This window comes from Astatotilapia calliptera, chromosome 7 (assembly GCF_900246225.1).
Source record: "Astatotilapia calliptera chromosome 7, fAstCal1.2, whole genome shotgun sequence".
NCBI classification, from domain to species: Eukaryota; Metazoa; Chordata; class Actinopteri; order Cichliformes; family Cichlidae; genus Astatotilapia; species Astatotilapia calliptera.
The window spans coordinates 12,725,518-13,013,875 of NC_039308.1; the positions used below are offsets into that span (position 1 = coordinate 12,725,518).

The 288,358-nt window shown below is 41.2% G+C and overlaps 8 protein-coding genes, 1 long non-coding RNA gene and 1 pseudogene across 13 annotated transcripts in view; 4 read left to right on the forward strand and 6 right to left on the reverse strand.

Annotated features, from left to right (window-relative positions):
* Window positions 1–1,552: 1,552 nt before the first annotated feature.
* tbca (tubulin cofactor a) lies at window positions 1,553–19,267 on the reverse strand. Its single transcript, XM_026173154.1, has 4 exons — window positions 19,132–19,267; window positions 7,881–7,986; window positions 4,301–4,387; window positions 1,553–1,844 (listed from the first exon to the last, which is right to left on the reverse strand). Exons 1-4 carry the CDS (start codon window positions 19,182–19,184, stop codon window positions 1,764–1,766), a joined length of 327 nt encoding a protein of 108 aa, XP_026028939.1. The 5' UTR covers window positions 19,185–19,267; the 3' UTR covers window positions 1,553–1,763.
* A 21-nt stretch (window positions 19,268–19,288) lies between these two features.
* LOC113025434 (uncharacterized) lies at window positions 19,289–40,258 on the forward strand. Its single transcript, XR_003272793.1, has 5 exons — window positions 19,289–19,347; window positions 19,941–20,012; window positions 35,555–35,712; window positions 39,084–39,145; window positions 39,346–40,258. It is a non-coding gene; the product is annotated as an uncharacterized LOC113025434 (long non-coding RNA).
* A 25,499-nt stretch (window positions 40,259–65,757) lies between these two features.
* ap3b1a (adaptor related protein complex 3 subunit beta 1a) lies at window positions 65,758–124,034 on the reverse strand. Of its 2 annotated transcripts, none has more exons than XM_026173156.1 (27): window positions 123,704–124,034; window positions 113,947–114,022; window positions 113,759–113,833; window positions 111,557–111,652; window positions 111,244–111,404; window positions 109,810–109,876; window positions 104,379–104,561; window positions 103,357–103,506; window positions 101,759–101,856; window positions 101,559–101,613; window positions 101,405–101,476; window positions 101,150–101,212; window positions 100,913–101,045; window positions 100,694–100,803; window positions 100,406–100,582; window positions 99,439–99,625; window positions 98,624–98,754; window positions 97,324–97,465; window positions 96,127–96,301; window positions 93,907–94,045; window positions 92,389–92,437; window positions 90,618–90,721; window positions 81,018–81,246; window positions 77,366–77,450; window positions 76,604–76,701; window positions 74,996–75,134; window positions 65,758–66,648 (listed from the first exon to the last, which is right to left on the reverse strand). In XM_026173156.1, the coding sequence occupies exons 1-27, from the start codon at window positions 123,829–123,831 to the stop codon at window positions 66,495–66,497; spliced, it is 3,276 nt and encodes a 1,091-aa protein (XP_026028941.1). In that variant the 5' UTR covers window positions 123,832–124,034; the 3' UTR covers window positions 65,758–66,494. The 2 variants fall into 2 exon arrangements, with proteins under 2 accessions (XP_026028941.1, XP_026028940.1); XM_026173155.1 differs by lacking the exon at window positions 123,704–124,034 and adding an exon at window positions 116,428–117,063.
* A 513-nt stretch (window positions 124,035–124,547) lies between these two features.
* LOC113025436 (secretory carrier-associated membrane protein 1) lies at window positions 124,548–135,970 on the forward strand. Of its 2 annotated transcripts, none has more exons than XM_026173157.1 (9): window positions 124,548–124,799; window positions 129,715–129,792; window positions 131,479–131,586; window positions 132,202–132,313; window positions 132,614–132,742; window positions 134,031–134,190; window positions 134,293–134,394; window positions 135,061–135,178; window positions 135,279–135,970. In XM_026173157.1, the coding sequence occupies exons 1-9, from the start codon at window positions 124,743–124,745 to the stop codon at window positions 135,426–135,428; spliced, it is 1,014 nt and encodes a 337-aa protein (XP_026028942.1). In that variant the 5' UTR covers window positions 124,548–124,742; the 3' UTR covers window positions 135,429–135,970. The 2 variants fall into 2 exon arrangements, with proteins under 2 accessions (XP_026028942.1, XP_026028943.1); XM_026173158.1 differs by lacking the exon at window positions 124,548–124,799 and adding an exon at window positions 129,050–129,165.
* A 6,744-nt stretch (window positions 135,971–142,714) lies between these two features.
* lhfpl2a (LHFPL tetraspan subfamily member 2a) lies at window positions 142,715–179,554 on the reverse strand. 3 transcript variants are annotated; one of them, XM_026173160.1, is made up of 5 exons: window positions 179,280–179,554; window positions 168,365–168,428; window positions 166,306–166,393; window positions 149,615–150,448; window positions 142,715–143,903 (listed from the first exon to the last, which is right to left on the reverse strand). In XM_026173160.1, the coding sequence occupies exons 4-5, from the start codon at window positions 150,030–150,032 to the stop codon at window positions 143,647–143,649; spliced, it is 675 nt and encodes a 224-aa protein (XP_026028945.1). In that variant the 5' UTR covers window positions 150,033–150,448; window positions 166,306–166,393; window positions 168,365–168,428; window positions 179,280–179,554; the 3' UTR covers window positions 142,715–143,646. The 3 variants fall into 3 exon arrangements, with proteins under 3 accessions (XP_026028945.1, XP_026028944.1, XP_026028946.1); XM_026173159.1 differs by lacking the exon at window positions 168,365–168,428 and having other exon boundaries at window positions 179,280–179,552; XM_026173161.1 differs by lacking the exons at window positions 166,306–166,393; window positions 168,365–168,428; window positions 179,280–179,554 and adding an exon at window positions 156,773–157,978.
* An 11,247-nt stretch (window positions 179,555–190,801) lies between these two features.
* Window positions 190,802–213,396, reverse strand: arsb (arylsulfatase B). The gene is given in 10 exon segments (XM_026173163.1): window positions 190,802–191,408; window positions 191,410–191,481; window positions 192,334–192,476; window positions 193,419–193,532; window positions 201,188–201,258; window positions 202,384–202,627; window positions 204,934–205,141; window positions 205,341–205,531; window positions 206,835–207,021; window positions 212,916–213,396. Coding segments are annotated over 10 exon segments (1,524 nt in total). The 5' UTR covers window positions 213,183–213,396; the 3' UTR covers window positions 190,802–191,381.
* A 35,605-nt stretch (window positions 213,397–249,001) lies between these two features.
* On the reverse strand, window positions 249,002–252,770 carry LOC113027295 (PR domain zinc finger protein 15-like; annotated as a pseudogene).
* A 1,182-nt stretch (window positions 252,771–253,952) lies between these two features.
* Window positions 253,953–274,208, reverse strand: dmgdh (dimethylglycine dehydrogenase). The gene is made up of 16 exons (XM_026173165.1): window positions 273,953–274,208; window positions 273,479–273,647; window positions 271,581–271,679; window positions 271,337–271,501; window positions 268,834–269,038; window positions 262,278–262,526; window positions 261,992–262,190; window positions 261,526–261,695; window positions 261,267–261,420; window positions 258,956–259,121; window positions 258,703–258,833; window positions 257,585–257,802; window positions 256,317–256,474; window positions 254,933–254,992; window positions 254,715–254,849; window positions 253,953–254,617 (listed from the first exon to the last, which is right to left on the reverse strand). Exons 1-16 carry the CDS (start codon window positions 274,069–274,071, stop codon window positions 254,405–254,407), a joined length of 2,610 nt encoding a protein of 869 aa, XP_026028950.1. The 5' UTR covers window positions 274,072–274,208; the 3' UTR covers window positions 253,953–254,404.
* A 5,614-nt stretch (window positions 274,209–279,822) lies between these two features.
* Window positions 279,823–284,372, forward strand: bhmt (betaine-homocysteine methyltransferase). Its single transcript, XM_026173177.1, has 8 exons — window positions 279,823–279,928; window positions 280,134–280,266; window positions 280,353–280,465; window positions 280,595–280,786; window positions 281,496–281,643; window positions 283,249–283,431; window positions 283,544–283,772; window positions 283,859–284,372. Exons 1-8 carry the CDS (start codon window positions 279,905–279,907, stop codon window positions 284,037–284,039), a joined length of 1,203 nt encoding a protein of 400 aa, XP_026028962.1. The 5' UTR covers window positions 279,823–279,904; the 3' UTR covers window positions 284,040–284,372.
* A 2,658-nt stretch (window positions 284,373–287,030) lies between these two features.
* The window catches only part of jmy (junction mediating and regulatory protein, p53 cofactor), a 29,159-nt gene continuing 27,831 nt past the window's right edge, over window positions 287,031–288,358 (forward strand). The window contains exon 1 of the mRNA XM_026173164.1: window positions 287,031–288,358. This exon is cut by the window's right edge and continues 80 nt beyond it. Within this exon, the coding sequence (XP_026028949.1) occupies window positions 287,569–288,358 (790 nt within the window). The 5' untranslated portion in view covers window positions 287,031–287,568.

The following is a 288,358-nucleotide window of genomic DNA, read 5'->3' on the forward strand; positions in this document are numbered from 1 at the left end:
TACAGCTCTCCGCTCTGCGTCAGGCAAAAAAAAGAGAGAAAAGAAATGAAAAAAAAGGAAAAAAAGAAGAAGTTTGACACAGACAAAGTTTCAGGAGCAGAATATGACGAAAACAACGTGTCGACCGAAATGACTGATGGGGGCTGTGCGTAAAACCATGTAGCCTGTTACATAATATCCTACTTTAAAACATTTCCTTAAATGTAAAATCACTGTATGCATAGAAATTTGAATATGTATGGCTCTACCCACTTTATTAACAGTAATCCACAGTTTGCAAATAAAGGCTACTGTCTACAGTATAGGGGAAAATAAAAAATATGCCACAATTAAGTGTAGATACTTCAAATAAAGAACAGGTGAATAAAAAGGAACCTTTTTCAGGTTGGAAATGGCTATCGAGCATGCTCCGAAGTTATAACAATTAGCTCATTATGGAGTCATTTCTGAAGACTTAATTGGATTTCCTGATAAGTCACGTGACTCTGGAAGGCGCGAAATGAAACTTCTAGGTGACAGCTGTAAAAAGCAGCGACGCAGGGTTCCCGTGCATCTCAGAAGCAAATGTGTAGTCCACTTTGTACTCAGTCTGAGAAATGTATTACTACAGAGCAACATGTTTACAAAGCACGCAAATTAAAATGCATTTCAACGGATTAACCAGGAAAAAGCTACATCTGCCATGCCACTATCAGCTTTATTACGTCTGATTAGTGCTTTTATTTTTATAAGCAGTCTACGCGAGTATTTCCGTCCACTTGAACACAGGATTTCGGGTCAGTGTTTTCTCCACGTTACTTTCTCATCCGGCCACGACACGTTCCGAGCTGTCAGCAGCAGCCTGCGTGGGTCCTCCGGTCACACAAACCCGCAGGTGCAGCGCCCCGCCGCCGCATCTCATGCCTCAATTAGCGCCGCTGCCCTCTGCACGGACTCGATTAGGCCCGTGATTTATCCGAAAGAAATATAATTATACCTCCAAATAAAATAATCAGCATTGAAGAGCGATTTCCTTAACGAGATGAAGCGGGGTAGATGTCACGGAGTAGCAGCGCCTCATTAGGGCGGTAATGAGACTTTGGGGTGATCCCGATAATTATCGAAATCTGTAAAATAAGGATCAAGTCAAATGTAACCTTAATTTGTCTGGCAATTGAGTTCATTTATTAGTATGACTATTTAGGAAGGACTCCCTCAGCCTTAATGTAAGGTGTCATTATTTTAGGCCATCTGGGTAATAGATGTAACTGCAGAGGCGACATTACAGGCCTGTTTTGTCATTCATGGCTCACACTAACATTTGTCATATGACTGACAGGGTTACCAAAAGAGCTCTTGCCTTTATTGTAGATATCAAGACACAGTCCATTTCACTGCTGCTAACAGGAATAACAGCACTGTTAATGCCATTAATCTCATTAATCTATGAGATCAACATTAAACTTTCATGTGTTTCTCCCAGTTTCAATGTGTAAACAGTGCATAAAAGGGTCAAACAACACTTAAAGAAAACACTACACTAATCTACTATAATAAACTGAAGGTTTTATAATATTATTGTGGAATTATTTTATTTTTTTCACACAGGAGAAGCGTGATCAAAATGTGGTGGCACGTTAGCAGTAAAGAAAAGAAATAATTACATCAAGAAAAGAGACTTTGAATGGATTCAGTTGGCCTCCACGGTTCCAAACAAGGCCTGACGAAAGGAATGGACATTTAAGCAAGTGAATCTCACAGTGAGAACAGAAATGCATCAGAAATCATCCTTCAAGCTTCACTGAGTCCAATATGCTTCTAGCCTCTTTGTACTCCTCTGATTCAGCCAATTCCTCTTCTGTTTCCTGAAAACACACAAACACACATATAGGTTTTGTTTTAGTGCCATCTACTATACTTCCAAAGAAGGAGTTACAACTGTCTTCACTAGACAAACAGGTTTGTTGTCTTCATATAAAAGCATTCTTGAGGAAATATTTCAAACTGTATCATAATGGTAGGAACCAAATTCATCCAGGAAGGGTTGATATGAGGTAACACCTGACACTGAAGTGTGTTTGCATTCCTCTGGTAGTCACCACAGTGACAGCACTTCCTAATGACCTGTGATGAGCATGTGCATATGCGTATGCCTGTCTGAAGGGAAGAAAGAAGGGAGGATGAGTAACAGGGAAGGGGACAGGTTGCTAATTTCAGGTTAGCTCCCCCTGCCCAGCATTCAGCTCCCATGTGAGTGACTCACACCTCCAGCTGTCTGACTGTTGCTCTGCATTAATTTCAATGACCCTGAGACATCCATGCTGATGTTTGCCTCTCACCATATCAGCTTAAGTCCTGGAGGGTTTGGCATGCTGTGTGGCTGTATATATACTGTATATATATCTGTATATAAGTGCAAAGTGTGGTGCTTGAGCTTATTCTAATGATCAGTTCATTAAGTCTACACACATTTAAAAGAAAAAACATCTGACTCAACACTGGAATATCCAGGATACCACAATATACTTTAAATTATGTGGCCACAAGTGTCCTGGCATGAAACTGTAGCCAATTGTAGACCTTTCCCACTAGTATGTACTTGAGTCAGCTTGGCATGGCTCGACTTGGATTTTAAGGTCTACCATTAGGTGGGAGTACCTGACACCAGTTACTTTTTTTTGTACCCACTTAGCCAGGGCTCCAAGTGATCTGAGACGATCCGAAAACGTGACATCAACAGACAGCATTCCCCCAATTGGCTAGTCAGTGGCGTCACTTATTGAGTCATGAGAGTCTTCATGAAAATCAAAACCACCATTTTTGAAACCCAGCAACAAGGGAAAAGGCTGCACAAAAAACAACATCCTGGTCCCCAAGTGTGACAAAAAGCCATACACTGAGCAGCAGGTGTACAATCGCCTCGATGTCCACTTTTGTTATGGTGTTTGTGTCGCATACAAATGACATCACAGGACTTTTGGCAGCATTGCTATAAGGACCCTACACACATTAGGTGGTAATGATTGTAATGGAAAACGACCGAAACAGCGTAAAGTCAAGGCAAGCTGAGTAGGTACTAGTGGAAAAGGGCTTTTAGTGTCTGCTAGGCCTCACCCACACAGTGCTAGAGACCAATTGGCAACCCCTGGTCACAAGTGTGCATTCAAATTTGCATTCTCCAATTCACTGGTTGCTGGATGCCGGTAGGTGAAATCAGTTGCCACAAGGTACTGCACTAAAAAACTCCTTATGATTGCTTCTGTCACTAGCAGTCTGTTGCTGTCCTGCGTAATTTGAATGGAATATGCATATGTGTCTGCAAATACTTGCTAACTAACTACTAAACTGTAGTAAAAACTTGAAAAAAGAATAATGCATACTAAAAAAATGACCATTCACCTTCAAAATAAAGTCTCTGGCCCTGTGTGACTGGGGCTTAGCAACCAATTTCAGAGCGACTGCGAGCAACCTTCAGTAAACACTCACAACCAGTAAAGGAAACCTTTTTTTTCCCTAGCAAACTGTGGGTAACTGGTCTCTAGGCATTCCTGCCTGTTGTGACATGGCAGTAAATTTAACAGGAACATTATTACTACTACTACTACTACATCCTTGCTTATTTATGGTACAGCATTAAGGGAACTATGTAGCTTGTTATCACACCAGTAACCATAACCTGATGTTGTCTTTTCCATTATCGTTTTTTTTTCTGTTACATGCTGGTCTCATTGGGAAAGACAACTTTTTAAAGATCTGGCATTAAACTGAAATCCAAACACATTAAAATGGGGATCTTAGGCCTTTTCATTCTTTATTATTAATTATTTTGATTATTAATATTTTAATTATTAACTATTTTAGTGAAATGAAGCCTGACAGGAAGGATGAAGCATGATCCAGGTGTTGATCATGTCTACCAGATGTGAAAAAGGATAGGTATTCGCTAGTACTAATACCATACTATGTTTAGAAAGCAAGAGTATGAGAGTTGTGTGTCTTTCATACAATTATAATTACAAATCTGCATTTTTAATGAAGCTTTACTAAGAAACACATAATTAGTTATTAAATATTGTGATACCTACAAAAGAGAAAAAAAGATTAAAAATAAAACTTGAATGCTGGGGTTAACCATTTTTCTTGATGCTGGAATTTTAAAGTATAATAAGCTGAACATTTTTTCTTCTACCCACAAACGCATGGCATGAAATTCTTTTTCAGGGAGGCCATGAGATATTAGAAGTCCAACTGAATTAATTATCACAATAGCTTGTGTCCTGTTGTTTTATGAAAATTTAGTTCACCTCATGGTGGTACTTACTAGCAGCTGTAGCAGATCTGCGTGTGCTATGGCCAGCCGGCGGTGACAATCTGGGATCATCATTCTGGACTCCTGCAACACCTCCATCTGAAAGCACACAGAGACCGCATCAGTGCCATCACCACCTTTATTAATCCGAAAACCCCTGCCACTGCTCCTATTACCAGCTTTCATTACAGGTCTTCACAAAAGTCAACACATTACTGAACATGTATTTTCCAAGCTTTGACCATTAATTTGAACAGCTAGACAAAGTGTATTCACTGGCTGGATTGTGCTGTAGCTTTACTCCTGGCAGTGACATGCAGGGTGTCCCTCATGCACTCTGCTGTGGTTAACATCTCTCAACAAGCCGGCAGTATGAAAAATGTTATTGAGTTATTGATCGGGCCGGGAGTTGGGCAGCAGGGGACCACCTCGATCTGGCTCCACACCTGGATGAATGAGCCGAGAGCATTGTGATCAGGCGTAAAGAGGTATTACTACGCCTGCAGTGTAACTGTGTTGCAGCCTGGGGTACTTTCACAGCCGCGGCTAATGTGGAATTCCCCCAGCTGGCACCCTAAAGAGCGGAGAAGAGCTGGCTAACACTGTCAGACACAGTCACTCATGACAGATGCTTCCTCAGCTAGGCCTGTGTCGAGCTGGAAAAAGTCAAAACATGGACTCAGTTGCACATGTGTACATTACACGGCTATGCACACTAACAGTCTGCCTGCCTGATGGCGTACAAGTTCATCCAAGTGCCTAAACTGACATACCGAAAAATAGTGGACAAATTGTCAAGTTGGCTGCCATCTAGATGTGACAAGGTAAGCTAGAGTAGGCAAAAGAGTACTGAAACAGAGAAAAGTCACGGTGCCCTCCCGGTTCGGTGGAATGATCCCATCAGCACAGGATAAAGATGACACTTACAGCGTATTGATTCCATTAAAATAAAAACCTGTAATCCATCCTGCCTCAGACCTCTCATCTCCAACCATAATCCATCTGGCCTCCCAATCTCCCCATTTAACACCAACCAAGCCTGCTGCTCAGCCTGAGCTGCCACTCTATGAATGAACAAACAAAACAACACACACACTGAATTTTAATGGAAGCTGTAAACATAATCAGATGTGATATCTGTGGTTCAGTTCCTCCCCGTTTGAATCAAGTTTGGATCCGCATCAGCGAACACTGGCCCAAATAAAGGGCAGTTATATGAAAAACCACGTCCTTCCAACAATCTTGTGTAAGCTGACCATAAAATACTGTAATAGGCAAAACTCATATTTGTCTATATATGAGTAGCAGGCTCTCTTGACAAGATCTTGAAATATTTGTATTATTTACCTTTTTTTCACACTATTTCTTTATCGTTGTGATACTGGAATGAAGCAAAGACATCAAGAGAAGCTGTGAATTTAGTTTCCCCCAGGTATTAAACACACATTAAAGGCAAATTCAGAAATTCATTTAACATTTAAAGCTGATAAACCCCCTCGCTAGCCTACAAAATAAGGGCTATAAAGATCCCATAACGCAACGCTCTGATTTTAAATTATTTTGCCATTTCCTTTTATTTTCTGTACACGGCGGGTAATGATTTGGTTATATATTTTGAGGCATAATTGAAATGTCTCTGTGCTTGCAACACCACATGGAATCATAAAGTTCCATTTGCTTATTTATTTAAAAAAAACAGCAAACCTGATCACCCTGATCACTTCCACATCCGCAACACACACCAGATTTCCTCGACTAGATCAAAACAGTGATGTAGTGTCATTAACTTTAACTTCAATATTATTTTGTGAAGAAACAAATGGTAAAAAGCCAAATTTGGCAAGTAGCGCTGGTGGTGGACAACAACTGGGTTCACAGCACAGTGCTATGTGACAAAGTTGAGCTTATGTGCCAAATTTAAAAGAAAATTCTTCTTCTGGCTTTGACATTATAAGCTCTGGACACCATATCTAGAGACTGTTTTCATCAGCAGAGGATTGGTCCAGTCTAACAAAGAAGCAGACCATGGACCTTGCTGTGGTGAAAGGGTAAATGTGCACATGGAAGAGAACCAGACTTCCAGCTTCCATATCAAAAATGCTAAAAGTGATGCAGTGCTTCACAAGGACAAAACCTTTAAAACTAAACTGGTTTCTATGTTCCTTGACTATGTAGCTTGCAAAGATGACACATTAATATATTTATGTATATATCATTCTGATGTTTGGTGTTTATAAACCATCAAGTGTTTGCCATCTGATTATATACAGTGGTATAATGAAAATGTTTAGAATTATAAGATACAATATCCATTAGGGCTGTGCGATATGACCAAAATCTCATATCCCGATATAAGAATTCTATCGTCCGATAACGATATAAATCACAAAAGTGTAACATTTTCTGTAAATTCTGTGAATCTCGGGCAGCTCGACTTGCGGGAAGTGTTTCCAGCTACGTGTCATGTACCTGGAGTCGAGTGTTTTAACAGATGCATGAAGGTATACATTTTTAGACATGAGTTGTAAGGGCCGCCGTTTTCTTTGTGAGTATTTATTACACGGCGCGCTGCGGGGAAAAGCCTGTTCCAACGTTTGAGTCTAAGGTTTATTTTTTAGCACCTGGCGGCTCTTTTTTAATTCTCATCCGTAAACACTCTGCATCTTTCACGTGATTCAGTTTATTTTTGAAAATTCTCAACAGGATCTTGAGCTTTATTGTGAAAGGTTTATGTGGAACATAAACAAGCGGACACACCATGGTGTTACCGTTGTTGTTGCTAACGACAACGCATAAAAACAGGCGCTTGTCCGTCCGTAGTGTGGTTATATTAAATATAAGAGAAAGAGAGAACTTTAACAAATTAATATAGCCACTACAGTGACCATCAAAACGATGAAAAAATATTGCCATGAACAGTTTATTTTGCGACACCACGAAACAAACGATAGCGTAAAATGAAACGATAGACGTTTTTATATTGTCATTCGATATATATCGTTATATCGAACAGCCCTAATATCCATACATGTCTGTGTCATACATAAGTAAAGCAAAAAAAGCTCAAAAACTGCCCACACGACTGTCCATTTTGCTAGCTAACGTTAATATTATTATATTATTTGAATTGAATATTTTAAAAGACATAAGAAACATGTTGGAGTGAGAAAATTCCACAACCTGTGTACAGACAAATGATGGAGGGATGAAGGCGCAGTGAGAATGGAGAGCAGGATATGGGCCAGTGATCTGTTAGGGACACTAAATTACCAGCATGTGTCAGTAATTATCAAACTCTTTTAAAGTAACATGATATAATTACATCTGAATCAAGCAAATTACAAAATCACTAATGATTCTCCTCTCAAAACCTAATTCTTCATTATCACTGTGGACTGACCTCATTATATGAACGAAGGGCTACTCGAATTATCAAGACACAATTCACTCCCTAACTATGCGAGAGCAACAACCCTCCCTCACTTTACTGGCTGAGATCAACAGAAGGAACAGGTGGTGATAAATGGATAATTCAAAGGCTTTCAAATTAAGACACATAATTGCTGTACAGCATCAAAGAAGCAAAATGTACCTGTTTCTTGATGACATAATCATCTGCCGCCTCTGTTTTCAGGCGCTCGATCTTCTCTTCCTGCTGCTTCGCTTCAGTTATGTACGCAATCTCCTCCTTGGCCAGCCTGCACAGAAACAAGAAGACGGAAAAGACACGGTTAAAGGCAGCCATACAGTGTTGTTCCATCAAACATAAAACGTAAACGCACAGCCTCTCAGACGGATAATATAGGCTGAACCAAGAAAAGGAGACTGTGATGGTCACTTTTTACAGACAGGGCCATCTATCCTCATTCTCCCCAGCACTCTTGTGACTGAGGAGGACACAGTGAGATCATCTCCCACAGGATGGCAAGAAACACACCTCAATAACACGCAGCAAACACATCACTTCTCCTCACTGCTCTGAAGTGGAGATCAGCCTTAAATAATGCTTTGAAATTCAACTTATCATTTACACAGCGCTCTAACAGTGGCTAAAATAGGATGCATTTACATGAAAGACATTTTATTTCTGGAAAGGAGCAACACTTCACACTAAATTTAAACCGGATAACAGTTTTTTTCTTTAATAACTGGCAGTAGCAGATCTAAGCCTGAAAATAATGTGGATGAGAACTATGGTGTTTATATGAGTATATGAGGTTTTATTATTTTTATTCACTTGTTAAAACGGAGTTTATTAAACTCTTTAAAATTGAGATTAAACAGCACAACACTGTCATTCATCTGCAGTCAGATTTGTTTTGTTTTTGGTTTCTTTACAACCATCGGAGAAACATCGGGCTTTTTAGCCTGTACACCAGTGTTAGTGAGCTGCCAGCAATATATTTTAATGTAATATATTTGATTGTTTTTTGTTAACTTTTATAGAAAAAAAACTTTAGGGGGCAGTGATGTCCACGGTCTGGCCTGCTCTAAAACGGAAGAATATATCAATTGTATAACATGCATTTCATTTTGTATCCTCTTATTGTTTTTGCAGCACTTAAACCTTGAACTTATGCATCTTGCAGTCAACAGTATTCACTAATTATATTATTTAACTTCATATATTACAATATATGAATGCGTCACTAGTGAGTGAGATCTGATTCTTATTTAACGATAGTACACAGAATGCAACATCATAAACTTACATACAGGATAACACTGATACAAATGTTAAACTAAACTGAATTTAGATTTAAAATAATAATAATAATAATAATAATACTAAATGATTCAATTAAATTTTCTGCCATAATGGCCAAAGAAGGGATTCAAAAGCCCAAGTTCACATTTGTCTTGTGCACTGAAAATAAAGAAATTAATATATATACACACTTCTCAGTCACAGAGCAAAAATCGCAAATCATCATTTTTGAGAAGGCTGACCAACAAACACAGAATTTTCTTTGTAATCATCAAATATTTTGTTCATCTCTAATCTATATACGCACATAAATGTAGCTCTGTCTGGAAACTTCCAGCATTCTGCATGGAATAAATGGAAAAGCTGTGGGGGTTCAATGCCGGGAGGGTTTATTTTCAATGTGAAGAAAAAGCAATACAGCTTACATGAGAGCAACAAGTCAGTCAACTTCCTTTGCATATCTAATAGCAATAAATGATTTCGCCTAATCTACCTAGTGATGATATATGAACGCATGAAACTGCATTACTTCATTACATTTGGCTGGTTCTTTTTAAAATGATTTAACTCTCTCCTTTACATACATAGGGAAAATGGGTAATAGAAACGGAAAGCTAACTGAAGAATTTTAAAAATTCTAAAATTGAGTAATCCCAGTGGATTTCCAATCTTCTAACAAAGGCTTTGGAAAATCGAGCCTGTGGCAGACGAATTTGGACAATTACAGATCTTTTTGTGTTTTGATTTTTACTGCAGAGAGGAAAGCCTCTGAAAACACATTTAGATTTCATTCTTTATTTAAAAATATTAATAGTAGGTCTCTGCCCTGAATTCATCTAAAGATCATATTACATCATACATATTACTTTTATCAATACACTTTTGAAATGTGCAAAGTAGGACATTATATCATGTCACTCATGTCTTTTGTGTTAGCATGTCACAGAAAAACACACAGAAATCAGCGTAACCTGCATACTGCCATCCAGCTCACATCCTATCAACATGATTATCTGGCTCCTTTATCCACCTTTATTGTCTTCGACACACACACACACACACACACACACACACTCCCAGAAGCTACTAGTTCTTTTTTAGACATTAATTGATCATCAATTCAATCCCTAATTTAGACCAAGTCAGGTGGTAAATGGGCCTCTTTTTCTTGATTATTAGTGAAAATAGGCTTGAGTACATTGATAAATTCTGATTATTTATCAATTACGGCCCAAATGGAACTAAATCTCTTAAATAGATTCCGACCCTGATTGGCATAATGGAGTTTGAAAATATAGCTATTGATAATGATTTCCAACTAACAGTCTTTTTCCGGCTGCGCCTGCTGGAGGGACTGACAACACAAATTTCATTTTTCATAAAATCAGCTGTGTGTGTGTAAGTGAGTAATCCTTCATTAGTCAGTCACATTACTGGAGACCCTTCCCTACGCGTTGCACTGCTCTTTGCCTAGCCAAGGAAGCCAATAGCACTCTGTCATATTTTACATCAATTACCACTCATTCTAATACGGTTCCATCAGGAAGCTTTTAAACAGGCACCGTATGCAATAGCAGATCCTGTCTTTCACTCTCATGCTTAATGTAGAATGAGTTATGTCACCTGTTAAGAGTCAAAGAAGGTGGCAAAGAGAGGAGAAACGATGGAGGTAGGAAGGCTGAAATAATTTGAATAAAACTGAAGGACAGTCTAATAACAAAATGTCCATTCCTCCCCTTTCCAGTCCTGATGTTAATTTCTTATTTCTCCCAGACTTGGAGCGCTGTGCGAATAAGGGGTGGGGTCGTGGCTGGTTTTAAATAGACCTGCCACCTCAGGCTTAATGGAAAAGGCAGCTCTCTGGAAAATAGAAAAAAAAAAAGGAATTAGAAGCCAGCCGACACACACATTCGGTCGCCTGCTCTAGCACTGTATTTTTGAGCTGCGATGTAGTCTGCGCTGGGACCGGAATGACAAAGGCAAATTACTGTTGTCATTTTATTAAGGGCATCCGCCTCGCTAGGGCAGAAAGGCACTGACTGGAATGTGCAGAAGCCACTGGAAATAGGCCTGGCTAAAAGAGCAGGCAGGTTTCCTCTAAAGTCGTACATATAAATGTATGTGTGTGTGTGTGTGTGTGTGTGTGTGTGTGTGTGTGTGTGTGTGTGTGTATACTTGAGAGTGTGAGTGAGAGAGAGAGAGAGAGAGAGAGAGAGAGAGAGAGAGAGAGAGAGAGAGAGAGAGAGAGAGAGAGAGAGAGAGAGAGAGAGAGAGGGTAGAGGAAGTGAAAAAGCTGGGAACAGAGGCAAAAAGGAGACTATAAGAGAAGGACACAACACAGAGCAATGACACTCTACACTTAAACAGTTTGATAAAAGGTTCATGTCAACGTACAGCTGTTGGCCTTGAGGGAGTAAGATTTTAAATCTTATCTTTTGTTCAAATAATATACTCAACTTAAAAACCTCAGAAGAGAAAGCAGGGATGATACTGGCTAATAAAATACTGCACCCTTGCATTGTTGTTTTTCCTATACTGACCACTCCTGGACACTCTGTGACATTATCCTCTCTGGGATGTCCAGCCTCCATCATTACCACCGGGGAGCCTGTTGGTAATCTGACCCTCATCAAAGTGCAATCGATAGCGTATTACACAAACAGCACTGACAGGAGGGAATTAGAGGTCTGCCTGATTGACGATAGGTACACTCAAACCATCCCACAGACAACTGAGCCCATTATCTCAAGAATCCTCATAATGTCTACAACATTTTCTATTCCAGCATGGTAAATTTGGCCGTTGTACAAATGTGGAGCCAAGCTCGAAGTAGATGCCAACTCTTTTAGTAGGACAGCTTAGACTAGTTAATGAGTTTGCAGGTCCTACATCAAAAGGCCCATATCAATCTATCTAGAAGTGAAGCGAACACTAAACCATTATAGATGAGCAGTGTTTGCCTACAGACAGGATTTACAGTTTGGAAAAGAGAAAGAATAAAGATGGAATATGTTCATTAGAAAATTTGGAAAACTAGGCAAACAATGAAGAAACAAATGGGACGAAACAGCTACTGTACACCCAGTTGTACCGTTAAAGTTAAAAAGCAATACAAGATGTCTGAACTTGCCAGGAGTTTGTGCAACTAGCCAACTTGATGTTAAACATTGATGCCGTTGTTAACTGCCGCCAGAAATACAAGTCGGTTAAACCTATTATAGTTATTTTAATAATGTAAAACTGCAATTACTGGTTCATGAAGCTCCTAAAATACACAAAATGTTTGTTTTGCCATTATTTAACTTTGTCCATTTAAGATATTCTGTGCTTTTAAATTATTTTTTTCAGTTTTTATACTACCGTAATTGTCGGGCTATAAGCTGCTACTTTTTGCACAAGCTTTGAACCCTGCGGCTTTTAGTCAGGTGCAGCTTTTCCATGGATTGTCCATGATTTTTGTGATATCGTAAGACGATTTGTTTTGTTTGTTCCGCTGTTGTACGGCACTACATTGCCTGGCGGAAGGGCATGTGATCAGACACACAGTATCGGGGTTCAAGAGTGGTATGTTGGTCACATGTCCATCTGCCAGGCAACATAGTGCCGTACAAGTAGCGCAAAAAACAAACTTCAAAGTAGCGCTACGCGTACAGCGGGAGGTGTGGATGACTAGCGGCGATAAACTTGCGAAAAGCAAGTTATGCTCAACTCCACCAGTGGAATCTGACAGCGTGGAAAAGTGTGAAAACATCCATGATCACCAACGGATTTCGAAGGGCTGGACTGCTGCATGATGGAGAGGAGGACACCACCACGGCCCTTCTGAGGGTGTTCGACTCTGACACTGACAACGAGGATTTCTTTGGTTTTGAAAGTGACAACGAAGGAAAGGAGCTGAGAGTAGATGACGAAGCCATCCTGAGCCTGTTCGTATCCGACACTGGAGAAGAGGACTTTGGTGGTTTTAGTGCGCAGGAAGATGGTGGTGAATGACTGACTTTTCTTCTTGTTAAAGCCGTGTCACTGCACCTGAGCCTAAAAGGTAGTCCGAATCTATTTTTCTGGTGTGCTGTAGGTTATTGTTATGTAGGGCTGCTCGATTATGGCAAAAATGATAATCACGATTATTTTCACTGAAATTGAGATCACGATTATTTGACGATATTTATTTAACCCTTTAAGACCTACCATAGAACCAAGTCCACCAGAGCTTATATTATTTTTTTACATGTTGTAGTGCCATTTGTGGGAGCATTTCAAGTTGCTATACATCAATACAACTGTTATAGCCCATATTTTAATAATATGTATGCATTAAGTCCATAGTAATTACATAAATTGCAAAAAAGTGCAATGAACTACAAAAAAAATTGAAAATTGCTTTTGTTTTGTTTACATATATTTCTACTTGGAGAAATTTAAGAGGTTTATCCCTCAAAACTTTAAATACAATAAAGTTGCAAAAAATAGTTTCCCACCACAGGAAATTTATTTTGAGTGTCTTCATAGTTTTATTTTGGAGATACAGCAATTTTTATATACTGCAGGAAAAACAAAAAACAATCCTATGATGCAAATTTGCAAAGAAAACAGCATGTGCATCATTTCACTGTGGGAAGTGTTACGAACAGCTGATAGGAACGGCAAAGCGTGTTTCTGGAATATTATGCTTTTGTTCCTGCAAGCGCTTTTTATGCAATTTTTGCAAAGCTATATGTGGAACGAAACCGTGACCGAGGACAAGCTGATGGCATAAGATGTAAGTACAACTCCTCCGGTTTCATATGCAAAACAAATTATTGCGCTACGGTTCAGGTTCTACAGGGATTTAAAAATAGTTACGCAAAACGGAGCGTGCTGCTCTGACCGGCTTTAAAGGGTTAACAATGACTTTAAAAAAATAATATAAAATAGTGTGCAACACCACTGAAGTTTTTTTTTTTTTAAACTCTCTTTTCAACCAACGGCAGTCACTCTCCAAATAACTTCTGCTTAGCTTTCCGAGCTTCCCTCGGGTCCTCTTAATCAGCGGTCTCCAACTTTTTTTGCGCCACGGACTGGTTTATGCCCGACAATATTTTCACGGACCGGCCTTTAAGGTGTCGCGGATAAATGAGGGAGGGGCTAATAATCGGCTCAGTCATTTTTAATGATCGTTGAAAGCCCAGATCGTAATCGTGATTAAAATTCGATTAATTGAGCAGCCCTATTGTTATGTACTACATTTGTTACTCATTTATGAAGCACAGTACATGTTTCGTACTTGTAATTACCGCTACTTGTACATATACTTAAAAAGTTATGCAAATATGTACCCATAACTTGTTTTTCAAAATATTAATAAAAGGGGTGTGTCTCCAAACAGCCATCTCTTTCCTGACAATTCGCTTTGTGCATATTCTCGTACATATGGTAAGTCAACATTGAAACACCTGCGGCTTTTAGTCAGGTGCGGCTAATGTATGTACAAAACAGGATTTTCCCCTGATTTTAGCTTGTGCGGCTAATATTCAGGTGCACTTTGTAGTCCGGGAAATACGGTAGTTAACTAGCCTAATTTTTTTCTGTCATTTAAACAACTCAAATCACAAACCAGAAACATCCCTAAGTTCTTTTTTTATGAATACCATTTCAAATTTTCCTGAAAATGCTTGATCTCCAATTTAATTGCATTTGAAAGGTGAGTCTATTATCTAGCCTGTCCTCACTGATTGTCATACATTAGAAGACATTAGATATTCATCAGCCGTTTGCAACATAATTTAACAGCATAACAAACATCTCTCTACACCAAGCCCAAACAGAAACTCTACATTAAAGCCACAAGGGCTAAGTTTATTGCAGGGCGTGTAATACAGGATATCTGTTTAAGGAAGGTGTAACTGTGAACTGGAATATGTCCTGGTTGCACTGCACACAGAACAGTTTAGTGGTGCTCACATCTATTTTAAAGAAAAACGTTTAATCTAATTGTAAAGAACTTTTCTCTTGTAAGGTTTCTTTTCTTTAGGAGTGAAAGAAGCCTTCTATGTCAACTGCGAACGACCATCTTTGAACAGAGGTGGTGGCTTATGACACCAACTGTCTGCCATCTATAATCCAGTTCTGAGATCCCTTCCCAGATGCCTTAACGCCCACTCACATCCTGGGCCATCTGACCTCAGTAAATTACATGATAGGGTGATTGCGACCTAGGGCTGTGCGATATGACCAAAATCTCATATCCCGATATAAGACATCTATCATCCCGATAACGATATAAATCACAAAAAATTAAAGTTTTCTGTAAATTCTGTGAATCTCGGGCAGCTCGACTTGCATGAAGTGTTTTCAGCTGGGCGTCGTGTACCTGGAGTTATGACTTTTAGCCGATCCATGAAGCGATACATTTTTAGACATAAGTTGTAAAGGCCGCCGTTTTCTTTGTGAATATTTATTACACGGCGTGCTGCGGGGAAAAGCCTGTTCTAACGTTTGAGTCTAAGGTTTATTTTTTAGCACCTAACGCCTCTTTTTTGCTTCTCATCCGTAAACACTGCATACTCTCTCACAGGATTTAGTTTATTTTGAAAAGTCTCAACAGGATCTTGAGCTTTATTGTGAAAGGTTAATATGCAAAACAAACAAGCGGACGGCGGAACCACGCCATTGTTCTACTGTCGTGGTTGCTAATGGAAATGCGTAAAAACAGTCGCTTGTCCATCCGTAGTGTGGTCATATTAAATATAAGAGAAAAAGAGAACTTTAACAAATTAATATAACCACTACAGTGACCATCAAAACGATGAAAAAATATTGCCGTAAACATTATATTTTGCCACACTACGAAACAAACGATAGTGTAAAATGAAACAATAGACGTTTTTATATCGTCACCCGATATTAGAGCTGGGCGATATATCGAGTTTTTTAAAAATATCGATATATTTTCATACGAGATATAAGATGTGACAATATCGTTTATATCGATATAGTCTATGTTACGTTATAATTATACTTGTGGAGCCGCAGGTTTGCCTCTCTTTCGTCCACTTTTGTCTCTACGCAACGTTACTCGGCCTCGCCTCTCCTTCACTGAACACAACTCCGCCTCCCCCATAGCTTCACCTGCAGGCAATGACAAGATGAAAGCGGAAAATCTCCGTTAGCGAGTTACCGTGCGTGGGGCTGGACGGCGTCAACGTGTTAGCGAGCTAACCGCGCTAACGAGCTAACCGCGCTAACGACATGCAGCCCGGAGGAGCTGCACGGCCTAAAAGCCTTTCATTTTCTCAAAACTCGACAGTGCGCCTTATGTATGAATTCTGGTTGTGCTTACTGACCGCAAACCGATTTTATGTGGTACACAGCGCTCGGCAATCTGTCAAAAAATGTTTTAATATGACTTTGCTAAGCTACGGAGCTGCACCGCTTGATGGATTGTCGGAGGATTACGGCTACCGAGGAGGAGCCTCGCGGAGTGATACGTACTGTGTGTGTATAAGGACCACAAATGGCACCTGTTCAGAGACGTGGTGCAGCTGTGAAATCTGTCTCTTTGTTATTATGCTCAGCGTCTATTAGTTTACATTTTGACTGCACAATTGTGAGCTTTTTGTTATGCACAAAAACAACATTGTTTTCTTTTATTTATGGACCATGATTATTTAATAAATGCTGATAATTTATTTTTGAGTAATTTCTTCATGTACATCTACGCTGTATGTAAAGAAAATGCCCGTGTGACATCTGGGACACAGTGTGACTAAGAACTCTCTTTTTGTTCTTAACTTATGGCTTTAAAAAAAAAACAAATCGAGATATATATCTTATATCGCCATCCAGCTAAAAAATATCGAGATATGAATTTTGGGTCATATCGCCCAGCCCTACCCGATATATATCGTTATATCGAACAGCCCTATTGTGACCTACACCCGTCTTCACACCTTCGCTCGTGTGATTAGGCAGAGGATCATTAGGGGATCCATTGTCCCTCTTGGGGGGGGAGAGACACTCTCACAGGGCTTAAACCTGGGACTCTCCACAATTTGACCCTAGAACTGAAGAAGCTTCTCGGATAAGAGGTGAAACGTCTTCAAGCAACTTAAAGAAGTCCAGACGCCTTTCTTTCCAAGCTCCTTAGACTACGATGACCTGGATGACTGAGAACATCCACAGACAAACACAGTGCACAAATCACATGACTTCACTGTCAGTACCACTGCCCTCCAGTGTACTGTGTGATCGTGAAGAACTAAGCAAACAACTTACTTACATGTTTTATGAATTTAAAAAAAATAATCATTTAAATGATGCTTGATGCGGATTAGGGGTCAGGGTTAGGTAGGTACAAACTTTATTTACAACATCAAACCAGGTTTTAACTTCTTAAACTCCATCAGGCAACCAGCTACAGTTAGGTTTAGAGTTACATTTAAGGCCTAGTCACACATGGCCTTGGGTCAGTTGGCAACTGCTTGAGAATCACCAGTCGCTAGGGAAAAATGTGTACTCTCCTGGCAGGTTGTGGTTACTGGCAGTCACTGTGAAAAAGACTGCCAAAGCCTCAGTCACACTGGGCTGGAGACCGGTCAGTTATGCCCTGTTAGCCACCACCTGCTGGGAAAAATGTGTATTCCCCGGCAGGCTGGTGAGTGGTTGCATGAGGCTGCCTGCGATCACTGAAACTGGTCGCAAGAAAAGCTACAAGGTCCTGTGGCAACTGCTAAAAGATGACTCTGGTTACTCATAGATTGAATGGAAGATCCTAACTTGCCAACGTCTTCCATGCAAAGTATAGTGCAAACTATGGGCAACCACAGCAAGATGCTTGCAACCAAAGCAATCACAACAAGGTTTTCAATGTAGCACCCTCTTAGCGACCAATTTCACCCACCAACAGCCAGTAATCACCAGGAACACTCACTGAAAGGTTTGCAAATACATATTTTTCCAGAGTGATCAAAGGTTGCCAGCTGGCTACCAACTAGTCCCTATGCCAGTAGGATTTAACTCCTTCCAGTTGTTCTCCATTTGTGTAGCTTATAACTTTCACATAGCAACTTACAGTAGGAATTGTACCGACTCAACCTAAATTACCCAACACTCTGGGTACAAACTGCGTATGAATAAAAATCCACAACCTGAAAAAACGGTTTCTTGAACCAGCCCCCCCACCAAAAAAAATGTTTAACAACAGTTTTTATTAAACCAGTTATGATCATCTACCAATTTAAGGAAGCCTGGAGTCCAAAGTACATATGCAGCAGTACTTTAGTGCAGTGAAGGTGCACTGGCCTGTATTATTCATTAACTAGTTGTCATTTTTTTTACTCCTCATTATAATATGTACGTGTCAAGACTGTGTTGTCATCCCTGCCTGCCTGTAACAATTCTGACCCCAAAATGGGATGCAAGTATTTGCAAAATCTCACCCCAAGTCCATCTCACCTTAACATGGTACCAATGCGGAGCTACGTAGCTTACTCAGCAGGTGCTTCCCACACCCGCAGAGTTTAATGATAATAATAATATAACGGTGCTTCTACGTTGGGCTGTTTCATGCAGCAGCTCCAATTAGCAAAGATGAGGGAGTTTCCACTGAAAATTTTTTTTATAATGACAATTAAAATTAATGTTATGTTGCGATAACTTAAGTTTACGAACTTGAGTTCGAGTGACCCAGTTGATATCAGCACGTGGAAGTTTTAAAATGCAGCCAGAAAATGGACACTTTATTTGATCAGCAGTGTGTTAGCTACCTAGCTAACATTAGGGATCAGTCGACCACCACTTTGAATTGAGCTGAATTACACACACTACAATTATGATACAGCGCTATGGTTGAACAAACAGTGAACTCTAACCCCCACATTATAACTATTAGCTACTTAGGGTTAAGCGACGGTAAGAAATAGCCGCTTTGAACAGAATACACTTTCTTATCATTCAAGCCGCTAGCTATAGGCCGCGCCCCAACACCGCACTAAAGTTAAAATGTGGTTGGTAACACATTTCGACCTGCGGCGTAGGTTTTCGCCTGGCCGCCCGGCTAACTTAGTTAGCTCAAAAACGCCGACCTCACGTTAGCATCTATAAGTAGCTTGCATAACATACGAAATACTAGTTAAGTTAAACGAAGAGCCAGCCTTACCGTTTAACAATACCAGTTTTAATCTTAATCTGCCGTGTTCTTGGATCTGCCATGGCTGTAGATGCAATGTATTACTGGGAAGTAACGTGTTGTCGCTAGCTTACTGTGTTAACGGTGTGCAGGTGGAAGTGGAAGGAAGGATGATGAGCTGCTGGCAGATAAATCGATCGTTAGAGAAGCTCATTGTCGAGTTTTCTGGTCTGAATGACAGATCTGGTAGGTAATACAGTTTCGTGAGTGTGTTTCTCTGGTTCTTGTGCATGCTTTTGCTATTTTTCTTCAAATTACACCTCGATAAACCGAAATCATAAAATGACGAAAATAAATAAATACTGTGGTGGTTAAGTTAATTAAATCAGGAGCAATTACGGAGACTGGGAGCTCTATGTTATATGTAGTTGGTTTTCCACAAAGTCTGATAATTGTTGTAAAAGACAGCTAGCCCATTTCAGCTACCTGCTCATCAGTGATCCCAAATTTGGGGTAAAGTAAGGTTACCTCATGAAGCTGTAACAAAGGAATTAATGGCCAACTACTGCCCCTCTAGATAAGAGAAATCAGCTGAGATACTCTGGGTAAGGAAATGAAGATATCTGTCAGCATCACTTTGTGGGCATCAATACTATGTAAGCACCAAAATATGAGTATCTAAGCCAGTCAGAGCTACATCTGTAGTTATATGATTGGTAGGGATTGCGAAGAAAAGGATCATTTGAAATGTTGACCTGATGCCTTTTTTTTTTCAGGAAAGAAAAACTAAACATATTCAACTGTCTAAAGTAAAGTAGCTTTGTTGTGTGTCTGCATAGGTAGTGCTGCGGCATTGAAGAAAACTGAAGACATTTCCAGGAAACATTTATACATAACAGGAACAGTACAGGGTAACTAATATGAAAGATCCCTCTCTTCCATTAAGCTTGGCCTTGTACTCCAAGTTTGCAAGCCTAACCTAAGCCTTCGATACTAAAAGGGACCAAAGCATTTGGTTACACTAATACCAATTAACAATGTTAGTTACAATTACACATGAGCCTCTCAATATACAACAAATAAATATTTTGGGTAACTTTAAAAACCTAATCTAAAAGAAAAACAAAACAAAAAAACACCCAAACTAATCAACCATCACTGTTTGATTGGTGTGAGTTTAATATTATGAAAATTTAAATATTTCATTATATATGTAATATTTCATTATAATTTAATAATATGGAGACTTTTGGAAATATCTCACATGTACAATTTATTGGTACTTGAATACTTGCATTTGATGTTTTATATTGTGCCAAATCACAGTAAGCTAAAGACCCCACAATAAATCGCTCTTATATAGCACATTTCTACTCTACGTGAGCACTCAAAACTTTATACAACGTATCTCATTCACCCTGTCATACAAGCACTTTTTTCCATGCTTGAGTACTTTTTATCTGACATACACACACATTCAGACCCAGATGTATCGGAGAGCAACTTGGGGTTAGTATCTTGCCCAAGGATATTTGACATGCATGCTGGAGCAGCCACCAATTGAACAATATTGGTAGATGGCCTGCTCTGCATCCTGAGCTACAGCCAGAAGGTAAAGAAAACCCCAACAATCAAATGACCCCCTTTGTGTAAGCACTAGGCAATAGTTGGAAGAAAAAACTCCCGTTTAACAGGAAGAAACCTCCAGCATAACCAGGCTCACCTGCCATGACCTGTTGTGGTTGATGGGGGAAGACAGGACAAAAGACACTGTCTAAAAGAGCCAAATGTTAATAATAACTAATGATGCAATTCAGAGTTGTGTATAAACACAGTGAATGAAAAAGGCGAGTGAAGAAGAAACAATTGAATAGAACTCAACTGAATTTAATTGAACTGAATGGAATTGAATAGAGAATAAGACTCTAATAATCTAATGATGTCAGATTATAGATTTGCATGGATTAATGCATCTTCTTTTTCTAAAGCAAAAGAAAGAAATGTCCATAATATTATTCCTTGCTATTTTTCACAAGATTTGTATATTTAGTTTCTTTAAGAATTAAACTGTGTATACACAAATATTGTGTGTGTAAGTTAAGGTTTATAAGCCTCAAAATCAGCCTTTTTTTATTTACCCAATAGATCACTTAAATGATACGATTGACATGCCTTATAAAGCTGTGTTACAAAGACACAAAATTCAATATCATTTGAATCTTTGTGTATTTAATATTGATTTGTGTGATCTATAACAAAATGAATCAATTTCACAGTACTTTACATGGCTGCCTGTATCAAAATATATATATTTATATACTAGAGACCTCAGCTTTCCCAATAACATTAAGGGTTTACAATATTCTTGCACATTAAAAGCTTTGGAACAGCAGCACACTTGTGAAGTTAGTGCTGGGAAAGGAGTACAACTTCTTTTATTTGAGCAAGAGAAAAAGTTTCCACCTGTGAGACCCACTCTCACAAAATGCAAAAAGACACCTAATGTCCCGCATTATCCATAAAAGAGAAACTGTGCTAAATACAGCTTCAGTAGTCTTGTTTTTCATGCACTAGGGTGAATTTAATTGAATCTTGTCACTGATAGAATTATGCACACAAGCATAATTTAAGTAAGAAACATTCAGAATAAAGTGAAATAAAAGGAAACAGGGCCACACAACAGATTGTTGTATGTATCAGGTCAAATTGGATTAGAGGCAGTAATCAGGTTTGCAGTGATGGTGTTGTGTCTCATAATGCAATTCCACTTCATCTAATAAATCCCAGTTTTGGGTCATATAGATCTTTTAATGTGCACATACTCAAATTATGTAGAAATTCAAACATACAGTACTGTGAAAAACTCTTGAGCCACCCTTGATTTCATTATATTTTGCTTGGAAAGTAGTAAAGTAAAGGTGGTAATCTAGGTACAGACTTAAATGGAAATACGAGGCGAAAAAAAAAAACCCCAGAGTTATTACAATTCAGTCTGAAATATCTTAGGTAAGCTTTCTTGTAATTTCTTGAAGTAATCTTCAGGAATAATTCTCCAGGCTTATTGAAGCTCTTCTTTGGATGTTGGCTAGAAGACAGAAGGCCTTAGATGCTCACTAAAGATGTTTTTACCACTGATAATAATTTTGCTTTGTTTACATTTGAATTCAAGACTTTTACTTGTTACAATGGAATATTTTTTACCTTAGCATAAAGTAAATGTGATACCATTTACCATTTAATTGTTGTAGGCAGTAGGTCGAAAGACTTACAGGCTAGGGGTGGTGTTGTTTCTTGTAAAGCAATTTGCCTTTATTCAATATACAATATCTATTTTTTAATTTGGTTGTTAGTTTGTTTTTTATATATCCTGCCTCAAAATATGTACAAGTGGATAAAATCTACATGCTGTGTTGACTTACGGCACTAATATTTGTGCTGCCAAAAATCTGTAGACTTAGTTTATATGTGATTACATTTGATACTCTACCACCTGAACTTAAGATTTTCATTTAGATGTGGCACTTTTAAACCCTGGCACATGGTGACTCATTAATCACTGCACATGCTCAGTCCCCAAAATATGATAAAATAAACATATTGCTATACAACCAAATGTGAAACCAAACATAGTTTAACCACAGCTAAACTAACATGGTAAAGGTAAGTTATTTGATACTTTTACATAGCAGTGTTTAATATATGATTACAAATATGATAATTATGTTAAAACACGCTAATTAAGTGGAATTTGCTTGTACTTGAATACTTGCATATGACACTTCCTACTGCATTTATAGTACAAAAAACCCAGCATCATATGAAAAATAATTCATTACTATGGTATTATTATTATTATCATCATTGGATTATTAATGATTAATCAATATAGAATTTATTTTAATTGAAGACTTGTGCTAGTAATGTAGTGATTTACCTCCATGTTTCCCTACTATATAAAAAGTAGTGTGAATACTATTTCCACTGCTTGTGTAGATGTTTTCAAAGCTCTCTTGTTGAGCAGCACTAATGGGGCAAGACAGGGATTCTCTTCCAATACAAAATCATTATAATTAGTTATTCTTAAATTGTACTATACCAAGGCTAAATCGGTTAGCATAAGAGGGTAGAGAGTGTTTCATTTTCTCTGCAACCAGATCGATCTAATGATGCTAAATTGGAGATCTGCCATGGATGTCTTTTTTTTTTTCTTCTAAGCTAAAGATATAAGCTCCTGTAGTATATATTATTCCCTCGTCTTCCCGAGTAAACATGAATAAAAGATGATGGGTGTTCCTTCAGCAGCGGAGGAGAAATCCTTTACTGGGCAAAGCTGCTGTGATTGCATTTGAGTGGTGGGAAAACCCCGGGCTCCTTCCCTACAGCTTCATGGCCGTTGATTATTGGTATTTTCCGAGTTTTCCAAACTAATAAGTGGCACTATCAAGCATTTGGAGGCGCCGTGAGACTACAGACGGGCTGCTAGACTTAATTGATATTGAGCGAGGCACTGGTAGGCGCGGACGGGGCCGCTGCTGGGTAATTTGCAGTTTAATCAGCGTTTGTAATGAGAGCCGCTGATTAGCGCGGGGTGGAAATAAAAGAGAGTTACAAGGAACGTCTGTCAGAGTCCGGTGATAATTCACGACTAATTGTAATGATTAGAGCAAACTGGATGACTTTGGAGTTTTCTAAATGTGTTGCCTTGCCTGTGCGCATGTCTCTCTGCGCCCTTGTACTCTTTATATTTTAAATCAGAGTATGCGCGCACATTTTCTCCAACTGGCTTTAAAAAATCGAAAAATCCCAAATTTAATGCTGGCGGTTTTTTTCTATAAGAAACAGTTTGTGAAAGCGTGTGTGTGTGTGTGTGTGTGTGTGTGTGTGTGTGTGTGTGTGTGTGTGTGTGTGTGTGTGTGTGTGTCTAAATCGCAGAGATTTGATTATCAAACAAAACATCACATTTGTAAGAGGGGAGGGGACGTCGATGACGGACTCCGCTGCCGTGAGGGTGGAATGTATTCCTCGAGACGCGCTTCGGCCACTGCTGGAATAGCAAATGCGAAATTAGTGAGAAATGTGCGCATGAACGCTGTCAGTCAATTAGCGACAAGCGAGAGGAAGAGCTGGTATTCTCATAGTGAACATTTGTCCGGAGAGTACACACACACACCCTCCATCTCAGAAGCTTTATGTGATTTTCTCTGTATTTTAATAAAGTTGGAGAAATAACCTCTGTGGCCGTGATGACAAAAGACAATTGTTTTGTATTGGCTGTTTGCATCTCCTAGACCTACATTAGTGAAATGTGATTTTTTTTTCTTTTCCCACAGACCTTAAAGTGCTATTTCACTCAAATTAAGCAAACCCTGCCACTAGTGACATCTAGGCATGCAAGATTCATTTGTCAGATATCCATTACCCAAATTTGTATCTCTGCCCTTTGTATAATGTGTCATTATACAAAAAGCACAGATTTTTTGTTATATATATATTTTTTGTTTATTTAAAATCTATAATGTAACTAACCACGATGTAGTGCAGTCAAAGTTACTTCAGAATTTGTTTAATTCTCAAACACAGTGCAAGCACATGAAAAGTATTCTCACTCGAGTGACCTTATTACTCAAAACTACACATATAGCAATGGCAGTTTTATTGATATAGCACATTTAATGATACTTAAATTCAATGCATTTAGCACAGAAAATAAAAACATAAAAACCTATGTAGGTTTATAATAGGTTTACAAATAAACTAATTAAAATATTTTAAAAATGATTGTTCAACAATAGCTATGGGGAAATAAAGCCTTTCTGTGATGGTAAAACCCAAAAAAGGTTGTTTGTTTGTTTGTTTAAAAAAACACACTCAAAGAAAAATGTGTAGAACAGCTGTATCTCAAGCTACAATTTTTCCATATGTATATATATGAATGTGTGTGTATGATGGGCTTAATTTTTTTATGCATGAGTTTGTGTTGAGTTTGTGCCAAAAATAAGGACAATATGTGTCGCAAAATATCAATAAGGCTGGACGTCATACTTCCTCCTGCATTATGTTATTGATGCACTAGTGCCAGATATCAATATTTGTATCCAATCATACCATTGCTGTAAACAGATTTTCTTTCTGACTGACCAGAGTCACTACATCTTGACTCTTCAAATAATTGAGGGTAAAGTATCAGTCCAGCTTCTCACCTGTAATTTCACAGTGTCGATACGGCTGACAGTGACGGGATGCAAATCAAACAGCAAATTAGTTGAACTGGACTAATATTTAAATATAATAATAAAGAAAACAGCCACACATCAACAAAAAAATGACATGAATGTATTATTTTAGAAAAGCACGTTAGAAAACTTCTATAAAGTCATGAATAATTATTATGGTTTTCCTCGTCCTGTTAAACTGATATTGTAATATCTGTCAGTTTATTGCAGAGTCGTATTTTGATGTATCTAAGCAATATATGAAACAGTGTTGAGGTAAGTGTTACTCTGTAAATCCCACCTTTAATAAGGAGGCTCTGAATTGTTTAAATGCATAGACCGTGGCTTTTAAACTCCATTGTGATGAGTTCCTCAGTTTTCTTGCCATCTAGCCCTTGGTGTTCCCCTCTCCTTAGGAACTCAATTGGCACCTGAATCTCTTTTTGGGACTCACTGCTGTATAATAAAACCCCTATTAAAATGCATAGGGCCTCCGTGGGCACAGCAGCAGCATCAGTAGCATGGATGACCTGTTTGGTATCAGGTGTGATGTGCCACTACTGACCTTCGCCACCTGATCCTTTGCTGTACAGGGAGATAGGGCTGGAAGAGCCAGCAGGAGTCCACAATCGATTCTCCAGCAAGAGGTTATCTATACGTGGTATTTTAATGTCATGGAGTCACGCCAAATTGATAGTGATAAATATTTGCCGGAAGATTAGGTGAAGAGAGTGTGTCTAGGGCGCTCTATCTCAGACCTGTAACCCTGGCAGAGCTGTTCCTCTCTGTGTCGGATTAGCCCCATCCATCCAGTGTCAATGGCTGTCTTGTTGAGAAAATCAGTGAGTAAACACGGCTGACAGAGAGAGAGGGTGAGAGAGCTGTGAGTGTGTATGTGGGTGTGTTGGATGGTAGATGGTCGTCTGATTACTCATACAAATAGACTCCAAAGTCTGCCTGGTCCCTCCCGAAATGTGTTTTCTCTCTATTCACTCTCTTCTTTCTCTCTTCTCCTCTCCTTCCTTTTCCATATATACTGTTCCTGTCTGCTGAGGACCCCCCCACCCCCCCTGTGTCCTGCTGTTCCCACTTTGTCCCCATCAATCACTGCAGCATTGTGTCCTGGACTGGATGTTATATAGAGTGACTTAATATCCCTTCCTTCATCTATATTCACTCCCAAAATCATTCTCTGTGAGGATCCTGTGTGTGTGTGTGTGTGTGTGTGTGTGTGTGTGTGTGTGTGTGTGTGTGTGTGTGTGTGTGTGTGTGTGTGTGTGTGTGTGTGTGTGTGTGTGTGTGTGTGTGTATAAGAGGGTGACTGAGGGGTTATGAAGCAGGATCAGATGTGGTATTCATCTGCTTGCTTGTACCTTTATGATCCTCACATGTAAATTGGATCCAAACATGTAAAATGAAACTGAATGCAAGACTACTAATATCATGTATTGTTTAGGTGATAAATGAGTGTCCTTGCCTGATCAAAGACAGTATAAAACCTGGTCTTAGCTAACACGATGACTTTGTATTTTAAAAGTCAGGTGTGACGAGTGATCTAACTGATCTGATTGTGAAATTGCTTGAGCATGCTTTGAATAATAGTCCTTTTTGGAACTCAGGAAGATCATAATTTGTAAAATAGACTTAAAGGTACATCAAGTAATTTTTTCAGGTTATTTAATAGGAAACAAGAACATTGTATTCACAAATATACATTAATTGGTCTGGTCTTATGACGTTATAATTAATCCACGAAAAAATAAATACGAGCAGGAGCCGGTTTCTGGGAGCCACCACGTTGCCCTGCCATCTTAAACACAGTGGCAGAGATGGAAATTTTATGTACTTAGCTAGTTAAAGCTAGTTAAAGAACACAAACAGTATTTTATATATGATCATTTAACATTTGTACATGTATATTTTCATCAACTTTTTTGTCATCATGTGTTTTTCCTCTATCCTCCCTCATTTTAACCTCATCCTCTTCCTCCTTCACAACAGCTGTTATAAGCTCATATATAAGCTAATATGCTAGCTAATGTTAGGCTCGAATGCCCTACAAATCACACTTTCCTTCTGTTAAACATTTTGATTAGATTCACACATTGTATGAGAGTTTAATGACTGAGTCTAACAATGTTCCATACATTTTTTTTTAAAGTTGATATGAACGCTAGCTAACAGCAGCTAACACGGACAAAAACAGCAGCGCTTACTGACAGAAAAGTGTAGGCTATCCTCAACATCTCATCTCAGTATTACCGTCATTACCGTCACAGCCTTCATCAGTGTGAATAGATATGCAAACCAGCTAAAGTGAATAGGCACTGACAGATACAATTACAGATTAAATACATCAGTTTTGATGGTTTCTGCTGAGACTGCCTGTTTTTCTCTGCTAGCAACCTTTATGCTAGCCACCTGGCAACTTACTGGTTGTTGTATTTTCAGCAAGAAAGACAGATACTAAAATCCTGAAATATATCTTTAAATAACAGTACTGGCATAAGAAAACCTATAAAACTACAAGAAATAAAAAAAAAAATAAAAAATAAAAAAAAAAAAAGGTCAGTGAGATAAATGAAGTAATTTTGATCAAGGTTAGAAAACACACAAAAAAATAATTCGACTTTGCAAATGTTAACTAATTAACTTCAGTCTAATCTAAAAATATATTCTAACCAGATAATTAACTCTAAAATACTTTCATTCCACTCAGTGGCTAAGAACAGAACAGAACCTATTAAATTCACTGAAATAGCCTTTGAGTCTTTTTTGCCCTCTGTATAAAATGAAGACATCACATCTCCAGCACCATCCCCATATTTTTGAAGGGTTCCTGACAAATAGGGCCTCCCTGCTACGCTTGGGTGGCCACCTTCATTCCGCACTTGGCTTGTTTACATAGCACCAGGACCATTTCCACGGATTAAACAAATCACTGCCCGAGGGGGACATCCATAATCCACTAACGGGTCACCAGCAAGACAGTTATAAATGCCTGTGTCTACTACTGGGGGTAGGATAAATGTCCACGTCCAAAGATGACCTTCCCTGAATGCAGAGCTCAGTGCTCCCTGCAGTTTATTATAGAAAAGGGAGAAAAAAGAAAGAAGAAAAAAGAAAGAAAGACAGACTTTGTCACAAAAGGCTTTATTATATTGTTATTAACAGGCTTGTTTCATCAAAAAAATATAGAGAGCAGCAGTTCTGAAAGGAGGGGTGAGGCTTAGCGACGAGAGACTATCCCACTTACTAGCTTCTATCACAGACTGAAGGATTTTGTGACACCTACAGTAATCATGGGAGACATTCTTCCCATAAATGAAAAGGCCAGTGAAGAAGATCAGTAAAATACTGCGCCGATCTCTAACCAATTTACTTCATCATTCCGCATTACAGCCTTATGAATTGTTCAGATACGATAACAAGCACTCAATCTGCTTTATTATGTACGTTAAATTAGACTTTACACAAAAAAAGAAAGAAATTGCAGTGGCATTCAGTGGCTTCTTGAATAAAATGTAATTTGTGTGAGAATTTGTTGTATCTGTCACAAATATTCACAATTAGCGGCGGTAATTATTTGATAGTTTCTGCAATTACGGCTTAAACGGTTAAATTTGGAACTGTGTGGAGCCTTAATTGGCCTAAATGTGATATTTTGCATATTTGCATAATGAGGAAATTGGTAGAAAATTGTGTTCATTCATTTGTGAAAAATCCTATGAATTTTATGAATTTGAAAGGTCTGTTCCTGCAGTCTGTGACTTTGCTAGCTGCTCCCCGAGGAGCCGGGGGAAAGTAGGGCACAGGGAGCAGGCCAAATGGAGGTGATTTAAAAGAGAAAGAGGGAGCAGAAAGGTTTTTACAGAACTTTATGTCTGCAGTCTAAGATAACTGAGAGTTTAAAATAGCCAGAGTTAGTCATAGGAACAAAAAGAGCTGTTTGATCATACTGGAAGATGCTTAGATGCCATTAAAGCAAGAAAGCATCTGAGAAAGTTAGGGTTAGTTTGTTTTTTTAGCTATGTGTAATATGCAATAATGATAATGTTCACAGCTGGAATAATGGCAGACACAAACACAAATTTAGATTTTCCATTAAACATAAAATCATTTAATTTTACACCTTTAAATATCACGTTTTTGTTTTTGTTTTTAAATTTTATATATTGAGCACATTTATTTGTTACATTCACTGAAGTTAAATATACTTTTGGAGCAGCACAGTTCTACTGTTAGAAATGCAAGTAGTTATCATGTCATGTCAATGATAAATCCATCTTTCTGTAAACCCTATTATCATTATTATTATTATTATTACTTAAAGTCTATGCTAAGACACAAAAGGTGTTTTTGCATATTGTACAAATAAAAACTGTCCCTAAAGAATTTGACAAAATTCAACTATGTATATGCGGGTAGACCACTAGACTCCAGGTCATTGGCAGAAAAGGTCAGAAAGTTTGATCACACTGTTGAGCACTAAAAACACTTTTATTAATATTGTTTAAGACATGCCTATAGCTCCATTTGCACCCTTTTGGCACAACGATAATTGCTATCTTTAAACATAACCTACCATTCAGCAGGCTATTATCTGTAATCAGTTTCAGTAGAAAGACCACAATAACATTTACCTGCAGTAACGTCATTTACATTACCATTTAAAACGTATGTATTCCCATAATGTTGTAATTTAACAGCATCATATTTCAGTAATTGGATTTCTAAGTCAGTAACATTAGGTTGCTGAGTTATGCACAGTGGCATAGCATAGAACTCTAGCCCCTAAAAACATAGGCGGTCTCTGTCTCTGTCTATAACCTTCACACTGAGAAAATACTATACAGCATGAAAAATGCAATTAAGCAAGACTAGAAACATGTTTTATTTTGAGAAACAGACAAAAAGAATCATCTTCAAATAACAGTTCAAAAGGTGTATAGATAGATAGATAGATAGATAGATAGATAGATAGATAGATAGAAATAATTTAAAAATGCACTTTCATCATCCTCTATCACATTTTCTTGTTCACTGTGCTACACAGAAGGAAAAATACAGGAGTTTTTTTTATGCCCATCAGAGGTCAGAGGTCAAGGTACACCATAACAATTAGAAACAAAGCAATTATCTTAAAGTTTAAATAAATGTCCAATCATAGTTGTGTTTATGAAAGTGTAACACTAAAACTCTTGTTTAAATAGACCCAATAGCAGTACTTTAAAATGCATTAGATTAAATTGTTGAGTAGTGATTTGAAACATAAATTGTATTTTCTGTCAGTGGTTACATTTGCTATATATTGCACTAAATTAGACTTGTGGATATTCTGGGTGATTTAGTAATACATCAAAATGTTCACGAGCGTGTACTCGGGTACGTTTGTGCACTAAACAAATCAAATCAGCATTCAAGTAACTAACTGCAAACGTATTTATTTTTTTAATTAAGAAGCCGCGTCATTGTGGTATTTTAAAATGCCTCTGCAGAATGCTTTGCTTACCTTATAACACACCAGCTGAGAACTGCTGGTCCAGCACACAATAAAGCTTAATGCTGCTCAATGTTGGTGTTGCACAACTTTCAGTTAAAACGGTACAAATCTTTCAATAATTTTTAGTTGCCACTATATGAGTTCAGACCCATGTGTGCAAGAACCATGTGTTTCAGTTGTGCTGCATCATTTAACAGTTATAGTGTTATAGCTGACTTCTCTCAGTTTGCTTTCTCTGCCTCCCATTTCTTTTTATGTGTGCTTTTTTCTTTTTTTGTGATATTCCAGCTTTGTCCAATTTATTCATGCAACTTTGCAACTTATGATGCTCACAGTTTTTTTTTTGCAAACAAAAACAAATTTTCATTCCATGCTTGTAGGGGCCCCTCCACTGGAGGCCCCGGGCAGTCAGTCACCATTCCCTCAACTACAATGTCCCTGATTGAGGTGGGCAGTGGCGATTTTGTTAAAGCAAACATTGCAAACATCATATTTTCCTCTGATAACTTGTTACAACTTCAACATTGTCCACCAGAGCAGATGTAGCTGCATTATTTACACTAATCTGTTTTTAAAAAGTAAGTATATATTTTTTAATTTACATCTTCTTTGTTTAGATTTCCCCTTGACTTTCCACGATGTCACTGGGACATCTAGCTGCACAGCAGCAAAATGAGTCTGGGTGAGAACTGTGATAAGGTCAGCTCTTAACACTAATCAGAAACTTCTGTGTGCGTTAGTGCTCTGCAAATGTTTAGCAACACTTACAGTATGTCAAAGGCTGGGCGTGTTCGCAGTCAAGATAAGATAAGATAAGATAAGATAAGATAAGATAAGATAAGATAAGATAAGATAAGATAGAACTTTATTAATCCCTCGGGTGGGTAGGAATAAAAAATAAAAAATAAAAATACAAGTGAATTGCACATTTCACTGTTGCAGCCTTAATATCTTGCTGCTTTAATTGGAACACTTACTCAAGAACACAACATACTTGGTTTAAAGATTTATGTCAGAGCTGACTAACAGTTAAAATTTTCTTTCAAATCATTACTCAGTGTAAAAACTGCTGTCTGTATGTTTTAAATGGCCCACGATTGATCTCAAAAGCATGTTCAGGTTATGTTCTATATATGATTGAACATCAGTGTCTCTCTGAGTCCTGCAGTCACCCTCTAAGAACCAAATCAAGGATGCAGTTTATTTAAGAAGTGAAGAGCTACTTTACCACCGGCCTCACCTCATCTGAACTTGGTTTCATTCTGCTCTAAGTATGAAGGCAAGTAAAAATATAAAAAGAAAAAGATCAGGATCAAAATCATTTAAAAAAAAAAACATGATTACAAAAAACTTTTTTACTAACTTCTTGGGGGGCTTTGTTGTTGTTGTTTTAGCTATTATTTGTAGCTTTAACTTTAATCAGTTATTCCTCCTTTTAAATTCATAGTATTTTTAATTATACGGTATCATAAAAAATAAACAACAAGTTAACTTCTTTAAGTCTAGAATTACATAAAAAAGCATAATGTAATTGTAAACAGATATGCTGTCTTTCAGTATTTGTCAGCACTATAATCTCTAATCAAGGCATATTTTACACTGCTCTATATCTCCAGAACAGTTAAAGGACTTTTGCTGTATATGACTTAAAGATTTAGAGGATATTTATTAAAACTTTATTTAGAAATGCTAAAATGTTACCTACAGGCCTTGTGAAATACAGATAGTATATATGCTCAGCTGATCAGTTGTTCACTGCCTACCTACTGTTTGGCCACTCTATTAATATTAAATTAAAAAAAGAGTCCCTCAAAGCTCATATTGCATTATTTTGATCTTAATGAGAATCTGGTTGTTTATGTTGTGTGTTTTGAGGATCATCCACATTAATTAGAATTTGACAGATCCAATTAAAATTGTGGGCCCATAATGATGTGATGGGGTTGCCACCAGGGGAGCAGCCTCAAAACAAACAGCACTGGTTTAATGTAAAGGTTGAGGGGCTAGATCACAAAAGCTCGAACAGGAGGCACAAGTTTATGCGAGCGTACGTGCACACGAGCCTGTTTTCATCGTATCGTGCTTCTCTGCCACCCCCACCTCCAGAACCTCATAAAGCTCATAGACGATAATGATCCTGCCATAGACTGTAATGATCCCACCATTTCATGGGGTATTACACTATAATGATGATAGTCCTCGACATTTGCATCCCATCCAGCCTTTAGCTGCTGAGCTGCACCACCATCTTACCTGGCACGGGTAATTTATAGAGCGAAGGCGTGAATAAGCCGCTCTGGAATAATACAACCAGCACTTAGAGTCAGCCGCAGAGATTTATTATGGGAGTGTAAACCCAAAAGGCAAATAGGATCGACATGCTGGGGTGTGTGTGTGTGTGTGTGTGTGTGTGTGTGTGTGTGTGTGTGTGTGTGTGTGTGTGTGTGTGTGTGTGTGTGTGTGTTTCCTCTATTTCCCGTTCAAGAATAAAGACATCCACAAGAATCCACCAGTGACAGCTCATAAAGGATGATGGGGAGGCGGATGTGAGACCTGGGAGGGGTTGAGGTGGGTGGGGATGTGGGTGTGGTGAAATCATAAAAAGTCCCCCCTCAAAAAAAAAGACAGAGAAGAAATGAGACAAAAAAGGGACGGAAGCTAACGCCACCACAAATATGTTCTTTTCCCGAGAAATTTTTCACGACCGTTCTTTACAAACAGAGAGACACATGCAACACAGAGACGGCACGCACTCAAACACACACAGGGAGGGGGGGAAAAACAACAACCCTGTGCGTATTTTACTCTGAGAGTTAATGGGAATAAAATACCTTGGTGGATGAGTGCAGATGTGTTTGATACAAATAGTCATTTTCCTATTTGCTGCCTCATTGAGCATGATGAATGATGGGAGTCAGGGAGGCGGCGTGATGAATGGCAGCACCTTGGCTCCATTGCATGCCCTATTGATTCTCCTTCTTTATTACTCCTACAACCCAGCTGGCTGCTCCTGCCCTCCCTACACTCTCTCCTCTCCACTGAGGGTGAGAGGAGGAGGAATTGAAGTGGGGTCTTCTTCCTACTGTAAGGCCACACCTCTAACAGGAACAACACCGTGTGTGTGTGTGTGTGTGTGTGTGTGTGTGTGTGTGTGTGTGTGTGTGTGTGTGTGTGTGTGTGTGTGTGTGTGTGTGTGTGTGTGTAAACATCCAAGTGAAGAAGCATAATGTGTGTGCGCTTGTGGCCTGCTGGGACTTCATGGATAAGGGAAAAATGAGTTTTCTGATTAGCAGATTAGAGGCCAACGGTCTCTAATAGGGACTTGTCTGGGAGTTGCTTAGTTAGAGGGAGGGTGTGTGTGATTGTGTGTGTGTGATTGTGTGTGTGTGTGGCGGGGGGGGGGGGGGCATTTCGAGGTGGCCACCTCCTTGCTTTCTTGTCTATTTTACTTTAAATGGGCATAGATATACACAATGAACACTGTGTTTCATTAAAGAAGACTTGAAACTGCTAGAGGCTATAAACTCATTAGTAAAGTTTTAAAGGTTAGAGATGGAGTAAAAATATGACATTCTTCAAGACTTCTACAGAATTAGGGTTCTCTTTGCCGACCATAGGGGTCACGCCTTACTGGAAATTAGAAAAAATGCAGGTATAAGGTACTTCTGCACTGGTTTTATGTTTCAGATCCAAAGATTATGATTATTTTATATACAGTATAAAGTTAAATAAATCAATAAATGTGCATTATACTGCTGATGAAAACAGTTTCCAACAAATTTAAGTTAGTTAAAGTAAGTCAAATTAATTAAAAATGGCAGGTACAAGACTTGTATCTTCCACTGTCTCTACAGACAGCCTCAGAAGCTGGGGCTCGGACTGCCGGGCCTCCTGCAGAAAGGCAGGCCCATGTTACCTCTTTGGGCTGCGCCTGGCTGGGCCCCAAGAACGAAGACCTGACAACCAGCCAATCACCCTCAATCTCCCACCCCAGGCCAGGCTCCAGGGCAGGTTCCTGGGAACCTTGGTCCCAAGCAGGATCATTTGGATTTTGTTTTTCTTTGAGGTCATGTGAATCGCTGTTTGTCTGTAATGACTGAAAGAATAAGATTGCGGTTACAAACAATGAAAATGAGTTTTTTCCCAAGGGAGAATGCCTTCTAGGGAGAGGTTTTCCCATGTCGTACTGGCAGAAGCCCCCAGAGCAGACCAAGGCTACTGATGGATGGATGGATGGATGGATGGATGGATGGATGGATGGCATCTATCAGGGAGTTAGGGCAATATCATACAAATTGTGAAGGGAAATCATGAAGTACCGAGTGGCTAATGTGTTTTCATTACTGTCATTTAAAATTATAGATCAACATACATACATCAACATTCTTATTAAAACACATTAGTTTATTGAGTTAAGTGCTATCTGAAATACTCACAATTTGTGAGTATTCCACCAAAGTGGACCCCAGAGTTCTGGACACTTTTTTTAATTCTTTGAGCAGTAGTACATTGCTTTAGTTGCTGACAAATTCAAAGTAATGATGCACAAAGAACATGATAAAATAATGAAATTATCTACGTATTTCTAAGTACTGAGTGCTCAGTGAGCTTTAAGAGTCTTATTCTTAAGCATATTTCCCTTGCACCTGGTACACAAGGTTTGAGCAGTCTTTGAGATAAGTAAGAGGTAAAACACGTATCATATACATTTGAGTGACAGCGCTGTGTTTTCTCTCAGAGAGAAGATACGAAAAAAACAACTTGTGCCAGGGACTGTAACCTCAGTCCCGTCGGTTCTGTCAAAACAAAGGCCTGTTCATCCATCAGTCCTCTCATCTGAGTCCACATCTGAGACGCCGGGCCTCAGCATGGACGACAGCTCTGTGGGGGCTGGAGGTATGTTATGACTGGTCTGTGTGTATGGTAGGGGTTCATTCCTGGTTTAGAGGTCATGACAGGTAAGATGTGGAACTTGGAGACATAGCTGTTGTAGTCCAGCTTGATTTCCAGAGTCTCTCCTGAAGTCAAGCATGAAGAATGGTTGTTTTGGTCAATTACCTCAAGTACTAGTTGCAGAGCGTGTCAAAATAATACAATATTAAGATGAAGTTGTTCTTCCATAAGCATCATGTATACGGCACTCTAGCAGGATTGGTGGATGCAAATTCAATCGCAGATTTGAAAAACAATACTCATCGAAAATAATGGGCAATCTTTGCCGCTGATGAATTAAATTTCAAATCATTTCCTAAATGGGCTAGCTAGAGATAGAAGTGATCCCAACCAATAATATGCATGCACATATTACCCTCAGAGGCACACAGACACCATACACGGCTGCTCTCGCACACACACACACACACACACACACATTTGCAGGCATCTACACACAACCATCTTGCTCTCAGCATGGCCTGCGCGAAGCTTCCCAGACTAAATTACAAATGTTTCAGTGGATTGGAGTTGCAGGACATAATGAAGCAGTGCGGCACGCTGAGAGGTAATTACCCAGCAGCACTCCTGCCGTTCTGCAGCCCTGCGAGGTGAGAGAGAAGATGAATAGCCAAAGTACAAAACCACTGACCCCTCAAAAGTTTCATTTACCATCTCCCCCCTTCTATCTCCCTCCCCCTGGTTTTGGGGAGCTTGGAAGAGGTAATCATCTAGGGACAGTTTTGGTAGGTTGATGAATGGTGTGTGTGGCTTTGGTGCTCGTACGCACATGCACACCTATTTATCTGCTCCGGCCCAAACCCAGCCGAGCAGGGCTAGAGATGTGGAGCATGCTGAGCCTTATTGAGTCACCAGGGCTAGCTGAGTGAGGAGACAGGCCAAGGGAGGAGAAGGAGGATGGGAGGGGGTGGAGGGATGGAGCGATGGAAAGAGGACAGACCGCCTGGCTCGGAGACGTGGAGCCGATCAATTTTCTCCTCCAGCCTATCAGTCATGTCCTCTCACTCTGTCCGTTTCTGCTGATGACACACTTTCTCTGCCCATCGGCCCATTTCCAGGCCAAGAGCGAGAAAAGAAAGTCTAGCTGTGTGTGTTTGTCTTGAATGTGCATGTTTGTGTGTGTGTCAGTCTGAAACAGAGTGAGAGAGTGAGAGAGAGCACACACCTGGGGGTTGTCCAAGGGGAGAAGTGCTGAAGACGGCGGGGGCTGGCTTCTGTCAAAGTTTCCTCTCCCACGAGTACAAGTGAGGACTGAGAAGAAGGGAGGAGGAGAGCATATAGCAGCAGCAGCCCCTTAAGTGAGCCAGACTCAGCCTCCTCTCCCAGGCGTGCCAGCGAAGGTGGCAGGATCCAAAGCCTTGTCAATGCATAATGCATTAGAGGCCTCCTTCTCCTGACAGCCCCCTCTGCCGCCTTCCACTCCAGAAGCCTGCCCGCTAATCAAAAACGACACATCCGAATGTCCGGACATACACACATGCGCATGCTTGCACGCCCAAACAGACACACACACACACTCGGGCAGAAATTTACTAATCAAAAAGTGTATTTCCTAGAGGCTGACTCCCAAGAGAAATCCAGCTGGAAGAAATTGGAATAATTTATTAGCTTACAAGTTTTCGTTGACAGTTAGCCCGAGGCTATTTATCTCAGTAATAGAGAACGTCTCCAATGTGGCAAAATTGACCAAATCAAACAGCTTTGATCAGAAAATGAATCTGGCAAGGCTGTCTGTCTCTGGGTGTCCCGTGAGGCGAGCGTGAAACAAACAAAACTGAGATACAGAAACTGAGAGAGAGAGAAAGAGAGAGATTATTTAACAAGTGACCACTGGGGGGAAAAGAGTGAAGGATAGGCTCACACTGCAAGTGAAATCTCTCACTATGAATTATTATTAACGCAACAAAAGGCGGCCGTCGATATTTAAAATGGAGGATATTGCTGGATAAATAATGTGACAACAGCAGAACATCAAAGCAATTTGTAGAGTTTACGGTCTCTCTTCATCGAGTTTGGGATGCCATAAATTGTCCTGCTTTTTCATATTACAGCAGCAGAATAGCTAATTCACTTTGTCAGCTACAAAAACAGGGAAACAGACAAAAACAAAGGTGACTGTCTGACAGAAAAAGTCCCATCAACACTGTACTCAAGATGCCTGCTTTTGTGTGTACTTGGATTATTTTCTCTTCAGTTAGGCCGATGGTCCCCATTGTTTTTATCTACTCACTCAGCCCTGTGAGATGGACTCAGGAATGTCTGCTCCCTCAACATCTTTCATGTTCAAATGAGTTCAGCTGGAGTCATTTTAAACTGGGTCTGGATAACCTTTAGTCAACCCTTTTTCAGTAATTGCTAGATTTATTAGTATTAACAGTCCATACATACTTTACGGTGTTGGTTTTAGCTACTATTTTATTCATATCTTTACTTGTAGTTTTTAGCGACCAATTTCACCTGTTTCCTATGTTCAACTAATATTTCATTAGCACTTTTAGATAACTGAGTCAGTATTTTTATCCTGCAATTTGAACTATTAATCCATGATATTCTTTCTAAATAACTGACATGCTAGCCGTGAATTTAGCTAGGTAATTTATATTTTGTTCACAATTTTAGTCAGCTGGCTACTATATTTAATTTATTCATAGGCCTAATGATATTGCTAAAGAACTGAACAGCTACTATATAAGCTACATGTTATTCATAATTTTAGCTAGCTACTATTTTTCTCTTTGCTTATCTATAATGATATTGCTAAAGAATTCAACTTCTAGCTATAACTTTAGTTAGCTAATTGATAACATTTTATTTAAGTTTTAGGTAACTACTGTATTTAAACATTAATTCCTAATTTTGCCGTAGGAGATAGCGGTCTACTAACTAGAAGTTTAATGGTTCAATTCCTGGCTCCTCTATTCTTTATTTTTGAAGTATCCCTGTGCAAGCTAGCTGCAAGTAGCATCATCATCATAGCATCATCTATTTAAATGTGTTTGTGAATGTTGAATTTGTTTAAAAAACAAAAATAAAATGACTGTGTTAAGGAGGAAGTAGGAAAGTGTTTTGAGTGCTCAGAGTAGAAAAGCATATGTGTGTAGTCTATTTATTTATCTGTACCCCTAGCTAATAATTTCAGCTATTAGACTTTTACAAAACTCTTTCTAACATTTTACTCACTTTTTAAAGATTATCTCCTTTAATATTTTATGCATTTCTTTGAGCTACTCTTCTCTACTTATTATTTTGATCTAGTTAACTGTTCTGCTCAGACTTGTTCAGGTCTGCTTACAGTTGCTCATCTTTCCATGTAGGCCCTGTCTACTGCAGAAGTTCCCTCTGGAGTAGGCCATTTATACCGCTGATTTGGATTCAAGTGAGTTATAGTACAACAATCCATGCACTCTTGTCCACTATAATACAATTCCCATTTGCAATCTCTGAGTCCTAAAGGGATGTGGAGATGCTTCTAAGCCAAATCTATTTCCACTCCTGCACAGTATATCTCTGTCACTCTGTCTCAGTGACAAAGACACTGAGCCGAGCTGTAAAACATGCTTTTGACATGATCCCCAGACATGCCTCTCACGGTGAGGGACACATTCATTTGTCGAGGAGACTGACAGACAGTTCAAAGGGTCATCGGGCTGACACCAAGAGGGGACAGTAAACACACCACAACCGTCTCAATTAGCAGCTGATTCACAGCTGTCACGCATGGATCCCAAAGATAGGTCTCATTATGTTAAATGGATGTCAATCACACAAGCCTCAGGGCAACAAAGCGAAGGAGGCGGTGCTGGAGAGAAGCGAGTTAGAGAACCGCGGCCCTAAATGTGAGTTCCAAAGAATGACATATTTTGCAGTGTTTGAAACGATCAAACAAGTTTCACTTACGCAGAATAGAAAAGTCAGTTCAGCGTTTCTTTCTTGACCTCCCAGCTGAATGGAGAAGTTTATAGAACAACAACAAATTCTTTCCATAAGTGTTGAACCGCGCAGCAAAGAAACAATGATTGGATCACGGCGGGAAATTTCTCCATAGACTGGCATTAGCATTGACCCCCATCCTCCTCCCTCCCCCACCTCCACCTGTTCTGCTCCACGCCTCCTCCCACTCCTCGTCCTCTCCAATCTATCCGCCTAATGAATTTTTACCTGGCACAGGCTGTTTTAAACTCCATTTGGACTCGTGCCTACAATTACCTCCTCAGAGTCTCCAAAGTAACTGCGCACAGCCTAATTAGTATGCATTATCAATTAACAAACTTAATAGCTGGCAGATTGATTGGATCCTCTGTAGAAGGGGGCAGAGCTGAAGCGAAACACCAAATGAAAAATCATCTCCCCACGCACTTCTCATTTCTCTTGCACACAGATTCATGGATGCCTGTGTTTGAATGTTTTAGCAGTTACTTGACATTGTACATGTGTTGTTACTATATGTGGCTTTTTGGAAAATATATACAAACACATTAATTTACATAATGCCGTGTATTTTTAAAAATGCAGCTGTGCAAGAAGTATTTCATTACTTTATCCGTGTGACTGCACTGATGCCACTGATGATACATAAACATCTTATATTTTAAATTTATTGTTTTTATTATTATTATTGTGGCATCACTGTGTAGCCAGTAGTTTATCATTTTATCATCTCAAGTTAGAACAAATGGTGACTACTATATGAGTAGTATTTGATACTTTGTTTCATTGTTTTTGATTTAGTATAATGAGCAAAATATTGTATAAAATGTTACTTTATTAAATCACACGTGATGACCTGATTATAGTTCATGTGTGCAGTATGGTTCAGCTTTCTCACATTCAGTCAGTCACTGTCAAAAAAATAATACTGCCACTATTCAAAGAAGCACATTAGTTTAAGCTCAATCATCTCAGTCCATAATCATAAAGCTGATTTCATCCCTATCCTTAATTTTTGCACAGCGATTCCTGGTGCAAAATATACCTGTGTGTGTATTTATAGCACTTCTAATAACCTATTTTCCACCAATGGTGAATGCATGCAAAAAAATTCACTATTATGTCATATAAAAGAAATAAAATGTAAAAGTACATGTATTCAGTGGTGACTGAGATGTTTGGATAATCTAAGAGTTCTATTATAACGTTATATTTCACTCTATAAAAGTATTATTTAGAGTCATGTACATATAATTATATTCATGGTTGTAACCACCTACGATGTCATCAAGGTCTGAACTTCAGTATGCTTTTTTAAACAAAGACAGTAAAAAATGCCATGAATCAATGTCTGATTTTCAACGTGACTTTTAATGTGAAAGACTCTTTAGGAATTCTACAAATTATACAAACCCCACAGGGAAGTAAGGAACTTTTTTCATCGTGCCATTTTCATTTCAAGCAATGAAATAACTTTTATTACTTTTTTTCATTGTTTTATAAACACAACAGTCATCTTCTATATTTCTTTGTCTCTGGTTTTGATTTTGAGTTTAAGTTTTGGTTGTATTGCAACTCCAGGACCCAGCCTCTTCTAAAGTGTAGCTTTTTCTACTGTTCATTGGAGCATTTTTATTATGGTGCATAAAGAGTAAAAAAAATCTGGACCTCAATAATTTATAAAAGCTACTTATGCCTCTGATTATATTATTATTCATCTATAATTATCTTAAGTTCCAGTCACTGATTGCTGGTTTTTAGTGATTTACAAGTTATGCTAACATATAACTATGTGATGAGTTCATCGTAGGTTTAGGAAAACCTTGAATATTCACCAACCACTCATTCGCAAATTATGTGCAGTAGAATTAATTTTTTTCAAAGAATGAAAAGAAGTACAAGTAAACTATAACCTTGTAAATTGTATATGTAAAATGTCTTTGGTTGGCACACATATGTGAATACACTGATCTTCAATTGAAAGCACCAATACTGCACTATATAAAGTAATGAGCTATAATTAATGCCAATTCCTGCTTAAAAAGGGTAAATTTAGCTAATTATTAATGTAAGAGTTTTTTAAGTAACTAGATAGATAGCTGTGAAATAAGTGAAGTTGGTATTAATGTAACGTGAAAGTATATTAATTGATTAACTGCAATACTAAATCAAACGCACTGCTTTTTAACATTGCATATTTGTGATAAAGCCTTGAGATGAGATGAGACAGAAAAGGACACTTGCAGTAATTCAGTACTAGGAGTTTTAGGAAGGAGAAAGGTGGATGATGGGAGCCGCAAGGGTGAAAAATGAAAAACAGCTTCACTGGGACACATGTTAGGCAAAAGAAACCCAATTTGTCAGGGAGATGAAAATCATAGTTAAAGGATTCATTTTGTGTACATCGACATCACCATTAAATTGTGCTGTCTGACATAAAAGTCGCTGAATGGATGGGAACGTCAACATTTTTCACTCTTCTCTTAATTAATGCCACCTGTTTCCCCAAAACCTTTTAGAATCATTTCTGAAGGAGAGAAACGGATCACCTGCTGTGTTACTGGCTTCCCTACAAAAAAGCCCAAAAGCCCAGAAGAGATCCAACGGGACTATTATGTTCCAAAGTCTTCATCTGACTTTGTTATTTGTGTGCCAAGTAGGGATATTATCCAGTTTGTCAGCACTAAAGTCTGTAACTTCAGCCCACTTTAAAGGACTTAACATTCTCCCAGTCCAGACTATTTAACTGAAGCGTGTGTTTATGAGGGAAAATAACCCACCTTAATATCACTCTTTATCCACAACACTAATGCTTGAATAACATTCATAAACGCATTACCAAAACATGTTTGACAGAGTCGTTTTAGATGCAAATTGGCCAATACGTCCTCAGCTTAAAGTGCGCTGTCTGTGGTGCTAAAATTTAATGCTGCATTGATTCACCGTGTGTGCATTGTAATGAACATTTTCACTAGATTCAAATTGTTGGATTAAAGAAACTCGCTTATTTACATAAATATCAATAAGAAGACATTATGACAATTATCCGCCCTATTGGCCACAAACTTTATATGCTTGAAAATATACTTTATTTTCATTAGGAGGCATGAAATGCAGTCATTAGTGCATTAATTAAGGCCACTATAAACAATTATCTGGGTTAGTTTCTCAGTATTCCTTGAATGGGTCATTGTTGTGATGGAATCAGCACCACGGTGAGACTAATTTCTACACAGAGCTACTTAGGACAGCACAAAGGGCATGAATTCCAGCAGCAAGTAAAAGAACAAATGGAATAATGTTTGTGCTTTATGGGTGTTTTTTTTCTTCTTCTTCTTTTTGTGGCAGAAATGGCTTCTCAGCACAATAGCAGTGGGGTCCAGAGGATAAGGAAAAAAACAATCCATTACCTGGTGCAAACAGCGGTTGTCGAGATAGTTCATAGTGCGGTAATACAGCAGCAGAAATGTGCTGTAAATGCAGGGAAGCAGCGAAATTGAAGAGTCACATACAATAAGCGTCACCTTAGCGGTGGGGTGGGGGACAGTGACCGCGGGTGGGAGGGTGGGGGAGCCCGGGGGGCAAATTCAGCATTACCTTTGGAAACACTGCTGCAACTTTGCAGCAATGACAGAAAAATTGGTTTTTCTTAAATTAAAGAAGTAAAGCTGATATTTATTGAAACAATGTAAAAGGCCGACTTGGGGTTGAAACCAATGCAGTACAAGAAATGACAGGATTGTTGATGAGTGTCATCTTACTACAACTGTCAACCAAATGTCAACCACTAACAAACACACCTTAATTTTTTGCTCCATGTTTCTGAAATCTGACTATGATCAGTGTCTTGCTAACATTTACAATAGAAAAATGCAACATTTGTGGTGCCTAGGTTACTAAGATGGGCTTATCTTCAAAATATCTTGACATTTCCAATAGAAAATTGTCAGGAAATAGAAATAAAGTATTTATTTAATGTCACGGCCATCGTGTTGGCATCGTTTTATGTTCCATTTAGGTTTTGCATGTATTGATGCATTGATCCCCTTAGGTGGATTACAAGTACTTCACAACCATGTAAAAGTACTCAGCTACTTGATAAAAAGTGCAACACAATACCAAATGTGCCTCTGAAACCATCGATGAAAGCTCCCCATGGTGCATGGTGTGTATAGGCAACAGAGAGGGATGTAAATCGCAGACTAATTAAGGAAGAGCCCACAGGTCCCTGTCCAGTTTAGCTTTTAAATTGTGTCTAATCGACTGAGAGCACGTTTAAAAGGCGCGAATGAGTGACTTATCACTAGTCCTGATTCGATTTGTGGAGCTAAATGAACATTTGAAGGGTTTCAAATGGCTGAATGGGCTCTTAGCACAAAGCAGGTTGTGTGCTGCCATTAGGTTCTGACCAAATAAATATATATGTTACACATCATCATCACAAAAAACTGGATCAGTATTTCACTACGAACAATGTGACACATCAAGGAATCTATCAAGAGGCGCCACAGTGTGTTTGTGAGATAGAGAGAGCATACAAGGGCATTCAGTGTTGTGTGTGCGATAGCTGTGAAAGCCTCCTTCATCGTCAGTTTTTTTTCCAGTCTTTTTTTTTTTTTGCACTGATGTATATTTCGCTGTGCGCCGGCCTTAATTTTGATTTATAGTCCGTCCATAAATTAGAAAAATATGTTTTAGAATTCCATCCCCTGGAAAAAGCCCAGCCCGTGATGTCAGGGGATTGGGTGATATTTAAGATGTCAGAAATACATATTGGATTAGTGCGCTTTGTTCCCCCGCAAAAGCAGGTGTTTAATCATAGCTGATGGCTGGAGCGAAATGCGTTAGGACAGGCCGGGCACCAAAAAACGGGAGCCGCGTTCCCATTGCGATAAATCATACGGCCCAATGTTGTTCCACTCACACTCACATCATGCCCTCCCTCTTTTTACCCCTCCCTCCCAACATCAGTCTCGCTTTGGCACGCGCACGCTCACTAGTAGTAGAGTATCACGTGCTGCCTGGCCACGCGCTTCTCTCTCACCTTTGCACTCGCAGGGTTAAATCAACCGATCAGCAGTGTAATTGAAGCACTAGTCCATCATCTGATATGGTGACAGCAAAACAGTTATTCCCTTTTATTAATTTACATCTGATTCTTTGGGCTAATCGACACACACACACACACACATTTGTATATATATATATATATATATAGATAGATAGATAGATAGATAGATAGATAGCATGAGCACAGGTGAAGTCTCCTGTCGTCGTCCTTTCCTCAAATTCTCATGAATAATCCGGGCCCTTTTGAAACTCGTATAAATCTAAATGACATAAATGAATGCGATCAATCATTTTGGGGGGGGGGGGGGGGGGGGCTTTAACTCGCGCCTTTCTGGAACTATAATATATTTTTTGTTGATATTAGTATCTTGATAATCCCACGAGGTCATTTGCTCACCTAATCATGGCTCCACCTCAAAGCCCCACACCATCGTCGGCACCGTCATCATCTTAAACTTGATTACCGCGCCCGGGCTGTCCAGCCATGAATCCGCGAATATATATATATATATATATAATTTATTTTTTTTCCCGAGATTGATGAGAGGTTCGGAGCCCAGAGGGGATGCAGGGGATGGCGAAGGGAGACGTTTAGAAGAGCAAACATTTTCAAGGTCACCAAGTGAACTGGAACCGGGGGGATGCATGGAGAAAATAGTGCTTTTTGACACCAGCGCGCCGTTTGATTAAAAGGCAAAGTAATGGGTTTAAACACACGCAGCGAAAATGCCGCCAGGCTGTGTTGGCTTTTTTTCCCCGCAAATTACTTAACGGTGCAGTGATGGAAATAAGGTTGTAATGTTTGGTAATGAAAAAGAAAGCCTATATATTCTTTTTTTTTCTGCTCTTCTTGTTTTCTGACACACAAATAGATTGCCTGAGCTAATAACCGGGGCGCATTAGATTTTTTTTCTTTTTATTTCTCCAGTGTGGGAATTGGAACACATTTCTTTTTTGCACTGGTCAAAACGATGAAACATAAGACGCTTTTGTGACGGGTGAGACTAAAAGCCTGCTCAGGATTTGAGAGAGGAATTCGAAGAGAGAGGAAAAAAACTATTTAGTTGGGGGGAAATGTCAAGCTTGCATTTGTGGGTTAAATAGGGGCCTTGAATGCCTCCTGGTGACACCGGGGATACCTGCGGAATAAAGGAATCTGCAGAGCAGAACAAAGAGGATTGCAAAACACACTGGAAGATGATTTAATGCAAGGTGCGTGGAGGAAAACAACCTCGAGCATATTAGCTTCTAGAGAGAAGTGCTAATCATGCATGGTCGCCAGTGGGAATAAGCGCCTGCAAATCAAAGCTGTATGCTTGGCTAAATATAGGCTTTATTGGACATGGAAATTCAATAATCAAACTACCTTGGAAAAGAGAGCAGAAATCCACTGAGGGGCTCAGAGGCCGCTGGATTTTTTTTCCCTGAGTCTGTCTGTCTGTCTGTCTGTCTGATGGCTGTGCTGTTTATCCTGGAAGCAGCTCTTCAATGAGTCTCTTAATTCCTCTCTAATTCCGTGTGTCAGGGCTTTGCATCCCCGCTGTCCCGCCCAATGGCCCTTTGTCGCCCCCGTTTTCAGCTCTCCCCGGCATTACTCAGCTCAATGACACACGGCAAATTGCATTTAATAAATTAGCTTAATGGATTCGACGATCGGTTAGCGGGCACAGTGTTTCCTCTGGTTAAGCAAAACATTTATATCCCACAATCTCTCCCTCTCTCTCCCTCTCTCTCATACTGTCGCTGTTACGTCACAAACAGCTCTGCGGGAGCGCGTGCTTAATTGCTCACCCTTCTCTAGGCCATGCGCAATAATTTGGCTTTGCTTGTTTTTGAGTGATCCGAATTCATTCACGACTTCGTGGCTAAGGGCTCCTACTCCTACTGAGTCTACATCCCTGACCCGCACTGACACTTGTGCGTAAAAGGTGATGCCAAATCATGCTGAATCACCATCGTCATCACTATCAGCACGACCATCATCTTCCACTCATAAAGCTATACACTGGCTGCACGCGGTTAAATGTCACAAACCCTCATTCCCCCCTCCCCGCCACAGCAATCCTTTATGGCCTCTGCATGTTTGGTTGCGCAAAACAATCTCATCGGACATTATTGATGTTACAGATGTTATAGTAATCAAATTACTGGCCTGTGAAGGGCCCCTCTGTCTTCGCGCCGTGTGATGAATTATAGTAAAGGTCATAGCCTGCTGGTGCTTTATGGAGGGTTTGTATGTTAACGCTCAGGTGATTGCCTCCAGGGTCGGCTGGCCAGCCAGGCAGGTACCTCGCACACTCACACATAAACCATCAGGTTGGAGGTTTTTGATCTCAAGAGGAAAAAAAAGTGGAGGTGGGGTCACTTTTTTGATAACACAACTTTACCTTTCCTATTTACATTTAAGTTCAGCATATGGGAAACAAACAAGTGAGATAAACAGCCCTCAGTTTTGAAAGTAAAAGAAATAAACAGGAAGTTTTGTTTATTAGAAAATATATATCTATACATTTCCAATCCCTCTGTGCTATAAATCACGGAGTTCAGTAAAAAGTGTTGTACTGGAATTCTTCATTATCCATGACTTTCCAATGAACCAGAGGAAGCTCACATTGTTGGTTTAGATATCAGATTTTTAATTCTGTAAGTGTACAAGAAGAGGAATTATAATTTTATGTGATTATTGATAGTACATCAGTATTTCTCTTGTTATTGGTGTTAATCTTTCATGCGCTATAAAAATGAAAGACCCAAAAAAAACCCAGTGCTATGGTTATCAACCTTATTTTTCCTGCACATTTACAGTTGATTTTTTTATGTATTTATTTGTAATGGTAATAAAGACATGTTCCTTGGCTATAGCTGGTTGGTTGATATATATAAAGTTCTATTTAACACTTAACGTGTCATCCAAACACAACATTGATTTTTTTCTTATTATAACAGTAAATCAGGATGTGCAAACATTTTTAATGTACCTGTAACTGTAATAAACGTATTCATTGCACGTATAAACCTTTAAATGTTTGTAACTTATAAGATGATAATAATTTGTTATATCTTTTTAAATATGAACATTACTAAAGAAGTAGTTAAGTCATGTGTGAACATGTTTGTTCCCCCTGTGGATCTCATCTTACCCAGACTTTATCTTAAAATCATCTGCTTTTTAGACATCACAGTCACATTATCATCCAAGTTCATCAGCCTTTAACAAACTCAAGTTCAATGAGTTTTTTTATTGTCATTCTTATATATGCTTATATATTCTATATTCTTATAAATTCATAAGAATAAAATTTAATTTCAACAGGAACATGATGTAGACACATAATGTACACAGTGGTACTCAACTGTACTTAAAAAAGCAAACACACAGTTACTGTAATTGCAATTACCACATTACCAGCAGTGTACCGACAGTAACTGTATGGTGTTTGTTGTTCTGGCAACAAGTTGTAGAAGAATATCGGTGAGTGTGAGGAGGAGGAAGCACTTATAATAATAAACTTCAGATACTCGTCACTTTAACCTCTGCAGACTTACTCTGGGGTTATGTGGTTATAATAAAGCCAATCTTTATTTTAATTGTGTAATGTAATATTGTCAAACTACCCAACGCAGAACTCTTTCCTAAGTAATTTACTTGCTGACAATACATGAGTACAATACATTTATTAAAAGAAAACAACAGTCAGTGGTGATTAAACATGTTCAGTCTGTAGTCCAGTTTGGCTCTGTTCTTTCTTGATTTGGGGGTTTACATTTTTAAAAATTACAATATCCGGCTATTATAACATCTATATTAATAATGCCATGTAAAATGTGCACCAGGGAACCTTCAGAGCTTTGGTGAAGTTCAGGTCTGAGAAGTCAAATAGATGAAGCTGAGTGAGGAAATCTGTGATCTCCAACATCTGAGCAAGTACTACACTGTCAATTATATTTATTATTGCTTGCATCCTTTGTTTAGAAAGCTTAATAACAAAACTTTTTATCATGTCTATTTTTATTGCTAATTACACATTTTTAAAGCCTAAAGATCAAATACCTAGACACCCAACAGGTACCAGAACCAGATCCAGGCTGCTGTTGTAATATAGGTTACTGTATTGCTTTCATGCTGAAATAGTTTTGTAGATTTGTGTCTTGGTGGCAACTTAATCTCAAGGATCACAGAAGATGTTTTCAGAACTGATATTAGTCAGATTTATGTTTGCTTGCTGCACAGGTCCACACTTGTTTTATTATTATTATTTTTATAATAATAATTTTAAGAAGTGGATAACACTTAGCTCAATGATCTCAAATGAGGCAACACATAGACGCATTAATGTGTACTTTATTTCTCGGAGAAGCTCGTAAATCCAGTGATTTTCTTGAATTCATTGTCCCCACAGAGGAGGTGCACTGACTGGTTTGGGCAGGGGAGGGGGTGTCTTGGCTGTCATTCTGGGCCACATTAATCCACACGCAATTAGGTGTCAGCGCGCCGCTGTTCGCAGTTTGATGATAGCCTTGGGTTGCGCACGGCGGAGAGAGCCCTAATCAGGAGAGTAAACTCCGCTATATTTCAATTTGGGAGGGCGCTCTTCCGCTCCAGGGGGGCTGTGGCACCGGTGATAAATAAAACGCCCATTTACTCCCCCCCCCCCCCCCCCCCCCCACCCCCCGCATTCGCCCACCACAGACATCCAAACTGCGCTCGCCACCAGGCCTCGTAATCATAGTCCGCATTTGGACGGCGAACATAAATCACACAATTGGAAACGCCATGATTAGAGATGCCAAACTCAAACAAATGCAGCGTGTAACCTTGTCAGCCCGGCGAGCTGATATGAAATCATCTTCAATGAGAAATGAAACTAAATGGAACAAGTTGACACTTAAACCAAACACTGGGTCCCTCTCTGTGAACTTCAAATAGCGTTCGCGAGGCACGAAACCGAAATCCACACGATCGCGTCCAGATCACAGTTGTAATCTTAACCTAACAAGATTACCGCCGCCCTCTCGTGTAATCCCCCCGCAGTATTATGACACATCTGTTATTAGCACATGTGACAAAGGTGTCGGTCTGAGGGGGCCGGGCCTTTAAACTCCTTTCAAATGTTAACCAGCATGTTCTTGAAGCCGCTTAAATTGTTAATTGGCTGAACGAGTCCATTTATCTAATCCCTCAGTTTCCTCGCTGTCCTCAAACTCTCCAAACCGCCAGTGGATTTGGGCTCAAGTGCTGCACACGATCTCTATTCAAATATTTCCATATGACAACTGCTCACAGACCACTCCAATTAAAGGCCAGTTGCTTTCTATTTAAGCCGCCTCAAAGGATCTCCGCTGTGTGCGTGGCGCAAACAAAAGGATCTTTCCAAAGCGTTTAGCCTCCCCGCCCCCCCCCCAAAAAAGTGACTCCGGTCGACCTAGATCCGCCCACTCAAAGGCCATCTCAGGGGATTAGATGCTGGATTTAGGAGAAGAATTGAGGTTGCAACACTCTCTTTCCCCCAACTATTTCTTTTCTCTTTGCGCTAAAGAGGCCCTGTCTGTGCGTGATCAGCACCGTGGAAATGAGATGCGCATTTAAATCTGAGAGCAGTGTCCGCCGCCTGTGGCCATGCGCTGCCAGGAAACCTGCCCCGCCTGGGGGTTAATTAAGCGGCCTTCAGAGCTGCAAGAGAAGGAGAGTTCAGGTTTGATTCTCTCTACATCTGTGATTCCTAGCAAATTCATCCCCCCCCCCCCCCCCATTGCGTATAAAGGGAGGATTTTTAAACAGTAAATTAGCATTCAGATGAGGTGCATTACAGCGCTGGGCTGCAGAGCGGGACAGAGGAAGAGTTAAAGATGATACATTTTTATGTCCAGGGGAAGATACTGATGAGTGCTTGTGACACAGCCTGCATTCACGAGGCAAAGTTTTTGTCTTTTTTTTTTTTCTTGTAATCTAATCTTGTGGTTTTTCTTTTCAGTATTTAACTAAAAGAAAAAATGATGTGATTGATCACTATTTCATCTTCAGGTTCCTTGCCTTTCGCTTATTTTCTGCCACACATGCACATGTTAACATTACATACGTTGCATTCGGGTTAGAAAGGTGTGGAAACGCGGTGTCCCTCCACTCTCTTGTCTTCCTTCACACCCTGCTCTTACGATGTGTATGTTTTCTTTGTGCAGCTGCTATTCCTTCACAATGTTTGAACATTGTCACATTTCAAGCACCTACACCTTTTCCTCCTAATGCCACACGTTTTACACTTTGTGTTTGCCGGACCCAGCCTTTGTTTTCTCATACTCTATCCCAGCTGCAAATTTCAAGTTGGGAAACAACAAATAGCTTTGCTGGGGTGGCTCTTAATCGATCAAGATGCCAAAAAGAGTCCCTGCTCAGACAGGAGTGATTTTAGAAGAGAGTAAAGATCTGGAACATGATAAAGAGGAAGAGTTTTCAGAGCAAGAGGCTTTTTTCGCCTTTCTTGGACAGGACAATGCAGACTTTAGACAGGAGAGTGGGGAGTGAGGAGGGATGACACACAGGAAATGGTCTGGGGTATAATCCAGGCCCTGCAGTGAGGTCACTCACCTTCAGGACATGGGTCATCAGCTTAACAGGTGAGCTATAGCAGCATTGTCAGTTCAGAGTCTGTCAACTACAAAACAAGCTCATCAGCAACCATTAAGGAGAGAAATATGGATGCCAAAAAATTGTGAAATTATGAAATTGATTGGCCCTCTTGCCCAAAGATTGGTTATAGATTAGTGATAGGTTAAGAGGCAGGGTACACTCTGGGCCACTCTGCATGACTGCCAGCGTGGTGCAACCAGAGCCAATATAAATGATGGTTACTCATGTGCCATCAAATCTGATTTTGAACTTTGCTATCCCTGATACTGGGATGTTCCAGATCCAGTAACAACAAAAAGAAGAGCTGCAACGTGTGTGGGCCCAAGATGGACAGGAAGACACTGTATTTAATTCAATTCAGTTTTTTTTATAACCCATCAAATCACGACAACAGTCACCTCCAGGTGTTTTATATTGTCAGGTGAAGAACCAGCTATAGAGAAACCCTCAACAATCAGGTGACCCACCCTGCACTGAAAAAAAGAGCATGTTAGATTTACTTAATTCAATAGTGGACATTAGTTGCACACAGATGTTTTGCTTTGGCAGAAACTTGTTTAAGTTAAAGCAACACAACTTATTCATATTTAATAAACCTGTGCATTTTGTGTTTATAAAACATGATTGAAACATGTTTAGATGAAGTAAGTTGAGCTCTTGGAATATTTTAATCCTTCACAAATTTGTCATTTTATTCCAGCACTATTCAATAACTTTTACCCCAATACTAATTGGTTACTTAAATACTACATGTTGTCTTCATATTAACATATTGTTCAACAAAGTCTAGAGTCTGGTTAACATAAAAATTGAATGGATTTGCAACAACTTCCTTCCTCCTTTCTTTACCTGGGTTGCAGGGAAATAACCCCGAAGTGATAGGTTAAGAGGCAGGGTACACCCTGGACAGCTCAACAGTCTATCACACTTACATTCACCAGTTAACCTAACTCTAATAACTAGCAACTAACCACTCTTACTAGACTGTATCATGACATCTCAACGAGATCAAATTAAGTTGTTGAATTTCATACAGATCCTACATGATTTAATTACGTTCAAGATAGAAACACGAAATTATTTTGTACAAATTTGTAAATAAAACAACCACCCATTTTCTTTTTTTTTCAGTATTCCAAAAAAAAAGTAGAGGTGGCTGCTCAACTTGAATGAGATGGATGCCTTCCTCAAACCAAGATCCAAAGTGCGCGAGCCAAAATCACGTGCGGTGTTGCAAGATTTAACATTGCTTTATTATTGACTTACTTCACTTGAACATGATATGAACAATTTAATATACCCTCTCTGCATATCATGTAGTATCTACACTATATAGTTACGCTTAACTTTAAAGCATGATGCAATTGTGTTAAATACATAAATGCTTACATAAATCCAAGAGATGGGCAATCCCTTTTTTCAGTCTGAGGGAGCACTTGGCAACAGGAGGAAGGAAAAACTCCCTTTTAACAGGAAGAAACCTCTGACAAGCTGTTCTCTGATTCATCCACTAGAGTGTGAATGTTATATAGAAAGCATGCATAGGGAAAATAAAGCGCTTGTATGAATGGGTGTCAATGAGCAGTTTGAATGCTCAGGTAGAGCAGAAAAAAAATTATTAAAAAAAAAAGTGATAGTTACAGTTATCTGATAAGAGCAGCTGTTCTTTTCATGCATTTATCAAACACACTCCGTATTCATTCACAGTGCAGCTCGGAAAAAAGTAATGTAGTGAATTTAGTAACTTCCTCGAGAAAGAATTATCAGCTGATTACCCTTTCCGTTTCCATCTTCAGTCTGAAATTGCCTTCACTATCTTATTTCCACGGGGAGGGGAGGCGTTCATTTTCTCCATCTAATGACTAGAGGTCAATACATCTTCTTCAGCCTCACATCATCTAAAGTTAACACTGATGCACAGCAATGTCAGCATGCCGGGGTTTAAGAATTCAGCGGTGCACAGTGAAACAGTTGAGCAGAGGTTTGTTTCCATATTTGCGCAGTAGTCATGCGTGAACGCATCACAAACAAGTGAGCGCGAGTCTGCGGGCCACAACACTTAAAAATGCTTCACAGCAGCTCCACAGTGTCAGTGCCACGCATGGCGGTGATTAGCTGACCATCAGCCCCCTGTAGCACTCAGTATACACAGTCTTCGGCCTAGAAGTCACTCCATTATGTGGAGTGATTCAAATGTTTGGATCCATGCAAGCAGCATCTCCATTAGACGTTTCCTGTATTTACTTGCAAAGCTTGTACAATTAAAAGAAACTGCTATCATTGTTCCCACAAAACAGATTCTGTTCATGGATATTTATGATGATTCATGAGCGGGGGGTTGACTTTGACGGTGGGAAACCATGCAGTCAGATTTTATTTTATGTTTTTTTAATGTTTTATTTCATTATTATAATTTACAATAGATTTTTTCTTTTTTTACCTTGGCGCTCATCAGTTATAAATTTATGAGTTTAAGTCAGAAGATAGTCAGAGATCACAAATTTGGCAGGTTTTATCATGGTGTATTCATAAAGTAGTTAAGTATTGGCAAAATCTATATGTTTTTTAATATGAAAGAGCGCATTTGGTAAACCTCACGATAAATGCAGGTAGGTTCAGTAAGATTTAAGAGATGCTAATACCAACAAAAATAATTTGATGCTGTTTATTTTCTCAGTTAATCAGTGAATTGTTAAGTGTAAACTCTCTACTTCCCGGAGGTGTTAGAGGCAGACAGTCCAGAATGCACATTAAGACCAATAAACAAAAGGTACAAATCCTCACTGTTCTCATCTGCGTGGTTGAAGCTCCGATTATTAGCAATAACTGCAGAAATTCACTGTGTTCTAAGGGGAAATAAACTCATGCAAACATAATGCACTGTGTAACAAGAAGAAAAACAGCAGATACGACCGCTGTCAGTAACCAAATCATGAGGAAGGGCACAGTCAATTTTCTAAATGCCACTAAATTCCTTGAATGAACATCCCATTCACTGAAAGCAGAAACAAACACACACACAGAGGCACTTCTTCTCTGATTTCCAGGCTCCGCTCTGGCTTTTATAATCATTGAGAGGAACGGAAGGCTGATGCAGATGCAAAGTGTTTGCAGGCAGAGAGCCCTGGCACTCTGCTCGCTGTGCTTTATTGTGCGCTCGCTGTCACATACAGGTCTTCATTAGGAGCGTCGAGAGACTTGGCAAGGGGGCTTTTGTGCGCGTGAATCACTGAGGTTTATGTGTCTTTTTGCACCACTAATATGCCACTATGTCAGATGGAGTCTGCTTTAGTGCAAGCCTTTATGGGGGCAAATTGGTGGCGAATAGGACAGCGGAGCACTTTAACAGCACTCACCTTCTTCTCACCCCTTTTAACTTATTAACTTATATTAACTCATTTTAACCTGTCAACTGCGCTGCGTGTGTATCCCCAAATAAATCACAGCGGTGCGTGCAAAAGAGTGTATCTCAGTGCAAAATGTGTTTACCCCTGTGTGAAGACACACACAATCAAGCCTTTTTTAAAAACACCCACCCACACACCTCCCCCTCCACCTCCCCCACTACCCCCTAGTCACTACTAAAGCAGCCAATCTCCATTTTGACTGCGTGATCACTTTTTAATGCACTTGAGTGGTTTTTAAAGTGCAATAAAATGCTAATTAAAGGCTAGTGGCGGGGTTTTTTTCTCTTAAAGCCTGACCATAAATGTGTTTTCTTTTTGTGCACGCTTTCACTGTAACAAGGGGGAACTACAAGCATGAGTCAATTGTTAAAAGCACCTGCAAGACGGCCCTCGGTGAGCTGTGCTTCTTTTGAAAGAATAAGAAAATAGAAGGTGAAGAACGTCGCCTTTGAAAGAATTAGCAAGTGGCCGGGCTTTCTTTTTCATTTGAAGGGTGGGTAAACTAGAGCATAGGCCTTTAAACCTCAAGTATGTTCCACATTTTCTTTTAAGAAAATCATATTAAAATGTTCAGTTCAGATGAGAAACTGCAACTATTTTTATTGGCAGATTTCACAATGAATCTTATTCAGTTTTCTCACCCAGTTAAAACAAATTCTGTTGTATAACAATTATAAATGATGAAAACAAGCGGTTATGTACCTACATATGAGCCAATTTGAATACGAAATTCAGAAGAAAATCTGAAGCCATATTGAATTCTTGTTTCATTTTGTTGGAACGTTAGAAATTTAACAGCCAGAAAAAAAAATCATCATGTTTTTAAGAATTCAATGTTCGGCAAATTGCAGCCTGAATGATATCTGAGCAAACATCACCTGTTGAAATGTTCGCAGTATTGATAGAAATCAAACTGGATGGTCACGTGGAGATTTCTGGAGATTTTGAGAGAGAAAAAAACTCATTGTGAAAAATGGGATTCACTGTGATTTCTTTTTTCTTTTTAAAAAACAAATTGGAACGTACTCTTATTTGTCCACTTCTTTAGATACATCTGTTCAACAGCTTGTGAATGCAAACATTTACTCAGCCAAACATATGAAAGAAACCCAGTGCAGTTAGGTATTTAGGTATGATCAAGACGAGGTGCTGATCTTCAAACCGAGCTTCAGAATGAGGAAGAAAAGTGATTTAAGTAACGTTGAACATGTCGTGTTGAATTGCTGATCTACTGGGATTTTCCCAATTGCACACCAGTTCTCTGGGAGAAAGACCCTTGTTGATGTAAGAGGTCAGAAAAGAATATACAGACTGCATCAACCTGATGGGAAAGCAACAGTAGCTTAAACAGCCACTCGTTACAACCTGAACACATAGCAACTGAAGCAGAGGAGCTACAGCATCAGAAGCCCACACTGAGTGCAAGTTAGACCAGTGGTCCCCAATCCCCGGGCCATGGACCGGTACCAGTCCATGAGTTGTTTGGTGCCGGGCCACGAGAGTTGAGGCTTGGGTGTGAAATGTATGGTTTTAAGGGTTTTTATCGTTAAATATTTATCATTTTTATTGTTAACTCAGTTTCCCCAGGTCTTTTACCGTGTGTTATGAATAAATCTTCTTTTTTTGGGTACCGCTACTGGTTTTATTTTGTTGTATTTATCCGCAACACCTCAAAGGCTGGTCTGTGAACATATTGTTGGACATAAACTGGTCCATGGCAAAAGAAAAGGTTGGGGACCGCTGAGTTAGACGGTAAGCTAAGAGCATGAAACTGAAACTACAATTTGCACAGCCTCATCAAAATTGGATGATAGAAGATTGTAAAAACAGTGCATGGTATGATGAGTGCTAATTTCTGCTGCAACGTTTGGACTGTAGGATCAGAATTTGATATAAACAGCATGAAAGCTTGCATCCATCGTGTCTTATATCAAAGGGTCAGGCTGGTGGTAGTATAACTGTGTGGGGGATATTGTCTTGGTGCACTTTGGGCCCCTTAGTACCAACTGAGCATTGCTAAAACACCCAAGCCTTCCTGAGAATTGTTGCTGACTACTCCCAGTCCTTGTCAAAACAGTGTGCCCATCCTCTGATGGGTAGGAATCTTTCAACACCGTGTAACAAAACTCAGATCATCTCAGACATGATAATGTACACAAACGGCTTCCACAGTCACCAGATCTCAATCTAACAGAGCAGCTTTGGGATACGGTAGAACAGGAGACGGCTGACCAAACTGTGGTCAAGCGGGCAGCGAATACTCTTTTTACTAAGATTAAGGCACTTTTTTTATTTTTGAAACATCTAAAAGACAAGCACAAACCGATATATGTATTCTACTTTGTATTTTATTTTCACTAAAAAAGTAAAAATATATTAGTATAGAAAATACCTGTTAACTGTTATCACACATTTCATTTATAGCGTCACTTATGAAATACCATGTAAGTACTTTTTCAGACTACATCAGTGACATCTTTAAAAGCATATTTCAGCAAGTAACCTATCAGAAACCCTTCGCTCCTCATCTCCTCTGGACTGTAGATCGATAAATGTGGGAAACCAAAAAAGAAAGTGAAAAATCAAATCAGCAGAGCTGAATGTGTCTGTCCTCATAATGAGCCTCTGATTGAACATTTCACTGGGCAAACATGTAGTCATTAGTCTCTGTGCTCCAAGGAAGCATTTAAAAGAAACTTCAGTAGGAGAAAAAAAAAATCAAATTACAATACAGGAGTCACAGGAATAGCTGTGAAGCATCAATTTAAGCATAATCACCACAATTACTGCTCCCATGGGTCTACTGAAGTTACACTGTGATTGTTTTCAGGGAAGAAGAAGAAAGAAAACGTCTTTGCGAAGATATGACACCTATTCCTCAGATGTCACACATCTTCTCGTTGCTGTGCGGGTCTGTGTTTTAAGTGCATTCAGCTCATCAAGGGAGCATAATTTTGTGTTTCCAGAGGATTAACTGCATTAGCGTGTTGTGAAATGATCAGTTGCTGTTTATGCACTGCAGACTTTTACCAATCAGCCTGAGAAACAAATCAAATACGCGTGCATATGTGTGTGTTTCATGAGATAGTTTAAAGGGTCAGTTCAAGGAAATTACAGACATCGTTTTGTTTAAATTAACTTTTTATGGCAACTTAAATGAAATCTAAGGAAAGAATTGTGTTGTAAATACATGTGAAAAGTGAAAATATATGCTGTCTGGAAAATAACACTTCCAAAGTGAACAGCGTAGTAAAAATGGGAGTTTTTGACTGAGTTTAAGGAGATTTTCTAAATGTGTTTGCTAAAGTGAAAAGAAAACAAAAATATCATCGTCGTCCTAAATGATCTCCCATTGCCCTGAGTTGGAAACCTTTAACATATCCAGGCATCAATTTAACCACCCAGAATATTTTTTCACTTCCACAGCAGTCTAGCCCACTGGGCATAAATTAATCTGCCAGGCCTGAGCATTTTTTTAAGCTTTGTTTTGTTTGTATCCTATCAGTCTTCTGTCACCCTTAATTGTTTTTACACATCTAACAACAGCTTGTGGTAAGTCAATCTATAAAATATGGCCTTAGCGATCAAACCACATTTATGTCATCTAAATCTGAGAAAGGAGCAAATCTACTCTGCTTAAAGTTCTTAGCTTAACGTTTTTGAGGTAATGTGACTCTTCTGGGACTCCAGTAACTTTCTTTTTGTATCTCATACTAGGTCTTGGTCCAGCCCCTCAGTTCACTTCCTCGCCCCTTCTTTTAAGTCAGCTCTCTTTCACGAAGCTTGGGTAATAATTGTGGTTATAAAGCTTAGGAATGTCTGGCCATTCTTTGTGTCAGAAAGCAGAATTATTAAAGCTAAACTCATGGGCTAACAGCATTAAAGGCACAGTAGGTGATTTTTTTTTTTTTTTTTGAGGTTATACAATAGAAACGTGGGTAAGATCAACATCACCATCCCACTTAATTGTGTTTTAAGGTTTGTGGTTACAGATCGGTTTAAGTTCCTTTTAATTCAAAGTTTAAAAATACCTCTTTAAACTATATATGACCATTTAACATTTGTACGTGTATATTTTTATCATCTCTTTCTCATTCTGCCTCTCTCCTCCCTCATTTCCACTTCATCCTCTTCCTCCACACCTCAGGCCTCATCTCCTGAATTAAAGTCAGGTCACGATATTGTGACAGTTATTTATTGACAGCAGATCAGGCACGCTATCCTCCTGTCTTAAACAACAACAGCTGGTTATGAGCTAACATTATATCATCTAATTTTAGGCTCGAGTTTCTTTCCCTCTGATAAACATTTTGATTACATTCTTCTCACATTGTATGAGTTTATTTGCTAACTGTCTTTGAAGTGGATCCATTTCAAAGAAAGTTTCACTAATAGTAGCTAACAGCAGCAAAAATAGCTACATTTTATGTTTGAAAAATTCAGGATAACCTAAACAACTCACCTCAGTATCACTGTCGATGATGATCATTGTCAATGATCATGACAATGAGTCACTTACTGACTCATCGCCTCATATCCAACTCCTTTCACAAAGTTTTATAGCCTCTTCCACAGCGAATAGACGTGGACACCAGCTGAGGTAAACAGAGGACTCAGCTCAGACTCACTACAGTACAGTATAGGGTCTACCTTACAACATAAAGCACCTTGAGGTGACTGTTGTTGTGATTGGGCCCTGTATAGTTTTAAGAGTCTCAAGAGTTGGGAGTTCGCCTTGTAATCGGAAGGTTGCCGGTTCGAGCCCCGGCTTGGACAGTCTCGGTCGTTGTGTCCTTGGGCAAGACACTTCACCCACTGGTGGTGGTCAGAGAGCCCGGTGGCGCCAGTGTCCAGCAGCCTTGCCTCTGTCAGTGCGCCCCAGGGTGGCTGTGGCTACAATGTAGCTGCCATCACCATTGTGTGAGTGTGTGTGAACGGGTGGATGACTGAGTGTGTAAAGCGCTTTGGGGTCCTTAGGGACTAGTGAAGCGCTATACAAATACAGGCCATTTACCATTTTACCATGTATTAAAAAAACTGAATAGATGAACGAGTTGTTTGTCCTACAGCAGCCACCATAGCCAGGATTATGCACTTAAATTGGGATGGGTCAGGAAACAGAACTTAGCCGACTGCCATCTGCAATCTACTGACATCTAGTGGTGAGATTTTGCACACTGTACCTTTAAGGATAATAACGGCAATAACTGAAAAATCGAAACAAAATGTGAGGTTCTTTACAAGAAGTGTCACCTTTATTTTTGACATAATGTACTTTCCTGAAACATTTTTTACTTTCAGAACTTTAAGTCTTATGTGATATTATTTGTTGTAGGCCACACGTGAGCCAAACATGGCCTGAGGGCTGGAATCAGCCAATGGGCGATCTCAATCAGCTTCTTAAAAGGAAAAAGATAAATAAATATTGGGGGAAAATATCTTAATGAATATCTCAAATCTGACTGTAGGCATTCCCCTATTCTTTTTCTAACCATTGATAATGTATTGCATTGATAACGTTAACCTGCTATAACAACAACTGAACCCTCGGAAACATGAAGCTGTTGTGCAACCCTGATTTTTTTTCCCCCATATAGATTACTCAACAAGGGTAAACGTGACACCAGAAATGTCTGAGGGACTTGGCCTGGACATTAAATAGTCTCTAATCTGCCATTACCTTGGTACAAAGTCTGTGTGAAGTCTGATCACCCATGTGAGATGAGCACAGGTAGTAGTCCGGTTAATTCACAGCAAGCGAGGGGTCACCATGTGTTTTGTAGCCTCCACGCTGTGCCCGGACAACTCCCCCACTTAAACCAAAGAATTTTCAGTAGTAAGAACATAGCTGAAGCACACCTGTCGTGTGCATCAGATGAAGAAGGCCAACAGTCTCTAATCGGATTCTCCCGACACTGTCCGGGGCTCATGTGTGCAAACCACAGATAGTTAAAGAGATGGAGGCAGCTGCTGTGAAGTCCTATTTTAAAACCTCAAGATGAGTGTTTCTAGAGACAGGAAGTGACTAGCAACAGGCAGATCTTATTATGAAACCCACACTTACTAGCTATTAACTTATCAATCGCAAGCCATTAGCGAGTAAGCTAATGACTTGGATAATATACATATATTATTATGTGTGTGTGCACATTTAACTCCAATGCCTGACCAAGCGCTTAAAATGTTGCGTAAGGGATAGTTCTTCCAAACCACTTACACTACTACTCATAGTACTGGTTATGGCGTTGTTTATGATGATGATGATAATGGTGATAATAGTGACTATGATGGTAATGAAGACAGCACTGATGATGATAGCAAAGATTATGGCAATGGGTGATGTTGGTGATAATGATTGTGGTGGTGACAATAATGGTGAACAGGATGGCAATAGTGAGAATCATTGTGGTTCTAATGATGTCATTAAAAACCCATTAAAAACCAGTGGGTCATAGCTGTAGAAGTCCCAGTTACGGCTAGTATACAGTATGAATATGTTACCATCACTTTATAATACATCCGTGCTGTTAGAGCTCAGCCTTCACCCGTGGACGAGAGGGGATATGAAAAGTGTTGGATAACTATAATTCACAACATGACCTTTATTGGTTTTTGTAAGAGTGGAAGAGAGCACACCGTAAAAGATAACTGAACAGTAAAGACTTCCAAAGGGTTATAAAGCGAGAGAGCTCATGTGTTGTCTGTGAATGGCTTTTTAGGTACTGATAAATCAAATAAGTGGCAGACGATGATAAAGAAAGAGCTGCTAAGAGTACTATTTGCTTTGTTTGAGTCTGTATGAGAAGCTGACATGTTGATTAAACAAATGTAAATGTAATTTTATTGTTATGACAGAACTAAAACTCGAAATGTAGCGAAGGAATAATTTGGACTGCCACTGCCATCTTTGCTTATGCGTGCTGTATCTTTGTCTGCACTATCCGTGGCTCCTTGTCAGATGAACGAGGGGTTGATCAGACTGCACAGGCTAATGAGAAGTCGCTCTCGGTGGTAAGGTCAGACAGGCGTTTCCCGAGCCGGGCTCTTCTTTTTCTCTGCGCCATCGTTCCCTTCATCTCACTCTGCTCTGTTCAAACAGAGGCTGTGATAAGACCAAGTGAACAGGCCCATCATGTCACTGTGCTGCAGCCCAGTGAGGGGAACCGAATCAAGCTGTCACCGTGCAGGAGTGTTGAGGGAGAGGTGAAGGGGAAGAGAGGTAGCCGCCTGTTCTCCCATTCCCTCCACAGAGCCCATTATAGCAGGTGCCAACACTGGGAGACGCATGCACACACACTCTCACACTCACACACACAGTGTTGTTTCCATTACTTCAGAGCACATGGCACTGACTTACATTCATCTTCTAGAAACTTATCCAACCTTAAACCAAGTCTTCACCCTGAAAATGTAATGTTTTATGTTATGACGACTTGATTTTGTCAGCCCAAGTGAGGTTGTACAATGAAAATAAAGGTAATTCTATTCTGCTATATTACCATGTCTGCTTTAGTTTAGCTTGTTAGCATTCTTTCTTCAAAGTTATATGATTGAAATCTAGCAGGCGATGAGCTACTAGCACAGAGTAGCACAGACCCATTTTTTAATCTCAGTGTCAGCATCTTAGCCTCTGTCATGTGTTGTTTTTTTTCTTCTACATTTTATTTACCCTAAAAAGTTACCTTATTTTGGTGAGAAGGTGAAATGCTAATGCTATCATTAGTAAGCTTAGCTAGCAAGTCACACTCATTAGGGAACTAGGGACTCAGTAGGGAACACGCACACACAGATATCAGATAATTAGTGATGACATACTAAAGCTTTACTCACTAAAGCTGAAGCACAAACTTTTTAAATGTCTGCAGTTCACAGCAGGTCATGTTCCCACACAATTACTATACATATGCTTTGTTTTGTTTTGTTTTTTTTGTTCCAGAATATGAATTAAAAATGCTAAAGAAAATCTTTAATGATGCTTGAAGTTGAGCATTTGAACATCTGAATCTGTTGGGATCAACGCGCTTTAGGAGCCAGCCTCAGTTGGCCAATAGATGAGCTTTGGATTTCGAGGTTGCTGGGAGGTGTAACATGATCACTAGTCTCTACTTCAGTCGCATATTGATTGATAGAAAATCCAGTGCAGTGGTGCTCTTTTCCTTAGTATTTGCTTTATGGCCACATGCTAAGGAAAATAAAGTTGCTTATTGAAAGTAAGATGATCACCACAGTTAATGTGTCTGTACAAGATTTCATAGCTATTTATCCGATATCAATCATCCTTGTGTTTACATTAACCTCTGATGATTTGACATGTGATCAGTCCAGTTACTTAAAAATGTCCATATACAACCTATTGACAGCATAATGACATTTTTCTTCACAATATCAGTTATCCTGCACCTGGCCTATATGTAGGGGCCTTCGGCTCTGCTCTAGTATCTGTGAGTCTTATATTGTTGTTATGCTGAGGTTTCCAAAGTGATTCTGTTTGCACAGCTATAAAAAGACAATAAACCAGAGCCAGCTAAGCTTCCGTTAATTAAATGCACATTATGAAGTTGAAGTCAGACAAAAGTCATCTATTCATCACCAGGATGTTAAACGAGTTATTTCCTTAGCTGGAAATAATTTTAAAAATTAAATTAATAAACGAAAGATGAATTAGTCTCTTTCTAAGGGATTATTTAAGTCAGCAAGCGCTGATGTAAGGCTCTAATGTTTATTCAAACCTTTCCACCATTTGCTGCTCTCTTCTTCCGTTTATGCTCATCATCGTACGATAATACACCAACATATTAACGCCAACGTCACCTACACGATCAGGAGTTCAGCAACTAGATTTGACACCCGTTTATATTTTAGGCCGCTGAAGGTTCTTTTCTATCACACATTATGACATTATGACATGTTACCAACCAGGTATTCGTGGCTTCTGACTACAGTCGCAATACTGTGACATGGACATGGGCTATTTACTTAAAATAACCTCAGGATTTGTACTCTAGTGTTTTCAGACTGAACCTAAATCACAAAATTATAATAATATTCTTTAATATTCAGTATTGTTTTGTGAAAACCAACACATATCTCTTTTTTGGGAAATATCTCAGTCAGTAAGGTAATCTGCTGACTGAGTGTATGGGGGGCAACTGGAAATTTTTCTGTGGTTCTGGGGGAGCCAGCAGGTATCCTCAAGTTCTATCCATCAGTGTTGTTTAAGAATATAATTAGATCATAAAAAATTAAGAAAGTTACTTCATTGTCAGATAATAGCGCATTAAGAGCAATATCTCTTTTGCTCTCCACATCGACTGTTAACCTGCATGCAGTCATGCCGCTAAAATTCTGCTCTAACATGTGGAGCATCTAACATGTTAAGATCCCAGTCATTTAAACTCTATTAAACCCTTTATTACAGGCTTGGCTGCTCAGTCTGTAGCCACCGCTAGCTGCTTTCTAGGCTTCAACATCAGCTAATCTGACCCTCTCGGTCATGTTGATGGTGTTAGTGATTTCTGAAGCTTTAAAAAAAACAGTTACCTGATAATTGTTTGGTTACGGTTTATTTTATTCATATGTTCCATATATTCCACATATTTCATCCTATATGCACTAATTATCAGGTATCTCTATCTGGTAAAACCACTTGCTAAGCTTGCTAGTGCTAGCTTGTTCGTTTGCACCCCACTCTCTCATCCAAATATGGTTGCTTCTGGTTCTGAAATGGTGGAGCTGCTACCTGCTCACTTTGTTACTCTGAGAAGAAAATTGTAATTTGAGCATCACCTGTGTGTTATGATGATTGTTTATTTAAATGGTCCATATGGTTGTGAATATCTTGCCAATGGAGGCTAGTCATTAGCAGGGACAGGTACACATTTAAAGGGTTAGGTGCTTGACTTACTGAATGAGTGGATGATTCTGTCCTCATTTAACACCTCTAGTTTACCAGCTAAGTCACTCACTATCTCAGATATAGATATCCTCATTCAGCCTCTGACGAATCCGATTTTTACACACACAATGAAATTGTAACTTAAACGAGTCTTCTTTTAGGCAGAAATCTGGGCTGATTGTGTCAGAGCCAGTCACATAGACACAATCATATAATCACCAACAAGTTGCCCAACCCACTGCTTCCTGTGGGCCTCATTTGAAAGAAAGTCTTTCTTTTTGTGTGAAAACTTGTAAAGCATGCAAGTATTTTTGGAAACCTTCTCTGTGTGGATCTGTATGATGAAATGCAAGGTGTGTGTGTCTGGCAGGCCTGACACAGTGTGTGTGTGTAATGGGAACAGCTGGCTCAGGGAATGAGTACAGAGGGAGAGGTGATGGATGCGAGTGGAGCTCCTGTGACAGATGAGCTAACAGGTGTTCACCACAGCCCTCAGAGAGACGCTATTTATGAGCCGGAAAAGACAGCCAGACGCAAAAGCACACTCCGCCACCGGCCTCCTCAGTGCTCAAACACATCACGTACATCTGCACAACTTTACTCAACAATGAGCGACACGGCAGAACTGCCTTCAGACGGCACAGAGGTTTTAGTTTGCAAGAAGCAGCTTTGCTCAACAGTCAAGTTGAAGCCTTTTCATGGCTGTACATACACAAAGTCCTCATGCATCTTGCTGCAAAAATTACCATAAAACATTTTTTATGGTGCACCTAATCTTGCACCTTACTTTTACTTTTCTCAGTTTGCAACTAAGCTACAACTAAATTTGGTGTTCTTCTCATGTTTATACTGACTCTGCTTCCACATATAATGCACTCTCTTTTAAAAGTGAATGACCTTAGCTTGTAGGAGGGCAGTGATTCAAGAGGAATCAACCTCTTTAGTTTAAAACAAGTGCAAACAAATAGGGGCTTTTGCAAACATTACCAGCCTCAGCCTGCCAATTAGAGCTCAATTTTTGTTTCAGCCACATTCTGTTAAATGACTAGACTGCATGACACAGCTTAGTTTTAATAAAGTCACATTTTTATTGTTGAGATGTAGCAGTACAGATAAAAAACACTCTTGGACATCCGAGTCTGATGTTTGGTTTTCTTGATAATGTCAGGCACTGTAACAAATGTGATTTGGTAACATTTCAAGGCTAGAATGTAAAACTAAATCAGTGTTTGGTGTCACGGTATTCATACAGTTTTATGATTTGACATTGTGTTTGTGGGTCAAAATGCCACAGAGCATCCCCCCCTCTCGCCTGTTATTGGTGGCAAAGAAGTCGAATGAAACATCGCAGAGGCACAGACATGTTGGCACTGTGAGTGGAGCGGTGATGCAGTTCTTCCCCCCAAATGTATGTACAGATGTTGGTACATTATCATGCTTCATCAAACCATAAACAGCATGAGATTTAAGTAATTACTGCCGAGGAAAATGGCCAGTTAGTCGGATATTTTTACCATGGAGTTGTGTCTGGAAATACTTAAACACAACGACAGCAAGTTCAGTTTAATTCTAATTTATTCTAACTTCCATGAGGCTTCTAAAGATTTAAGATTTCAATTATTCTCGTGTTTGAAGATATTCTGTTTCCAAACACATAGGCCACAGAAATAAACACTGAATAGCATTTTTCAGTTGTTTACACTTCATTCTTTGTGAACACTTCTGCATTTTGGTGAAATCTTCAATTAAGCGTCGCCCCTGTTTATTTTTTATTACAGCGAGATGAAAAGAGGGGAGGATCCTACGCCTGGGCGAGGGCTTGTTTGAGGTCTTGGAGCAGCATGGAGGCCATGACGCTCTTTTCTGTGTTGATGGTAAGCAGCGCTCCCGAGGACTCGCTCAGTTCTAGAGACACCAAGACCAGAGCTCTGCTGCTGACTGTCTGCCCAGCAAACCTGCAGGAGAGGAGGAACACTTGGATCAGTTTCAAACAACCAAAGAAGAAACCAGGAACTGAAGTGCAAGGCTGAAAGTGGGACCTTAAAAGGCACATATGGGTCATACTATGAGCGACTGTTTAATTCTATACCACCGATAAATAAAAATTTATATAATTTTTATGATTACTGATCTTATTTGATGACCATCTTTGAGCCTGTCCAGTGTAGAGCTGATAAAAACAGATAAACCAGGCGAATGACATTGCCCCCCATAAGTAAACAAAGATATTAAGCCAATACTGCAATTAAAAATGCAGATTCAGCTGATCGCTGACCCCAGCGCTGACATTTTTGTCTGCTTGATTAGTTTGTGTCATTTCATACCCGATAACTTTAAAGTCTTTCAAACATTAATCACACCATCTGAACATTTGTCTGCAAAAAACTGAAACAGAAACATTAGCACAGATGTCGGCAAGTATCTTTTTAAAAATGTTATTGTGATATCAGCTCATATATCTATTAATCTCTACTGTACGCACAAAAACAACAACTTTTCTAACATTTTACCCCTTCAGATCCACATAAACACTGATAAATGATAAATGATAATTGCATTGTTTCCCCAAACTCATAAATCTTTGCAATGGAAGCTTCTCTAACATCTCACACCTTGTAATTACCCTAAATTAGGCAATGAGACAAAAGAGGAAAACGATGTGACAGGAAATACAGAGAGCAATGCAACAGACAGTTCATTAGGGAGGAGACACGCCCTGCAGTCAGTCAAACTCAATTTCTCCTGTTTTTATGGACTCCGAGTGTCTGTGAGTGTGTGGGAGCCCTGAGACCAGTATGGGGGACGCTCCGTCCAACCAACTCCCTGTGGGCAGTGAGGAGAATTCTCAGCCTCCCGTTTCCTTGGATACCATCCCCTGTAGACTGGGGGCATATCTGTGCACACATGGTCCCCATTGAGAGGGCTAACAAGAGGCAGACAGGGGCTATGACCCAGTGTGACCCTCTTTGAGGGTGCCGGGCTCCCTCTCCTGCCCCCCTTTGGCCCTCTGCATCTCTGAGCCTCACGTGGCTAACTCTCAGCCATCTGCCTCCATTTAGCACTACATCGCGCAACAAAGACCCCCCGTGGCAGCCCGCTTAGGCCTGACAAACAGCCCACAAAGAGCTCCACTTAGGCCTGACTAAAGCCTGTGAAGAGCCCCCACAGGATGGCCCGTGAACAGGCGCCGTCACAGAGGGTGCGTGGTGGGAGCGACTAGCACATCCACCAATTAGCGCGCACACGTTAAAGATGGGAAGGGGGGTGGGGGGCACATGCGTACACAATGAAGCCCAGTGTGTCTGTGGTGTGTCTCTGGGGATGCTGCTAAATTACCATAAACAGAGAAGAGGGAGTTTATCAGGGAGCTCTCAGGGAGGAGAGAGAGAGTCCTCCTCAGGCTTAATTAAAATATTAGCCACTTCAGCAGGAAACAGCAGCCATTCATGAAGAGGATGAATTTCTCTCTTGCAAAAGTACCAACCTCTTTTGCCCCGCTCTTATTTCTTTAAATAATTCCGGGCATGTGTATTCATCTAGGTTTCCAGCTGTGTGCAGGATGTGTCTGCAGCTGCACTGCATTCCAATCAAAACAACAAAATCCTACTTGTGCTAAGGAAATGTTTTCTTCTTTTTTCACCGGAGAATCACGAACAAATCTAAACATAAACGCTTGTCCCTTGCCCTGTTCCCTAACCCTCCCTCCCCCCACTGTCAAACAGCCTAAGGTGTCTATGTGGTCCCTGTGGCTTTGCTAATAGATTTAGGATATAAATCTTTTATTTACTCCGACAGTTAACACTACCCCGAGGCTGCTTTTATTTCGTCTCAGGAGACGCTGCCATGGGCTTTTGTTCACGTGTGGTAATAAGAGCGACTGAAAGAAACATGATTGGGTTTGATTTCTGAGCGTATTTGCTTTGAATACTCTCACTTTGCCGTCTGTAGCTGTGTGCAGGTGCAAAAAACAAAACAAACAACAAACCCCCCCCCCCCCCCCCCCATAAACATCAGACAATCTCTGCGCGTTTTTAAGGACTAAAAGGGGGAAAGATTAAGGTCAAGCGCGCCTTAAATGGGTCATTGGTATTCTCCTGCACTCTTCACATATCGGGCTAAACACTGGATTAATTGCAGTGTATGGAAAGAAAAGCAAAGCATAACCCCTGGACTTAGAGCAGGTGGATTGGCATCGATCGGCAGGGCTGCGGCTAAGCATCACTCTCCAATTATCTGTGATTCTCCTCAGTGCAGAGAGCCTGTGTGTGCCATCTGCCTCCCCTCCACCCCGTCACTGGAAACACAACGTCGGCTTCACCTTTACATTCAGCCTCACGCAGAGAAGACAGCGAAGGCCCAGAGGATACGGCTCGGCACGCAAGAATGGATTAAGTACACACTCCTCACCCGCATCTCAACTAAACATGCAACCATGTTTGATTAAAGAAAAAAAACAAAAAAAAAACAACAAAAACCATCATGTATGTTTTCACCAAAATCAGAAAGGCTGAAGCTGACTGTGTGGAGACTACAGCTGGATGCTAGAGCCATGCTGGTTCTTGGCCAGGTGGACAAGTGTCCTTCAACTGAGTGGTCAGTGAGGCCAGACCAGAGCTGAACACAAGCGAGCAGACTCAACCGCGGCCAGGCAGATGGCCAAAGCTATTAGCCCCGGTTAGAACCAGGAACCCTCCGCGCATCTCCAGAGCTAAGCCATACAGACAAACTGCAGCACTGCACTCAAAGGGCAGAGGGACAGACAGACAGCAGAGGACAAACACAGACCAGAACAAGAAGATAAAAGATAAAATAAACCTGCCACAGAGGACATTTGTGTAATTAGGCCGGTTTTAAACAGAGACAACTTCAGTGAAATAGAGGAAAATCCAGTGTTTAGACAAAAAAAATAATAATATCAAATTGTAAAGTAAAGAGAATGAACAGCTTATAAATCAAGCGCCTGAGGTTTTTATTTATTTATTTATTTTTTGCTTTTCAAAATTAGCCTCTAACAGGAGGGATTGGCAATGCATGCAAAATTCGATCAAATTTGCTTTCAAACGGACTGAAAAATAGAGCACATTTATTCTATTCCGCCTGTTTAGACATAAACAAGAACAGCGTTTTCTACATTTGCTTTCCTGCTTGATTTATTGCCATCCTCCTTTCCAGCAATCAATTTTTGTGTTTCAGTGGCATCCCCACCCCTCCACCTCCGCTCAGCCTTCACGCCTGTTTGGGAAAAGCAGTGCTGCACCCTGCTGATAAACAAGGGGAATGCAGGGATGTAGATGGGAGGCGGGGGGGTTGGGAGGAGGCAGGCTGTTACTTTGTTAAAAAGCACCTGTGCCGACTAGAGCGCTGTGATCTATAACACAAAGCCTCATGAGCAAGAAGTGTGTGTTGTGAACTGTATCATTCTTGGGCTTCATATTGAAATCCCATCCATTATTTCTACATTAAAGCCCAAGTCTCACTCTGCAAAGGGGAGATTCCTGTGTGATCTTACCAAGATTAGAGAGTCCTTTCTCCAGGGAGATCAGAGCAGAAAAACAGGGCCTGGATTGGAGGTCACCTCACATACCACATTTAATGCAGAGTGACCTCTACAATAAGCTCTCAGTGGGTGTATCCGATCTGATCGATCACTCGGCTTTGTGTGTGTGGGTTGGGGTGTTATTCAGGGGGGAAACAGTAACACACAAATACCACAAGTAAAATGATCACCAGTGCTCAAACACGGTGCTAATATTATGCTTTTTTTTTTCCACTGCAGATTCTGAAATATAAAGATTTATTGCTTTACACTGCTTCATGCACTGATCTGTCACAACATTAAAACCACCGTCTAATGTTGGGTAAGTCACATCCACATGGTCTCCCAGCAGGACACTGGACTGTAACAAGACTGCAAATGCTTTTCACTTTACCAGGCTCCATGATATATTTAGGGGTGGGTTTTGATTATCGATTTATTGATTAAAATCGATTCTAGCTTGGATAACGTGATATCGATTCATTAAAATCCTGAATCGATTTTTTAATATAAATTTATTTTGCCTGAGATGCCAGAATCTCAGGTTAAAACTCACAAAATTTCAACAACCACCAAACAGCTAAAACAGTAAATGAGAGCAGGAACACGGATCCTGCACAAAGACGTAAACACAAAGCTCGGACCTGCCGACGGATCAGAATCAGTGAGATGTCGCCTTTCTCACCCGACGGCACGGACACGGTCGGGGCTGAAAGACGACAGCTCGCCGATTCTGATGTTTCGGCGGGTCTGCGCTTTGTGTTCACGCCCCTTTTGCGCTGATTCTGAAGCTGTAGGTTTTATCTCTCTCCAAACAATATTGACTGAACCAGCAGCAAAAGAAGATCCAAACTACGCTTCACATAAACATCGTCATGAATTCTTTCTTATTTTTGTTGTTTTGCTTCCATCACGATAAAAATCACACTTCATGCACAGCTCTCTCTCTCTCTCAGTGTACTTCAAGAACAGTTTCCTGTCTAAAAATCTGTTTTCTGCATTATTCTCTTGCTTATTATGCACAAGTCTACCGTTGTTTACAGCGCTGCCGGCCGCTGTTTTTTCCTTTTACTTACTTCTGAAAAGAAAGCCTAATTTCTGCTGTTCAATAGGCTTCTGAACAAAATTAAACTTAAAAAAAACATTTATGCAAAACGCTTAGCTGCATCTCTAATAAAACCTCTGTAACTTTGCTCTGCTTCACTTCAGCAGCATCAGGTAATGTTCATATGTTGGTTAATGGTTTTCTTTCGTTTTTGATCTACTGCAGAATATTTTTATAAAATCCCAGGCCAGGAAAATCACCTTCATGTTTTTCTGTGTTTTATCCTCAGCTACTTTGACACAAAGGCATCTGCTGTGATGCTCACACCTTTGATAAAGTTTCACAAGCTTCAGCTCTCTTTTTATAGATACAAAAATATGGAAATGTGCTGATGCATGATCTGAATTATAATATTTTTGACTGTCTGAGGCAAAATTTCCCCGATTCAAATCGAATCGAATCGTGGATCAAATCGATTCGGGACCTTGTGAATCGTAATCGAATAGATTCTAGAAATCAGTGACCAGCCCTAGATATATTTGACTGTTTGGGGGATTCAGAAGAAATGCTGGACTTCTGATGGGCGAGTTTCACTACTTTATACAAACTGTTTCAACAGATTAATTAGCTTAGGGTTCAGTATCTTGCCCAGAAATAGTTGGGGATCAAACTACAGACCTTCTCTTTAGCAGACAACCCGCTCTACCTCCGAAACCACAGGGTTGGGAAATGATGATTAAAAGCAGTCTGCTGACATTGTTAAAGAAAGACACATCTGCAAACTTCAGACTGCTCATTGTCTGGCCGACCAAACAAAATATCTACATCTGAATAGCCAAAAGCAGCACTTTTGTGCTTTTCAAAACTATTTTCATAATTAACCTTAAAACTGTATGTTAAGTCTGTATTGAAAAAAAATCACTTTTGCATCTCAGGAGCAGCTCAGGAGGTAAAGAGAAGTTCAGCAGTCCACTTCCTGAGCTCCTCCATCCTGTGTGTTACTGAACCATAAACTGTCCCAACGCATTCATCAGTGGGGTCAGCAGGTAGAGCAGGTCATCTGCTAATTGAAAGGTTGGTGGTTCAATTCCTGGCTGCTCCAGTCTGCATGAAAAAGTATCCTGAACCCTGAGCGTTCATTGGAAAGAAGCATGTTGTATAAAACCCTTAGAATGCTCAAGTAGAGTCGAAAAGCACTACAGAACCAGTCCATTTCTCTCTGTGTGTGTGTGTGTGTGTGTGTGTGTGTGTGTGTGTGTGTGTGTGTGTGTGTGTGTGTGTGTGATTAGACTAGACAAGCACATTTAGCATTACTCTTGCCAAATCACTTTATGATTATTATATGTTTTCCATTTTATTAGGTTACCACAAATAACCACCTCTTACAGATCACGCTGTCAAAGATGTCAGTTATGTTTGAGGAGACTGTCAGAGAGGAACACCACCTTCTCCATCAGACAGACCTCCATGGGAAGCAAGTGCGGAAGAGGTGGTCACCGTATGGACAGCAGCAGACCATATGGAAAAGCGTCTTTATCACTAGAAGGGTACGGGGTAATGCTGGGACGCTGTCCTCTTCTTCAGCAGTCACAAATGCAGCAGGGAGATTGATAGCGTGGAGTCATTTGAGCTATCGGTTATTCTGAATGAAGTATGGGCTTATTGGATGCACGTCTTTCCTACTGGCTAACATTGATTTCCACTCACTCTTTCAGCTCCCTGTACCCTTGTGCAAATGTGTCCCTCTTCTTCGCTTGTCCCTTATTTAGCCAGCTTCTCCAACATTTCTCCTCTATTGTGGCCTTAATCCATAAAGAAATTATCACAAGATCACTCAGAGATGAGCAGACAGAGACACGGGCCGGTATTAACAGACAGACACAGAGACCGTGAGGAGGTCGGAGCGCGGTGCAGAGGGATGGAGTGAAAGACAAAGAGGAAGTGAAAGAGAGACAGCAGCGCAGAGGGAGAGACAGATGGGGGTGCAGAGATGAATTGAAAGAGAGACGGAGCAGGAAACAGAGGGAGAGAGGGAGGTGTAATTATCTATCAGGTGTTCGGGTGTGCGTGACAGAGGAGGAAGCTCATTAGCACACTCTGTGTACACCAATTACACAGCCAGGCTTCTCAGGGCATTCCCCTGGCATGTCTATGTGAGGCTGTTGGGGACAAACAAGCACTTCCACTCAGTGACACCCACATGCACGCTGCTTAACCAAACTCGGCCTAAAATGCACCGGGCGCCCGGGAACAACTCGCAGACAGTAGTGTAAGACTACTAAATGTCTGATATGAGTCCTTATCGTTGATGTTAGCTGCACAAACATCTTTTTTTTTGGTGAGGAAAGACTTGCTCGTAAGTGTTGGTTTGTTTTTTTAGAATGCAGCATCCAGTCAAAATGTAATACTAATATTAGGGGGGAAAGGTTCATTATAATGTACTTTAACGTGATAACTCTTTTACTATTAGGTACACTTTACTTGGATCTCCTTTCACCATCTGCCTTGACGTTTACGACATTCTTCAAAGATTCAACAAGCTGCAGGAAACACTCCTCTGAGATGTGGTGGAACAACAGAACGGTAACATGGACCAAAATCTCAAAGGTGTTATTGGATTGAGATCTGGTGGCTCTGGAGCTATTTGAGTACACAAAGTGTCCAGAAAGGGATGGAGACAGCAACAACACTTGCTTCTAAGGATCCCAAAGTGTCCGAAAAAAGTAGAATTATAAGACCACCATCATCAGCCTGATCCATTGATATCAGACAGAATAAACCAACACCATCATGCTGTTTAGACCCAATTCTGAACCTGCCATCCAAGTATCGCAGCAGAAATCAAGACTCATCAGACTAGACGATGTTTTTGCAATCTTCTATCCAATTTTGGTGAGCCAATGCAAACTGTAGCTTGAGTTTCTTGTTTTTAGGTGACAGGAATGTCTTCTGATGCTGTCGCCCATCTTGCTTCAAGGCTTAATCTGTTGCACATTCAAAGATGCTGTTATGCAAAACGTTGTTAAAAAGTTTGTCACCTTTCTATAAGCTCAATCTCCTCTGACTTCTAGCACCAACCACCATTATCGCCCAGAGAACTGCTGCTCACTGGATGTAGCATTTCTCTAAACTCTAGAGCTGGTTGACTTGGATAAATCTGACACCAACCACCATACCACATTCAAAGTAACTTCAATCACCTTTCTTTCTCATTCTAATGCTCAGTTTGAAGTTCAGCAGAACATCCTGACTACATGCCTAAATGAATTGAGTTGCTGCAGTGTGCCATGTGTAATCTCAAGGCTTCAAACTGATATTCCATAATCCAGTGGGTGTCGTCACAGTGGTTCTTTTAATCTTTTATGTAACTAGTATTCTCCCTTGAAAATAAGACCTCAACAAGACTTAAGTGATGAAATAAAATCACCTTGTATTTGAAGGAATAACTACAGTTCAAGTTAACTTTGGTAAAGGACAGTTAACAGTGACCCTTAAGCCAAACGCTAAAGCCATCCGAGTCTGTACTGACTTGGCACACAAACGTTATTTCACGTCTTTTTGCTAAGCTAACCAACTGTTGGTGGTAGACAACCCAAAAAACACACATCTGAAAAAAAAAAAAATCATAGTGCTTATATAAGAAAATCTCAAATCTATTTGCAGGTCCAATCTATAGCAAGAAAAAGAGCTTGATAATAATGGAGATGTGAATGACCTTTACCTGCTGAAGTTGTTTTGACTGGAAGGCACTTCTCCTACGTTGGCTACAGACAGGACCTGCTTGTTGATGGCTTGCCTGGATGCATTAGCTGTTGCCATGGTGATGGTTGCAGATGCTTCATTCATGCCCTGGAGCTTACCTGAGAAGATCAAAATGTTTAGCCACCAATAAAAATATAGTTCGGCATTTTTAAATCAGTAAGTGCAAAATTACACAAAAGTCCACAGTCAAGTATAGAAAAAAAAAACCACAACCCTAGCTGTGCAGTACTGTGGAATCAGGTTTCAAGATTAAAACCTCCCAATGAAATAATGCCTTCATCAATAAAGCAAAAACAGACTCCCTGGTTGGTTCATGAACACTCAGCAATGAGCAAGCAGTTTAAAAGAAAATCACTGGTGAGGTAAAAATAAAAGAGACAAATATATTAAAAACCTATTACCATAAGAATTAAACTCCACTCATTTGGTTTTAAGAATGATAAATCTGCTAGAGAGAAAATGGTCCTGAAAAGCAAGTTGTTCTTTTTAAATTCTTTTGTCTGCGTTTCAGAGGCACTCAAAGGAAAAAAAAAGCACATTGAATGAAACTTAATTAATGCAGGAGCAGCATTTAGGAGGCACTTAAGAGCACACTGATGGCTCAGATATGAGAGTACACTCTCCAGTCTCAATAGCGACAACAGCATGCACTTCTACAGGTGTTTGTATGTGCTGGAAATACTGTTAAGTGCCTCAAAGAAGCAAGCAGTGTTTTAATGACCAAGAAAGAAAAGGAAAGGAAATGCTGATTAGTGATTGACTAAATTTAACATTTGCCTGTGTGTGTGTGTGTGTGTGTGTGTGTGTGTGTGTGTGTGTGTGTGTGTGTGTGTGTGTGTGTGTGTGTGTGTGTGTGTGTGTGTGTGTGTGTGTGTGTGTGTGTGTATTTTGTATCTATCTATCAATCACAATCAGAACAACAAAGTCACAATATTGCACACTAACCAATCAAGTCATTCATATTTCTCATTTTCTGTGAAGCTTCATTACCAATTTGTCAAAAACATCTTGCCATAGCGTGGCCTGATGGCAGTTGCAGCAGCAGAAATCTTCTAAATACAGCAAAAACCTACGGCTTCCTTCAGGTGGCTAAAATCTCTTTTGCTGTTCTGACCGTGTCTGCTCAGTTTCTGAGCCGTTCAGAGCTCCTGACTGCTTCGAGCAGTGCCTGATGCCAAATATTTTAACACCCTGACAGTACAACATCTGAAAAACTCAACTATCCTCAGTAGAGGAAAAACAGTTTAAATGGTTTCATTTGAAGGTAATACACAAAGTGAAATTTGCTGATAAGCGCAGCAAAATCTTAAATATGATCTATTAAATGTTTTTGCTTCTCTCAAATTCATCAGCCAGTTTTGCTAATGTGCTTGTGAGATTATAATAATTTCAGTATATATCATGAATTGACATTTCCATCTCAAAATATGGTGATTTGATTCAATTTGGTTCAATTTGTTTGCTTCTGTGTGTTAAACACCTTGTTTCATTTCAGCTAACAGAACGGAAAAACAAGACACACTTTTACTTCGTTCGACAATAATCTTTGAGTCACACAGTAATTCACCTTGCTCCTTGCAGAAGTCTTGTTCTGTCATGGTGCTGGCCATTAACAACTCTCCTACAGCAGGCTGGATGGACACACTGAACTGGTCCTCCTTGGTGCTGAGGAAGGATAAACACACACATACCACAGTAGCAAATGATTTATTTACAGAAGAAAAAGCAAAAACAGATTCTTACAAAGAAATAAGCAAAAATGCCCCCCCCCCCCCCAAAAAAACAAACAAACAAAAAACCAAACAAACAAAAACACTTTACTGCTTTTTTGCTGCATAATTTAAGACATCTGTGCACTTTTGTGTATGTATGCTCGGTTTGTGTATGAAATGTTTCTCTGATCATCTTGTAAACCATGCTGGGTGAATGGCATTTTGGGCCACATTGATCCCCCCGTCCGCCCAATCTCAAACTGATTTTCTGATAAGGTTATTGATCGGCTGCACAGCGGTGCCAATGGCATTCAGCAGGTTGATTGGGCTAGGGCTGATTACTGGAGGAATAATTGTTATTCCAGTGAACCAGGATCAATTGTGCCTGATGTCTCACCTGGGAGTGCTGGCACAGAGAAAGGTAGGAAAAGGAGAATTAACAAAGAACACAAAGAGAGGAAAAAGGAACATAAGAGAAAATGACATGTAAGGGTGCTGCGATGATGAACAGGAGCAGAAAAAAGGTGGTGAGGAAGATGTACAACTGAAGGTCTTTGGGGTGGGGGGGGGGGGGAACCACACCTGACTGAATATGAGTGGATGTCAGGCTGTCTTACCACAACTGGAAGTTGGCTGCTTGTGTCGAGTCACTGAAGTCAATACCCATGGATACCGTCACCGAGGCCCCTGGCTCCAACCGCTCTGAGAGTGGAAAAGAGGGGAGGGAAGACAAGAGGAGCAAAGGAATCAGTGAGTGACAAGGGCACAGTGTGCAGTGTGGGGAAGGTGGAGAGAAGGGAGGTGGGGGCAGCAGCAGAGTGGAACAGACAGGCATCCACACCACTTGTGTTTTCTACTTCACAAAGCAAGGCCACCGTGTGTGAGAAATCTATCCTTCAATCTCATTCCACACACCTCAGCCTCAGCTACAAAAAACAAAAAACATGAAGGACTAGCATATTTCCAAAACAACAGGCTTGTCAAAGGGAGCACAGAGAGAGAGACAGAAGTGAAGCAAAGCCAAAAATGCTGAAGAGTGAATCTGGACAGCTGAATGCTAGAGGTGATGGAGGAAGAGGAGGAGTGGGAGGTTAACGATGAGAAGAACACAGAGAGACAGAAACATCCTGCACGCCTCCCTACTCGGCCTGCGTTTCTCTCTCTGTGGAGCAGGCCCGTTTACTGTACAACTCTTTCCACAGATAGAGGAGGAGGAGGAAGTGGAAACCCAGTGAAAAACAGAGCCGTCATGGACGCCCTCCAATCCAGCCTTCTGTGATGGGCTCTAAATCAAGTAAAGTGTTTGCTTTGTCTTTAGGGTCTTTGAGTCTGTACACAAATAAATAAGCAATGTGCACTATTAGCTAGAGCTGGGAGATAGAACGATAACGATATGTATTGCGAAATAACTTTTTCTCGATAGAAAAGTTAAACTATTGCGATAGGCCTCATCTCTCGTCCTCTTAAAACAAAAAAAAGAAAAAAAAGAAGTAGAAGAAGAAGAACAGCCAATCCAAATTAAATAGTGCAGAGCCAAACCAATCACAGCCGCAGCGTCACGTCACGTGATTTTGTTACGTACAGCACAAGTGCCAAGCCGCACATGTGTATTTGTTTGGTAAGCAGCCAGCCGCCGTGCCGCCCGGGTAATGGAGGAAATGAGTGTGCTGACTAGAGAAAAATCAACCGAGAGCGTGACCGAAGGTTACCGAAGAGAAAACAGATGATGGTTCCAACGCCGGAGAGATTGTTGAACGGAAGAGCCATAGAAGTTCCGTAGTGTGAAGGTATTTCTGCTATTTCAAGTCTGACAAAAAACAGAGTAGCGCGCACTGTAAATTGTGCCGAAAGCAAGTCTGGAAATGCAATAAAGCGGTGCATGCTCAATCTCTGACTGGAAGCGCTAATTCGTCATTCGGCTTTTGTCAGACTAAAGTAACTGTTAAAACTGTTTGAAAAGCTCAGCTATACAACAAGGAGAGATTGAGAATTTCCTTTGAGTTCTCAGTTTATTTGATATTGACAAAAGTTAGTCAGTTTTGTCTGTTCTTCTGTAAAACAAACTAAGATTTATTTTTAGAATTAATATTTTGTTTCTAAGTGGAATTGACAATTTAGTCTGTTTCGTTTGTTCTATTTTGAAACTTAAACGCTTTAGCGGCTGCCTTTTGTGTAGTTTGCAATATTTGCCTTTATTTATCTGAAAAAGTCTCATGTTCCTTAAGTACATCTACCCTGTTGAACTTATTATGGGAAATAAATATTTAAATCAAAACAAGCTGCTGATTATTTCACATTTTACTTGTGAGCAACAGCACATTTAAATCTTACAAATATAGTTATTTGGCATATATCGTGATAGATATCGTTATCGCCTGAAATGAAAAAAAAAAACATATCGTGATAAGAAAAAATCTTATATCGCCCAGCTCTACTATTAGCTATTTATTTTATTTTAAGAAGAATATCGACTGGGTTGTGAACACTCAGCTGGGTGTAAGGACCTCTAAACAAGTAGCAAAGGAACAGTTTATTCTTGTTTTAGTATTTAAAATTTTTTATTCTAACACAGGGTAAAAATTGGAGATAATCTAACACGGACTGGGGAAGAAGATAATCTACATTACACCTACACATGTAATGTACATATCCACTAATCTAAATCTACAATAATTGTTTTGGCCATATTGAGATAAGCTACATGTAAAGTACTTGTTCCAAATGAGTTAACAGAAAAGCTGTTAATTGGTTTAGGAACATGTCGGTAAACAAATCAAGTAATCAAAGGGCAAGATTTCATATTAAATACAAACTGTGTCATGTATTTCTCCTCACCACACATTAAGGTTTGTCTGCATTCGTCCTCTGCAAATTATCCAAATAAAGTTCAGCCGCCCACTCGCCGGGCTCAGTTGATCCAAATTAGAAACTGTTTGGCTGCTCGAGTTTCTTCAATGCCCAATCAATCTCCCCGAAACTGACAGTTTTAACATGCTCTGACGCACAGCAGTTCTCTTTGTGTGTGTGTGTGTGTCTACACAAATGGAATATACCAAGTGTAGTCATCATACAAGAGTGTGTAAGGGCAATAGGTGTGAGTGTATGTTTGTTTGTAATGATTAGAAAAGGGATTAGCTGAAGTAACGTTGGCTGTTTTCAGGCTCAGGGAATGAGATGGTGTCATTAGCTGATGAGAGGTTACAGTTTTTTTTTTTATTACATTCATTAATATCCATTTAACAAAAACAAACAACTGCACAAGATGATTGTGCACAATCAGGAGTGACCTGATTGTGAGTGTACTGGTCAGATCAAGGAATTCTTTTAAGTCACTATCCAGACCAACGGTTAATCCACTGACTGAAAAACAAAGACCTCACCACCGCTGCCAGAACATCAAGGACTCAGTGACAGTAATACTGCCACAAACACTTTAACTAATGCAGGATGACATAAAATGGCAAGAAGAAAAAAAAAACATTTAAATGAGTTTACACAACATGAAAAACATCTAAAGCTTAGAGTGCTGTTCTGGTTTAAAAGTCAGGTTTGTGGTATGGTCATTGCTTGTCCTACAGGCAGACTCTAGGAGGCCTAAACTCAGACTGAAGTGGCTGCTGACTCAAACAAGGTGTGAAGAAAGACTTCTCAGGACTGAGCAAAAGAGAAGAGCAGAGAATCTGAGTAAACTTGCACTGCTCCCTGACAGGTTCTCAGCACATCTGCCAGATTAAAAGTACAAGGGATAGAATTATCTCCTTTCTTGTAATAAAAGCTAGCCCAGTGTATTAAAAGCTAAAGGAAGTAATAAAGGAAGCAGTGATAGTATTTTTGTTAGTATTTGCAGAATTCTAACAGCTCTTATTATCGCTGCCACTCACACACTTTGGGTCACTGATCTTTTTTGCTTGTGAGAAAAAAAAGCTTCCTCCAGTGAAACCCCTCGACACATGTATTGTAACTAAATTACTAAAAGTAGTAAAAGTTTTGTTTATAAGCAACTAAAAACAGCTTGCAGAAGCACAACAAAGCATGCTAAGGAAGAACACTTCAGGAGACGATACATCATTAGCACAGATTTAAAACTGTAATCCTTAGTGTAGAAGAATTACAGAATTTCTTTTGTTAGCACTGATGTAAATCCATGACCTACTTTAATTATAAGACAATGCTGAAAATGTGCCATCCTGATTAAAAATAAGTAGTGTGCTTACTATTTACTGGGTTTGTGATGACCCACTGTGGAGTATTTACTGAAATCAAACTCACCAATGGTGTTAAAGCAGTGGATGTTCAGGCTTGCAGGGCTCTGGTCTCCTATATGGATCTCCTCCAGGGCGTGGTCTGAGCTGTTGGTCAGTATGACCTGTACTGCAACCATACTGGGCTGGTACAAACATGGCTGCCTGGGGAAATGGTACTTGGCCGACAGACCTTTTCCTGTCATATGGTGAAGCAGCTCATAGGTTTTCAAAGGGCCAAAAGATGAAGTGGTGACCTGGAAGGACATATAAAACAGGGATATACCACTGGTTCTAAATGTGGGTTTTTTGGAGTCATTTTGAGGAAACAAACAATGCTGACAAAAAAAAAAATCAAATCATAAAAAAATGATCATTATAGTAATAAACTCCAGTTTGGGCAGGAATGAACCAAAGCCTGCTGATGATTAAAAAACAAAAACAAACACCCAACAAAACCGCAAATGCAGCACATTACCCAACAGCGTAAAGCTTCCTGAATCAACACAAAACCAGAGACTGCTTTGTACATTACAGCGCAAATGCATCAACACAAAAAGTCAAATTAATACAAATCCTCGGTTTGCCCATCACCTATATTCACACAATTTATTTCATCCAATCAGCGGCCAAAAGGCTGCATTTTTAGCGATGTGGGACGAAGTGTTGGCTGCCCGCTCTCCTACCCCAAAGCTCCCTTTATTAACTCTGTAGGATAAAGAGGAGCACATTTAAGAAATGCCCTCCAATCAGCCCAGTTAGGTGGAAATGGGCTGGATGCTCAGTCAACCCAGGCTGAATAAAAACAACCTCTAATGAAAAGAAACACAAGTGCCTGCATGGGCCAAAACTGCCATTCGCTGGCCTTTTAAAGGGGCTTTTACCTTTTCAGAGGCAGAAAACAGCATTAACTTAAAAAACATACAGACATGAAATGAGGGGGAAGAGTGTGGTTGAATGTTTTTTTTTAAAAAATGTAAAAATTAAACATCTCATTACTAGAATAAAAATTGTTAACAACCGGTGCGGCTGAGATTTTTTATCAGATGCTCTCGAAAGAGAAGATAGGACAGCCAGCAGTGGTACACTACACAATGCAAAGTGGGGGGGAAAATCATCATGTGCACAAACACCAGACACACCTCTGCTGTAGGAGGAAAAAAACACTAAGTTTGAAAAAAAAAAAAATCTCCAAAGTATAACAGCTTTCAGTAGTTTAACAGTCAATAGAAGTCAAAGGCTCTTCTGTCTGGAATGACAGCACTAATTAGTTAAAAACATGAGACAGATATAGCCTTTTCACACCCTCTGAAACAATTAGCACCTGAATGCACTCACACACCAGCACAGAGCCTAAACAGATGCATGTCATTCTGGTGAAAATAATGATGAGTACAGAGACTTAACAAAAAAAAAAAAAAAAAAAAAAAAATCTATCTATCACCTGAAAGAGATTAAAAAAAAAAAAAAAAAAACTCAAGTCACAAGAGTAACAAAATGAATGGCAAAAGAAAAAAACAAACAAAACAAGCAGTGGAAGAAAAACAGATCCTGTAAATAAATGATTAAGCGAGGTGTTTCAACTAACTGAGTTAATTGAATATGACTAAGAATATAATGCGAGGAAACTGTGGAAAGGGGCGGGCTTGATGGTATATTTCAGCGTGTTGAGTAGTGTCAGCGTGCATTGTTTTATTAAAGTAGAACGCGCTGCCAGAGCGCTCTCAGTTGGGTGGGAAATGTAAAAGGAATCCTTCGCCTTGTCATGTGCTGCGTGAGGATGAAGAATCGCTTTGACATACGACGAGAGCTGCCGAGACGAGTCTGAATGTGCTCGCTTTCGAGGAAGCGATCAGACGAAATCAGACACTATCGCTGTACTCTTGGAGCAACGTGCTGAGAAGCAAAAAGTCTGACAGTTTGGATAAATTTGATGAACAAACAAAGACACAAAATGTAAATTAGACAGCATCATAGTCTTCTTTGCTTATTTCCTACTGCATACTCTCCATCTCGGGACTATTAGAGAAGCTTTATGAGACTGAAGGCTCAGAATAACTTTCTCAGTACCTCTCCCTTTAACATCCAGAGCTGTGTGCCTGAGATGACCGCATTAAGGATATCTCCTCTTAGTGACATCATACAAACCAAAGATTGAAAGAAAAAACAAAAAAACATCTGAAATCAAGTTTTCAGAGTTTTTGCTCACAGGGATCACTTATACACTGACCATCATATGAAACTTGTTCAATGTGGCCACTCATCACTTTAGTGTATATATGACAGAAAACTCTATATGTTTCAACAAATACTATACAAACAAAATTTAACAGCTTTATTCAGCTAACGAGTACGGCAGATTGAGCCTAAAATCTGATGTACACAGTGGATTGACCCTGGATTAACATTAACCCATGGGACATAAGTTTCTTTTCCCAGGCCTTAAAGGTTAGCTAGTAGCTCTCATCTCTTTAAAGTAGTGGTGGGCAAATCCAGGCTGGTGTCCTGCAGGTTTTAGATGTGTCCTTGATCCAACACAGCTAATTCAAATGGCAAAATGACCTCCTCAATGTGTCCTGAAGTTCACCAGCGGCTTGGTAAAAGACTAATCATGTGATTCAGGTGTGTTTACCCAGGGTGAGATCTAAAACCTGCAGGACACCAGCCCTTGAGGCCTGGAGTTGCCCACCCCTGCTTTAAAAGGGACATCCACAGATTAGTAGCAGCATGTCAACCAGAGACCACGCCGTGACCATGACATTCTGCAACTTCAAATAACGTCCAGGATGCCCAGAAAGAGAACCCAGTGCTTGTGGACTCAGGTAAACTCAGCTCTGCCTCAGATGCACGTAAATCCCTTCCAAGCTGATGTCGCCTTGGTACAAGAGGAGAAACCAAAGATCAGTCTGAAGCCTGCGCTGTTGGCTGAGTCAGATAAATGGTAATACACTGAATTCATTCTTTTGCTTTTATAATCACCTCATTGTAGACCTTTGCTGAGACTGCTGGCTTAGTTATGCTTCCTAGGCCCTTCCATTAGCTACACTGCAATAGGCCTAGGCTGCTGGGGGCTTCCCATAATGCACTGTATTTGTTCTTCACTCACTTCTTTTCACTCTCTCTGTTTATATACCACTCTGCATTGAATCATTAGTTACTGTTCATCTCTGGCTCTCGTCCACAGTGTGTCTTTTGCCCCGTGTCCCTTCCCTCACCCCTAACCGGCCATGGCAGATAGCTGCCCCTCCCTGAGCCTGGTTCTCTTGGAGGTTTCTTCCTGTTAAAAAGTTTTTTCTTCCGACTGTCGCCAAGAGCTTGCTCATAGAAAGTCATATGTTTTCTTTCTATTGTTTTAGGGCCTTTACCTTACAGAGTGCCTTAAGGCGACTGTCGCTGTGATTTGGTGCAATATAAATAAAAATGAATTCAACTGGATTCAACTCTGCCATTTCAGAAACAAATAAAAGCTAAAACAGTCACCTTTAAATAGGTAAGTGCCTCTGCAAGTATACAGGTAAGTAAACATCAGAGCTTTAACATTCATCTGCTGCTAATAGTAGGATTCAATAAATATTATATCAAGTATTACTTTTACTAAGTATGACATCTGTGGCTTATTTTCAATTATTTACTTCTTCAGTAGTAACAAAAGACTTTTGGCCATTTATGTATTTTATTGCCACCAGTATCAACAAATTCATAACCACGAACACATACAGAATAAACTCTTCTGACAACAACACCATCATCTCCCCTCGGCCTCGTGACATGCTCGCAGCGTCTCTTGTCCCCAGACCGCCGTCTCTAAAGGAGGTCAAACAAACATTTGTTGCTGCGCTGTAACGCTGCTCTGCCCCCACAAGCGCCCGTCACGCCACCGCCGGCCCGCAAATTTATTGGGCCACTTTTGGATGTGTCAGAGCAGTCGGTGTCGATAAAGCTCGTCGTAATGTTTGCCACCCCATCACAGCAGAGATTTACCTCCCTGACAGACACATCCTGTTTCAAGGTCTTATCTGTCGCCTCGCCCCAAGCAGGCGGCAGGAGGGACGGACAGCGATAGGACAGGGTTTCAAACTGCTTATTATCACCAATTTGACACAGCGGACAGTTAGAGCCTGACACAAGTGCCCACGCAAGCCGCTTCACCCTTCCATCCATTGTTGTCCTGTTATGCGGTGCAAGCCCATAACACCTCAAGTGTAAATAAGAAGGGAAGAGGAATGTAACCTTGACTTCTCTGTCAGTCTGCCTTTTTTCCCTCCCCGCCTCTCTGAGCTTGGCTCTCAGTCTCCACCTTGGACAGGAAGGAGGGAGGTGACAATGAGCGAGGAAGTTGATTGAGAGGCTCTATTATGCATCAACTTAAAGGAAGCTCCCGTGATGGATGACACAGACACCAGTCACCTTCAGAACCCGGACGACACGTTCCCAGCATCCTCTCTGGCAAATGACCTGAAAATCCCGCTGACATATTCAAAAGGGCTAACCAGAGCCGGGCAGCCTTGTGCTGTGTGTATTAGAAGGCCAATTTCAAAGAAAGCAGGGTGAGGCGTACAGAGATGTATGGGCATATATTGAAAATCCATTTCTGTTTTTCAGACACCGGATTCCATTATGCTCTACAAGAGTTGTGAGGATTAAGGTGAGGGACATGTGTTTGACTTTAGGGCCTAATTGTTCCCTTCAGTCAGGAGATGACAATTAATTGAGGGCCGTCACAAGGACCTTGACTGCAAATTGAATTAAATAAATGTTACTACAGCCTCCTAAAACTACTTTAATGTAACAAGAAGTCTCTCTGGCGCATATAGACAGAGGTTAGTTCATTTATGCCAATTTGTCTGTAAATTAGGTATTCTAAAATGATTAATTTTGAAATTTTCCATTAAAGACTATTAGCAATAATAGAGGACTGTTATTCAGAAACAGAGGTGTCCTTCATCGAGTTTTGCAAGTGCTGTTAACAGCCTGTCAACACTTTCTTTGAATTAGCATCATAGTCAAAAGATCTTCAACTGCAACTGATTATTTTCTGCATTAACACTTAATAACTTGGACAATAATTGAATCAAAACACTAGAACTGAAGACTACGAAAGCAAGTGTTCGGATTTAATAGCTGCAGCCGTCAAATTTGAACCATTTGACTATTAAAATTGTGTGCCGAAACCTTTTTTGATGACCGATTCTAATCAGATAATCATTTCAGCTCTACTCAGAGCCAAATACAAAAACATGAATTTTAACTAGACACAACTTTCACAGACACTCTGATCAGGATTAAAGAATACTAACAGATGTATGCACGTGCTTATAAATCACAGATACTAGTGGATGATAAGAGTATACATTTACTCTGGCATAAGAATAAGGAAGCAACTCGCATATACTTGGATATTTTCCCAACAGTACACATTGTTATTCACAGAAAGACTTCGTGATTTGGTCACAAAGCTTTCATGATAAGAGCTTCTATTAAATCTTCAACACTTACTTTTAAGCACTCAACATGCTGCTCCTCTAACATAGCCATTGCTGCAGAGAAGACAGAGTGTACTACTGACACGGTTACCTTATTCACTTCTTCAAACAAACTTGTCAGCCATTCAAGCACTCAACTCCTACAAAGCACTGCTGACCCAAATATTGTCTGTGTTTTTTCTTTATTGGACACTACTGGGGGAACACAATTCTTGTATCCTTAGGTTTGTTATGTTAAAAGCAAAAAGCCATTAAAACTTGACATCATATCAAGTTACAGCACATCTGCCTTGCCTACTCTCATTTGCTTTATCTCTGTGTTTGTCACACTGTCCCACATGGTATTGTGGGTCACCCACAAATAGTAACCCACTACTACTTATGCATGGCACCGTGCTGTAGGGATTAACTGTGTTGCCTCACAGCAAGAAAGTTCCTGGTTCAAACCCCAGGTGGGGCTTTTCTTTGCCACTGTGGGTACTCCAGCTTTCTCCCAAAGTCCCACTGCCATGCATACTAGGTTAATTGGTAATTCAGCTGTCTGTCTCACATCCATGGCTAAACAGCTATAAGTATATGAAAAATGTGACTTGTAGTCTGAAGCAATTGCAAGTCAATTACAATTGATTTAGATGTTATGCTTTACTGTCATTTTAATTAATATTTTAACATCTGGTTAAGGGAAAGCAGTTGACAGTTAGCTATGTAGGTGTCAGCTGCACATTTATTTGAGAAACACAATAGGAAAAACGTACTGTAGTTCAATTCAGAAAATACACTTATAATCACATATTTTATTAAAGTCCAATTATTTATGGAGGTCAAATCTTCACAAGCATTTTAATGCTATTGTAACCTTAACTTGAGGATGAGAAAACATGATGTATTGTGAGAAATGGACAGTAAAAGGCAGAAAAATAGCCTAGCAATTATGTTAATAACTGTAAAAATAAAGATTTAAGAGCTTACAGCAGTGGCCCCCATTAATTAAATGGCAAAGTGTTTTTGCTAAGACAAGTTTAGGTGTCAACTGTTAATGAAAACACACATATGATCATTAGAGGTTTGAGAGAACACGGTCATAACCTTAATCACGCCAGACCAATGGCGTCAACAAAACCTATATGAAAAAGATAAAATGCTTATATATATAAAAATAGATATAGAAAAATGAATTGCGCCTGAAACAAACTTATTAATAAGCAAGAAGTGGCTAAGGCAGTCGCCATTAAAATACAAACATTTCCCAAACTACCTGCTGGCTACACTGACTGGCTGCTTCCGTGTGGGCATTTATTCCTACTTAAGCCGCAATCTCCGCAGTTTGAGTGGCAGCAGGAGGTTTGGAGGGCAGGAGCTTCTATATTCGTGGCGCTCGAGGTCCTTTTGCTGATTCATAATTAGATGTGAACCCAGAGCGCCCACTACGGGGGAGGTCAGAAGGGTGAGGAGGGAGGCGAGGGAGGAGGAGGGGGCGAGCCGGCGTCCGCCTGATGGACACCAAATGAACAAATTATGATGGCCCCCTCTGGGTGTGATGGGGTCAAATGCCCCGCGCCCCGCCGCTGACAGTTCAATTTCCCCCCAGCGCAGCCCCATTCGCTGACTGCTAATTATGAATGAAAAGTTATCAGCCTCAGCCACCCCGCCGCACACACGGACAGCGGTCGGAAGAGGTTTGGGGGTGAGGTGCGATGGTGGGGAGGATTTAAGAGGCATTTGTGAGAGATCCTAATGTCAAAATGTTATTAGAGAGAGCGGTAGCATGAAGAAGCTGAGGAGAGGAGGAGGAGACAGAGGAGGAGGTGGGTCAAAGACAGTGGCCAGGGTTAATCTAAATGCCTTTGATAACCATGCAGTAATTCTCTAAAAAGGCCCGAGCACTCAGCTGAGACAGACTCGCTGCCTCTGTGGGCAGATTGCTGAGAAATAGAAATGACACTGGGGCCAACGTGTGTGTGTGTGGGTGTGGGAAAGAGCTGTTGTTGAAGAGCATGCATGGGGAGGGGCGTGCGTGAATAAAGGTGAGGTTATTTACCCTTGTCTATGAATCCCGTTGCCCATCATGTATTTATGCATAGAATTGACTCTAAATCAGATGTTGATGTGCAAAAAGTTCCCTGTTCTAATCTGCATTTCTATTCTCTATTACTCCCTGGCCTTCACCTGAGGAGAGATTGGCTAACAAGACTTGTGCTGCATAAATGCTGGCCTGAGAGCAGCTGTCAATCATACTGACTGACAGGCGAGCAGAACTGACGGGCAAACTTAGAATACAGACCAACGCACAGCAGCAGAGGCCATTCACATAAGCTGGGAGTGCGCACACAGACACACACAGTTAAATCTGGGTGTACAAAAAGTTAGAGACAGCCTAAAGTCACTTTTAAAGAGACCAAAGGAAGCTCATTTACACGCCTGTGATGACAACAAAAAGTCAGCGGAGTTTACAGAGCAAAAAGCAAAAAAAAAAACCAAAATGCAACATAAAAACATAGTAACCCACGCTCAGCCCTTCTTTATTATAGCAATCCACTTCAGTCTTCAGTTCCTTGGATGCCAGTAGTTCAGGAAGAGTCGGGGTTCACGTTTATAGTCAACAAATTACATTTATACAGTTATTTTATGCCTCGATTACGGTCACTGTATTCATTGTGTTGCGTGCCAACTGTGGTGCTGTGGTGCCAGAGGGCCCACTGCAGTCTTCTCATGAACAATAGGTTTCACCACTCACATAAAAACCTCTGTATCAGCACTGTATGCAAGACGAAGTCAAAACAGGAAGCATAGCAACTGTTTTTTGTTTTTCAAACACTTCACCTGACTGTCTCCTCTTTTTTTTTTTTACTGTTGTTCTGCTTCTGTGTAACGTGAGAATCTCTGAGCTCCTGTCGTTGAAATCGCACTAAAGTGCGACAAAAATCGTGCTCACGTCTTTGAGCTGGGACAAAAACTGTGAATGACAAGTTGAAATGACACTAAAGCACAGTGAGCAGTTTTGATGTCACTTTTGGTGAGGGTGACAAAAGTGAGCAAAAGGCAATTGTTAGTTAGTAGAAGAGCTTCTAGTAATGGATTATAGTGGCAAAGAAGTAATGGGGGAAAACACCTAGACTAAAAACTTTAGGTAATTCAGCTTCAGCTTTTTTTGAAGTAGTAAATTACCCTTTGCATGTACAAAGAAGCTATAAAAATCCCCAAAAACAAGTGGAACTAGACACTGAAGTAATAAAATATAACAACAACTAAGCGGTTTAAGGAATTCATTCACTGAAAAAATAAAAATAAAAATAAAAAACGTTAATAGATTATCTGTTATTTATTTCACCAACTAATATCTTTGGGAAAAGCAAGCTATGCCATGCTTACAAGGTTGAAATCAATAAATAGCTTTGTATTAGAACGATAATCATTACTCACAGCCCACAAACAACAAAACTACTCAATTAGATTCTAACCTTCTGATGTGACATTGTCAAAGAGCAGAGTTTCCATACAGCTGTGTCACAAAATAAGACACAGCAACAGCACAAAGAATAGTCTGGACATTTCCCTCCCAGGAGGGAGACAAGATACAAAATACACAGACATGCAGAGTCGCTCATATACTGAGGAGAGAAAGGAGCCGTCACACTGGGAAAGGTCAACCATCAGATATACACAACATGAGGACACAAGGGACACAACATCTGACAGAGAGAGATGGAGGGTGACACAGGAGGAGGAGAGAAATAAGGGAGAGAGCGAGAGCGAGAGAGAGAGCGCGCGAGAGAGCGAGGGGATGGACTCAGAGACGAGAGAGAAATAGAGATCAAGGGTGTGGAAGTGCAAAAGACAGTGACGGTGAGAAAGACAGACTATAAGAGATACAGGAAACAACGAGAGCTGTTGGACCATCCTGACTTGCTATAAATATAACAAGGCAGAAAAGGTCAATAGTTGGCGTCTGGAGCAGAAATGTTCCACAAGGGAGTGAGGCTCATTTCACCATCTCATATGCTGCTCTGCTGTACTGTCAGTGTCAGACAGAAAGGAACGACTGACTCTCAACACACATTGATGGAGGAAATATCAGCCTGTGTGCATCTAATACATGCATGCACACACGCGCACACACACACACACACACACACACACACACTAACCTGCACAGTGGAGGAGATGTTGGAGAGAGAAAGGCCTTCGAGGTCGGACAGCAGACTTTGAGAGAGCACAGAAGGCTTTGGTGCGTTGGTGGGTGCAGGAGAAACTAAAGAACGCAAAGAAAACAACAACAACGTAAAGATTATTAAAGCTACGGTACTACAGCGATGTCGCACACAAAGTTACTTTTTAAAATATAATTACAATATTAATAATAATAATACTTTATGACAAAAGAAAGCAACTGAAGGCTGTTTAACTTTTACTCCAGTGTTATTATTAAGTCACGTCACAACATGTCAGAGCAAACTGACGTATAAAAATATTTCAGCATTGAACGTGAGCAGTCATACTGATATAAATGTCAACAGGGTCATGGGATCTTGTGTCAAAAAGTAATTTAGGAAAACCTGATTCAAACCCCAAAACATGAAGATTATCTGGATGCAGAGTTAGACACACAATTTAACATAAACTACTCCTCAAACTGTGATTCTCCTGTTCCACACAAGCTGAACGGCACTTTTTAATATCACATAAAAACTGTGGTGTTTTACTTTGCACTGTAAACACTCTGAATGTTTTTTGCCACTGAAGAAATGAACAAAAAGTTTAGAGCTCTTTTCCATCCTCATCCTACAAATCCCTGTAAGCATTCGTCTTTTATGCCTCCCTTGAGTTCCACAGATACTGCACCAGTATCCACGGAGTTATGTCCAAGACAGAAGTTAATGACATTTTTGCTTTCTATATTTGATAGCTTGCATCAGTCACAGATAAACGTGCAGCAAATGTGTGCACGGACATGTGAGATGAGTTTCAGCAAAGGTTTTCTACAGGATGATTACCTACAAATTGTAAGCCGATACATGAACTGACATCTATATGGTTAAATACAGTCCCACACCATAGAGAGTATAAAAGATGGAACACATTTTGAAACCTCAATGCTTTGTTAGCTTTTGGAGCCAGAGATGATCTCATTTGGAGGAGAAGCGATTTATCAAATAACTCCAGGAAAATTGGTTAGCAAGCTGTCTCCATAAACTGTGCAGATGCATCAGACATATACACATATCAGCTAATTAGTGCAAAGTAATAGACCAATAAAACACTCGAATTTCATTCAAAAGACCTGAAGCTAAAACTTCTTGGGCAGTCTTTACCTCACAGCAATATTAGCAAGACAATCCATTAAGATGCTTCAAAGGCGCAAAATAGAGGGCTGCAGGTCAGTGACTCAGTAGGTGAGATGATAGCGACCAGCTGCAGCTGCCTGTGTCAGGACATCTGGACATAATCCTCCAGATGGACGAGTTATACATAAATTCACCTCACTCAGAGCTGTTATGAGGTGGGAAACTAGCTATACAGTTAAAAAGGCTTTTCCATGCTGCAAAGTTGGGAGTGTCTGAACTAAACTGCAGTTTTTGGCACTCTGGCTTCATTTTTTCAGCTGAGGTTTCCGCCTCTTGGTCCACACGTTGTAAATATTTAAACTCTACTACAAATTCTAACGTGATGTTGTGAATGCCTACACTACAGTTCTCCAATGAACTGCACTTTATTTTTAGCCAAGCGATTAATGCAAGTCCAATATTTTCTCTACCTCTAACTGGTACAATTCAGTTCTCCTCACCAGGACTTGATCATCTATGTCTGCTTGCTACTTTGGGCGGTGGGGAAATAGAATACACATCAGAGGTTTTTTTGTGAAGCCTGCTGCTCTTGTTAATGTGAGTTTATGCAAGCGGAAACTGTAGGAAAACTCACAGTCATCTAGATCCAGTAAAGAGACTTCCTTCTTGGAGTTCACTGCCACCTAAAAAGAAAGCACAACAACATGATGGTTTCAATTTCAATTTCACCAACAGTGTCTCTGAACACATTCATCCCACGTTCACGGGTAACATGTCTGGAATTTTCAGTGACCGGTCACATGTCATTTTGAGTCACAACTGCTACTCACCACCCTCTGCAACTGAGTCAGGCTTGTACGGTGTTGACAATAAAACAGTGCTTAAACGTAAGAGGGCTTTTATCGCTCCTTCTCCATACCCTACTAACCAACCTGGCACCACTCACATCGCATAAAGAGCCATAAAATTCCACTCTGCATAGCCCAAGCTGAGCAGATAGGGAGGGGGGGAAAAACCAATGTGATATGAGTGAAAACAAACCATAAAGTTAGAGGCCGTATCTTATCAGATTTTCTCTGATTGACGCTCGGTGGTGGTAATAGAGACGGAAACCTTGTTACTAAAGGGTGTTGTGATAGAGCAAGACAGACAGAGAGAGAGGTGTAGAAAGAAAGGTAGAGATGCATAATTCATAAGCCATGCCCAAATGACAAAGTGTATGAAATGAGAATTTCATAGTGCAGAAAAGCAAACGGAGGGCGAGAAATAATGTGATGAGCAAAACAGATAAGAAAAAGATTGTAAGAGCTGAAAGGGGCCAAATGAAAGGCTGGAAGGGAAAAAACAAAAGGTGGTATAGTGGAGCCAAATCATATCCCAAGGTATAAATCCTGATTTAGAAGCTCTTGTGCACCTACAGAACAAAAACTCGCTGCGAGAACTGCACATTAATATTTAGAAGGCTAAGCAGAGCAGGGCCATTATCCTAATATCATACTCTATACTGATTTAGACATTATGCATTGTAAATATAGTACAATATCATACATTTTAATGTGACAAAGGTGTGTTTTCCTGTATTGTTTTATACCATTATCTTCTCTTTAGCACTGCATAATGGATCTTTCTCCCCTTAAATTTCATTTATAATGTGTATTTTTAATAGTCTAAGAAGTTCTACAAAGACACTAATTCAAGGCCATTATTGCAAACGTGTGCAACTACAGCGACCAATAAGCTGAAGTTCAATTCAATTGCATTCAATTTAGAGATATTGCAATGACACAGAGCGATCCCCAGTAATCCTATAATCACGTAATAAAAAGCCAAGGCAAAACAGTGGTGCGTGCCAGTGGATGCGACATGATTTTTGGCATGCGCTACTGTCCAACAGAAGATAAGCGGTGTGGGCAGAATCAGCCTCAACCTTGTACAACAAAGCAGTAGTTGAGGGTCATTTGATCCAGGCTGAAACGACAGATCAACGAACTGCAAACAACCCACGACCCCACCATCTTTGGAAAAAGCAAATGCATTTTATTTTTGGTGGAACTGCACTGATGCTGTTGGCAGCCTCTGTTCTCAAAGTTAGAAACTCTCACTCGCAGTTAAATCCAAATAGGCCCACTTCATCCATGCATTATATCGTCACCTTGGGCTTGGCCTTTTCTTCAGTCTTCTTCTTGGGTGCGGGCGAGTCTGACTCAGAGTCTGACTCAGAGTCTGAGGAGCTTTCAGAGGATGAGCTGCTAGCTTGGCCTACAGGTCCATTGCCATTTTCATCAGAGTCACTGAAGAAGAAAACAAAATGAGCTTAGTAGTCAGAGAATACACATTAAAACAGAAAAACCCAACACTCTCCATTATTTCTTAAAAGTAAAATATTTATTTATTCCATAATATAAAACAGTCTGGAAGCCAACAAATAAAACAAACTTGGTGCTATTGTTTTCCTATTTTGCATCCAACTTGAAAGCTTCAGCCCTGATTAGAACAACAAAGATCAATCTGTTTTTGTTTGTGAAGTTAATTCAATGTTGCATTTACTCAAAAAGATTTTTTCCATCTTTCTCCTCTCTCTTTCAGTCTTGCTGTCCCTCTTCAATTTGTCCCGATAATGAGTGTTTACTCCGCCTGCCTGGGATTTTCAGCCGTTAAATTAATGAGGGGAATTGTGACGGTAACTGGCTTTTTAACTTGGGCGATGATGAAAAGCCAGTATTAATTTGGCCTACAGATTTCATTTGCTGCGAACAGGAAAAAGTGATATAAATCACTGTGGGCCTGATTAGGCCCTGCCTGAAATGACTGGGCCATAATGAGGGCATTATGCTGTGTTTGTTGTGGAAGCACTGGGGTGAGCTGCTCTAATTACCGTGTGTATGTGTGTGTGCGCGTGTTTGTGTGTGTTTGAGCACTGGGGTGAGTTGCTCTAATTATACTCTCTAATGGAGAGAACAGGGTCAGCCGCCGGCCTGTCACACAGTGAAATCAGGTACATTCGGTGTGAGTTTGTGTGTCCATGAGCAAATGAAGTAGAGTGCATAAGAAACTAAATTTGCTAGTGTGTAAGAGAGTGTACGTGAGCATACTCAGTAGTAATGACTCAAATCTCATTCACTGGTAACACCGGGCTGTTAAATGACCAATCAAAAGTCATTATCCATTAGCCATGTAAATGTGGGTTACGCTACTGGAGGAAAATTCTCATTGATTAGCTTGTTAATGGAACTCGCGCTAACAATATTCCAGCAGTGCTGCCATCGTGTGTGTGTGTGTGTGTGTGTGTGAGAGAGAGAGAGATGGTGCATATAGAGTGTAACAGGTGTGTATGATGTTTTTTTCCCTCCATGTGAATCTCCAAGAAGACTTTAACTAGAAACATAAACGATCAGGCAAAGGATTCTGACCACTGACAGGTGACGTGAGTAACACTGATCATCTCTTCATCATAGCACCTGCTAATGGGTGGGACAACACATTAGGGAGTAGGTGGACATTTTGTTATCAAAGTTGATGAAAATAATTGTCAAGCATAAAGATTTCAGAGTTTGACAAGAGCCAAATTGTGATGGCTGGACGACTGGATCAGAGCTTCTCCAAAACTGCAGCTCTCGTCAGGTGTTCCTGGTCTGCAGTGGTCAGTATCTATGAAAACTGATCCAAGTAACAGTGCTAAAAAACACAAACTACAGTCATGGGTGGCCAAGGTCGCTGGCCCGTGTTGTCCGATCCAACAGACGAGGAGCTACTGCAGCTCAAACTGCAGAAAAAGTTCATGCTGGTTTTGACAGAAAGATGTCAAAATACACCGTGCAGTACAGTTGGTTGTGTATGGGGCTGCGTAGCTACAGACCATTATAATGTTTGGTTTTTTCCTTCTAAGAGATCCACTGGATTTAGTTTCCATGCCCCTCGCATATCTTAGAAGTAGATGAGACAAAGACTCTGGCACAAAGACCATGGCTTCGAGCTGGACGACTGCTAGGCTTTACTCCGGTATCCATATACATGCCAGTTTGAATACAGCTATACCTTTTTTTAAGTTGAGATTTTACAACATTTTCTGATTGTCACATTTTGTTTTGAATGTCCTTTTTTTTAAAATATGATTGAGCAAATTTTGCATCCTCTATCCACACTATAGGTGCTAATGTAAATCCTGACATATCAAGTCTGAGGGGTTTAGTGGAGGAAAGCTACAACTGAGCATTAAGAACTGTAACTGTGAGTGGGCTGTGATGAATAATATAAACTGCTGAATCAGAAAGAGAAGAAGAGAAAGACGCAGGTAACATCTGGACACGCCGCCTTTGCAGGGAAGAAAAATTATGCTTTCAGATTGTGACAGACAGCAGGGATTTCAGTGTACCTGTCACCAGCAGGCTTGCTTTTCTTCTGCGGTGCTTTCTTGGTCTTTTTCTTCTTCTTTTGATCTGATTCAGACTCACTGGAGCTCTTTTCAGATCCACTGGAGCTTTTTCCAGAATCACTGGAGGTCTTCTCTGAATCCTCACTGCTTTCCTCCTCGCTCTCACTGCCCGATTCTGTACAGACACATGGACACTGTACATATTAAACCCAAAACAAATCAGACTTTATTCTTTGCTGAAATTTCCTTTCATATTACTTATGATCTTAATTTCTTCAGCAACAGCCACTAAATGTACTGACAGTCAATTAGCACCTTATAGTATGCATTTATAGCTTTTTTTTTTTTTTGGAGGGGGGGGGGGGGGGGGGGGGGGGGGCACACTTTCCACCTGTATATCAAATACAAACGATTTTTGTCATTTTATTTATCAATTACCAGCCTCACTGTTTGCTGCTGACTCTGATCTGTGCTGCAGCTACTACTTATTTCTGAAGGCCCCTCTTTAAGTTTTAGTTGGTTGTTTTGCAACTGCACGTGATGAATGAGGGATGGATCTAAAACTTCACTGGCTAACAGCTTGTCAATCATCAGGACTCTGAAATGACTGCTGCTCAACACTAATATATTCCAAACCAAAAGCACAACAACATCAAATGTTGTTCAGCTCAAATTTGTAAATTCTCAAAATGATCAGTTAGCCAGACCTGGATAAACATCAGAAAAATAGACGGAAGGATAAAATTAGAGACACATTTCTGAAATCAAACACTTTTGAAAACACATCAAAATGAAAAACACATTAACAAATCTGTATAGTTTAATGTTATTATGCTTAGTAAAATGTTGTGTGTTCTATTTTGCTTGTGTCTACAACACTGCTGATCCTGCATCTCAGATTTGATTTGATAAATGGTAAAAAAAATAAAAATAAAAATGGATGCATGGATCGAGAACCATACACACAGGAAGTTTTAACGCAGTGAAAATTTTGCTGTGCTTTACACCTCCAGCTTCTAAACAAGATACCAAACTTTGATATGCTTTGCCCCGTGCAGGATAGTCGGATCATGGCCTCAAATAATGAGTGTGTCACTAAATCAACCAGTCATGCTAATGTTGGTTATGCTAATAACCAACAACATTAACTTAGCCTCATAAAAGGGGAAACTTTAAATCGGACAGATAGAAACAAACCTTCGCTGCTGCTGCTGCTGTCTTCACTTCCACTGCCGCTGCTGTCGGATCCTTCCTCCTCTTTCTCATCTTCATCATCTGAGTAAAACTTGTCAGATTTAGGCTGTTTGGTCTTCCCAACTATTGGTGCCGACTCTCTCAGCTAAACGGACACAGCAGAGGGAAGATGGACCGCAATTTAAGCATGAGTTAGAATCTATAAAATCTGATTCCTAACACGTAACAGAGGCATGTTCACATTTTGCACGTTGTGTAGCTGCTGGTCACTCCACACAGGCTTCCTAAATGTACTCAATTAAGCAAAACCAGCAGTGGCTTTTTCAATTAAAGGAGTTTTTAGCAGTATGTCGTCACCACCAAATCCCCAAATATGTTTCTGCTAAAGCTCAGACTTAAGTTTGTTGACACCACCGCTTTATTGCTGCTTATTGTTGCATCAGGAGACACACAAAGTAACAGTGATAAACCTGAGAGAAAATGCTAAAGCAATAATGTCCCTCACAAAATAAAAACTAAACTAAACACAAGAATAATTCTATAAAGGTTGTAAATGATCATGCTTAAAATATAAATAAATCTTTTCTACGTTTTCTTTTCTATATTTTCTGTGTTGCTCAGTCATTGGTTGACTGATAAAATGTGGGAAAAATGAGAAAAATGCACCACTTCATAAATCCTCACAGAATAATCTAAGGTGCTGCACAAAGGCCAAGTATGCAGCAAATGAGAACTACTTTGAAGTGTAATTTGAAAACAAGAATAAAGATTTGCAGCTGGAAATTAGGAAAACTTGTCACCTTTAAAAACAGTCAGTTTGGAGTTCCCCTCCAGTCAGCCAAGTAATAGTTGGAGGTAAAACCAATGATCTTCTCATTTTTTCCTGACAAATGCTTCATAATGTTAACAGAGAGCCTATGACTTCTAGAATCAGGACTGAGATGTGGTGCATTCTCTTTCCTCCCCTAAGGGCATGAGTTTCCTCACATTTGAGCTAGTTTTGAATGTCTGATTTGGCTCACGTTTTTCGTTACACATCTTGAATACTGCAAATATGATGAGGAGTGTGTAAAAGGCAAAAAAGCAACACATCTGAACTTGTCATGTAACATATACACACACTCAGTGTGTTGTGTTTTTGCAGAAAATGTGTATTCAAAAAACCCACTGTGAAAAACACAACAACAAAAAGTGACCGCATTAAATATAAGTGAGTCCAAAAAAACATTTTTAATGCGTAAAATAGTCTCCTGAATTTTACACATCTGGTGTGTAAAGACGTTTAGGAAGGTGGATTTCTTACTGGTTCAACAATCTCCACGTTTCTCACAGACTGGTCGGGAGCAACAGCAGGCCAGTCTGGGAGCTCCTGGTACCCAGTGGCTTTAAGGTTAAGACTGTGGGAGAGAGTGCCAAGCTGGTAACGGTCTCGATCTGAAAGTATCAAGAAGAAAAATTATGGGGAAAAAATAAAAAAGTTTTAAAAAAAAAAGTTTAATAAGTGGTGGAGAAATGGGATGGGGCAGCAATGACCTCACTGTGTTCTAAATGAAGGAAACAGCTTATAGTGGCATCTTCTCCACCAAGCACCGTCACCTCTCTGTCTATGATAACACGTGATCACACTCCCTGCTCTGCCTTCCCAAATGGCGGCACAAGAAGACAATCAGTGCGTGTGCTCTGGGAGGTGTGATTTGCCAACCACAAAAAAGGACTACTTCTGAATATTAAGAATGACAGAGGCCGTTAACACATTCATAAACATCCAGTAAGTGCAAACTGAGCTGGAATGTTAATGTTGTAGAAGGCAGCTTTTCTCTGGTGTCAAGCGGGGGAGAGAAAGAAAAGACAGCTAAATGAGAAAGCCGGAAAAAAGGTTAGCATGAGCTCAATAATTTACCCATCTCATTAGTGTGAGGTAAAGGTTTCTGACCTAACTGCCCTTCAGAGAGACACACACACACACAGCAGAATAATAAAACCTCAGCCTGAATCAACTTTGCATACTGCAGGAAATAGAGCCACTAGGTTTGAAATAGATGAGCAGCTAATATGTATTCAGTGATGCGGGAGAGGAATGAAATTTAATCTGAAAATGGAAAAGGTATTTAAAAGTACCTTTGAAGGCAGACTCGAGCCCTGGAGCCGGTTTGGGGGCCAGTAAGATGCGTCGAGCGTACTTGCTGAGCGCACCGCTCTTCTCGTTGGGCACTATCAGCTGCCGTATGAATCGTGTTCGGTCTCTGATGTCGTAGTTCTGGTCGTATTTGCCGAGGTTCAGGATGTACTGGGTCAGCAGCTTGGTCTGGGGACAAAAGTGTGGGTGTTTCAATGCTTTATGTACTTAACCAGCAGGTCCCCACGAGATTAGAAACTTGAAAGGAGACCAACCCAAGACAGACCATTAGGTTGTGAATATTTGAAAAAGTCAAGCACAACAAAAAATGTCAAGGAAACAATTCAAGTATTTAAGAGGAAGATGAAACCAGTTAAAAATAAATAAATAAAATAATTAAAAATATATCATTAGAGGTGCTGTTTTGGACAGAGCTGTGGAAGCATAAAGCAGACACGTTTGCATAACATCCAACTAACACTTTAGAAATCAATGAACTCTTTCAGTGATGCCTGCAAACCTGGTGTACAACCAGCTGAACTGAGCCAGGAGCAAATGTGAGTGTCGCTCATCAACAGGCATCTCCTTCTCCACAAGGCTAGAGTCCTTACTTCAAAACCCCCGTCTCACCCAAGCACAGGGAGACAGAGCACTTGCACCAACATAAATGATTTAGGTAGACATAAAAACAAAATCTGCTCCTGTCGTGACAGCAGCATTATCGCCCCAATCTTTTACTGAATTGTCATTACAAGGAGCAAGAGGTGTGATAATGTGCTTTGAGAAGGCAGCGTCTGGGCTCATAAAATCAGCTCACACACCAATTTTACCTCATCTGACTCAATGGGTCTGCAGACACCAAGTGGCTCTAGAAGATGCATTACATTAAAACTGCTTCACAGCTCTGTACACACACACACACACACACACACACACACTTGATTTTTCTCTGCATGTCTTATTTTGCACCTGCTTAGAGTTGGTCAGGTAGAGCTTTGCAGCTAGATTGACAGTCTGCAGCTTGACGATGTCCTCCTCTGCTGTGAACGTCTTTGCCATCTTGCGCAGTACATCGGGCGCAATCTTTGGCACCTTCTCGCAGTACTCTCCCATCAGCCACAGGATGCTGGCTCGGGCCATGGGAACCTGCAGTTGAGGGTGACATATCAGAGACAAAGAGCAGCACCTGTCACAGTGTTATTTCAGACACAATGCTCCAGTGATAACTTTCACGAGCAGCACAATCATGAACCGTACAGTGACGTTATCGAAGAGCTTGGCCATGTGTTTGATGATGTCACCGTGCTGAGTGGGTTGAGTCTGAAGCAGCTTCTTGATGACCACGATGCTCTCGGCCACCACGGTCTCTGGAGAACCGAAACAAGTCTTCACAAAACTGGACAGAGCCGACATCTCTAATGACGAGCTCAAAGTGCAAATATGGATTCCGGTAACTATTCAGTGAGGGCTTTTTACCGTCTCTATTAGAAAGCAGCAACACCAGACCGTTGAGGCATGTGTCCGTCACCTCAGAGATGTTGGTGGCGCACCTGCCGATGGCCTGGATGGTAGCTGCTGCGAACGCCTTGTCCTGACTCTTCACGTAGGTCTTGGAAAAAATAAATAAATAAAAAGAAAGATCAGATGTACTCAGTGTAATACCCCAACTGGAAAGTAGGTAACACATCTAATCACACAAAGAAAACAACAAACCTGGAATTCTCTCAGAATTGTGGAGATGTTAGCTTCATTAGCTAGATTGGTCAGGATCTCCAACTGGAAAAATCATAAACAGAAAGGTGACTGTTGTTAGGTTCACGAAAAGGTCAAAGAGGCTCAAAAGCCAATATGGCAGTATTTAAATGTGTCAAGCTTGTACATAATATTATACTATTACACATAATACTAAGCTCAGTATTCTTATTTGATCTTACATGTACATAATGCAGAAAATAAAACAGGGGCTACCTTTAGTGTTTTGATATGCGTGGCATCTGTCGATCTCACATAGAAACTCTTAATGAAGGGCTCAAACATCCCCTGTTTGAAGAGAACTCGTGTTACTACACAGGCTGCATCAACCCAACACACTCTCATCCCTCTGCTATCCATGAGCACTCACCTTTCTCTGTATAGACATCGTGGCGATGTTCTGAAGCACAATGTACTGCACTTCTCTGCACACAACAGCAAGAAGACAGCACATTCAGACATGGACATAGTCACTAGCAGCAAATACGCAAATGCTGTATAAATATACACACATATATATGTATTATTATTATTATTATTATTATTATTATTATTATTATTATTATTTACCTGTGGCTTCTCAGGAGTCGAACCAGTGACTTGGTGACAATACTGACTTCATGTTTAGGAGCCAGATGCCAGTAAAGCTGAGCAACAGCCATCACTACCTAAAAATATCAACCCAATAAGATAATAAGTAGATTATCTCACAGCATCTTATTAAAACAAACTTGTTACTTTCTGTCTGCTCACACTAAAATCGTCTTCCTTCACATGCATTTGCTCAGGCTCTACACCGGCACTCTCAAAGAGACTCTAAAAGTCATTTTTCAGAAGCGCTTTAAATAGCAGGAGGACGTGTGTCCGTCGTTGCAGGCACAATGAGAGGCTTCGGGCGTCTATGAAGATTGAGGATGTCACCGTGTTGTCATGAGTAAAGACACAGCATGTCACATTTTAATCAACACTTTCATTTGGGAGCATTTTTCCTTCCCGCTGCTACATAGCGACAGAGACCTTGAGGCTCCCGGATGATGGAGACCCGCACTCACTCTGGTTTTTATCGCTTTTATTCAGGCTTGTGTGGCGCATTAAGACAGGTATTCTCGTGTCTTTGTGTGTGTGGCGTGTCCTTTGTATGTAGTACTTTGAGTGAATGTGTTATTGCACATAAATGTGTCCTTCCAGGGTTACAACAGCATTAGCTGATGTGTTCAGTAGGCAACAGACACAAAGAGACGCTGTGTTTCCTACTATGTCCATCAACTTTGGATGTGTGTTCATTCGACTAAAAACAGTCGTATTAGTCTATGCATGTTTGCATACCATTAAAAAAAGTGCCATAATAATGTGTGAATGGAGCCTGTAACTTGTTTATGAGGGGACTGCTTCTACAGATGGTGTTACAGTTTGTTAGCCTGACGTCTGAATCAAACAGGTCTAGAGATCTGTCTGTGACAGGCAACCTCTGGTCTCTCACTTCCCAACTGATCAGGGATGATTGTTGCTGAATGTTGCCCACTGTCTCCAGATGAAAAACACTGCATGATCATTTTGGCTGCTAGAAGGCTGCTGCAGTTACCTATAATTCCTACACACTGCAAACACTCGCTATATTCTCTCCAAGCTATACTGAAACTTGAAACGAAGAATGTTCTCCTTCAAAGTAAAAGTAAAGTAAGTAAATTAAAATATGTGCTGTGGCAATATTTTAACAACTACAGCAATCACAAAGAGGGTTTTTGGTGCAGTACTGTATACCTCTTTGCCACCAATTTCATGCTTCCAGCAACCTTCAGCATCCACCCATCAAATGGTTGCAGAATATACCCTTTTCCCCAATGACCAGCTGTTACCGACTGTTCTCCAGGCCTGCATGAATAAAACTTTTGCAACTCATTTCATAGAGACTTGGCATATAACTATAGACCAGTGACACTGTTTTAACAAAAACTAAAACAGTAAATTTACCTCCTATCTTTCTGCAGATACCGCCCGACTGCACCAGTCTGTTTCTCTGCATCTCACACTGATGCTAATCAATCAGCGATACAGATTCTTATTGATGGAGCATGAGTTACCATGGCAATGTGAACCACATTAGTAACCATGAAAACCCAGGGTTAAACCTGAACTTGTGTCTACATGTCAGCGTTTGAGTGACTCACAGCGGTGTTCCTGCTCTGCAGTAGAGGTTTGGTGTTCCTGAGCAGCAGCCTGTGATCTGGATCCATGATGTAAGGCTTTGCTTCTGTCTGGTCTTTTTTTTCCTCAGAGTCAGAGTCATAGAAGGCTTTATTCTCATCAAACTCAGCACCCTGAAACACAAGCATAGTACATCAAACTAATGCACAAAACTATTTTAATAAAAATAACCCTCTAACAAAATTACAATTAATGATTTTTATTGGATTCTTGTGAACTAAAAATGCCTAGCCCTCAAGCTGAAGGAACACTGCCTTTTAAGTCTTGTTGGAGTGCTTGGTTGGTGAGATGCATCTATAAACTGTACATGTCCAATTAATTCATAAGTAAGACTGTCATAAAAAATGAAGCACAAACATGTGGACTGTACTATTTGTCAGATAACTCCATTAAACCGTGTGTTTTAATGCTCTAAATTTATGCTTTTTAACCTGGATGTTTATAGAGACTGACTCTCTTTCGGAGCTGGTGTTAAGTGGCTATTCCAGGAACTGCCATTTTTGGCACGGACCACTTTGACAGATGTGCTGACACAGGCAGCTGTGGCCAACTGTCTGCTAGGCCTCACTTCCTCTAATTTAAGTCACTGAACTGGTGATCTCGAGTGCATTTAAGCTCATGGTTCACTTTGGAGAATGCTTAAAAAGGCAATAGCTATCAAGTAATGTGGTTTGGTGTGAAGTACAAGGAGAGTTATTAGTCTGTTTGATAGCACTAAATAGCCTGTGCCCGTGTGATGCACCCATGCAGTTTATAGATGCAGTGTGCTAACCAAGCTTCTTAGCATAATCCAACCCTGTTGTCTTAATATGGTAACTTCTGTCTCCAAAAACATAACAGCAGTCAACTGTTTCACAAATGTGCAGTCCAAAAAAAATCAACAGGTGGCGTCACACTGGCTTTGCACATCTTTTACATACAGTCTATGTAACTGGTACTTTACAAATGTGAATCACTATTGCTTTTTGGCCCATGAAACCCTTACCTCCGTCCAGGGACTGGTGAACTGTGTCCTGGCATAGCGGGTCAGCATAGAGATGATGACCACCTGGCCCCACTCCTCCACATCCACCAGCAGATTACACAGTTTTCTGTAGTTCTTGTGGATCAGATCGATGCGATCTGGGCACACCTCCTCAAAGGCCATGACCACACTCCCAGCCACCAGCTATAGAAAGGATCAAAATTAAAACAAAGAACAGAGAGAAGCAAACTCGTGAGGAAAATGTCCCCCCCCCCCCATTTATTTCACTCCACTGTTAACATGTGAGTTAATGAGGGTTGTATAGATTTGTTAAGCAAATTGGCTAAGCTGCAATATACACAAACTCTAGAGAAATAAAACACTGGTTAACAGACGTGACCCTGGATGCAAAGTATTATAATTGCACTTTCAAAAAAGCAATGGCAATTTACAGCTTTGATTAAAATACACAGTTCATCCTGTAAGCAGTTAGTTGATAATTGAAAGTAAATTGTTTGCACTTAAAAACATAAGTTTTCTACTGCTTTGTGTTTGAGAGAAGCCCATCAGTCAGAGTGTTTTTCTCAAGCATAAGTGTTCAGTTCATGTGGAAAGCAAGCCAAGGAGGAAGCAGCAGCTGAGAGATCCAATAATCAACTATGCTTTATTGGTAAAGGGAAAAAACCCATTTGACTGTTGCTCACCTCCCACTCCCACCCACACCATCACCCAACTGCCTGCTGCCTCGCTGACTGACTGCAAGGCTGAGTGAGTGACACGGCAGTGTATTAATATGCAAACAGCATTATCGCAGGCAGGTGAAGATGAAGAGAAAGGGAGCAGAATTCAGTCTTCCCAATTAAAGCCTTCTGGCCCCTGGTGGCCCTGTGGGAACCCAGAGCATTTACCCATCAGCACTGTCATGAGCCTGCATTGATTGCGTGAGTGTGAGAGATGTGCATGTGCATAGCTGCCGTCTGTAGATTCCCACAGAAATCACACACAAACAAGTATGTTTTACTATACTGCAGTGCTGTATATATAGTTATATTTCATGATATGCACAGGAATTTTATGTATATTCAAGGAATGACATGGCGCTCCGGACAGTGATTAATGTACTAAGGCCAATAGTAACACACACAGACACATGCATAATTCTAACTTTCATTTTTCCTGTCTTGATTATTCCAACTCATTTTTCATGTGCATTTCTCAGTCCTCCTTTGCATGTCTTCAAATAACCCAGAATGCAGCAGTTAGGCTGCCAACAAAAAACAACACATACTCCTGTCACCCCTATTACTGCTTCACTTGCTTCAGTGAAATTGAGAATTTTAAAATGTTATTATTTACATCAGTGTATCCAGAAAGTATTCGCAGCACTGTGTAGAATTATAAGGTGAAAAATGAATTTAATCAATTTTGGAAAAAAGGCTGAAACATGATCAAATGTGGAATAAGTGACGCACTTCTAATACTTTGTGGATACACTGTACAAAGTTCTATAATGCCAGGCTCCTGTATATATAGCAAAACTGTTGACAAGTCTTTCCAGTAGTCAGCCTGTTCAATCATCAGGTCCACACTCTGTTTTAAATACAGAGGCAACCACACCTTTGAGGTTGTACCGCTTAAACTTTCTGCCGTCATCAGCCCACCGGGTTAACTGAATCTGGTCTTCAACAACTGCTGAAAACTAATTATTATACTTACTTTTAATTGTAGTTCACACAAAAATCAGTTTGAAAGTATAACCCTAAACCATGTTTCACTATATCCTATCATCATCATCATCATCATCATGAGTCTAAATGGAACTTTAAGAAAAAATAATTAGTTAAAGCCACAAAAATTAAATCATCACACCTCTATCCAATCATTTCAGAATTTAAAAAGAATTTAAAGCACTTGTACAACCACTGTAATATATAGAAAGACGTTCCAATGAAAACTATTCATAGAGTCTGACCGGTAGCATAAATCTTTCCAGCAACCTTCATTTAAGCATCAGTGTCAATAACATTTTACAGCAGACTAACTTAGTCAAAGCATTTAGTAAAACATGGATTTTTAAGTATGTCGTGTGTATTTTTGTCTTCTTCTGACCCTCTCCTGTCTCTGAGGCTATTAAAAGCAACACTCCTTAGCACGTGCATCCTGCAGCAAGGCTTTGTGCATTCTCTACCAACTTCCCCCATTAGACACAGCTCCAAGGTAAACTACATGCACCATCAACAAAACTGACACCCCAATCTATGGAGTTCATACACCTCCTCCCCGTCCCCTACCTCGGCCATATTATCTACCCTGCATGACAAGCCGGTAATGGAAAAATCACACTAAGCAAATGGTTCTTCTAATAACAATAAATTTCCTATAAAATTATGAAGGGCTCAAACCGTTTCCTTGCATCTATTTTGCTATGAATTCTAATTAGGGTGCCAGGAAGGCAGAGTGCTGGGTCATCACGTCAGAGACAACGCGCGCCTTTTTGATTGATGGCCCGGTGTGGGGTCGGCCTATCCTCCCTCTGCTTACTCTCTTCTTTCTCCCTCCCTCCCTCTCTCCTTTTTCTCTTAAATTAATGGGCATCTCACCTAGCCCCTAATCATAGTACCCCCACTGCCACTCCCCCCAACTGCTCCTCCTTTCTCTTCTCATTTCAATTTTGCAGAAGGTGCATGGGGGAGAGGACGGGAGAGATCGATCATTTATCTTGTAATGGCTGGATAATAGATCCATCACGGTAAAACAGCTGCACAAACTCCTGTGTTGTCTCTGTCATCAGGCCTTCCCATTTTCTCTTTAAACCATCCTGCCTATAAGCAGCCCCCCCACCCACCACCACATGTGTCACAGCCATTTAACCAAAGAGGCACATCTGTAAAGGTAAATGTCAGCAGGCCTGGACAACGCCATAGCCTGAATGATAACCAAATGCTTCCATCTCCCACTAACACCATTGTAATACCAGTTCAACAGCTTTAAGCCACACAGCTAACTTAGTATGAAGAAAAACTGTGCAACAAATTGAAATCTGACTGAAAAGCTGCCAGAAAAACGTAAGGTTCCAATAGAGTTGTTGTTAAAAACTGAAATTTCAATAGCTTTATAAATACAAAATATGTTTTTCGTTATGTAAAACCAGATCCGTAACCCTGCTGTACATGCTGACTCGTCTACATTAAACATTAGCACACCTAAATGTCTAGGCATGAATGCATATGGATACCCTTTATAGTCAAGTCTCATTAAATTATTTATAAGCACATCTAATAACAACTGGCATTGATCAAAGTGTGATACAGCGTTAAAAAACATCCACAAAAACCCCCATCAAAACTCGATCTGATTTACAGGCAAAGGAATTAAAATGAGTTTTCAACCAGGTCTTTAAAAACAGTCTTTGTTGGTGAATGGGGTTTACCGGGGGTTAGGAACAGCTATTCGAAAGGCTCAGTCTCCTCTATGTTTCACCCTGGACAACAAGACAAATAACCCAAGGACATCTCCTTAGCAAACTTCCCTGATCTCGTGGGAACGTGTGAAATTAAAAGAGGTAATAGTGACCTTTCCAGTCACCTTGTGACAAACACAGTTTGGGGAATTGGCCTCTTTTCTAAACTGCAATTTTTAACTTAACTATGACATTTTTTCATAGCAGGAGAAGATGGATTTTTGACAAATTCATGTGATATTCAACCAATGTTCATATATCCAAGCCAGAACTAGTTATGACTAGTCATAAGCAATGACATTCTGATATTTTTATTAAAATAAAAAAATGATACAAAATGCAATAATTACATACAGAGGATGGCGATCTGGCCTGTGTTATTTTTACGAATTAGATATGTAATCTTTAGTCATTTACAACCGCTCCAAATGCCTTTTCTTTTTCTCCAATATTATAAGCAACATTATCGAGAGGCTAGCCTGGAAAATTAGCATTTCATGTCTGCAAACATCAACAGATGTGATTTTGATGAAGAAAATCAAACCAGCAAAAGCTGAGATATATCAACTCAGTCTCTAGTAGACAAGCAAAATAGTCCAGATTTCTAATGCTGAGAGCTAATGCTGTCTGTAATTTGAAATTTGGACATATACAGTTAATTTTTGGCAAAACTGTATGAAAATAGTGTTCAAGTGTTAACATACCTGTTAAAACTGTTCCCTTTTATTTAAACTGCAGTCTTGTTTTCACTTTTAGATTTCAGCAGGGATGAAGATCATAGATCGGCACATTTGTTTGTTTGGACCACACGTATTTTGTGAGATATTCGCCTTTGTAAACTTAAGGCAGTCATAATGTGAGATATTTTCTTAATATGAGTCAAGGATTAAAAAATACTTTGCCACCCCAAAGTAAGTACGACCGCTGAGTTCATAACAGAACCTACATAACAAATATTCACAATCGCAATCAATCCAGCTGATACATAACAACTGATGTCATCATCAGGGTTTTTATTTCACACTTACAAAGATCCTAGAAAGTTTTTGAAGGCAGCACAAAACAGCCATCCAGCTAGTACACTAACACTTGAATGTAGTAGCAGGAGTAACCCTTTCCATTACATATAATATAACAAGAACCTCTGATGGCACCGATTCAGCTCTGGACATTATTGTGGGACTTGTAAATTCTACATGGCATCGTCGAATGCATCGCCTCACTTGAAAGCTATTCAGCATCCACTGCATTTAGGTTTTTCACCATTCATCACCGACTGATGTGCTTGTGCGTCTGTGTGATGATAGTGCCCTCTCTCTCTGTCCCCTGCCTCACAATGTGGGCTCCAACAGGGAGAAGTCATCTGTCTTCGTTAGCGTCTGGGGCTAAATATGCTATGCATCTGGTACTGGGCTTCCACTCCCCCCCCCAATTCCCGTTTGGCCTAAGCCGCTTTGCTTTGTTTATATAATGGTAGGCATACTGTATGAATACATAATTATAACAAACTGTGCATGATTTGCACATGCAAACACAACGCACTGCATCCTCCAGCCAGTGTCTACATATTTGAAATTGGCATTTCAGCACCCTTAGTATTCACTGTGACCTCGTCAAATTAATGCGCTGCCTGCTGACTTCTAATGCACCTTCTGCATTGTGTCTGTGATTGGCCAAATTGCAGAATTTGAGAATCCAAGTCATTTACGGTCCATTTTGGGAGAAAATTTGAAAAAAAGAAGAAGCTGGCCTTTGAGAAAATTAAGCTGACACTAGCATCAGTGCGAAAATTCCTTCCAAATGGACACTTAACAAGGAGCATCTGAAGATGTGTGGGTTTAAGTGGGTGTTAACAAACCGTGGCATTGCCGAATGAGCTGTGGGATGGAGAGCTAAGAGAAGAATCACTTGACTGGGGCGCCCTCCAGTGGTCTTCGTTGTCAAACATGGGAGGTGTACTGTGAACCACTACGGTACTCTGTGTCTGCTTACCGTGCTTTTGTCTTTCAATAGTTTCTCGATCACTTCGATCAGCTGCTCCTTCTGATCTGGGTCGAGGCTGAGGACAAAAGACAAAGAGGTTGGAAACTAATTGTCAACTACAGAATGGCAATTATTCACATACAGACTAACAAATTAAATCATGTCCCTGCTGTGCGTTCAGAATACAAAGATGTATGTCTGTGCGTGTTTAACCAAAGCCACTCCCTGCATCAATCCGTCACTGCTTCACTTTAGACTACTGTAAAACATCATCATTGACCATATTTTTAACCTGTAAAACACTCTAGGTTACACTGCTGGTATGTTAGCAGACAGGAGAGTAGCTGCTTTTGATTAACAGAGACCAGTTAGATCAGCACGAAACATTTTCATAACCAATTAAATCCAGTAGCCCGAAACTACTACTAATCCAGAGCTTGATACAGGCCCTCAGTTTATCCTCTGTCTGAAACAAGCTGTTTTAGCCCCTCCCCTTTTAAGGCAACCCTACCTCCTAAAACCGCTTACCTGTGATTGGCAGCTCTTCACAAGTTGCTGTGCTCACACAAACAGGTTGCATGCCATGTTTAATATGAGTAGTAGTATGTAGCCCTATATTCAGTTTTCATTCGTTTTATTTAAAAAAAAATCAATTAAAATACAAATTCCAAACTGAACATAAGATCGTTCTTTGTGAAACAGGCTTCCCCAAAGCCTACGAGTTGCATAAAATCAGGTAACAAACAGCAAATATATATACACAATTCCAAATGTACATTATCATACCAAAAAGAATCACTAAATATCCTACGATTGCCGTAGGAATCATAAAATAAAAACATTTTTAAAAATCCAATACATCTAGACAGTGGCACATGAAAACGATAGGATAAGCCTCACGTAGAGCAAAGTTTTGACTGATCCATGCCATACAGGCTTCAAAATCAAGTAGCAACGATTATTTTAGAGGTGTTTTTTGTTTGAAGACAGGCATTTTAAAAATGTGTTGAAGCTTTTTCCAAATGTATGGACTTCTACAGCTCACAGTAAACTTATTACCCCAAACTTATCACTTTGTAAGGGCGGTTTCTGTCTTCTATGTGTACACTGGAATAAACTCACAAAGCCTTTTGCCAAGTCTCTACAATATAGAACAGAACATAAGGAAAAGCATAAGAGGTCTACGGTATATAGAGCATGAAGGAATTTCAAGAATCTGATAGAAGCAGTGCAGATAAATAGCAAAACTGTGCCAGGTTTTCTAAAGAACCATCACTGATCATCAAACATGCACCTACTACTAAGATAAGAGAGCGATAAAAGCGGGGCAAAGTCCCTTATGCCAACATTGCCCAACCTTCACTGCATTTACTGCTCAGTTCACTGTTGAGGCAGTAAGACGAGCCAGTAAAACTTACAAGTCTTTACCATTGATGTCTTTACCTGTACAGCTTTTGGATCGCATGTGCTGAAGTCTTCCTCACATATGGGGACAGGTCAGCTGCAGCCTCCTTGATGGCCAGCATCATAATGGGGACAATAATGGGGACGCGGATACTGGACAAAACCCTCAGAGCACTAGCCCGGATGAACTGGTTTGGGTCCTGGCACAGAAACAAATTGTCAGCGAGACAGTGTGCCACAACAAAAACAGTGCCTCCCAGCACCAAGAGAAAAGCAGGGAGAAGTGAGACATTTATCATCCTCTGATCATCAACACATTCATCTATCCGCATCCAGAGAGACTGAATGTTACCTTAAGGGCCCGCTGGAATGTGCTAATAGACAGCAATGCCAAGTCCTGCTGCTTCTCTGCATACCTCACCAGGTACACGTACACAAGTTTCTTGAGCTGCGAAGAACAATGACATCAAAAACAGCAATAAAACGAAACGGCTATAAAAGAAAAACCACTGCAGCAGACATGAAACTAATCAAGCAAACCAGCTGTGTTGGAAAATTTAAGCAGGTTTGTGTGAGGACACACCGTTTTGTTTTTTTACAGACAAGAAGAGTACAAAATATAACACAATACAAAAATCGGCTTCCTTTATGTTGATTTTTCTAAGGGAAAATTTTGAGTTTATTATTTTAAAAGACTGGGGGTTGGCGGTTGGGGGCGGGTCGATGGAGGTGGAAAGCTTTCCTGTTTTAATTTCAAAACCTGCACTCTCAATAGAGAATGGTTTCAGACAGAGGAGCTGTATTATGTGTTTATATTTCCCTCCCGAGTCTTGTGCTTTGGCTCCCTCACCTATTCTTTGCTCACCGGAAAGCCTGAGATAATATTTGTTCTGGATTCTGACAGGTTTAACTAGAGGTCAAAGGTGCTTTGCCTGCTGATTCACATCAGCTATTCCGAGAGAGAATAGACGGAGCTAATTTTCTTCCTATGAGCCTGTTGGGTTGGAGACCATGAAACTGGGAGGAAAGGGTTATGAAAAATGATTTACCTAAGGAACTATTTTTAATTTATAACCTGATTTAAGCTGGAGGTCAGGTCTAAGGTTACATTTTAGGTACAAATCACCAAGCGCTTTAGCTGGTAATCAGCACCATGCTTTCTAATGCAACGAGTATTGACCTGTGGTTTCACAGCACAGTTCTCAATCATCATTGAGGCCATTACTGCTGAAAGTAATGGCATTACTCACTATAAAAAAAAGGAGACAAAACCCATCTGCCCTCAAGGATCGGGTTTGTGTGACCACAGAGCATGCAACGGACTTCGTTTTGAACTGCTAAATAGGCAATTACGTGCAGTACAGATGAAACTTGCTCCATCTCGTGTTATTTTATTTTGTCCCTGAATTTCAGTGTAAAATTCAGTAAATAAAACAAAGAGCACCAACATTAAACCACGAAACGCTATCAATAAACTGCATGTTCTTGTGCAGTTACGCTCACGCTCTAATTGTTGGGGCTCATGGGCAGCTCGAGATGACACGAAGTAGAAGGGATGACGGCGGGAGCGAAATAAGAGGCCATTTTTAGCACGACATACTGTAGCTGAGCAGAAACTGAGAAGAGAGAGAAAGCACAGACCAAGACCTCACACTACCTTAGCAGCTGGTGTGTATGAGGCAGGAGAGAGAAGATGTGACTCGGAGCTCTCTTCCCCCAATTACATCCACCCACCTGCTCCCATACCCCTGCCACGAGCTGGTTCGGCTGCATGCCTCGCACACAGCGCCTGGCCTGGCTGGACCCCCCTCCACACCCCACCGCCCCGGCTTACATGCTGCCTCTCATGCTACCTGATTATTCTGCTGCTGCTAATCAATATTCACAGGCTCTGGGCATGGGAGCGCCTCTTGAGCTGCTGCTGCTTAATGTTCGGTCATTCACTGGAATAGGCGGTGGGTGAGTTTTTCCAAGGCTCGCAGGATTCAGTGGCATGTTGGCGCAAGCTCACAGCAGCTTTACAGAATATTTATGCTGTTGCTACTGCTGTACCAATTTATGGCTCAAAGTAGGGCTGAGAAATAATCAAATTTTAATTAGCTCTGCATAATAATGCTGCTGTTTTATCATACTTTGCGGTCTAAGACACAGAAGTCAGTGCAACTTTGTGAACTTGCTTGAAATGTAATACACCTAACAAAGAGGTGCATTTTCTTACAACTGAAGAGATGTATTAGGTATTTATTTCCATAACACAGACTGTATTCTTACACCGAGTCTATTTAACAATATTATCTCAATCTGCTGCGACCATTTCCCGTTTCCTTGCTTTGCTTTCTGTAGAAACACTAACTTTAAATGTTCAAGCACATGCATGCGTCTAAAGCAAGAAAAAGATTCTCAGTGGATCTAACTATTGTTCTGTAAGTTCCCCCTTTGGGCGTCATGCTTTGGGAAGTCACGTGCTGCGTTGCGTGAGAACGAAATGAATCATAACAGTGAACTGCATTAAAATAAATGAAGTAGTGCGCGTTATTTCTCAATCGTGTCATACCTCAATATTTTTACTCGCAACATTCTTCACCACAGCAGGAAACAACTCAGAGGCACTTTTGCCCTTGGCAATGAGCTGGAGAAAAAAAAGAAGAAAGAAACAATTTAAAAAAAAAAAATTTATTACCAGCACAAAACAGCTCAGTTACTTAAAAGAAACGCTTTAGTGGATTCCTGTGATGCACTCACCCCGACAATTCTCTTCATGGCCTCCAGTTTGAGCGACTCCTTGTTGCTCTCCAACATCTCTTTAAGGTCTTCATTCCTGAGGACAGAAGACATCCTGGGTGTTATTGTAGTCAGTGGTTAGTTGCTTTACTTATGTCCGAATTATGATTCAGCGGGAAATCTAGGTTGCAACTTAAGCAGTAACCATCCGCCTAACAGTTTGTGCACCTCTAGAAAAACGTAACTACATGTTGGATCAACGCAGACTGGAATGTTCCAGCCTCGGGTTAAGATCGTAAATGGTAAATGGACTGGTTCTTATATAGCACTTTTCTACTCTACCTGAGCACTCAAAGTGCTTTACAGATTCACTATTTAGAGAGCAGACAAGCACTTTGAGCAGCCAGGGATTGAACCACCAACCCTCCAATTAATAGATGAGCTGCTCTACCTGCTGAGCTAGAGGAGGAACACCCCTGGGGTTTCGGGTTATAAGTTTTTAGATTTGAAGATAACTCATGCTTGTACATAACATGGGCACAAATACAAAAGAATATGTAAATGGATGAGGTGTCTGCTCACAATGCAGCAACAATGGTGTCCTAAACAACAACACAACTGCATCATAACAATGATGCTACTCAGCAATCACATGATCACCACATTAATTCCTTGACTAATTCAACCAGGCAATGTTGCTCAAAAACAACCCACACAACAGGATGCTTGTTCCACAGAGATGCTGTGCAGGATGGAAAGCAAGCTGCAGACAAAAATAAGGAGTGCAGATATGTTCTGTTTTATTTTAGGTATTTAATAACCTGGTGCTTATCCAAAATGATCAAAATTAATGACAAGATCAAATCTGCCAATATTTAGCAGTAGTGACTCAACAACATGGCGCTTGAGCTGCAATCCAGATGCATGACATTATTTATCACTGACACAGATGCATTGTGTTTATGAGCTTTGGGTCTGCCCATTGTGAGGAAGCGATGTCTTAAAAACATTAAGTGAATTTGAAAAACACAAACCTCCAAATTGAATTTAGGCAAAAACCTATTACAATTTGGTGATCTAAGGTCAAGGGTCAAGACTTTATCTCGAACTCAGGAATTTACATGCTAATTATTTCACACAAATCCCATATGGAAAAGATATATATAAATCTTACAAAGTTTGTATCTGTCTTGTGTGAATCTTGTATGAAAACAAATGAAAGAGTGAAAACAGATATAAGATCCCTTGAAAAATGATATAAATGAAACTTGTATGTTTTGGATACTTACTAAAACAATATATGAAAGTAATGAGAAAGTGGCCACTTTCATGAGTAAATCAAATAAGCCTTATATGATTCACTATATGAAGTTGGCCACATCGTATGCAAGTCTTTTATAAGTTTTTACTATTTCTTTTCCATATGGGATGTCTCATAGGATAAAATGAGCAATTATATTTTATATCCTAAAGCTCAAAAAGGTCAAACTTTAGTTTCTTAATCTGTAAACAAAAAAAATAGTTTTTGTAGGACAGCAACTAAATCTTTGAAACCTTAACAATATTTTATATAGAGCCTCAAAATGATTGAACTAAATTTGAAAAAAGCTCCACTGCATGTGAATCTGTAATATCTGATATTGTTTGGTATGACTTCAGTATCACTTTAGTCAGTTTACACCACTGAGAAGCAAACGTAACTAATGAAATTCCCAACAACCTTGATTTTACTTTATATCTTACTGTAATAGACAAATGGTGACACTGTTAAATGATATAAAAACTGTCAATTTACGCTGTTAACAAGCATTTCGTTAAAAACACTGACATGTCAGATCTGCTACCATGATATGTGAACTTGTCCAAACATTTAGATCAAACTTTAAACTGTCTTTAACTGCTCCCTTGTACAAAGTCCATGAGATGCTGAACTCGCCTGTGTAACACCCAGGCATCAAACTCACCAACGCCTAGCAGTCTTTCCAAAGGTGAGAATGGGCAACTTTGGGAAGGAAGAACTCCCTTTTAACAGAAAGAAACCTCTGACAGCACCGAGCTCAGGGAGGGGAAGCCATCGGCCTAGTTCAGAGGTGACGGGAAAGAAAACAGCATCTACGCTTCTACAACTTTGGTCACAACTAGACCTGATCCTGTGACATTTTTTAGCATTCAGGAGTGAAAACAGCTTTACTTTTAATTCATTATAGGTTTTCAGTATTTTATTTAAATCCACTTTAAACATTGCCAAGTTAAAAAGACTGCACTCAAGTCAATGACTGTTGTTCATACTTTTTTTTTCATATGATAATCTTAATTCTAAAGGAATAATTTGTAATGGTAATCTGAAAATTCAGTTTCCATCCACAAATAGTCATCATTTTAAAAATTTGTTACCTGTATTAGTTACATCTAAAGATTTCAGTGTTATTTAAAGGAAAACGCATATATTTAGCTGTCAGATGTTACAAGAAAACAACGACCTGTGTTGTCTTACTACAGTACCCGGCTTTGTGTGAGTCCTTAGGGCTACTGTTGGTGTGTGTGAGTGACTGTTCTTCCTGACTGAGTTCAGGCTTCAGAGTAAGCTGTAAGTTCTCAGCAGACACCAACACTGTCCTCATGGCTCCTGCTGCCTCCGAGCGCAAAGAAGAGAAACCAGCGTCCATACCGCTGCAGTCCATTCAGTGGTGTCTGTGCGTGTGTGTTAGCTGTCTAAAGAACAGAGTCCACAAAACCACGGCTGACTGAATTTCCACGGACCAAAGAGAGCTGTGGTAATTACTTTCCTTCAGGGTGTACTCCCAAGTTCTCTTGGCTTTATTTACAGCTGTCTTCTTGTCCAGTTCATAACTGTCAAAGCTAGGAACTGTGGAAAAACAGCACAGGCTCCACTGCTTTGTCACTGTCATTCACCGGTACTCCCTTCCTCTTCTATTGGGCAAAGGGGGAAAAAAAAGTCACAAGATGCCCCGTCAGCTCACTAATGGCAAGTCATCCTTATGCCTGAGGGTAATGACCACTTACTTGGCTAATTAGCCATTACTATATTAAACTGTTACTCCTCTATTCTGAAAAATGCTGACTTTCATATGGAAAGCTGTCTCACCTGGCTCCTGGTTGTGTATGTGACTCTGCCTCTGTGTGACTATGGTCACTTCCCTCTAGAGGAAAAAGGAGGGCCTTATCTCTGGTGGGTAAACACTGAGCTACTTTTCATCACCACCACTGCACAATAATCACTTTAAATTGGCACCACTTAGAGCACATGCGTCTGCCAAGTTTTACTGACAATGCCAACAGGACAGGCCGACATCAAAGATAACAGCACCGAGCTGAATGTCAGGAAATACTCCTGAAGATGTGAATGGTACAAAAGGGTTTTGAAGAGGGAGAAATGTGGACTTTATTCCGGAGTAGATGAGTAACATGAGGGCCTGACTGAGTAATGACTCGACTTTGAAATGTTTCGTAAGCAACATTGGCGCAAATTGGGAAAAGTTTTTGCTCTACACAGTATCACATTCATCACACGCAATATGACAGAGGATTATTTTGGCAGGTATATCCAAAGCTCCCTCTTCCAAAAGATTTTCTTGAGTAACATGATAGAAAGTAAAAAGGACAAGGACATAGCTACCATGTTGAAGTCCTGTTCTAAAGTCTCAAGGTGAGCATTTTCACTGTTGCCATCTTCTGTGTTTTGAAACAAGCCATGGATGAATCTGACTGAAATCACGCTCTCATTGGCTGGGGACTTCTGATTGACAGGTTGTTAGCCAGTGAGCATAATGTGGATAATTTCCACAGTCAACTTACTGCTGAATTTAGTAGAAACTACAATGAGTAACTGAGCCCATCGACAAATGTTTACAAAGTCAACCTTCCTACACTTTTATGGGACCAGACATCTTTTTGCAAACACAGGTATCACGACCACACGATGGTCACAAAAAGAATGCACAATTAAAGTGTGTGCTTGCTACACTTTAATCTAAATTGATCCTTTGCACCATCTATAGTAACCATTTAAATATACTCTGTTGCAGAACACAGACAGCAGGAGACCTAACGGCCAAAAAGTTATTCCCGTTATAGTTCTTTGTAATCCGCCGCCTGGGCACATGCTTGCTTGGTGCATTGTAATATAAATTCTCTGTGGACGAAATTCACAACACAGGGACCCAAGTGGACCCGTGAACATGAAAAGTATAAAACGGCAATCACTACTTGGCTGTCGGGTCACCAGCTGTATGTGTCCACAACAGAGTATAATCCAGGCTTCAGTGAGCACTAAGTACAATAGTACATATTTGCACATGAGCGGAACAAATCTGTGTTTGGTAGCGACAGAAATATCCAATTTTCTTTCCTTTTTAAAAAAAAAAAAGCAAACAAAAAAAAACATAGCATCCAATTTTTTTCTGTTTACACTGAAAACCTAAACAACTCAAATAGTTAAAAAAAAAGAAAGAAGAAGAGCTGCATCACGTGTGGCTGATTATTAGCTTTTCAAATCTTTTTTCCCCATCACTGCTGAGATTGATTAGAATATAATACACCCATGGCAGTCTCCTAATGAATATTTATCACAAACAGGCCACATGTGTATCCATCTCATTTAATGCTGTGTTGTAATATGTGAACGCAAACACATTTTATTATGTAGTCTCTCCTTTTTGCAGAAATCTGAACACAGACCTTATGATGTGTATAGAAAATAACTTGTATAAAATTAGAAAATAAAATATTTTCATGGTGAAAATATTTCTTGGCACTCAATCATCATCAATTTAAACTAACATGGAAAAGAGTCTGAAGTGCCAGATCTTAAAAAAAAAAAAAAAAAAAAAAAAAGGTGGTTACTAAATGGGTGCCAAATTTTGCAGCATTTCCAGCATTTTTGAGCCATCATAACTTCGTAAGAACAGGAGCTCTTCCGGTGAAATTTTCAAACCTGTAAAGCACATTTAATCTGTCGTCAGCAGTTGTAACCAGTTCAATTACACACCCACACCAATGGTCCCATCCTAAAAGCAAAATCATGATTTTGTTTTGTTTTTGCTATGACCAAACTTTAGCATCAATATCATGTGACATAACATAGTTTATGTCAAAGGGGCTGAAAAATGCTGGCAAAATTTAAAAGCACTAAATTTCATTGCACCACTATGTCCTTTAAGCGCTGCAACTCGGAAAATATTCATAATATGATGGTACCGTTTTCTACTGTGAGCTGAAGTTACTGGGAAGAATAAACAGCTGACCCTGAGGACATCAGATGTGAACTTTTTTCACATTTGGTTATTTTACGTGGAATCACCCTGAAGTTAAATCTACGATGCAAGGTTGTTAAAATATTATGATCCACATTATCAACAGGTTGGGAAAAGCAAGACTAGTCTACAATACTGGAACAGCAGTAATAAAAGAAGAACTGTAAAAAAAAAAAATTTGCAAGTGGGAATTATCAGCTGATTCAGGGATAAACTGGCAGCAGCAATACAAAAAAAAAAAAAAAAAAAAAAAAAGAGTAGCAAGGCTAAATTTGCATGACCTGACTAGGGCTGGGCCATATTATACCGTTCACGGTAATACCGGTATAATGTTAGGCAACGATAGGAAAATGAAATATTGCGATAGAATGGGAGTAAAACGCGCATGCGCAGTGCCTTTGTTTTCATACGCACATGGCCGATTGTTGAGTGAAACAGATGATCCAGAATTGGTTTCTAAAAATGGTGCAACTTCCGTGATGTGGAACTGGTTTGGTGTTTGTCCATCAGATACACAACAAAGCACATTTTTTTGCAGAACATGCAAGCGGCCGTTGTTATTGTCATATTTGTCGGACTAAGATGCTCTTAAATCTGGGAGTAATCTGGGTCCTAAACTCCGTATACTTCAGGTCAAACAACACTGCAGCATCACTAAGAGTTAAAAACTGTCTAAATTCTTTCATCTTTAATAAAACGATCAGCATTGCTGCTTTACCAGGTGTAACTATAAAGTTTAACTTCCAGGCATCCATGAAAACAAAAGTTATTACATTTAACGGAGTTAGAAGTTAGCAGGAAGCTAGCGGAAGTTAGCTCGCTAGTTTCGCTAGTTACCTAAGCATGATATTGCATGTTCTGACTGAGAGATTTCTGAAAAAAATCAAACGTACAGCTCTGCTATCACTTGCAACATAAATGAAGACAGGAAACTAAACAGCAGTGACGTTTGTAGGGTTACTGAAGTTGGGCTAGCTGGTATATAATGATGTGCTACGTGATCGCTAGCGACACAGCTATGTTAGCATAACATAAACAGTGAAGCTGGAGGACGAACACTAACACTTTTCCACTTATAAAAGTTAACGTGAAGGTTCTTCATGGTTAGAGACAAATGCAATCGCATGGCAGGATGCTGTAAACGGACCAAACTTCAGTCAGGAGAACAACTGAGATAATCCATCCACAATACGAGGTTAGTCATTAATATACTGCAACAACATGGGAATAGAGCAGCTGCCAGAGAATTCAACATTAATGAATCAATGGTACAGAAGTGGAGGGAGCAAGAAGAATGAGTTTAATAAAGTTTGATTTATCTGACTGCTTTGTTTCGCTTAATGTGCCTTATAATCCCGTGCACCTTATGGTCCGAAAAATGCGTACTGCACACTGCAGTTTAATGTTGCAAAGCACCTCTTTTTAACTTCAGTGGATATTATACATGGTTATGCTCAGGACATGTCAGCCCATTTCTAGTGGAAATGCCTTTTGGTTAAACTTTCAGCAAGGAATTTGCATTTGTACTGTTACATTTTTATAAAGCTTTAATGTACATAAAAACCAGCTTCTTGTTTAAGTGAATATAAATGGAAGGTTGTCTTTTTGCGCTAGTAATGTTGTGGAGTTGTATTTTGTCTCGCATCAATTATATCGTCGGTTATATCGTTATCGCAAATTTTCAAATATATATCGTGATAAATATTTTTGGCCATATCGCCCTGCTCTACTCCTGACTAATGCCAGTAGGCTGGAAATACCAAATAACCATTTAACATGCACAACCAGCCTCAAATACAAAATTCAATCTTCCAGCACTTCCCAAGATTAGGGAAGTGAAAATAGTATAATTCCATTTAAATCCATCGCTCCTTTTATTTTTTTGTGACTGCTTCCAACACAGAGAAATACAATAAGTCGATACAACCAAACTGCTCAGCCACAGTGAGACATCTCTTTGGTCTCAGATAATAAATTAGCCTTATGTTTCTATGATTTGTTGAACCCTAGCACAGAGCTCTCAAACAGAAACAAGCGCCCTTTAAACACTAGAACATATTAGAGCAAAGTTGCATCTCTCATCACGTGCAACACACATTCAGCAATTTTAACTAAACTTCCAAATTTGATCTAATTTTAAAAGAACTGACTCTAAATATATCCTCAGCTATTAAAACATTAATGAACAAATATGCAATGTATTCTCCAAGCACGGACATGGTGAAGTTGACAAGCCTTGCGTGCAGCACTAATATGAGACACAGATAATGGCACTAGCACAAAATGCATTTTGGATTCACAGACTTGGTCATTGTGAATTGTGTCTGACAGACATACAAACAGAAGGATCATTCAAGCCCTTTCATATTCTTCTGGTCCCTCAGCTTGGCCCTGAGGTGGCCAAACACATGACCAAACCTCCCCCAACTGGGTAGATGATCATGTGAGACAGTGTTAAGGTTTATTTCAACTTAATAAGAAACATTTCAGAAAACCAAGATCTACAGTGATGAAAAGCAAAAGGATACATGAGGATGGTTCCTGCAGGAAACGCTTAAAATCAAATCAGAAGCTGAACTGTGACCCAAAACTTTTATGAATGTATAAAACTTACTAACAGACTGAGGCCTGAATTATGCTTTAGTAGGAAATTTACTAAAGCACAGTAGATGCAGTGTATGGTTAAGAGGGGTTTCCGGTTACGTCGCAGGGACATAGGCTTAATGCATAAGTCTAAATCAAGTTAGAGCTCCTCAGATTTTAAGTACTGCAGTCAAGTCTAGACCAGAGAATCTGGTACCCTGTGTATGTACCTTCAAACACAGACTGTTACACTAGAACAACTGAGATGCATAGTCACAGAATTTGCAAGAAATTTCCAAAGTCAAAAGATGATTAAACTGGTTATTGGCTGCCCTCTAGTGGTAGAATGCAGACATGGAACTTAAAATACATGAGCAACACAAGCTTATGAAGGCAACTTAATAGCATTTCTCCATTTGCTGGTCTTAGAAAGAAATGTACTGACTGTCAAATTCTGGGTCCAGTATTTATTTCCTTTTTTTGGTGGTATATTATGTTTTGCTAGTTATTGTGCAAAACAAAGAAATTCTCATGATAAAAAATACATTTTGAAACTTTTCATTTTATCATCATTCCATATTTGATCATTTACTTTCAGCACAGGTATAAATGCTTGCAAATGTATGGGGCACTTATGTGGGCTACATCATAGGCTCTAGATAGATTTACAGCAGAAGTATAAACTAAGCGTTATGCAGCACAAAACTGATGCAACAAAGATCAACGATATAAGTAAAACACCATCTTACTTGTTGACAAGTCAATAGGCCCAGTATGACATTTGAAAAACATTGGTTTAAAAAAAAAAAGTAGCTAATACAGCAGTAAACTGAATTGTAGATAAAACATAGAAATATTCTCATACAGTTTTATAAAGGTTGAGACAGAAAGAGGTGAATAAAGTACAGACAAGAAATACAACAAACTTATCTTTCCAAGGATTCCTTTACTTGCTTAGAGCTGGATAACAGCAGCTTTAATGAGCATAAAAAAATGAAGTTTTCGACATTTTCTTTAAGCCTTTTGACCACTGTGTAATAGGGTCAGCGCAATCCACCTGCAGGAACAGGACTACACGTGTGTCCCAGCGCTTGTTCATTTACAGCCAGCAAATTCACAGCAGCTCTCATCTTAAAGTGCTTTAAACTGGTAAAAACTTTTGAAAGATTTGGAAGAGAACTCCAACGATCAGGTGTTCCACTATAACCACCCACTTTGCGACAGTGGGGAGGATTGCGTCCCTTTTAACAGTGAAGTGTGTAGCATCCGCTTAAAAACATACAAGCACTTTCTGCTGTTTCACAATAAATACCGGTATCCGAAGATTCTGTGATGAAGCCACTGCAGTTGATATTTTATCAAGCTCTCCCTGTGCAGTGATTGCAATGACTGGAGCCTTACTGAACTAACTAACCCAAACAATCACAAAGCGGACAGAGATGAATACACAAAAGAGCCACCAAAATTCATAATCACAGTAAAATACAAAGTAATCAGGTGGAGATAGTAAAAAAAAATGATCGCAAAAATGACAAAACGTGACAAAAAGTGTACACTACAATACGAAAAACAACCACGAGATGGAAAAAAAACAACAGCAAAAAACAGGCAATACAAGTACACCCTGAGCACACAGAAAGGTGCAAAGCAACTGGAAAAACCAACCAGAAAAAGGAAAACTCAGTGATCACAATCACAAACACGTCCAAGCCACGTCTTGCCATTTTATCGCTCAACTTTGCTTACTGCAGAAGAGACAGGGGGCTGTCATTTGCCACCATTGCCCTGCCTGTGGATGCTACTGGCCTCTTTTCAAGACTACGAAACTGGAAGTTAGCCATATGGAGTTCAACAAAAACAACCCAACTGTGCCAAAAACAACCACCGTGACGAGAAACGGAACACACGCTGAGCTAGCTTACTTTTTAAAGTCGGCGCTGAACAGTCCGAAGGCAGCTCCGGTGCTCGAGGAGGTCGGGGTGCTTTCTTGACCCGCTTCCACCGCAGCCTCCGCTCCTCCTTGGTCGTTGTATGAGACTCCTGTCGACATGCTGAGCTTTAAGGCAAACGGCCGACAAAGAAAACTTACTCGCCTTTTCTTACGAGCTATGAAATGTTCATAAAGTTGGTGATAATGTTAACTTAATGTTGACGCTAAAGTTCCTGCAAAAACTTCTTTAATGTATCACCCAACTTTTTACACGCAGTAGCGGAAGTGTGAGTTGGACAAGTGAGCGTCACATGACAGGGATTCAGAGGCAGAGAGCTCATAGATCTATGGCAACTAGAAGAGACTCGGCCAAAAAATAGATGTTGCCACAATGTTGAATAGCCAAAGTATCACGATAAAGTCCACAAGGTCAAAACAGCAACATTTTTGTCAAGACCAGGATATTTTCAAGAAAAGTGAGTTTTCCTGAAGTTTGTGCTATTGTTGTCATACTTTATTTTTACACTTTAAGTGTAATAAAGTATGACAAAAAGTCTAAATGAGTGCGGGTATAAAAAAATAAATCAAATATTTTCCAAGTAATAATATTATTTTTTAAAATAACTTTGGGATATTTTTAATTCTTTCATTTTACGTAGATAAGTCGATGTACGACCTGACATTTAATCGCAGATAAAATATCACAATTCTATGACAAAATGTAAAAATGAGTGTGAGTAAAGCGTTAAATTATTTCTAAATAAAACATTATTTTTTTTAAAAGTTACTTTTTGGATCTTTTTTTTTTTTTTACGTTTCCCTACTTCCGCCTGACGTCTCGTTATGTCACGTGTGTTCCGCTGCTGGTGACCAATCCCCCACCTGGACAGTCTGACGTTTGACTTCAGCCCTTGTCTTTTCTATTACAATTTGTTCGAAACAGTTGGTCTTTTGTAACTCTCTGCGCCGACTTTGGCTATAAATATTAGCCTTAAGACACATTTAGCGGAATAAGTCGTCCTATTTGGACAATGTCAGATTTCGACAGCAACCCCTTCGCGGACCCGGACTTCAGCAACCCGTTTCAGGTAACCTTAACAGCCTACATTAGCCTACATTAGCCACTTTAACTTTAGCTGCCGTATCATTTTACATTAAGACTGCGTGGCTAGGAAAGACTGGCATGGGGTTGGTTTGAATAAACCTGCTCTGATAAGGCGACTTTAAATTAGCTGCTGCCAAAACCCTCCCGCTCGGTTTCAGTTGAACTGTCACTTAATGTTGCCGCACTCTGACTGGCAGAAGTGACATAACATTAAAAGATATGAGGCTATGCTTCCAGGTGTTGGCTCTGATTCAAACTGAAGCAGGTTGGGTCGCTGGGTTCTGTTATAATTATCCCCCATCCCTTTAAATTCCCACCTGCTCGACATATTTCCTCACATTTACGACCTAGTTAAACAACTTATGCTCAGATGTTGCGTATTGTTTCTTTTATGTTTGACATTACGTTAGAGTGATTGACTTAACTTGCCAACCTGGAGACGATAATGTTAAAAACTGATCACCTGATCATGTAATGCTGTGTAGGAACGTAAAAACAGAGACAAACATCCTTTCCCTTGCCTTTATTGTGCTGTTGTCTTTATTTAGGCGTCTGACTGAAGACGTCTTGTGTTTACGCTCACACAGTGTTGTGTCATAATGAAAGCATTCATGTGATCATGTGCTCCTTGGTATTTCCAGGCCTATCCTCCTCCGCTCATATCAGGTGTACTCATCAAAACAATCAAGTTTTGCTATTTTCTGAAATTTCTAACATTAATGGACCAAAAACATAAGACTATTTAATAATTAAAATAATCACGAGGTGCTTCCCTCAGTTTCATTAAGACCACATTGATTGTTTTAACATTGATTGTTTGATTGGAGCATGCTAAGAATAAGCTAAAGAAGTGTATAGGATATATATATATATATATATATATATATATATATATATATATACCCTAGTAAGCTATAGTACTTTTTACTTTGGGAAGGTACCATCTGTGCAGTCTGCAATTTTGTTGAAGAAAGATGTTGAATCTATTTAATATTTCTTGAAAAATAATTGATTTCTGTGCATTTTTTTTTTCACACTGCATCAAATTAAGGTTGATTACGTCGATTAAGCATCATGAGGTGGAGCGTGAGGGGTGGTTCCCTATTTTTTATTTATTTATTTTTGTTGTTGCTGGGAGTTGGAACCCTATTAGTTAGGTTGCTTAATATTTATGCTAAGTACTCTTTAAAATACCAGAATAGGGAGGATGGTGTAGGTTTAAGTTTATTAGATTGATCAGTATTGCTGAACTATGAAATTTTTTTTTTTGCATACAGGTATAACAGAATAGCTTTAGTGTAGTTGTTGTTTTAAACTTGAGTATGAACTTATACAAAATGCAGCAAGATATTTAAAAAACAGTTTTGTTGATTAAAAAACACTATATCGGATTCATATCGGTATCGGCAGATATCCAAATTTATGATATCGGTATCGGTATCGGACATAAAAAAGTGGTATCGTGCCATCTCTAGTTTTTAGTATTTTCTATGAAATGCTTAAAAGATAAATAAATGGACTGTCATTTAGATCTCCAAAAGTTGATTCTGTTCATCTGGACGTCATTTTGAGTTTCTTGAACTCAGCAGTAACATCTTCAGTGTGCTTGTTATGTCCATCAAAAGCTTAAAATCAACTTTTTTTTGTCATACACAACAAATAACATGAGTAAAACTTCATATTTGGAAACTAGAAGCCCTCAAATAATATTGCTCATTCAAAGAACATTATAAATTATGCTCTTTAAATGAGGATAATTTACAAAATGCACATAATGGTGTTATCTGTTTGATGTTAAACTAGTGGTTGAACCCACGTATTTGTAGTAATCCTGTAATTTATTTACAGTAAGCTTAATTTAAGCTCAGTCTAAAAGTCAATATTGTGCACATCCACACACAACACGTGTTATGTTGCTGGTAAGAAGCAGGAAGTAAAATAGCAGTAATTGATAGATGACAACACCTTGTTCTACTGTAAATGCAGTAAATACTTCCCTGCAAGTGTTATAACAACAAAAAGAGAAGCCAAAGCCACAGTTATCTAAGTTTTTTATACCGGTCATCTCATTTGTTGGTAGTTTGCTGTTAACTTCCTCTCAGTAGCCACAGCACACTACTGCTGATATTTAGCAGTATAAAACAGAGCAGTATACAGCTGAACTAAATGGATCAGCCTTTTGTCATAAATAACAGATCTAATTTCTGAGTCAGAATCAGACTAATCCAGAATTAGACCTGTGGTTCTTTAACCTCAGACAATGTATTTGTTAATTGTGATATATCTGTGCCTGCTTGGTTCTACACAGTACAAGGAAAGCATGTGTGTTTTTGTTTGTTTTTGTCAGAGAATACTATATTTAAAAAAATCTATTTTAGTTGGTTTGATTCATTGCACAGACTTAAAAGAACCCAGCGTTGATGGGAAGATGGTACAGGCTGACCACACAGACGCAAGGAGAGTGAATAATTAATTGGGTTCATTAACATACTAACACGAGTGCTGAAGCCCTGCTGTCCTCCCACTTCTCTGTCATGCGTTGGCTCTGGCTGCCTTGCCTCAGGATAATGGGAGCTTTTTCCCTTCTCTGAGCTATGTTCAATAGTTCATGAAATCATATGGTGACATGTGGTTCCAGGGTACTCGTTGGCTGCTTTCCTACTAAGCTTCATCACTCGCAGTCATGCATCAGATTAGAGCTGGGCGATATATCGAGTTTTTAAAACATATCGATATATTTTTATACGAGATATAAGATGTGACAATATCCTTTATATCGATATAGTCTATGTTACGTTATAATTATAGTTGTGGAGCCGCAAGTTTGCCTCTCTTTCGTCCACTTTTGTCTCTACGCAACGTTACTCCGCCTCGCCTTCACTGAAGACAACTCCCCCTCCTCCCCCATCGCTTCACGTGCAGGCAGCGACAAGACGGACACGGCAAATCTCCGTTAACGAGTTACTGCGCATCGCCCCATGCGTGGGGCTGGACGGCGTCAACGTGCTAACGAGCTAAACATGCTAATGAGCTAACAGCGCTAACCCTAAAATCCTTTCATTCTCTCAAAAGTTGATAGCGCGCCTTATGTATGAATTCTGGTTGTGCTTGATGGCCGCGAACCGATTTTATGTGGTACACGGCGCTCAGCAATCTGTCAAAAATGTTTGAGTACGACTTTGGTAAGCTACGGAGCTGCACCGCTTGATAGATTGTCGGCGCATTACGGCTACCGAGGAGCTTCGCGGAGTGATACGTACTGTCCATCAACGTAATATTACCGTATTGTGTGTGTATAAGGACCATAAGAGGTGGTTATGAAGCGGATTTCAAACTCCAGGCTATCAGTCACACAGTAAAACTTGGGAACAGAGCAGCTGTGAAATCTGTCTTTGTTATTACGCTCAGCGTCTTTTAGTTTACATTTTGACTGCACAATTGTGAGCTCTTTGTTTAGCACAAAAACAACCTTGTTTTCTTTTATTTATGGAGCATTATTATTTAATGAATTCTCATAATTTAATTTTGAGTAATTTTTCATGTACATCTGTGCTGTATGTTAATAAAAGTGCCTGTGTGACATCTGGGACACAGCTTTGACTAAGAACTCTCTTTTTGTTCTTACTTTATGGCTTAAAAAAAAAAATCGAGATGTATATCTTATATCGCCATCCAGCTAAAAAATATCGAGATATGAATTTTGGGTCATATCGCCCAGCCCTACATCAGATTGTTGAGGCTGTTTTGGCCTATTTCTCTGGATGTGGGCTCAGACATTAGGCTCTATGTTAGCGAATAAAAAAAACTTTGTAAGGCAGCTAAGAGCTCACTTTGTAAGGTTTGTAGCTTAATCAAACGTGAAATGAGTAGAAACCACAGAGAGTTGAAGTCTTAGATATGGTGTCGTCAGGTGGTTGAACTGTGCACCTTTTTTGAATCCTGCACTTTAATCAAGATCATGGTGAACACACGTTTGCTGATTCTCCTTGTGTTTTTTGGGTGGGGGTGGGGGGGTTGTTGTTTTGTTTTGTTTTTTGTTTTTGTTTTTTAATGTTCTGGAGCAGGAACTCCAGAGCTGGAGGTTTCAAAATGAAGACTTCGTTGAATCTGCAGTATGTGTTTGTCCAGCCACGCACTAGTGCAGCGTTAAATTTTAAACACGACAGGCCCTGAAATATTTAGTGTGTGTGTGTGTGTGTGTGTGTGTGTGTGTGTGTGGAAATTTAAGAGTCAGGGAGACGGAGAGGACTGCACTGAGACGGGATAAGGACAGCACTTCGGACTATACGGATTAGATGTTAATCTTGAGCAACAATTTGAAATTCGTGCGTGACTGACGGCAGGTGATGGTGAGCTTATTATCAAAAGAGATGTATGACAGTGTAGCTTAGCTGACACTGACAGGAAAAAGGAGTTTTGCATGCAAATGGAGGTAGAATATAAAGTAGTGGCTTGCTTTATTTTGAAAGTAGTTTTGATATGTCAGTCTGGCAAATTAGGACTGTAGTTAAAAGAAGCATGGAGTGCTTTAGCAGTTTAGGAGCACAAAGCATAACCAAAGTATGTCTTTTTATTTCGGTCTTTGGCTGCCAGAGCAGCTCAAGAAACTCGTGGTCTTGGCTATTTATAATGACGTTCTCGTGAAAATTATTGGAATCATCTTGTCTTTGCCAGTATTGAATTATAGGCCTGTTGCATTTTGAATACAGAGAGCTTTGGCCTGGATCTCAGCAGAATAATGGAGGGTTTTACTCTGTAGGGATTTCTACTGCTATCCCTGGTTGAAACACAAAGACAAGACAGATCAAACAAAATGTATTGCTTTATAGTATTACTCAATTACATTTATCTCATGTAAAGCATTCCCTTTTAATCCTTTTTTCTTCCTTTTTTTTTAGGATCCATCAGTGACACAAGTGAGACAGACATCTCCTCCAGGGTTAGAGGAGTACAATCCCTTTGCAGATGGCAAATCGGTGAGTACTTGGATATTTGCATTTAGTAGCAGTGAGGTTAAAGATCAGGTAGGTCCACCAGAATTACTCAGTAGGTATTTGAGCCTAAAGTTTTACTTATTTTTCCAGCTTTGTAATACATCATGTGAAAATCACATTCCTTTAAAATTATATTCAGCAGAATAAAAGACTAATAAATCCCACATCTGTCCGCCAAGGCAGACAAGTGTGACAACAAAGAGTTGTGCTTTATCTGTAAAATGCCACACTCTTCAGTCAGAGAAGAGCAGCTGATGATTATTCAGTCTCAGTTTATGCTTTAGTTTTGGGGTTTTTTTTTAAATAAAATATTTCATCATATTAATGGATCCCAAGCTAATAATGGAATATACAATTACAGTTTTGTATAGTTCAGACATGTATTCTATGCACTTAGCTATGTTATTGGTCGTGGGTACAGACCAGGCAAACCGGACCTCTCTTTGTTGCTGATGTCACTGCCCTGTTGTTTCAGCTAGACATGGCCAGAACACCTTATCTAAATGCTGAGAAATATCCATCCCAGTATTGTTCGACTCTGAGCCTCTTCCAAATCACTAATCTCACCCTATCTCTGTTTCTTTCTCTTGTCTGTAGCTGTCGTCTTGTTATGAGTCGCTGCCCAGTCTGTATATATAGGCAACTGCTAGAACATAGTGATCACGTGGTTCACATGCTCAGCTCCTAAAGCCACCAAGACATGTGTCCTGAAAGCTTCCACTCTAAGAATTGCCACCTTATTGAGCTGGAGTTTTGACTTGCCCCTGGTAGGGTCTCCAGTAGCAAAGTATTCAAAAGATGGCGATGGGTAAGAAACTTGGGACCTCTGTTATCCTCCCCAGGAGAGGAATACTAGGAATCCTTCAGACCTTGGGTTAGGGTCCATTGGCAAGACCCCGATTATTAAGCCTTTACCCGTGCAGCCCAACAGGCTCAGCCATTCTTCGATAGCTTCACTGCCAACAGCTTCACTGTTGTTTTGTGCCTTCCAACTGCACATATCTTAGCACATACACACATGCAGTTACATAAGACTAAATCCTAACATTGAGCAGTGGTTCCCACCTTGGAATTCAAGATCGCTTTCAGCAGTCGCAAGATATGTGACTGCATCAGTGTAATCATTTTCAGCCATCTAAATGTTATTTGACTGAATCCATCTGAGAAGCAACTTTATCAGTGACAAAGGGCTGTAAGAAGACTGTTTCAATAAAAAGTTTGGAAGCCAAGAGACTGAAGTATTGTGGTCAGTTTAGCTTTTTGAAGCTTTGTGAAGAAATGGCCTTGAAAAGATGTTGTTATAGGGCTGCAAAAGGTTGGGCACTAGATGTTTGAGCATGGATATTGTATCACTGCTTAGCTTGGCTCAAACATTTTTGTTTCTCTTAAGAGCTTACACAGGCTTCTCTCTCTCTACAGTACAACCTCATCAATTTCACAAATTTGTATTGTACGTTTTTTTTTTTTCATACATGTGCTCTTTACCGTTTGTTGCTTTCATTTGTTTTTTTTATTTTTTTGCTGTGCATCTTTATTAATGCTCTAATAAAATATGAGATTTAGTTGTGTTTTGAGTATTGCAATACAAACCTCTGATTAACTGTGAGGTCACATCATTAGCAGTTATAGGAATCATGTAGTTTTGCTCTAACCATGTGTACTTTATAGACACCTGCAAGTATGGCCCCCAAGACTACAGGCCCTGCTGTCAGCACTCAGCCAGCCATCATGAAACCCACAGAGGAGCCCCCAGCCTACTCACAAGCTCAACCACAGGTATATGTGTTGATGGTATACAGCCAAATAACAGCAGTTATTTCAGTAGAACTTTTGGCTATGCTTACAGCTGCTGCTGTAGTTTCTGCCACTTTCTTTTCAGATTATACAAAGGCATTCTTATTTTTACACAAAGAAATGCTGATTGAGTTACCAAAGCTATTGGAACTGAAGTGAGAGCATTACGTGTCACCATGAGCAAGCAGACTGTGGTGCATCTATTGTTTTAGTCCAGCAACACCAGCAGAGACTGAGAGAAAATGTATTAACACCACGGCTGATTTCACACTGAGTTTGTGGACAGAAAAGTGGCTCTGCGGGAGACCGCCTCTATCTGTGATTGGCCTTTGTAGCAGAAGTAGACACAGAGTCAGAGGGAAATCGTGGTTGGTGGAGGAAATAACTTGAGATTGAGCATCTCGTTTGTGAAGCAGACTCTGGGGAATGTGTTGTTATGATGTCTGTTCTCCTGCTGGTGCTGTCTCTGCAGAGAATTGGATTTATTCCAAAAGTAGAAATGGAGCATTTCTAGTGAGCAGGGAGGGGGAAAGTAATTGGCCAAAAAGTTTGTGTACTATTTCCAATGTGTTGACATTTGTTTGTGTGTGTTTGCAGGAGCAGTCGCAGGCAGCTGCTGAGCTGCTAAGGAGACAGGAAGAGCTGGAAAATAAGGCTGCAGAGCTGGACCGCCGGGAGCGAGAGATGCAGTCAATCAACGTATCTGGGGGTTAGTATGTCATCACAACACAGCCACAGATCAGTGCTGTCATAGCAAAGCATTACAGATAATGATGACGCTTATAAATCCACAGAATGGCTCATTATATGCCAAGCAATGACTACATGTTAATTTAAATGTTAATTCTCATGCACACAAAAAATAAGCGGGAATCAGTATTTGCACTCAGTAACTGCTAACTGTCATCTGACAGAAGAGCAGCACGTAAAACCTGAGCGACACTTTCAAAAAGATGTTGAAGTAACTCACAAGCTTGACTTTGATTTTTTTTTTTTTCTGCTATTGTAGGCAGGAAAAACAACTGGCCTCCTCTCCCAGAGAGGTTTCCTGTGGCTCCGTGTTTCTACCACGATATTACTGTAGACATTCCCGTAGAGTTTCAGAAGACAGTCAAAATCATGTACTACCTCTGGATGTGTAAGTAAACTTTTTCTTAAAATTGACAGAAGAAATTTGCTGTCTTGTACCAAGTCTGGAGTTTTTTATCCTCTGGATTTCAGAGCTAGGCTATAAGTAGTGCATCACCTGTGGCCTACTTGTACTTACAGGGATGGCCACTGCAGCTCAGATTACTCATGCTCTTTAGTTCCTTTTTTCTTTTTTTCTTTTCTTTTTTGTGCAAAATGACAAGAGAGGGTGTGTATATCCATTTACAACTAAAGAAAGGACTCGAAATGACTATAAACTTACGTATCTGATAAAAAGATAGCATCTGCATTTTTATTCCTGCTTGCATACATAGTTTTATGCATGTTCCCCACAGACTGTATCTAAAAGATGGACTTAGACACTGTGAGATCACCCATTGATTCTGCACTTGCCAATGAAGTGGCCTTGTTTGCATTAAACATTTGTGCTAAATTATCAGCTAATACTAGCAAACTTTTTTAGCAAACTGCATTCTAAACTACGTTCATACGTGCAAACACGTAGAACCACATCTGCTGAAATAATGAAATTGTTAATGAGCTGATAATCTGCTGTTTCAGATGACTCATTTAAAGCAGTCCTGAGTAGTTTAATCCACCAACTCCCCGAGTCAAAACCTCATAGCTCCTGATGGTGAAAAATACTCTCTGTTGGTGTATGTGGGGGGTGGAGTCAAGACTTCAAGTAGAATTCAGTAGCCACATGACAAATGCACGTGCCGCAGTCTTGCAACCTGATGAAGCAGCTTGATCATATGATTTGCTATAAGGCTGGTTTACAGAATTCAGTCGTTTTTACTAATAAGTACAAAGACTTTGATTTTTAAATCAACCGGCTGTATCTTTTTCAAGCTCAGGTGAAGGGTCTCGGTACCACTGCTATGTCAGCTAGCGGGCTATTGTCATATTTCACACTGTGCTGTAAAATCCCTGCAGTCAAACTGACTCAGTGAATGTGTAATACCTTTAATTTTGCAGACACTGTTAGGCCCTCGAGAGCAAATGGTAATGAATTATTAACTGTGTGCGCGTGTGTGTGCGTATGTTGTTTCCAGTCCTGCACTGTGTTACATGTTTAAATATTAAGTTTCAGTGTTTCCTCCTCTTCCATCCAAGGCTTGATTTGGTAGGACTTGATTGGACACTTCTCCTTCAGCTTATTTTCCATGTTTTGGCATGTACACTTAAACAGCCGTTCTGGCACACCGTCACACTTAAGCCGAAGTCCCCCTCCACATATTTACTGTATTTTTTTTCTCTCTCTCTTGACCTTTCAGTGCACACTGGGACTCTGCTTGCAAACCTGATCGCCTGCCTCTCCTGGTTTGCTGTGGATGGAAACCGAGGTGTGGACTTTGGCTTGTCGATCCTCTGGCTTCTGCTTTTCACGCCATGTTCTTTTGTCTGTTGGTACAGACCGCTTTATGCTGCATTCAGGTAAACAACATGATCCAAAATTGTGTCCACAAGTACAACAATCACGATGACCCTCCTGTGCCCACTGTGCTCTTCATATCCTCCACTTTCATCTTTCTACAGGATCGACAGCTCGTTCAGGTTCTTTATTTTCTTCTTCATTTACGTCTGTCAGATTGGCATCTATGTCATCCAGTCTATTGGCATCGCTGGCTGGGGAGCCAGGTAAGATAACACGACTTAAAATAAATTTCCATAGCATTGTATTTTTATGACATTTTTAGGTAAGACAGATGTTACAAAGACACATCTGGGGTTACTTAGTGAGGTGGTTGGCTTTGCATTTAGTCTAGATTTTGGTCTTAGTATTATACTGAGAAAAGTATCAGTACTCTATATCGTAGATCTCATGAACTGATCAGATAATGCGATGATTAAGACCAAGCCTGAAATATTTCTATATTTGTGTTAATTAGATATTGAATTTGTCGTTTTGTTTTTTTTTTTCTTGCAGTTTTTGTTTTGCTTTTAGGAGGAAAGCAGGAGGAAACCCTGCATTAGTTAAGAACCATTTAAAAAATTTTTTATTAGAATATACATTTAGTCTAGTGAGTATTTACAGTGAACAGCTACAACATGCCACATGGATAACACTGTCTAGGTTCCTGTTGTGCCACTGTAAGTGTCTATGGTGGCACATCCTTTAGGTCTAGGTAGTGTGGAGGCCGGGTCTTTGCTTTACCCTCTGTAGTTTGAGTGCTCCTGGTGTGTGACTTCACCCAAGTAAACTACAGCATTTTAAACAAGTAGTTCTCTCAGAGGATTGAGATGGTAGTGAGACTGGTTAGTTGTCACGTCGTTGTTGTGTGTTAATGATTTTCTTATCCCTAGCGGGTGGATCTCAGCTTTGACTGGCCTGAATAAAAGCATCCCAGTGGGCATTATAATGATCCTCGTTGCTGCTCTCTTTACCGCTCTGGCTGTCCTGTCTCTCATCATGTTCAAAAAGGTAAATGCACAGTCAGCCTATAAGATATCTGAGTGATGTCTGTTACAGACTCTTCAGGCCCTAATTTTACCCTCTTTTCCGCCTTTCCTTCTCCCCTCAGGTCCATGGCATGTACCGTACCACCGGTGCCAGTTTTGAGAAGGCACAGCAGGAATTTGCCACGGGCGTCATGTCTAACAAAACTGTACAAACGGCCACTGCTAATGCTGCTTCCAGGGCTGCACAAGGAGCCTTCAAGGAGCAAGTCTGAAGCAGAGAGCTCGCTCATCTGACCCTCCTCTGTATCCAGCTTCCACTTATAACTGCCTTGTTTGAACAAGTTACGCCCCCCTCCCCATCTTTCTGACACTACTGAAGGGGTTTTTGTGGGGGTGCTACAGCTGAACATCCACTCATCTACAATCTTTAGCCTCTCAACCTTCAAACAGGCTCTCTTGTCCCAGTCTACCTGCTCCTGCAACACCGTGCACTCTAGGAGTCCTTTAACTAGAGTGCTCAACTTTCTTGTCTCTGTGTGGATTTCAGGGTTTGTGTGGATGTATGGCCAATTAAATGAAGGTTTGTGTGCCTTTTTTTAAATGTTGTTGCTGTCCTCGAGGCCTGCTCGTCTTCAGGCAGATTCTAATGTAGCTGAACCGACTGTTTGAAGTTACCTGGGCATTTCTCACCATGAACAGATGCTTGCTTTCTGTGTGTTTATCAACCTAATCACCACTTTCTCTTTCTGAATTTATTTATTTATCTGGCAAAAGGAAGTTATCTTTGAGTTAAAGCAGCATTATTTGATCTGTTTCAGTGCTTTCTTCTTTCATGAGTGTATGGCCTAACACTGCTGACCCCCAATGGAGTAACTTTATACTGCTGAAGATGAATGCTGTGCATTCCACTCCGCTGCTTTGCTTTCTACTCTCTTCGCTCAACTTAGAATTGGGTATGTAAAAAGTATTTAGCCTGAAATTCCTTAAAGTGATATCTCATCTAAAATCTTACCTACCCAAGTATCAGCACTCACCGGTGGAGACTGGTGAATAACAGAAGGAAGATATTTCTGTCATTAATGAAATATTACAATTAGAATGAAGCAAGAAATAAAATAATATAATTAACCCTTCAATTTTAGGCAAACGGCAACTTCCGGGGCCGAAACACACCGAAGTACCAAAAACGCTCCAAAGGCGAGTCAGCCCCCATAGATTCCCAATGTAAAATCTCCAAGTGTAGCCATTAGATTAACGTGTTTGTAGCTTTAAACAAGAAACGGGTTGAGCCGCGACAACTTTACTTGCTCGCTAACATCAGCCACTCCACCCTTTCATCCAAATATGGTCACTTTTGGCTCCAAATCCAGCTTTGGCGCTGTGGAAGTGCTAACAATCAAGTTTCAAAACTCAGAGTTGACAAAGCAGTGGGCAACATCACAGTGGCTACGCCATCGTTTATAGTCTGCGTCGTTAGTACAGGGATGGACAGAAGTAGATTGTGATCACAGATTGATGGCACTGTTTTGCCATCTAAGCAGACAACAATTGTCATTCTGCAAAAGCTACAATCCACAAGCAGTGTCTGATATTAGAGTATCACTTTAAAGGTAATTGTCAAGTATTTATTTGACTGAAATCTTCTGCTTCTATTGATCTGCATATCTCAGCAAGTCGCATTTTAAATCTGGACTTGGGGTTCTTTCTCTGACGTTGGCAGTCAGTACAGATACTTCTAACAGTGCCCTCAGGCCTTCCTGCTCAGTAGTCTAGATGCTTAACTTGCTTTTTTATTGCATTAGCTGAGTCAGCTTGATTTTCACCTGAAGCCTACCATTTTGTGTCCTTTGCTAAAGAGAGCCACTACTCCATACACACAGCTGCACGATTTATCAGCAAGGAAAGTGTAATTCGTCTCTAGCTTCCCTTCAGTGCTGGAGATTTACCTCAGCTTTACTCAGGATGCTCTCCGCTTGCATGACGAGGTTAAATATTATACAAGATTGTACAAAATTTGACAGGCCTCTGGTTTTAAGTATGTCTTGTAAATCAGTATCAGTATGTTGTAATCACAATAAAAGTGACTTAGATTTGACAAAAGGGGCCAGTACATTGATGTTGTGTTGTGACACTTGTGTATTCTTAATTTTTTGGAAGTCAAGCAAAACTACAACCACATCTGTTCTTTTACTCTCTCGTTTTTGTGATCAGATTTAACAATACAATTCCACCTGCTAAAATGTCTTTGAATCTGTCTTTCTATGTGTTATTCAAACTGCAAAGCACTTTCCTTGATTTTGCATTTTGTGTGCGTGTGTGTGTGTGGGTGGGTGGGTGTGGACGGAGGGAGTTGGGTCTTTAATTTTTAATGTGTGTGCAGGACAGTCTGGCTGTGGGTTCCTTCTTGCCTTTTCTGTATTTCTTTAAGTTGTTTTCTCCCTACACACTGGCTTAATTTGGGCCAGTACAGTAGTTAAAAAGCATCAGGCTGAATTACACTTCCAGGTTTTGCTGTTAGTTTTAATATAAACATGAAGCTGCAATGCAATGTGAACTGTGCGTTGTACTGTAGACCGACTGTGGCTTCAAGCTGTGCTTTAGAGTCATGAATTGTGGTATAAAAACAATGAAAATTAAAATGCTGATCCACATCTCTTAAATTTTATATATATTAATATATATCAATGTTTTTGAGATGAAATATGAAGGGATGTGTGTATGTTTTGTGCAGTTTACAAATGGTAGACTATCTGCTCTAAATGTTTGTGCAATTTTAAGGTTTCACCTACAATCGCATGACCAGTAGTTTGAGTTTTGTATATTTATTGTATTAACGCTGAATAAAATTCTTCTTCTATATGTTTCATGGCTTCTCTTTGTATGAAATTATGCTCATATTTGCATTGTAGAGAAAAACGTTAAAAGGTACCCATTATACTTCTGTGTCACACACAGACATATAGATGAAAATGTAAGAATTTCCATGCTGTTAAACAGAGCAAGGAATTATTATTATTATTATTATTATTATTATTATTAGACAGCCTTTCCAAACATCCTAAATTTATTTTGGATTTTTTTATTGCCTTCTTATATTGTCTTCTCAATCCCAGTCCATTCTTTGGTAATTCTCTCAAGCTTCTCCAGATTTAATGGTCTTCTGGAGGTAGTTCCTCACAAGGACCAACGTATGTTTTGGGTCGTTATTATGTTGGAAGACACAGCAATGGCCCAGATCAAGTTTTGATGCTGATCGGTTTTCTTTCAGAATCTTCTCATGCCTTTAATTTCTTCATGAGTCCTTCCTGACAGCAATGACACTCTCACCCCTGTGATGATGGTGACTTTGGGTTCTACACCTCTCCATTGTTTCTTCAGAAGTGGAGTGTTTCTTGGTCTGTAAGCTCACAGTTCATTACTGTGCAGGGTTTAAGTGACTATCTTTTTTGAGGCTGTAATTCCCAACTTGGCTAAGTCATTCGCTCGTGTCTTAGCAGTTGTTCTGGGGTCTTTAGACTCATCTCTCATGAGTTTTCTTTCCCAAGTCTTTCAAATCTTTGGCTTCCTACTTCTGCGAGACTTGTTCTGTACTGTGCGACTCTTTCTTGATTCTTGATGAAATTTCTCCCTTCAGTTCTTGACACTTTGAAATGCTGTGATAGCTTTGTACATCCATCTCTTGCTTTGCGAGCATCAACGAATTTTTTTCTCTAAACTGAAATCTAAAGTCATTTCTTTTGTTTTTGGCATGATGACAAGTGACAGCTCACACCCTCGCTGAAGTTTTTATACTGTGTGTAAATTGGAAGGTAACCCTCAGTTTTAACTTGGTTTTACCAGCTTTGAGCATTGCAAAGTTAAAATTCATCATTGCACAGCAGTGGTTTGTGCTGTGGCTCAATAAAAGAGCCATTTCTCAGGAGGCTAATAATATTGACCCTAGTAATTTAATTCTCGTAGTCAGTTCTGTTAATTTATGATTTCTAATGAAAACGAATTTAGAAAAGCTATGTTGAAAATCCTTTGCACTGTTTAAAAAAAAAAATTATGAAAAACTTCAAATTTCATAGGTGCTAAAAATGTGGTCTCATCTAAGAAGAGTATGTCTTAATATATTAAGCATGACCAAATTTTCAAATGAGTATTAACTACTGGCTAAAAGTATTAGCTGTGAGCCAAAAGTACCAAACTTCCTTAAAAACGTTGCATGATGTCATTAAGTACATGGTCAACTCAAGCACAGCATGAGCACTGGCTACGAGTACAGACTCCCCACCCACCCACAAACCTTTTGTTACTGAGAGGGAACCAAAGAGAAGAGAATGATGCCATAAAAGGAGAGGAGGTGGGTTATTAGTTTTCCTGAGTGGGACTTTAAGTGAATGGTTTATCCTGCAGGTTAACATTTCACCACCTTGCTGCTTATGGTGAACCACAAGTATGCAGATTGTGGATTATAAATAAAGTCTTCCAAAAATTCAAAATTTTTCCTGTTTTTGTCAGCTGTTTGTGAATTTCACACACAAAAAAAAATAATAATCTCACGAAGAGACAAGTGATGGATTCATCCCCACTGAAATCCACTCCAGCTAACAACAGCTTTAAATGTTTTTTGGATTAAAAAAAACAACAACAACATTGCATTAAAGTTGCACAAAAGCCCGGAATAAGTTTAGATATTTTTAACCCTCAGTCAAGCAAAACTATTCAGCAGATTCCAAGAATAAGACTTGAAGCTGGGAAAAAAGCAGGGGGGGGAATGAGCTTGCACTATCTGTCGAAAACCAGATGAGGTCAGTATTTATCAAAGGATGTAAAGATCAGAGTCACCTCAGAGTAAATATGGCTAGAGTGACTTCCAGCCAACAGCATCAGATTTTGTTTTACAAGAAAATTAATCTGAGTTCATTTAAGAGGTTCAAACTGTAGGTAGGCAGAAGAAAGGGGCCACATCTGAGAAAGACTGTAAGATTATCAATAAAATAACAACACTCAGTGTAGTACTAAATATGAAGAGGCTAAAGGAACAATGTTTCACTTTGTTTAACAATTTAGGATTAATAAAAGATTCCGGACAGAGATCAAAGTTTCAACTTTTTAAATGCTGAAAATCTAATAACATGTTTTGTGAAAATAAAAAGGAAACTCGTATATCAAAAGTGAAACAATGGGGAAGACAAATCATATCAAATGTTTTACTACAATGAACGACATATACTGAAAGACGGGCAGAAATATGTCTACTAAACAAAGACATTTGAAACAATTCTGACCTTTATAAAAGAATTGGACCCAACAGAAAGTGGGTTTATAATAATATAATAATTATTAAAAAGAATAATTGGGTTTTGTGTGTACATGGCTCATCTGTGAGTCTTTAAATGTTTGCTGGAAACCAGTTCATTGTTATGTGATTGACAAAATAAGTCCCTTTGCTACGTGTAAAAATGTAAGTAACATTTGCGCCTCTGCTTCAGCTTCAGTAAAGACTGAGATGCTAATTCGCACTGACATAGGTCTGGCTGACAGCTAGCTGCTCAAGTGGCCACTTCATTAGACCACATGGCAACAACGCAGTGCATATAGGCATTTAGACCTGGTTAAGATGACCTGCTGTAAACCACAGCCTACCTGAATATTGTTGCTGACCACTTTAATTAAAAAATATATCCACCTGTAAGTCTTTTAATTCTTATAATGATGATTTTAAACAACAATTTTCAAAGAAAAACTAGCTGAAATTATCTCCATCCAGTCCCTTGAACGCTTTTATGAAGTTGAAGATGTCCTCCAACATCAGCGACAAGTTGCTGAGTCTGAAACAGATCTGCGTGAAATAAAGCAGGACGACACTCTCGCAAAGGAGGAAACTTTTAGCAGACCAGACTCACTGCCAACAGGAAGGGGCACAGAGGAGAAATAACAGCCATTCTTTAATGCATTTGAAACATTTTCTAGGAGTGTGTGAAAACCCAATGTGCTGTTGGCTGCTCTGTCCGTGCTGTCACATGGGCTTCCTCTGACTGTCAGCTGCCCCTGGATGATTACAGTTGCGTTATTATTTCCAAAAAATTAAAACAATGAGCAGAACGTCACTAATTAGCTTCTTGGATCTGAGTAAAGCAGCAGTGAGGGAGGTTTCTCGTTACAAACCACCCTTATTAACATTACATATAGGGACAGGAACAATTATCAATATAAAAACAGTTTTTTGTGTGTGTCAAGGTAAAATCTGACATCAGTCCAGGCTTTTTCAGTTTTAAATTTGAACCAGATTCTCATACAATCATGTGTAAGTCCCTCTCTAACATGACTTATCAACATGTGAGACTGAAATTTTCCTCTTCCTGGTTTGAAAGGAAACAAAGCTCACAAGTTCTGGCTCTTTTCTTTAAGTTTTTTTTTTTCCTGACTCAAAAGGAAAATGAGAAGCGAAAAGTAAAAGCCTGTGGCAGCAAAGCAGGCCTGACTTTCTGCTGCGCTCTTCAGATTGCACTATTTGTCATGTGCCTAATCTGGAAGTCATCAAGCACTGTGTTTAGTTTGAGCTAAGTCTGAAGTGGAGGAAGGGAGCCACAGGGTTGAGCTAGAAGCTTCTCTGTAGTCCACATGGAGGCCGGGACATCTGTGGAAGGAACTCCAAATACACTCAGGTTGAGTGCAAGTATTGGCATTCAGTGCTGGGGGAGGAAAAGGGCCAAACAGACGCTAGAGGTGAGAAATGTGTTGTTGTCCATTTAGGCAGTGAAAGGTTTTTGCATTAAGCACACGGTAAGTACAGACTAGGTCGCTAACTGAATGCTAGTAGTCACTTTTGCTAAATCCAGTCATTGAATTGGGCCTTTTGAACATGTTTTATTGTGTGTTTTACCTTTGGGAGCATTTTAATGCACTCGTCTCACAAATAATATGGCTTACTGTGCATTAGTTTGCGCTAAGAACTTGTTCAAGAAATCTTGTTGATAAACAAGGTGGCTAATATTAGCTTTTAACTTCATTATCTGCTCTCTTGACCTAATATATCCACTTCTGGAGATGCTTAATTTAAAGGCTTCCAAACTGGAGTTCACAAAAGGCTAAGTAATGCAAAGGTGGCAACATTCATCCTTTACATACAGTCTATAGTTTTACAAAATCAAGTTGTCAACAAAATACCCAATATACCATATATAACCAAAACAATATTAATTTAGATGATAGATCTGTACATGATAATGAATCCTAGCTAGACGCTAATCAAACTGGTTTATTATTTAACTGTATAAAATATATTGTTTTCTTCTGCAGTTCAGTAGCTCAGAGTTCTAAAGAACATGTATTTCAAAGCTATACTTCACTAAATATACTTAGTTACATTACACCACTGAAAACGAGGTACACACATGGAGAGCTGAGTTCTGCATCAGTGGAAAAACTGATCACCCACTGGTTGGAAAATGCACCCACCCCCACCTCAAGGGCCAAACCGAGGTCTCAAGCTGGCTGCTCCACTTGCTGGGCCTCCTTCTCCCCCCTTCCCCACAGCAAGGCTCTCCCTGGATAAGAACTGAAACCAAACTTATTTTTCCCCCCTCCTTTTTATTTGTTTGGCAGAAACAAATGGGAATAGACAGGACACTCTGTATGACTCGACACACTCCCAGAACCAGTTACTTAACAACAGCAATACTTCATTTATTTATGTGTCCTCATCATTCAGTCCATGTGCACAGATTACAGGATGTCTGCTGAGGAGCACCAGACACTTCACAGGTCAACTGGTTAGGATTAAGCCCACTTCATGTTAGGATTTGACAAACAAAATGCACCGAAGAGCCTCTTTTGCTCGTCCTTGTGCAGTCCATGTGAAGAATCGTTTCCACCGATACATTTCAAGCGTCTACAAACACATTAATTAATCAAATAGTACATTCTGTAAGCTCTAAAGAACATCCACTCTGAGCTAAAGGCCATTTATTTTTATGAGCAGTTTATTCTGACTGACTAGTGGTTCCCTTGTTGACAGTTAACAGATCCAGGTTTATTTTTTTAAAGTTTTTTTTCATAGTTTTTTTTTTTTTTTAAGGCAAGAGTGACATCATCAGCCCAGCCTGGATCCAGCTGACCATCATTCTGCGATCATAACTATGTACAAAATATATATAATCACGCTTATTTACAGAACATGTGGTAACAGACAATGCCTCGCAGGGCATCCACATGCTTAAAATGAATACATAACAGACACAGCACCTCTAGTGGCAGAAAGACAAAGACAGAAACTTAGAAATAAAACAAACAAACTTGGCACTTATAAGTTTCTCCCACTTCAAACAGAAAACTGAGACAAAATAAGAGTCAGTATTAGTGGTAAACAATGAATGGGCCCTCAATTTCACAGGCCAGCTTTTTTATTTTTGAATAGGCAGAAGAGGGCCAGATCATAAGTGGCACATCTCTGCCTCATCCTTCTTCTCTCCCCCCACCTGCACAATAAGTGTTATCTGAGCTTCACAGGAGGCAGATCAGGCTCTTGCCCTCCTCGATCTCCTCCTGAACCTTATCGCTGGAGGTGGCGATCTCAGCCTGAGCAGAGAAGACAGCGCAGACAAAGGTGAGCACAGTGCCACCCATGGCGGTGTAAAAGGCCCAGCCCATGGAGCAGAGACCGGCGCGGTACGGCGCCGCGTCTGGTCCGCAGTACAGCTGGACCTTGTCTGAACCCCAGCCAGCAGGGTACAGCATCAGACCTAGGATCAGGAACAGACCTGCAAGAAGGGAAACAAATAAAAGACATCATAACTCAAGTGTTTGTAATGAAATCCAGCATACGTAGCAGCCCTGTGCTTATTATACCTTGAAATACGGTGCGCTTCAACAGCAGAAGAGCTTTTAACTCAAAGCAGGCTTTCACCAGCTTTTTAATTTTAATCCTGCATGCTACAGATGGAAATCCCAAATTTCCTAAGCTAAGCAGTAACGTCATGATGTACGTCAGTAAGCGAACACATCATATCAACAGTTTAGGAGTGGATTCATTTCAGAGACAGACTAGCTTTCACGGCATGCTTGTATCAAGCAGAAGGAATAGCAGTTAGCCTGCACAACACTCTGTAACAGTGGCGTCAAGAAAGATGAGTTTTCTTTACAAAGAAAACCCAAAACATCCAAAACACAGCGTCAGCACAGCTCCTTATCTTGGCCAACATTCAGGCCTCTTGCTCAGATGACTTTTACAATGTAGAACAGCTGCAATCTTAAAAATGTCTACACACATAAATAAAGAGGGAAGAAAAAGCATCAGAAATACTTCTGTGCCAGCTGAACTTCATCCACGAGAAGCAGCTGAACGCACATGGAAAATCTACCAAGTGGCTTTTGAGTGAAACGTTATTTTCAATGTGAACGATTAACCGAGGAGCGCCACGTCATCTCGTCTGCATGTTTATAAATCCGTGCACATATATAAACACATTGTCAGTATTTGTCCGTGATTCTAATCACATATGGTTAAATATGATTACAGCTTTGTTTTACTGCGTCTGTTTATGCAGCGGCCAGGGTTGCTTCAACGGTAGGAGGGACGTCTGCAGGTTTGGACACATTCTTGTCAAGACTTTTTAAATGAAATCTAGGGGACGGCATCAAGAAAATCCATCAAAGAGGACATGATAAAGCAGTGACTCCATAAACTCAATGTGGATTCACCAGTGCATCGAGAAGACCTCCTGTGCTCTAAACATGTATTAAGCAGTGCTTGCCGCATAGGTGCTAAGTAGGTGACGGTGAAAGTAAAGTGTCACTGTTGCAAGAGACTCGGGCAGATTATTTTCTTGAAAATAAAAAACATTTCCGGCCGCAGCGGCGTGCTGGCAGCTCAAGCATCCTATCAGGACGCAAAGAAGAAGAAAACGTTTAAACTGGCAGAAATGATTTCCTGTCTGATGTATGACAGAAAGACCTCTCAATCCTGTGCACAAAGCAGAGACTAGATCAACAGGATAAAAGTAGCCGATGGACTTTCCCGCCTGGCCCGGTCACTGGCCAACCCTCCGGCGTCCTGAGTCTTTGTAGGAGGAGGGGGTCGCTTCCTGTGTTACCATGACCCACTTCTACCACTCTGCCTCTTCAGCTTGGCTTCAGCCCCTCGGCACGCACGGCTTGTCTCATAGATGGAAAGGCAACCTTCGTTCTAAATGCGTTTGCGTCGTTTCTTCTACTCTGCTCTGCCATGACAGCGGACGAGGTCAGATGGCCGGACAAGGAGTCTGCCTTCAATCAAAGCTCAGGAGGAAGCATTTACAGTAATACAATTACTGACAATAAAACAGCCAGACAGGGAACGAGGATTTAGCTCTCTTTCAACAAGCAGGTCCTGTTAGCTTCGCTCCATAAAAACCTCACGTGTAGCCTGCTTCAAGTCTGGCGGAGAACATGCCTTTTCTCTTCTAATCTCTCTTCCTCTTTCTTCCTCCTCCCATTCTCTAAAGCACCCAATATCGTATTAAACAGGGAAATGAAAACTAGGTCATAAATTCTTTCCACATGTTGCTGCCTTGCCCTAACGGCCAGACCGGCTCTGCTGATGGATTGAAGGCATGGTTTTAATTCACAACCCCACCCCTCCAAAGACCCCCACTCCACACACACACACTCATTCCCATTCCACCTTCAAGCTGGACCTTCTAACCTAATATCCCAGTGTGCTCCACCCTATTCTCTCTGCACTGGCTTGCGTCTCTGTTCACTTCCAAACTGTCAGTTCTGTCTTCAGTAAGAGAGGTTGTTAGTTTGGTTTTAAAAGTTGTTTACCATCATTATGAAACATCCACACCTCCGCTGTAACCACAGGAAAAGCTAATCAGTGCATGGGAATCGCATCTCTTATCATTCAGAGCTGACAAGTCTGCTTCCCTCTTTTATGTAACGTGATATCTTGTGTGAGAGTCATCATTACTCAACAGCACAGCTTAAATTCCCGCAAGACGCTGCTTTATTTTGTTTCTCCTCCAGCCTGGAGCTTAGTCACAGTCACCGATTAAGCCTGTTTAAGTTTATGGAAGGTAATAAAAGTATTTGACACAGAACGTGCAAGAATCTGAGACAGTTTTATGGCCCTGTTTGTTTGCCGCTCTATCTGTAATCCCTTTCAGCTTGAGTGACGATGAGTGAGTACGTCATTTTAGTAAATGTACAGCAAGTTTAACTGGGGTATAACAAGTCTTTAGGGCCCCTAAAGTGTGCGCCTGCGGGATGCAAAGTTTAACCCGGCTGACCTTCAACAGGAGTCTGTCTGTTTTAGCTATCTGATTGCATAAGGTGAAAGGAATGACTTGAACTTCTCCTGAAATCTCAAAACCATCTGAGCTTAAACTATTTGTCTGTTTAAATTGCATCTGGGACACTGCGGCCATCAGAAAGGCGTCGTATAAAAAAGACTGCAGAGGCTGAAGTACAAAGTCCAAGTGACATCAACGAATGTGAAGACGAGGTTAATAGGTTTGGGAGTCACTCCAGTGAAATGACGTGACCGTCTCTGGCAAGAGAGTCGCAATCTTCCTATCTGAGGTCAATCATTTCCCCAAACATCTGCCGTCTGGCTCCAGTTTTCTCATTACCGGAGGGTCGGCACGCATTGTGGAAATAATGATAGTAGAAAAGTCGGTGTGGTAGCCTTGGTGATGGATATCAAGTGATTGTGATATCATTCACTGGCCTCGTGAAAAGTGGAGTAGAAGGCTGTAGAGCACAATGGCTGACTAATGTAGGAAGTAGTGACACTGTTAAGATACCGATGCAGTTGACCATCTCCTTTCTCATCCTGTGGCTGAAAACAGTGCTTCGGAAGCACAAAAGAAACTCTCCCGCCTCCTCAACTGTTTGATGCTTTCCTTGCCCCCTTTCCTCTTTCACATCCTCATCCTCTCAACAAAGAGGAAACTCAGGGGTGCATTTCTCCCCTTTTCTTTATCTCAACCATGTCTCCCGCAATCCAATGACTTAATATGTAAATAGAGGACTTTACGGTTATGTAACACTGTGCTTTGTGGGGCCATGAATCCACTTTTATAGATCACCTGACATATGACTGTCAATCTGGGCTCAGTGTGGAGGATGGTTTGTTTTTCATCACTCTTTGGAACATAAACAGAGGTAAAATGAATGGATTCAATCCAATCATTAATATACTTCTCAGTGTAAACTGTAGTTTACCATGCTAGTCAGTAATGTGTGTTATGGGGAACAAATTGAGCGACTCCCTGGTAACTAGCATTCCCTAGGTAAAAATGTGTATGCCCTGATAAGCTGGTGAGTGTTTCCTGGCAGTTGCTAGCGTGAAATTGGCCACAAACAGGTTTACAGCGCTGCACCCAAAAACTTCTTGTCATTACTTTGGTGGCTATTAGGCTATTATCTACTTTAAAAAAAAATTGCAACTAAGTTCGAATGATATATGACCAACTTATTCTGAAGTGAATATGAACATGTCCAAAGAAGAAGTCTGAGACGCTGTACGGCTTAGCAAATGTTCAACTGCTTACTTAAATGTGTACCCCACCAAAATTCTTTTGAGTCTATTAATTACCACTTCCTTGTTGACTTCCAAAGTGGCTCTTTAGTTGGAGTTTCCTTGCAACAACTAGTCTAGTTATAAACACATGTGGCTTTCTCATAATGGCAGCGGATGGAAACAGACATTCATTTTGCATTTACTCTAACCTCAATCTGTTACTGAAAACTGTTTGAACTGAACATCAGCTGGAAAGCAACATGCAAGGATCTCAGGAAACAATCTTTAATGCTAAATCCTGAATCCTGCTCGCAAATGCTGTTTTACCAAAATAGGAAGCAAACTTACTTGTCACCCGATCACTTCAAATTGCAACAAATTTTATTGGTAAACTCATTTAAACTGATCAAGTCACTGTATGACTTAGTGATGGGTCAAATAGGTACTTGGGAGTAGGGAGTTCTGTTTTGTTTTTTAATTTCTGTAGGCTTTCAAGATGACTTTGAAATGTTCATTTATTTTCAAGCTGAAAATAGTATAGGACTGACTTTTATGTATATTATAAAACCAAGTAGTTCTGCCACACCGCCACCTCCTCATATGTAGAAAGCTAAAGAAAGAATGACTGGCATTACAAATAGTGTTTTGAAGGATTTCTGCTTGTTCAATATGGCCTATAATAGCCAGAGAAATCTATGTTTAGTTCCTCAGTATCAGCAGCATAATAAATTTAAGATAGCTGACAAAGAGTCATCTGTCTCCTATACATTAACTCACTGAGTTAAGGTTATGCCGCTGAATAGAGGCATTGGTAAATGAATGTTTTGTCCTAAATAAACATTGAGCAACTTAATCTTAATGAAAAGAAATGCATTCAAAGGAGCCACCCACTGGCTGAATGGATTTTGCTCTTTCAGGTCAGCAGGCCTGCATAGATCTGAGGGTACAGCTTGGCTTATCCTTGTCTACACACCCACCGTTTCTGTTTGGGCCTCCCACAAATAAACAACTGTGGGGGAGGACAGCCATAATCACCGGAGAGCTGAAGGCTACACTCTGTGAAAAAAAGATGAGGTTCAGCGAGCATGATCTCATGGCCTCCTCCCTTCCATAATTCACCACAGTGAGTCAAAGTGGCCCGGGATCTGACCTCATGTGCACAGGCACAGACACAGAATGTACGGCCGTCACACATAAAGAGAGATACGCATGCGTACTCGACCCCTTTGGAGACCAGAGGAGTGTCAGAAAGCTCCAGCTGACTGCGTGAAGAATAAATATTTGGGCGGTAGTTGCTCCAGTTGATGACAAAGAGTCACCATGCCCTTTAAACTTCTGCTTGGGTTAAGACTCACTGAGGGCTCCACAAGAATAAAACACATAATTCCAGCAGTGGGAGTTGTGGTGCTCATAATGAATGTGTTTAACTGAGAGCACAGCGTTTCATTTACCTTGATGAACGGTGGACGCCGCAGGAATGAACAGAAACAATACGGTTCAGATGAACAAACTTTCTTTCAGATTACAAAACTTGAACACGTATTTCTCAACTCCATGTCCTCAGTCTAAACTGACTCCTCATTAGGTACGAGAAAAACAAGCACGAGGAAGATTAAAGTCGTTCAGTCACAGTGTTTTGAAGGTAAACTGAAAGCCAGGCATTACAGAAAGCAGACAAATATTTGTTAAATACGGCTTATATGTTCTTTGTATCACTGATGTGAAAAGTAAGGCAGTTTAAGACCTCGTTTACTTTCTCACCTCCAGATCTGGTCAATCATTGCCAAAGTGTGGATGTCAGATTGTTACTTTCGGAAAGCTACTGCCCATAAAGGCGTGTGCTTTTCTAAAGCTCTCCATCCATCAGACAAATTTGAGCATCTGACCAAAAACCAGTATGGGCGCCAAACCTTTCAAAGTCGTGTTAAATATCAAAACTGTTTTATATAAATTGTGTGAGAATCTCACCTGCAATTCCCTGCAGCAGTCCGCACACATTAAAGATGCTCTTCTTCATGATGCTTTGAAAGCACATGGTGAAGACGGAAATGAATGCCACGGCACACAGCAACAGGATCCCTGCAGCCAGGAAGATAGAAGTAGCCTGCCAGAACCCGCTGGCAATCTCTCCAAAGTGGACTGCGTACGGTCCACACAGTATTCCCCGCAGTTGAGGCAGTTTTATACAGCGACCATAGATGCCTAAAGTGGGCCTGTAAGCCTCTCCGGCTGTGGTGGCCCCATGGGGGCCGAAAACTGCATCGGATGCACGGGGGAATCCAACGAGCCAGTCGGTGCTCATGAAGGCGATGAGCTCTCCGAACGCGGCAACAATACTCAGCAGAGTCCACAGCATGGAGCGACAGGTGACAATAACATGGCACATGCTGACGGTGGCTGGATGGCTCCCTCTGTTGCGATTTAAGACCTTTACTTGCTGAGAGATGAAACGCTGGATTGTGGATAGAAAGTCCTCAAAAGACAGAGAGCAAAGGTTGTGATCGTTCTGCAGCGAAGACGTGAGAGCGAGTGAAAACCCTTCAGAGGAAGAAGAAGGTGACACCGCTGTACACAAAAGGTTCACGTCAATGATTCACAGCCTGCTCCTTCTCTGTTTTTCTCTCCACTTCTCTCACTCCTTATCTTAACCTGGTGTTGTCTCAGTACAGCAGGTTCCTCCTCCTTGAGCTCACCCTCCTGTCGGTGCGGTCTTCAGACTCTTATTGTGCTTGGTTTTTGGTGTCTACATTGTATTGAAGTTGTGTTCCCTGAGCCAGCCCGCTGGCGTCACATCAAACACACCTAAAAGATAAAACAGGGAGGGACAAGAACAGGGTTAGTGCTTTAATTGCACATATAAAGGCTCGAAGATGATCAGTCATTTCTGCTGTGCTTGAGGAAGTGCAGGTCAGAGTTACGCCTCCCGGTTTCCCATCATATTTTACAAAAGCAGGAGTGTGGAGGATGAAAAGAGTGTGCAGAAGGAACAGAGAAAAGAGGCAGGGAGGCTCCTGGTGTAGATCTTTAAGAGGGGAGTCTAATGAGTTGTGAAGAGACATGCTCGTTTGAAGTGGGCCTCATTCGCTGTGTTTATGTTGAATGATTTGTGATCAGGCCACAGATCAGGCTCTGCACTCCCTGTAAAGTTTTGTGATTGAGGCAGCAAAATTTTAAAGTGTTGAAAAACAGAACATTTCTATCTATGCCTGTGCTCGTTTGTGCATATGTGTGTGTGCTGTGGGGGAAGAGGGGAAAGGTTAAAATAGACTTGGAAAAAAGAGGAATGAGGAGCGGATGCAGACGAAGAGAAAAACAAGCCTGAGGCCTCTCATCAAGCAGCCCACACAGCTGACCTGGGGTCAGTCAATGGCTGATAGCGTAACGGCCGTCCGGCTGTCACACAACCACTGATAACCTCAGTGGCAGCAATTCTGCAGAGTCAAAGATGATACAAACAGGAGGTGGTCTCAAATGCACATCTGGCACAGCACACGGATGAAATATACACTGCTACTCAAGCTCCAAACCTCATGCATGGGTGTTTCCATTTGAAACCCTCTATACTTTATCACAAGCTATAACTAATTTGAACTAGTTTAATGCACATTAATAGATTATTATAAATGGCATATGTTCTCTTGAAAAATCTTATATATACTTCATAATTTTGAATTCAAGACTCATAGTCATTCTTTATAATGTGGTCTTACTACTAAGTGGATTCATCTGATTGTTCTTCCTCTAGCAATAATAGTTGAATTTTCCTATTGAATTCTCCATTTATCAATTTCCAAAAGCGTTTTTAATTGAGCTGTAAACTTCCTGTTAAAAAGAAGTTCTTCCTTCCTGCTATCGCCAAGTTTTATTTTATTGCAAACCTTTTACATATCATAATTACACTGCAATAAAACCCTTTTCGGGTGAGAGATATCATTCATTTTACTACACAGAAAAAAATGGTTTCCCTACCCAAGGCTGTCTCAAGACTAGATGGATAAAATGTCAACCTGTAGATAACCTACAGAGAGTTTTTGTCTAACAAATGTAAGCAGGAACGCCAGAAAAGATTAAAAGGAGCTTATATAGGAGCTTTTAAGTATTTGTGCTCATGTTCTAAATACAGCTCTAGGTTAAAGCTGAGAGTTGTTTCTTTTCTTTGAGGGTTTTTTGTGCCATGGTTTCCCTGCTGCCTCTGGGGAGTCTGTTAGTCATTCTCCAACCAATGTTTGGCAGAGCAGCAAAGGGAGCCGGGGGCCACTGTTGACACGTGTGCCGCCCGCACTGTGAGGTTTCCATTGCCCAGCCCTTGGAGTGCCCTTACAGAGAGGGTCACGACAGACGTTCGTCCCCTTGTGGTTACATCCCGTTGTGTAACACTCAGTATGTGTGTGTGTGTGTGTGTGTGGGTGTGTGTGTGTGTGTGTGTGTGTGTAAGAGCACATCACAAACTTTGATCTTTGTCACCCTGTTGAGATATCAACAGCGGTTCGCCTTCCTCAACCCCCCTGTCTTTTCCAGTGGAGAAAATGAGCCAGATCTGTGGTCCTTGTGTATGTGTGTGAGCTGACGTACAATATGTTTGGACTGTGTAAAGCAGATGAGATCATAAGAACAGGCACAGAGAGCTGCTTCAGTGGAGTTGGACCAGAGTTAGTTTTATGAATCACAAGCATTTTCGTTGCTTCACCGTGAACAATTGCGAGAACATATGCACACTTATACAGTTCACTTTTTTGAAGAACTCTTCCCAGGCCTTAAACTGATGATGTCTCAGGGGTGTTTTGAATAATGTCTGACATAAAGATTTAAGATTTAATATTTGACTCTAAAGTATTTAGTCAAACATTTCCTAGCTAGTTGCAAAGACTATTTCTTCCCTGACAGAAATATTGTTGAAAACACACTGGAGCCAAAAAATAAAAATAAAAATAAAAATCTAAACCAGCTGGAAAATATTTGAAGACCTTGAGCCTTAAACTTTGACCTTGCTCAGCCATAGTGTGTCTGCACCACATGCCTCTCAGATGCACAAAGGCAACTAGCAGGTTTCTATGTCTGTGAAGTTTCTTTGAATTTGGGTACTTAAACAAGTCTGGTTCAATTAATGCACCTGGTATTTGTGACAATATACAGTGGGGCAAAAAAGTATTTAGTCAGCCACCGATTGTGCAAGTTCCCCCACCTAAAATGATGACAGAGGTCAGTAATTTGCACCAGAGGTACACTTCAACTGTGAGAGACAGAATGTGAAAAAAAAATAATCCATGAATCCACATGGTAGGATTTGTAAAGAATTTATTCGTAAATCAGGGTGGAAAATAAGTATTTGGTCAATAACAAAAATACAACTCAATACTTTGTAACATAACCTTTGTTGGCAATAACAGAGGTCAAACGTTTACTATAGGTCTTTACCAGGTTTGCACACACAGTAGCTGGTATTTTGGCCCATTCCTCCATGCAGATCTTCTCGAGAGCAGTGATGTTTTGGGGCTGTCGCCGAGCAACACGGACTTTCAACTCCTGCCACAGATTTTCTATGGGGTTGAGGTCTGGAGACTGGCTAGGCCACTCCAGGACTTTCAAATGCTTCTTACGGAGCCACTCCTTTGTTGCCCGGGCGGTGTGTTTTGGATCATTGTCATGTTGGAAGACCCAGCCTCGTTTCATCTTCAAAGTTCTCACTGATGGAAGGAGGTTTTGGCTCAAAATCTCACGATACATGGCCCCATTCATTCTGTCCTTAACACGGATCAGTCGTCCTGTCCCCTTGGCAGAAAAACAGCCCCATAGCATGATGTTTCCACCCCCATGCTTCACAGTAGGTATGGTGTTCTTGGGATGCAACTCAGTATTCTTCTTCCTCCAAACACGACGAGTTGAGTTTATACCAAAAAGTTCTACTTTGGTTTCATCTGACCACATGACATTCTCCCAATCCTCTGCTGTATCATCCATGTGCTCTCTGGCAAACTTCAGACGGGCCTGGACATGCACTGGCTTCAGCAGCGGAACACGTCTGGCACTGCGGGATTTGATTCCCTGCCGTTGTAGTGTGTTACTGATGGTGACCTTTGTTACTTTGGTCCCAGCTCTCTGCAGGTCATTCACCAGGTCCCCCCGTGTGGTTCTGGGATCTTTGCTCACCGTTCTCATGATCATTTTGACCCCACGGGATGAGATCTTGCGTGGAGCCCCAGATCGAGGGAGATTATCAGTGGTCTTGTATGTCTTCCATTTTCTGATGATTGCTCCCACAGTTGATTTTTTCACACCAAGCTGCTTGCCTATTGTAGATTCACTCTTCCCAGTCTGGTGCAGGTCTACAATACTTTTCCTGGTGTCCTTCGAAAGCTCTTTGGTCTTGGCCATGGCGGAGTTTGGAGTCTGACTGTTTGAGGCTGTGGACAGGTGTCTTTTATACAGATGATGAGTTCAAACAGGTGCCATTCATACAGGTAACGAGTGGGGGACAGAAAAGCTTCTTACAGACGATGTTACAGGTCTGTGAGAGCCAGAGATTTTCCTTGTTTGAGGTGACCAAATACTTATTTTCCACCCTAATTTACGAATAAATTCTTTACAAATCCTACCATGTGAATTCATGGATTTTTTTTTCACATTCTGTCTCTCACAGTTGAAGTGTACCTCTGGTGCAAATTACTGACCTCTGTCATCATTTTAAGTGGGGGAACTTGCACAATCGGTGGCTGACTAAATACTTTTTTGCCCCACTGTATACCCAGACGTCTGCTTCCTGTTCCCAGACAGACAGATTTGAACAGGTATGAAGAACGCAGGTTTCCCAAGCTAGAGTGGAGCATGGTAGTCCATAAATGTGAGGCTTGAGGTGGATTTATGATGTCTTTTATACTCCCAGAGTAACCAGGCAGGAGATAGAGGATTATTTGAGGATCAGTTTACATACACAAAAGAGTTAACAGCCCTCAGACTGCACCCGCCACGATAGTGACACCCAACACTAATCCCCATCTACAAGACTCCCTGCATCTGACACATACTCCCATAAAGTGTGAGCAAGTAACCAGCTGTTAGAAAGAAAAGGAACTTCTCCAGAGTTTCATCTCAGTTGTCCTGCAGCCATTAAATATTGTGCTTGTTGAAACAAATGAACAAATAAAGAGGAACACGCCTCAGCTGCATTAGCTTAGGGTACACTCCTAAGCTAATGCTAAAATGCTCCTGATGCCGATGCCAATGCCCTTCAAATCTACACACAATCACATTAGCATACTTGCATATGACATTTAGACCAAACTACACTTGGACGCAAACCAAATTTTAACTTGATTATGTCTACTAAATTCCATAGCATTTAATCTCAAAGCTATGGAGACACTTCACTAAAAAACTCAAAAAAACTCATGGTGTAGCTAGAAGAAAAGATTAATGGATTGTTTAAGTCACTGAGCATCATCCTCTTGAAACCATTAATACCAATACTATTTTATTTCTACATTTCTTCCCTTCAGCTCGCATCATTCAGTCTTTTCTTATCTTTTCTATGCTGATGACATTCAGCTGTGTATGTCTTTTACGCCTCACCAGTTGGATACGTTGTCCACTCTAGTCCAGCATTTACCCAGGATTAATGATTGGCTCTCTATCAATTACTTCGTTTTAGACACCAACAAAACTTCATTTTGTTTAACCAGTAAATCCTTTGTTTGAAAACTTGGAGAAATATCTGATTCCTCTCTGGGTTTGACTCTCATGTAAAAACCTTTCTTGTTCCTGTTTTTCTCATTTAAGGAACATTTCTAAATTGATCTTTGGTGGAACTAGAGGAACATATTCATCACAATTACGATTACTAACTTGAACAATTGATCTCTCATGCATCCAAACGATACAGAAAGCTGCGGCCAGACTATTAATACGTTCACATTACAAAGAACTAAACTATTTAGTCCATCTTTATATCAAACACACTGCTACTCATAGTTTTCTATGAGAATCTCAGAATCTGCTGGTCATTCTACGTACAAGCCTGAAGACTAGGTGTGGACTGAGCTTTAGCAGTGTGGCTTCCTTTCCAACCCTTTGAAACAGTCTCCCACTACAATTACGTTTAGCTGACTCTGTGGAGTACTTTTATCCTCTGGATTTCGTGGACACCAATTTCATGGCAAGATTATAATTCCACTCATAATGGGACTTAAGCAAAATTTAGATGTTCACCTAAGTCATGGGGTCATGAATGGCTCTGAAAACAACTCCATCTACCCAGTAGTTGTTGAGACATTCATTGTAAACCAAAAAACTAAGCTGTTTATAGGCCTGAAAAGCTTAACACTACGGCTCCTGCTGAGAGCATCCATTCAGCTTTTCCCTAATCACAACAGCAAAACAGAAGGAAACGCCTTTCCACACTGCCCCTGACAGGAAGCAATCTACATATCTACTGTATGGACTTGTTGCAACTAAAATCCCATCCCACCACTGCTTCAACCTGCCTAAAGAAATTTAAAGAGTTTATTCATTAAGAAAGAGCCAAAAAGATCAGATACAATTAATACAAAGCACTTATAACCCTCTGGTGTCATTCTGGTAATGCCACCATAGTGACAAATCACAAATCCTGTTTATTTTTTGGGTTCCCTGCATTCCCAGCCACACCTCTCGTGTGCTGATTTTATCTGTGAGGATCTGTTTGAATGAGAAGCCCCCGCAGCTACAGAGGGGGAATGCAGGCTGTGATTGGTCTTAAATAACTAATAACCATTCAAGATAAACCACATGGTGAAAAGATGACAAGCAGTCTTACAAATATAATATTTGGGTCAACGTCAACTCTGTAAATAAGTTGCAATGAAAGCACAGCATCTGTCTTTCTTTGTATTTCAAGACTTTCCTTTGTTTATTTAAGGAAAATTACAGTTTCTGTCACTAACAAAGGAGTTTGTTTCTCACCACTTCTGCACATCTGCTCAGAATCCCGGAGCTCCGAAACACTATAAATAGTCTGTGATTAAGACCAAGGTATGCTATTTTACTGCATCAGCAAGGCAGTTCTTTAGATTTAGTTTACCCCAGGAGTCAACCCAGTTGTTTAAACAGGAAATGAAATCAGGAAAATTAAGAGAAATGAGACAATAGTCCAACCTGTCTCCATTGGCTTGTGGATAGTCCAGCTCTCCTGTAAATGCGGCCTCTGTGCCCCTGCTCTCCTCTGCTCACACACTTTAATAACCTCCCTCACGCTCGAGACTCCAGGACCCTCCCACCGTCCCTCCTCTTGGACCAATGCATCTGCTCTGATTGGCTAGACTGACAGCAGATCCAAACTTTCTGAAAGGGTCCACATGGTGGCCATATTTCAGTGCTGAATCTGGGTTAAAATAACAAGATGTGGAGCTGCCCAGGGTTTCTCTCCTCTTTCTCTCTTGGTTTCAGTTTCTCTCACCTTCTCGCTCTGTTTTCATGGCTCACTGCACCTTCTCAATCATCCAAGCCCAACATTTCACTATCAGCTTCAATAAGATTTGCATTTTCAATTTCTTAAATCTGAAATATATAACTTTAAGCATTTGGGTAACATACAGCTGTGTGAGCATCACTTCAAAATAGACTGGTTTAACACTTATTTATCCATGTTAATAATAAACTACAATATGGCATTTCTATAATTTGGTTTGTAAATTACATATTTTGGTTGCATCCATTTTTACTGGATGTGTTGGGAACATTTATGGATAGAAATTCTAGGTGGAGTTAGCTGCAGTGCCAAGCTCGCTGGGCTTGGGACTGAATGTGGGTGGTCATGCTGACCTGATTGACCACTTGCCACAAAGTGCAAAACAGCTGGGATGCAAATAAGCATCTCCAAGTCTGAAATGATGGTTCTCAGCAGGAAAAGGATGGATTGCCTGCTCCTGTGTGGGGACAAGTGGCTGCCTCAGGTGGAGAAGCTCATTATATATGAGTCAAGGATGAATGGAGCAAGGAACTGACAGCTGAGCTCAGTCGTATAGATATGGAGCTTGATTATTTGGTGGGAGCACAGCTGGAATGGTTTGGGTGTCTGTCACAGGTGAGGTGCTTGGGGTACATCCAGCTGAGAAGATATCCCACAGCAGACCCAGGAAGAGATTACGTCTATTGGCTGATTTCGGAATGTTTCAGTATCCCCCCTAGAACAGCTGGGAGATTGTAGCATATGCTGGGTGAGAGGGAAGGAATAAGTATGTATGCAAGTATACCTAAAGAAAACAATTACTTATATAGCTTATATATACGTAACCTTTGAAGTGCAGGATTTATTCACTAATGTATAAAATGGCACACTGAATATAAATAGGTTTTGCTATTTAGTTTGTAAAACTCAAAAATTGTAATCAGGCTTGTTTCTATTAAAAAGGGGTCCATGAACGATGACACACACAGATCCTGTTACATCAGACTGCTGTAAAAGATAGCTGCCTCGATGCTTGTTAACTGACTGATTGAGCAGATGGTTTGATGTCTGACTAATGGATTAACCTTTCTGGCTGATGGGAGAAAAGTGCCCTGGGATTGCTTACAGCAGCACTGTGTGCATTCAGCCAACAGTGCACTCAGCCACAGTGTTTCTCTGACATTTGTGTTCACTCGCAAATGAGATCCATATGAAGACAAAAAAATAATAAAATGGGGCAGGAGGCAAACAGGAAGAGAAGCCAATAGGTCAGTTAGACACTTGAATGCAACCTGCAAAGCATGAGGAAGAGGCCTTTCTTATCACTTTCAATTAAAGTCAGGCCAGAACAGTTCAAAAATGCAGCCTGTGAATGCAGATGTATACATGCTAGACCTAATAAAACTTCAACCTATTTTCTAATAAACCCTGGTGACTCATCCTCCTCCTACGGTAGAGTTGTATGGGAAGAAGTTAAATGAGCCATTTTAATTCAACCCAGTCACACTCAACAAAACAGCTACGAAGGCTCCAGGCTTTTTAATTTTTTTTATACTGTGAACATACAGTTTTCTGTAATAGCAGTGATACAATTCAAAATTCTTATTATTTCTTGATACAGTGGCGCTTTATGTCAAATGATTTTAGAAACCAGAGCACTCATATCCGTCCAACAGTGTGATCGCAGCATCCAGCAGAAGTGAAAAGCTGTAGCTAGCTAATTAACAGGTTAACCTTGTTTGTTTAATATAAGCTTTCATTATTCTTTATATTAAAAAGTAATTTACAGTTTTCTTTATTTTTAGGATTACAAGACAAAAGTAAAGACAAGACTAAAGTTAAATGTAACACTGTAACTACTAGCTAACTAACTACTAGCTACTACTATAGTAAGCAGTAATTGTTAGAATCTATAAATGAATAAAAATAATACATCGGTTATGTGCTTCTTGCCATTTACTGCTTCGAATACTAATGTAGTAGAACTAGCTGGATACACTTAGGTTGGCGGTTTACATCAGAAAAGACACACTGTTCAATTTACTTCTTTTATACTCCTGTGGTTTGGTTTTGTTATCAGACCTCCATGTACTGCACACAGAGTCACTGCACACTGGCTGTTGCTTAAGCTTTTATCCAGATAATCGCTGTTTCAAGATGTTGGGGCGAAAAGTTCTCCGAAAAGACACCAATCAGTTCCACTTTCAGTTAATATTTTTACTCATTATCCTGACTGTGAGTGGGCCTAGTTCTCAGATACGATATTTGTTATGTAGAGATACAAACTCAGAACACCCAGAGACTTCAATTGATTCTCACAGACAAAGAGAAAGCTACCAACATCTCAGAGATTTCTCCTGGCAGCCTCAGGAGCTCTGACAAAGCACAGACGCTCACATCAAAGACCAGTGGATCAGCAGGGAGTAACCATCTACATGTACACACCAGACGCCTGCCAGGCTAAAACATCATTCATACAGATCCAAATAGAACATAAGGTGTCTTGCTTTGAGCTGCTAGTCATTCATCTTTCCTCGACAGACTTTTGTCTGTGGAATCATGAAGACTTAAAGGAAGAGAATAAAAAGTGGGGTGGCGACTGATAAAAGAAATCCAACGGACAGTGGAGCCAGATTGTCTGTTTTTTTTGGGAAAACCTAAACAAGAATTTTTTCGCCCAATTACAAAAAATGCTCTCATTAGCCTCCCACAATAAATATAAAAAGTATTTAAATACATTTGTTTTGATCAACAGAAAAAAAATGACATATATTTAAATTGTAATAATCATTAAAATTAGAAATGAATGTGTCTAAACAGCCCTAATTCTTCATAAAAACTTAAAAACATTTACATATATATGGATTCATGATGTATATAGTTACACATGCACAAAAAGCTATCACCTGAGCCCTTATTCCTTTTAAAAGGAGGTTGACAGCCTTTTTCAGGCTTGCAGGTTATTGTTTTGGTTCTCCAAATGGAATATCAATGCAGGACGGAACAACAAATGTCAAGTCTTTGTTGGGCTCATCCAGGAAATGTAAAGTTCAGTGAGTTAATAATGAGACAGGAATACATCCACAGATGACTGGCAATTAGACATGGGAGCAAATGTGACACAGGAGGAAACAAGCAAACACAGAAAATCACAAGGTACATGGGAAAAGTGAACTTCAAAGTAACAAAGTAACCAAAAGACAAAAAAACTAACTCTGAAACATGGAAGATAAGAAAGATAAGAAAATAAGTAAAATCTGATGGGCCGGGACATCTCATCACTTTACAGTTTTAACTCACACTAGCTATGAGAAAAGTCTCAAATCCAAATGTGTTCTGTCTGCTTGGACTCACAAAGTGAATAATAGTAGCTAATGAAGCATTTAGAGCCACATGTTTCATTCTAGAGCTGGTGGAAAGTGAACAAAGAGCAAAAAGAAATATACACTCTTCTTACATCCATTCAGAGACAGAAACACAACACTGAACATGAAGCAGCTGTGTAGTGTTATAACGTGTCAGTGCTTCTTCTGTTGACCCCAAGTAGCCCAATAAACAAAATAAATGTGTAAAAATCTGCAAGCTTTTGGATTTGAAACCAAGTTTGGGAGTGCTTTATATATCCCAGCTGACTGTGACAGATTGAATGGTGTTTCTTCTATCTTGCGAGTCATGGCTAAATGTGGTCCCTGAAAGAGCTACTACTGCCTGGTGTACTTATAGAGAACTCTATTGTTTATCCACCCGAAGCATGTTCTGATTTTATACACTTGCATTAATAATGATAAAAAACAAACAACTTATTAACATGACTGTGCATGCACTTGTGACCTGAATACTCAGGTGTGCCCAAGCCCCAGTTTGAGTCAGGAAGGAACTGATTTCATAGTAGAGAAACCAAATGCTTTATTTGGGCTCGTGTCAATGCGTGCTTCCCAGACATGCCACAGATATCTCATTGAGGCTTTATCTCCACATGTTTTCAATCTGAGCTCTGCCTGCACATGTTATGTCACTCCAACGTCCAGCCACCCTTAAGAGGCTGCCCCGAGTTCGCTTTTAAGAACTGCGGTGGAAAGAGATGGCATTAGGAGAAAAATATGGAAAGAGTTGGAGACAACGGATGGACAGATGGAATATCTGGCTCTGATGAGAGCCTATGGAGTTTCCAGTTTGGGGGGGGGGGGGGGGGGGGGGGACAGCTTACTGAGTGCTGAAATCAGATGCAGTTTGCTACACAAAAATCTCTAAAGCACTAAACAAACACCCAGACAAAAACAGAGCATCTTGCACATGATGGTAGCACATGGAAGAAAATGTTATCCCTGTTTTTATAACCTTCCTTAGTTATCCAAAAAAAGCACCTCAGGGTCATCAGTGCAGCCTAAAAGCAGCTCAGGGGTGACAAATGTATGTAGGGAGACTGCAGTGATGTACATTTGCTTCTGCGCAATCGGAGAAGCCTGAGCTGAGTTTGAATCCCACAGAGGGAGCCGCTATGACCATCTGCCACTTCAAGGCCACGGCTGCTTGAGGCCCATCAGCAGGCACATGGAGACAGATGTTCGACACGCACACACAGGGGACGAGGTCCACATCTACTGAAATAACATTCTGGGCAGGACTGTACGGTGTCAGCTGAAGAATACTGATTCTTTAGCTAAAAAAACAAGCAGGCATTAACTTTCTTAACAGGTCAGCAAATATCAAGCAGCATACTGACTGAGTTCGTCACAATCTGTTTTTTAAAATTAGGATCTTAGTACTACTTTATTCTATGCTATAGATACACTTTGATCACAATATTTGGGTATGTGTAGCCTGTGCCATCTCATTTCATGCTACGCAATGCCAAACATGATGTAAGTTTCCACTGACACTGGCTCATCGTCACTCACAACCTCAGCGTCTTATTCACACATTTGACAGCGATCCATTTATCTAATGCGACAGCTGAGGTCAGGAGACAGATAAATCTCCCCAGCGAGATCACACCGCTCGTTTTTATCCATTCAGCTCTCGTCAGCGGTGCTTTTACTTCCCTGCATCTTAGCGTGGGAGTGTTATCTCTGCAGCATATTTGCTATTTTATCAACTTTCTCGGGAGTACCGCTGGAGCAAAAACACACATGTGTGTTGGAGGTGAGGGAATCACAACACTGAGCTCGGGAGGAAGTAAGGCGGGAGTGTGGGAAAGAAACAAGGAGGGAAAAGGAATAATGGTGGTACGGTTTACAGAAGCCACAGCTAGTGGTCAGCAGGGGGCACACCTGTGAGAGGTGTGGCGCTATAACACGTCCCCCACAGAACAGAACAACAGTATTTTTTTTTTAAACACGAAGAACATCATAAAATACCAACGGTTCACACATTCACATTTGGATCTAAACATGCACACCTCTGTTTGATCTCTGTGCATGCGGTCACCATTTCGCCCCAGAAACATCTGTTTATGTAATCTTGACAGATTGTGTGTCACTGCTGAGGTGGAGCAGGAGTGATTCTGGTAGACCTAAGTCTTCTGCAGGGGAATTACACTGTGATCCACATCCAGTTTAGGACAAAGTCATTCTTCAGCTGCGCCTCTGTGGAGGAAGCCAGAGGTCAACAATCTCTCATCTTCTCATATTGACCATATCACAAGCGGCGTACGGTTAGCCAGCGCCATGAGGGTTAAGAGGGTGAAGGAAAACAACGACCATCTGACATATCACAGCTTGGCGTCAAAGTGGGTGGCCAACCGGATCGCCACAGAAGAGGAGGGGTTAGAGATTATTCTCTCTGCCTGCCACAGAAGACAGGTTTTTTTTTCTTCTTGGCTCGGCTCTGACTCCAGATTGCTATATCTTAGCAGTTAAGAAGCTGAGAATAAGTGGCTGAGGAGTCTCCTATCCAACTACTAACCAGGCATGACCGTCCTTAGCTTCAAAAATCAGACAAGATGTGGCATCCTACGTTTTTTTTAACACAGTTTTCTACAGTGTTTCACTCAGTTTTGGAGTCAGCCACAAATGGCTATGAACTGTGGTTTTTGGCACTTCCACAACAGCACCACTTTTTCATCTCCAGGGTTTCCAGCTTAGCCATCTCATATGTTTTGTTGTGCTACTAGCATTACTCAGGAGTGCTACTGTAATCACATTCACTAAATCAGTAATGTAATGTGTTATTATACTAAATTCAATTCAAGTTATGTTGTTACTTGACAAAGCTTAATTATCTGTGCAGATAGACAGAAAGATAGAAAAAAAATCATTTAACAGAGTAATGAGAAAGTATTGTAATGAGTAATGTAACAAATTACTTTCTCTGTCAAGTAATGAGTAATGTCTAATACGTTTAGTACTTGTAATAGTCCTTTTTTGGCTTCAGCAGTGTTGCTATAACCTGAGGAGATGAACTGTAATACAGCTGAGAATCAGCTAGATTCAATTCAAAACTGTTACATAGCAAATCTGGAGGAAATATCCAGGATTGTAAGTTATCCTTTACTGATAGCTATATGGTAACCGACTCAGTCTTGTATTTCAGTGGGACCTTAAACAAACTTTTATAGTGCTGTATCTGCTTAAAACTTATACTTAATGTTAAAACTGTTAAGCTGTTGCATTTTTCACTGTGACTATTTAGATTTTGCAAGTTGATATTGAAATCAAAGCAAACTAATTACACTTTTTATGTTATGTTTTGGAAAATTGAAGGAAATGAAGAAAAACAGACACCTTAGATGTACTATTTGAAATTAATAAAGCATGATCTTGACTTAAGAGTTCTGGCCAGACTCCAGGGATTCAGTGTTGGTGCAGTAAAAAATGAAAATATTCCACTAAGAGAAAATACCACTTTAAGAAATTAGGGGCCACATTCTTCACACCTATTTCCTCTGGCTGCTGATGGACTTGAGAGCCCTGAGGAGTCACCAGCACTCCTGTTTCCTCACTGTTAAGAGAGCTGCAGCGTTTGGGCCCCTCAGGCCTAACACTGTCTCCATTGTGCTTAACCATTTCTAGCCCCACCTTAGCTCTGCAAACTGCCCTGGGGTCCAAAAACGCAGGGGGTCGTGGTGGGGGGAAAAGTCCTTCCACTTCAAATCCTATTTTCTCCCCCAGACTCAGGAAATCAGTCACTGTGCTAAGCTGGGTCGACGCCATTTGTCCCTCCTTCTAGAAAGGGCCAAAAGCATTGTTCTCACTGTGTTTTGTGCTCGGGATGAGTGCAGTTTAATCCTAACTTCCCTGTGGTGCTGACCTGCTACTCCCAGCTGAGTTTCCCACTATAGCTCAGAGTAACAAAAACTCCCCCTGCAAACGGAGACTGCTCTACCTGCTTTATCCGAACACCCCTGGGGGACACAGCCATGGCTGCTGAGGGCACTTAACCTGATACTCTGCTCAAAATCAAAAGTAAGCACTACCAAGGAATGCTGGCACCAGACTCGCTCTCACTTGAGTTTGGGATAATAAAAGTGTCAAGTGATATCATCCCCCACTTTCAGGCCCTTGGGAAAACACAGCATGTGTAGGAGGTGAGTAGATGAGGGACGGAGACAAATGAGGAGATGCTGAGAACAAAAAGAAGAGGTGGGAAATGAAGAAGCGTGTTGCTTTTGTCAGACTGGTTTTGGGGGAGGAAAGTGAGATGTGTAGGTGCTTTCACTTGCGGACAAAGAGATGAGTGTTGAAAAGTCATGCTTTTCTTATGAATACCAAGCAAAAACCCTGTTCTTGTCAGATTGTACCACTGTTGCATCCCGCAGACACAATAGATAAAAATCGGTCTAAATTGGAGCTGACGTGAGGATAAAAACCATCATGCTTCATACTGGAAGAATAACAACCTCAGACATCCTTCTTTAAAATGAAATTTAACTGAAAAAAACATGAGTGGAAATAAAAGCTTTCAGATTGAATTATGACTGAACACTTCAGATTCAGTTAAACTGGATGTGTTTAAAACAGAGCGTGAAGACAAATGAGGTTCAGTCAAAACAACTATGAGATAACAGGAAGTGAGTGCTTGACACAAAGTCTCCCTATTTAAAGAGCAAAGTGACAAACACTTTTTTGTTTATTGTGTTAGTTGGGGCTTTCCACTTTGAAATGACCTTCACAGGTGGTCTCCTGCACAATATCTCCGACTCCATTGTTTTCCTCCATATTGGAAAAACACGCTTCTCCATCCGGACACCCCCCAACTTCCTTACTTCATCCAGAAAGACATATATCAAACAGATTTTAAGAGTCAGCATGGCAGACAATGAAAAGACTGAGTGTAGCTGCTGAAGATGCTTTTCTGCCCTCAGTTAAATCAAAGTTCATGGTTCATAAATCTCTGGGGTCACAAGACGATTCGCGGTGAAGCAAAGAAGAAAAAAGAAAGTCATACACTGAATCACATTTGTTGAATATGCAGCTGGATTAACAGCCTTGCATTGGTGTCGGTTTGCGTAGGTCTCTGGCTGCACAGAGACGAGGATTCTACTGGTATTGGCGCAGCAGTTTCCACGTCCATGAGCACATGAGGATCTGACACAGATTTTGTTGTCAGTGTGGGAACATGCAGTTTCCGTGCAGATACCTATCTGCTCTGTTGCAGCACAGACACAACAGTACAAGTGCGCCAACTACCTATGCTACCTCAGAGCAGATTCAATGAGGGCCAGTAAAAAGCACAATATGAACAGTGATTCATATTGTTGTTCAAAGCAGACTTACTGTGAGCTACGACATTGTGAAGTGGTGGTGAGCACTCCAGTAGAAACCTTGTTTTATTTGCAGTGGCACAAAAAACCCTCCTCGACCAACAATCTAAACAAATTGGAACAGCGACATTTCTGATTGGTGGAGGTCGCTGTGTTACCATGGAAAGTCTTAAACCCACATATCAGGTTGCTTGTTGAGCAAGAAACTTCAGAAACTATAAAAGCATTGCTGACTTTTAACACCAGCAAAATGATCAGCTTAGGTGTTGCAATGAAACTTTTAAGCATCCATTAAAATTGGGATTTACAAGATTTACCTAACACTTGCCTGGAACAATAGGACCATGGGAACAGTTTGTGTTTCCACTAGAAACAGAAAGGTGCCAGGAACTGCAATAATATCATGACAAGAAAAGCAGGAAATCATGCTTCTGTTTGTTTTGTTTTGCTCCAGAGGAAAAGCTATATATTTACAGTTGACCAAAGAGCACAGATGAAATGAAAGCAAAAACGCACGTGACAACAAACGACAACACCGACCTCCTGTGCAGGACCCGGCAGTGGATGCAGAGGCAAAATCTCTTCGGTGAAATCCAGACGTAAGGCTCTTCTCTCAGATCGTCACAACCTGTAGAGAGCAAGAACGAAGCAGTGATGAGTCCAAATGACAAAAACACACCATCTCCAGAGGGCTATAGTTCAGTCATTGTTGGCTCCCCAACAATAATGAGCATCCTTTCCTCATTGCTCACTGGTATTTTCCATTTAAACCCGAGACTACGGAGCAACTGCACCTGGAGAAACTCTTAAACTGGTTCACATGTTCATAAAAAAAGAGAAGAGGTGCAGCCTCAGTTGGGGCTCAGTAGCAAAGTTGCATAATGTTTACAACCACAGCGCAAACTCTTAAGCTCTGTGTGCATCAAAGAAATTACAATATCTTCTGTCCAGATGTTAGGTTTGCAGTACAAACTCCAACTATTGAATCACTCCCTCAGTTCAGGAAAACTTAAAACCAACTTCAACCCAGTGTTTGACTACTCTGCTTGTGTTCTTCGTGTTTCCAACCTTATCGTGCCGGCTTTATCATATTACTTCTATTCATATTCAAAAGTTGAAAAACCTGTATTTTTAGAACATTTTTACTTTAGCTACACGCAGTGTGTCTGTTCTGTCAGCTAGCTCAATCCAGAGTCCTTACAATGGTCACATTTGTGTTTATTGTTCCATCAATATTGACTCAAATGACTATATTTTATATATATAAGCTCTTTATGACAGGGATCATAAAGGGATGGACGTGGTCAGCACCAATAATCAGGTAGGCATGGTGTGGTGTTTAAACAATGCTTAGTTTGGACTGCAGGGCCCAAAGTGTGCCAAAAAAATATGGTGGTCCCAGCAACAGCAGCCTGAGCTGTTGATACAAACCGTGATGGTTTTAAGTTGTTAGTGCCAAATTCTGACCCTATGATCTAAAAGTCACAGCAGAAACACACTCATGAGTAAAACAAGAACTAATAAAAAAATAATACTAAATCGTTACATTATCAGTCGATACAAGGAGCAAGAAAGTAATCACTTTGGAGCTAACAAAATGAATCTCAACAGCACCACTGACAGTGATTAAACATGTTTCAGCTGTCAGCAGTACATTCAGCTTTCTCTACCCTCTTCATACTGACGGCAGACACACTCTACAGGCTGCAGATAACTGACTAATGGCAGTCTCTCTTCCCTTTTATTCAGTGATGTTGGGGCCTTTTAATGGTTACTGTCCAGAGATAGCACTCAGCTAAGTTAATGATCAGGTCAGTACTCTGACATAACAAGAGACTGCACAGAAACACCAACACAGGATAAGTGGACCAGATTAGGTGATGATAACAGGTCAGCAAACACAGAGACTGTCTCAAAAGGAAGCAGAAGTTTTGTTTGTTTGCTTGTTTGTGTGCAGATGGCAGAATGATAGATTGTGACGGTAAAGGACACCTTTTCTCTGCCAGCATTGGATTGACAATGCTCTTAATCCATGACTGATTCAAACAGTGGAGACAGAGACCACCTACATTTTCACAAATTCCAAGATGATTACATGCAGTTTCTTTGGGATCCACTGTCAGCAATTCAAATTCAATTCAAATTACTTATCCACAATCTCTATTTCATTATGTTTTTGCTTCCAAACTGACCGAGCAGCAAACTCCAAAGCTGAAAGGTGAGGGTTCCTGGGACACTAGGGACACTTTAAAAAAACATTTCTAACCTCCATGGACAGATTCACCCTTCATAACAATTCATAACAACTCTAAAGTGAGAGAATTGTTCTTATACAATTGTTCTTGTAGGGGCGTGTCCACTTTGATTGATAGGTGTGCTGAGATATGCAACTAGGGCCAATTGGTTGCTGCTAGGCCCTCTTTCCACTAACTGGAGTTACTGAACTCGACAAGCTTGTCATGCTTGTGCAGTTGGTGCTGTTTCTTTAATTATGTACACTTCATCATGTCTTAAACTTTTATCTCAGTTACACCAGATTTTCCAGTAAAACCAGTAAAATAATCCAATACTATCCAATCACTTTACTTCCAGTACTCACCATAAGCCATCTCATTTCTTCTATACCTGAGAAAACATCATTTCCACTGGGATTGTTCTGTAGCCTGACCAATGGGGACAAAAAAGCACTGATGAAATATTTTGTAAAAATTCTACAAGAATTTGATAAGCTACAAGGTACACAAAAAATGATCTTTAATAAACTAATATGCCTTCATCTCCGTTAGCCATTCAAAGCAACAGCTGTGGCTAAAAGAGAGATTGTGTTTGTGTTGAAATCTCTCAATCAAATAAGATCTAATCGACACTAGCATCGACTTTATGAACAGTGGGAAAACAAGCAGTATCCTGCCACAAAAACTTGGCGTAAGCTTGAAATAATACAAGACACACACAGCAGCTTCTCTGGGATCACTGGGACTTACACTAATAAACCACAGGCCAGTAGGCCTCTCAGTCAATTCCCCCGAGCTAAGTTCAATTTTTCGCAGAGAGTCAAAACTGAAAGCGCACTTGCTATGACTTAATCTGATCCTTTGGCTGTGATTTTGGATGAATTTAGAATCAATATGTTGGCTGGAAAACAGGAAGAACAACTTTACAGAAAAGTGCCCTGAAATACATAATAACAGATAAGGAAAAGACTTCAGATTGATGTTCTGAGTTCAGTTTTGTCCTCTGGGGAAACTCAACAGTGTGAATTATTTTCCAAATTGCACAGCTGAGGGGATTTTCCCCAAGTGTTACAGACCAACTACTATTTTTACCTCTCTAAAGCATTGCCAAAAAAATGCCCCAACACACATTTAACCTAATACCTCTTAGTTTAGGTGAGCTAGATGTCGGTGTTTGGAGCTCAGCTGTTGAATCCTTCCAGACTAGATGGCAGGCTATTATGTGGGAACCATAGGCAATTTCACTGCAGCCAGGTCTGCCACAAAAGGGTCTTTCTTATAGCATTTAAGAGCTTTGGGAACAGGGGAGCTGAATGGAAGGGACAAAAGAGGTTTGCCATTTTCCAATGGAATAGATTTTTTTAGATGATTTTTTCTTTTTGCACAGACTCTGATGAGAAGATCAGCGCACCCATATTTGCAAAATCAGAAAAAAAAACTGCTTGTTAGATTCTCTTAACATCTCGATTGAAAACAGTGAAAACTGTGCACTGCATGCTAAGCTAACATCCGGTTACCTATAGCTTCACATCAGGTATGGAACCACTTGTATTGGTCCTGTGTAATTATTACTTCAAATGTTTCTGTAGCTGCACATGCAGGAGCCAAGTTGGATGCTGTTTGATGTAAATCATACGTTACTCTCCATCAAGGCTGTGACACACCAAGCACTGATACTGTATTTGGCAGTGAGGATCAAAATCAGAAGGATCTTTCATTACCATTTTCCATCTGTTTTATATTTATTTCTCCCATCCTCGTCTTTTCTTCACTCTCTGGGTCTGCGGGCAGTAATGAGAGGCATGTGAGGCTAAGCAGAGAGCATTCTCATTAAAAATAAGCAGCTCGGTAGCCCCATCCCTCAGGCTAACACACACATACAACACAGGTGTCAGGAAGCAGCCAGCACCCCGAACCCAATTCACTCTCTGAACAGTAATCATTGTAATGCACTGCAAACTGCAAAGCGATTATGAGCAATCGCTGAAGCGCGTCAGTGAGTAAATATTTAAAGAGTGCTGAAGATCAGGCACTAGAGCAGATTTTTCTGGAACTCAAAGCTGCAACTCACCTTTGTGGTCTGAAAGGTCAACTTCAAAGGCATGAACACTGGGAAATATTTGCTATTGTAAACCCAGCGGGAACATGTGTTTGCAGAGTTTACAGAAACACAATAGATATTGTCAGTGTACACTGGGTTATATAAGCCCTCTATCTTAAGTCCAGAGCTGAATGGGCATTACAGCTGCTCTCTGTTCATACAATACAAAACAGACTTGACCAACTATGACCTCATCATAGCAGACAGCAGCCAGTGTGTATGTGTGTGAGACTGGAACATTTTATATGACTATCAAACTGCTGCTGCATCAGCACCACAGAAACCGCTCAGTGGCAGCACAGTGCATTCAGTATTGTGCTTATGGGACAAGCGCACTAATGTTATTCACTAGTGTCTGTGAAGGTTCTCAGTCATCCAGGTCATCGTAGTCTAAGGAGCTTGGAAAGAAAAGCGTCTGGACTTCTTTAAGTTGCCTGAAGACGTTTCACCTCTCATCCGAGAAGCTTCTTCAGTTCTAGGGTCAAATGGTGGAGAGTCCCAGATTTATTCACTAGTGCTAAAATCAAATACAAGTGGCAGCTGACAGTGAGACTTTATTTAGTTATGCAAAATGTATGAAATGTGCAAAAAAAAAAGTAACACACAAAAACACGAAGTAAGCCATTACGGTTGCGGAGAATAATGAGTGTTGCTTGTTCCTGCTCAGCTGTGTTACATTTACTGTAGCGCTGAAACAGAAGGGCTTTGAAAGCCTCACCAGGAGGTCTTCAAACAGGGACAAGAAAAAAACAAAAAAAAACCAACACAAAAACATTGGGTTGCTGGTTCCTGTGGAGCTTCCACATTGAGTGCACACTCGTTTCACTTCAATTCAGTTTTATATAGTGCAAAATCACAACAGTCACCTCAAGATGCTTTATGTTGTAGGGTAAAGACCCTGCAATAATACAGAGAAAACTGCAACAATTCGACAACCCCTCTATGATAAAGCACTTGGTGACAGTGGGAAGGAAAAACCCCTTTGAGAAACAGGCTAATGTACGGGCAACAACCTGCCGCGACTGCTTGGGGATGAGGGGATCAACTGATGGCAACAGAAAGACAGAAACAGAGACCATTAGGTGTGCCCTACACACCTCTGTGAACGTTGCGTACGAGATAACCTTGTCTGATTAATCTGGTCATTAAGTACCCGATTAATCACTTATTGTATGACAGAGATAGAAAAGCACTAACTCCACAATTGATTTGACCACATCTGTTAATCATATATTCAGTTAGTTATTAATAGCTAACTAATTAAGTTAGCATTTGCCCTGTTGAAAACAGAGCCGTGTCATGTGCACCCAGGCATTCACACTGAGGTAATCAGATAATTAGTCAGGCATGCTAACTGTAACTTTGTCCATGGTGTTTTTCTGAAACATTCAAAAACACAATTAAAAATCCGAACATTTACTCTCAGAATTCTTCACAATAATTATAAGGACACAGAAATTGATCCTTTTCAGTGACATCACGCTAGTATCTCCTTTAGCCCCCACTTCCTTTCGATGCAAGCATACACCCTTTCCATTCAACAAAAACCCTCAACACTGGAGCACAAGCTGAACTGCTATGAGAGCGCTCGGTGTGTAAAGTAAAAACACAAGGTGTGTTTTACTCCCTTAGGCACACACTGATTACACACACTGCACTAATGCAATGATTATCCATACTCGATCCAATTTCCTCATGTCCTTGTGTGTGTGTGTGTGTGTGTGTGTGTGTGTGTGTGTGTGTGTGTGTGTGTGTGCGCGTGTGCGTGGATGCATGTGTGTCCTGCTTGTAAACCACAGACCGCACAGAGCACACAGAGATGATGTCACCTTACAGTGATTAGTGTGTTAGAGCAACGTGGAACATAACAGATGGTTACAGCTGCAGCAGTTTCATAAAAACAAGAGAAATTGAATCAAAGAGAAAGAAGAGATTTCAAAATGCTTTGTGTGTGTGTGTGTGTGTGTGTGTGTGTGTGTGTGTGTGTGTGTGTGTGTGTGTGTGTGTGTGTGTGTGTGTGTGTGTGTGTGTGTCGCCTTTGTTCAAATCCGATGAAGTCATCGACCTCTCCCTAATAACAGAAGACAGGTGTATTAAGTGCTCTCCTAATGTGGATAGGAGGGTAATTTCTCTGGATTGGATGAGAGCCAAGTCTCTCCCAGACATGATGACAGATATAATGGGCAAAAAAGTTTCACATGAGTTCACACACACACACACACACACACACACACACACACACACACACACACACACACACACACACACACACACACACACACACACTCCCCTCCTGCCCTCATCTGTATATGCACTGCAGCCTGGCTAATGTTTGCCAGGTTCTGTTATCATGTCTGGAAAACCAAGCTCTTCTCTGTCTCCCTGGTGAATCCCTGAGCCTGAGGTGATAAAGATTCCCACTGAGCACCACAGGCCATCGACCACCAGGAATCTGATGGCTCTTCAGTGAGAAAAGCTTAACGGTTTCTTCAACATGCCTAATGATCCAGAGAAGAGGATAAGATCTGGTTAAGTGCATGTCTGCCCTTAAACTGTCAACAACAATCTGAAATTGCTGTTAAGGGGCCTTCATTTACATTTCAGGTGGCTTTTAAAAAGGTCAGATCACAGTTATTTATACTGTTATTTACCTCTAGTGGTAGGTAGTGCGATGAAAACAGTTCAGCTATGTGTCAATGCTGCACAAGTGCAATGTTACTCCTTGCTGGAATTGAGTAAAGTCAACCAATCATTGCCCTGGTGCTATATTGAGCCAAAACTGTGTTTATAGTAGTGTATGGATTCTGAAAATGGACCTCACTGTGTAAATCCACTGGTGCTAAGGTCAGGAAGTTGAATCTGCACGCTCAGTTTGCCAGTACACACAAGCAGTCTATTGATCAGTTCCCGCAGATTGTCACCTGAATGCTTTCTTACACAACATAAGCCCTGGGAAGCCCTAAATGTTCAAAAGTATACAAGCTGTTTTTAAACTCATCTTGGTGTGGACATGATCACCTCTCTATGGGCATTTTTTTAGCCAAGCTGTAGATGGACAGATGAATGGTCAGAGGTCAGAGGCAGCTTTTCAGAAAGCGATACCCCTCTGAGTAAGTGTTCTGTGGGACAACTAGTGGTTTCATCAGTGGGTATAACAAGAAAATTCCAGTTAATCTTACTATCTTTATGCTTACTCTTTGCACTCTTTTGTTTAATATCTTTGTTTTCTCTGATCCATGGTGCGCTCTGAAACATATGTCCTTTATGACTTGTCTGTGCTTCCAACTCCTATTATTAAAGTCTTCTGTTATCCACTTTGTCATGCCTTTGTTTACCCTCTCCACACAGAGAGCCAATACACAATCCCTGCCATCTTAAGCTGGCAAATACCACTTAGCTGTGCAGGACCGCCCCAAATGACAAGAGCAAACAAAGAAATGCCTCATTCTCTGCATTCTTTTTGCTTTCTCCAAAGCAAATATGCACATTTCATAAAGGTGTTGGAATAAAAGCAAAGGTAAATTAAATAAAGTCAAATTTAACAAAGTCCTGCAACTGCAAAAATGTTTACTTATGACTTAAGATTGAGAGAGAGATGACACCAACTTCAGCCAAAACTGTGTTGGTCTTGATTTAACTAGACATATTAAACAGAATCCATCTAATAATGAGGCTGCAACTTGGAAATCTGTCCTGTCTCCAAATCCGTTTAGCCTAGTCACGTCAGCTCATTATATATGCCGGAGGTTTGGTCTTTATTTATCAGAATCAGAATCAGAATACTTTATTGATCCCTGGGGGAAATTATTTATTTATTATTATTTATTATTATTATTTATGTCCTTATTTAAGCTATAGCCTTGACAGTATTTTTCTTAAATAGATAAGCCCGATGAAAAGAAACAGTAATAATGTTTTGTTTTTTGTTTTTTTTATTTAAAGAGCATATGTTTTTGCAATAACATTAAGAAGGGATTACACTTGGTTGCAAACATAAACAGCTGCAAACACCATGGACAAATAGTCCTTCCAGTTATGCTTCTCTAAAGTCCACTTAATCTGCCTGAAGGACATGTGCAGAGCTCAAGTAGTGCAGTTAAGCGTTTCTGCATCACAAAAATTCATACGCATACAGTTGAACCAAGTGGGCCGTAGCATATTTGTATGCATGGAAGCAACAACTCTTTTAGATAGATGTATGTGTAGTAACCAGTTTCAATGGGTTTATAAGACATTTATATGCTTAAATTATACACTTAAGAGATAAAATACATATTATATACAATCTTTTAAATATTTTTCCCCTGAGACATCGACTTGTTAGCCGTCCCAAAAGCAAAAAAAACCACTACAGCAAAATAATGACTGTTCAGTGTTCATCTGCTTCATAAACTATAATTAGTAACAGTTGCCATTTGAGCTTTTCACTTGTTGAGGACAAGACCCACTGTTTAAAAAAAAAAAATATTACTCAGAAGTAACTTGCTGTAAACTGACATAAAGCTTGACTTGCATAGCAACAGTTCCAAAGGGGGCAAACAGCAATTTACTGTTAATACAGTCAGTAACATGAACAGGATTAGCTCAAACCAGTGACCTGCCTTACTTTTAGAATGACTCATCTCTATTCAAAGTAGGTGTGCCAAGGCAGAATGCAGCCAGAGGGTGTTACAGCCATTGGATTCGCTTTGCTCTGGACCAGCGTACAGTGGCGATAATGACCAGTGACAGCCTGCCAGTCCAAACCAAAGTAAGGTTTCCATAGTGCTGCTGGAACCTTGACTCAAACAGAGAAAATCAGATGTGTGGTTTTGAGAAAAATTGGCTCAGACCAGCTGGAGGATCCTTCAGCTGTTCTGGGATTTAGCAATGAATGTGAGTGAAAATGAAAGGATTCTTGAGCAGACTAGTATAAAAGAAAAAGCAGGGGAATTTACTAGCAGTATTCCCCAATATTTATCAACATTAAACAAGTGAAAGAACTTCAGTAATGTGGATGAAAATTCCTCCCAAAACTGAAACAGACAGACAATAATTCGTTTTTCAGTTACAATGACTTTGTCGTCATTGCAGATCTTCTGTTATACTGTGTGAATTAGAAACACACACACACACACAATGTAGACTAATCTTGTTCACACAAAACGTGTTCCATGTCCACAGCCAAGCTGAACACAAACCATCTTATCGCACATCGCACACAGACTGCCTATTGTGGGAGGTTATACCCTTTTATCATTAGCATACAGCTGTCAGACCAAGTCCCAGGGTGACTCCAGTTCCAGCCTAATCAATATTTAAGCATGTCTCATACAACATTTGCCAGTAAAGAGCAACGATGGATGGCATGGACGAAAACAGGAGACATAAACTGAAGTTAATGTTGAGTAGAAACAGTGCAGTTTAATGAGCCTGCAGTTGCTCAGGGACTAGATGAAGTGCTTCAGGCCAAGCAGCTGCAGAACCCTCCGCCTGTCTGCCGTCCATTCCCCTGAGACTGACCCACAGCTCGTTACAAAGGGACAAAACCCAGTGCAGATTCCTTCTCCTCATTTTACCCAACACCCCTCCGCCTCAACCCCCACCAACTCCTCCTTCCTCTACTAGTCATTTCTTTGGACAGGTCTTTATTTCCAGTGTAAGATGAGGGATTTCTTATTGTGACCCCACCATGCTGATTTCCCAGTAAACAGGAGAGCTGCTGGAAGCATAGGTACCCCCAGGAGAGACTCATCTCCAGGAACAAGGTGGGGGCATGAAGGGCGGAGAGAGTCAGAGGAAAACAGAATTCACATTTATGTGAATCTTCTTGGGTGTGCTTAGGTTTTAGTGACAGAACGTGGATCATCAGAAGGCGAGCACCAGGCTTGATGCAGACAGCCATGCGAGTGACAGTTTCTTATGACCATGCTAGTGAACTATAATGCACCAACTGTGCATGCCTCCTTTTAGGCGGCCTTCTCATGGACTTTAAAGAAGTATGAGAGGAAAAACCACCAGCCTTAGTGTTTGCACACCCCACTTAAGGAATCTGAGGAGGTAGGTGGGGTGGAGAGGGCACAGGTGACTTTCAACCATGACACTGGAGTTTGACTCATAAAGAGGACCGTTTGTAAATGTCACTTTCCCTCGCTGTTTTCTTACTTTGGTCAGTTTTGGGAATGTCAGTTAGGAAAGTCATAGTTAGGTTTAAAAGCTCTGACAACATTAAAGACACATTAGGAAAGGTCAGTCTTGTAGACTACCACAGTGCCCTTCTGAAGTTGTGTTTACAAATCAGAAGACAGGACAAGGAACCACCGTTCATTAGTTGTTAAATAAGGGTTGTCTAAAAGTTATGCACACATGAAAACAGCATTAAAGATGGCTTCCAAGCATGAAAAGTAAAGCCAACAAGAAAGTGTCTTAAATATGCATTCCTTCCAGTGGCCACCAGGGCATAAACTTATTAGCTAACAACTTTAGCTTTACAAGCTAGCCTATGAGCACATTTTGCTCACAAAAATCAGGTTTCACCGAGAAGGTGGCAGAGAAAAGCGGTCATCTCAAGGTTTCCAAACAGGACTTCACTTAAGCTACAGCCATCTTTTAGCCAAAAACACTGTTTTAGTCGTCAGTATCAGACCAGATTACAACATTAATGATGGTAGTTTAGGAAGTAGCTGGTACTGAAGTTCGTTAATCAATTAAAAAGTGAAAGCACTAAGATGGAGAACGGGGGAAAATATGTGATCACATGACAAAACATCTCAGTTGCTTTTGTGTCAGACTGTGAAAGACAGTTCTCCTAGCACTGATCAAGCAGCCTGTCTCCGAGGCCATGCTATGAAAAAAATCAAAAGTCAGACTCACGGCTGCTTTCAATTCAATACTCTTTTTAGAAGCTTGGAATGGAAACGGTATAACGTAATGTGACCCACTTTGGGTTTGTCAAGATTTTAAGACTGTCTTCCTCACATTACGTCAACTTTATAAGCAAATAAACAAACTTTAGGGTAACAAGAGGCATATTAAATAAAACCTGTGATGTTTGGTTTCATAGAGCGCTTCCTCCTGGATGCTCCTGTTGAAAGTTTTACTGGCCACACTTGCAGACACAAAAGAATACAATTGGTGGTGGTGAGGTGGGGAGACAAAAAAGGAATAAAAAAAAGAGCACAGATTGTGGAAAAACAGATGTGTGAGCGAATGATCTAATGTACACGTGCAGCAGTTACAGTAGTCCGAGGAAGTGCCATGCAAATAAACCGGCCTCGTTATCTCGGCCATCTACACTGGAGGATATCCACAGCAGGCCTCTGCTGGAACAAACTGTATTCCAGATGTTAATCCCAGCCTGCTGGAGTCATCTGGTTTAACCTTTGACACGGGAGCAGCCGTTCAATTAGTGGATTTCACACTCTGGTCATAGTGACACTATGGTCCTGGCTTTGGTTTCAAGCAAACACTGATAGAGCCCAGGTCTGATTTCTATCAGCAGACCACTCGGCAACATTTACTCTCACAGTATTTATTTAGGATCCAAATGCACAGGGAAGATGTAGATCAAAATCCTCTACTGAAAATAGCCCTCATTCCAGGAGAAATATACTGACCAATCCCATAAACTGCAGCCAGAATCCTGGATTAATGACAAAGGCACTACCATCAAAGCTCAGAGAGGCACGAAAGGCAGATGATGTGGTCTGCGTAAATGGCTTAGCAGTTAAAGCTCTTGTTTTATGTTTTCGTATCGTGCATTAAAAAGCATCGCCAACTGCATCATCTGCATCGGTGGGAGAAAGGAGGCAGGCAGTGTCTTTTTTTCCCCATGCTTTGAAAGTTTACCATTTAGTCTAGGAAAGGAGAGGGGAAAAAAGTAAGAACTGTTCCAAAGGAAAGAAAAAAAATTGGTAGAATTTTGCTTTTCTTGTGGCCTGAATGGGGGGAAAAGGAGAGTTCTGCCGGGTTGTAACGAATGAAGCTCGTGCTTTTCTTTCCTTTTTTTAATGGGCCAAACACAGAGCCCTGAGGGACCACGTGTGCTGGCACATAAACTCAAACCACTGGCAAGCCCTGACAGTGGACCTCAAGCAACCGCTGTCTTTAATGCTGCAGTCATTCATTCACTAAGCATCATTAAGTTACAGAATATAAACAAGACCTTCCCAGCTATAAAGTGACAACAATACTATGCATTAGGGCAAAAAACAACATTTTTGAAATCTATTGTGTGCAGAGAGCTCAAAAGCCAGTTGTCGCTGCTCTTTGTCCCTCTCAGGCTCTGGTTCAGAGGTTTCAACCGGTTCTCAGGTTTACTGCTGAAACACAAGCCAACGATCTGTGTAGCACTTTGTCAAGACCGCTGACAGACTTTCTCTTAGAGTTTCAATAGCGTAGCAACTTTAAACTTTCAATATGCCCACTGACACAGGAAATCCGGGCAGGGATCAGGTGTTTGGGGTTAATGACGCCTTTTGATGGCACGTTTTCATTGAAAAAATATTAATAAAAATCATGCTGTGTTGCTTTAGAGCTAGATCACACAAAGATGAATCAGTTATCAAAGATTCTCAAATGTGATTTGTTGCATATCGACCTCTTTGACAGTAAACTGACTTGTGACTATTGAGCAAACAAGACCTGTGTGACATTTCCCATCATCATCATCATCACCACCACATGACATTTTAAGGACCAAATGCGAGTTTTAAGGTTTCATGGTTCTTAACAACTTGCAAACAAGGTGTAACAAAACACCAAGAAAAGAAGGGATTTTTAATTTTTAAAACTGGAATTTGCATAAATGGGTACAACTACTGATGATCGTTTTATCTAACCTTAAAAAAATAAAATAAAAACCTCAAATTTACGCATTTTATTGTATCGCGTGCGTCATCCGCGGGTGAGACTTTTAATAAAAGAACTAAACCCAACAGACTGGTGTCACAGTGACATCATTTTGGCGTCCCAGTGCGCTTCATTACATGGCAAAGAAACCGACTACTCGGCTTTTCTGCCACGAGTTTCCCCGTCAGTGCTCCGAGAGAAATACAAAAACCAGCCAAAGTCCCGTGAAAGTCACTTACGTCTGGAAGAGATTCTCCACTTTCAGGCTTGTTTCAGAAAAGAATAACCACTCCATTGTTAAGGGAAGAACAGTACTGTTTAAAACATTCCCCCTTTGCGCACGTACTTACGTGTAAAAGCTGCAGTCGGCGCGGATCTGGAGCTGTGAAATCCTCACAGTGGGATGATCTCTTTTTGTGCCTTCTCTGAAGTTTGTGCAGGTTTTGCCTTGACTATCTGTTTCGATTCGAGTTTGATTTTCTCCCTCACAGACTATTCATCCTACTCCACGTTTTCACCGGAGAAGAATGAATGGCTCCCTGCGTCCGACCCTCTACCCAGACAGGACTGCTGTTAGGATGGATGGGAGTGACTGCTCCGCTAGAGCCCGCCCCAAACCCACCAGTTACTGCCTCTCTGCAACTCTCAGCGGACTCTTGAAAACCGATGATAATTTTTTAATTGTATTAAATGTAGTCTAATGTGTCACCAATATATTTCTGAATTTGGTGTATTTTCATTTTTTTTCACCAACTAATTGAAAAACTGGACAAAACACTGTATTAATTAATAAGTATTAATATCAGAAAAAATAGACTTTCTTCACTCAGGGGTCGTATATCAGCCTGTAAGCACCAGGCAAAACATTTCTGCCCAAAATGCTGATTTTAGCCAATTTAATTATATGTAAATTTTTCCATGTTTTCTTACATATGTACAATGTAAAATGTTACATTTAATGAAATTTGGTCAAATGAAATGTACGTGATTGGTATCCATTTAGTTTATACCGAGTACATTTTCCTAAAAGATAAAGTATTTGAATACATAAACCTTTGAGTTTTATATGTTTCAGTTGCATTTTAGTCAAAATTATTGCTTCATGTTTACTGAGAGTGAACAATCTTGTTTTTGAGTAAAGAAGATATCTAACCATTATGATTTAAAGTAATTTAAAGCAGTCCTGATGTGTGTTTCCTTAATTTTCTGTTATAAATAGATTATTTCAGAGGTGGGTGCTAATATTAAACATTGCTGAAGTTTGAAATAATGAGGTCAGAGTATGTACCAGTAATCCCTGTGAGGCCAAACCTCAGGCAGCAAACTCTTAACTTTTCTAAATTTGGACCTTTATGATGTCACACAGAGGAGATATTTCTAATATGGTCATTTCTAATAAGGCCTACCCACCTGCTGTTCAAAGGGGCAACTGGGTGTGTGTGTGTGTGTGTGTTCCTGTCTAGCTATCTTTGTGGGGACCGAAATCTGCATCCTACTATACTTGTGAGAACCAACAGTCACTTGTGAGGACACACTCGCCGGTCCTCACAAGTTTGAAGGCCTTTTTGAGGCTCAAAATGTGGTTTTAGTGTCAGGGTTACAATTCGGTTATGGTTAGGCATTCATTTTTAATGGTTAGGGTGAGGGGCTAGGGAAACCATTATTTCAGTGAAGGTGCTCACTAAGATAGCTGAACGGGCTTTGTGTGTGTGTGTGATTGTAATTAATCCCCCACTAATGTGCATGATAGTTTGTTAAATTCTAAGGATGATAATCTGTTTGGGATATTTTCTTTTAATTTGGATCTGTTATTCCATAAAGGTTTTTGCATCTAGTTACTTCCCTCAACTGTATAAGAAAAACGTAGCTAATATGGGAATACCTTAAAGCTGCATTCTCTTGAATAACCAATAGGAGGAGACTCATGGAGTCTGAAAGGAGATTTACCCCTTTGTGTTACACCTATGCCTTAGTTATGTCATAACAGCTCATAATTATAACCTCAATATAAAGACTCACATATGTCAAAAAATTCCTGGAGGGAGATTTCGGAAACTATTGGAATGGACAGGAAGGAATGTATGAAAAGAAAAACTGATCACAACAAACAGTGGGGATCCAGGAGGGACAAAGTCCCAGGAATTTATTTGTTTCTAGCACCGCAGAAAAAACAAAAAAAACAAAAACAAAAACAAAAAACCCCCCCCCGGATGTAACGGAAATCATGCACAAGCATGAATGCTGGCGATGGCATCGGCCACTACGTGCGTTACACTGTAGGCTCTACAAAGATTCACAGCAGTAGTCTAAGTCTACAGTTATACTTTCCGTGTTTGTGAGTCTGTAGGAATCAGCGACATAGTGTCCTCATCAGACAGTGAGCGTGGGTCCATGTGGACTTACCTGCCAATCTTTTTAAAACTGTGAGACTCGTCTGTGGAGATGTTACATTACAATGTACCAACTGTGCAACAGCTCCAGGCAGTGGACTTTTTAGAAGCATAGCAGCAATCGCTTCTTGGCTGTAATTTTTTCAAGCTGTCCATGCCTGTGTCCCCAACAGAGTTTAATCAAAGCTTTAGAGAAAACAAGCCTTCAGCTCACTGGATTTATGATGAAACACTTTCCAGATGAGTCTATGGTTCTCTCATAACAACACCATCTTCATTGTGTAAATTATGGTCCCTATTAAAATCAAAAGGTGGAAAGCAGGGTATTTTTTTTTAGAATGGGATTGCTTTGTATGTGACACAATAAATAGCCAATAACAAAGGACTCAACACCTATTAAGGATATAGCAGGTGGGTGATATTCTTTAGTCAAAAGTGAACAAGGGCATATTCAGTTACTGCAAGTTGCTCCTCCATGAGGATTTAATAAAAAAATTAACAAACACCAAAGCTGACCTCCCATGACTTACTATGTAAGACAAATAGGACACTATTACAGCTACAGAGTTTATATGGTTTCTATCCATATTTTCTGAGTAACTCCATTGACCTTTACTTGTAACATAAAAGCAAAAGTCAAACAAGTAAAAACTCAGTTAAGGTTAATAAATGTGAAATTTCTATGTTTCTAAAAGGTGAACTGTTTCCCAATTAAAATGTCCGTTTATTACACTCACTTTGTATCGACAAGTCATTCACACAGTATTACTGTGGCTACCCGTCACATTCTCTCTAAATCTGAGGCTCAACCTTGACTGGGAGGCTAACAGCTGAGTCTTAGACACATTATCAATCAATACAGAAGGGTCACATACTGAAGGTCCAACAGTCTGAAGGCTACACAGCAGAGAGCCATACTTGCAATATTTTCAGACATGTGAATGGACCATCTCGCATCTCCAGTCTTATATTCTTTTCATTGTCAATAGAATTATATGTTGAGTTAGTGTAAGATTGCTCAGTCAGTTCATTTGAAGAACAATAGTTTCAAACAGTTTTGTATGTTTGTGTGCACTTTGCACAACAGTGAACAAGTGTGAATGCACTATTTTGAGAGTGTTGTGACTAGGAGGGGAGCAACTGCTGCCAGGACTTCAGTGCCCCACCTATTTGTGCTTCTTGGTCAGTCAAATGAAACTGGAATAAAATGGAAACACAAGGGAAGTCCCATGACTCGGTCATGGAGTTTCTGGCTAAACAACTGCAGTTATTGACAATGATAGCAGCCCTGATGTTATCCTTTCAGTTCTTGGGATCACTGCTACTCTGACTGACCTTTGGTTTGAAAGCCAGACTGAAAGTGCAAAAATTCACTGTAGAAATAGTTTAACTTATAATCTGTAAATTTAATTTATCTAGTTTGATCTACAAGGTTAGCTTCTCTAAGATCTGAGTGACTTTGTACCAGGAATCCAACTCTTCATCAATGAACGCACAAGTTTAGAACTTGAGATAAATAATGAATAATTACAGAAAGGATTTACATCGTAGAATGGTTCTGTTGTTAACACCATGTAGAGGAAAGGGTAGCCTAAAGTGCTAAACAGAGGCAAAACAAGTGAATTATAAGTTTGTGCAAAAATGCACCGCACTCAACGTGGTCTCCAGTCTGTTCAGTGCAAAATCTTGTATGAGAAGCAGCAATTAAGAAGTTACATTTAGAGGCTTTGTTTTTTCTATAAATAGCAGCCCACAAATTACTGTGTTCTTCCTTAGCATACACTGCGACAAGTGCTAATTCCAGAGAGGACATAGGGAAAAAGGTGGGAAAATGTACAAATGTTTCTGGCATATTTGCAAAATAAATACAAGGTAAACTAAGCTGTGTGACAATGCAGGAAGAAAGAAAAAAAAAAAAGTAAACTTAGTGAATGGCATTGATTTTGTAATGGCACATAGTGTATTGCTAAATCTTAAAGCCGAGAGCTGAGCTTAAGCTTTTAAAAACAGGATCATTCTCATAATCTGTGTTATAATTCATTATAAGCCCATATTTGAACTGTACCTGGGTATTTACTTTTATAACTACAAAGCTTGGACTTACAGAATATATTGTGCATGTTTTTTTTTTTAAAGTAGATACATAGATCCAATCTGAACAACATCCAACAGAAAATAAACAATAATTAGCATATCACAAATTGCATGAAAGTTTCTGATAAAGTTTTGGCTCCTCTAGCAGTAAAGGCCACCATTTGAACCAATGAAATACTGCACAGTACTGCAAGTAATAAAGTTTATTTATGAAGTGCTTTCAAACAATTCAGAAAGTCCCGCACTGGTTTGCTTTTGTTCTGGTGCTTCGGCCGAGGTTGTGTTGGAGTCTTGTCAACCCAATCAGCCTCATCAGCAGCCAGTATGCAAGGACAACCTCCAGCACTCAGCTTCTCTGCCTGTCTCTGAGATTTATTGTGCAACTGCGTTCCTGCAAACTGATGTTGTAGCTTCCCGGTATTCCCTGTGTGGCTAAAGAGCAGTTCTCTTACCAGGACTACTTACCTGTCTCGAGCTGACCAGTTCCTTCTGAAATACTCACCTCAGCAACTCACCTGGCTGTTCACCCTCGTACGACCCCAGCAGTCCCCCTGTGAGTATCATCCTTGGCATTGCAAAATAACCAACCCCTGTTGTATTGAAAAAAAAAAAACAAAACAAAACAAAAAAAAACCTTGGAACATCTCTTTGTAATCTCTCCTAATAGACTTATCTGGAATAAGCACTCCCTTTTTTCCAGTCAAACCACTCCCAGTGACCTGATGCATCTCTCACAGATCGCGTCCTTTTAACCCTTGGTAAGTCTAAAAAAAAAAAAAAAAAAAAAGTACCCCTTATGAGGTCCTAGAGCCAAAAATCGACCACGCCATAAAAAGTGCTATAAAAAGATTATACATTAATATTTTTTTCCACTTTAAATTAGCCAATCTTTTAGACCTACTTCTCCTTGAAATATTCATGTCAAGTTTTAATTACATTTCGCGGATTTTAACCCTCTATATCCCGGTTTTGTCACATGAGCGCACGGCCGTTTTTGGCGAAAAAAATGAAAAAATTAAATATTTTCCATAAAATACATTTGAAAGTTATATTTTATTGTACTTTTAATTAGGCCTTTGGATGGACTAAAGATTGGCACCAACATTCATTTCGATCGCCTTTTATTTATTTTTTTTCAGGACCAGAAAATGGTCTCCAGGCGGCAAATGCTCCTCCTCTTGGCCGAAATAAGTGCATCTTCCCGGGGTACGTCGCGACGATGACCGGGGCACGATCACCGGGGACTCCTTTTTCCAGCACACACGTACGATACCACGTGACAACAAATACGTCATTTCCTGTTGACTGTTGAAAAAAAAAAAAAAAAAAAAGCACCCAAAAAATGGTCCCGCCCGATCAGCGGGCGAAGCCGCTGCTGCACGCCGGAAATGAGGCTTCATTCCCCGCAGGTCTGTCTAAGCAGCCCGCTGTTTTCCAGCAAGGGCGCCACCCGGTGGAAAAATAAAAAAAAATGACAATTCTAAGGCCTCTTCTTCAAAACAAAAACGAAACCTAAGCCATCACCCAGATGTTAACGGTATAAATCCTGCAGTGAAAAATAGCGTTTATAATGGGTTTCAATGGGGCGATTTATGGCTCTAGGACCTCATGTGGATGGCGGTTTGTAGCTTAGCCACTTTAAGCTAATCTAATAAACGGAGACGGCAATTCTAAAGAAAAAAGAAAAAAAAAGGGTTGGAAGGTTTGGCTATATTCTATTCAACACAGTGAAAATGGCCTAATATTAAAAAACGCTGTGGATGAACACTGAAAAAAAGGGACTGGCCATCTCTTGGATTTATGTAAGCATCTTGCATGTATTTAACACAATTGCCTCATGTTTTAAAGTTAAATGTAACTATATAGTGTAAAAACTACATGATATGCAGAAAGGGTGTATTAAATTGTTCATATCATGTTCAGGTGAAGTAAGTTAATAAGATAGCAACGTTAAATCTCGTGAAACCACGCGTGATTTCATCTCGCGGGCTTTGGATCGTGGTTTAAAAAAGGCATCCATCTCAGTCAAGTCGAGCAGCCAACTCTACGTTTTTGGTATGTCTTGATTTTTTGAATTAATTTTTACCATATTTCAGCCAAATGTAGTTAAACGTCTAGAGTGTCGCCATGTAACATGCTAAAAAAGAGCCGTTAGCTTATTTGCTGTTTTATCTGTTGTCAAAGAATTGGCGCTTTTTCATTTGAATTTGTCTTTGGCACAAGAGCCGTAATATCACATTAAACCTAATTACGAGGCACTCATAACATAATTTGGTTTTCTGTGTGAATAGATTTGTCAACTGACTCTTCAGTTACATTGTGTATTTACTGCACCGTGGTGTTAGTGAGATTTTGGACATTGAACAGCTTTAGCTAATATCATCAGCGGCATTATGCTAGCTTACATCCCTACCCCTCCTACCCTCACCTGCTGTCCTTTTGTTTTTGTTTTTGTTTTTTTTGCTGCATATTGAGAGACGACCTCTATTCTGCATTTCACCAGGAGTCAGCTGATGGATTGTGGGTTCAAGGTGTTATGGTAAGAAAGTATATTCTATTTTCGTTTCTGTAACTTAATTATAATAGGTTTTTTATAATTATTAGGTGCATGCATACTCACCCTATTAATACAACTGAGAAATCCAAAATCTGCCATAGGTTTATCTTATACCTGTATGTATTGCCAGAAAGGTGATTACTGGACTCGCATTAATGCACACTTGAACTGAAATGAGGTTGTAACTTGTGGGTTGTTGGGTTGCAAATCAGAAACAAACATCTTTGGATTTTTTTAATCCCATAAGATCTGGAAACACAGTTTTTATTCAACAAAACATTACTGATTAACCAAGCACAGTGCCTGCTGTTATTTCAAAATAATTTTATGTCATTTCAGATGAAATGCAGCATTCCAGTGCATCCCAACCATGCATACAGTCAAGGTTTCTGACGGAGCTGAGTTTCTCTCTGACAGTCTGCTGAAAGTGTTTGCAAAGTGATCGGGGGAACAGGGCACAAAGCTAATGGATGTAGCTGCCATTATGACAGTAAGAACTTTAAAATTCTTTAACTACAAAGTGTATATGTATTGCATTAGGTCAGTAAAAGATTTTTATGCTACATCCATTGAAACCGTCAACTATTACCTGTGAGTACTGATTCCACTAAAAGGATGCCATAATTTTCGTCATGCATTTACTGGCCCACTGAGAAAAATTTATCTTTTTAAAAAAATAAATGTTCTGGAAACGATATATCCATAAAGTTGATGTCAAACAGGAACTTTTGATATTGCTTTGTAGATGCTGGTGTTGCATGTTGACTGGTTTAAAAAGTCAAGAGTTTTTGTCTGGGATCATTTTCTTCTGTGCTACTGAAAAGTTCACAAATCTCTGTTTTCTTTGTTATAATACTTTAGGATGACATTAATGCTCGGAGTCCCTCATCAAAGTGCTCCGCATCTGTGTGAAAGACAATTGCAACATCTTGGTGCAGGAGTTCATGGTGAGTGTTTTATGAGTAGATTGTGGCTTTGCAACATTTAAAAATGCATTTAGTTATCCACTTGATCCTCATTGGACTGGTTAGGACCAGTAGTCCTCTTTAATAATTTGAAGTTCACATGAGGCCTGGTAGTGAACTCGGCCGCCGGCCCTTGAGGCCCCACCCCCACCCCTGTATTAGGGGTCACATCAGTGTGAAAAAACTTTAAATTTGTCATTCTAGTGAACAAAGAAAAATCCCCCCAATATTTACATTAGCTTTTGTTTGAAAAAAAAAAAAAAGACCAACTGACCAACAGCTAACCAAATTGTGGGGCTGAAAGTCTAAATTCTAACATCTTCTGAGTGACATAACCTGGATTTCTGATGGGCCGGTGTCTTTCTAACAAAAACTAATGTAAAGCATTTGAAATTATTATGTTTTTCACCCTCTCTTAGAAACTCTGTTAGACCATGAATGGCAGCATGGCAGGCCACTCTTTGGCTATAGCTATTTACTATGTTGCTTGCATTGGTTTAAATTACTCTAACATTAGAACTGGTAGATTCAAAAGAGATGAGTTTAAAAAGGAATCTTAAAGAAATGTTTTGTGTTTAACCAGGACTTGACTGAGGCCACTGCACAGATTGAGAAAACCACAATGAACATCTGTCTCCAGAGGATGCACCAGGCAATGACTTTTCTGATGTTGTTCTTCAAGATCTGGATAACGTGACCTTTGCAGTAGCCATGCTGTTTGGACCTTTTTTATTCCTTCAACATGAGTTACCCATCACAACTCTGCTACACTTTTGAGGTGATTCAAAGGGTGGTAATGGAGTTGGATGCAACTCAGCTCTCAAGAAAAGCTCACAACTAAGACAAAACTGCTCCTGCAACGAAGCTCACTGTTATGCATGTGAGGTGACCAGCTCTAGGTGAGAGGACATTTAAATCTCACACTTGTTCTGCTGCATTTTTGAAGCTCAATTCCAGGAACGGATCGCAGGGTTCATTTTTATATACTCTGCAACTGCCATGAGGACAAGCCGTTTTTTTTGTTGTTTGTTTTTCCTTTTGCTCTGTACAAGTTCTGTTTGTCTGTTTGGCAGCATTTTTAAATTTGTCTTTGTATTTTTTCTTTCTTTTACTAGTGAAGAGATGTAGCGTGAACAGTTATACAGTCTAAATATCCCATATGGGTCGTGTGAAATGGTATTTTCAATTTCATTCAGTTGAAGTAAAGAACGTTGAATATTTCTAAGTGTGCTGTTTTGAACCAAGATGTCACAGTATGATCAGTGCTGTAATTTTTGACAGTCACTGTATCAATGTTATTTTTGCGTCTCTTGAATAAAGGTTTTGACCTGCAAGTGCTAATTTCTTTAGTTATTGGGGTAAAATGGGAGGTGTTAATAGGAAGGTGTTTGCCAATTCAGTAACCTAATTTAATGTTAATGGAAACTAACACTACCTCAAATTGTTTAGTTATAATTGTTGTTTAACTGAATCTTGACGTCAGAGGCCTTAAATAGAATGTTTTGATTTGTTCTTTCCCAACATTTTTCAAAAGAAACAGTCTAATTTCTTTACTGTGATTGATTCCAGAGAACACGGAAGAACTGACATTATTTAACTGTTGATTTATATAGATTCAGTGGAGGAGTAATGTCAGTTTAATTCTTTACCTACTGTCAATGCAGTGAAATTAGACATTTTGTTTTGAAAGGTTACTGGTGGATGCCAGCAACCATCTTGGAAGAGAACAATACAATCTGTTATAAGGCCTCCATTTGAAAATTGTGTATTTGATACTAGAATATAATAGCAAAATGTAATTTGAAGATAACATGTAGTATTTAAGTGACCAAGTAGTATTGGGTAAAAGTTATTGAATCGTGTTGGGATAACGTGAGAAAATTGTGAAGGATTAAAATATTCCAAGAGCTCAAATTACTTCATCAAAACATGTTTAAGTCACATTTTATCAACACAAATTGCACAGGTTTATTGAACATGAATAAATTGTGTTAATTTAACTCAATTGTTTAAGTTGCTGCCGAAGCAAAACATCTGTGTGCAACAAATGTCCACCATTGAATTAAGTAAATCCAACAACATATTTTTTTCAGTGAAAAATGGCTGTAGGTCCTACAGAGGGTTAATGCGCAAGTTTTTCTTTGAATGTCAGTAAATTTCGTTGACCGAGGTAGGAAAAGATACAATAAAACCAGAACAATACAAAACCATCTTAAGCCACATAATAAAAGTAAACCGATAGCTTTAAAAAATAAAAACAAGACTGTGGTCCCAAAAGTTCATTGGCAGGAAGCTAATGAGCAAATGTTAGCTTGTTAAAGCAATGTGTTAGCATTTAGCTGAGAGCGCCCCAGTGCTAATGCTAGGTAAAGCCCAACAGAGCTGTTAATGTGTATATAAATTACATTAAGTGTGATGTTTTTCAAAGTCCACTGTTTGCTGATGTAATGTGATCATTTTATTTATGTAAAGTTTTTAAAATTTCATCGATATCCCACACAAACACCTTTGCGACCCTCAACAACATACGGTACAAAATATCTACATAGCAGTTTTTAATTAGGTGCGATAAGCCGTTGGGTTTCCCCTCTTCGAGGCTCAAGGTTCAACACATTCCTGACTGCACTGGTCAGTATGATTTTAATCTGTTTTCACAGGCTGGCGGCACAGACAGACAATCTTGTTTGGAATTCTCGTCCCACTTGACTGTGAGACCTTCAGTCTCATCTTGTGAACATACCAGAAAGGAATCAAGGGTGGCAGCCTGCTTTTTTGTATGCATCCCACATGTGCTCACTGGAAAAAACATCTGAGCCCAACACTGGGATATCATATCTTTACCCTGTCATATCTTTCAGGGGCATCTCTCTGGAGCCACACATAGCTTTGTCATTGCAGCTGAAAAAACAACAACGTGGGGTGACATCAGAGTCAGCGAATCGCAGTGTTGATACAGCGGAGGCACATCAGAGCTGAAGACTGTGCTCGACACTCACGGTGTTGAGTCAAAGTGCAGAATTAAGTGCGAAAGACACACCAAAACCACTTTGAAAACTATGAGGAGGAGACGAGCTGTGACACCGCAGGGGCACCCTGATCATAATGACACGTAGGGGAAGACTGAGCAGCCTGTCAGGAGGGGCACTTCACCACAAACGGGGCATGAGAAGTGCAAAAGTGGTCTGCAGTCGAGCTGAGAAACTTACAGGCCCTGGTTTTACATGAATTGCAAACACTAGTAACGTCTAATTAAATAGACTATCCCATCACACTGAAACGCAGAGTTTTGATTGTAGAGTAAACTGACAAAGTGACAAATTTACAGCCTCAGCAAAGTAAGAAGCACTTTCTCAGAAACATAAAATAATCATGTGGTACTATGGTATTTGCTGTTACCAAAATCCCAGTTTGAACTCCATTTAACTGCCACAAATGCCATTTTACTTTAGCATGTGGTACAATGACAGACTTAGACACCAAATAAATAACTTAGAAAACAAAAATGTAGAGTAGGTTTTAAAAATTTAAGTAAGAAATTGGCAGTGGACATGGGCATGCCATCTGGGCTGACTGTTATTTAATAAATAATTTAGTGAAATTTGCCCTAAAAAAAATCTCAAAGGCCACTCATCAATTAAGCATCAAAATTCAGTTTAACTAAGTAGGACTTACTTTGGACCACAGACAAGTGAAGACGCTGAGAAAGTCAATGTAACACTTTTGAATTATGATCAGTTTTGTGCTTTAAAGAGATGATATTGAAGTAAACTGAGTGTATTAAAACAGATAGAAAAGAGATTTACAGTGTTTTAAAATATACTTTACTCTCAATCAGCTTTATACTGTGCAACACAGTAAAAGATTAATCTCAAAACACTATACTCTTTTATTCCAAGTACTTTTTACTTACAAAAAAGTGATGTCACATATTTAGGCACACCGACCAGGATTTGGAAACATGTTAATAAAGATAATATACTTCATACAGACTTTTTGTGGTGCTGGTATTTATGGAACAAATATTAATAATTATAAATTAAGGAAGCCAAGGTATCCATTTCCTTATGTTAAATTACAAAACAAAAATCAATCCACTGATTTGCTTTTAGCGTAACAAAAGAACATTTCAAAACAAACCATTTAAACTGAAACACGAGTTCAAACCCTCACAACTTTGCATAAACGTATTGGCATATCCTTCACATTTAAAGGACAGATTTGAGTGGGTAACAGTGCAAGATATATGTTAAACGTCACATGGAGCAAGGAGCTGAGAGCAAACAGCATTGCAGCTTTGGTTTCTATAGTGACAAGTCTGGGAAATGTGACAAACAAAACACGAGCATCATTGACTCCTTAATGACAAATAGGTCTACGGCTCTGTTTTTCTGTAGCAGCAGTATTGTTGTTTGTTGTGCTCAGCTGTCAATCAACATGCAGGGCAGGTTAAGGGTCGCGGCCCACATTCGGACAGCGGCCGCCTGCTCTCAGCAGGAAGCATTTCCTGCTCTAGTCTGCATGCTGCTTTCAGTGGAAGGTCAAACACCTAGGGGTCAAAGGTCAAAGAGGATGCGTATATGAAAGAAATTAGTTTCTCCTGCTCAGATTCTAGACATGCAAATGTATAGTGTAGCTCCCCTCAGAGACAACACTATGCACTTATATACCTCAACCGGTCGTGATCTGACGAAGATTCACTGGTGAAGATAGACAGATTAATAATAACTAGTGATTTATAAACACACGGTGAGTGAAAAAGAAACACTCAGTCCATCAGGGGCCCCCAGCAGCCTAGACCTGTTGCAGAGTAACTAAGAGGATTCAGGGTCACTTGATCCAGCCCTAACCTGATACAGCCTAAGATAAAACGTCTGAGAGAGCAGATAAGAATCTCTGAGTAAGGCCCAGGTGGATGATAGATAACAAATAAAACTGGTTTTTGAGTTTTCCAGCAAGGATGGTTGGGGCTAAACATTAGGCTTCCAAATGAATTAAGTGTCTGGAGTGAAAGATTGCTGCCATCCACCCTCCTCAGCCTTTGCTTTTATGGGACAATTAGCGGTGTTGATTCATTTAAACTAATCCGCTGTAACCAGATTTATGTAAGGCAGAGTAAAGGTGCTGCTGTTAATGACTTTCTGAATTCTTTGGTATTGGCTGTTCTCTTTTAAAAACAAACAAAAATTGTTGTAAAACTTCACCTTTCCCCACAAAGGAAAATTCCTACTGTTGTAATTCACAGTAAACAAAACACTACAATATCGGTAATATCTGCCTAAGCCCAGGGCCCCCAGGCTCCAGTGGGGCCTGGGTCACATCTAGGGTCATCGTCAGGAAAGTTTATGGGCTGAGCACTTTTTTGGTGGTGCTCTAGTCTACAGAGGAGATGCTCGACTACCTTGGGGAACTGAGCAGACACCTCATTTCTCTCTTCTGGATCCTTTTCAATGTTAAACAGCATGACAGGCTTCAGCTGATCTACCTCAGAGGAGCTTGAGTCGGAGGTGTTGCCGTCAGGTCGGGGGAACCAAACGTCACATCCTGGGGATAACAAAAAGGACATTAGCAGTATTGTTAAGAAGGGAAGAAAACCCCATCTGCATTTTCTGTTCAGCTTGTTTGTTCTTTTTTCCTGCCCTACTTATTATAGATGAATTTTATCATGTGCAAAAACTGAGACGCACTGCTAAAATTGCACTTTTCTTATATTAGAATATCTCAGGGATTAAATGTGTAGTTAAACTTCTTTACTGACAGAAAGGGGAGTTTCACTGGTCCGGTCCACTTAAGATCAGACAGAAAAAAAAAAAAAAAAGAATAATAATTTAAATAAATAAAAATGACCAGGCAACCACTGCTTTTCCTAGTGGCAACAAGGCTGCCATCTTTTTACTCTAGTGTGACTGAGCCATAAGGCAACTTGCTTCTTACTGGTTAGATCGATCACTTAGTATTGGTATTAGAACAATAATTTAAAAAATAACTAAATAAATAAATCCTCCAAGACCCAGAATACATTTTTACCCCCCCCCCCATATAAATATACATTTTCCACAGTGTGATCACAATGTAATGGGCCAAGTGGTACCCAGTGGGCAGGGCCACGGCTAATGGCACTTTGGCTCATTGACCAGACCACAGACTGAAGATAAAAGATGGTCTCTGGGTCTCAAAAATGAAGGAAGAGAGAACTATTTTCCTCCTGCACAATGAGGACATGCTGTCAGCTCTGACAACAACAACTTTACCGTTTTACATAAGATATATTCAAATATTTGCTACTACCAAACTTTACTTCATGTATTGCTACTTTATGACGTTGGACTTTTACTTGGGATGGAGTGTTTGATTGTATTAAGTTCTTTTTTCTTTTAAAAAAAAAATAAAGATAAGAAATGAATGTCTTCCTGTGCATTACTGTGTTTCATATTCTACGTCCCACTTAGACTAAATATGACATTAGAAGTGACAGAAGATACTGACCTGGGTACCCAGTCAGTAGCTTCCACTTTGAAGATCGAATGGCTGCGTGAATGGACACATTGAAGCCGGAGTTGGCCACCTGAGCCAAAGTTAACTCGCGCTGCCTGCCAGGACCTGTAGACAGAGGAGGACAGAGGACAGAGCTGATTCAAAGAAACCATCCATCTTAAAAACTACAGTTCGCTGATTAAGATGATATTAGTCCACCCCTGGATACAAAGCGCCTTCTGTGGATCGGAAACCAAATGAGAAGGTGGACTGGCATCAGCATACTTGACAATCACAGTTGGCATCAGGTGAAGGGTGTGAAAATAAATGTACTAATAACAGACTCTTGTGCTGCAAAATCTGCAGTGAAATAGAACAGTTTAAATAAACAAACCCCACGAAAATCCCTCCTGTTCGAGAACAAAAGTTGTTTTTTTAAATGTATACATTTCTGCAAACACACAGAACTTTGGGCCTGGAGGAATTTGACAGATACGGTGGTAATGTGGTCGACTCAGCACCATTCCTCCATGTTTGCCAAATATAATGAATAATGTGCTGTTAGTGCAGTTGTGCAGACACAAAGACAGAAACAAGGGTCGCAGTTACCAATGAGCACACTTTTATCAGTTTCATAGGGCCAAAGTAAATAACTGATCTTCCTTTTGATGGTGTAGAAATATCTGCAACTTCCAGTGATGGGAATAACGGCGTTACAAGTAACGGCGTTACTTTTTTCAGTAACGGGTTAAACTAATTACTATTCCTATCGTTTCAATGCCGTTACGGTTACTAACAAGAAAATGCGGTCGCGTTACCATTTTTCAACAAACAGACGGTTGAAGCTGTGTTCAGCTTACTGCACCTTATATCAGTTACACGGAAGTAGCTGTAAGTAATCCGGGCGCTACAGCTTTAAACAGCTGCGCGCGCTCCCGCGGACGGCAATCACTTTCTGGTAGACGATCACTTTTTGGCACAACACCTGGAGCTAAAGGGGCAAAACAATGAGAGATTTGTGACGTTTAGCGTGTTTGGAGTGTGTAGTGTTGTGGATAGTTTTGTGTTGTGTGTCAGAACAATGAGGTGACTGCTGTCTCCAGGTATCAGGCTGTGATGTTCTCCTTTATAGTGGACAGAAATTATTTTTTTGTAGTGGCACAAATAATCTGTGCGGCATCTTATTGAATGCAGAACAGCTGATTGTTCTGTAAATAGTTTGAAATGGTTATTTTAAAAAAAAAAGAGAAAAAAAAAAGGGGGGTAAAAGGTAAATGGCTGCAAATAACTTTGTTTGCAAAACTTGTGCATATGATTTTAAAATTGACAATTTATATTTGCATTTAAAGTTATGAAATATGATTCAATAAACATGTTTGTGGTTGTTACATTAAAAAAAACAACTTTTTCTACTCTGATTTTACGTTTTTTGTCCGATTTTAGATCAATTGTGTTAATACAGTATGCCAAAATGAAAACATAACTGTAAATTCAGGCACGTGAGGTTGTGCTGAAAACAATGATACCAAACAAGACAAAGTAAATAGTTTTTAAAGGTGAAATGTAGAGGACACATCAAAAGTAGTCAAAAATAGCCAATTATACCCTGGAGCCCAGAGGGGTAAACATTTTTTTTTTTTTTTAAAGTAACGCAATAGTTACTTTTCAAGTAATTAATTACTTTTAGAATCTTGTAACTCAGTTACTTTTTTTGAAGTAATAACTAGTAACTAATCAATTACCCTTTCAAAGTAACTTGCCCAACACTGTGTATTTCTAACCCTTATGGAAAATGTCTCCCAGGAGTGAGTACACATCTCCGCACCTTCAAACACAGGAGATCTGGCCTTCTCAGGTTCATACCGCTGTTGACCCCAACAATATGGTCCTGGTTAGACAGTCAAGTACAAGCAAGTCATTTCAGCCTCCTAACGCTGTCAAAAACAAGCATGTCCTCAACATTCTTCACATAAAGAGAAATCCGCACCCACACAAAGCCAAAGTTCCCCATCGGGGCTTGTTTAATAGAGCCGATCCCGCCGCAGCAACATGAGTGAGGGAATTAAAACATTTCCGATCTCAGCTTTTTTGCGACCACATGATAAAAGCTTCGACAATGAATTCTTTGCTGATCGTTGTGCGAATGACGTGTGGGTATCTCAAACACTTCCAAATGCAGAGCTAAGCTGCTCAGCTCATTTCAGATCAGCATCGCTCACATGGTTGCGTAAGAATGGGGTGTTCAGATTCAGGTGTGAACACAGTTATGTAAGCAGGTGATTAATGATTGACAGGCTTGATTAATTATGCTGCGCACGAGCTTCTTCTTCTATTCTTAAAAAGGGACTGGACCTCAAACCCCAACAGATTGCCCGCAGTGTACACATGTCCATTTCTTACATTCATTCTTTGCAGGACAAAGGAGGCTGCACTCATCTGGATCCACAGCAGGATGACATACAAACAGGAGGAAGGGAGGAACAGTGGGAAGAGACCCCGAGTGAGCAAGAGAAGTTTCTAGAGGGAGAGCTGAGGAGTGATTTAAGGCTTGGGTGAAGTCCAGGAATCGTTCTCTCAGCAAGTGAGAAGTTCAGGGACCCCTCTGTGGCCCATTTAGCCACAATCCTTTTACTCACAAAGCGACAGCAAAGAAGATTTTGAAAAAGAGACTTGAAAGGAGTGAAAAAAAAAAAAAAAAAAGCATGAAGAGGAGAAGGAAAAGGAGAGAAGAGGAGAAGGAGAAAGGAGAGGGAGGTCTCAAAGAGGGGCTGGGTTATAATAGGAAAGAAGAAAAAGGGGAAAAAAGAGAAGAATTTCAGCCTGGAAGGGAGGGTGGGTGTCAAAGCGGTGGCCGACAATAAACTTTCAAACATAAAACATGAGGTTGAAAGCTTGTAAAGCAGTGCTTTCCTTATCAAGCCAATGATTTAAATGTTAATGACCACCAGTAAACTTTGAGGGTAATTTGAGCAACACTGGCTGAAGCTGTACAAACAGCCTGTTTCAAAACAGACAATAAATCACTGTTTGGATTTTCTGGAATTATTCGTTTAAACAGGTTTGCGAATGAGGGATTTTATTAAGTTAAAGCTTCATTTACCAATATTTGTATTTGGTTTTCTTCCTCTCAGCTTGGTGCAACCAACTATTACAGCTTTCACATTACATTTTTTCAATGATTGTTTTTGTGTCTTTAAGCTTGTTTTGGTTTGACAATCAGCAACTTTAAACTTTTGTTACTCTAGTTCAGTACAAGAGGCCCTGATAAACTCAAAGTATACTCCCTGCTCAGCAATAAACAGCCCACCAAAGACATCAGCAACCAGTTAATCTGAGCCCACGGTTGCCCCTAAAGAACTGCTGATGGATGCTAATATTGTTTTGTTCCTCATTTTTGATGTCTACTACACATCATTAAAGACAGAACATACTGTACTTTGTAAAAGTCCTGAGCCATCCTTTATTTCTTTATATCTGGCTTCCAAGGACCTAATTTGGTCCTTGATAGTTATCTTGAGCAAAAGTTCTCCAAACTCTTAGATGTTTTCTTGGGACACGGTCTGCTTTTTAACTCATTTTCAGTCTAATCCTGTACACTGCCATTTTAGAAACACACTGCAGGCGGTTTAGTGTCACGTCTAAGCCTAACCTGCATACCTAACACCGACCTATCAGTCAAGGATGAAAAAGACATCTAACTCGAGGAATAAATCAGTATTGTATGAACATGCAACAGACAACTTAGCAAAGAACCAATTTTTAATTGGCTCTTTCAGCACTGTGTTACTGTCAGCCTGTCACAAAAACAGTTTGCTTTCACTACTTAAGTTGAATCTAAGAAAAATGCCAAAGATCAAACAGTTTGACAGGCATTAACTGACAAAAACCTGCCAAACCTGCCATGGTGTGCAGTGTTCCTTTAAAACAATTTGAGGAAAAGACAAGTAGGACAAAATTATAAGAATCAGGCTTTATGGACATGACTTTCAGATATTGTTCATCTGCTGTACACAGTTTTAAGAAACAAGAAAAAAAACACAGATACCTAACACAGGGCCAGAGCAAAGCATCTGTCATCAATTCACCCATCTACTGTTCACTGAAGCCTTATCAGAAATGGTCTCTATGGAAAGATGGTTGTCAAAAAGCCATTCTTAAGGAAGGCAAGCAGAGAGAGAAGACTGGGGATGCCAAACACACAAGAAGTGGACTGAAAATCAGTGCCAACGGGTCTTATGGGATCATGAATTCTAATTTCAGTCAGTAGACGTCGATAGTAGAGGCCTGTGAGTTTATATGCTCATCTGTAACACATGGTTGAGGCTCTTTCATGGTTTTGGGCTGCATTTCATTCAGTGGTTTTTAGGAAGAAAAATGAAGGACTTTCGAACGAAGAAAAGTACCGTCAGATTTTCATCCATTGTGCAATACCATCTCCAAAGTACCTGATTCACAATGGCTTCTTTTCAGCGTGACATTGATAGCAGATAAACTGGCAATACAGTAAAAGCATACCTGGAAATACACATGCACACACACACACACACACACACACACACACACATCATGGATTGGCCTCCCCGGGGCCCGTAACTCAACATTATTTCCGCACTTGCATCATCTTGACAGAGAACGGAACAAACAGGGACTCACTAGTGAGCATTGAGGCCTGGTCCAACCCACCCACTAGAGAGTCACTAATGTAGATAAGTGAACATGATCCCACCAGTGAACACCAAAGGTTGCCCTTAAACCTGAAATTAAGCCCAGATCTGTGCAGTGCTTAGCTGACTTGAAATACGGATTGACGTCGAACACTGAAAATCTCATATTAAAGCAGGCTGACGTTCATTGTTGAATATGGACTCGGGAAGGAGCGTGACTTGTACAAACTCTAAAGGACTGCTGTTTAAAGAAATCCAGATAATATTTTGAAAAGCCCCTAATACATAAGACTACTGTTTGTTTCACATATGTTTGATCAACATATTAGTATCTGTCTGATACATCTGTGAAGCTTTTCAGTCCCAAAAAAAGTTTGCAAAAAAAGGAAACAGAGAGCAACCAAGGCTCAGTTGGTAGAGTGTGCTGTCCACTAATAGCAAGGTTGGTGGCTCAGGTTGCAGTTCCTCCACACGTCTGCGTGTCCTTGGGCAAGAAACTAAACCAAAAGTAGCTCCCTATGGCAGGACGGCACCTTGTAGGTCTCTGCTGCTTTAAAAATGCTGTAGGAGAAACACTTTAGAGCATTTTGGAAAAACCACCAAGGTTAAAAAGGTGCTATATAAGCAGGATTTTTTTTTTTTTTTTTACCATTTCAGTCCCCTTGGACCTTTACTATTTTTAAATGTGTAACTGAGGTGTAGTATCCGCCCCAAAAGTCAGAAAGCACGGCCCCAGATAACTGCCCTGCTACCTCCCCAGAGATGGAAGCGGTTTGGTCCACTAAATATTAAGTGGTTTAGACAAGGATGAGTCCAAAAAAGCAGTCCCATAGCAGATTTCCTGTAAAACCTCCCTACAATCAGAGGTTAAAGAGCGAACACCCGCCCTGCCCTCTAACATCAGCTTTCTCAGATTTCCTCCCTGGCGACTGATTACAGTGTCAACAGTGAATGATTAGAGTTTCACCCCCGTGTTATCAGCATTCCTCAGAAGAAAACAAAATATCTGTTATATACGAAACAGTGAGGGGAAAAAAAATCTGATAAAATTCTCTGGATTCAGCTCATTTTAACTAAGATTCCAAACACTCTTTACAAACCTAACAATTTCAAACACTCTTTTTGCTTTATTCAAATGTTATATAAGACTCTATTCTAAGGTCTAAGCTCAAACAATGATCCTTTCATACAGGCTTAATGAGAAAACACAGCAGAATTACATTGTTAGTAAGAAAAGGAGAACATATCCTACACTGCAAGCACACAGAGGAGGAGGAGGTCAGTGCATGAGGTTTTCATCATCTTAAACCTTCACTGGCATGTGAATTATGACTAAGAGTGTTTAAGCTTGCCTGTGTGAGTTTCATCCTCAGTACACAAGCATGCAGGTTAGGCTTAGCCGTGACACTAAACTGCCTGCAGTGTGTGATAAACAGATGATCTGCCAGGCAGCCTGCAGTCCACCTTTGACCCAATGTGAGTACACTCCAGATACCCATGACCCTGCACAGGACGAGCAGACTGATTTACAGCAGCGCCGCTTAAGAACAGCTAAAATCCATATCATGATTACCTGTCACATTTATTGCAATAACAGGTCAGCCCTCCATCGTTCTTTACTGCTTATTCAATTCAGGGTCGCTGGCGAGCAACCTATACTCTAGCTGTTATAGGGCAAGAGGTTGGGTAGCACCAGACCTGTCACTAGTTCGTCACAGGGCCCATCACTTCTCTTAATTACTTTTTTTTTTTTTTTTTTTTTTTTTTTTAAATGCAAGTGAATGTAACTAATCTGCACAATGTTTTAATTATCTGCACTGTGCAGAAAAGAAAATAATTTAACATAATTATTGTATTATAAAGAGTTACATGGATCTTTGGAAACTCATTTCTAGATCCATCCATCCATTCGCTTCCGCTTATCCTTTTCAGGGTCGCGGGGGGCGCTGGAGCCTATCCCAGCTGTCATAGGGCGAAAGGCGGGGTACACCCTGGACAGGTCGCCAGTCTGTCGCAGGGCTAACACATAGGGACAGACAACCATTCACTCGCACATTCACACCTAGTGACAATTTGGATTAATCAATTAACCTATCCCCACAAGCTGCATGTCTTTGGACGGTGGGAGGAAGCCGGAGTACCCGGAGAGAACCCACGCAAACACGGGGAGAACATGCAAACTCCACACAGAAAGACCCCGGCCTGATGGTGGAATTGAACTCAGGACCTTCTTGCTGTGCGGCAACAGTGCTAACCACCGTGCCACCCATTTCTAGATCTGTATCTTTTTTCATTAGCTCTACCAAAATAGTTTTGAATAATTAAAAGCTCAAAATAGTCACATCCACTGGTCAGCTGGGACCTTTCTCTGCAGGGCTTGCCTGTCTCAGGGTATTCTCTCCCACAGCCCAAAGACACAATTATACGATGTGTTAGCCCTTTGATGGACTGGCGACCAGTCCAGGGTGTACCCTGACCTCACGCTATGACAGCTGGGATAGACTCCACCTACCTGGAGACACCGAACTGAATAAGCAGTGATGGTCAGTTTATACTTTCTATTTTTTTTTTTAATGAATCATATACATTCAATTTAGCTTCACTGAAGATTTTCTTCTTGGGGTCATTTCCCACCAGTGGGGTCATCCCACCAGTCCTTTAAACCAGCACTATTGTGATTAGCTGCACCCTCATAAACAAAAGCTTTAATAAACAACAGGTAGGTGGAGCTTCTGTGCTCACAGTCGAAACAGTGTTTCCAAGTTGATCATATCAGGGCTATCTGATATTTATGACATCATACATGTAGCTGTTTAGCAGCTTCCCCAAAGCAATGCCCACTCATGCATTTTCAATGGATTCATTCTAAGTTCATGACAATGTATCAGATGGTTGAAGACATTATTACACACAAATCAATCCATATTTCCAGTATAATTTTCTATTAAATAACCTTAAAAAAAAAATACTCACTCAACCTTTAGGGAAAGGCATAATTGACTTTAACAATGGACATTCTGTGAAATCAGCAGTTTGAATTAATTGAGAAAATTTTCAGACATACTGAAAAAAAGATTTCCAATAATGTTAAAGTGGAAAAAAGAAATGTGAACTTACATGGAGCAATGTCATAATACAGAGGGTCGATGTTGTGCAGCAGCTCCAGTCTGGGTGAGGCAAACCCTTTGCTGTAAGATAAAAGCAGTGTTGCACTTCAATAAGAGAACACACAACCAACACACCACGCTGACTCATGTGCTGTGAAACCCACCGGGATCTGTAAATCTGAAGCAGCTGGCTGTTGCTCACCAGGCGGTCATATGCGCTGACCGCACTCCACCACAGAGAAAACGCACCACTTTCTCTGACCACACTGACTGATAACACAACTGAAATAAGTCTCACTCTCACTGGGTGCTTCCCTGTTCTGGGCCTTCGTTTGGTTTACCCTTCCCAGGCCGTGCTGTCGGGGCTGCTGTTTTCTGCAACTGGGACGTCCAATTAAAACACAATGAAAGCAGCGTTTTGTGCTCTGTAGTGCTGCTCACACGGCCGTGCCAGCAGCTGGTGGTCAGCTGACACGCAACGGCCAATCGAGTCAAGTGGAGGCTGCGAGTAGTAGTTTGCGGTCCTGGCTAAGCCTCGATTTTCTGCCGGGGCTCTGCTGTAGCCCTCAATTTCACCTCTTTCACTGTGTCCGCATTTAGTTTACAAATATAATGCGTCAGTCAAATGGGACACAGTGACAGCTCGCCTCACATGGAAAGCACATCTGTGGTCTGCAAGCTGCTCCGTGTGACTTATCGATTTACTAATAGCTTCTTTGCAAAGTTCTCCAAAACACAAGAGGTCATCCAGACGTTTAATTGAATATATTACATTTAACAAAATTGCATCATCTCAGGCATGTCCTGACATAAAAGGATTTGCAGCAAAACAAATTAGCTGATCTAACAGGAGGACAGCTTAATTTTTAGTCTGAAGCGAAGCTGGGGGGGGGCAGAACAGAGGGATGGATGGACTACAGATTTGTGTGAGAATGACTGATGCAATTTCCTTCTCTTTGAGCTCTCAATGCCACAGCAACAAAGGGCTTATTGAAGAAGCAGGGGCTCCTACGAGAAGAAGACAGAGGTAGCTGGAGAGTGAGAGCATGGGGCGGGGGTGGGGGAGGGTCTGAAAGGGGCACCAAGAGAGGGCAAGCTGTCAAACTTAAGAGCTGGTATCACTCACAAAAACCCTCCAGGCTACAGCCAACTTCCCCCTCAAGTCCTGTGACAGATCTTGACAGTAAAAAAAACGGCCCAGCTCACCTGATCGCGTTCCACACATCGAAGCCGTCCAGCGGCTTCGTGCCTGTGGTGTTTCCTCCTGCCAGGCCGACAAGTGTAGGCAGCCAGTCGGAGATGTGGATGAGCTCACGGTTCACGGTACCCGGCTGTTTCAGTAACGGGCTGGCAACAAATCCAACGCCTCGGACTCCTCCTTCCCATAGTGACCACTTTCTCCCTCGCAGAGGCCAGTTGCTGCCACCAGACAGCGTTTGACCTCCATTATCTGAAACAACCACAGGGGCAAAAGGTATGAAGATCATTTGTAGATACTGAAACAATGTTCAAAATTTCCCAGAGTCTGGATTTCATATATGTTCAGGTTCCAATGTCACTCTGTGGAAATTCGGTTTCTGAATGTTGATTGTACATCAGCCAAACATTTTATATTTCCAGCAGACATGTGGGAAACCATGAAAATGAATTTAAAGGTGGAAAACCCATCTAAGCGATATGTGCTCAGGTTTTGATGAGTCAAATACTCTTTAAGAAAATGCATAAAGTTGTTTTCTTTCTTCTTCTTTTTTTTTTTTTTAAGGCAAAAAAGCAACAGGAAACTCCTATCACCTGATAACATTTTATCCAGTCAGCTGATATCCTTCCACTTTATGTTACCTAATTCAAGTGAGCTGAATCACTGATCACTGTATGCCAATAAGGTCAACTGTGACTATAGCAGCAACTGTAGCCTTTAACCTTATAGCAAATGAACAGCATCAACAAGCTGCAACATTACAAAGTTTCACAGCTGACACAATGTAATGTGCCAATTTGCTATGGGGGCTACACAGGGTTTTATTTTGTTGTTGTCAATTTCAGATGTGTGACATACAGTCATGTGAAGAACAATCTTCTATAGATTTCACTGCAAATCTATGAATTTTGTTTTTTAATAAAACTGCATAAAGTCCAGTGATCAGCAATTATTGGGAAACTTCATGTGGTGCTGAGCTAAAGTCAAAGCATCATTAAAGTCATTAGGGATTCATGTACTCTGTAATATGACTGTAAAAATTCAATAGCAATCCATCCAAGCGATGAAGGATTTCAGTTTGAACAACCAATGAAGCAGCTGTCAGTGCACTCCCCAGGGCTGCTATTGCTGAAAACAAGTGATCAGCTGAGACATTAAAACAACACGCCGATGTTGTCTCACTGTCTGACAAATACACCTATAAAATATCCAACCATTACACAAGTGCACACACAGGCGGTTAGACTGTCATCATCCCAATAAGCCGATCCAGTATAAATACTCTTGACCAGTCACATCCAGGCAAGGCTCCCCTTTCACAGGCAAAGTGTCATCCAAGTCCAGGAAGTAGTCTGTGTCGATTCCTGAACGGTTTTTGGAAGAGACCGTCTGCTTCTTAATGTCTTTTCAAGCTGCTTCGCCTCTCTACAGGCCAACTCTGTCTTTCCCAGCTCCCCCAAAAGGTCCCTTCATCCTCGTTGCTCATTTGCTTACAGTAAATTCCCAGTGAGGCTGTCAGTTTACAGAAAATGTCATCATAAAGGAAACTCAAAGTCCAACCAAACCAAATTCTGCCAATTCTGTCCTGTTAAGCTTAGTCAGTGATAACAGCTTGACCAGGATGGATTCAAAGTGTGAGCTGGAAATGTGACTAACCAAACAACTGATAAGCCTTCTTTCAGTAAGTTATAGTTAAACATTTATCTGGTCAAATCACAGATTACATAAGCTCTGCACCACATTTACACAGAAGCAGGAAGTACTCTGAGTTTTTCCACTGCTTCAGCTCAGCAGAGTCAGTGTCTGCCCAGCATATGGTTGGCTCAATCCTCAGAATCACAGCGAGCCAAATGTGTAAAGGAACAATGAAACAGGCCACCTACCGTAGCCCACCACAGGCATAAAAACGCTCACACTTTACTTTCACAGCATTGTTCCTGTCTTCTAATTACCCTTTAAAAACACTAAACCCCCTAAAAATAACCCTCAAACGTAGTTGCCTACTTCAGATGCAAATCATTAGATGTTCCACGTGTGGAAACCTGCGAGCAGGCACAGGTTTAAATGATGTGGTTTATGGCCCGTCTTGGCCACATTACGTTCTTCATCAAAAGGTTTATTAGATGTTTTTCCTTTGTCTTTTTCTCGGCGAGTTGCCTGTAGAGCTCTACACGAAGACATGAGCTAAGAAAAGTTTTCCTTACTTCTATCAGCCGGCAGTGACGTTTGAACAAACATGGCAAAACACCGCCCTCTAGTGGGCATCCGCAGAAATACAGCTGTCAGCCAAGATAACTTAAAATAAATAAATCTGGGACATTTGAGATCTCTTTCAGCTCGTGGAGACTGATTTCAACATCATGGAGTCAATTTTGGGATTACATGAAGAGATAGACGGCACTGTGACACAGCTCTAATTAGTGCTCAGCTATATAATGCATTAATTTCTAAATAAATAAATAAATAAAAACAACATCAACTGTAGAACAAATAGTGGTTTATCTAGTATCTCAGTTTAAAAAACCAAAAACAACAACAACAACTAATAAAACTCATACCAGTTGAGAACACAAGGACCGTGTTGTTCCAGAGTCCCACTTTCTGTAAAGCCAGGGTGATGTTGCCCACCGCCTCATCCATAGCTGACACCATGCCGGCATAGAGCCTGCGATTGGTGTCTGTGATAAAACTGTAGGGAGTCACGTAGCGCTCTGGCACCTGCAGGGGTGCATGGACCGCCTGCAGCGCCACATACATGAAGAGTGGCTGAAAGATAGAGGGAAACGGGGACAGAACATTCACACTGTTGTCATTACAGACGTTAAATGCCCCCCGATGTCTGAGCTGATAACCTTCTATACATGTTAAATCTAGGATTATGATTAAGATAACTAAGGTTAACTCTACGAATTGGTTAGGCCAGCAGTTTCACAGTTAATGTATGTGATGAGATGTTGTGTGTCACCTTTTGAGAGTTGTGTCTCTCAATGATGCTGATGGCCCTCTGGCTCAGCAGCTCAGTGGAATAGACCCCTTCGTATCCTGTGGCGACGTCTTCCCCATCTCTAAGGTCCAACGCACAGCGGCTCAGGTTCAGCGAGCGGCTTTGATAACAGCGGAAGTGAGTGAAGTAATCCTCACCACCTGTCAGGTAACCTGTGGCACACAGCGGGTAATCAATACATTAAAAACAGCTTTAAAAAACATTGAAAGCACAGTCATGCATGGTAATTTATCCTGTTATTCTTTATATGTTCATTATATCACTTTATATAGTGAGATGGCAAAAAACCAAAGAATATTAAATATTTATTACATATTTATTCTTCTCTGTAAGCTACATATTCACTGTCCATTACAGACACTATTAGCAAAATTTACACGTAATGTCGCAGTTTGTTTTGAGGTCTGCTACGACACAGAATTTTTATCATTCGTAAAGATCTGAATGTGACAGAAATGATTCCCAAAAACCACATAGATAATGAGAATTCTGGTACTGGCAGTTTATATAGCACGTGTCATTCAGACGTGTGTGTATATTGGGTAGTTTGAGAACAGACGGACGTGATCTATGAGACTACGATCAAGATGCCAGATAAATAATGACACTAGTTTTGTTAGGCTTTAAATATAGATGGGAAAGTACTGTATGTGCTCAAAAATTAAAAACAAAAATCATTAAATACATAATGTTATTTAAAAATAATGCAAAATGTCTATAATACTGTTCGACCTCTGGACCAGTAGTATAGGGAAGCATTTTTAATAGTCGCAGTTTTTTTTAATTTATGTCACTCTTTAAAAAACAAGAAGACTTAAATTCTCAATTTGACTCTTACTGGGATAAACAAAGGCTACAATAAAAATGCTGTAGTTGTGGTCAGCTACTGAGGAGCTCATTTCACATGTGAAGAAATTGCAGACTTTGGCATGACACACAGCGAGCAATGCAGCAAGCGGTTAGGAAAGTTTCCTCAGCAGAGGTATACGTGTTGATTTGTCAACAAAATTGTTCAAAAAACAAGATGGCTAAACCTTCGCAAGAACAGTCCTCCCTTAAGGCGCTATGCTCTAGTCCAAACGGTGCTTTTGTCCTCCGCATGTTTAGAACTGGATTTATTCACTTAACAGTGTCCTCTTCAGTGAAGTCAAACATCTTCATCTAAGCCCTCTTCAGTTTTTAGCATGTGGCCTTAGCACCTAAGGTGTCAGCATTAATGATTGGGGTGAACAAAAACCTTGCATTAACTGTTGGGTAACCTCGCTTTTAATACACGAGCTAATATTTTTAGTTCAAATGCAAAAGATTCAAATGTATCATGAAGGTGACGTGTAACTAAGGCAATCGTCACTTACTATGTGCATGATTTTACACAAAGATAAACACATGAGCTGTTACTGAGTAGCATTCATGCAAAATGTGCTCCGTGAAGTGTTTCTTCCACATTATACAAACCAAGGTACGTGTCAAAGCCACGGCGTGTGGGCAGGCAGTCCTTCATGTACATGCCCAGGTGCCACTTGCCGACCATGTGTGTGGCATACCCCGCCTCCTTCATGAGCTGAGGCAGCAGTTTCTCATCCAGAGGAACGCAGTAAGGCTGGCAGGGCCAGATGATCTGGTGCTGCATACCGGTGTGGATCTGAAGTTTAAAGACAAACACAAACGGTTAAGAAGAAATTTGCAATTTAGTAAAAAGGGAACAAAATCGTTAAAAAACAGAAAAGAGGAAAACAACAGCCTTTGTGGTGGCGATGACTCAAACAGAAGTTTCAAAATAAATGTCCTGACTTTGTCTTGTTCTCCTTTCCATCAACATCTATTATAATAATAATAATAATAATAATAATAATAATAAATTCCCTAGAAAGACTCCATTAAAATAAAGTTTACAAATCCAAAGGAGAGCCTGTAGGAAGACTGTTCTCATCGTGCAGGGAAGGGTCCTCTGTGATTGGCTTAACCAAATTTCACAAGAAAAAAAAAAGAAAAAGAAAATCTAACTATTGTTTAGAAGTGTTGGTTATAATAACGGGGATTGTTCCTTACAGGAAAGACAATTTAACATGCATAAACACCAAATAATGCCACGAAACATGTGACGTTAACATCGGACATAAGAGTGTTAGCTCGCTAGCTAGCTGGAATCACAATGACCTCCATCAGTGACTCTTCATACTACTGATGCAAATTCTTTGGTGATCTTTCCACTTTTGCTGTGGGTGGATGTGCAGCTTACGCCTTTATGAAGGCCAGCAGGGAATGACTCCTGCGGTTAAAAACAAAAAAAACAAAAAAAAAAAAAACACCCCACATCTGGTTGCATTAAAGTTTACAGTGGGGGAAATAATTATCTCATCCCCTGCTGAATTTGTAAGTTTGCTCACTTACAAATAAATCACAAGTTTCTAATTATTATGGTAGTTTCAATTTAGAGAGAAACGGTATCAACCAAAAATCCAGAAAAAAAAAAAAAAAAAAACCCAACACACATTACTTAAATATGTAAATTGAGTTGCATTTCACTGAGTGACCTACAACCTAGCCAGAATTCTGGCTCCCACATCCTGATCTCGATTCTGTCCACAGAATTGATCATCTGTTCATTAAATATCCTGTTATCGATCCGTGAAGATGACACAACAATGACGTAAACTGCAGTATGTGGTAAAGACATAAAGACCTGGATCAACTCTAATTTCCTGCTGCAGATAAAACTCTAAAAATCTTAGAGACATGTTATCTAACCAGATACTTACTCTGGACGGCATTACCTTGGCCTCCAGTAACACTGTGAGGAATCCTGGAGTGATTTTGATCAGGATTTGTCCTCCAATGTCCATATTGAAAAAATATGTAGGACTACTTTCTTTAAGTTGCGCAATATTCTCTAAAATTAAAACAGAATAGAATGTACAACTGTATAGTGACAATAAAGGCAATGAGATACAGAGCATCTCCTACTCAGTGTAAACATGCTGGGGGGGGGGGGGGGGGGGGGGGGGGGGGTACAGTTCTGCAGCGCTATGTACATATGGACATAGTTGATGCACCTGTAGCACTTCCCTGAGGGAAGCAGGCTGAACATGTTGAAGCCAGGGTGGGAGCTGTCCTTGATAATGTTTGCTGCTCTGCTGAGGCAGCGGGAGGAATAAATGTCCATCAGGGAGGGGAGAGGGCAGCCGATGATCTTTTGTGCTGTCTTGACCACACTCTGAAGCCTCACTCTATCTGCTTTGGTGCAGCTGCCGTACCATACCGTGATGCAGTAGGTTAGCAGGCTCTCAATGGACGAGCGGTAGAAGGTCAGCAGCAGGTTGGAGTTCAGCTTGTACTTCCTGAGGACTCTCAGGAAGTGCAGCCGCTGTTGGGCCTTCTTGATGACCGCTGAGATGTTTCCTGTCCAGGAGATGTCAGCAAAGATGAGGACACCAAGGAACCGGAAAGTGTGGACCCTCTCCACACACTCCCCGTTGATGTAGAGGGGGGGGCCAAGTCGGTGCTGTGTCTCCTGAAGTCAACAATGAGCTCTTTGGTTTTCTTAGTGTTCAGTGCCAGATTGTTTTCTGAACACCATGCTGCCAGCTTCAGGACTTCCTCTCTGTACTCTGCCTCGTCTCCCTTCGAGATGAGTCCAACTACCGTGGTGTCATCAGCAAACTCGATGAGAGTGCTGTTGTGGGTCGAACTGCAGTCGTGGGTGTAGAGAGAATAGAGGAGGGGGCTCAGCACACAGCCCTGTGGGGAGCCGGTGCTCAGTGTGCGAGTGGAGGAGAGATGAGGGCTGAGTCTTACAGTCTGGGGCCGGTTTGTGAGGAAATCCTTTATCCAGGCACACGTGAGAGGAGGGAGGCCAAGAGTGACCAGTTTGGTGATGAGGATGTCCGGGATGATTGTATTAAAGGCTGAGCTGTAGTCCACAAAGAGCATTCGGACGTAGCTTTGCCGCTGCTCTAGGTGACTCAGCACAGCGTGGAGGGCTGTGGCGATGGCGTCTTCTGTGGATCTGTTTGCACGGTATGCAAACTGGTGGGGGTCGAATTCTGGGGGGGAGGTAATCCTTGATGTGCTGAAGGACTAGTCTCTCAAAGCATTTCATGATTACCGGTGTGAGGGCCACAGGGCGGTAATCATTCAGGCTGGAGATGGGAGACTTCTTCGGCACTGGGATGATTGTGGCCGATTTTAGACAGGATGGGATGGCTGCCTGATCCAGTGAGAGGTTGAAGAGTCTGGTGAAGATGAGGGTGAGCTGGTGTGCGCATGCTCTTAGTACCTTGCCAGGTACTCGATCTGGACCGGCCGCCTTCCTGTGGTTCACTGCTAGGAGCACACGTCTGACATCGTGCTCTGTTACAGTGAGTGGAGCGGTGCAGGAACCAGGTGAGGATGAGGATGGGAGCAGGGCTGAAGCAGATGAGTGTTGCTGTTGTGGTGTTTCAAAGTGGGCGAAGAAGCTGTTTATTTCCTCTGCCAGCTGCCCACTCGGGTTTTCTGTTTTCGCAGTAGTCAAAGGAGCTTGCAAAGAAAAGCGTCTGGATTTCTTTAAGTTGCTTGAAGACGTTTCACCTCTCATCCGAGAAGCTTCTTCAGTGGGAGGGAGGATAAGAAGGACAGACGCAACAACATTGTCATCCCCCATGTAGCCGGTGTATCAGAGAAACTCAGGAGTTTTCTCCAAGCATGACATCCCAGTGTATTTCAGACCCAGCAACATGCTCAGACAGAAACTGGTTCACCCGAAAGACAAAACGCCAAAACACAAACTTAACAATGTGGTGTATGCTGTACAGTGCAGCGAGGAATGCTCAGACCTCTACATTGGAGAGACCAAACAGCCACTTCACAAGCGCATGGCACAACACAGAAGAGCCACCTCCACAGGACAAGACTCAGCAGTCCATCTGCATTTTAAGGATAAAGGACACTCTTTCGAGGATGCCAATGTTCACATTTTGGACAGAGAGGACAGATGGTTTGAAAGAGGAGTGAAAGAAGCCATCTATGTCCACTGTGAGCGACCATCTTTGAACAGAGGCGGGGGTTTACGACACCAACTCTCTGCCATAATCCAGTTTTGAGATCCCTTCCCAGACGCCTTAACGCCCACTCACATCCTGGGCCATCTGACCTCAGGAATTCGCATGATAAGGTGGGGCCAGGTTTCACAATGAACACACCCGAAACTCTGGCTGATTGGGACCCACGCCCAGTTTCCCACCTTGGCTTAGGCGATTAGAGGATCATCAGGAGGTCCTTTTGTCCCTCTGTGGGGGGTCACTCCCACTAGGTTTATATCTGGGACTCTCCACCATTTGACCTTAGAACTGAATAAGCTTCTCGGATGAGAGGTGAAACGTCTTCAAGCAACTTAAAGAAGTCCAGACGCTTTTCTTTGCAAGCTCCTTTGACTACGATGACCTGGATGACTGAGAACCTTCACAGACATGTTTTCGCAGTACTGCCTCTGTGGTTGATGATGTCTTGCATTCCCTGCCACACCTCTCGTGTGTTGTTGCTGGACAGGTGGGACTCGATGTTCCTTTTATGGTCTGACTTGGCTTTTTTAATCCCCCTTTTCAGGTCAACTCGAGCAGCCCTGTACAGAGCTCTGTCACCTGACCTGAAGGCGGCATCACGGGCTTTGAGGAGTGAGCGGACCTCGCTGGTCATCCAGGGTTTTTGATTTGGGAAAACCCGAATGCTTTTGTCCACTGTCACATTTGCAGTACAGAACTTGATGTAGTCCAGTGCTGATCCTGTGAATGTTTCTAGGTCCTGGTGTTCAAATATGTCCCAGTCTGTCTCTGTGAAGCAGTCCTGTAGTTTGGAGAGAGCATTTTCCAGCCAGGTTGTAACAGTCTTTGTGGTGGGCCTGGCACTGCGCCTGAGGGGGGTGTAGGCTGGGGAGAGCAGGAGGGAGAGATGGTCGGACTGACCGAGGTGGGGGAGGGGTATGGCTCTATATGCATGCTTGATGTTGGAATAAACATGATCTAGAGCGTTTTCTCCTCTGGTGGGACATTTGACATGCTGATAGAACTTTGGGAGTACAGTCTTTATGTTGGCCTTATTAAAGTCACCTGCAATTATGTGAACACCGTCCGGGTGGGCCCGCTGCTGTTCGTTAATGGTGTTCAGCAGGATAGAGAGCGCCGTGTTTACGTTGGCATCGGGTGGAATGTACACAGCCGTGATGATCACTACTGTTAGCTCTCTCGGTAGAAAGAAAGGCCGGCATCTTACCGACATGTACTCGAGGTTCGGGGAGCAGTGACTGTTTATAATTGTCCCGTTGTTGCACCAGCTTTCATGCACGTAAATACATCCATCTAAGAGTGATGCTGAAGACACTAGTTCGTGAATGTGTTACTTCTTGGGTGAACTATTATAATTCGTTATAATCAGGCTGTCATAAAAACTCAATGAAGAGCCTTCAGTTAATCCAAAAATGATGAAGCAAGAGTCCTGACAGGGACTAGAAAGAAAGAGCAGATTTCTCCCACATTGGCTTATTTTTTTACTGGCTCCCTGTTAAATTCAGAATTCAATTCTAAATCCTTCTGCTCACATACAGGTCTTGAATAATCAGGCCACATCTTATCTTAAACACCTTATAGTACCATATCACCCAAATAGAGCTCTTTGCTCTCAGACTGCTGGTTTGTGGTTTCTCTGATAATTAAAAGTAGAATGGGAACTCTTTTCCTCAGTCCCTCCTTCTGTGGAACCAGTTACCACTTAGGATTCAGGAGACAGACGGCCTCTCTACTTTAAGATTAGGCTTAAAAGCTTCCTTTAAAGGAGTTGACTTTAACCCCCCCTTATAGCTGTGCTGCAATAGGTCTTAGGCTGCTGGGGGCTTCCCATGATGACTGTTCTCCCTTGAGAAGCTTTGTTACCAACCATTTGCTATGCCTTTAATGCAGCCACCATCAGTTGTGGTCTCCCTGTCTTCAGTTTAGCAGGAGAGATTCTGTAATCCTCCACTTTAGTAATTTTTGTGTGTGTGTTTTTTTTTCTTCAGACCTTTGGGTGTTGCCAACTTGGCCACTTTATTCTGTCTTTTTAGAAAAGCAGATTGTTGATTTGACCACTCCTGAAGCTTTTGCTCCTCTCGTCACTAATATGGCATTATGTTGCATAAATATGCTTAATTGTGGACAAAATATAAAAAAATGCCTCACTGTCCAAATACTTATTACCTGACTCTATATAGATGTCCGTCTTTTATTTATTTTTAAGCCTACCAAGTAACTAATGTGATATTTTCCAACTCGTCGAATGAAGTGACAATAACGATTCTAAAATATTGGAATAGATTCATTATTTTGTTCCCCTGTATGCGTTTGTAGCCATTTCACTGATTTATTTAGCATATTCACTTAACACCTCTTAAAATGATTGATCGTTTACACCGGTAATTTGTGTCAGAAAAATTAAGAATTAAGTTCAGATCAGGACTGTTTGGCTTATTGGTCATTAAGAAATATCGACTGTATTTAACCTATCTTTATATCCAGTCTGTGTTCTCACCTGATACCTCCCGGTCATAAGCTGGTTCCTGGAGGGGGTGCACAGAGGCTGCACATAGTAGTTCTCCAGGCGGACTCCTCTGGACGACAGCTTGTCCAGGTTTGGCGTCCTGATCTCGGAGCCGTGGTAGCCGATATCGTACCAGCCGAAGTCATCGGCCAGGATAAACACGACGTGAGGCTGCCGAGCCGCTAAAGTTTGAGCTAAATTTACTATGAAAGTCGAGGCAATGATCCAGTAAACCACCTTGCCATTACCTTCAGTCATCTTCTTATTTATCACCTCAATGGGACAGTTTTTTTTTCCGTTGAAATCAAACAGGAAGTCGGTACAGCCGCGTTTAGCTAACCAAGAAAGAGTAAAGTAGCACCAGCTGTTCACGAGTTAATGTAACTAATGAGGTGTCAGTGTAATGATTACACACATCAATAATGAACTGCAGCTAACTTTCACTTCCCTGTTCCACAGATTAAAAGCACTGCCGAGACTGCAGCAGCCAATCAGATGATCGAAAAACATTGCGAAGCACGTGACGTATGGAAGCCCGACGCTATAAGCGAAGCTCTAAAAGCGAAGCTCTAAAAGCGCTATTAAATTAAATTAAATTAAATTAAATTAAATTAAATACACAAATTTAATACTTCAGTGTAGAAAACTGAGCATAATGGAAATCTTTTGATAAATTTGTCAAACTAAATTACATTAGAAAATACAAAGTAAAGTATAAATAAGTACATTACTGGCAGTAATAAATGGTGATTAGCACTGTTGCCTCACAGCAAGAAGGTCCTGAGTTCAATACCACCACCAGGGTCTTTCTGTGTGGAGTTTGCATGGGTTCTCACCCACAGTCCAAAGACATAGAGGCTGTACAGGGAGTGCAGAATTATTAGGCAAATGAGTATTTTGTCCACATCATCCTCTTCATGCATGTTGTCTTACTCCAAGCTGTATAGGCTCGAAAGCCTACTACCAATTAAGCATATTAGGTGATGTGCATCTCTGTAATGAGAAGGGGTGTGGTCTAATGACATCAACACCCTATATCAGGTGTGCATAATTATTAGGCAACTTCCTTTCCTTTGGCAAAATGGGTCAAAAGAAGGACTTGACAGGCTCAGAAAAGTCAAAAATAGTGAGATATCTTGCAGAGGGATGCAGCAGTCTCAAAACTGCAAAGCTTCTGAAGCGTGATCATCGAACAATCAAGTGTTTCATTCAAAATAGTCAACAGGGTCGCAAGAAGCGTGTGGAAAAACCAAGGCGCAAAATAACTGCCCATGAACTGAGAAAAGTCAAGCGTGCAGCTGCCAAGATGCCACTTGCCACCAGTTTGGCCATATTTCAGAGCTGCAACATCACTGGAGTGCCCAAAAGCACAAGGTGTGCAATACTCAGAGACATGGCCAAGGTAAGAAAGGCTGAAAGACGACCACCACTGAACAAGACACACAAGCTGAAACGTCAAGACTGGGCCAAGAAACATCTCAAGACTGGTTTTTCTAAGGTTTTATGGACTGATGAAATGAGAGTGAGTCTTGATGGGCCAGATGGATGGGCCCGTGGCTGGATTGGTAAAGGGCAGAGAGCTCCAGTCCGACTCAGACGCCAGCAAGGTGGAGGTGGAGTACTGGTTTGGGCTGGTATCATCAAAGATGAGCTTGTGGGGCCTTTTCGGGTTGAGGATGGAGTCAAGCTCAACTCCCAGTCCTACTGCCAGTTTCTGGAAGACACCTTCTTCAAGCAGTGGTACAGGAAGAAGGCTGCATCCTTCAAGAAAAACATGATTTTCATGCAGGACAATGCTCCATCACACGCGTCCAAGTACTCCACAGCGTGGCTGGCAAGAAAGGGTATCAAAGAAGAAAAACTAATGACATGGCCTCCTCGTTCACCTGATCTGAACCCCATTGAGAACCTGTGGTCCATCATCAAATGTGAGATTTACAAGGAGGGGAAACGGTACACCTCTCTGAACAGTGTCTGGGAGGCTGTGGTTGCTGCTGCACGCAATGTTGATGGTGAACAGATCAAAACACTGACAGAATCCATGGATGGCAGGCTTTTGAGTGTCCTTGCAAAGAAAGGTGGCTATATTGGTCGCTGATTTGTTTTTGTTTTGTTTTTGAATGTCAGAAATGTATATTTGTGAATGTGGAGATGTTATATTGGTTTCACTGGTAAAAATAAATAATTGAAATGGGTATATATTTGTTTTTTGTTAAGTTGCCTAATAATTATGCACAGTAATAGTCACCTGCACACACAGATATCCCCCTAAAATAGCTAAAACTAAAAACAAACTAAAAACTACTTCCAAAAAGATTCAGCTTTGATAATAATGAGTTTTTTGGGTTCATTGGGAACATGGTTGTTGTTCAATAATAAAATTATTCCTCAAAAATACAACTTGCCTAATAATTCTGCACTCCCTGTATCCCAATTCAGGGTCTGCACGCCTTAAAGGCCCCGGACACCAAGAACCACTTGGGGTGAGAGAAGGAAGACAGGATAAAGACATGCTGTGGAAGAGATACAGAGATTCATAACAAGTATGATTCAATGCAGAGAGGTCTATTAACACAGAGTGAGTGAAAACGGTGACTGAAAAGGAAAATCATGGGAGTCCCCCAGCCAGTGGCGGTCCTAGCCTGTTTGGCACCCTGGGCGAACACTCCCTCTGGCGCAACACTGCAGTTGTGTTTTACTTGCGAGGACGGTCATAGAGCGCTCTTCCTCGCAGGAGGCACTCATGGACTCGCGCTGTATCACCGTCTGCGTTCGTTATTTATACAAGCTTGTATCTGTGTGTGTGTGTGTGTGTGTGTGTGTGTACAAATACAACAGAGTTATTCTAAGAATTCAGAGCTGAGGTTCCCCTTTTTCTAAATCTGCATGTTCTTACAGTAAGAGGAAGCTGTAAGTTGTTTATCATACAAGAGTTCATGTCAAAAGTACGGTGGCCCTGAAGTGCAAATCACACCAACAAATTGCTAAACACAACAACAAAATTGAGAGGCCCTGAAGTGCAAATCAGTTTTGTTTTTGTGATTCTCAGTTTTGTTTTTGTGCTTCTCAATTTTGTTTTTGTGATTCTCAGTTTTGTTTTTGTGCTTCTCAATTGTGTTTTTGTGATTCTCCATTTGTTTTTTTGTTTCTCGATTTTGTTGTTGTGTTTAGCAATTTGTTGGTGTGATTTGCACTTCAGGGCCACCGTACAAAAGTCACGTAGACATTTGCTTAATGATCAATAAAAGAACACATTTCATGAAGCTGATCACACTATGTACAATTTTCTCCTAACATTCCCTCCTGAAGATCAGAAAATGAAATGTACATATTATCAGTAAGTAACTACTTGTCTTTCACATTTTCAGTTACTACATCATTAGTTGCACTTCATCTTCATCTACCAAATAGAAAAAGAACTCTTCATAATCTTCATCGCTTTGTGGTACATCTGCATATGCTGTGAGTGATAAACTTATCATCTGTGAAATTACAGCTTTTAAACAAGGAATAACACAAGTATAGAAAAGCAAAATAAAACCAGGGAAACTCCAATGCCGATCAACAGTCTCTTTAGAATCTGAAGCCATTTTTGAAGAATGTACATTATCTGGCATGTAAGTGCAGCATGTGGTGTTGAATAAGACGCACAATCCTCCTTTCTCAGGTTAATGTTCATGCTACACGATGTTGCATTACAGCAATTCTGAGAGCGTCTATTTCTTGGTTTTGTCCCTCGTTGACCTTTCAGGATGCATTGAGGAACAAGCTGAATCTATAGTCCAGTGTCTCAATTCCGAGAGCATGTTTTCCAACTCCTGCCCATGGGAAGAGTGAGTTGAGGGCCTTTTGTCCAATTGTCCAGAGTTTGAATTCTTCAGGTACAGTCGGTTCCCCAGATTGAGTCATGTGGTCTGACTGTTGAAGTTGAGCGTTTCTTCTTGGATGAGGATGGTGATGTTGATGTGCACTTTACACAAGTCATTCTGAAGATGTGGTCAGAGATCAGAATTGGTGCACATGTTCCAGGGTGTTTCCCATATATGGTTGGTTGTACTGATGTGCTCGGCATGTGCGAGCAGACGTAACAGTCTTTCTCTGTGGTTCTGTTAAATACGTATCTGTATCAGGCATTTTTCATCCAAGGATGGATTCAATTGAATTCAATTTTATTCATATAGCGCCAAATCACAACATAAGTCGCCTCAAGGCGCTTCATAGATACAGAGAAAAACCCAACAATCATATGACCCCCTATGAGCAAGCACTTTGGCGACAGTGGGAAGGAAAAACTCCCTTTTAACAGGAAGAAATTATTGTCCAAACACACAGTATTGTAAAAAATATTTCCAGTCATCAACTTCATTTCTGTTCAGTTCTGTTTTAACAATTCAGTTCAATTCAATTTTATTTATACCATGGCAAATCACAACAGCATCGTCTCAAAGCACTTTATATTGCAACCTAGACCAAACAATAATACATAAAGAAAAAAAAACCCAACAATCATATGACACCCTATGAGCAAGCACTTTGGTAACAGCGGGAAGGAAAAACTTTAACAGGAAGAAACCTCCGGCAGAACCAGGCTCAGGGAGGGGCGGGGCCATCTGCTGCGACCGGTTGGGGTGAGAGAAGGAAGACAGGATAAAAGACATGCTGTGGAAGAGAGACAGAGGTTAATAACAGATATGATTCAATGCAGAGAGGTCTGTTAACACATAGTGAGTGAGAAAGGTGACTGGAAAGGAAAAACTCAATGCATCATGGGAATCCCCCGGCAGCCTATGTCTATTGCAGCATAACTAAGGGAGGATTCAGGGTCACCTGGTCCAGCCCTAACTATATGTTTTAGCAAAAAGGAAAGTTTTAAGCCTAATCTTAAAAGTAGAGATAGTGTCTGAATCCAAACTGGAAGCTGGTTCCACAGAAGAGGGGCCTGAAAACTGAAGGCTCTCCCTCCCATTCTACCTTTAAATACTCTATGAACAACAAGTAGGCCTGCAGAGCGAGAGCGAAGTGCTCTAATAGGGTGATATGGTACTACAAGGTCATTAAGATAAGATGGGGCCTGATTATTTAAGACCTTGTATGTGAGGAGCAGGATTTTGAATTAAATTCTGGATTTAACAGGAAGCCAATGAAGGGAAGCCAAAACAGGAGAAATATGCTCTCTCTTTCTAGTCCCTGTCAGTACTCTTGCTGCAGCATTTTGGATTAGCTGAAGGCTTTTCAGTGAGTTTTGTGGACATATTGATAATAATGAATTACAGTAGTCCAGCCTGGAAGTAATAAATGCATGAACTAGTTTTTCAGCGTCACTCTGAGACAGGATATTTCTAATTTTAGAGATGTTGCGCAAATGGAAGAACGCAGTCTTACATATTTGTTTAATATGTGCATTGAAGGACATGTCCTGGTCAAAAATGACTCCAAGGTTCCTCACAGCGTTACTGGAGGCCAAGGTAATGCCATCCAGAGTAAGAATCTGGTTAGATACCATATTTCTAGGCTTTTCAGGGCCCAGTACAATAACCTCAGTTTTTTCTGAATTAAGAAGCAGAAAGTTAGCGGCCATCCAGGTATTTATGTCTTTAAGACATTCCTGCAGTTTAACTAATTGGGGTGTGTTATCTGGCTTCATGGACAGATAGAGCTGGGTGTCATCTGCATAGCAGTGAAAATGTATGCTATGTCTTCTAATGATACTGCCTAAGGGAAGCATGTATAATGTAAACAGAATTGGTCCTAGCACTGAACCCTGTGGAACTCCATAATTAACCTCAGTGTGTGAAGAGGACTCTCCATTTACATGAACAAATTGGAGTCTATTAGATAGATATGATACAAACCACTGCAGTGCAGTACCTGTAATACCTAGAGCATGTTCTAATCGCTCTAATAGGATATTATGGTCGACAGTATCGAATGCTGCACTAAGGTCTAGCAGGACAAGCACAGAGATGAGTCCACTGTCAGAGGCCATAAGAAAATCATTTGTAACCTTCACTAAAGCTGTTTCTGTGCTATGATGAGCTCTGAAACCTGACTGAAACTCTTCAAATAAACCATTCCTCTGCAGATGATCTGTTAGCTGGTTGACAACTACTCTTTCAAGGATTTTTGATATGAAAGGAAGGTTGGAGATTGGCCTATAATTAGCTAAGACTTCTGGGTCTAGAGATGGCTTTTTGAGTAAAGGTTTAACTACAGCTAGCTTGAAAGCCTGTGGTACATAGCCGATCATTAGAGATAGGTTGGATGTGGTCTTGTGTCACGTCCGGTAGATGTGAGTTGTCATGTCTCTTATCTCGGCTCGTGTATGGGATTCTGCCGTCTTCCAGGTCAGATAGTCTGATGAATAGAGCCGTTGCCAGTAGTAAGACGCCAGTCATCACCTGAGAACACTTCATGCTTGAGGTTGGCCACACCCAAATGTATCAGTGAGCCTAAAGTTGGTCAGTGGCTGGAGAGAATGAGAGTGCGAGCTGAGCTCAATCAGCACTCCTCCCTCACCACTGGACTCACTGACACCTGGTGAAACACCCCTTTACACTTCTGTGAATCTCTGGTGGTCTGGGCTTCAAGCTCTACTTTCTTGCAGTGGCTCTGATGAATCCAAGATGGTCTCTCTGCTATTTTACAGGCTGTGGGTGTGGTCAATAACACTTGGTATGGACCCTCCCAGGGTGGCTGTGGCTACAATGTAGCTTGCCATCACCAGTGTGTGAATGTGTGTGTGAATGGGTGGATGACTGGTTGTGTAAAGCGCTTTGGGGTCCTTAGGGACTAGAAAAGCGCTATACAAATACAGGCCATTTACCAAACCATATTAATGATGATAGGAAGGCCCCAAACCCGCCTTCCTAATGTGGGAGCCAACCAATAGGACCACTCACTCCATAACTGCGACTAGTAAGGGCACGATCATCACCACCTAACAAGGTACCAGTGGTATGAAACACACACTTGTTGTATTCCACTTGTATGCACAATCATAGTGGGTCACAGGCTGAACAGATATCCACAGGTAGTACGTGGCAGTCAGGTGAACAGGTCGCCGGTGGCAGGAAACTAAGTCAGTGCGTCAGAGGGGGGAAAGCCGAGATTCAGTTTGTTAGGATGGGGGACAGTGCGTTTGGAGGATGGGTGCAACACTGAGTGTCCTGGAGCAAAATTCAGTGTTTGGATTGTTTTCTGGGTCTCCCATCCTCCTCTTCATCATTCTCTTCCACTCTTGGCTCCATCATCATCACTGTCGTTGTCGTCAGTGTCAGTGTGATTGGCGTCAATGTCAGGACCACTCTCAGGGACACTTTCGTTGTCACTCTCATCCTCCTCATCATCCCAGTGCCACCTCATTTCTTCAGCAATGGGATCTTTTGCTTGCTGGGCCGGGTGTATTTCAATTTCTCCTGCTGGGATTTCTTCTCTGTTATTGACCCAGGGTCCTTCAACTTGAGGTGGATTTATTTCTGTGCCTGCCTTGAACTCTTCAGGTACAGTCGGTTCCCCAGATTGAGTCATGTGGTCTGACTGTTGAAGTTGAGCATTTCTTCTTGGATGAGGATGGTGATGTTGATGTGCACTTTACACAAGTCATTCTGAAGATGTGGTCAGAGATCAGAATTGGTGCACATGTTCCAGAGTGTTTCCCATATATGGTTGGTTGTACCGATGTGCTCGGCATGTGCGAGCAGACGTAACAGTCTTTCTCTGTGGTTCTGTTAAACACGTATCTGTATCAGGCATTTTTCATCCAAGGATGGATGTGGTCTTGTGTCACGTCCGGTAGATGTGAGTTGTCATGTCTCTTATCTCGGCTCGTGTATGGGATTCTGCCGTCTTCCAGGTCAGATAGTCTGATGAATAGAGCCGTTGCCAGTAGTAAGACGCCAGTCATCACCTGAGAACACTTCATGCATGAGGTTGGCCACACCCAAATGTATCAGTGAGCCTAAAGTTGGTCAGTGGCTGGAGAGAATGAGAGTGCGAGCTGAGCTCAATCAGCACTCCTCCCTCGCCACTGGACTCACTGACACCTGGTGAAACACCCCGTTACACTTCTGTGAATCTCTGGTGGTCTGGGCTTCAAGCTCTACTTTCTTGCAGTGGCTCTGATGAATCCAAGATGGTCTCTCTGCTATTTTACAGGCTGTGGGTGTGGTCAATAACACTTGGTATGGGCCCTCCCTGTTAGGTGAGGCTGTGTGCAGTCAGGAATAGGACCCTAGGTGCAGACTCCGGAGACAGACGTGAACTCAAAAAGGCTTTAATGCTGAATGCAACATGACATAACTAGAAAAACTCAAAATAAACTTACACCGGTGGACAGGCAAAACACACAGCAAAATAAACGGTAGATCGCGACATGGACACAGAGAAACACAGGGCTTAAATACACAGAGGGAGCAATCAGGGAATGGGTAACAGGAGGGAAACACAGCTGGGGCAAATCAGGCCTAACGAGACAAGGGGAAGCAAAACCAGACACATTAACATCAGACATGGACTTTCAAAGTAAAACAGGAAACATAACACAGACTCACGGGCAGGCACTATAACAAAGGGAACAGAGACGTGGGACCAGGGCAGACACAGACACTGACTGGATGTGGGGATACAGCAGAAAGGGGAGACAGCAACATGGAACACAGACAGAAAACCAGAACACAAAAACTCTAACCAAACCCCACCCAGAGAACCTAAACTAAGAATAATCCTAAAACCCATACAGCAAAGCTAGAATATAATGAAATAACAAAATCAAACAACCAAAAACACAAATCACTGGGTCAACGACCCAGGGACCCTAACACTCCCAGGGTGGCTGTGGCTACAATGTAGCTTGCCATCACCAGTGTGTGAATGTGTGTGTGAATGGGTGGATGACTGGTTGTGTAAAGCGCTTTGGGGTCCTTAGGGACTAGAAAAGCGCTATACAAATACAGGCCATTTACCAAACCATATTAATGATGATAGGAAGGCCCCAACCCCGCCTTCCTAATGTGGGAGCCAACCAATAGGACCACTCACTCCATAACTGCGACTAGTAAGGGCACGATCATCACCACCTAACAAGGTACCAGTGGTATGAAACACACACTTGTTGTATTCCACTTGTATGCACAATCATAGTGGGTCACAGGCTGAACAGATATCCACAGGTAGTACGTGGCAGTCAGGTGAACAGGTCGCCGGTGGCAGGAAACTAAGTCAGTGCGTCAGAGGGGGGAAAGCCGAGATTCAGTTTGTTAGGATGGGGGACAGTGCGTTTGGAGGATGGGTGCAAGACTGAGTGTCCCGGAGCAAAATTCAGTGTTTGGATTGTTTTCTGGGTCTCCAATCCTCCTCTTCATCATTCTCTTCCACTCTTGGCTCCATCATCATCACTGTCGTTGTCGTCAGTGTCAGTGTGATTGGCGTCACTGTCAGGACCACTCTCAGGGACACTTTCGTTGTCACTCTCATCCTCCTCATCATCCCAGTACCACCTCATTTCTTCAGCAATGGGATCTTCTGCTTGCTGGGCCGGGTGTATTTCAATTTCTCCTGCTGGGATTTCTTCTCTGTTATTGACCAAGGGTCCTTCAACTTGAGGTGGATTTATTTCTGTGCTTGCCTTGAACTCTTCAGGTACAGTCGGTTCCCCAGATTGAGTCATGTGGTCTGACTGTTGAAGTTGAGCATTTCTTCTTGGATGAGGATGTTGATGTTGATGTGCACTTTACACAAGTCATTCTGAAGATGTGGTCAGAGATCAGAATTGGTGCACATGTTCCAGGGTGTTTCCCATATATGGTTGGTTGTACCGATGTGCTCGGCATGTGTGAGCAGACGTAACAGTCTTTCTCTGTGGTTCTGTTAAACACGTATCTGTATCAGACATTTTTCATCCAAGGATGGATGTGGTCTTGTGTCACGTCCGGTAGATGTGAGTTGTCATGTCTCTTATCTCGGCTCGTGTATGGGATTCTGCCGTCTTCCAGGTCAGATAGTCTGATGAATAGAGCCGTTGCCAGTAGTAAGACGCCAGTCATCACCTGAGAACACTTCATGCTTGAGGTTGGCCACACCCAAATGTATCAGTGAGCCTAAAGTTGGTCAGTGGCTGGAGAGAATGAGAGTGCGAGCTGAGCTCAATCAGCACTCCTCCCTCGCCACTGGACTCACTGACACCTGGTGAAACACCCCTTTACACTTCTGTGAATCTCTGGTGGTCTGGGCTTCAAGCTCTACTTTCTTGCAGTGGCTCTGATGAATCCAAGATGGTCTCTCTGCTATTTTACAGGCTGTGGGTGTGGTCAATAACACTTGGTATGGGCCCTCCCAGGGTGGCTGTGGCTACAATGTAGCTTGCCATCACCAGTGTGTGAATGTGTGTGTGAATGGGTGGATGACTGGTTGTGTAAAGTGCTTTGGGGTCCTTAGGGACTAGAAAAGCGCTATACAAATACAGGCCATTTACCAAACCATATTAATGATGGTAAATGGCCTGCATTTGTATAGCACTTTTCTAGTCCATAGGACCCCAAAGCGCTTTACACTACATTCAGTCATTCACCCATTCACACACACATTCACACACTGGCGATAGCAAGGTACATTGTAGCCACAGCTGCCCTGGGGCGCACTGACAGAGGCGAGGCTGCCGGACACAGGCGCCACCGGGCCCTCTGACCACCACCAGTAGGCAAACACGGGGTTAGTATCTTGCCAAAGGACATTTGGCATGCAGCCAGGATGCAGCCTGGGATCGAACCACCGACCTTCTGATTAATGGCTGACCTGCTCTGCCACCTGAGCTACAGCCACCCCATGATGATAGGAAGGCCCCAACCCCGCCTTCCTAATGTGGGAGCCAACCAATAGGACCACTCACTCCATAACTGCGACTAGTAAGGGCACGATCATCACCACCTAACAAGGTACCAGTGGTATGAAACACACACTTGTTGTATTCCACTTGTATGCACAATCATAGTGGGTCACAGGCTGAACTGATATCCACAGGTAGTACGTGGCAGTCGGGTGAACAGGTCGCCGGTGGCAGGAAACTAAGTCAGTGTGTCAGAGGGGGGAAAGCCGAGATTCAGTTTGTTAGGATGGGGGACAGTGCGTTTGGAGGATGGGTGCAAGACTGAGTGTCCCGGAGCAAAATTCAGTGTTTGGATTGTTTTCTGGGTCTCCCATCCTCCTCTTCATCATTCTCTTCCACTCTTGGCTCCATCATCATCACTGTCGTTGTCGTCAGTGTCAGTGTGATTGGCGTCACTGTCAGGACCACTCTCAGGGACACTTTCGTTGTCACTCTCATCCTCCTCATCATCCCAGTACCACCTCATTTCTTCAGCAATGGGATCTTCTGCTTGCTGGGCCGGGTGTATTTCAATTTCTCCTGCTGGGATTTCTTCTCTGTTATTGACCCAGGGTCCGTCAACTTGAGGTGGATTTATTTCTGTGCCTGCCTTGAACTCTTCAGGTACAGTCGGTTCCCCAGATTGAGTCATGTGGTCTGACTGTTGAAGTTGAGCATTTCTTCTTGGATGAGGATGGTGATATTGATGTGCACTTTACACAAGTCATTCTGAAGATGTGGTCAGAGATCAGAATTGGTGCACATGTTCCAGGGTGTTTCCCATGTATGGTTGGTTGTACCGATGTGCTCGGCATGTGCGAGCAGACGTAACAGTCTTTCTCTGTGGTTCTGTTAAACACGTATCTGTATCAGGCATTTTTCATCCAAGGATGGATGTGGTCTTGTGTCACGTCCGGTAGATGTGAGTTGTCATGTCTCTTATCTCGGCTCGTGTATGGGATTCTGCCGTCTTCCAGGTCAGATAGTCTGATGAATAGAGCCGTTGCCAGTAGTAAGACGCCAGTCATCACCTGAGAACACTTCATGCTTGAGGTTGGCCACACCCAAATGTATCAGTGAGCCTAAAGTTGGTCAGTGGCTGGAGAGAATGAGAGTGCGAGCTGAGCTCAATCAGCACTCCTCCCTCGCCACTGGACTCACTGACACCTGGTGAAACACCCCTTTACACTTCTGTGAATCTCTGGTGGTCTGGGCTTCAAGCTCTACTTTCTTGCAGTGGCTCTGATGAATCCAAGATGGTCTCTCTGCTATTTTACAGGCTGTGGGTGTGGTCAATAACACTTGGTATGGGCCCTCCCAGGGTGGCTGTGGCTACAATGTAGCTTGCCATCACCAGTGTGTGAATGTGTGTGTGAATGGGTGGATGACTGGTTGTGTAAAGCGCTTTGGGGTCATTAGGGACTAGAAAAGCGCTATACAAATACAGGCCATTTACCAAACCATATTAATGATGATAGGAAGGCCCCAACCCCGCCTTCCTAATGTGGGAGCCAACCAATAGGACCACTCACTCCATAACTGCGACTAGTAAGGGCACGATCATCACCACCTAACAAGGTACCAGTGGTATGAAACACACACTTGTTGTATTCCACTTGTATGCACAATCATAGTGGGTCACAGGCTGAACAGATATCCACAGGTAGTACGTGGCAGTCAGGTGAACAGGTCGCCGGTGGCAGGAAACTAAGTCAGTGCGTCAGAGGGGGGAAAGCCGAGATTCAGTTTGTTAGGATGGGGGACAGTGCGTTTGGAGGATGGGTGCAAGACTGAGTGTCCCGGAGCAAAATTCAGTGTTTGGATTGTTTTCTGGGTCTCCCATCCTCCTCTTCATCATTCTCTTCCACTCTTGGCTCCATCATCATCACTGTCGTTGTCGTCAGTGTCAGTGTGATTGGCGTCACTGTCAGGACCACTCTCAGGGACACTTTCGTTGTCACTCTCATCCTCCTCATCATCCCAGTACCACCTCATTTCTTCAGCAATGGGATCTTCTGCTTGCTGGGCCGGGTGTATTTCAATTTCTCCTGCTGGGATTTCTTCTCTGTTATTGACCCAGGGTCCTTCAACTTGAGGTGGATTTATTTCTGTGCCTGCCTTGAACTCTTCAGGTACAGTCGGTTCCCCAGATTGAGTCATGTGGTCTGACTGTTGAAGTTGAGCATTTCTTCTTGGATGAGGATGGTGATGTTGATGTGCACTTTACACAAGTCATTCTGAAGATGTGGTCAGAGATCAGAATTGGTGCACATGTTCCAGGGTGTTTCCCATATATGGTTGGTTGTACCGATGTGCTCGGCATGTGCGAGCAGACGTAACAGTCTTTCTCTGTGGTTCTGTTAAACACGTATCTGTATCAGACATTTTTCATCCAAGGATGGATGTGGTCTTGTGTCACGTCCGGTAGATGTGAGTTGTCATGTCTCTTATCTCGGCTCGTGTATGGGATTCTGCCGTCTTCCAGGTCAGATAGTCTGATGAATAGAGCCGTTGCCAGTAGTAAGACGCCAGTCATCACCTGAGAACACTTCATGCTTGAGGTTGGCCACACCCAAATGTATCAGTGAGCCTAAAGTTGGTCAGTGGCTGGAGAGAATGAGAGTGCGAGCTGAGCTCAATCAGCACTCCTCCCTCGCCACTGGACTCACTGACACCTGGTGAAACACCCCTTTACACTTCTGTGAATCTCTGGTGGTCTGGGCTTCAAGCTCTACTTTCTTGCAGTGGCTCTGATGAATCCAAGATGGTCTCTCTGCTATTTTACAGGCTGTGGGTGTGGTCAATAACACTTGGTATGGGCCCTCCCAGGGTGGCTGTGGCTACAATGTAGCTTGCCATCACCAGTGTGTGAATGTGTGTGTGAATGGGTGGATGACTGGTTGTGTAAAGTGCTTTGGGGTCCTTAGGGACTAGAAAAGCGCTATACAAATACAGGCCATTTACCAAACCATATTAATGATGGTAAATGGCCTGCATTTGTATAGCGCTTTTCTAGTCCATAGGACCCCAAAGCGCTTTACACTACATTCAGTCATTCACCCATTCACACACTGGCGATAGCAAGCTACATTGTAGCCACAGCTGCCCTGGGGCGCACTGACAGAGGCGAGGCTGCCGGACACAGGCGCCACCGGGCCCTCTGACCACCACCAGCAGGCAAACACGGGGTTAGTATCTTGCCCAAGGACATTTGGCATGCAGCCAGGATGCAGCCTGGGATCGAACCACCGACCTTCTGATTAGTGGCTGACCTGCTCTGCCACCTGAGCTACAGCCACCCCATGATGATAGGAAGGCCCCAACCCCGCCTTCCTAATGTGGGAGCCAACCAATAGGACCACTCACTCCATAACTGCGACTAGTAAGGGCACGATCATCACCACCTAACAAGGTACCAGTGGTATGAAACACACACTTGTTGTATTCCACTTGTATGCACAATCATAGTGGGTCACAGGCTGAACAGATATCCACAGGTAGTACGTGGCAGTCAGGTGAACAGGTCGCCGGTGGCAGGAAACTAAGTCAGTGCGTCAGAGGGGGGAAAGCCGAGATTCAGTTTGTTAGGATGGGGGACAGTGCGTTTGGAGGATGGGTGCAACACTGAGTGTCCTGGAGCAAAATTCAGTGTTTGGATTGTTTTCTGGGTCTCCCATCCTCCTCTTCATCATTCTCTTCCACTCTTGGCTCCATCAACATCACTGTCGTTGTCGTCAGTGTCAGTGTGATTGACGTCACTGTCAGGACCACTCTCAGGGACACTTTCGTTGTCACTCTCATCCTCCTCATCATCCCAGTACCACCTCATTTCTTCAGCAATGGGATCTTCTGCTTGCTGGGCCGGGTGTATTTCAATTTCTCCTGCTGGGATTTCTTCTCTGTTATTGACCCAGGGTCCTTCAACTTGAGGTGGATTTATTTCTGTGCCTGCCTTGAACTCTTCAGGTACAGTCGGTTCCCCAGATTGAGTCATGTGGTCTGACTGTTGAAGTTGAGCATTTCTTCTTGGATGAGGATGGTGATGTTGATGTGCACTTTACACAAGTCATTCTGAAGATGTGGTCAGAGATCAGAATTGGTGCACATGTTCCAGGGTGTTTCCCATATATGGTTGGTTGTACCGATGTGCTCGGCATGTGCGAGCAGACGTAACAGTCTTTCTCTGTGGTTCTGTTAAACACGTATCTGTATCAGACATTTTTCATCCAAGGATGGATGTGGTCTTGTGTCACGTCCGGTAGATGTGAGTTGTCATGTCTCTTATCTCGGCTCGTGTATGGGATTCTGCCGTCTTCCAGGTCGGATAGTCTGATAAATAGAGCCGTTGCCAGTAGTAAGACGCCAGTCATCACCTGAGAACACTTCATGCTTGAGGTTGGCCACACCCAAATGTATCAGTGAGCCTAAAGTTGGTCAGTGGCTGGAGAGAATGAGAGTGCGAGCTGAGCTCAATCAGCACTCCTCCCTCGCCACTGGACTCACTGACACCTGGTGAAACACCCCTTTACACTTCTGTGAATCTCTGGTGGTCTGGGCTTCAAGCTCTACTTTCTTGCAGTGGCTCTGATGAATCCAAGATGGTCTCTCTGCTATTTTACAGGCTGTGGGTGCGGTCAATAACACTTGGTATGGGCCCTCCCAGGGTGACTGTGGCTACAATGTAGCTTGCCATCACCAGTGTGTGAATGTGTGTGTGAATGGGTGGATGACTGGTTGTGTAAAGCGCTTTGGGGTCCTTAGGGACTAGAAAAGCGCTATACAAATACAGGCCATTTACCAAACCATATTAATGATGATAGGAAGGCCCCAACCCCGCCTTCCTAATGTGGGAGCCAACCAATAGGACCACTCACTCCATAACTGCGACTAGTAAGGGCACGATCATCACCACCTAACAAGGTACCAGTGGTATGAAACACACACTTGTTGTATTCCACTTGTATGCACAATCATAGTGGGTCACCGGCTGAACAGATATCCACAGGTAGTACGTGGCAGTCAGGTGAACAGGTCGCCGGTGGCAGGAAACTAAGTCAGTGCGTCAGAGGGGGGAAAGCCGAGATTCAGTTTGTTAGGATGGGGGACAGTGCGTTTGGAGGATGGGTGCAAGACTGAGTGTCCCGGAGCAAAATTCAGTGTTTGGATTGTTTTCTGGGTCTCTTCATCATTCTCTTCCACTCTTGGCTCCATCATCATCACTGTCGTTGTCGTCAGTGTCAGTGTGATTGGCGTCACTGTCAGGACCACTCTCAGGGACACTTTCGTTGTCACTCTCATCCTCCTCATCATCCCAGTACCACCTCATTTCTTCAGCAATGGGATCTTCTGCTTGCTGGGCCGGGTGTATTTCAGTTTCTCCTGCTGGGATTTCTTCTCTGTTATTGACCCAGGGTCCTTCAACTTGAGGTGGATTTATTTCTGTGCCTGCCTTGAACTCTTCAGGTACAGTCGGTTCCCCAGATTGAGTCATGTGGTCTGACTGTTGAAGTTGAGCGTTTCTTCTTGGATGAGGATGGTGATGTTGATGTGCACTTTACACAAGTCATTCTGAAGATGTGGTCAGAGATCAGAATTGGTGCACATGTTCCAGAGTGTTTCCCATATATGGTTGGTTGTACCGATGTGCTCGGCATGTGCGAGCAGACGTAACAGTCTTTCTCTGTGGTTCTGTTAAACACGTATCTGTATCAGGCATTTTTCATCCAAGGATGGATGTGGTCTTGTGTCACGTCCGGTAGATGTGAGTTGTCATGTCTCTTATCTCGGCTCGTGTATGGGATTCTGCCGTCTTCCAGGTCAGATAGTCTGATGAATAGAGCCGTTGCCAGTAGTAAGACGCCAGTCATCACCTGAGAACACTTCATGCATGAGGTTGGCCACACCCAAATGTATCAGTGAGCCTAAAGTTGGTCAGTGGCTGGAGAGAATGAGAGTGCGAGCTGAGCTCAATCAGCACTCCTCCCTCGCCACTGGACTCACTGACACCTGGTGAAACACCCCGTTACACTTCTGTGAATCTCTGGTGGTCTGGGCTTCAAGCTCTACTTTCTTGCAGTGGCTCTGATGAATCCAAGATGGTCTCTCTGCTATTTTACAGGCTGTGGGTGTGGTCAATAACACTTGGTATGGGCCCTCCCTGTTAGGTGAGGCTGTGTGCAGTCAGGAATAGGACCCTAGGTGCAGACTCCGGAGACAGACGTGAACTCAAAAAGGCTTTAATGCTGAACGCAACATGACATAACTAGAAAAACTCAAAATAAACTTACACCGGTGGACAGGCAAAACACACAGCAAAATAAACGGTAGATCGCGACATGGACACAGAGAAACACAGGGCTTAAATACACAGAGGGAGCAATCAGGGAATGGGTAACAGGAGGGAAACACAGCTGGGGCAAATCAGGCCTAACGAGACAAGGGGAAGCAAAACCAGACACATTAACATCAGACATGGACTTTCAAAGTAAAACAGGAAACATAACACAGACTCACGGGCAGGCACTATAACAAAGGGAACAGAGACGTGGGACCAGGTCAGACACAGACACTGACTGGATGTGGGGATACAGCAGAAAGGGGAGACAGCAACATGGAACACAGACAGAAAACCAGAACACAAAAACTCTAACCAAACCCCACCCAGAGAACCTAAACTAAGAATAATCCTAAAACCCATACAGCAAAGCTAGAATATAATGAAATAACAAAATCAAACAACCAAAAACACAAATCACTGGGTCAACGACCCAGGGACCCTAACACTCCCAGGGTGGCTGTGGCTACAATGTAGCTTGCCATCACCAGTGTGTGAATGTGTGTGTGAATGGGTGGATGACTGGTTGTGTAAAGCGCTTTGGGGTCCTTAGTGACTAGAAAAGCGCTATACAAATACAGGCCATTTACCAAACCATATTAATGATGATAGGAAGGCCCCAACCCCGCCTTCCTAATGTGGGAGCCAACCAATAGGACCACTCACTCCATAACTGCGACTAGTAAGGGCACGATCATCACCACCTAACAAGGTACCAGTGGTATGAAACACACACTTGTTGTATTCCACTTGTATGCACAATCATAGTGGGTCACAGGCTGAACAGATATCCACAGGTAGTACGTGGCAGTCAGGTGAACAGGTCGCCGGTGGCAGGAAACTAAGTCAGTGCGTCAGAGGGGGGAAAGCCGAGATTCAGTTTGTTAGGATGGGGGACAGTGCGTTTGGAGGATGGGTGCAAGACTGAGTGTCCCGGAGCAAAATTCAGTGTTTGGATTGTTTTCTGGGTCTCCCAATCCTCCTCTTCATCATTCTCTTCCACTCTTGGCTCCATCATCATCACTGTCGTTGTCGTCAGTGTCAGTGTGATTGGCGTCACTGTCAGGACCACTCTCAGGGACACTTTCGTTGTCACTCTCATCCTCCTCATCATCCCAGTACCACCTCATTTCTTCAGCAATGGGATCTTCTGCTTGCTGGGCCGGGTGTATTTCAATTTCTCCTGCTGGGATTTCTTCTCTGTTATTGACCCAGGGTCCTTCAACTTGAGGTGGATTTATTTCTGTGCCTGCCTTGAACTCTTCAGGTACAGTCGGTTCCCCAGATTGAGTCATGTGGTCTGACTGTTGAAGTTGAGCATTTCTTCTTGGATGAGGATGGTGATGTTGATGTGCACTTTACACAAGTCATTCTGAAGATGTGGTCAGAGATCAGAATTGGTGCACATGTTCCAGGGTGTTTCCCATATATGGTTGGTTGTACCGATGTGCTCGGCATGTGCGAGCAGACGTAACAGTCTTTCTCTGTGGTTCTGTTAAACACGTATCTGTATCAGACATTTTTCATCCAAGGATGGATGTGGTCTTGTGTCACGTCCGGTAGATGTGAGTTGTCATGTCTCTTATCTCGGCTCGTGTATGGGATTCTGCCGTCTTCCAGGTCAGATAGTCTGATGAATAGAGCCGTTGCCAGTAGTAAGACGCCAGTCATCACCTGAGAACACTTCATGCTTGAGGTTGGCCACACCCAAATGTATCAGTGAGCCTAAAGTTGGTCAGTGGCTGGAGAGAATGAGAGTGCGAGCTGAGCTCAATCAGCACTCCTCCCTCGCCACTGGACTCACTGACACCTGGTGAAACACCCCTTTACACTTCTGTGAATCTCTGGTGGTCTGGGCTTCAAGCTCTACTTTCTTGCAGTGGCTCTGATGAATCCAAGATGGTCTCTCTGCTATTTTACAGGCTGTGGGTGTGGTCAATAACACTTGGTATGGGCCCTCCCAGGGTGGCTGTGGCTACAATGTAGCTTGCCATCACCAGTGTGTGAATGTGTGTGTGAATGGGTGGATGACTGGTTGTGTAAAGTGCTTTGGGGTCCTTAGGGACTAGAAAAGCGCTATACAAATACAGGCCATTTACCAAACCATATTAATGATGGTAAATGGCCTGCATTTGTATAGCGCTTTTCTAGTCCATAGGACCCCAAAGCGCTTTACACTACATTCAGTCATTCACCCATTCACACACTGGCGATAGCAAGCTACATTGTAGCCACAGCTGCCCTGGGGCGCACTGACAGAGGCGAGGCTGCCGGACACAGGCGCCACCGGGCCCTCTGACCACCACCAGCAGGCAAACACGGGGTTAGTATCTTGCCAAGGACATTTGGCATGCAGCCAGGATGCAGCCTGGGATCGAACCACCGACCTTCTGATTAGTGGCTGACCTGCTCTGCCACCTGAGCTACAGCCACCCCATGATGATAGGAAGGCCCCAACCCCACCTTCCTAATGTGGGAGCCAACCAATAGGACCACTCACTCCATAACTGCGACTAGTAAGGGCACGATCATCACCACCTAACAAGGTACCAGTGGTATGAAACACACACTTGTTGTATTCCACTTGTATGCACAATCATAGTGGGTCACAGGCTGAACAGATATCCACAGGTAGTACGTGGCAGTCAGGTGAACAGGTCGCCGGTGGCAGGAAACTAAGTCAGTGCGTCAGAGGGGGGAAAGCCGAGATTCAGTTTGTTAGGATGGGGGACAGTGCGTTTGGAGGATGGGTGCAAGACTGAGTGTCCCGGAGCAAAATTCAGTGTTTGGATTGTTTTCTGGGTCTCCCATCCTCCTCTTCATCATTCTCTTCCACTCTTGGCTCCATCATCATCACTGTCGTTGTCGTCAGTGTCAGTGTGATTGGCGTCACTGTCAGGACCACTCTCAGGGACACTTTCGTTGTCACTCTCATCCTCCTCATCATCCCAGTACCACCTCATTTCTTCAGCAATGGGATCTTCTGCTTGCTGGGCCGGGTGTATTTCAATTTCTCCTGCTGGGATTTCTTCTCTGTTATTGACCCAGGGTCCTTCAACTTGAGGTGGATTTATTTCTGTGCCTGCCTTGAACTCTTCAGGTACAGTCGGTTCCCCAGATTGAGTCATGTGGTCTGACTGTTGAAGTTGAGCATTTCTTCTTGGATGAGGATGGTGATGTTGATGTGCACTTTACACAAGTCATTCTGAAGATGTGGTCAGAGATCAGAATTGGTGCACATGTTCCAGGGTGTTTCCCATATATGGTTGGTTGTACCGATGTGCTCGGCATGTGCGAGCAGACGTAACAGTCTTTCTCTGTGGTTCTGTTAAACACGTATCTGTATCAGACATTTTTCATCCAAGGATGGATGTGGTCTTGTGTCACGTCCGGTAGATGTGAGTTGTCATGTCTCTTATCTCGGCTCGTGTATGGGATTCTGCCGTCTTCCAGGTCAGATAGTCTGATGAATAGAGCCGTTGCCAGTAGTAAGACGCCAGTCATCACCTGAGAACACTTCATGCTTGAGGTTGGCCACACCCAAATGTATCAGTGAGCCTAAAGTTGGTCAGTGGCTGGAGAGAATGAGAGTGCGAGCTGAGCTCAATCAGCACTCCTCCCTCGCCACTGGACTCACTGACACCTGGTGAAACACCCCTTTACACTTCTGTGAATCTCTGGTGGTCTGGGCTTCAAGCTCTACTTTCTTGCAGTGGCTCTGATGAATCCAAGATGGTCTCTCTGCTATTTTACAGGCTGTGGGTGCGGTCAATAACACTTGGTATGGGCCCTCCCAGGGTGGCTGTGGCTACAATGTAGCTTGCCATCACCAGTGTGTGAATGTGTGTGTGAATGGGTGGATGACTGGTTGTGTAAAGCGCTTTGGGGTCATTAGGGACTAGAAAAGCGCTATACAAATACAGGCCATTTACCAAACCATATTAATGATGATAGGAAGGCCCCAACCCCGCCTTCCTAATGTGGGAGCCAACCAATAGGACCACTCACTCCATAACTGCGACTAGTAAGGGCACGATCATCACCACCTAACAAGGTACCAGTGGTATGAAACACACACTTGTTGTATTCCACTTGTATGCACAATCATAGTGGGTCACAGGCTGAACAGATATCCACAGGTAGTACGTGGCAGTCCGGTGAACAGGTCGCCGGTGGCAGGAAACTAAGTCAGTGCGTCAGAGGGGGGAAAGCCGAGATTCAGTTTGTTAGGATGGGGGACAGTGCGTTTGGAGGATGGGTGCAAGACTGAGTGTCCCGGAGCAAAATTCAGTGTTTGGATTGTTTTCTGGGTCTCCCATCCTCCTCTTCATCATTCTCTTCCACTCTTGGCTCCATCATCATCACTGTCGTTGTCGTCAGTGTCAGTGTGATTGGCGTCACTGTCAGGACCACTCTCAGGGACACTTTCGTTGTCACTCTCATCCTCCTCATCATCCCAGTACCACCTCATTTCTTCAGCAATGGGATCTTCTGCTTGCTGGGCCGGGTGTATTTCAATTTCTCCTGCTGGGATTTCTTCTCTGTTATTGACCCAGGGTCCTTCAACTTGAGGTGGATTTATTTCTGTGCCTGCCTTGAACTCTTCAGGTACAGTCGGTTCCCCAGATTGAGTCATGTGGTCTGACTGTTGAAGTTGAGCATTTCTTCTTGGATGAGGATGGTGATGTTGATGTGCACTTTACACAAGTCATTCTGAAGATGTGGTCAGAGATCAGAATTGGTGCACATGTTCCAGGGTGTTTCCCATATATGGTTGGTTGTACCGATGTGCTCGGCATGTGCGAGCAGACGTAACAGTCTTTCTCTGTGGTTCTGTTAAACACGTATCTGTATCAGGTATTTTTCATCCAAGGATGGATGTGGTCTTGTGTCACGTCCGGTAGATGTGAGTTGTCATGTCTCTTATCTCGGTTCGTGTATGGGATTCTGCCGTCTTCCAGGTCAGATAGTCTGATGAATAGAGCCGTTGCCAGTAGTAAGACGCCAGTCATCACCTGAGAACACTTCATGCTTGAGGTTGGCCACACCCAAATGTATCAGTGAGCCTAAAGTTGGTCAGTGGCTGGAGAGAATGAGAGTGCGAGCTGAGCTCAATCAGCACTCCTCCCTCGCCACTGGACTCACTGACACCTGGTGAAACACCCCTTTACACTTCTGTGAATCTCTGGTGGTCTGGGCTTCAAGCTCTACTTTCTTGCAGTGGCTCTGATGAATCCAAGATGGTCTCTCTGCTATTTTACAGGCTGTGGGTGTGGTCAATAACACTTGGTATGGGCCCTCCCAGGGTGGCTGTGGCTACAATGTAGCTTGCCATCACCAGTGTGTGAATGTGTGTGTGAATGGGTGGATGACTGGTTGTGTAAAGTGCTTTGGGGTCCTTAGGGACTAGAAAAGCGCTATACAAATACAGGCCATTTACCAAACCATATTAATGATGATAGGAAGGCCCCAACCCCGCCTTCCTAATGTGGGAGCCAACCAATAGGACCACTCACTCCATAACTGCGACTAGTAAGGGCACGATCATCACCACCTAACAAGGTACCAGTGGTATGAAACACACACTTGTTGTATTCCACTTGTATGCACAATCATAGTGGGTCACAGGCTGAACAGATATCCACAGGTAGTACGTGGCAGTCGGGTGAACAGGTCGCCGGTGGCAGGAAACTAAGTCAGTGCGTCAGAGGGGGGAAAGCCGAGATTCAGTTTGTTAGGATGGGGGACAGTGCGTTTGGAGGATGGGTGCAAGACTGAGTGTCCCGGAGCAAAATTCAGTGTTTGGATTGTTTTCTGGGTCTCCCATCCTCCTCTTCATCATTCTCTTCCACTCTTGGCTCCATCATCATCACTGTCTTTGTCGTCAGTGTCAGTGTGATTGGCGTCACTGTCAGGACCACTCTCAGGGACACTTTCGTTGTCACTCTCATCCTCCTCATCATCCCAGTACCACCTCATTTCTTCAGCAATGGGATCTTCTGCTTGCTGGGCCGGGTGTATTTCAGTTTCTCCTGCTGGGATTTCTTCTCTGTTATTGACCCAGGGTCCTTCAACTTGAGGTGGATTTATTTCTGTGCCTGCCTTGAACTCTTCAGGTACAGTCGGTTCCCCAGATTGAGTCATGTGGTCTGACTGTTGAAGTTGAGCGTTTCTTCTTGGATGAGGATGGTGATGTTGATGTGCACTTTACACAAGTCATTCTGAAGATGTGGTCAGAGATCAGAATTGGTGCACATGTTCCAGGGTGTTTCCCATATATGGTTGGTTGTACCGATGTGCTCGGCATGTGCGAGCAGACGTAACAGTCTTTCTCTGTGGTTCTGTTAAACACGTATCTGTATCAGACATTTTTCATCCAAGGATGGATGTGGTCTTGTGTCACGTCCGGTAGATGTGAGTTGTCATGTCTCTTATCTCGGCTCGTGTATGGGATTCTGCCGTCTTCCAGGTCAGATAGTCTGATGAATAGAGCCGTTGCCAGTAGTAAGACGCCAGTCATCACCTGAGAACACTTCATGCTTGAGGTTGGCCACACCCAAATGTATCAGTGAGCCTAAAGTTGGTCAGTGGCTGGAGAGAATGAGAGTGCGAGCTGAGCTCAATCAGCACTCCTCCCTCGCCACTGGACTCACTGACACCTGGTGAAACACCCCTTTACACTTCTGTGAATCTCTGGTGGTCTGGGCTTCAAGCTCTACTTTCTTGCAGTGGCTCTGATGAATCCAAGATGGTCTCTCTGCTATTTTACAGGCTGTGGGTGTGGTCAATAACACTTGGTATGGGCCCTCCCAGGGTGGCTGTGGCTACAATGTAGCTTGCCATCACCAGTGTGTGAATGTGTGTGTGAATGGGTGGATGACTGGTTGTGTAAAGCGCTTTGGGGTCCTTAGGGACTAGAAAAGCGCTATACAAATACAGGCCATTTACCAAACCATATTAATGATGATAGGAAGGCCCCAACCCCGCCTTCCTAATGTGGGAGCCAACCAATAGGACCACTCACTCCATAACTGCGACTAGTAAGGGCACGATCATCACCACCTAACAAGGTACCAGTGGTATGAAACACACACTTGTTGTATTCCACTTGTATGCACAATCATAGTGGGTCACAGGCTGAACTGATATCCACAGGTAGTACGTGGCAGTCGGGTGAACAGGTCGCCGGTGGCAGGAAACTAAGTCAGTGCGTCAGAGGGGGGAAAGCCGAGATTCAGTTTGTTAGGATGGGGGACAGTGCGTTTGGAGGATGGGTGCAAGACTGAGTGTCCCGGAGCAAAATTCAGTGTTTGGATTGTTTTCTGGGTCTCCCATCCTCCTCTTCATCATTCTCTTCCACTCTTGGCTCCATCATCATCACTGTCGTTGTCGTCAGTGTCAGTGTGATTGGCGTCACTGTCAGGACCACTCTCAGGGACACTTTCGTTGTCACTCTCATCCTCCTCATCATCCCAGTACCACCTCATTTCTTCAGCAATGGGATCTTCTGCTTGCTGGGCCGGGTGTATTTCAATTTCTCCTGCTGGGATTTCTTCTCTGTTATTGACCCAGGGTCCTTCAACTTGAGGTGGATTTATTTCTGTGCCTGCCTTGAACTCTTCAGGTACAGTCGGTTCCCCAGATTGAGTCATGTGGTCTGACTGTTGAAGTTGAGCGTTTCTTCTTGGATGAGGATGGTGATGTTGATGTGCACTTTACACAAGTCATTCTGAAGATGTGGTCAGAGATCAGAATTGGTGCACATGTTCCAGGGTGTTTCCCATATATGGTTGGTTGTACCGATGTGCTCGGCATGTGCGAGCAGACGTAACAGTCTTTCTCTGTGGTTCTGTTAAACACGTATCTGTATCAGACATTTTTCATCCAAGGATGGATGTGGTCTTGTGTCACGTCCGGTAGATGTGAGTTGTCATGTCTCTTATCTCGGCTCGTGTATGGGATTCTGCCGTCTTCCAGGTCAGATAGTCTGATGAATAGAGCCGTTGCCAGTAGTAAGACGCCAGTCATCACCTGAGAACACTTCATGCTTGAGGTTGGCCACACCCAAATGTATCAGTGAGCCTAAAGTTGGTCAGTGGCTGGAGAGAATGAGAGTGCGAGCTGAGCTCAATCAGCACTCCTCCCTCGCCACTGGACTCACTGACACCTGGTGAAACACCCCTTTACACTTCTGTGAATCTCTGGTGGTCTGGGCTTCAAGCTCTACTTTCTTGCAGTGGCTCTGATGAATCCAAGATGGTCTCTCTGCTATTTTACAGGCTGTGGGTGTGGTCAATAACACTTGGTATGGGCCCTCCCAGGGTGGCTGTGGCTACAATGTAGCTTGCCATCACCAGTGTGTGAATGTGTGTGTGAATGGGTGGATGACTGGTTGTGTAAAGCGCTTTGGGGTCCTTAGGGACTAGAAAAGCGCTATACAAATACAGGCCATTTACCAAACCATATTAATGATGATAGGAAGGCCCCAACCCCGCCTTCCTAATGTGGGAGCCAACCAATAGGACCACTCACTCCATAACTGCGACCAGTAAGGGCACGATCATCACCACCTAACAAGGTACCAGTGGTATGAAACACACACTTGTTGTATTCCTTTTTTTTTTTTTTTTTTTTTTTTTTCTTTGTTTATTTTATTTTCACTTAATGAATACGGGACAGACTTGACTGGGGGAAAGAAGGGGAGAAAGAAAGAGGGAAAGAGAAACAGCTGAGAAGAGGGACGGGGGAGAAGGGCAAAAGACAAAAACCAACAGAACGGGCAGAGAAAAAAAAATGCATATATCAATCACCTGGATCACCTGCTGAGAAAGAAAAAAGAAAGCAAGCAGAAGAGAACAAGAGTAATAGAATAAACAACATCACAATGATATATGGGAATATGACAGTAAATACTAAATGTTAAACATTATTGTGCAGCACATAAGATCAACAGAACACAGTGTGCTTTGAGGTAGGAGCCAAAAAGGGTGTAGTTTGTGGGTGTGATCACCCGTGTGTACACCTGTGAGCATGGACGCGCTTGTTTTTTGTGTTTTTAAAAGGTTCCTTCATGTAATAATCTGCTAGAGGGTGTGGGGGGGCCACAGCCCCGTCCTCCAGGGCGTGAAGCAGGTGTGGAGGAGATCAAAACTCCAGACATCCAGAGGCCCCCAGAACACAAGAGACCAAGGAAGACCAACAGAGGGGCAGCTGCGCCACTGTCCCGGAAAGAGCTGAGGAGAGTCCCAGATGAGGGCTCACTCAGCAGCCGCGGAGCCGAAGCCAGGGGGAGTTGCAGTGACGCGCCCGTGAGCTCCGCCGGCAGCCAGCTGCGCCTGAGTGACCGAGCCCCAGGCCGAGAGGCCGGGGGCACCCCACCTCCGAAGTGGCCCGAGCGAGCCCCAGGCCCCAGGCCCCGATAAGCGGCCGCCAAGGAGTGAGCCGGTGTGTACCTGGACGCCCATCCCCGGACACAAAGAACCACCAACGCACCGATGTCTGAGGGGGTCCGCCACTGGCAGGGGAAGTGGTGGTAGGGGGAGATAGGCCTCCAAACCTTGGAGGGCCTGAGATGTCCCCAGAGAGGTGGCGCCTGACACCCAACCTGACATATAGACACAGACATACAGGCACACACAGATACAAACATCCATTCCCCCTCATGCTCTCATATGCACTTACTCCACACTCAACCAACGTGGAGACAGACATAAAGAGACGTTGTACACACGATCACACTCCCCAAGCGTACTCTACAAACCGGGTCTAGGTGCCCCCGCCCCTGGAGGGGGGAACTGCACCCAGACCCAGGTGGTGTTTCCCTTTTCCCTGCGGTGGGGGGAGGCAGACCGCCCCGACTCCGCAGCAGCAGGAAGGCTCCACACTCCAGACCGCAGTCGGACGGCCAACTCCTCCTCCTAGTCCTAGCCCCCCTGCTCCAGCAGGTCGCAGAGAACGGGGGTGAGAGAAGACTCCGAACCTCCCTCCACCCGCTCATTGTAATGTTGATGCATGTGTGTTCTAAGGTGCATTTAAAACCCAGGAGGGCTTGGAGCTACCTGCCAGAGAGCAGCAGGTAAGCGCATGGTCCCTCCTGCTAGCCCTCAATGTCTACGTGTATTTAAAATTGAGAGGTGGGCAACGATGCCAGGGGTGGGGTGTACACCCTGATGGTACTTTGGACTCCGTGTATCGTGCCCACCCCCAAGATCCTATATGTATGTGTAATGAGAGTGTGAGTAATGTGAATGTCTAAGTTGTGGGATAAAATTGAGGCAGAGGCAGCCAGAAGGGGAGAGAGGGGGGGGTAGCCTCCTCTGCACCCTGGTGACATACCCCTACTCCAAGGCCCTGCATGTGTGGGTGGTTGTGGTGGAGCGGGAAGAGGGAGGCAGCTGGAGATGGGGAGGGAAGGAAGGGAGGGGCAAGTGACCCCTCCCTGGGGCCAGCTCCCCCGCTGACCCCAGTAGGCACCCCCATACTCCGCGACCCGCCAGGGAAAGGGGGCCCAGGCCCATCCAGACCGGGCCCAGTGCAGCAGCGCCGCCCGGCCCCACAGAGCCCGGGACAGTCCACCCAACCCCACCACAGAGAAAACTGCACCCACCCCACCATCCACTCATCTTCCAGACTACATAAGACAATAAACACCCAGGCTGAGATCTTCCTCCACCTCTCCTGTATCTCCCCCTCCTGCAGAGGGAGCTCCTGAGGAGAGGAAAGCTCCTGCAAGATGTGACAATCTCCCCCACCAGTTGAAGAGCCCCCCAGGTGGCTCGACGCACCGGCGGCACCCTGCTCCAGGGCTGGGCCCCCATGCACCCACCCGCCCACAACCCCGGCAACTCTTCATCATTCTCTTACACTCTTGGCTCCATCATCATCACTGTCGTTGTCATCAGTGTCACTGTGATTGGTGTCACTGTGAGGACCACTCTCAGGGTCACTGTTGCTCTCAGCCTCCTCATCATCCCAGAACCACCTCATTTCTTCAGCTATGGGATCTTCTGCTTGCTGGGCCGGGTGTATTTCAATTTCTCCTGCTGGGATCTCTGCTCTGTTATTGACCCAGGGTCCTTCTACTTGAGGTGGATTTATTTCTGTGCCAGCTGCTGGAACAGCAGCCTCTTTCTCCTCTTCCTCATCAGCCTCTTCCTCATCCTTCTGAGGATTGTCCTCCTCAACATCATGTTGTTGCTGTTGATTAATAACTTGGCCCAGAACACGGAGAATTTCTTAAGTTAAGAGGCCGCGCAGCAGACCAATTTGAAGCCAGAGGACCATCGGGTGAATTGCTTCAAAATCTTCACTGTACTTGTACTCTGGATATTGTTCCATTTCATTTACTAAAAGATGTTATGACACTGTGGGTATGAGTTTGCTGTCTATTGTCCATAGCAGTCTTCAGTCTGGGTGTGTCCCTGCTGACTTTAAACATGCTGTGGTGGAACCTATTCTACAGCTCCAGACCTTTCTAGATAAAAATGGCATTAGTGAAGTATTTCAGTCTGGTTTTAAAGCCCACCACTGTACTGAAACTGCTTTTTAAAAAGGTTTTAATGACCTTTTCACTTTTGCTGACTTGGGAGATTCTGCCATTTTAATACTATTAGACCTCAGTGCTGCCTTTGATACCGTAGATCATAGGATTCTTATCTCTCGGCTTGAACACTGTCGGAGTCAAAGGGACTGCATTGGAGTGGTTTAAATCTTATCTGTCCAACCAAAGCTTTTCTGTTAGACTGGGGGATACATAATCCTCAAAAACCTCACTCGCTTGTGGGGTCCCCTAGGGGTCCATTCTTGGCCCAGTTCTCTTTTCAATTTATATACTCCCTATGGGTTCAGTTTTTTAAAAAACATGGCATCTCATTTCATTGTTATGCAGACGACTCACAGATTTAGCTGCCACTGAAACGTACATCTTTGAATCCTCTGTGTCACGGTTCTGGGTCAGTTTCTACCCAGTATTTTGAGTTTATTGTGTTTTGGTTTAATTTTGCATCAGGGTCTGTTTTCTTGTTCTCTTGTTGTGTTTATGATGATGATGATTATGATGTTTATTATTAGTTTCATGTTTCTGTTTAATTGTGTTTAGGATTTGTTCTTCGGTTGTGTCATTTTCTGTCTGTCTCTCAGTGTCAAGTCTGCGTCTTTGTGTGATGGTTTCTTGTTCCTGTTTTATTGTGAAGGTCTGCGTCTCATGTGAGTGTGTTCAGTTTTACCTCTTGTCTCGTCCCGTTGATTACTCCCAGCTGTGTCCCCCACCTGTGTGTAATCTCCCTGTGTTTGTCTGTGTGCATTTAAGTCGTGTCTTCTGTCTTTGTAGTTGCTGGTCTGTCTGTGTATCCACCATGTTTCATCCGTGTGTTCTCCCTGCTGTCCGTCGTCATTCTCCGCTGCTCATCCTCCTTCATGTTCATGTCCTGGTTTGTGTTCACTAGTTTAGTTGTTCTCAGTTTAGATAGCCTTCTGTTCCGTTTGCCGTTTGTCTATTTTTGTGTTCAATAAACCACCTCACCTTCGCGAGTGCCTGCGACAGCATAGAGGATCGCACTGGCCACAACAGACTCATAGAAAATCGTCAGAAAATGCTGAGGATTTTCTATGAGTCTGTTGTGGCCAGTGCGATCCTCTATGCTGTTGCATGCTGGGGGAGCAGGCTGAGGGTCGCAGATGCCAACAGACTTAATAAACTGATCCGTAAGGCCAGCAATGTTGTGGGGATGGAGCTGGACTCCCTCAAGGTGGTGTCGGAGAGGCGGATGCTGTCCAAGATAAAGACAATGTTGGATAACACCTCCCACCCACTCCATGACATGCTGGTCAGTCACAGGAGCTCGTTCAGTGAGAGACTGAGATTACCGAAAAGCACCACTGAACGACACAGGAAATCATTCCTGCCTGTGGCCATCTCCCTGTACAACGCATCCACTTAACACACTGTTTGCTGCTACAACTACACATGTTTCTTTTCCAACTATTTATTTATAAGTGACTTATGTATGTATGTATGTATATATATGTATATATTGTACTATTCTTAGTTAGCGTATTGTCTGTCTTGTCTTAATGTTGGTTTAAAATGGAGCACTGTAACAAAAAATAATTTCCCCCAGGGATCAATAAAGTATTCTGATTCTGATTCTGATGATTCTGATTGGATCCTCATTTATTATTTTATACGGCTCATCTCACTCGCCATGACACTCTGAAGGGTTTGCTAGATGTCCAGGAGCAAAATTCAGAGTTTGAGTTGTTTTCTAGGTGCCCCATCTTCTTCTTCGTCATCATCCTCCTCCCTTGGTCTCCTCCTTGAACCTCCTGGTACTGGGCTGGGGGGCAGTGGCACAGGGGCATCCTGAACATTGTCTCTGCCATCATCATCGTCATTCTCATCAGTGTCATTGTTATCATTGTTGTTGTTATCAGTGTCACTGTGGTCGCTGTCACTGTCAGGACCACTCTCAGGGTCACTTTCATTGTCGCTGTCATCCTCCTCATCATCCCAGAACCACCTCATTTCTTCAGGAATGGGATCTTCTGCTTGCTGGGCCGGGTGTATTTCAATTTCCAGAGGTGTGGACTCGAGTCACATGACTTGGACTCGAGTCAGACTCGAGTCATTAATTTTATGACTTTAGACTTGACTTGAAATAATGTTCTAAGACTTGTGACTTGACTTGGACTTTTACACCAATGACTTGGGACTTGAATTGGACTTGAACCGGTTTACTTGAAAAGACTTGATATTTTACCCCAAATATAAAATTTAACATGCATATTATATAGAGATTGAAAATGTGACGTCATTCACGGGTAGAACCGCAAAGGATTCTGGGAACTCGTGGCAAGCGGTACTAGCGCACGCAGGCTTTCAATTGAAACCAGTCACACAGCGATAAAAAGAAACACAAAAATGTCAAGAAGTTGCAATAGCTGGTCGCATGACAGCCACGGGAAGCCGACGGGTAAAGAGATCGGTTGTTATCGGATTACGTCGTTGAAGAGAAATTGTTCGAGCCATGTTTCCGAAGTAACAAAGATGCGACTGGATTGCAGCCATTCAAAGACCAATTATAACGTCCCAGAACCCTCCAGCTCACAGGTTAGTCTGCTCCAAGCATTTCCACAAAGGTCAGTCTGCTGTTGTAGTTAATGCGTCATTTTTCTTAACATAATTGGTGATATAGGTTACAAGCAAGTCTGGCGCTGAACAGAAATTGTCGCGCTATGCTCCTTTGTTTATTGTGCATAAATAGTGAATTGTCCTGACAGAATATTGTGTTTCGCTTCTGTTATTATGGTACATTGACAAAAACATATACTTTTATTCACAGGGTAAAACAGTTGTTTTGTATCACTAATTGCCCAGTACGATTACAGCATACAATATTATTGTCACTGCTACATTTCTGTGATGCTACCAGAAATTATTTCCACTGCTAATTAATTACCGTTGAGCTCAAAGGTCCTATTAATAAACGGTTAACGAATGTGTATTTATGAAGACGATTTGTGAGACTGGTAAACTTATGATACGTACGATGGTCTTTCGTTCTACACGGTGCATTTCAAGGTCCTGCACCCATCCGTCGGTAAACTGTACCTGGGCTTGTTGCAGTGACCGGAAGTTACTAAACTTCATGAGTGTATGCACTCACTCCAAGAAGCGTATAATTATAAATATGCATATAAATATGCTACGATGAGATAGCTGACTTCATCTAACTAGCAAATGTTTTCCAGGCTACGTTGGTGATGCAGTTTTTTTTTAAATTACATTTTTTTAAAAATATCATTTATTTATGTATGATATTTTTGTCATGCGATTTTAAAGCCGGTCCTACAAGCGCATCCAAGAATAACATGCAGCTTATCTCAGAACTGTCGGTGAAAATTATTCTTGGAGCTAGGTTTAATTGAGCTGCATTTTAAAGAGGTGCAATTTCACAATTTGTGTATATTTTCTAAGTTCACTATTTTGTCATGTGTTGAGAAAAACACAGATTTTAAAATTACATGGTCTAATATTTACATTTAGCATAACTGCAACATTATTTTTTCGTTGTTTTTTTTTTTAAAGACTCGAAAGGACTTGAAATTCAAAATTTCAGACTTGTGACTTTACTTGGACTTTTACACCAGTGACTTGAGACTCGACTCTGACTTGCCTGACATTACTTGAGACTTGACTTGAGACTTGAGGATAAAGACTTGAGACTTACTTGAGACTTGCAAAACAATGACTTGGTCCCACCTCTGTCAATTTCTCCTGCTGGGATTTCTTCTCTGTTATTGACCCAGGGTCCTTCAACTTGAGGTGGATTTATTTCTATCCCCGCTACTGGAACATCAGCCTGTTCCTCCTCTTCGTTATCAGCCTCTTGATCATTGTCCTAAACTCTGTCCTCCTCCTCATCATTTTGTTGCACTTGATGAATAACTTGGCCCAGAACACGGAGGTTTTCCTCAGTTAAGAGGCCGCTCAACACACCGTATTCAAGCCAGCGGACCATCGGCCGAATCGCTTCAAAATCCGGACGCTGTTGCAGTTCCAAAACCAGTTCATCGACTGGTACCCCTACAACAACAAACAGAGAAATATATTATTGTTATCATTCATATGATGAGAAAACTGTCCACAAATTCCAATTTATGCAAAATAACTACTTAGGGAACATACAAACATACGTCCACTACACTTATTACAGTGTGATTGCTCCTTCAAATAAAAAAGGCTTCATTCGATGAGCAGCAACGTGTAAATGTCCTCATGTCAGTTTTCCTCAGCCCTCACTCACTGTTGTAATGCACTATTAAATTCAATTATTAGGATTTTGTTATAATTAACTCATTCACTGCCATTGACGTCTATAGCCGTCAATTGCAGTGAATGAGTCAATGGGTTTAACTCATTCACTGCCAATGGCTGGCAGTGAATGAGTTAAGTGCAAAGTCTAAATCATTTTTATAAAGAGACATGTGTATTCCCAGTGCACCAGGAAATACACAGTACCACACGGATGTTTTCAGGGCTCAGAGCAGCCTCTGGGCTTGTGTGACTGAGGCCTTAAAACTTCAGAAACTTTCATGTGTAGAAACAAACTGTCAGATAATCCATGAGAAAAACTGCAAAGAGAGACCACACTCTTGTCACAACCCTGAAAACACGGGGGAAAGAATCACGAACGTGATATTTAGTTGTCTCTCTCATGCAGTAGTTTACAGCGGTCCCTCGTTTATCGCGGGAGTTATGTTCTAAGAATAACCCGCGACAGGTGAAATCAGAAGTAGCCAACTTTTTTTTTTTTTTTTTTTTTACAATTAAAAGATGTTTTAAGGCTGGAAAACCTCTCACTACACACTTTATACACTTTTCTCAGACAGGCACGAACATTTTCACACTTTTCTCTTTTGTTTAAACTCTCGAAGTTCAAACCTTCGTAGAAACATAAGTCCAGTATTATAGAATGAAACCAAAGGCACCCGCAGGAGCCTCTGACGGTGCAAAACGTTTCGTCGGCATTGCTGTGTTTGATGGGGAGAAAACTTACAACATACAGTACAGCACAGAGTCACACTGCTAGCGATTGAAGATGTGTGTAAATTCGACAAGCTAAACGCATTCTGTACTGTACAGCAGCGGTCCCCATCCTAAAACCAGTTTAATGTCACCTTTAAGGTGTGGCGGATAAATACAACAAAATAAAATGATACGACCAAGACAAAAACTGTGGTATTTTGTAAATATAATATATAATAATATCTAACTTTATTAGCAGCGTCCTCCTGAAATGCACCAACAACATTGAGAGTAACGTCCGATCCTCTCTGCGCCTTAATGCTCTCTGGTCGCTATGGTAACGCGTAAATAGTTATTTTAAAATAAGACAACTACACCAGGGGAAAAGACCCAGGAAAACCGATAAAAACCCTGAAAACCATAAATTTCACAGCCTCAACTCTCGCGGCCCGGTACCAAACGACTCACGGACCGGTACCGGCAAAGAGGAGAGCGCGCGAAAGCCCCCTGGTGGAGGATGGAGTCACCAACAATTGATCCCAGAAAGGCGATTAGTAATGGACTAATAAAATGACAACCATTAATGCAACATGAAAAAAATAATAACAATTTTCTTATCGTATTTACATCGTTTTTATGCTTATGGCACCTAATATGAATTAGTATTAACTGTATACACCTTTGCTTTGTTGTGAAACCCTATGAATAACAGCTGTATTGAGCTTTTTGATACTGCCTATGGGGAATAACAGTAGTCTTCCAAACTATCACACACTTACTTTGAATCGGTAGTCTGTCTCCTCTGTCCATTCTTCTGGGATGATACACAATCTGGAGGAAACTAAAGCAGTACAGCTCTCAAACTTTACGGACTCAAACTTATCCAGAGTTATGACACAGTCCTTAAAATGCTGTGAAATCTTTTAGCTCTTTAAAAACGCGGAGTAAATGTAGACTAATCGCCACTGAATGCTGCGAGGAACGCTGCCAACTGGTAACTGATATTTCTCCACCAACTATTCAAATATAATGACGATGAGATGAACGTTACAGGTTAACTTTAGTTTTGCGTTCTGACTCTTCGGTGACGTCATCGATTGAAGCTGCTCAACGTTCTGTTGGTGAAAAAACGTCACTTTGAAACTTTTACAGGTGAAGCATTTTTTTTTACAGTTTTGAAGGTATTATAGTGACAGAAAGAGGCCACGAGATGGCGCCATTTTTCACGTAGTTGATACCGTTGGCTGTTTGGTTTCTGTTCACACCCCTCCACGAGTGTTTTGCATAAAGTATTCAGGCTCATGATTTTTGCTTCCTCTCTGGCTGAATTATGTTATATTAAATTAAATTAAGGAAACTAGAGCGAGTCTTTCATCAGTAATTAGTTATTTTAAACACTTTTCTACCTAAAGTGCATTTTTGGTGCTTTACATGTTTGCTGAACTGCTTCATGGGCTAAAAACCTTCTGATTCGTTAGACGCTGACTCTGTTCTTCAAATAAAATCTAAACTTTTTCATTTGGCTTCCTGGATTGCCAAGTTTGAAAATAAAAGCATTCAACAGAGTGTCAAAATGTGTTGTGTAACTGTAGAAACACTGAACAAAAATATAAATGCAACACTTTGGTTTTTGCTCCCATTTTTCATGAGCTGAACTCAAAGATATGAAACATTTTCTACATGCACAAAACACCCATTACTCTCAAATCAGTCTAAATCTCTGTCAGTGAGCACTTCTCCTTTGCATCCCACCTCACAAGTGTGGCATATTAAGGTGCTGATTAGACAGCATGACTATTGCACAGGTGTGCCTTAGACTGCCCACAATAAATGGGCCTACAGGAGGGTGAGCCCATATAGCTTTTTTTAGGCTGCACTTGGCCAGGCCACATGGGCAAAGGCCCAGCCATCAGGCTCTCTCTCTGCAGCTGCAGTCACAACTGACAACATACAAAAAGGACGACGACCTGATGAATTTTCTTTAAAAATATCATTTTTAAAAATGGCTGCCAATATTTATTTCAGACAGTGTGACAATAATTACAGTTTACAGCTTTCAAAAATCATGTTCACCACTCAGCTGTTTTAGGGAATACACCAAATACCATGTGTTATTATAATGTGGTCAACGTATTTTCACTTTATTTGTCACAAAGTTCATCTGCTTTTCATGTTGGTGCATTTCCACATCTCATTGTTCAAGCAGCAGGTTTATCTTGAAAACATGCATTTTCCCCCCCAAGGCTGGTAAGGCGTTAGAATATTCAACCGTTGCTTTGGTTTCAGACGTCAGTGATTGTGGCTAAATGCACTTTTTTTTTCCCTTATTTTCTCAAAAACAGATTCACTAACTGTCAATTTGTTTTCCGTTTTACTATTAAAAAAATATTACAATACCATTTGCTTCCATTGGGCTGGAGAGGCATCTGGGTGACAGTGATCACAACTTTGTACAGTTTGTTAAAAATCTACTCTACTATGTAACAGTATCTGTGTGAGGTGACCTGCACCCCTAGTGTCTGCTCAGTAGCTGAGTATCTGTTGCGCAGAACTGCTTTGCTGCTGAGGGGTGGCTGGCTGGCTCTGGCTGGGCCGGCCTGGATCTGGGCCCTGGCTCTGGGCCTCGTGACTCTCCCCATGTGCACCCTCCACCACTGGAGTGACCTGGCTGCCCTCAGCTGCAGGTACAGGCCTCCATGCCAGAGTCGGGGCCTCTAGCTGGTGGCCCATGGGGTTGACCAGAGTGGCGAAGTTGATGAAATGGGCGACGGACTGGGGTGTCCTGCTTCCAGCAGAACCTACAGTCTCTGGGATGAGTTCTGCAGACCGGTTGTGCAGCACAGCGGAGCCACTGACTGTGTCAAAGGTGACCGTGAGGATGGAGTTGTCCAGTGTGAGGGGCCGGTCGCTGGCTGTCAGGTGGCCCACGGCGACAGGCTGCAGGCTGGTAAACTGGGCAGGGGCGTGGCTGGTGATGGGCGTGACTGTGATGTTGGCCAGTCCCACTGAGCTGTTGGGGAAGGAGGCTGATGGAGCACTGGGGTCGGTCAGAACCACCACCTGAAACGGCAACAATGAAATCAATTGCAACTTGATGATGAAAGCAGCTCATCTGGTGCCAAAGCACAACACTGTTGTTATAATCTAAGTTTGTAAGGAACAGCAACTGGCTGAGGCCGTGAGTCAAGCACAGCCAGCGATCCTGGCAGACCAGCTGACTGAACTGAACTGAATTTTATTGCATTCACATAGCACGAAATGACAACAACGGTCACTTCAAGGTGATTTATATTGTAAAGACTTTACAATAATGCAGAGAAAACCCCAACAATTAGACACCACCCAGTGATCAAGCACACGGTGACAGCGGGAAGGAAAAACTCCCTTTTAACAGGAAGGAACGTGTTGTTACTGATGCTGCCGCTCTCCCGGCCTCTTGGCTTTCCATACTGCACATGTTAGGAAAGTTCCAGAACAGAGGCCAAATATAAATTACTCCAGCTGGAAAAACAGCCTTATATTGACTCAAGAAATAATGTAGTAAACACATCTGAAAAATAAATAAATAAAATCAGAAACTATGTCTTATTTCACATTTTTAAATCAAACTATTTAAGCATCATGCCACTTTGTATAGTTATATTATTAAAATTGTTAAAGGTCTAATGTGTTTGAGCACATCTGTAATCACAAAGCCTTAGCTGTCAATTGTGGCTTCAAGCGTTGCACTGCATTTGTGTAATTTCATAACACTGTCTTAACAGTAGGAAAACAATTTGATATTATAAATGTAATCATTTTGTGGTTTGACTGTGTGTATTTTACACCTGCTTTACTCAACAGATCCACATTTTATCCTACAATTCCCAATGAAGTCATAACTACTAGGTCAACAATTACCAAAGTCAGCAATTTATTAGGTTATGTAACATTATAGTCCATTCAAAAAAACTTTATTAGACAACTGCCACAGTTATTTCATATCAAATAATCAACAAAACAAGTGCAAATCCAGATTTATTCAGCCTTTCATCGGCAATGTCGAGCCAGCCGCTGTGGGTGACTTAAGGGCTCTTCAGGGAGAAAAACTTCAGTCTGTGTTTTCCTTTTTAATCAGGCCGCCTGCCTTTATCCACTTATCGTGGTGTTCGGGGGGAAAGAAGTTGGACTCTTTATTGTAGCAACAAAACAGAATCTTCTGGGGGAAATGTGCACACGTACCTGCTGGATGCTCTGTACAGCAGAGCTCATCTCAGTCTCATCACCGACAATGCCTTGATTCAGCAAAATCAACGTATTCATCGGACTCAGAGAGCTCCGGCTCAGCTGAGCTTCTCTGCTTCTTCTTGGGGTGTCGGGAAGGTCGACTGGGCCGCTTCTGACACATCCCGTCTTTTTCCATGGTCAGAGAGGGCTGCAGAAGGAAGTGAAACATCTTTAGAGTACAGAAAAATGCAGATTTTAAGGCAGCTGACACCACAGACATACTTAATCCAATATGGTTTCTTGTTGTTTGTCAGTGTTTCCATAGCTACACCTCCCTAAAACCACCTCACTTGTCAATAAGGTCAAAGGTCAAGGTCAAGGTCAAATCTATTTATGTAGCACATTTCAAACAGCCGATGCTGCACAAAGTCCTTAACAATATAAAAATGCCAATAAAAAGCAACAATGTAATACAATAATAACAATATAAAACAATAATAGGACAATAAAAGAATTAAAACAATAACTAAAACTATTTAAAATAAGACCAGAATGCTTGGGTCATAGTGTGTTAAAAGCCAGGGCATAAAATGTGTCTTTAGTAGTGATTTCAATTGCTCAAGTGTTTGTGCAGATCTAATATTTAGGGGGAGACTATTCCAGAGTCTGGGACCTGTCACAGAGAAGGCTCTATCACCATGAGATTGGAGACAAGTCCGTGGGATGGACAGCATTCATTTTGAGCTAGACCTCATGGTTTTTCCTGGAGCATAAACAGAGAGGAGCTCAGACAGGTAAGAAGGCGCTCGGGCATTAAGTGACTTAAAAACAAAAAGTAAAAGTTTAAATTGGATCCTGTCAGAGACAGGAAGCCAGTGTAAAGAAGCTAAAACTAGGGTTATACGCTCTCTCCGTTTGATACCAGTTAGCAGGCGAGCAGCTGCATTTTGGACCATCTGAAGACAGTGGTTGGAGGCCTGGTCTAGACCAAATACAATGAATCGTTTTTGGTCTGTGGTGTCAGAAATCCAGAATTTTATTCTAACCTGCACAATGCTGATAGATGAATCATCCTTTGACAAATTTTCCTGAAGTTCATCAAACTCGTCGATTCTCACAGACACCACCTGTAGGCATATAGGAGAAGGACAGCATTTCAGGTCGAGTCTGCCTTTAGGGTGCTGTAATATGGGTTGTTTCCTCTCAAGTCTGACCCCACTCACCTCGGGATGTTTGCGTCGCAGGTGTCGGTTCATAGAAGCGCGAGTGGACACCTTTGTCCCGCAGAGGTGACACGACTGGGCCTCTACCTTTTCATGGGTCAGGTGGACGTGCTTCTGCAGCATGTACTCTGTCAGATATTTCTTATTGCATGTGGGACATGTCCACGTCTTACCCACTGCAGCAACAGAGAAGGAGAGGAGGTCAGCTCAACAGCATCACTTAGTATGAAGCCTCAAATTAAACTCTATCATATTCAATGTTGTGTGTAATGCACTCCAAACCATCTTTGCTTTGTGTTGTTGGATTTGTGATTTTTTGGGCCATATTGATGACCCTCTGGAGTGCCTTTCTGTGTGCTGTGGTGCAGCTGGAGAACCACACACCGATGCAATATGTCAGCACACTTTCAGTGGAGCAGCGGTAGAAGACGGTCAGCAGCTCCTTCTTCAGGTCCATTTTTCTGAGGATTCTCAGAAAGTGGAGACGCTGTTGGGCCTTCTTTAAGACCGCAGAGGTGTTAGAGCTCCATTGGAGGTCTGTGTCTATGTGCACACCCAGAAACTTGAATTTTAGGGCAAAATTAGGGCAAAGACAGTGTGGTGGGGCTAAACAGACAAAAAGAATTACAGCGACTGTGTTTGAACGTGTGCATGGAAAAATACAAACACACAAATTTGTGTAGAGAAAGATTTCTGACATTGCTTAAGACCTGTGTTTCTCTCTGTTGGTGGTCTCATCGTATCCTCACTATGCTGTTTCTTCCCTCCGTGTTCTAAGTAATTCCTGGTTCCTGGCTTACTTTGAGTTTTCCTATTTCTAGTTTTGAGTTGTTTTGCATTTATAGCAGTAATTTCCAACAATAAAGCTGCCACTTTCAGTTACATTTACCGTGTGAGTCTTGTGTTTGTGTCCTGAACAATGAATACTGAAAACAGAGACACACAGGTACAATCTGAGGGTACGACACAACACTGACACAAAGAAACACTGGGCTTAAATACACTGAGGAAGTCATCAAGGAATTAGAGACAGAAGGGGAACACAGCTGGGAGGAATGAGACCTAAGGAGACAGGGGAGCGAAACTAGAAACACAGTTAGTGGGTCAGGTTAATTAGTAACTCTAAATTTCCCACAGGTGTGAATGTGAGTGAGAATGGTTGTCTGTTCCTACGTGTTAGCCCTGCGACAGACTGGCGACCCCCTGAAAAAGGAAAAGCAGAAGAGAACGGATGGTCATTTATTTGTATATATTAGTTGTTCCTGTCTGATAATTGTGACTTGAAAATAATTGTGTGTTTTAAGTGGTTTCTAAATATATTTCATATATTTTCTCTGTTCCACTTCACTGTAGAAATATATTAAATGTTGATTATTTGATTGTAGAACTACATTCCCATTTTTTGTTTTGTTTTTTCAATTCCTGCTGAGTTTAAAATTTGTACTGCATTTGCATTGTGTTTATTAACTAGCAGTAAATCAACCATTATTTGGCATTAGTTTATATCAGGTATAGGACTATAATTATCTATTAGAAGCTACTTTTTGGTGCTCATCTGTCACAAGGGGTCACCACAACATGTTCGAGTTGGCAGTTTTTACACTGGATGCCTCTCCCGACCCAACCCAGAAGGTATCAGTGTCTTTTCCTCAGATCAAACCCGGGGTCTTTCACTTGTTGTTCAGATGCGTAAACCACTTTGCTATGGAGCTACTATTTAAAAATCTATTATTACTTATCATGATTTTATTTTACATGCTTCACTATGATGCACTTTTATTTTTATATACTTAAAAGTATGCAGTAAAGCAATGTTAGTATACGCGGCTGACTGTGTAAACTACTAAATGTTAGAGGGAAGGAGTGGGAACACAGTGAGTGCTTTAATTATCAATGTACATCCATTTAATTATACTTACAGAAAACACATTTGGTTAAATCTTTGTACAGCTTTGCAAACACTGATCTTTTTTTAAGCACAAAAGTCAAGACTTATTTGGGCACCATTCAATCTGAAAATGAGTTTTTCTTCATAAGAGAGACAACAGTTGATGCGTAAACATTTGACAACCATTCATGAAATTACAAAAATGAAATTACTCTGTCAACAATGCAAGACACTGTGGTGCAGGAACACCCCAGTTTATAAGACTGTGCTGAGCTTTCGCACGCCTGTTTCAGACTTGTTCCTTGTAAGAAAACGGAATAAAGTTGACCTGAACTGGCCACAGACGTGAACACAAGCAACTCAGGATGTGAACCACCCTGACTCTTGTTCACAGTAAGATTGTTCTTCATTCACTGGTGGGAAACTGATGAGAGGACGGCCTGTGTTTATGCTTTGCTCTGAGCTTTCTTCTGCAGCCGGGTCCGCGTGGGCTCAGTGTGGATTAAGGGCTCTTGGATGACGTTGGCGGGGTACTTCTTCCCAAGCAGTTCCACCTCCACCTTCTGGCCCAAAGTGCTTAATTCCAGAGGTAGATAAGCAAATGCCAGGCTCTGCTGGCTGCTGTAGCTGTAGGCACCAGAGGTTGTGTTGCCAACCACCTGAAGAGAAGGTCAAGGGACATCAGCGTCGTGTGAATGATCACCAAATCTCTAAACTAAATTGGAAATTGAGTTTTGATCTTCTGTTGTCGCTAACCTTGCCATTGTACCAGACAGTCTCGTTGCCTTCGGGGTCGATATCATCTGTGTTCACAGCAATGTAGGACAGCTTCCTGTTCAGGCCCTTGGCTTTGATCTCCTGGAGAGCTGCTTTGCCGATGAAGTCAGCAGGCTGCAGGACCACAGACACAAACAGTTAAAGAGGAAATGCATGACTGAAACTGGAATATGAATGCATGCAGGAAACAACGTTACCTTGTTTAGTTTAATAAAATAATCTAGTCCTGCCTCCAGAGGGTTAGTGTCACAGTTCATCTGTAAAGATCAATGATTTAAAAAAATAAATAAATCATAAGCTGTACTTTATAAAGTAATATTTTCACCAATATAATTGTGTCATTTGTTGTAAATTAAAAACAGTGAAATGCAACTTCACTTTATTAAGGCGGGTCTAATAAAAGGTGTTTGGAGTGTATACCATATACAGACTAGGTGAAAAAGATAAGAGAAGAAACATCTTCTCTCTCAAAAATTCAACTCTGTAAGATTCAGATTCTTTTCCAAAGTCACACAAAGACGTCTTTCTTTCATCTCCATTGTTTTGCAGATGTTCCTCTAATCCAGGGGTTTCAATCTTATGACCCAAGGCCCCAGTGAACAGTGAAATCCAGCCCTCATGATGGCTTTGCAAAGTGTGAAAACCCTAACCCTTCCAATGCAATGCTATTCACGATTGGTCCACTGGGTGTCACACTCTCCTAATGACAGTATCAAGGCCAAAGGCTGATATTCTAATATAAACACTACAAGTTAGACTGTGAAGCATACGCTGCTGTTTATTTGAGGCCTCTTTTGAAAATATCTTTATCATAAAAGGAAGAAATTGACACAGTTTGGGGTTTGGCGAGAAAAAAATGGACCATAGATCATAGTTTTTCACTGGGCTAAAAGGGAAGCTGTGCGTTTGGTGTTTTCATCGCTGATGGAATATAATATTAAAGGACCACTATGAGACAGATCATGGAGAAAAACCACAAGATTTGTGTTTTTTGAATCAGCCTGGCTGGTGATGCAGCACCCTCCTGACTTCAAAAAAGGACAGCTGTCGTCCAAAACATTATGAAAAGTCCAAAAAATGCATCCCTCCATTTGCAGCCTGTATTTTTCTCTTGAATTTTGTCACAACAAGTAGTTTGTTTGTGTCGCCGTGTTGTCCTTAAAAGTGGATGAATTCATGAGTGAGGTTTTGTGAACTGTAATTTTCATCCCAGCCAAAGATTTGAATTCTCGACAGTTTGACAGCCTTCATACTGAAGAAAGCATCATGCGTGGCCTGCCTTACCACACCGAAGCCTCTTTGATTCACAGGAGAATTACAGGAGGCCGAATGGCTGCAAGGACTTGCTTTTTTGCGAGGCATATTTTATACCAGTTGAATACTTTCAAGAAACTTATTCAAAATTGTTATAAAAAGTTACAATATGACACTCAAAGTTTCCTGCTGAAGCTGATTTTGTGGAAGACGCAGCTATCAAGAGGTGACGTTTTCATTTCCTCTGTCTCCCTGTTACTGCGTAATATGCTGCTTCACATTTAAACAAGGAGGTTTTTTTTCTTCTTCATGTATATATGTATGTACCTCAGCTCCCCAGCCTCTAAAGCCCTTCTCCAGTCGGAGCGAGGCCATGGCATAGGTGCCGAAATTGTCAATGCCCTCGTCTTTTCCTGCTTCCATCATGGCCAGGTACACAGCTGCCAAGTCCTTCTGGTCAGTGTACAGCTCCCAGCCAAGCTCACCTAGACACAAAACACTTACACTTAAGAGCATGTCGATACTCAGCACTGAAAACTATGCGACTGAAAGGAAAAGACAAAAGAATGGGGGCAGTCATAAACTCTAAACTATGAGACTATGCACACTGTAAAAGATTCATAAAAATAAAAGAAAATATCCATAGACCTGAGACCATGGAGTGTACATGTTTTATAAAAATAAAAGGAAAATTAATGAAATAAAAATCTAGGCACATGAAAATTAAAGTAGTTGAAATAGTTGAAGAAAGATTTTAGTTTGAATGAGTAAATTCAAAATTTTATTTAACAGCTCACATTTTTCTTAAATAAAACATCTCAGTAACTCATAATTCTACTTTTAACCCAATAACCATCATTTTGACTTATCATAATTTTACTACTACTACGAATAATAATAATAATGATAATAATTATAAAAATAACAAGTCCCCGTATTGAGTTTGCATCTAAAATCTCTTAATGAATATTTCAGAATTTTGCATTAGCAAGTCATAATATTTAATTGATGTCTAAACTTTGTTCGTAATAAGTCATAGTTTGCATTTTATTTTATAAATTAGGCTAAAGTTTGAGTTATTAAGTCAGAATTTTTGTTTTGGTATAAGTTTGTCTGAGTAATTCATAATATTGATTTTATATTTAATACTTGACATTGTTCTTTTTCCCCTAGATAATAATGACTTATTATTTGACTTAGTATGTCATTACTTTATTAGAATCTTGCATTTTTGTCAAAGTAAGTGAAAAATGTTCACTCGGTATCTCATAATTCTAAGTATCTCGAAATCCACGTGGAGTTTTCGTTTCTTGGGATAAATGAGCCTCCGTATTTTTTTTATATTCACTAAACTGATGTTTTTGAATTTCTTTTCTTTTGTGTTTAGACACAAAAGATGAGATGTCAGGGGTTCACCTAGAGTGCCTGTAGAAAATTTCACTCTTTTCACTATTTGAAATATTCGGTCTGGACCAGTATGGAGGAAGCACTGGCCAACACTGCTGTTAGGCATGGCTAAAAATATATATTATTGTGCAAAGCTAGCTAGGGAGAGTTGCATTGCAAGACGCAATAAATGAACTGCCTTGCACTACCGGTGTAGGAGATCCTGATGGCACGGACAGGCTTGCCGGCAAGCTGGATGGACTTGCAGTGGAGAAACTTAAATCCAGCTTCACTCATATCCTCATTTGTCAGTTTCTGGAGAACTTTGCGAGAGTTTGGTCCGGCAATGCCCAGCACACCTATGTCTTCTGTCACATTTGTAATGTCAACGTCATATCCACCTTGTGCAACTTCAGTTTCTATCCACCTGTGGCAAGTGCAAATCCACAAGGCAAAGAGCCGTTAATACATTTATAGACTAGACAAATTTTATGGGCTTTGCAAATATGTGAATTACCACTAGATGTCGCTACATGGCATAAAAAAAACTTCCTTTTTTGAAACTGTGGTAGAGAGTTGATTACAGTGAAGGAATGAAAATAAATGGTTTACGATTCTGCCTCGTGATTGGAGGAGCTCGAGGGGCGTTGTGTTAACAGCTGCAGATAGGTTTTAAGTTTCTGCAGTACAAAACTGACAGCAAGCCAGCACAGCTTGAACTGGGCGCAGGACAGAGAGCAAAACAGTGTTTGCTTAACTGCTAACAGTATGAGCACTGTGCAGGTACTGAAATATTGAAATGTAGTCTAAATCAATATGTGCGTGGAGTTTTAGACATGCGGCACTGATTCAGTTCTGCTACTCTTAGTATGATGCAGTACTTCATTTAAAGAGTTTCAGAGTTATTTTTTTTGATGAGCTAATTAGTTTACTCATTTTCAATATTAAATCACATCTTGGCAACTCACTTCAGTAACTGAGATTCATGGGTATTGGTGTATTTTGACCCAAAGCAAACTGAAAGGAAAACACAAACTTGGAGAAAATCTGAAGTATCAGCCTTAAGACAGAGCTCTGTGTTTTTCTGTGCTATGCAACAAAACTCCTTATTTCTCTGAGTAAGACTGTAATAAGGAACCCAGTCTGGAAAATCTATTGAGCCCAGGTTCACTGAAACTGCATGAAGAGATAATGTTTTAAAATATTCTTTTTAATTAAATTTCTATTTTTTATTTAAAGAAACTATTCAGGACAATTATTGCTGCTAAATTATCTACGGCTGAATTTGACAGAGAGTTTAAAGTTTAAAGGGTTTGATCCATTTCACCTGAGGTCGTGCAGCTCCGAACCGGAACCTGTGACGAGCAGAAACCTTCCTGGTGCCAGCTGGGTGATGGTAACCTCAGCGTATACTTTCCCAGAGGGTGTCAGCATGTGGCTGATGTTGGTCATGCCCACCTGAAATGGAGTTTGAGAAAACTGTGTGGTCAGGACCGTTTGTGCAGCAGTACAGTGCACTGGATATGTGACCAACACAATCATCACTTTATGAGCTGAACAGTTTACATTAGGTCTTCTACCTTGGGCATGGTGTTGGCAAAGAGGCGATCCAAAAGCTTGTGCGAGTCCTTCCCCTTTACTATGAACTTGCCAAAAGGTGTCAGGTCTATTACTCCAACCTTCTCCATCACCAGCTTGCACTCTCTTCCAACTGGTCCAAACCAGTTGGTGCGTTGGAAGCTGGGTCTGAGCACAACACAAAATCAGTTAACTATGTATTTTACTTACTAGTGATTTGCTTATTTTATTACTTTTTCTATTTGAAAGTGTTATACGTTTCACTGTAAAAGGGCAGTGCACTGAGTGAATATTGTTCCAATGGGAATGAAATATAAACAAGACTAGAGAAAAAAAAAACACTGATAAAAGTTTTGCAGACATACCAACATCTGTGCAGGCACTGCATTCTGTAACATCAAAAAAAGCAACACTATCCATTGCTATTGCATGAAAAATGTTCAAAGCTTATGTTGGAGCAAATTCAACAATCTTTTTAAGCAGTTCTAGTTAGAATTGATACAAGCCAACACATTGCTGGCCCCAAGACTGGATAAATGCATCAAGAAGGGCATCCAATGGTAAATCATTGGCAGACCAAACCATAGTAGATGGATTGAGGCCCAGTTTAACAACAATCACATGCAGTGCTGTTGGCCAACAGGGTGCTGGTGAAAACTGCGCTACTGTTGACTGAAGATAAAAGAGAAGGAAACAGGGAAGGCATGTTTGGAGGCAGCGAAAGAGAAGGAGTGTGGCAGAGAGAATAAGTACTTTAAATGGAGGGACTATGACTGGTAAAGAGAGAGCTGACTGATATGATGGAGAAAGTGAAGACTGAGGACTATGGGGAAGGGAAGCAAGGCCAGAAGCATTGGAGGTAATTTTGAAGGAAGATTATGTGAATAGGGTTGTAAAGGTGAAGAGAGTGCAAGACAGGATCATGCGTTTGAAACTAGAAATCAAAGGGGTAATTGTTGAATGTGTTTATGCCCCAAAGGTTGGATAGTTGGAAGAGAAAGAGGAATTCTGGAGTAAGTTGGATTTAGTGGTAGAGTGTTCCCACGGAGGAGAGACTGACAAGAGATTCACTGGACATGTAGGTGCCAGGAACAGAGAGCATGAGGTCCTGGGTAGGTATGGCGTCAGGAAAGAAATGTGGAAGGGTAGTGGTTGAATATGGATGGTGGTGGATTTTGCAAAAAGGATGGAAATAGCTGCGGTGAATATGTTTCAAGAAGAGGAGGGTGAAATATAAGAGCGGAGGACAGGGGCACACAGGTGGACACAGGTGGAGTTGAAGGTGCTCAGATTTTCATTGGGAGGGACCATGATCGACAGCATTAGAAATGAATATATCAGCAGGAAAGCTCAGCAAGTAGGGAAAGGTGAGATGTTCTTGACATGTGACATCTTTGACCTCCCTACTACACTCCACTGGATAAGTGTTAAAGAAAATGGATGGATGGAAGCATGGATGAAATCAGAGAAGTTGTCCAAAGCAGAACCCCACCCCCCACAGCTGATGATAACCTCATGCTGACACTAGAGAACAAAGCCTGAGCAAAACAAACTCATACCACTACCAATATTCTGTCTTTTAACGGAGTATTCCAATATACAGGCTGATATTTTTTCCATAACATTTCTCATGTGTAGTTATCCAGTACTCATTTACACTCAATTCAGATAAAGAGATAATGTTTTAAAAGACTCCCATGTTATAGCTGATCTGACTGCTCGGATCAACTGGCTGATCGGTCAGGCTCTACATGAGATCATGAGATTACCCAGAGTGCCTAAAAAAAAAAAAAAAAATGTGTGTCCAACTATTTGAGATATTCGGTCTGGCTAAAAATATAAATTTTATTGTGCAAAACTGGCTAGCGGAAAGTTGCATTGCAAGACACAATAAAGGTTTTGCAAGATTATAACCGCAGCTTTTAGCTTCCATACAAACTAAAATAACTATGTCCCAGAAAGAGCCAAATATGCAACTGCCAAGAAGGCCAACTGGATATGTTTGAGGTTTGGACAACCCAAAGGCTCATCGACATGTGGGTTTGTAAAAGAGACTTGTGCATCTGCTGCATGTGTTCTTGAACAGTAGCAGCTGTTTAGTTTCAGTGGGGAATTTAAATGGTCCTCTTGTGCTAATATCGTCAGAAAGCCTGTTAGATGATCTCGGGCGAACTTGTACCTGTACTACCTGAAAGAGCTTGAAGGGTGGTGGATGTGGTGTTGTAATGCACAGTGGATTCAAGTGGAAAAAAATTAGCATTCAGATTTTCCATATCAAAAAGACACTGTTAGAAATTTACAGAGAAACCTTACTTGTATCCAATGTCATCTCCAGGTTTGTAGAACCAGTGAGGTTGCTCCCAGCCAGCATGAAAGCCCATAGATCCTTTGTCTTTCAGCAGCTCATAAACACCGCTAGTTCGGCAGGTTGGTCGGCCAGCAAAACGCTCCTCCTTGGGGTAACCAACTGCAGTGACCAACAGCATGAGGAGGACACAGCAGGCTTTTAGTAACAATATAATAGAAGGCTCTGTTCCACAAATGCTGTGCAGCTGTCCCATGTTCTTCTTACCCACATTGTTGAAGCCATAGGATTCTCGAGCTTTGGCACATATGAAGGGTACATCAGTCCACTTGCCATAGCGGTTGGGGTCACATTCGATCAGGTCGTATGGAGGTTCTCCGTTCGTGATCCATTCACTCAGGAACTTGCCTATGCCACCAGCATGAATAATACCATACCTGAACAAATATTAAATCAGAGCTTTAGGTACTATCGATTGGCTTTGATGGATTTTAAGAAAAAAAATAAAGCTTTTCAAAGAAAATCAAAGTCTTCTAGAGGTTTAAGTCACACTGCATCTAAAAATATGCACATCACATTTGTAAGTTACATATAGTTGGGATGCAACTCCAACTGCATGTTGTAATGCTAGCCAAATCAATGACTCATACTACATCAGCTATTTTTTCTGTCTTTCACCTCTTAGCAGTATTTTAGATAGATACGGTTCAGCAACACCTGACTAAACACACACCCAAAGCCAATCGCTGTCCAGTAGTTGCGAACTCCACAGTGTGGTCCAACCATAGGCAGGAGGTCAGGAGTGTATGTGATTGGTCCAGAAACAATGTTAATGATGTCAGCTTTCTTTAGTACAGGGACCATCTCCATGGCCTTTTCCACATGCTCCATTATCCTGTCCAAGTCAGACTCAAACAGCTCCTTTCCAAAACCTGCAGGCAGATAGAAACAGTCATGCACAGGAAGATGAAAACTTTGTAGAAATATTTAGATTGGAAAATCTGATGTGGCAGACAGACCTGGTGGTACTCCATCTCTCACCCAGGAGTCCTGTAAAACCATCTTTTCCATCTTCTCATAGGGGCCAAACAGCAGGCCATCTCTTTCCTGACGCAGGTAATAAGACCCCTCCAGGTCCCTGATGACCGCCAGCTCCTCCTTCAGAGCCTTCACCTCCGGTATCGTTGCTGTCACAATGTACTGGTGATGCACTGGAATAGTAGGGTGTTCAAACCCAATCATCTTGCCAACCTCCCGGGCCCAGAAACCTGAAAACAAATTAGATGCAGTCAGTTCAGCTGAAGAGGTGAAGTCAGCCAACAGATAGAGTTGGCTCGCTCTCAATCTCTAAATGCATCTTTGACAAATATTTGTTCAGAATTGTCGTCTCATGAAAACATAAATGTCAGTCAGTTAAAGGTGAAGGCTCAAGATTTCTAGCTTATCTTTGCATAAAGGGGAATCATGATGCTAGCAAACAACAGCCATTTCCAAAATGTAGCTTCTCATAAAAATTTACAGAAGCAGAGTGGTAACAATCATCTTACTCACAGCATGAAACTGGGCTTCCTATTTAAAGAAACATTTTTTAAAGGATGTTTTTCTTTTATTGTTCGATTCTTTATAAAACTACCAAACAGATTACAGAATGTTTAAAAGGTCTGTTGTCTCTGTGTTTTTAAATTGAAACAGCAATTTATTATCATTATCATGGCATGATCAGATTGTGGAAGAAATGTGATTTAAGTGACTTTGAATGGGGCATGGTTGTTACTGCCAGATGGGCTGGTCTGAGTATCTTATCTGGGATTTTCCAACACAACCATCTTTAGGGTTTACAGACAATAATCCAGAAAAAGAATATCTAGTGAGCAACAGTTCTTTGGGTGAAAATGTTCATGCGAAAGATGAAAGAAAAATGGCCAGAGTGCTTCAAGCTGATAAGAAGGTAACAGCAAGTCAAATAACGATTTGTTACAACCAAGATATGCAGAAGAGCATCCCTGAATGCTCATTGTGTCTAAACTTGAAGCACATGAGCTACAGCAGCAGGGGGAGTCTGGCTGCCACTCCTGTCAGCCAAGACCAGGAAACTACAATCAAAACTGGACAATAGAAGTGCTGCAACATTTGGAGGGTAAGATCCAAATTTTGCATAAACAACATGAAAACAAGGATGTATCCTGCTTTATATCAAACAATGGTTGATGCTAGCGGTGGTGTAATGGTTCCTGGAATATTTCCTTGGCACACATTTGGCACTTTGACACCAAATAAGCATTGTTTTAATGGCAGTCTACCTGAGTATTGCCGCTGATCACGTCTATCCCGTCATGATCACATTTGTACCCATCTTCTGATGGCTGCTTTCAGCAGGATAACACACCAGGTCACAAGGTTGAAAGTCCATCTCTAACTGGTTTCTTGAACATGACAATGATTTCATTGTACTCCACAGTCACCACATCTCAATCTAGTAGAACATTGGGATGTGGTAGAATGGGAAATTCATATAAAGGATGTGCAGCTGACAAATCTACACCAACTACTTTCAACTCCCGCCACAGATTTTCTATGGGGTTGAGGTCTGGAGACTGGCTAGGCCACTCCAGGACTTTCAAATGCTTCTTACGGAGCCACTCCTTTGTTGCCCGGGCGGTGTGTTTTGGATCATTGTCATGTTGGAAGACCCAGCCTTGTTTCATCTTCAAAGTTCTCACTGATGGAAGGAGGTTTTAGCTCAAAATCTCACGATACATGGCCCCATTCATTCTGTCCTTAACACGGATCAGTCGTCCTGTCCCCTTGGCAGAAAAACAGCCCCATAGCATGATGTTTCCACCCCCATGCTTCACAGTAGGTATGGTGTTCTTGGGATGCAACTCAGTATTCTTCTTCCTCCAAACACGACGAGTTGAGTTTATACCAAAAAGTTCTACTTTGGTTTCATCTGACCACATGACATTCTCCCAATCCTCTGCTGTATCATCCATGTGCTCTCTGGCAAACTTCAGACGGGCCTGGACATGCACTGGCTTCAGCAGCGGAACACGTCTGGCACTGCGGGATTTGATTCCCTGCCGTTGTAGTGTGTTACTGATGGTGACCTTTGTTACTTTGGTCCCAGCTCTCTGCAGGTCATTCACCAGGTCCCCCCGTGTGGTTCTGGGATCTTTGCTCACCGTTCTCATGATCATTTTGACCCCACGGGATGAGATCTTGCGTGGAGCCCCAGATCGAGGGAGATTATCAGTGGTCTTGTATGTCTTCCATTTTCTGATGATTGCTCCCACAGTTGATTTTTTCACACCAAGCTGCTTGCCTATTGTAGATTCACTCTTCCCAGTCTGGTGCAGGTCTACAATACTTTTCCTGGTGTCCTTCGAAAGCTCTTTGGTCTTGGCCATGGCGGAGTTTGGAGTCTGACTGTTTGAGGCTGTGGACAGGTGTCTTTTATACAGATGATGAGTTCAAACAGGTGCCATTCATACAGGTAACGAGTGGGGGACAGAAAAGCTTCTTACAGGAGACGTTACAGGTCTGTGAGAGCCAGAGATTTTCCTTGTTTGAGGTGACCAAATACTTATTTTCCACCCTAGTTTACGAATAAATTCTTTACAAATCCTACCATGTGGATTCATGGATTTTTTTTTCACATTCTGTCTCTCACAGTTGAAGTGCACCTCTGGTGCAAATTACTGACCTCTGTCATCATTTTAAGTGGGGGAACTTGCACAATCGGTGGCTGACTAAATACTTTTTTGCCCCACTGTATGTGATGCTATAATGTGAGTACTGACCTCTGAGGTCAGTTTTTGAAAATATGCCACCAGCAGGTGCTCCAATCCAATACTGGCAAGGTGTGCTAGTACTGGTGCAAGCTGGATTTCTAATAACACTGACTGCTGGAGTATTTCATCACTTGCAAGAAGGGTTAAGGGATTAGATTTCATAAAAATGTCACATCACAGGGGCAAACACACAGGTGTACACATAGATATATGCAAGACAGACACACATAAGACCCGAAAATGAAGGCAAGAATAAATAGGACAGCACAGATTAAATAGATTCAATATAAACCACAAGGAACTAGTTTAAGAGCCCTATCGCTAATCTAATGTATAAGCATTACAGCATTAGAAGCAAAAAAGAAAAAAGAAAATACAAGTCACAACTATAAAAATCACATGTTATGAGATGACTACATTATTCACCAGAGCAGTTTTTTCACATAGAGGGCACTTCAGTGTGTAGAAGGAATACTAAGCTTAATTTACAACATCACAACATTTTGGTTAAGTTGCTTACTTGAATGTGTTCACTTAGAGTTTCCCCAACTCTTTCTCTTAAAAAAATAAATTTGCATACACCTGAAGTACAGCATAACCCGTTTTATAAATTAATAGCCACAAAACAAATATGCTGGGACACGTGAAAGCAACACAGATGTGTACTAATGCCTTTGCTGGGGCCCAGAGTGTGAAGCCAGAGAAAAACCTGTTGATCCCTGCTATCTTTAGCCAAGTGTTGCAACATACTCTTGTCAGCAACTCTTCACAAGAATTTGTATTCAATCTATGTACTCGTATGTAAGTCTGCAGCATAATAACATTGCAGATTCTATTTACAGTTGGTTACAGGTTGGAGCTTCATATACACAACACTTTAAGAGTTACTGAGTTACCTAGTAAACATTGGTTAATGGAGTAAAGTTTGTTTCTCTGAGAATTATAATAGTCAGACCAATTTACTGTAAAATCAGAGGCTAAACAGCTGTTTGCCACATGCTCAGAATATGTCTAGTTCAGTGGGTGCTGCTAGTCGACTGTGGTATGAGTAAAACAACTTTGAAGAGACTCAGTTTATTATCAGCTACTGGAGGGAGAGCGATTCAAGTTAGCAAGAAGTAATACTTAAACGATTCAAAACAAAAAATGGTTAACCCAGTTTATATGTTACAATGTGAGGCACTGAATGGTCAGAAGAGATATCCAGAAGTGATGGACTGTAGTTTATATAATTAGCTAAATGTAAAGGATAACATAATGCAAAACTGCCAAATCACACTTACTGCTTCCACAGGAATTCAGAGGGCAGGTAGCAGCCAGGTGCTGCTAAAAATGCACTTCATTTATGGATCATTAGAAAGTGTGAACACCTGTATATAGTTTTGGCATTTTGCTGGTCTGGAAGATTCAGGGCTGTGTCAACACAAAGCCACAATTGCTGCAAAGTCAGATTGTACATTTTGGGGTGGCTGTGGCTCGGGAAGCAGAGCAGGTCCCTTACTAATTAGAAGTTTGGTGGTTTGATGCCGCTCTGTTCCAGTCCGCATGCAAAATATACTTGGTTAAGATACTAAGGTGCTCTCCGACGTATCCATCGCAGTATGAGTGTGTATGAATTTTAGATAGAAAGTAGTTACATAAGAAAAGCACAGAAAAAGTGCTTGTGTGAATGATTGATTAAGGCGAGCTAAACAGAAGTGCTCTGAGTGCTCAGAGTAGATATAAGAACCAGCCCATTTACAATGTTCGCATAGACTGCAAAAGAACCCCCCCAGCAAAAGCTACATTTCAGACTGTACAGGGCTTGGTTAGCATGCTACATTTTAAAATTAATGACAGTACAGTACAAAAAAAAAAATAAAAAAAAAACACTGAGCAGGTATCACTTGTTTGGAAGGGTTGCCAGAAGAAAGCCTCTTCTCTTCTCATATGAACAAACCACAAGACCTCTGCAACAATGTCCTTTGGACAGACAAAGTGTAGTCACAGCATAAACACCTCATAACAACTGTGGAGGTGGAGGGGTGATAATAATCTGGGCTTGTTTTGCAGCCAAAGGACATGGGCACCTTGCAGTCCCTGAGTCGACCATGAATTCCTCTGCATATTGCAGTTTCTACAGTCAAACATGAGGCAATCTGTTCAACAGCTAGTGCTTGGCTGAAATTTATGTCATACAACAAGACAGTGATCCCAAGCACATAAGAAAATCTGCAACTGAATGACCGAAAAAGAAAATAATCAAGTTGCTGCAATGGCCCAATCAAAGTCAAGACTCCTGACTGAAAAGCTGTGGGCGGGGCCTTAAGTGAGTGGTGCAAAAACAAACACTCATAAACCTCAATGAACTAAAGCAAAGTTTTAACTTTGCTAGTCTGGCCATACATTTACACTATTTCATCATGTGATCTGCTATAATAAAGATGGATAAGGAAATGAAAGGGTGAGCTACAAGTTACTGATCTAATGCTAATGAATAGTTTTTAAGACTAACGATAAGTAAGAGCTAAATGATACTATGAATATTAGAAACAGTTTTTATTAATAACAGATCGAAAGTTATGCAATGGTGAAGAAGATGAATACATGCAAAAACACTGAACAACAATGAAATCAGTCAATAGAACCAACCAGTACACACATAGACAGTGAACAACCTATACACAGACAGAAACAGAAACCTGAAGATAATCAAACGATCGCCTCGTATAAGTCACTGCAACATGACTGCTTCAACTGACCCCAGGATCTTGATGGAAAGTTACAGGCTGTACTGCAGATCACACTTTCAACTGTGAGATGTTTTCAACAAAGAAGATGTTCGTAGAATAGAGTTGAGATGTAAAGATTTTGCACGCTATTGGACGCCCATGAGCAGAAGAACCAAGAACCACAAAAAATTATATTAATCGAATAAATTTACATTGCCTTTTGTAAACTAACACAAACCAAGGTCCCTGCATGCAGAGGGCACTGCACAGAGAGTGAAAGGCTAGACTGCATTCAGGAGGAGATACATGTGCTGCGCTTCAAGATGATAAAGACCTGTGCCTAAGTCGTGGGTTACAGATGCGAACATGCAGCAAGGCCTCAACATACGATCAACCGAAAAAAGAAAATGAAGGAAGAAATGTGAATAGTGATAATATCCTGCTGCTAAACATTTGCTATTTTCAGTTCTTACACTGGTGTGCCCAAAACAACATGAACAGACATAGTTGTTTCTGTTGTATTTAAAATCTTTCAAATTCTGTATTATTTTCGTGTTTGCACAGTCGCTATTTCATGCATTGTTCTGTTGGCTTACATAAAAAAAGGTGTCTGAAATGCAGACTCCAAGGGAGACAGAAGCGAAAAAGAGAGCACATCTGAACTTCTGCAGAAACAGGCAACAGCAGCAAGGCACGGCCAACAAATCCCAAGAACTTATACCGTTCAGACCAAACTTGTTAAACTTTTCACCATGTCTGGTGGCAAAGGCTCCTACAGAGTATCATAGATAGAATACTGTGTCTGAAATCCGATATCTATCCTTTTCCCACAAAAAAAGAAACAAATAAAACAAAAACTATTCTTCTTTTACCAACATACACACGAAGAAACTTGAGACAAAGAAGAAAAATCTGGACTTGAACATATTCACATGTGAGTTGCAGACTGCACTTATTCCCTTGTACTTTTCCTTACATTTTCTGCATGGATATAGTGTTTACCATCTAAAATATCAGGATCACCGCTCCTATTATCCTTTGAATAAATGCGTATAGAGATTATGAATATTCACCTGCTGTGTTGACAATGCGGTTTGCCCGAATTGTTCCATGAGAGGTCTGCACGTCCCACTTGCCATCAGACGTTGGCTCGAGGCTCGTCACGGGGGCATTATTATAAATCTGGGCACCATACATACGAGCTCCAGCAGCCAGAGCCATAGTCAGAGAGTAAGGGTCGATGTGGCCGTCTCCTGGGGTGTAAAGACCTGCCAACACCTAAGATTAAACAGAAACCTTCACACAACAAATTCAAAATGGTGATTCAATAATAATAATAATAATAAACTTAATAATTAGCTGATCAAGCAGCTCCATGAAGATATATTGCTAACAGTGAAATATATCAACTCTATCAACTCAACTATCGACTCTAAGCACTTAAGCAGACGCAGGTCAACAACATATCAACAGATGTCTCATTCTTTGGGTCATTTAACTTAAGAGGTTTGTAGGTTTTACCTTTCTAAGCTGATGTCATACCAAAAACCTAATATTAGATCAACTAATTATTCCCTTATCATAACTGTGTTTGGTAAATTTCAGGAGCGCTGGATCAGGTCAACTTTAAAGCCCAACTTTACAACACTCGTCGAGATGTTTAGCTTTGGATCTAATGCTAAACTGTGAACTTTGGACAGAGCCAAGAGCACAAAACCAGGAACATACAATGACATGTTTCAGCAATAAAATAATAATAAAAACATTTCTAAATTTATTTTAAACTTTAATAGCTCATCCATTTTTCAGCAAGATTTCTACTCGTGTTTAAAGCTCAGATAAAGTAATAATTTTTACATATTTCTTGATTTGGATCACTCCCAACCGGTCATGACAGATGGCTGGCCTTCCCCAAGCCAGAGGTTGCTTCCTGTTAAAAGGGAGTTTTTCCTTCCCACTGTCACCAGGTGTTTGCTCACATGGGGTTCATCTTACTGTAGGGGTTTTCTCTCTATTGTAGAGTCTACAAACCTAATTTAATCATTAAATATAGATATAGATATACAGATATAGATCAGGAATACATTTATACTGACATGATTATCTGAAATGTCTGAACTAGATGGAACTAGTTTGTTTACAAAACCATGCTACAAATAAAAGATGCAGAGAGTCATTTAGAAATGTCACATAGTTTGTGCCATTTGAGAGTCTAGCACTCCAGTGTTACAATACTCTCAGCACTTTTTAAAGTATGTACCAGAGCAGCATTACAACTAAGCAGACGCATGCATGGTCTTAAGTGGGGGAATGTTTATGGCAAGTATCTAACCAGTTCTTGAAATACATTGCTTGAAATCTGTTAAACAATGAGCTCATCACTTTATCTTGTATTTTCAATATAACAGCTGATAGAGGGTTATGAGAACCTTTTACTGTCTAAAAGCTGGTATTGGAATTGCCTGCAAAAATCCAGTATTGGTCGGAGTCTAAGTTAAACATCTCCTTGCTGTAGTTTCATAATGGAAAAGGAAGCACTCCAAGAACGCAAATGTCCGCCAAGGCAGTTCACTGTCTGGGCAGTGTTTCCTTTTAAGGGAATAGCATTATATTTTATTTATATTTATTTTGTTTTCTTTAATCTTTTTTAACGTGCTTTCAGAGGTTTGTAGCGCACTAAAAACCATGACCAATGTTTACTTTAATTACACAAACAGGAGAAGGTAATGGATAATAGGTATTGATTTGTAATCAACAGGGAATGAATATTATTACTTATACAATATAGAGCTTATTGTATAATATCATTATTATTTATAATTTTATGAAAGTTTGACCATATTTGATGTTGAAGAAGAAGTCAGAAGTCCAAAAGTAATGTGATATTTAGAATGCCCATATATCATTCTCTATATGCTGTCAATACAAACAACTGCAGTAAGGAAAAAGGGTTTTAAATAGCTCTGCACAGCATCTCTCTGACTTTCAGATTAATCTACTGACTTTTATAAAAGGTCAGAGGTCAAATGTGACGTGATACTTAAAATCTTTATACAGTACTTTCTATATGTTGACAATACACAGCACACTTGTAAGACTCATCTAAGTTAAACGGTTATTTCTTGACCAACAGGTTATTACGCTGACCTTAATGACCTTGGTGGATGTAAGAAAAATTTTAAGGCACTTACTCTCCACCCCTATAAAGTTTTATCAAAATTAATCTAAAACTTTTCGAGCTGTTGCGCTTATAGACAGTAAGCATGGCAAGCACGTGTGCAAAAAACATATCCTCCATAGCAGAGGTAATAATTAGTGAACAGTTAGCAGAGTGATATTTATCTTCTCTAACTCTTGTCAAGAAGTCAAGTATTTGGCTTTAAAAGTTTTGGGTAATTGAATACCAAAAAACCACATCTGTCAAGGTTCAGATAAACACTGTGCTTCTTCACAGTTTCTAATGTCTGTTTCAAGACAATAAAAAGATTGAGCAGGAACAAGTTTGAGAACAATCGAATTTATGACTTCTTGCTATCAGAAGTCATTAATGTGACTAATCCACAAAGGCATACAGACCTTATCCATATTAAGCAGAGGGAAGAGTTCTTGGATTTTTTCTGGTCCGATGAGGTACTGTTCTGTCACATGCCAGTGTGTGCGGGTCATCTGGTACTTCATTTCATCCACTCGAATCGGCGTTGAAGCAATACGAATGCTGCCAGGCTGGTGCAAGCCCACTGCCTGCAGAGAAAGTCAATATAAAAGATATACAAATATACAAATACAGTTATGCTTGTAAAAGCTAAGGAAAGTACCTCACCTGTCCAGTTTCAGCCTCCAGGGTCTCATATAATTTTATGCTGTCATGATGGATTTTCTTGAGGTTGATCCCTGGATGGTAGTATGTTGTCAAGCCAGCCTAAAATACAAACACACCATTAAGATAATTGGAAAATACACCCAGCAAGATACTGCTTTCACATATTCCAACTTAAAGCTGCAAGAACTGCTTTTTGGCCACTTGGGGGCAGCAAAAAAAAAAAAAAAAAAAATCAATGAGCCAAAACACTAAAATATTCCTTAAAGCTGTGGGAGCTCTAAGGAGCATTATAGCAATATACATAATCTGAACCGCTAATATCGCTCTTCATTAAACATTAAAAAAAGAAATCACAACTTCTGCCAGCAATGTTGTGGGGATGGAGCTGGACTCTCTTGGGGTGGTGATGGAAAAGCGAATGTTATCCAGGATAAAGTCAGTGTTGGATAATTTCTCCCACCCACTCCATGACGTGCTGGCTAGCCACAGGCGCACGTTCAGTGAGAGACTGAACCACTGAACGACACAGGAAATCATTCCTGCCTGTGGCCATCTCCCTGTACAACTCATCCACCTAATACACAGTATAGTGCTATAGCTACACCCTTTTTTATATATTGTGCTATTTCTTACTTCTTGTATTGTCCATTTTTGTTATTGTTTGTACTGGAGCACTGTAACCAACATAATTTCCCCTAGGGATCAATAAAGTATTCAGATTCTGATTCGAATTACATATATTGGTTGGCAATTATAAGTCTGCAGCTACCCTAATTCCTCACCCAGTGTCCACTGGGTCCCTGCCCATCCAATGAGGCAAGTAAGTGAAGAGCAAGTTTCCCCTCTGACATGTGAAATGTCTATTAATAGTATAGGAGTGTTGCGTTTTTGTAAATGAATAACATGGAGTGTAAGGAGCAAGAGGATCAGGACCACAAGTACCTTGAAAACTTAACAGTTGCTCTCACTGGAAAGGGAGTAACAACTGGATGACAGCCACTTGCCAGTACTCGATCTAAACACTTTCACTGTCAAGGAAGAGCCAGACTTCAGTTTTCTAGCAGTATTAACCTCCTAGGACCCTGCGTCCACATATGTGGACATCACATTTTGGGTTATTTAGACCAAAATACTAAATTTTGCTCTACATGGGCCTGATATCCTCTTACGAGGACACTATACTGCTACTGTTCTATCAAAATTTTAAACAAATATCCTCATATGTGGCTCTGATTTTTCTTAAAAACAAAAATAAGGTAAAAAAAATCTGGTAATTCTTTGTTTTTACATTCATCGGGCCTCAATCAGCCCAAATATCAAAGAGAAATTAAAAATGCATGCTGTGAAAGAGTTCAGGTCTTAGGAGGTTAAAGGCTCAGTACCTTCAAATTATTCTGGAGACATGTTATGCTTATCATTACACCACATCACTGACCCAAGACCCAAAATTGAGTCATTTTATTATATTTTTCTTAAGTATTAAGCTAAGAAAGCTCATTCAGAGAATATAAAAATAAAGGCAATTTGAAAAAAATAATAATAATTGTTTCTCATTTTCCAAGCACAAATGCCAAATATACCCTCTTTCCAGTCTCTTAATTTTGAGCATTTGCTTATTCTTCTCTGTTATGCAAAACTCCAACTGTCAGATTACAATTCAACTGAAGGAAAGAAGCCAAATGTAAAGATTTCTTTCAATAACTGATGTAAAATTCAAGTTTAATGGGAGCAGTGGTTTATTGACTTTGGGCTGTGGTCCTTTCAACGTTAATGAAGGTAATAATGGTCGCCAACCAACATGAAAGTGAAATGTGTGACCCTGGCCTTTCTCTGGCTTCACATTCAGGACCCTGCGGACCCCTGTAGGGTCTTTGGTCTCAGCACTTTTGTAAACTTACAGCATGCCAGGTAGATCCAGCTGTCAGCTCAGTCTTCTCAAGCAGAACCACATCCTTCATCCCAGCTTTGGCCAGGTGATAGGCCAAGCTGACGCCCACACACCCTCCACCAATGATGACAGTCTCTGCAGTGTCCTTCCACCGCTTTCCCAAAACTGAAGATGCATCACTGCCAGGACAGGAAGCAATTTAACTGCAGGTAAAATAGCTACAGCGCCATGCAACATGCACAAGTTACAAAAGTAGCTTGATAATGATGTACTGAGGTCAGCAAGTTGAGACTTTAAGGTCAGATAAGACTAAAGTGTGTTAAGTCCAACAGTTTTGTGTGAAGCTTGCATATCACGTTAAGTTTTGCTGCACAAATCGATCACTTTCATGGCATTTTTAAAGCCTCATTTGTGATCGTTACCCTGACCAAAACTGGCTGCATGAGACGAATCCTTAAAAATGAATCAAACTAAACTGTCTCACCTCTCCTCTTGTTTTCTTGAGGTGCAGCTGATGGTTCTCAGAGGCTGCCCAGCGACGCCTCGACACGAGGCTAAATCTCTGCGCAACTGAACTCTGATGAGGTTTAGTATCCAAGCCATGACTGAGAAACAGTACTGATGTTTAAAAAAACTACCAATGCACCACGAAGCATGACCAGCCCCCCTCTCTCGGAGTCCCTGTACTGTCGAGTGCAGTTACAAATATCCCACTTTTGCACTGACAGCCGCTTTGGCACGCCCACAGTTCGCGAACCAAGTCAGGACGAAGGTTTAACGCAGTTAACGCTTTGTGTGCTGAGACTTCAAATGTAGGTCAGTTAGGCTGGTTTAAAAAAAAAGAAAGAAAGAAAGAAAGAAGAAAAACTTTGTTGAGGGTTAAACTAATGTGCTGTCAGAGAAAACCCTCATTAACATTCTGTAAGAGTCTGTATTTGTTTTTGCAGTAACTGGTTTCTGAACACACACTGAGTTTTTTTTGTAGGTGTTAAAACCGTTGCAGGACTGTTTTTATATCTATACAGGGATGTCGTTTTAGCACAAAAACTAATGGCACTTAAAAAAAAATTGTGAGCATTTGATCAGTTTTTTTCAGCAACATCTAAAAAAAATGTAGCAGTGCCATGTGTTTATTTTATGAACAGGAAGACAACAGGAATCACTTTAGGTTTGCAGAGGTTACATAAGCTCTGCAGAAAAGGTGATTAATGTGACAGAGTCCTGTGGTCTGCCATAATGACAGCAGCGCTTTAAGCCACAAAAACATAACATGCAGAAATTATGCTTATAATGCTGCTGATTCTAGGGAGATATAAAACATACCAAAATGTGCATAACTTGTTGATTCATAGTGCAGTACAGTAACACTGTTTTTCACAGAAAGCCTTGCACCAGTTGTTTGTATCACCAGGTTTTTTGTGTCAATAGAATCGACTCACAAATGTCTGTCAGATCCAGTTTGAACAATCCATTCAGAAGCATTTATCTCTGAGTAGCCCTTGAGCCTGTAACCCAAGCGGGACAGCTGCAGCAGGTTTGAACTGGGTGCTGATAACTGCTTTATATGAACACAGAAATGAAGAAAGGATATTCACTACAGTACTGATTCATGTTGTGCATGTAATAGCTAAGCTCACAAAAAAGAAAAGCCAGAGTCTACGCAAACGCATGCAGTGGAAAAATATATAACTTTACACAAACACTTGCAAAATAACAACAACAAAGGAACAGCACCGCTGTTGCTGGACTAATTATTAACTCAAACATGGACTAGAAACAGGACTTGATCAGTTAAAAATTTACTGCGTTGTGTCTGATAAAGACAGGTTTTGGGCATCACCACACATGGTGCTGAAGATAAAACTGTAGCAGTGTATAGGCTGCCAGCTTCTGTTTGGACTATAATGTGCTGCACATTCTTTTTGCAAAACCCACCACCATCTACATTTCTTATCTTCTCCTTAACACTACCTCCTCATCACTTCTGTTCCCTTCACCTACATATCCATTTAAGTCTGCTTTGCCAATCTCTTCCTTAATGGCGACACTCTCTACCACTTAATTCAACTTACTTCATAATTCTTTCACTTCTAACTAACATCCAACTTTGGGGCATACACCAAGGCAGACAGTGTTCAACCTCACACCTTTGACTTCCAGGCTCTCTTCACCTTTACAACAATCTTCACATATCTTCCTTCAAGACTACCCCTACTCCACTTGCCTTCCCATCAACATAACAGGTTGAATCCACCTCCAGTGCTCACAGCCTTGCTTCACAGCCTTGCTTCTCTTTCATCTGGTCTCCTGCACACACGATATATCTGTGATACATCTTTACCAAAATTCTCCATATCAGCCAGCTCTGTCGCTTTACCAGTCAAAGTCCCTAGATTTAAAATCTTTGCTCTCACCATCATACTCCTGTCTGTCCTTCTCTCTTGGTGCCCTCTAACACATTTTCCAGTATGGAAATCTCATTAATGGCGATCCACATGTTTTAGTTACGATGGATGCACTTCCTGATGCAACCCTCTCCATTTATCCGATCTAGGGATCGGCATTAGGAGTACCTGGCTTGTGGCCCCGACTGTGCCTGAGTTGTATATATTGAGTAAATATGTAGTCAGATTTCATATCCATGCAATTTTTGTGTTTAATAAATGTTATATGGTAATCTGTACACAGTGAAAATTATATAAATATATTTCTCCCTGTGTGTGCTTTGTCTTCAGTTCATAATGACAAGTCTGCTCTGCCGCCCTCAGAATTAACATTCCACTGGTTGTTTGGCCTAGTTGACTCTTGTGTTAGTCTGGGCTGGTTTGCCAGAGGAGTGCCATGGAGATCTAGACTAACCTAAAATATTTGTGCAGTTTTGGTTTTGCTTGTGACTAAATAAATGTGTTGCCTTTTGTTTACATATAAAAAAGTAATAATTTCATCTCTTTCTTTTAAACTTTGCAGGCAGGGGAGAGAGTATAATCAGGCAGGAAAGGCTGGGCAGCAGAGCTCAGAGAGAAGAGCTGATGAGTAGGAATAAATAAAAAAGATATTAGTGTGGTAAAACACAATCTGGCAGTCTGCTGAGGTAGAGACTTATGGCTGTGGCTGCAGAAGTTGCAGCCCAGCAGAAGCTGATGGCCTCCGCCACCTCCTGTCCACCTCCTGTGGCTCTGCTTCACAAGGACACACAAACTACACGGATGTGGGAATTGTTGGGGTGAATTCCAAGGGACAACTCAGATTTCATATCACAGGACCTAAAAAACATAAAAAAAAAATACAAGGACAACTAAGAGAGCACTGATTGTCTCTTTTGGTCCTTTTTGAATGTGCACCTTTTGGTCTGTAACTGGGGACAGGCATATAACAGCAGTTAGCTTGATTCTGGATCTTGAGGAGATGAGGGGGGCAGTGCAGGCTTATTTCCTGTGCTCGTGTATGTCTGCAGGTTTAGCTGATGCAACAGCTAATTCTTACCCCTGTAGAGGGAGATTGATAGCCAAGAAAGGACAAAAAAGGAGAAATACTTAAGGAGACATTAGATTGGCAGGGCAGCTGAGAACTCCAGGTGGAAGGATTGTCAGAGGGCAGTCCTCATCTCCTGGTTAGCTTTAGGAATGAGGATGGTAACCAGAACAGAGAACGTACAGTATGAGGCTCATAGGGCTAAATGCAACGTCTTCCAGACTTATGAGATGAAAGATGCATTTTATAGAGACAGAATATGATGGAATCCCATGAAAGATGAAGATGTGATTGACCAAGATTCTGATTCACTGAGGGGAGTATGGGTAAGGCAAGGAAACAAGCAGCAGTCAATCATATAGTTGGCTTTGAAGACTTTGTCATTTCAGCCACTAATTTTGCCCTGGCAGAGAGTGAGATGGAGTTTAGTCACATGTTTTTCATAGAAAGGTTAGCCAAATACTTTCTGCATCTCCTGAGTTAAGGTAAGAGAGAAGCAGGCCTCTGGTTGTGCCTCCCACACTGTTGAGTCTCAGTCTCAGGCAACTCCTCTCGACAAGCCAATCAGATAAGCTAGGCATGTGGGATCAGTGGCATAAATGTAGCATGGGAAAGTGAGACAAGATAGAAGACCAGGTATTTGAAGAGCACAGGGCAGTTAATTAAAGGCTTGAGAAACCCAGAGAATTGTCTCCAGGAGAATACCGTCTCAGTCTCCAACTCCATGTCTGGTGGGTTTATTTTATGGTCGGATTCTTTTGTAAAGGCAATAATGGAAAGCCCAAGGCAGTGGTAGCGCCTGACATTTTCTTTTTCTTCCTGTGATTTGAGGTTTTGTCAACTTTTCAGTGAGGGTGCTCTTAAATTTAGCAACTAATTGCCAAACAACACACACTGCACAGCAATTACACGTCATTCTGCTGAATGACTGAAGAGATTCATATAGATTTTAGTGTTGTCAATGTGACAAAGCCTTTGAGTTGCTGCCTCCCATTGTTTTTTTTGTTTTGTTTTTTTGGATCTGGAATGATGGCTCCACTCTACTACATGCAAACATACACAGATAAAACTCCTCAGGCAACATCAGACCCATAGCAACCAGGGCTAGAAATCACCATGAAATAGTAACTGATCCATATCCTCAATTTACTGTTTTTCTTTATATTGATGGAACAGTAATTTCTTGCTTTTACAGACATTTGCTCTATTGTTCTTGAACCTCTCTGGTCCCTTAATCAACTGCTCCACCTCTCCTCCTGCAGCTGAGCAGTAGCCCCACCCAGCTTACACCCCCCACATATGGTATCATCTCTTTGGTCATTTACGGCCTAATATCAGTTAACTCTGTCTTTACAGAACAATATTTTCCAATTTCAAAAATTCCCAGATATATGTGGATCTATTTTTCCATCATTTGTCCACAAGTTTATTTTACTGGAATGAAACTTTATTGTTTTATCGTTTCTCATTAGGGCTGGGTCATGTGACCCTGAACTATCCCTTAATCATGCTGCCACATGCTCAAGACTGCTACTTTACTTCCACTGTGATGCCCTGAGCATTTCTTCTGTATGTCTCTTCTTGTTAAAATTGAGTTTTTCTCTCCCACCATCTCCAAGCACTTGCTCATGGGGAATCTGGCTGTTGGCATTTTTCTCACAAATAATGTAGGGTCTGTGCTTTGCAGTATAAACACCTTTAGGTGATGGTTGCTGTGAATATGTGAGTATTGCTTATTTTACATAGGTAAATGATTTAAATACTTCTTTCATTACTTTGCTAAACAGTTAGACTTTTCATATAATACTGCATATTCAAGTACAGAAAACTGTGTAGGACCCTAAAAACATGGCATGCTGGGTGAACAGGGTCTCAGTTACCATGGCAGTTGTGTGGCGAATGAAGACTTGAGCCAAAGACCTGAACCTGAGGATCTGACCCCAGTTTACATCACTGTTGTCTATATTCAGCCCTGTCACACCCAAACAACCTACACCTTACTGGTTTGTAAGGTGTAATCACCAGGGGTGCCTCCAGAATTTTTACATAGGGGTGGCCGTATGGGGGCCACTAAAAATATTAGGGTGGCAAACCAAAAACAGAATTTCCAGTCTTATTATGATGTTGTCAAATATAGGCTACTTGAAAAATATGGCAAAAAAAAAAGGGAGAAAGAAAAGAATTATATGCCTAGTTAATTTTCTGCTATCAAAGATGATATCACTGAAAACATGTACATATTACAAATCTAATAAGATTTTGAAATCCATAACAATCTGTTTTAAGCAGGAATAAATAACAAATTAATGTCATTCAACTCGTTGTGGGGTGTCTTCCTCTCTCTTGTGCTCATGTTTATTAGAATCATTACCAAAATAGGACAGCCTTGCCAGGGGAGGCCACTGGAGGGGCCAGCAAATTTTGGGGGATGGGCAGTGCCACCCATGGCCCCCCTTGGTGACTCCCTTGTGACCACATAATTGTTTTCCCAGTTGCCATTGACATAACATCATCAGTGAGCATACACACACAATTCATTCAGCTCTTTCTTAGGTATAACTGACCTACAAACACAAAAATTAGGCAGTGCTGTCTGACCCTGTGTGTTCACTTACCTGACCTGTCCTTACACAAACACTGCGAAAAATCATTTTAGAAAACGGTTTTTGTTTTTTTGTTTTTTATAGGTAATGGTTTCAAACTTCCTATAAAGGTTAGATGCTGTACTTTTATTCCGCAAAAGTGATCAAACAACGCCTCTCCACAGAGCCGAGATTTTACGGATTCTGCGCCGTCACCAACAACAACAAGATCAGAAGTGGAAGAGGGAGGTGGTATTCGGGTGACATCAGGAGCGACACACCCATCTTGGATTATAAATGCAGCGTGGGTGCCGTAAGCGAGCCTTTTCCAAACTCAAGACTCTGCTGCTGAGAAGTGTGAGGCGGTCACTGCTACAGTAATCATGGCACCAGCGGGAGAAAAGAAGGTAGGCGTGCACTCCGATCAGTCCTGGATAATGCACACGTTGTATTTTGTTTTTGTTTATTATGTTTCTCGTCATGTTGCATGATTAAAAAATGTAAAGGGCGCTCTGAACTTGAGTCAGCTTGTCCGCGCTTCATGCAATGAAATGGGTGTTGTGCAGCTCTGTGTGTTGTTTTGATTTGATTTGCGTGTTAACTTCACGGCAGAACATTTTGAAGCGCCTGGATGCAGGAGAGGTCGTTATTGGGGACGGAGGCTTTGTCTTCGCGCTCGAGAAGAGAGGTTATGTAAAAGCCGGGCCGTGGACACCTGAAGCTGCTGCCGAGCACCCCGAAGCGGGTAGGACTCTGCTTGCTCTCCATTTAAAGCTTAAATGTTGAAGTTCCAGTTTTGTGAGTGCTGAATGGGGGGTGTTGTGTTTGCAGTGCGGCAGCTGCACAGAGAGTTCCTGAGAGCTGGTTCCAATGTCATGCAGACGTTCACTTTCTACGCAAGCGATGACAAACTAGAGAACAGGGGCCAGACTCTGAGCTTCACCGTGAGTTTGTTTTCATGTGCAGCTGCTCTGAGCTCTCATCAAGCATGCAGAGGGGTTTAAACGGACTCAAAACATGAAAGTTGCACTGATTTATAAGTGGTTTTAAAAAATATTTCCTTTCATCCACAGGGACGCCAAATAAACGAAGCAGCTTGTGACCTGGCCAGAGAGGTGGCCAATGAGGGTGACGCTCTGGTGGCAGGTGGAGTCTCTCAGACCCCGGCATACCTCAGCGGCAAGACCGAGGAGGAGGTCAAGGCCATCTTCATGAAACAGATCGATGTCTTTGTCCAGAAAAATGTCGACTTCTTGATTGCAGAGGTATGCCGTGAACTTAAACATTTCCTTCTGGAAACTTAAAGCAACTTTTGATAAGAGATCACTTAGGTCAACATTTAAAGAGATGTCCCTGAACTAGAACTGTCTCAGTGCAGATTTGGGAGTAAAGCAAAGTTAACAAAACCATTGCAGCAGGTTAGAATATCATCTCTTCTCCTGTCTCTGAATGACTTTATTAATAATGAATCATTTTCAGCTTGGGCATTTTTGCAATTAGAAATGCATTTATTCATGCATTTATATATTTTATGTCTATATATTCATGTAATTCCCCTCTCGTAAGGTGCTGAACTCTGGAAAAAGTCTGGAGGGGGTGTTACACCATGTCATTGTATAACTGCTCACATTTCAGTATCTAAATGCTGGAGCCCAGGTTTACTAATGACCACTTTATATATTTTTTCCACTTAGACTTGAGAAAGAAAGTCGTCTCAGTGAGTAGCAAAGTCACCTCCCTTGGTTGCAGACACGGCCCTTCTGTTTGCTTAAATAGCACAAGTAACTGAGATAAGTGTATCCTGCAAAAAAATGTATTTGAATGTGTTTCTCATGACTCTGTACTGTACTCATGACTGAACGCCTTTATGGACCGGTATGTTGAATTCAGGTTGAGGGGTCCCAAAGAGCTCCCACAGCAGCTTTAAACTGTTTTAGTAATTCAGCAGTCTTTACGTTTTGTGCTTCCTTGCAGTACTTTGAGCACGTGGAAGAGGCTGAGTGGGCAGTCCAGGTTTTGAAGGCTTCCGGTAAGCCAGTCGCTGCGACTCTGTGCATTGGACCTGAAGGGGACCTGAACGGCGTCAGCCCTGGAGACTGTGCAGTCAGACTTGTTAAAGCTGGTACGACAATTTCCCGCACGTTGAGTAACAGGAATTTAAGAAAAGTTGACTTTAAAAAAATGTTTAATCAACAATATTATTTAATTTTGGCGCCATTGTTTGACGTATATGAAGAAACTCAGCAGAGTTTAGAGAAACTACCTGAGAACTAATGTTTTGGTAATGTAACTACAGAGCAATGGATGCACACATCAGTGGTCACAATTGCAGAATGTCTTGTTGTCTAAAGGATGCGAACCCTGTTGCATGTCATTGAAGCTCTTGGATCAGGTCTGATAAAAGCAGACTTCAAATTCATTATCAGCTCAAACAGCTGCACACAGTTCTGCCTATGAATAACTATGAACTATGTTGAAATGTCTCTTATGAACTTAAGGCTGGTTTGTTCGTACTCCAGACTTCTCCTGCTAACTCGGCCTAGAGTATTACGATTCGTCTTCTGTAAAGAAAGCCTGTGTGCTTAAAGTTGTTTCCTGTAATGAAACTCTATAGCATCTTTCATTCCCCTCTCCCTGTCTGGTAAGAACCCACATTTGTGGTCCGCACACCTCCTGGTACGGTGAACCATGTGGACAACATACAGTGTATTCAGTATCTTAATGGGGCTTCAATGTCGTATTCAGAGCTAAGTGCACCTCTCTTCACAGCTGCTTTTTTTGTCACACTATGGTAAATTCAGGTCAAGCAGTTTAAAATGAACTGGTCTTGTTCTGTGTAGCTGGACCAGTCAGGGTGTAGTGCATGCTGCACACTGGAGGGACACAGTGGGTCTGTAATTAATATTATCCATTGCACTTGTTTACCCTCCTGGGAAACTGTTCACCCTGTTTTAGTGCTACATTACGCTCAAGCTTGTTTTTGGACCTGCTATCTTCAGCTGACATGTGGGATTCAGTATAATTTTCCCATTGGCACATGTGGAAGCTTTGCGCCAATCTTTCTTGTTTCCTACATCAGATGCTGACAATCTTTTGCTCACATTTAGCTGATCTACACATTTCCAGAAGACTAATTTTAGTTGGTTTGGGAAGTGCTCGGGTCCTATGTCATATGGCATATAGTCTAGCAATGCAATCAGGCCTACCATGGGTATGTCATACAAATGCGCATATTATTACGCAACAGCACTGCAAAACTAAATGTGGGTGTTTGGACATCTCGTTTTGTTATGTGGGGAAAAAAAAAATCAAGACTTGCAAGGTCTGCAAAATGTCTACGTTTCAAAATATCTTGACTTCTGGTGTTTTTGTGGTCCAAAACTTCATTTGTCACAATCTCCAAATACACCAAGAAAGCATTTTTAGCATGTTAGTGGTATGGACCTGACATCTTAAACTCGATGCATGCAGTTTGTATTCATTTGAAGTCTTAGTCTGTGTTAATGTTCAGTCATTAGATTTCTTGTTAAAGCCACTGTGTAGATCAGATTTTTGCTGCCATCCAGTGGTGGTATGAAAAGATGCTGAGGTAATCAGCCATGTGCACTGATACATCCAGCATTGAGCTGAAACCAACATGGATTGCTACCATTTCTTACAAGAATTTTCCACAATCTCAACAATTTATTGCCTCAGTTCTGATCTGTTCTGCACATCTTCTCTGTAGGTGCTGATATTGTTGGCATTAACTGCCACTTTGACCCAGAGACTTGTGTGAAGACTGTGAAACTGATGAAGGAGGGTGTGGAGAAGGCTGGGCTGAAGGCTCACTACATGTCCCAGCCACTGGCCTTTCATACTCCGGACTGCGGCTGCCAGGGATTCATCGACCTGCCGGAATTCCCGTTTGGTCATTACCCTACTTTAAAAAAAAAAAAAATGTTTTAAAAAATTAAAAATTCTCAATCCACATAAAAACATTTTTTTAAGAAATCCTCAAAAATAAACTCCTCTTCCAACAGGTCTGGAGCCAAGGATCCTGACCAGAATGGACATGCATAAATATGCCCGGGAAGCATATAATGCTGGGATTCGCTACATTGGAGGCTGCTGCGGATTTGAACCGTATCACATCCGTGCCTTGGCTGAGGAGCTGGAAGCTGAGCGAGGTTGTCTTCCTGCTGGATCTGAGAAGCATGGCAGCTGGGGTAGTGGCCTGTCATTGCACACCAAGCCTTGGGTTAGAGCTAGGTAGATGTTATTTCAGTTTTCTCAAAGCACCTCAAGATTATTGCCACTGTTTTGTTTTCAGGACAGCTTGCCATTTCTCTTTTTAGGGCCCGCCGTGACTACTGGGAGAAGCTGAAGCCAGCCTCTGGCCGCCCCTTCTGCCCCTCCATGTCCACACCTGATAGCTGGGGAGTCACCAAAGGCCACGCTGACCTGATGCAGCAAAAGGAGGCTACCTCCAAGGAGCAGCTGGAGGCTCTGTTTGACAAGGCCAGCCAAGGCCACTGAGCTCCTGTCTGAGGCCTTTGACAAGGAGAAGCAAAGGGGTGGCGTGAGAAGGCATACTCACACATTCCCCAAAGTTTATGTACCAAAAAAGATTGAAATGCTGAAGTTCTTTCTTTTTTAGGACCATTTTTACTATGTGAAAGACTGGCATCATATGCTTAACCTTTGAAACTGGCTTTCCAGACTGAGCCTTCAGTGTTATTATGACCATCACAACTGTTTAAAGAAAAAAAGTGAAATTACTGTATTACAAATGTACAGTTGTTTGTGAAAGCACCCAAGTAATGTCACAATGATGTGGGCAGCAATAAACGACAAACTGCAACAAAGAAATCAGCACTGGTGGTTTTGTTCCTTGGAAGGGTCATTTAGACTACGTCCACACTAGCCCGGATAGGGGAAAACGCCATCTCAGGGTGGATGGGAGGCCAAAACGGAGAGAAAACAATGAGTTTTCAAACGAAAATGCATTAATATGGACATAGCCTTACCTATAAAAGTCAAACTTCAGGAAATGGTGTGTTGCTTATCACCTAAAATAGGTTTTGTTTTTGTCGCACAGATGCTCAACTGGATTGAGGTCTGAAGAGTTCGGAGGCCCAGTCAATCCTTAAATTAATTGTTGTTCATCCATTCCTAAACCTTTGGGGGTTTTTTTGTTTTGTTTTTTTTTTTTTTTTTTGTTTTGTTTGTTTGTTTTTGGGGCAGGGCATATAGCCTGCTGAAAGATTCTACAGCCATCAGGGAGTACAATTTCCATTAAAAAGGGTGTACATGGTCTGCATGTACATGGTCTGCAAGTAACATCCACGTGGATGGCAGGACCCAAGGTTTCCCAGCAGAATATTACCCAAAGCATCACACTGCCACTGCTGGTTTGCCTTCTTCCCATAGTGCAAATTTAATGTCTGAAGTTGCTATGTTGCAATTAAAGTGCTTTTTCACCCTTTTTGATGTGCACATAAATATTTGGAATCAGACTTTGAAGTAAAATTAAGAAGTTTTATCAGTTTGGTTTAACAGTTAATAACTTCAGTACAAACCAGCAAAACAAGGACAAAGTGCAAAGTTGGTGCAGGGCTATTTATTTGTTATATATATATATATATATATATATATATATATATATATATATATATATATATATATATCTCTCAATCATCTTACTTTTCCAAGAGGATAAATGATGAAACCGGTCTCAAAGTGGAATATTACAAGTTTTTCTTTTTGTTTACACCTTAACTATGGAAATTAATGAGCAGTAAATAAAGTGAGGTCAAAACAGGGAATGTGGCAGTGTACGAGAGGTGCTATTTTATTGGAAAGAGAACATGCCTTAGTGGGTGAGACCAAATGTGAAACATCGAGTCAATTTAACAGATTATTACTCAGACATCAATGTGCCTATTTCCATATAAGGGAACAATCTACGAAGCTCTGTAGAGCTTATCTGTTTTTAAACCATGGAAATCCAAAGGGAATTCTGGTTTCCTGTGTTTATTAGGCTGAAGTATTCTTTCCGCACTCTGACTCAACTGATCCAAATTTTAATGGCAATAATGCATGACCTTCACCTGGTGAACTACATTGAAATGTCTTTTCAATGTGTTTTCACAAGATTTACCAGAAGAGGCAGAGAATTAAAAAGCAGGAAATGCATTTATTTTCAGATTACTTTCCCCCCTCAAATATAATAAAAAAAATAATAAAACAAAACATATAAAAAATACAATCAATGCCAATATTTCTGCCGTTGATTGTATTTTACATTCATATTCACGTTTGAGATTTGCCTCATCGTACTTTGAATCCTCGCACATCTTCCATCTCAAGCTTACTGTCAACAAAGGCTGGCATATTTCTACAAATACTCTGCAGTGACTAACAGAACTGAAGTTTGCACTCAGAGGAAATCAAAAGTTGAAAAGATTCTAAATATAAGTCAAGCACCAGCAAGATTTTGGAAAAGGCCCTTAGTAACCTAACCCACTTGGTTCTACATACAGTTTTGTGTGTTTTTTCTAGTAGCTTTAAAAGCACCATAAAGGTAATCTTTGCCCCACTCTACATTTTTTTTCTAGTCGCTAGATTGATTTTAAAGTTGCATGCGAAAATTAACTTTCTTAGAGAATAAATGGTACATAAACCTGTTTTGACCCAGTTCGCTTACCGTACGCAGTCTGGCACTAAACACGTTCTGTACGTATTTGCGTCATGGATTTGCCCACGTGCAGATGTTTATGCTCCTCGTGCACGTATGCAAGTGAGGAAAAGAGACAGAGGAATAGAGATTAAAAAAAAACAAAAGAGTACAACTCGTAATGAACACTTTTTAAAAATTAAACACGTAAAGTTACTGAATTAAAAAGTAGTTTGCGTGGAACAGTTTTCTGTCTTTGTGTGCCGTTTGGTTTATTAAGCTGTTAAAAGAAACGGACTGTTATGTTGCCTTCAAGGGTTCATGTGGAAAAAGTGTACGCGTAATAAAAACGTTAAACACTGTAATGTAATGAACAAAACATTTTAAGGATGTAGTATGTACAACTGGACTGTGTTTAAAAATATCCAAAAAATAAAAAGAATTGTGAAAAGAATAAAAGTTTGTGATAGAAAGACATGTCATGCTTAATGCATCTGATAAAATATTAGACTTTGCATTGCTTTTTAATGATAAATTGATATATTTCACGTTCACATGGTATAAAGAGAGACTAGCGGATATAGTTAACCAGCATTAGCATATTGTACATTATATGCATCATTAAACGTCTTTTAAAATGCATATTATTGGGAGATAAAGAGATATTTTTGTAGTTTTATAGAGATAAAGAAATATTAGTCAACTAACTAACAATTTGCTCAAAGATCGTTTTGCATGTCAGTACGGTATCGACATTTTCTAGGAGCATCATATTTACCATTTTCATCGTGGAGATGGAATGCAACACCGGAGGGGGGGGGGGGGGTCACCAGTTAAATCCCTCCCCGGACAAACACGCACGCACCTTCTGCTTGTAAACAGAAGCTCACACGTGACATCGAGAGCCGATGTGCGTCGCGCGACGGCATTGTCTGAGAGCGGACAAAGAGCTGCACATTCAAGACAGCGCGAGCATCGGGCAGGTGAGCGCCCAGGTGTCATGGCAACGGACATTAGCTGCCGCAATATGAAGCCGACTTCTCTCCTTCGATTAGACCGCGGTGTCCGAGTGCGTTTGGCTGCTTGAACTTCTTCATGTCGGAATCCCAAATCCGACCATTTGGAGGAGGGACAACGACGTTGGCTGCGCTTTCGGCCGCTTACACGCAACAGACAGCGGGTTAACAAAGCAAGAAAGCCTTTGTGTCATCTCTTAATCTAGCTCGTCGGTTTGTTCGCTGTAGCTCTGCCAAATCTTACTTTGTGTTTTTTTTAAACGTGGGGTCTGCTGTCGGTGGCTACGAGTAGCATTTAGCCTCGACATCAGGGAAGATTTTTTTTCCTCTGGCTAACGCATATCTAAGTGTCTTTTTTTACTGGCTGGATGAGATGTCATTCATCATGGAGGATAACTTAGAGTCCGGATGGGTGTCCGTCCGGCCCAAAGTCTTCGACGAAAAAGAGAGACATAAATTTGTTTTCATTGTGGCCTGGAACGACGTCGAGGGAAAGTTCGCCATAACCTGCCACAACAGAACCGTGCAGAGACGGAGCACTTTACTGGACGTCGACTGTGGCCCAATCGCTGGGCTTCCTCCCACCGGTGCCTGCGTGGCTGAAAAACACACAAAAAGTCCCGTCACGGCGAAGAAAGATGGAGTCTGCCAAGTGGGTAAAGTTAGACCGCACTCTGTCCCCAAAGGGAAACCCACAACAAATGCTAACGCAGACAGGAAGACTTTAAAAGCCGGTAGTTCAAAGTCATATGAGTGCGTAAGTCACACTTTAGGGACATGGGACGTTGTGACACCCAAGATAACGGATATGGAGATCCTGGAGCCAGTGGATGTCACGCTGTCTCCGGATGATGCAGACCCAGGCGACATCGAGGCCAGTAACCGCGAAGACTTCAGCTGGGCTGGACTGTTCTCCTTCCAGGAACTGAGAGCAGCCCACCTCCAACTATGCGCCGTCAACTCGGACCTAGAGCCTTGTTTGCCCTCTTTCCCGGAGGAGCAGTCTGGCGTGTGGACTGTCCTTTTCGGTCCGCCCGGGATGTCACAGCGGGAGACGGACGCCCTGTGCTATCAGTTGCAGGTGTACCTGGGTCATGCCCTGGACACCTGCGGCTGGAAGATCCTCTCACAGGTGCTTTTCTCAGAGAGCGACGACACCGAGG

Coding starts and splice junctions, on each gene's coding strand:
- tbca (XM_026173154.1), bottom strand. CDS start 19,184: ATGGCAGATCCAAGAACACGGCAGATTAAGATTAAAACTGGTATTGTT. Junction 7,987..19,131: donor AAAACTGGTATTGTTAAACG/GTAAGGCTGGCT, acceptor GTTTCTGTGCAG/GCTGGCCAAGGAGGAGATTG. Junction 4,388..7,880: donor ATTATGTCATCAAGAAACAG/GTACATTTTGCT, acceptor GTGTGCTTTCAG/ATGGAGGTGTTGCAGGAGTC.
- ap3b1a (XM_026173155.1), bottom strand. CDS start 116,606: ATGGACTGCAGCGGTATGGACGCTGGTTTCTCTTCTTTGCGCTCGGAG. Junction 114,023..116,427: donor AAGGACTCACACAAAGCCGG/GTACTGTAGTAA, acceptor TTCTGTCCTCAG/GAATGAAGACCTTAAAGAGA. Junction 75,135..76,603: donor AGACTTCTGCAAGGAGCAAG/GTGAATTACTGT, acceptor TGATCTTCTCAG/GTAAGCTCCAGGGCATGAAT.
- LOC113025436 (XM_026173157.1), top strand. CDS start 124,743: ATGTCAGATTTCGACAGCAACCCCTTCGCGGACCCGGACTTCAGCAAC. Junction 129,793..131,478: donor CCTTTGCAGATGGCAAATCG/GTGAGTACTTGG, acceptor TGTACTTTATAG/ACACCTGCAAGTATGGCCCC. Junction 131,587..132,201: donor ACTCACAAGCTCAACCACAG/GTATATGTGTTG, acceptor GTGTGTTTGCAG/GAGCAGTCGCAGGCAGCTGC.
- lhfpl2a (XM_026173160.1), bottom strand. CDS start 150,032: ATGTGCCATGTTATTGTCACCTGTCGCTCCATGCTGTGGACTCTGCTG. Junction 143,904..149,614: donor ACTGCTGCAGGGAATTGCAG/GTGAGATTCTCA, acceptor CCCTTCTTGCAG/GTCTGTTCCTGATCCTAGGT.
- dmgdh (XM_026173165.1), bottom strand. CDS start 274,071: ATGGCTTGGATACTAAACCTCATCAGAGTTCAGTTGCGCAGAGATTTA. Junction 269,039..271,336: donor CTCTGCTTAATATGGATAAG/GTCTGTATGCCT, acceptor GTTTAATCTTAG/GTGTTGGCAGGTCTTTACAC. Junction 254,993..256,316: donor TTAGAGGCTGGGGAGCTGAG/GTACATACATAT, acceptor TGATCTTTACAG/ATGAACTGTGACACTAACCC.
- bhmt (XM_026173177.1), top strand. CDS start 279,905: ATGGCACCAGCGGGAGAAAAGAAG. Junction 280,787..281,495: donor TCGACTTCTTGATTGCAGAG/GTATGCCGTGAA, acceptor GCTTCCTTGCAG/TACTTTGAGCACGTGGAAGA. Junction 283,432..283,543: donor CCTGCCGGAATTCCCGTTTG/GTCATTACCCTA, acceptor CTCTTCCAACAG/GTCTGGAGCCAAGGATCCTG.